At 38.5% G+C, this 203,687-nt stretch overlaps 10 protein-coding genes, 2 long non-coding RNA genes and 1 other non-coding gene across 19 annotated transcripts; 8 read left to right on the top strand and 5 right to left on the bottom strand.

The window, feature by feature from the left end:
* Window positions 1-1,249: 1,249 nt before the first annotated feature.
* Window positions 1,250-29,834, top strand: LOC101742287 (F-box/LRR-repeat protein 2). Of its 2 annotated transcripts, none has more exons than XM_004922051.5 (11): window positions 1,250-1,608; window positions 15,234-15,402; window positions 16,276-16,431; window positions 16,839-16,988; window positions 19,579-19,739; window positions 20,888-20,993; window positions 21,895-22,096; window positions 22,732-22,899; window positions 26,574-26,628; window positions 27,478-27,626; window positions 29,652-29,834. In XM_004922051.5, exons 1-11 carry the CDS (start codon window positions 1,516-1,518, stop codon window positions 29,785-29,787), a joined length of 1,545 nt encoding a protein of 514 aa, XP_004922108.1. In that variant the 5' UTR covers window positions 1,250-1,515; the 3' UTR covers window positions 29,788-29,834. The 2 variants fall into 2 exon arrangements, with proteins under 2 accessions (XP_004922108.1, XP_004922107.1); XM_004922050.5 differs by lacking the exon at window positions 1,250-1,608 and adding an exon at window positions 11,884-12,193.
* Window positions 29,835-30,439: 605 nt separating this feature from the next.
* On the bottom strand, window positions 30,440-49,606 carry LOC101742140 (protein TRC8 homolog). Its single transcript, XM_004922049.5, has 2 exons — window positions 49,049-49,606; window positions 30,440-32,676 (listed from the first exon to the last, which is right to left on the bottom strand). The coding sequence occupies exons 1-2, from the start codon at window positions 49,290-49,292 to the stop codon at window positions 30,893-30,895; spliced, it is 2,028 nt and encodes a 675-aa protein (XP_004922106.1). The 5' UTR covers window positions 49,293-49,606; the 3' UTR covers window positions 30,440-30,892.
* An 11,318-nt stretch (window positions 49,607-60,924) lies between these two features.
* Window positions 60,925-66,966, top strand: LOC110385318 (uncharacterized). Its single transcript, XR_009976826.1, has 3 exons — window positions 60,925-63,146; window positions 65,940-66,278; window positions 66,714-66,966. It is a non-coding gene; the product is annotated as an uncharacterized LOC110385318 (long non-coding RNA).
* Window positions 66,967-68,639: 1,673 nt separating this feature from the next.
* Window positions 68,640-87,349, top strand: LOC101736081 (protein glass). Its single transcript, XM_062676253.1, has 10 exons — window positions 68,640-68,650; window positions 74,791-75,016; window positions 77,158-77,348; window positions 79,774-79,891; window positions 82,678-82,812; window positions 83,188-83,586; window positions 84,222-84,439; window positions 84,908-84,991; window positions 86,154-86,258; window positions 86,785-87,349. Exons 1-10 carry the CDS (start codon window positions 68,640-68,642, stop codon window positions 86,855-86,857), a joined length of 1,560 nt encoding a protein of 519 aa, XP_062532237.1. The 3' UTR covers window positions 86,858-87,349.
* A 3,399-nt stretch (window positions 87,350-90,748) lies between these two features.
* LOC105841824 (uncharacterized) lies at window positions 90,749-96,029 on the bottom strand. The gene is made up of 7 exons (XR_002430614.3): window positions 95,857-96,029; window positions 93,898-94,007; window positions 93,526-93,633; window positions 93,397-93,452; window positions 92,781-92,883; window positions 92,381-92,447; window positions 90,749-92,284 (listed from the first exon to the last, which is right to left on the bottom strand). It is a non-coding gene; the product is annotated as an uncharacterized LOC105841824 (long non-coding RNA).
* Window positions 91,907-92,011, top strand: Mir3364 (microRNA mir-3364). The gene has a single exon (NR_107642.1). It is a non-coding gene; the product is annotated as a microRNA mir-3364 (primary transcript).
* A 1,775-nt stretch (window positions 96,030-97,804) lies between the features above and the next one.
* Window positions 97,805-135,576, top strand: LOC101735953 (protein O-GlcNAcase). The gene is made up of 22 exons (XM_038020582.2): window positions 97,805-98,147; window positions 98,257-98,308; window positions 98,799-99,027; window positions 99,215-99,319; window positions 100,039-100,201; window positions 101,248-101,376; window positions 102,684-102,827; window positions 104,766-104,880; window positions 105,306-105,391; window positions 106,505-106,677; window positions 106,928-107,285; window positions 109,071-109,195; window positions 110,233-110,321; window positions 111,220-111,391; window positions 111,894-112,068; window positions 112,397-112,450; window positions 113,493-113,680; window positions 122,364-122,452; window positions 123,617-123,762; window positions 125,392-125,540; window positions 127,603-127,792; window positions 128,970-135,576. The coding sequence occupies exons 1-22, from the start codon at window positions 98,081-98,083 to the stop codon at window positions 129,092-129,094; spliced, it is 3,123 nt and encodes a 1,040-aa protein (XP_037876510.1). The 5' UTR covers window positions 97,805-98,080; the 3' UTR covers window positions 129,095-135,576.
* A 1,766-nt stretch (window positions 135,577-137,342) lies between these two features.
* Window positions 137,343-142,048, bottom strand: LOC101741999 (uncharacterized). Of its 2 annotated transcripts, none has more exons than XM_004922048.5 (4): window positions 141,651-142,048; window positions 140,299-141,005; window positions 138,124-138,463; window positions 137,343-137,483 (listed from the first exon to the last, which is right to left on the bottom strand). In XM_004922048.5, the coding sequence occupies exons 1-4, from the start codon at window positions 141,780-141,782 to the stop codon at window positions 137,415-137,417; spliced, it is 1,248 nt and encodes a 415-aa protein (XP_004922105.1). In that variant the 5' UTR covers window positions 141,783-142,048; the 3' UTR covers window positions 137,343-137,414. The 2 variants fall into 2 exon arrangements, with proteins under 2 accessions (XP_004922105.1, XP_021204482.1); XM_021348807.3 differs by having other exon boundaries at window positions 141,613-141,976.
* Window positions 142,049-145,914: 3,866 nt separating this feature from the next.
* LOC101735821 (negative elongation factor A) lies at window positions 145,915-160,165 on the top strand. 3 transcript variants are annotated; one of them, XR_002430706.3, is made up of 12 exons: window positions 145,915-146,131; window positions 147,469-147,723; window positions 148,381-148,558; window positions 148,933-149,085; window positions 150,390-150,494; window positions 151,868-152,022; window positions 152,493-152,621; window positions 153,148-153,243; window positions 153,957-154,058; window positions 154,556-154,655; window positions 155,794-156,330; window positions 159,263-160,165. XR_002430706.3 is itself a non-coding variant. In XM_012691503.4 (11 exons), exons 1-11 carry the CDS (start codon window positions 145,922-145,924, stop codon window positions 156,057-156,059), a joined length of 1,746 nt encoding a protein of 581 aa, XP_012546957.1. In that variant the 5' UTR covers window positions 145,915-145,921; the 3' UTR covers window positions 156,060-160,165. The 3 variants fall into 3 exon arrangements, 2 of the variants coding, with proteins under 2 accessions (XP_012546957.1, XP_021204471.1); XM_012691503.4 differs by having other exon boundaries at window positions 153,960-154,058; window positions 155,794-160,165; XM_021348796.3 differs by having other exon boundaries at window positions 155,794-160,165.
* Window positions 160,166-161,158: 993 nt separating this feature from the next.
* On the bottom strand, window positions 161,159-168,347 carry LOC134201488 (serine/threonine-protein phosphatase 2A 65 kDa regulatory subunit A alpha isoform-like). The gene is made up of 6 exons (XM_062676346.1): window positions 167,866-168,347; window positions 166,941-167,175; window positions 166,402-166,588; window positions 165,660-165,814; window positions 163,154-163,271; window positions 161,159-163,067 (listed from the first exon to the last, which is right to left on the bottom strand). Exons 1-6 carry the CDS (start codon window positions 168,089-168,091, stop codon window positions 162,216-162,218), a joined length of 1,773 nt encoding a protein of 590 aa, XP_062532330.1. The 5' UTR covers window positions 168,092-168,347; the 3' UTR covers window positions 161,159-162,215.
* Window positions 168,348-168,398: 51 nt separating this feature from the next.
* LOC134201489 (serine/threonine-protein phosphatase 2A 65 kDa regulatory subunit A alpha isoform-like) lies at window positions 168,399-178,104 on the top strand. Of its 2 annotated transcripts, XM_062676348.1 has the most exons (8): window positions 168,399-168,536; window positions 169,131-169,375; window positions 169,975-170,142; window positions 171,442-171,676; window positions 172,358-172,544; window positions 175,110-175,264; window positions 176,883-177,000; window positions 177,087-178,104. In XM_062676348.1, exons 2-8 carry the CDS (start codon window positions 169,360-169,362, stop codon window positions 177,936-177,938), a joined length of 1,731 nt encoding a protein of 576 aa, XP_062532332.1. In that variant the 5' UTR covers window positions 168,399-168,536; window positions 169,131-169,359; the 3' UTR covers window positions 177,939-178,104. The 2 variants fall into 2 exon arrangements, with proteins under 2 accessions (XP_062532332.1, XP_062532331.1); XM_062676347.1 differs by lacking the exons at window positions 168,399-168,536; window positions 169,131-169,375 and having other exon boundaries at window positions 169,714-170,142.
* Window positions 178,105-185,187: 7,083 nt separating this feature from the next.
* LOC101741848 (serine/threonine-protein phosphatase 2A 65 kDa regulatory subunit A alpha isoform) lies at window positions 185,188-192,376 on the bottom strand. Its single transcript, XM_004922047.4, has 6 exons — window positions 191,895-192,376; window positions 190,970-191,204; window positions 190,431-190,617; window positions 189,689-189,843; window positions 187,183-187,300; window positions 185,188-187,096 (listed from the first exon to the last, which is right to left on the bottom strand). Exons 1-6 carry the CDS (start codon window positions 192,118-192,120, stop codon window positions 186,245-186,247), a joined length of 1,773 nt encoding a protein of 590 aa, XP_004922104.1. The 5' UTR covers window positions 192,121-192,376; the 3' UTR covers window positions 185,188-186,244.
* A 21-nt stretch (window positions 192,377-192,397) lies between these two features.
* Window positions 192,398-202,289, top strand: LOC101741612 (serine/threonine-protein phosphatase 2A 65 kDa regulatory subunit A alpha isoform). 2 transcript variants are annotated; one of them, XM_038020748.2, is made up of 8 exons: window positions 192,398-192,565; window positions 193,160-193,404; window positions 194,004-194,171; window positions 195,471-195,705; window positions 196,387-196,573; window positions 199,139-199,293; window positions 200,912-201,029; window positions 201,116-202,289. In XM_038020748.2, the coding sequence occupies exons 2-8, from the start codon at window positions 193,389-193,391 to the stop codon at window positions 201,965-201,967; spliced, it is 1,731 nt and encodes a 576-aa protein (XP_037876676.1). In that variant the 5' UTR covers window positions 192,398-192,565; window positions 193,160-193,388; the 3' UTR covers window positions 201,968-202,289. The 2 variants fall into 2 exon arrangements, with proteins under 2 accessions (XP_037876676.1, XP_004922102.1); XM_004922045.5 differs by lacking the exons at window positions 192,398-192,565; window positions 193,160-193,404 and having other exon boundaries at window positions 193,724-194,171.
* The last annotated feature ends 1,398 nt before the right edge of the window (window positions 202,290-203,687 follow it).

Raw genomic sequence — 203,687 nt, 5'->3', positions numbered from 1 at the left:
TGCTTGCAAATTTTATTTTATTCTATCCCACCGGGACTGTGTACATTTACAATGTGTCTCTGCGAACGATTGTATTGTACCTTAACTATACTGAGACCTTAGAACTTATATCCCGAGGTGGGTGTCGCATTTACGTTGTAGATGTCATGGGCTCCAGTAAACCACGTAAGCAACAAAAAAAAAAATCTCAACCCAAATTCAACATACATATACCCAATTAAAACTAATTATAACGGTTTAATTTGGTGGTTTTTTAATATCGTTAAATTGTTTCTGAGTTGGACTGGTCGATTCCGTGACCACGAAAATTGTAAAGCATCAGAAACTGACTTTTAAAACGCGAAATTATGCGACTAAAAGTAGTTTTAGCACGCGGAAATCAAATGAATATAATACATACTTAAATTAGTAGGTATATACATATCTACCTACTACATCATTCTGGTTGGGTACGGTCACTTGTCGATTGTCGTTTAATCTTATTTTAGTATCAATGAGGCGACCGTTATTGATTCAATCGAATAGTTTCGATCTGTGCATCGCAAAAACAAAATTCACAACATGCTGGTTCGTAATAAGTGTTGTGTATGATAAAAAAATCCCTTGTGTCTTCATTAGTTCTAATAACCATTTTATGATTGTGAATCAGTTGTGGTCGTTCAAAAATTTATAAATAAAAATTATTACGTAATTACCTACATAGTACATATTCACTGAATGCAAGTCAACATTATGAAAATTGAATAAACCCATCAATACCACAGATAACGTAATTTTTTTTTTTAATTTCCTAATATCTCGTCTACGATTGTAATTATTTGCAATTTTACTGTATTGCAAATCAGATGACGTTTTTTGTTTGAAACAAATAATAATACTGGCAACTAATAATTTTGCAGTGATCATTAAAGAACGAATATGTGTCGGATTCATTTAATAAACTTTCGCATTGCATAACATTAATTATAGAATATATGTAATGAAGGGGATAAATTGAGTTTACCCTTTCCATCTGCTTAAAATTGCCACTTACAACACCGTTGTATAAATTTAACAAGTAAATTGCATTAAAGACATTTCCGTCAAGGCTTAATTGCCTCAAATCGCCTACGTACTTGAAATCTCTTGATTAAAATCCTAAATGTCTCCAACACGACACCGAACAGACAGGGTCCATCCGTTACAGACTAACAGTGTCACGAATGCAATACGAATCTTCTTGGCAGCCGCCGCCGCTGAGCGCCCAGTTCGAGCGAAATGCCGCACTTATTTTGGCCTGCCAATTTAAATACCTAACAACATATAGGTACATCTGTTACATTATAACTTTTCAGAGCTAACAGCTCGCATCACATTTGTATTAGTAACGCATTAAATATACGTTCAAAATGACGGGAGATTTGTGGCGATCAGTCTAACGTTGTTCGGCAGTGGACAGCGGTTTTGGAGGGAGCCGTACGTGTATATTGTGTGTCATTTGTGTGATAGTGTGACTTAGCCTGATTGGATTCGATCATGGATTCGTGGGGCATTCTGAATGTGGACACCGCGACTATAGCGATAACCAGAGATGAGTTATCGTCGAGTTTTCGAAGGAGACAAATGACGGTAAAATATCATTTTTTAACGTTTTATAGATGAATGAAAGAATTGAAGATGGTGATGTAAATGAAAATTAATCAGTTTAGGTAATGGAGTCGTGTCTTTTCTACTAATGTATCTAGCGTCCGACAGCGAAGTAGCAAATTAGTAACTCTTCAGTGCGTTTGAGTTTTTTTTTAATGTCCACTCACTCGGTGCTTTCTTCGAACGTGATTTGAGGAGATAATTTCGCGATAGGCAGCCGGCATCGGTTCTGTTCCCAGAATTGTCAACGTCTACGGGCGATAGTGACTACCTACTTACTTACATGCTCTCATTCCCGATCCTGCGGACAGAATGGAAGGCAGTCGACGTCGCCCAAAACACGTCATTTCGGATCCTCCCGATCCACTAACGGTGCTTTTAAGTACCTCGAGCACTGGTCATCGTTCGCGTCGAACCCGTCGCTTACGACGAAGAGCTCGACGAGTAAATTAACCCACAGACACAGCCCACTCAGTTTCTCATCGGATCTTCTCAGTGGGTCGCTTTTTTTTAAACTTTATGCTTCCTGTCACACATCTGTCAATTAACATCAATCAAAAATCTGTCAAATTGATTGAACAGAATTCAGTTAAAGCCAGACGAAATCGTTACCTAATTAAGTTGATTGTTATATAGATTACGTGCATAAGGGAATTTTTACTTACATGAAAACAATATAACATTATTTTTAAAGCGCTTTTATTAGCTCGGTATGTTTTTGGCTATCGGAAATTTTTAAAGTCATGTTTGCCGATTACTACTGTATTTCCGATTATCTTATATCTTGAATATTATGTATACGCTGTTTGAATATACAATAATTTCATAACTTCACTCTAATATGCTGACTAGCATCAACAGGATAATTAAAAAAGATGAAATTATTTGTTACTTTATATGTGTATACGGTGACCATTCGTACTCTTTTTGGCGGGACATTACTGTTTTTGAAGATGCTATATTTTTTAAGGATGAATGTCCTGTATTTTACTTTTTGTACTGTTTTTCAGTGAAATTAAATTATACTGAAATATAATTATAAAATATAAAAATAAAGTACATAGGTTTAAATAATAATGATGTTCGGAAATAATAGTGTAGAAAAAACAAAATGTGTACATTTTGGACAAACCTTTAGCGTATAACACAACCTGTTTTACTGATAGATTAAACTAATCGAGTAGTGTATATAAATATATATAATATATGTAGTGTATATTACATCGATGGTTTTTTCTGTCCTGTTTTTTTCATACAAAAATAATGGTCACTATATTTATATATCACTCCAGGAATGAAACGCGAAATGCGTTGCTATTACCATGAATAAACAGTCATCAATTATTCACAACATAAACTACGTCATGTTCGAAAAAAAATGCCTGCGCGATTTAGTTAATTTACCTACCGTCCTCCATTTTATTTTTTATTTTACGTAATACATATTTGACGTTTAGCAGATGTTGTCGTCTTCACGACTGAAACCATTTTCGACGGATTATTGTATATAATCTAACCGCTGTTTTTTTTTTAGATTTATGGCGTTTTAAATATCACCTTTTTGCCAGAGATATGTTTCCGGGTAAAAGCGTGAAGCTTTGTGGATTTAATTAGTTAAATACATATATTTTACAACTATCCCGTACCTATTTGGATTATGTGGCCTACAGTTTTTGTGGTCGATTTTACCTTAGTGTAGTAGATATTAATTCGTAAAAATTTGTATATTACGATAATTGTACACTAATCCTAGTATCACTTAACACAATGTAACTATACCTAAGACATCCGAGATTCTTTTGACAAAACAAAAAAAAAAACAAAGTTTTTGACCGATAGTATTTTCTTTGGTATTCGCGAGTATTAAAAATAAAGCAATTTTTACGGTTTAATCTCACGTTTATTATCTTAATTTTATTAGTCCTAACGGTAAGTAGCACGTTATTCAAATGTCAAGGTATAACAATACCTCAGTCGTGTGTGTGACCACGAGAACTGTAAGATAATAGAAACTTCGAGAACAGTGAAGCGGGAACAGTGAATAGAAAAAAAAGCTAGATTAAACCTTAAAACTGGTTTTAACAAAGCTTACATTAAATTGACTCAGCGGTGCAGTAGTTAGTGAGCTGACTGTTGCACCAACGGTCGTGGGTTCGATTCTCGCATCGGGCAAACATTGTGTGATGAACAGGTTTTTGTCTGGATGTTTATTAACTATATATGTATATATTTAAAGATATATAAGTATGTTTGTCTCTGGTACCCAGCAAATAGCAAAGGGAATTCTAAATTGGGGCAGAATGACCGCGCGTGATTTGTTCCCAGTTATTAGTAAATTATTATTATGATTATTACATTTGTAATCGGAATTATTAGGCACTTTTTAACACGTTACTTAATTGCGTCATTAACAATTGAAGAAATTCTTATCACTTTTCTGTAGAATCCCAAACCAATATTTACAAACATAAATCATGATTCACCTTGAATTCAAATTGTAATTGATGCATTCGATTTGTTGTTAAATTAAACCGTAATCTCAGTAAATAGTTGCTCTGATGCAGAGTCTGTTTATCAGCATTCTCTCTCATATTGCTGTTTCGAAATGTTTCCTTTGATCTTTATTTAAATGTTTTGTATTTAGTTTGAGGCTACTTTATTGTTTTAAGTAAACTTCGAAATACGAATAAGATACTTTTCTTTTTGAGTTCGGAGTCTCTGTGCAGGGTTGAAACTAAACCTTTTTTTTATCGAAACATCACTGGAAGTAGGCATTTTTAGCGTTAGTATTAACGTGACGATGACATAAGTTAACCAAAAATCACGTCAGTTAGCTTATGTTGATCTCCTACATTTTTGTGATTTGTTACAAGTGTGTTTTGTGTTTTTATTTCGATATATCAACATGGAAGGGTAGATAAAATCACGACTTACCTGGTTATACATCTTAGGTATCATCATCATTAATAGAGAATATCGTAGTCTGGCGGGAGAGTGAATGGTGAGCAAACACCATTTACTAGTGGCAAGACCTCTTGCGAGTCCACACGGGTAGGTACCACTACCCTGCCTATTTCTGCCGGGAAGCAGTAATGCGTTTCGGTTTGAAGGGTGGGGCAGCCGTTGTAACTATACTGAAACCTTAGGATTCATATCTCAATGTGAGTGGCATTTACGTTATAGATGTCGATGGGCTCCGGTAACCACTTAACACCAGGTGGGTCGTGAGCTCGTCCACCCATCTAAGCAATAAAAAAATACCTAAAAATGAAGGTCGATGTTTCAGACAGAATAACCATTTATATTGTTAATACCAATAGGTATTTTTCGGGGGACAGCAGCTGGGATGTGTCCCTAACAATACTGATTTCTATCAGCGATGGTAACCACTCATTATTAGAGGGACACTGAGCTTCTCTGTCTACAATTGCAATAAAAAAAAATGAATTGCATACACATACATCCTTGATCTGACAGTACAACCATAGATAATATACCTAACTTTTTTTTCCTTTCTATGCCGATAGCCTTGAGAGGTTATTTCAGTTTCTCCTTGACGTGTAGGTGAGTTCACGGGGCTCTAACCCGGAGTGTTGCTAACACTGACCCTAGCAAGAGCAGTGCTTCGCAGAATCTACCACTGGATCGGAAACGCGACCCACTGAGAAGATTCGGCGAGAAACTCAGTGGGTTGTGTCTATGGGTTAATTCACACGTCGAGCCTTTCGTCGCAAGCGACAGGTTCGACGAGGACGGTGACCGGTGCTTGTGGCACCTAAAAGCACTGTTAATGGATCGGGAGGATCCGTAATGCCGTGTTTAGGGCGATGTGACTGTTTACGGCCTGTTATGGCGGCCACGTCAAGAGGGTTTTCATGTCGTACCGCCTTTTCAAAGTGGCACAATGATACCGACTGTAGATACTTACTGAGTTAAGCTCCAGATCATCATGGAGATCCACGTTCCTTAGGAACCATGGTGCTCCGACGGATATCCTGCAAAAACGGGATTGAATAACTTGAAGAGGTTTCAAGTTGGTGCGGGCCGCGTGAGCGAACACTACGCTTGCATACGTCAAGATGGGGCGTATGCAAGTTTTGTAGAGTGTCACCTTATTTCGAAGGGACAATTTACTTCTCTTTAAACCTAATATTAGCACAAATTGACACAACAAACTGCCGCGTATCAATAACAAAACGTCAAATAATTTTATTTTTTATTGCTTAGATGAGTGGACGAGCTCACAGCCCACCTGGTGTTAAGTGGTTACTGGAGCCCATAGACATCCACAACGTAAATGCGCCACCTACCTTGAAAATAAGTTCTAAGGTCTCAAGTATAACTATAACTACAACGGCTGCTACAAGTATAACTACAACGGCTGCTCTACCCTTCAAACCGAAACGCATTACTGCTTCACGGCAGAAATAGGCAGAGTGGTGGTACCCGCCCGCGCGGACTCACAAGAGATCCTACCACCAGTAATTACGCAAAATATGATTTCGCGGGTTTTATTTTTATCACACGATGTTATTCCTTCACCGTGGAAGTCAATCGTGAACATTTAAATTATTATTTTTAAAAAGTTTTTATTTTATGGATGATTCGCATCCCTCTAAAATCTCTGCGGCACATTGAAAATACACGCGGCAGATACCTAAGCAAAAAAGTGACATTGTAACATCAGTACCTTTTTTCCGGGAAAACCAATTTACAAAATTATTGTATTCTAATGAATACATTCTTTACTGGTGGTAGGACATCTTGTGAGTCCGCACGGGTAGGTACCACCGCCACGCCTATTTCTGCCGTGAAGCAGTAATGCGTTTCGGTTTGAAGGGTGGGACAGCCGTTGTGACTATACTGAGACCTTAGAACTATATCTCAAGGTGTGTGGCGCATTTACGTTGTAGATGTCTATGGGCTCCAGTAACCACTTAACACCAGGTGGGCTGTGAGCTCGTCCACACATGTAAGCAATAAAAAAAAAAGAACAGATTTTATGTCAATGAATCTTTATTTATGTACGCAACTAGACTAAGAGATAATTGACCTATTTCACGGTTTTATAATTCCGCTTAATATTTTCGTTTTATCATTTCAATACTCTACAGTCTCAATTGATAGCATTTTTGTAGAGAAAAACTATTTTGCCTTGATTATTATAAGCTATTATTATTTATAAGGCGTTTATAAGGCGTTTTTTAGACAAACAGACAATAACTAATAATAACATAGGTAAAAAAATAATTTTTAATTAATATTAATACCACTAATTACTTAAAACATAGTAAAAAAACAAAAAAAAATGTATACATCGATATATTACAACATTGTATATGTAAAAAAAAAAAATATTTGTCTGAATAAAGGTTTTATTATTATATACAAGGCGTTTTTTACGCATTTCTGACTATAATCGATAATCTATATATATAAATGAATTGCTGTTCATTAGTCTCGCTAAAACTCGAGAACGGCTGGACCGATTTGGCTAATTTTGGTCTTGAATTATTCGTGGAAGTCCAGAGAAGGTTTAAAGGTAAACAAATATGAAAATGCTCGGAATTAAATAAAAATAATAATATTGTTTTTCCTTTGATGTGTTCCCCGTCGGACGGATTCCTTTTGTTTAAGTTTATTTTAAACAAAAGTTTTTCTCTTCAAGTCTTTTATTTATCGATTGAGGCACTACAAAGTCTGCCGGGTCAACTAGTATCTATTAAAAACAGAAAACCAAATAAAGTTCTAAACCATCAATAACGAAAAATTGACCGGTGTTTTTAGCCGTCGGAAATATACGAGGCCAAGATTATTTACAATCACATTCGGAACAAATTTTATTTATTTATTGGATACACTGTTCAAGGACATCGTGTTGGTTACTAGAACTCATAGACACACAATCAGACACATCACAATGTGAGTACCGCCGCTCACCTTGAGACATGTGGTCGATGTGTCATTCCTGTTATATAACGACTGTGACCTTTCAAACTGAAACGTAAGGCAACTTCGTGGCGCCCTGAGTTAGGATGGTGGCACCTATAGGTTCTGTTTCGGGGGCCGGCAGGAGTGCAGGAGGGAAGTTTCACTATACCGTATTCGGCAAGGCCTTTAACATTATTGGCTGCCTATCGTTATAGTTTCCAGGCTCAAAAAACGAGTGATGGGACGTAATTGTGCCGGCTTTATAACGCCAAAATTTTAATTTTAACAACAATATGTTTTTTGTAATAGCTTTCCATAATAACTAGCTTTTGCCTGCGACTTCATCCGCGTGGAATAGTTCACAAATAATGCTTTATTTTAGAACAAAATTGGTTAGCATAAAAAACGTTATAGTGAGCCAACCTTAACATATAGACATTTGCTGTCGCGGAATTTTTTTAGATCTTTTAAAGGGAAACAATTCTGTCATACATTATTTTAGCGAAACTGACCGCAGCGCACGCAGCGATCTCTCAAAAGGGAAAAAAAACGATTTTGAAACATTCTTTATTGGTGCTATTATCTTAGTGTGATGTTATAGCCTTCCTCAATAAATGGGCTATCTAACACTGAAAGAATTTTTCAAATCGGACCAGTAGTTCCTGAGATTAGCGCGTTCAACTTCGATCAACAATAGTAACTATTATTGATCGAAGGCGTTCAAACAAACAAACTCTTCAGCTTTATAATATTGGTATAGATATTTTGGTGGTTCTCCCACGAAACTTCTAGTTAATGAGCGAGCGCTATGACATGTCCTTCTTCAAACGAGGCTTGTGGAGAGTATTAAGCGGTAAGCAGCGGCTTGGCTCTGCCCCTGGCATTGCTGAAGTCCATGGGCGACGGTAACCACTCACCATCAGGTGGGCCGTATGCTCGTCTGCCTACAAGGGCAACAAAAAAAAAACCAGGCGAAACGTAAACCTTTTCATATCAACGTGTGTAGAACTATCTCAAGATATTTGTCTTGGCAATTCGTTTATGAGCAGACCGTGTGAGCTTAGCTTTGAAACGTTGATAAGCGAAAGCCGATGTTAGCGTGGTTTAAAAATTGATAACTAGATATCGACAATCTTGTAAGACCCGCCATAAATAAGAAAGCCAAGTACTAATATTAACAATCATTCAGTTGAATTGTAAGCGATTCATTCATAAATTCATTCGTAAAATACAAGAAAAAGAGATGTGTGGTGTCGTGGGACACCGGATAGGAACGAAGTTCCTCATTATAAAAATATAAAAATTAAGTTCTATTCGAGGTATAAAGAAAATAAAACTGGAGGTTTCGCAACAACTCACGGTCGTTCGGTAACGTGCGAACTTATTGTGGTACACTTCATTCACGGTTGTTTGCATGAGAGTTAGTGTATTGCGCGAACGAACGCTCTGAGATCGTGGGCAATGAATGATAAAAAATTATGTTATTTTTTGTACGTTATTACAAAGTTAATTCGTACAATGTGTGCATTGCTAATAAAAAATCTTACGTTACGGACGTTTTTTCCCAGTAAGGTACCCCTCTGCATCGTCCCATAAGGAATTTCGGTCCAAAAACAAATAAAATTGTGAACTAAACTTAGAGTTTTTTGTGAAATTTACTTTCATTCAATTCAGATGCTATTGAACTATCCAAGGTCGTGACTCATTACTCTGATAATAGATTTATTTTAAGTCGCCAGAGTCAGATACGTCACACAGATTTATGTCTGAGAATGCATTTTTTTTAGTTAAAGGTCGACCTTAGTTTGGGCTACGTTCTGTTAGTAGTGAGAAGGCCAAGCTCTTTTTAAAAAAGGATTTATTCGACACTATACAATATTTATAATGAATAACTAATTATAATAAAAGAATTTGGAGATAGTGAGGAAAATTGGTAAACGTCTCACTTCAATGAATATCTGACCCGAACTGAGACCGGTATGTTACTTAAAACAAACAAAAGGGAATCCGCCCGACGGGGGCACATCAAAGGAAAAACAAAATGGTTATTTTTATTTCAATCTGAGGATTTTCATATTTATCTACCATTTAAACCTTCTCTGGACTTCCAAAAATAATTCAAGACCTAAATTAGCCTAATCGGTCCAGCCGTTCTCGAGTTTTAGCGAGATTAACGAACAGCAATTAATTTTTATATAATAATATATAGATATACCCATACAAGCTCATAGCCCACCTGGTGTTAAGTGGTTACTGGAGCCCATAGACATCTACAACGTAAATCCCGAAGCTTGACGACTAGTCTGCATGTCAAACTCGCAAACGTCTCGGCACCAGCAACAATGCGTCACATGGGTATTGGCCCATGGACAGTGGCGGATTAAAGGTCCAGAGCGCCCTAGGCAATCACTTTATCGGCGCCCCTGGACCGGCCATAAATGGCCATCATAATACTATAAATTTTAACTAGTTTTTGCAATTACGATGACGTTGTATCATCAAACCCTAGACTTCAGTAGACCAGAACATTTAGTTCAGTTGAATTTGAATTTTTACTTTATTTATTTAAAAATTCTGAGCTCGCGCGCCCCTTGTAATTACACGCCCCTAGGCACGTGCCTAGTTTGCCTTACGGATAATCCGCTTCTGCGCATGGACGTCAGCAATTCTAGGGGCAGAGCCAACCTGATGTCTACCGTCAAGTACTCTCCACAAGCTTCGTTTGAAGAAGGACATGTCATGGTGCTGGGGACAGATGGAAGACGTTGCGTTTCCCTGCTATAAAGAGTTGCTTGGATCGCCCTCTAGTCCCTAAACTAAGTCTTAGAGCAAAGTGCCAAGTCAAGTTTTGCTGTGTGTATAAGTACGTTATAATTAATCGAATTCAAAAAAGGAGGCGATTCTCAATTATATTTTTCTATAATTAAAATTATTTTATTCGCGTTAGTTCACAACTATTTTTTTAAAGAAAATGATTTTGTTGATTTTTTCAAATAAAATCTATTGTATCTATTTATTGTATCTGTCTATCCCTTGTAGTCCTATTTTAATTTTATCAAGATCTGACGAGTGGATGGTTTTAGCGCTATACTTAAGCATGTTTAATATTTAGATTCAGATTACATCGATGATTTCCCATAAATACTCCATTCACATTTCACACATTTCTTTTTTGTTAAAACGTTTTAAAAGTAAAAAAAAATTAAGGTAAAAAAATATAGAAAAGTAGTGAGCTTCTTCTTAATCGCAAAAAGAGTGTCTAGGAGCTTCAAAGATCTGATGACTGACCGTATTTCGCTTGTATAGCTTAGAAGAAAAAAAAACACGTATATATATATATTTTATTCTTTTTGAATAAATTTCAATTGTGTGTTATCTATATTTGACTCTTGGTTGACAAGGTGATCACCTCACAGCCTTAATAAGGACAATGTTTCTTGATCCCGCAACGTAACTCAAAATTTGGAGTCGATTGCGCGAGTCCTCTGGAACGTAGGGATCAATGAAACATAGTCTACCATGACGGTATTAGTATGTTAATTTTACTTCTGTATACCTTATACCAGGGGCTCCCAAACTTATTTTGTTTACTGCCCACTTTGAGAATAAATTATTTTTAGCGCCCCCATTTTTTCACCTACTTAAAAACCAATATAGCGAAAGCTCAGTCGGTGCTTAAGAGTCCTCCTAGATGAAGAGTAAGAAAGGGGTGGTTATTTCTTCACGTGACCACAGTCATCTTTCATCTTGTCTGTCTTCACGTATGCTTTTTGGGAATTCTATCGAGCCTCGGCATTTTGCCCCGTTTTTTTGTTACCAGTCAAGTATACCTGCACGTTTGTAAGTTTCAAGCTTACACACCCATCGGTTTAGTTAGGGTTTTCATTCAGGTCTATGTAGTCTATTTCTGCTGCGAAAATGTCAGTGGGATATGCGTTTTTTGCAGTACAACTGTAACTACGACCTCACATTCCAAGGGTGGGTCATATGTGAACGCGCTTTGGTAACCACTTAAGACATTTGGTTTGAATGGAGAATACCAGAATGCCAAAACAACTGCTGTATGGCAAACCAGAGGGCCGTGGCAGACCCAAACTCCGATTGTTGGATGGCGTGGAGTGCGACCTCAAAGTTATCGGTGTCAGGAACTGGAAGGAGAAATCCCTGAACAGAGCGACTGCTCTGACTGAAACTTGGAGAGACACGCTGGATCAGGCTAAGGCCCACCCTGGCCTGTAAGGCCTAAGATGATTATGAATAACAGGTGGCGCATCATTCGTCCATTTGCAGTAATAATAACAACAACAACAAAAAAGCAGTAAATAAATATTGAGGCATTCTTAAAATATTACGTTAGCGCGCGCTATCGTCTCGCGCGTTCCCAGACCGTTCCAAAATTAGAAGCAGCGTTCCACTTATTATTCATCGTACGTTGCTAGCATTTCGGGTTTACTCAAGTTAAATAGGAAAGTGCACGGCTTAATCATATAACGAATGTATTTGTTGGGTCCGAAAGTGTTGAAGTAAGCGTTCTACCATGGATATTTCCACTGATGTGTGGGGCCAGCTGGCTTTAGAGGCCTCGCAAGTGTACCTGACCGAGGGAGGCCAAGTGCGGAGTCCATTCGCGAGCACGGTAATGCGAATTTAGTTTTTCTATAAAATTTCGTAATAAATTTACGTAATACACGTCAAATGTTGATTTAGATTTTGTTATGTTAATCGTGAAATACGATGGTTTTATTTAATTTACGGTCACAAATAAATCAGTCATTTTAATGGCGACGGTACAGAAATAAACATAACGTAATTTCATTGTATGATCGATATTTATTTCGTTATTCTATTTAATACACAAACATAAAATTATTGTGTGGGGCGGTTTTCAGTTGATGACATTTTTGATGTTCGTATTTAATCTATACTATAATAATTATAATCTATACTAATATACAATAAAAATAAAAAAGGAGACTTTTTGGCGGGAACGCGAGGAGTGAAGTTGTGTAATTTGTTTTATTTCGTCTATTTAGTGTTTCTTCAGGTTTAAATGTGTAATAACGGTGTGTAATGTCTGTGAAAAAATCTCAGTAAATGATCACCATTTTACTGAGGTTATATTTCATCCCATATCATCCGTTCTCATTTCGTTTCATTTCACTCCATATTATAATTTTTCATAAAAATAAGAATATAAATTAAAATAAGACATGACCTAAAGATCTTAGTTACCAGGTAATAAAAAATTTAAAAAAATAATAATAAAAAGCAACGTAAATTACACCATTAAAAGTACATAAACAATATTTAATAAATAAAACTATTTTTGCGTTTTAAGTTCGCATTTATTTATTATAATTTTACAAGCGACCCGCTTCGAGAACTGTAATTTATTATTGATCTTATTTAATTTTCTATTTTCACCTTTCATGATATCGTGCACTCATTTGTTTATAGTCATAACTATTCAAGAAGTTGTCCAAATGTTGTAGTGTAAAGACAAAGTTTATCTACTTTACTCCCACAGACACAGCCCACTGAGTTTTTCGCCGGATCTTCTCAATGGGTCGCGTTTCCGATCCGGTGGTAGATTCTGCGAAGCACTGCTCTTGCTAGGGTCAGTGTTAGCAACTCTCCGGTTGAGCCCCGCGAGCTCACCTACAAACGTTAGGGCGAAGCTGAAATAGCCTCTCAAAGCTATCAGCATAGGTAAAAAAAAAAACTACTTTAAATTCCAGACGCGATAAAAGTATTTAGGTATTTGTATAATTATTAATAAATTCCACCAAAATACAATACCAATTTGTTACTACCGAATTAACTAAAAAATATTTTATTGTTAAAAACGCGTGGGTTGTACCCTACGCCTTTTTTTTACAATAAAATCATTTTTTCATACACTATTTTTAATTCAAATTTATTAAAAAAATATTCTATTTTTGAGTTGGATTTTCTATAAAAGCGTACTTTGTTAGTTTTTTAAAAAAATTGCATGTTTGCAAACTTTTTGAAACGTTGATGCATTAAAAATACATTCTGACGTTGATTACACTTTAATTACTAATACTATTTATTTTCTTGAGTGGAGAACGCGAATTGACATACGTAGTGCAGTGTGCTTAGTGCGAGCTTTTTAACGTTCTTAATAGCGTAAGGTTTCGTACGCACCGGACCACACGTCATCTCGGATCCTCCCGATCCACTAACGGTGCTTTTAGGTACTTCAAGCACCGGTCACCGTTCTCGTCGAACCCGTCGCTTGCGACGAAGGGCTCGACGAGTAAATTATCTCTCAGACACAGCCCACTGAGTTTCTCGCCGGATCTTCTCAGTGGGTCGCGTTTCCGATCCGGTGGTAGATTCTGCGAAGCACGGCTCTTGCTAGGGTTCGTGTTAGCAACGTCGTCAGGTTTGAGCCCCGTGAGCTCACCTACAAACGTTAGGGTTACGCTGAAATAGCCTCTCAAGGCTCTCAGCTTAGGTAGGAAAAAAAAAAGGACCGGAGTTTTTTAGGGCGCGTTAAAAAAACGTTTAAATATAACAGATGCATTTCCTGGTATACGTTCATACGTCAGCGTTTTTAAAACGCGACGCATTTTTATCGCGCAGTGTTGCATTTTGAGCGCCAAGCGTTGGGCGTTACAGATTACGTCACATCGAGAACGTTATAAAAGCGCCGACGCCGAGTTTTAACGCATCGTTTTTAAAACGCCCGGGCGAATGAGGGCTAAAAGTTACCTGAAATTTGTATGAAGCTGGATGGAATAGTGCCCCTAGCGGCAAACGTAGTCAAACGTTCCAACTTCATACAAATTTGAGTTAACTTTTACGATATCGAGAACGTTAAAAAACTCGCACTAAGCAAGCACACAGGACGCGCTCAGGCTCGATGGAGTGACGATCTATGCAGGGTACCTGGCGAACTGGATGAGAAAAGCCGAGGATCGTGCTCAATGGCATGGAATTGGAGAGACCTATGTCCAGCAGTGGACTGCTACATGCTGATGATGATGAATATTTTATAGTTCTCGTGGTCACGTATTAGGCGTTATACGTCGACATTTGCATATATGTGCGAACTACTGTCAGAAATAATAATATTGTAATAATAAACGCTAGATTAAAACCGTAAAAGAAATTTTAATTATATCAGTGACTCTAAAAACCTACTAAATATAGTATTAAAATTTATATAGTTTCTAAATTGCTTTTTTTAAGAGATTTTTGGCCTGGTAACTAAGACCTTTAAGTCATGTCTTATTTTAATTTATATTGTTATTTTTATGAAAAATGATAATATTGAGTGTAATGAAATGAGGATGATTAATTTGAGACATTAATCAACAGGGATGAAATTAAATGAAATGAGGTGAAATGATATAGGATGAAATATAATCTCAGTAAAATGGTGGTCATTTACTGAGATTTTTTCAATTGACTTTTTGGAGGATCCCGAGAAAATACGTCCAGCGGCTTTGTTTTATTGTCCCACATTTGTGCACTTTCACAGATACTAAGCAGTTAATAAACCACCATTATTACACATTTAAACCTGATTAAACACTAAATAGACAAAATGAAACAAATCACACAACTTCACGCCTTGCGTTCCTGCCAAAAATACTTTTTCAATTACTTAGATTAGTTAACCTCAATATATATTTTTTTAATTTCAGACCATCGAAAAACTTCCGGACAAGGTTTTATTGAACATTTTCTCGTATCTAACACACCGTGAGATATGTCGTATGGCAACTGTTTGCAGACGATGGAGGATGGTTGCGTACGACACGAAATTGTGGACGCACGTTAGTTTGAGGCCGGAAATATCAGGATTGCACGTTAGTAAGTACCTACTATTTTATGTATAATATAATATGTATTTTTTTTATTGCCCTTGTAGACAGACGAGCATACGGCCCACCTGATGGTGAGTGGTTACCGTCGCCCATGGACTTCAGCAATGCCAGGGGCAGAGCCAAGCCGCTGCCTACCGTTGAGTACTCTCCACAAGCCTAGTTTGAAGAAGGATAAGTCATAGCGCTCGCTCATAGCGCTCAAATTTTATATTTTATTTTGTAATTTGTAATATATAAATTTTATTTCGGAAATACGTTTTATTAAAAAACCAAAAATCCCAACGATCTTCTTATTTATTTCTGAAAACTTGAAATTTACATATTATGACTATTAAATAAATTTTTTTATGGTCACTCTAATATTAAGTATTAAAGCATCACTAAGAGACCAGTGTGCTCAGTGTGAGTTTTTTAACGTTCTCGATAGCGTAAAAGTTAACTCAAATTTCTATGCAGTTGAAACAGCGCCCTTAGCGGCAGACGTAGGCAAACTCCACACAAATTTGAGTTAACTGACACTGATTATTCAATAACTATGGAGGGTATATGAATAATTCGTTGGATAAGTGTCCAGCTGTAAGCAGCAATTTACAACACAAAAGCCTGTGACAAAAGCCCACCAAACTAGCGCAGCGTCACATGATATGATATTAATTTTGCAGCTGTAAACGGAGTGAAGTGTAGCGATTTGAAAAAAATCATTTGCCGCCATCTTTGAAGTGACATCGCTTGCTAAAGTGGCGCCTCCCTAATTGGTTTTTTAATTTTTTAAATACCATTAATTTTTTGTAGGCAAAGGTACCGTGAAAATAGTGACGAATACTACTTTTTATTTCGAACCGTGTCTCATAAATTTCAGGTTCTCTGGAATCACTGTTAGCGCTGATATCAATAAGATTTGGACCGTCGCTGCGTTATATAGAGCTTCCAATAGAGCTGATAACCCACACAGTCCTCCACGAGTTGGCAGCTAAATGTCCTAATTTGACACACATGCTTCTTGATTTTAGTACTGGTGAGTGTTGCATTGTTTTTAAAAATCTTAAACTGGTGTTCTCTACGACATAACTCACCAGTGGCTAGGACTCCAGAGTGAGAAACCTCATCACAATACATGCCGTATTAAGGATAACTGCTTTCTGTACAAGGCCCCTAATCCAGCTGGATAACAAGTTTCTGAATCTGTTGGTTGATACTTTTTGCTTTTTCATCATCATCATCATCATCATCAATAGCCCACAGTCGTCCACTGCTGGACATAGGCCTCTCCCAATCTACACCACTGAGCAATTAAAAAAATTAAATTTAAATAAAAAATGAAAAATAAACAATAGTTTAAAAAAACTAACAAAACACGCTTTTATGGAAAATAGATAAACTATTACTTATTTTTATTTTTATTTTGACTATTACGTATTTCAGCGATGCAACTCCACGACTTTTCGGAAATGCAAGCCTTCCCGACGAAGCTCCGCTACCTGTGCATCTGTCTGTCCGAGGTCATCTTCATGGAGGGATTCATGCGAAAGATTTACAATTTCATAAACGGCCTAGAGATATTGCATCTAATAGGTGCGTAACTAAAATATCGTGTAACATTAAGTATTACTGGATGATGACCGAGCTATGCTCGTTATTTTTTTTTGTTTATAAACTTTTTTTTTTTATTGCTTAGAATGGGTGGACGAGCTCACAGCCCACCTGGTGTTAAGTGGTTACTGGAGCCCATAGACATCCACAATGTAAATGCGCCACCCACCTTGAGATACAAGTTCTAAGGTCTCAAGTATAGTTACAACGGCTGCCCCACCCTTCAAACCGAAACGCATTACTGCTTCACGGCAGAAATAGGCAGGGTGGTGGTACCCACCTGGGCGGACTCACAAGAGGTCCTACCACCAGTAATTACGCAAATTATAATTTTGCGGGTTTCATTGTGTGTTTATTAGAAATTATATTTAAATACGAATTACATATTGATAAAATGACGAAATATCCCAAGATCGTTTAGGCATTTTTAAGTGAACACGCGAGTTACAAAAGACACAAATAATATAAATAAATAATTCATTTTCTTGGTTTAACCTCAAACCAAACACTTCGCTTCGGGTTGCTTAACAACGCCATCTGCTGAAGTAGCTTTAGTGTTACTGTGTCTTTAAAGCAGTTAGTTGCTCTCAATTAAGAAAAATAGTATTATTATTCGGCAATAGATGTCGGGAAGAGTCATAAAGTTGATTATTGAAAACACGAATAAAACAACATTTTCTGAAAATAAATCGTAGCTAGATCGATTTATCGCCCCGAAATCCGCTGTATACTAAATTTTATGAAAAATAAGATAAGATAAGATTTGATTGAGTCTCCGATTTATTATTTGTATACTGTACATTCATACGTGAAGCAAAAACTTTGTACCGCTTTTTACGAAAATTGCGCGGACGGAGGAGTATGAAATTTCCGACACTTGTAGAGAATATAGAGATGGAGTGCAGAATGTTAACATTAAATCAATAAAATAAAAACATTACACACACACACACACGCATGCAAACCATTATTTGTTTATTGTCAAACTTTTCTTATTACTTATAATCTGTGGTCAAATGAAGAATAAATTAAATGTTGTTTGTCTTTATTAATTTTGTTTGAAGTGTAGTCTTGACGAAATCTGTGACTATAGAAGTATAATAATAGTCTTTGACAATAGAATCATAATAGTGTACAAGCGCCACTTCGATAAAGTGGCACGACACGAGAAACCTCTCATCGTGGCCGCCGGTAACTACATTCCCGATCCTGCGGACAGAATGGAAAGCAGTCGACGTCGCCCAAAACACGTCATCTCGGATCCTCCCGATCCGCTAACGGTGCTTTTAGGTACTTCAAGCACCGGTCACCGTTCTCGTCGAACCCGTCGCTTGCGACGAAGGGCTCGACGAGTAAACTAACTCTCAGACACAGCCCACTGAGTTTCTCGCCGGATCTTCTCAGTGGGTCGCGTTTCCGATCCGGTGGTAGATTCTGCGAAGCACGGCTCTTGCTAGGGTTCGTGTTAGCAACATCGTCAGGTTTGAGCCCCGTGAGCTCACCTACTAAAGTTAGGGTTACGCTGACATAGCCTCTCAAGGCTATCAGCTTAGGTAGGAATAAAAAAAAAAAAAAAAAAGTGTACAAACATATAATTTCAATTAATTATAGTCGAATTTCAACTACCGGTCGCCGCTGACATATTGACATTCTACTACATTAATTCGAACTCCTATTCAAATATGGAAAAAGCGCGGTAAAATTCTAGTTAAAGGGAATCCATTTTCTTTAGATATCGCACGCTTAGAATTGAAGTAACTTAACTAAAAAAAATTAAGAAACGGAGTTTTATACTTGGAACGACTTATAAACATGTTACTGGTGTTAGGACCTCTTGGGAGTTCGCGTGGGTAGGTACTACTGTCCTGCCTATTTCTACCGTGAAGCAGTAATGCGTTTCGGTTTGAAGGGTGGGGCAGCCGTTGTAACTATACTGAGATCTTAGAACTTATATCTCAAGGTGGGTGGCGCATTTACGTTGTAGATGTCCATGGGCTCCAGTAACCACTTAACACCAGGTGGGCTGTGAACTCATCCACCCATCTAAGCAATAAAAAAAAAAAAAGTAGGTATTCTATCTATATCTATACTAATATTATAAAGCTGAAGAGTTTGTTGTTTTGTTTGAACGCGCTGATCTCAGAAACTACTGGTCCGATTTGAAAAATTCTTGTTAGATAGCCCATTTATTGAGGAAGACTATAGGCTATATAACATCTAAGACTAATAAAAGCGGAGCACCAATAAATAATGTTTCAAAATCGGGTTTTTTTCCCTTTTGAGAACTTCCGCTGCGTGCGCTGCAGAAACAGTTAAAGTTTCGCTAAAATAATGTATGACAGAATTGTTCCCCTTTTAAAAGATATAAAAAAAAGTCCGCGACAGCATACGTCTCTATGTTAAGGTTGGCTCACTATAACGTTTTTTATGCTAACCAAATTTGTTCAAAAATAAAGCATTATTTGTGAACTATTCCACGCGCACGAAGTCGCGGGCAAAAGCTAGTAGTAGTTAAATGTAGAATTTTAAAAATACGGAAAGCGTTGCGGTAATATATTTCTGTCTCGCTCAGGCACGTACGAGAAGGTCGAAGAGGAAGAGGAAGAGATATACGAAGTGATAAACGTTCACAAATTGAAATCGGCGACTCCCAACCTAAGAGTCATCAATTTGTACGGGATAAACTTTGTCGACGACTCGCATATCGACGCGTTCAGTTCGAACTGTATACAGGTAACTTGTGTCCACTCCCATAGACACATAAATAACTAACCCATATATTTTTTTTTCCTACCTAAGCTGATAAGACTTGAGAGGCTATTTCAGCGGAACCTTAACTAGTAGGTGAGCTCACGGGGCTCAAACCTGACGACGTTGCTAACACGAACCCTAGCAAGAGCCGTGCTTCGCAGAATCTACCACCGGATCGGAAACGCGACCCACTGAGAAGATCTGGCGAGAAACTCAGTGAGCTCTAATCCATAAACACAGCCCACTGGGTTTTTTTTATTGCTTAGATGGGTGGATGAGCTCACAGCCCACCTGGTGTTAAGTGGTTACCGGAGCCCACAGACATCTACAACGTAAATGCGCCACCCACCTTGAGATATATGTTCTAAGGTCTCAGTATAGTTACAACGGCTGCCCCGCCCTTCAAACCGAAACGCATTATTGCTTCATGGCAGAAATAGGCAGGTTAGTGGTACCTACCCGCGTGGACTCACAAAAGGTCCTATCACCAGTAATCTCGCCGGATCTTCTCAGTGGGTCGCGATTCTGATCCGGTGGTAGATTCTGCGAAGCACCGCTCTTGCTAGGGTTAGTATTGGCTAATTTCCTCAGGTTGAGTCTGTGAACTCACCAATCCGTCCGCGCTTAGTTGAAATAGCCCCTAAGGCTACTAGCGAACAGGTAGGGAAAAACATGTGTTGTCTTCAGGGAGGGTGGTGGTAGCCTTGCCTAATTCTCTTTTTTTTTAATTGCTTAGTTGGGTGGACGAGCTCACAGCCCACCTGGTGTTAAGTGGTTACCGGAGCCCATAGACATCAACAACGTAAATGCCGCCACCTACTATGAGTTCTAAGGTCTCAATATAGTTACAACGACTGCCCCGCCCTTCAAACCGAAACGCATTACTGCTTCACGGCAGAAATAGGCAGGTTAATGGTACCTACCCGTTGGACTCACAAGAGGTCCTACCACCAGTAATTCTGCCGTAAAGCATCGGTTTGAAGACTGGGCGGCTGCTTTAAAACTCAAGTCTCAAGTTGGGTGTCGTCATTTACATTGTCAATGTCCATTGCCTTTGGTAACCAGTTAACTAACGAACTAAAGAACAGATTTTTAAACTTTAAAGTATTTAAAGTTATTTTCACGTCCAGTTGGAATGTTTGGCGGTGAACTTTTGCAACAAGGTTACGGGATCCACCATGAAGACCTTGTTCCAGCGCTCGCGAAGACTCACCTGTCTCCTGATGAACGGATGCAGTAAGTATACGTGGTAGAACTTGTATTCTACACCCGCCCTAGGATCCCCTCCGCAATTGCGTCAAGAAACCAAACAGGGTTTAAATTTTCGTGGTTAAATATACATTATAGATACGTAAATTAGGATTGGTACCCTGATTTTTAATTTTGATGAATCCGCGATTTTCATAGTTGGAAGAGCCATGGTATTTACTGGTGGTAGGACCTCTTGTGAGTCCGCGCGGGTAGGTGCCACCACCCTGCCTATTTTCTGCCGTGAAGCAGTAATGTGTTGTGGTTTGAAGGGTGGGGCAGCCGTTGTAACTATACTGAAACCTTAGAACTTATGTCTCAAGGTGAATGGCACATTTACGTTGTAGATGTCTATGGGCTCCAGTAACCACTTAACACCAGGTGGGCTGTGGGCTCGTCCATACAACTAAACAATATCGAAGACAAATCTATTTATTTACTTTCTAGTCTGTTTTAGCAAGTCTCTTCCAAGAAAGGTTCTTACCATGCAAGACGATCACAGAACTGTAAATGAAAGGCCTGGTGATGGTCTTTTTTAAAGTGAGCTTGGGACCAGTCCTTATAGTCGATGATGATTTAATAACCGGTAATGGATCCTTTGCTTTTACAATCATCTCGGATCTTAGGCAGTGGTTCATAAACTTTCTCAAATCAATAATTATTATTGTATTACTTGTTAAATTTGAATTTCAAAGTATGTTTTCATTAGGTATTCTTTTTTTATTATCATTATTGTATTCCATCTTCAAGCCGATGAATTGCCAATGTTATGTACGCCATTATTGTCACGTACATCAGGCCATAAATTAAATAGTTTAAAGTTATTTTCAATGTTAAATGTTTGTCATGTGACAGTACTTTTTTAAATAAAAATAAATACATCGCACAGGTCTTCGATCCGACTACGTAATGCAAGTGGAGTGGGAGAAATCCTCCGTTCAGGAATTGGATTTGACCGCCACAGACTTGTCGACCGAGTGCCTGATAGACATGCTCACCCGGATACCGAACCTGCGCTTTCTGAGCGCCGGCCAAATCAACGGGTTCAATGACTCTGTACTTAAAGCTTGGGTGGAAGCTGGGACTGCTAGGTGAGGAGATTTCTTGTGCGATATTTCAAGAGTTTTCGTAGAGGCTAAGGTTTGGCTTTGCTCAAAGCGTCGGTGAGTCACCATGATCACTTGATCGTAGGTCGACCGTACATTAGTCTATCATCGTAGATAATAAACTATAACACAGTGGTCTAACCGTACTCGTCGAACTCGACAAAGAGGTCGACGTGCAACCTAACCCATGCGTCAGCCCGCTGAGTTTCTCGTCGGATCTTCTCAGCGGGTCGCGATTCCGATCCGGTAGTAGATTCATTCGCGAAGCAGCTGCTCTTGAGTTCTTAGGTCTCCTTCGGAGGCGCTCGGGCAGCTGTTAGCAAATCCCAGCCCTCTTGGCTGAGCCTTTGCTCTCACCTGTCCTGGTGAAGCTGGAAAGGCCTCCGGGCCACCAGAACACAGTTGGCGATCTGTACCTATAAAAAATTAACCATATTTGAGAATGAAAACCAACCATTATAAGTTGAGCTCTCATTTTCCACTATTCATTCCTAATTTAAGGTCGAAACGATCCTATAATAAAATGGTAGTAGAGATAAATAATTCCAGATAAGTTAATATTACGGAGAGTAAGCAATAAAAAAAAAGAAGTTTGACTTCAAAAAAGATGTTTGCGTAAGGAACCTGGTGGCGCTGGACGTGGACTCGTCGGACAACCTGTCGGACGAAGCGCTGCACCGCTTCCTGTCGCGGCACGGCTCGCAGCTGCACGGGCTGGTGCTGGGCGGGATGCCGCACATCACCGACCAGCTGTGGCAGAGCGTGCTGCAGCTGCTCAACAACGCTAAGTACTTTATTATTATTATTATTTTTTACTAGCTGACCCGGCAGACTTCGTAGTGCCTCAATCGATAAATAAAAGACAAAAGGAATCCGTCCGACGGGGGACACATCAAAGAATAAACAAAATTGTTATTTTTATTTAATTCCGAGCCTTTTCATATTTATATACCTTTTAAACCTTCTCTGGACTTCCAAAAATAATTCAAGACCAAAATTAGCCAAATCGGTCCAGCCGTTCTCGAGTTTTAGCGAGACTAACGAACAGCAATTCATTTATATAACTAGTCAGGTCATAAGTATTGTCACACAGTAAAAACTTTTCTTTTAGAATGCTGGCCACAAAAAAGTTTATTGAATTCGAATTTCGAATTGTTCATGAAAATAAAAATGTATACTTTTAGAATTTTACTCATTTTTAAATATGGAGTGGACGCTTAAAGAAGACCGTGTTGCAGTTATTGCGCTGCATCGTTGCCGTTACGCGCCAATTCAAATTTTTAACATACTGAAAATTTGAATATAACCAAAAGATTCGTTTATCGTACCATCAAACGATACAATGAAGACTCTAGTGTAGATGACAGGTTAAGAAGTGGTCGCCCTCGGTCTGTTAAGACTGCAGCAGTGATAAAAGCTGTGAAGGCGCGAATTCAAAGAAATCCCAAACGTAAGCAGAAACTGTTGGCCCTTCAGATGGTGTTAAGCAGAATCACGGTGAAAAGGGTGTTAAATGAAGACTTAGGGCTTCGGGCATATCGAAGAAAAACAGGACATCGTTTGAATGCTCGTCTAATGGACCTGAGACTGAAGAGATGCCGCGCTTTGTTGAAGCGGTACGCGGGAAAAAAATATCGGGAAATTCTTTTTTCGGATGAAAAATTTTTTACCGTAGAAGAGAGCTACAACAAACAAAATGATAAGGTGTACGCACACAGTAGTGAAGAAGCGAGCATCCGTATTCCGCGTGTCCAACGAGGTCATTTTCCATCCTCGCTCATGGTATGGTTTGGAGTTTCTTATTGGGGCTTAACAGAGGTACATTTTTGTGAGAAAGGTGTAAAAACGAATGCAGTTGTGTATCAAAATACAGTCCTGACAAACCTTGTGGAACCTGTTTCTCATACCATGTTCAATAACAGGCACTGGGTATTCCAACAAGATTCGGCGCCAGCTCATAGAGCGAAGAGCACACAAGACTGGCTGGCGGCGCGTGAAATCGACTTCATCCGGCACGAAGACTGGCCCTCCTCCAGTCCAGATTTGAATCCGTTAGATTACAAGATATGGCAACACTTGGAGGAAAAGGCGTGCTCAAAGCCTCATCCCAATTTGGAGTCACTCAAGACATCCTTGATTAAGGCAGCCGCCGATATTGACATGGACCTCGTTCGTGCTGCGATAGACGACTGGCCGCGCAGATTGAAGGCCTGTATTCAAAATCACGGAGGTCATTTTGAATAAACTTTAGTGTCATAAGAATCTATGTTTTGTTAAGTTCATTTTGGTATATGAATGGTTACATAATGAATAAACTTGTTTCAATTATTTTACATTAAACATGTGACAGAATTTATGACCTGACTAGGTATATATAGATTACTTAGATCGGTGGATGATCTCACCTCCCACCTGGTGTTAAGTGGTTACTGCAGCCCATAGACATCTACAACGTAAATGCGCCACCTACTTCGAGATATAAGTTCTAAGGTATCAGTATAGTTACAACGGCTGCCCCACCCTTCGAACCGAAACGCATTACTGCTTCACGGCGGAAATAGGCGTGGTGGTGGTACCCACCCGCTCGGACTCCCAAGAGGTCCTACCACCAGTGATTACGCAAATTATAATTTTGCGGGTTTAATTTTTATTACACGATGTTATTCCTTCACCGTGGAAGTCAATCGTGAACATTTGTTGAGTACGTATTAATTAACCTGGTGTTAAGTGGTTAGCCCATAGACATCTACAACGTAAGTGCGCCACCCACCTTGAAATACCATACTCGTTATTTAAGTAATAACCCCACCTGGAGGTCTTTGACTGATTCGACATTTTTTCAGATCCCAAGTTTCTCGCCGGATCTACTCAGTGGGTCGCGATTCCGATCTAATGATAGATTCTGTGAAGCTTTGTTCTTGCTAGGGCTAGTGTTAGCAAATTCTCTCAGATTGCGTCTATGAGCTCACCTACCTGTCGGTGCATAGCTGAAATAGAGCTCACCTACCTGTCCTTAGGCTATCAATGGATAGGTACGGAAAAAGCCCTTTTGATTATTGCATAGCGATATCAAGCCATATGGCGCTTAAATTTGAACATTAATATACCGATGCCTCCAATGAACACTACGCTAACTCCAAATTCGTAGATTTACAGGCGGAGCGTTTAAATGAAAAAAGTTAATAAAATCTTTATTATTGCAGATATATTTATGGTTTTTTTGTGTAACTAGCTGATTTACTCTTGCTTCGAACCCCATCAATAATGATTAATTGTAATACTTTTAACATGGTGAAGCGATTTGCGTGAAAAACGAAAATTTCAAAATTTTGAGTTAGAGTAGTGTTCATTGGAGGCATCGATATATGTGCCCAGGAATTACAAACTAATATTGGTTGATTTAGCGTCGATACACAAATTCCTAAACCACTTTTTCGTCAACAATTTGATGTGACATGCGCTTTTAAGGTCGTAAAACTGTCTCTCTCTTGAAATTCTTCAAGTATTGAGCGTAACGATTATGGTTACTAGTATTCGCTTAATTATTGAGATTCGATTATAATCACTGATACATAACTGGAGATATATCATCGATTAATTTACTGTCTTTTCCTATTTAAGTTTTGTAATTGACATTAAAATAAAAGAACTGAATAAAAAAAGGGTGCGTGTACTTGGTGTGGCGGTGTTATGTACGCGCGTAATAAGTTATACTTTATTTTTATTAAATTTATTTCTTTTTTTTTAATTTAAATTTTAATCAATTTGAAAAAAAATCGATTAAACAACATCCTTATGCAACATCCAACATGCATATTGGACATCCCTTTTCTTGAAATCGTATAAATTCGGTAATTCTCGGTACGGTTCGGAAAGTCCATCTGCGGCTATATTCTATCTTGCCAAGTTACGTCGGTCGTATTGTAATGAGCGATTTAGTGGGCAACTTAATTCTGTTAATTTTGTGTCACGGTGCGCGCGCATCGTAAAATTTCACTCTCATCAATTTTTCATAAAGGCCTAAAGAAGTATAATTTCAAAAAACAGAACACTATAAAGCTACCTATGAAACTAGTCCTGATCCATTAACGGTGCTTTTAGGTACCACAAGCACCGGTCACCGTCCTCGTCGAACCCGTCGCTTGCGACGAAGGGCTCGACGAGCGAACTAACCCATAGACACAACCCACTGAGTTTCTCGCCGGATCTTCTCAGTGGGTCGCGTTTCCGATCCGGTAGTCGATTCTGCGAAGCACTGCTCTTGCTAGGGTCAGTGTTAGCAACTCTCCGGTTGAGCCCCGTGAGCTCACCTACAAACGTTAGGGTGAAGCTGAAATAGCCTCTCAAGGCTATCAACATAGGTTAAAAAAAAAAAAAAAGATGCTAAAAAAAAGACGAATATTGATTGTAATCATAAATAAATATAATGTATGTATTTAAAAATAACATATTTTCGTTACAGGATCCTTATAATGGGAACTCAGGAGCGTCTCGGGATCAACATTCACGTTGACCAGGTGATTTTTACAAAAAGTAGTCGCTTTTTTTTTCATCAATGCAGGTAGGCCAGTGCCGGGTACAGCCGGGAGGCGCGCCTAGCTGTTGCCCGAGCGCGAAACAGACCTACCAGCCCAAGAGCAGCTGCTTCGCGAATAAATCTACTCGTATTGGTTTAATAGCAAGCTCCGGCTTGGTTTTGCCCCTGGCAATTGCCCCTGACGTCCATGGGCGACGGTAACCACTCGCCATCAAGTGGGCCGTCTACTAGTCTGCCTATAAGGGCAATATAAAAGAATACACAAGTGATGATCTAGCCCGTAACCATTTTTTGTTTTATTGCTTAGATGTGTGGACGAGCTCACAGCCCACCTGGTGTTAAGTGGTTACTGGAGCCCATAGACATCTACAACGGAAATGCCACCACCCACCTTGAGACATAAGTTCTAAGGTCTCAATATAGTTACAACGGCTGTCCCACCCTTCAAACCGAAACGCATTACTTCTTCACGGCAGAAATAGGCGGGGTGGTGGTGCCTACCCGCGCGGACTCACAAGAGGTCCTACCACCGGTACAGTATGGCCATGCTACTCGCAACGAGTTCTCGATGGTCCTAAATAGATCTTAGATGTCAAGCAATAAAAAAAATATCTCCTCTCATAATCAGCCTATAGCAGTCCACTGCTGGACACAGGCCTCTCCAATTACACGATCCTCGACTTCGCTCATTCAGCTCTAGCCAGCCACCTCTATAGATAGTCGCTCCACCGAATTTGTGGGCATTCTGCACTACGTTGGCCATTTCGCAGTCTCCACTCTAGAACACATTTGCCCTCTCAAGAATATCCTTCTAATCTCCGATTTCCAGCTGATGGATGGCATTGCGAACAGCTGCCCTAACTTGGAGCGCCTGGAGCTGCGCTGGGACCCGGAGAACCTGCGCTTCAGCGACAAGAGCCAGAAGGCGATCGACATACTCCGCGTCAAGTGTTTGAAACTAAAATGTTTAGTGCTGAGGTAAGGTTTGTGTACACAGGTATATACATGCGCAGATCTTATACCCAACTGGTGACATTTGACGTTGACAATTGACATTTACTGGTGGTAGGACCTCTTGTGAATCCGCGCGGGTAGGTACCACCACCCTGTCTATTTCTGTCGTGAAGCAATAATGCGTTTCGGTTTGAAGGGTGGAGCAGCGGTTGTCACTATACTTGAGACCTTAGGACTCATATCACAAGGCAGGTGGCGCATTTATGTTGTCCAGGCTCCAGTAACCACATAACAGAAGCAAAAAATACGCGCTAAAATGATGTTTTTAAGTTATCTGTTGTCTATGGATTGAAACTAAGGACAGGCCGATTTTGCATCAAAATTTATTATGTTTTAAATAAATTGTGGGTTAGGCCACTTTTGCGCCGACGTCCTCATATATAACATAATATGTTGAGTGCAGTTTATTGAACTGAAACTTCTTTAGAATCGTTGTGATTTCAAACTCGATGAAACGAAATGAAACGAAACGAAAAAATAAGTCCATAGAATTATTTCTATTTAGTTTGTTATCAACAGATGTCGCTGCACGTAAATTCAACAATTCCTGAATCGCGGTGACGAGATGTTACACAGTTGATAGAGGTTCTCGTATTTCTCTTGCTAGATCGTACTTACCTGCCGCCCGGATACTGTGATCATGCAGGCGGATCCCACAGGGTGCGGCTGCTCAATTGCACTGTGGAGTGGTTGACCCTTGCGATTATTTTTATTTTTTAAAAGTTACACTGCTACCGTTTGTGACGTGGCGTCTACACTATGAAATAGACATGCGCAAAACATCACTTCCCAATGTAATGTGATATGACATCACTTTTACAGACAGGTGATATTACTCGAAAACATTACACATCACTCATAAACATTACTCGGTGCGTTCAATAGATACTGTGACGACGAATACATTGTATCTATACACCCGAATCATTACCTAAGTGATGTGTATCAACACATCACTTAAGTAATGATTCGGGTGTCATTACAGTTGTTGTTATATTACTTGACAGAGATTGACTTACTTAATAATATAATAATTTTATTTTTTACTTAATATAATTTATTGTGGGATGAACGGATTTCATATGGCGACTTAGACTGCAAATTGAGCTCGACAATAATGTTAATTAATATATTATACGAGAGCAGTAGATGCATTGTTTCGGCGCGATATCTTCAAAGTGCATCCAAGGAGGACTGTACTTTCATTTAGACGCCGTTATTTCTTTCACTTATTAAACACGCATTAAAACAAATAATAAAACTATCTTCAAACAAGTGCTTAAGTAATTCAAATCAAACACAAAAATTAATATGAAATATTACTAAACAATTACGAGCGACTAGCGATTTTACAAAAGTTGCGAATAAAAAATTAAGTAACTACTTGCGGGGAACTACCGGCTGGCCGCATGAAAAATATAAACAGAAATACCTATATTAAAATTCAGACGTACCATAGGTATAAAAATGTACCTAGCGGCCAGGGCATACGGTTCAAAATCACTAGGAATAATTCCGTGTCTCTTGCTCATTTATTTTGCGTCGATCGGTCTGTCTCGCTCGCTCGGTTCCGTTCGTGTATTAAGCAACATTACACGACAAAGAAAGAAACATGTTGGGTGATAGTGTGATGTTTGTTTCCTTCGCGTAATGTGTGATGTTGCATTACATTGTAGGGTAATATTACCCGAGTAATATCACTCGCATTACTTACACATGTCTACTATGAAATTAGTTGCATGACACTAATTTCACCAAAAAATCGCGCAGGGCACGAAACTAATTTGCATGCATGAAATAAATGCATGCATTACGAAAGTATTAAATTATACGTGAAACTGTTGGTAAAACTAATGTCACGAAATTAATGTCATGCCACTAATTTCGTAATGTAAATTCGCCTTGACTTGTGCACACACATACACACTTTTTTCTATTATTCAATGGGCAACGTCTTACATCTTTATTTGAATAAGAGTTTTGTTTCAGCGACGGCCGGTACTACGAAATCGTGAAGGCTAACTTCGAGCGCGCCGATCGCACTACCGTGGTCAGAACTTCCACAAATTGCCGAGTCTCAAACTACTATCTACTTTCAAATTACAACGATCTCATATTCAATTAATAACCGTGAATCCATTGTTGTTGTATTAATAAATTTATTTAATTTAATTATGTATTAATTTTATTTGTACCATCCCTGATTGATAAAAAGATTATGTTAAAAGAGACAGCCCTAATGAAGGTCGCTTTAAATTTTATGCAACAGTGGCAGGGCGATACGATTTTGGTAGCTTTTACTGAACTGTTCACGTAGTGTAGAAACACAGAAAACTTTCGGTAGATTCTAATCTGTCATAGCATACATTCCAGTAAATATCGAATTTCCTGAGACTGTATAATTCAAATAGAACTAAATTCAACATTGGCAACACTGATGAAGCGCTTTTGTTATGTTTTTTTTTTAATTTTGTTGATATACACGTGGCCTTTTACGGGCTCTTACGGCCCACTCCCTACAGTGTTTACAGTGTGATCCAAGTCTCATTGTAAGCCGTGGCTTAATATATGAATAAAGACGGACCGGAGTTTTAAGGACGACCGCAATGTGGTTTTTTTAAAGAAAAAATGCAGCCCCGACATGCGTAGTTTTCAGCCGAACTTTTTTATTCAGTGCTACCTTTGTCAATTTTATCTGTTGCTTAACATCATTTTTCGTTCGGTTGCTTTTCTTTTAAAATGGTAAAATCGACGCATCATAATTCAAACAAATGCTCTACTAAAATAAAGTTTTATTTACAATTTTTTTTAGAGAAAAATTACTATTTTTAAATTCGTTTCCAAATTTTAGCCATATATGTACGTAACGTTCTGTAAAAAATCGGTATTTTTTCTTTTTAAAGTTTTAAAGCATTTATATTTGTTTTTATAAATATTTATTGCATTTAGCTCCTGATAAATTTGAAAACTAGTAATTTTTCACTTGTACATTTTAGGGAACTCCGAAAGCCACACGTCCATTTGAACGTTCAAACGCCCTTAACGAAATATCATTTATCACGAAACATAATAATAATATAAAGAATCGTAAATCACAGGTGTGCCGTTTTGATAACTATAATATTAAAACGAATAACTTACTATACAAATCGAAAGGATTATACCACACACACAAATAAGTCGTTATATAAATTATTATACTTTAGAGACATTTAAGCGAGTATGGGAGATTAGTTCTGGCGGAGCCACCTCACGCCATCCCCGAGCAGTAGGTCCGCCCCCTCTTCCAACACATGGTTCTGGTTGTTTCTGTTTTCCTCCGCCTCGGCGTCAGAGTTCGAGTCTTTGTTCGCATCGTTGTCGATCTTGTACAGGATATCGTGGCACAGCGGACACCGGTCCTGCACGTACAGCCACTTCCTCAAGCAGACGCCGTGGAAGAAATGGTTGCAGCGCGTTATCTTCGCCGAGTGCATCTCCTGGTAGCAGATCGCGCACACGTCGTCCAGATTGCTGAGTTGAGTGTACGAGGCCTCCTTGAGCGAGTTGATCTTGTTCACCGCGGTGCGACGCTTCATGAACACGGACCAGCCGGCTCTCGCTTCGCACCATATGTTGAAGTACGCGTGTATGCACATCATGACGGCGCGGATCGCCCCGCCCGATTCGAACAGCAGGATCCAGGCCCCGTTGAAGAACAAGAAAATGCCGAAACAGAATTCGATCGTGTTACCGAAAGCGCGTATGTAATACACGTAGTCGTCCAACTGCTCCCAGAACGTGCTCCTGTAGGCGTCGATCAGGAATAAGGAGTATATCATGAGACTAACGACCACTTTGACTATCACTTCTATGCTGAAGGCGGTGACCGCTAATAGCCAAGTGGACACGTTGTGTTGAGACCACAAATACACTAGTAGCGATATGGGGAAGATTATCAGGAACGCGCATACGCCCAGAGCCCTGACGTGCCGGTGAATGCTCGGATTGTGCGAAGCACTCAACGACATCAACATCGGATTGACTATGTTGTGTAGGAAATGCAATAGAGCCGTGAACAACAAGCAGACGTTCTTGCACAAACGAATGAATCTCTTCTCTGGATGTAGAGAAGTTAGACCAGTTTGGAGTGCTAAAATGTAAAACAGAATCGCCGATACGGTTCCGATACTTTTGTCTTCTTCCTCGTCGGTCAACAGAATCCACTGGAAGAAGTTTCCAATGTAATGGCAGAAAAATGAGATCACTGATGTCATTCCTAATACTGCGGTGATGGTTTCACAGCCCGTCACCAGTAAGGATTTGGCCATTGAAGCGAGCGATTGCACAGCAAGCAGCGTAGATATTCGGACACCTTCCTCTGTGTCTTCATCGTAGTTATCCATGAGCAGGAGAATGGCGTGCTCGGCGACTCGCAGCACCCAGAAAACCCTCAAAACGCAGGGGACGTTAAGTCGCATCCACTCAGTTTCGACTAACGCCGACAGACCGTAATTGCTAACAAACAATCTACCGTGCTGGTAGCCGGCGTAGATAACGTGAATGATGGTGTAAGTCGACGACCACAATACAAATTTGACAAGGAGAAGTGGTAGTAACGACGAAAATACTGGTGAATGGTGCAGGAGATTTGGCGGCATCGGTAGCATGGCCAAAAACGAGGGGGCCATGAAACTGACCGGCAGTAGCTTTTGTATTAGAGGCACTCGGGGCCCCAAGTGAACGTTCCTGAACACGATCGAGAGAGCGAACTGTATCGCGAAATTCTGTACCACCAAAACGCCGGGTCCGTCGAGATCGAACAGATTTTTAAGGTTTAAGTTTAGAATGTCTTCGAGGATGCTGGACGAGTGGTGAGGCGAGGTGGCTAGCTGTGCGAGAGCTTGTATCTGTTTGATTGCGGATACATTGGTCCAGTACGACACGAACACGATGCCCAGCGACGTGAGGTAAAGGTATACGATGATGAGGTGCTTCGCGTATAGCACGAAAATGCAGAGTGACGATAAACATCCTGAAAAGATAAAAAACATGATTTAGTCGATAAAAATGCTTTAGTTAGCACCTTCACAAATAATGCTTTATTTTAGAACAAACTTGGTTGGAATAAAAAACGTGAGCCAACCTTTAAATATAGACATATGCTGTCGCAGACTTTTTTTTAAACTTTTAAAGGGGAACAATTTTGTTATACATTATTTAGCGAAACTTTAGCCGTTTCCGCAGCGCACGCAACGGAAACTTTCAAAAGAGACAAATACCCCGATTTTGAAACATTCTTTATTGGTGCTCCGCTTGTATTGGTCTTAGCGTGATGTTATATAGCCTATAGCCTTCCTCAATAAATGAGCTATCTAATGCTGAAAGAGTTTTTCAAATCGGACCAGTAGTTCCTGAGATTAGCGCGTTCAAACAAACAAACAAACTGTTCAGCTTTATAATATTAGTATAGACCATGATATATAGATAGTTTTAGTCCATGAGACTCGCATATTAGGTGTGTCGCTTAGACGTGTGGACAAACTCAAGACTCAGGTGTTAAGTGGTTAGCGGAACCCATAGATATCAACAACGAACTGCCTTACCCATCAAACCGGCACGGATTACGGCTTTGGAGCAGATATAGGCAGGGCGGTGGCACCTAGTTTGTGCGAGCTCACAAGACGCCCTACCTAATGTGAGATATACCTTTTTTTATTGCTTAGGTGGGTGGACGAGCTCACAGTCCACCTGGTCTTAAGTGTTTACTGGAGCCCATAGACATCTACCACGTAAATGCGCCACCCACCTTGAGATATGAGTTCTAAGATCTCCGCTTACAAGGTGAACTCATTCATCCATCTAACCAATAACAAAAAAGAAATGCGAAGACTGTTATCACATATCATCACCGTCAGCCGAAATACGATTCGTGGAGCAAGGTTCGTTGTTCCGAATAATCTAGAAACCAGAGACCCTTTGTTTAACATAATCCTTAAATTCCGTCGGACGGGGCTAGCCGTCGATTCGAATTAGTCTGCCAAATTATTAAGCTGGTGTGTTTGATCCAATTTAGCCGAACCATTTGCTTAATACAGGCAGACGATGAACCTAAGGTACGAAAGTAAATCATACCGTTTTAATACCTTGGTGTGTGTGCGATTATTTGTTTGCCTACATATTCACTGGTAGCTATTCCAGTTAAGTAATGTGACTGGTAGATGAGTTCATGGAGCTCAATCTGAGAATATGTGCGAACATTGGCCTTAGCAGGAGCAGTGCTTCGCATGGTCTAGGGGTTAATTCGCTCGACGAACCCGTCGATTATGGCGAAGAATACAACGGAAGCGGACACTGACTGATGATGCTTGAAGATACTAAATGCACCCAATGTGGATAAGGGAGATCCGACAAAACACGTTTCGAGCGACGCTTAGCGTTGTCTCCTCGCCTAGGCTGATGTCATTAGCGGCGGCCACGATAAGAGGGTTATCGTGTCGCGCCGCTTTTTTAAAGTATCGTTTTGACGCTTCCCTTGATGAGCGTGTTTTTATGTATCTGAATCCTTCTACATCATTTCCACCGACTTCAAAACGTCCGATTAACATAAAAATTCGCACACGCAATCAAGGACCGCTGAGAATATAATAACGTTGCAATTTCGTTCAAATATCCTGAACCGGTATCAACAAGATAAAAGAAAGAGGAAATGAATTGTTAGTTCGGTTTGCTATTACAGGGTTTTTTTATGGTATTAAAACTACATAATACATTATTATTTTCAAGATCCGTACATTATACGTTTTTCGATATCTCGTATGTTCAGGTACTTGTTGTGTAATTTGTGAGGTTTCATTATTTACGATTTACTTTCCGGGTAACGTTCACACAGTACGTCTATTTTGATCAGTTTTCGCGAGTGATAAGGCAAAATTAAAGTCAGTTTTACGATTTTATCTCGTTTTCCTTATTGTCATTACGAATGTTTTGGATTTTTAGAATACAGTTTTCGTGGTCCCTGATGCCAGAGTGGACGAGAATCGTCGATATTTCAAGATTATAATAATTACAATTGATTAACTCGGTGGAACAGTGGTTAGCGACCCTGACCGTTGCGCCAAGTCATGTGTTCGATTTCCACATCGGGCAAACGTTCGAACAGGTGTTCGTTACACGAATGTTTGTTTGCTTTTTGTTTGGGTGTCTATTATCTATATATTTAAACGTATATAACTATCCATAACACAGGGAATCTTAATTTCGGGCCGGACGAACGTGCGTGATTTGTTCTCAGTTATTACTATTATAACAATTACTAGCTGACCCGGCAGACTTCGTAGTGCCTCAATCGAGAAATAAAAGGCCTAAGCTTTTGTATAAAATAAACTTAAAGCAAACAAAAGGAATCCGTCCGACGGGACGTCAAAGGAAAAACAAAATTGTTATTTTTATTTAATTCCGAGCATTTTCATATTTATCTTCACCTTTTAAACCTACTCTGGACTTCCACAAATAACTGAAGACCAAAATTAGCCAAATCGGTGCAGCCGTTCTCGAGTTTTAGCGAGACTAACGAACAGCAACTCATTTTTATGTATATAGATTACAAGAAGTCGCCAAATTGAAGCTTAATAGTGGTTTTAGTTATGTCCAAGCTGCAGTCGAAACGATACACGTCTAAAGGGGTCGGAGTGTTTACTTTTCGGCCTCTGTAACACCCGAATGGTCAATGTTACTGACATTGCCATGTTCGCGGTACAATATCCGAACATTGACCACTGCTCATCCAAGAGTTCGTTCGTCTAATTATAATTTAAACAGGCTGTCGTCAATTACGTGACTCAGATAAGGCAGATTCGAACTATTTAATTAAAAACAAACCGAATGGATAATAAAGGTAATGAACTTCTTCTTTGTCTCCACCTTATCCCACTAGGTGGGGTCGGCCGAGAGAATTTTTCTACTCCATTCTCTTCTATCAGCCGTCACCTCAACACTCAGTCCTCTTTCTCTCATAACGTCATTCACACACTCTATCCATGTCTTCTTCTCGGTCGACCTCTTCCCCCTCTACCTTGCACTAACATTTCTATACATCTCCTAGTCACATGCATCTCCTCTCTACGCATCACATATCCACACCACGCTAACCGTCCGCTCTTTAATTTGTCAATCACCGGGGCTACTTTCACACTTCCTTTGATATACTCATTCCTTATTTTAATAAAGGTAATTACCTATTAAAAATAAAACTACAAATATTGAAGACTGACATAATTCACAATCAGCTAACATCATCTCAGCCTATAGCTGCCACTGCTGAACATGGCCTATGTTCAGCAGTGGCTAAGGTCGATTTCCAGTTATTCGAGTTGCCACCTGCATCCAACGCAGTTCTGGTAGGACCTCTTGTAAGTTCGCGCGGGTAGGTACCACCACCTCGCCTATTTCTGCCGTGAAGCAGTAATACGTTTCGGTTTGAAGGGTGGGGCAGCCGTTGTAACTATACTGAGACCTTAGAACTCATATCTCAAGGTGGGTGGCGCATTTACGTTGTAAATGTCTGTAGGCTCCAGTAATCACTTAACACCAGGTGGACTGTGCGCTCATCTACCCACCTAAGGAATAAAAAATATATTCAAATATAGACCTTGTTTCAAGGTGTGTTTATGGGATCGTGAAAATATGTTTGTAATGTTTGTAGTAGTTTGTATACACTTCAGACAATTTCAGACTAACAGACAATTGCAATTATAATAAACAACTGTTATAATACCGTGAGCGTGTCACGCTTTCGTTCATTTTGACCTTGTTAGAGATAGTATTATTAATAAGCCGTGTTAAGCTGTGTTGAAGCTCTAAACTGCCGTGAGCATCCGTGAACACACGTTTCAGGTTATACATTTGATGCCAGGTAAAACTAAGAGTTAGGCAACGGGTTATACTTGAATATTAGTGTTCGGCGCGCAAATTATTTCGTATAGGGACGTAAGATTGGAAAGGACGATTGCGAAAACCTAGAAGACATTAAACCAACGCTGCGTTCTATTACGCCAGCACAAAATTGACTGACGAACGAGGATCTACACATCGAGGAGTAAAATCTAGGCTATTTGGTTTAAGCGAAATAACGCGACATTTATCTTTGTAATTAAAGATCTGTTTGTTTGGTACTAGTGGTCCCCCAGTAGTCGAAATTCGACTATAATTAATTGAAATTATAAGTTTGAAGATTATTATGGTTCTATTGTCAAAGACTATTTACTATATGTCTATAATCACAGATTTCGCCAAGACTACACTATAGACAATTAATATTAAAGACAAACAATACTCGTATTAATCTATTCTCAATTAGACCACAGACTTTAACAAAAGAGTGTATATGTGTGTGTGTGTGTGTGTGTGTGTTTCAAATACATGGTAGTGTGTGTAATGTTTTTTTTTTTATTGAATAGCAAATAGCCTTTCACCTCTCGAATTAGGAAAACTAGCATCTAAAATTATTCGATGTAGCTATTGGTATTTTTTTCAATATTAGTTATTTCAATATTACAAACAGACACTCCAATTTTACTTATATATGTATAGATGAATATCCTTTGCCACACTAACTTTCATCTAGTAGTATTTTTTTTATCCATTCTTTATTGGAATAGCCCTTTAGGCAACCAACTATTAAGAAGGATAAAAAAAGGTTTATTTACATTTCGGCTTTAGTAACTGTATATAAACCCTACATAAAATAGAAGGCAGTCCAAAACACGTCATTACGGATCCGCCCGATCCATTAACAGTGCTTTTAGGTACCACAAGCACCGGTCACCGTCCTCGTCGAACCTGTCGCTTGCGACGAAGGGCTCGAAGAGCGAATTAACCCACAGACACAGCCCACTGAGATTCACGCTGGATCTTCTCAATGGGTCGCGTTTCCGATCCGGTGGTAGATTCTGCGAAGCACTGCTCTTGCTAGGGTCAGTGTTAGCATCACTCCGGTTTGAGCCCCATGAGCTCACCTACACGTTAGGTTGAAGCTGAAATAACCTCTCAAGGTTATCAACATAGGTAGGAAAAAAAAGTGGTCATAATACTGTACAAACACCTTAGACCGGGCTGCGCCAACCCATGAAACGCCTCCTATTTTTACGAATATTTCAATGTACTTTTTTATTATCTGTTAGTTTTCACTTATGGTTTTGACGTAAATCTTAGGTGACTTGTACTGATAAATAAATGCATTAAGTATATGTTTTGTTTGTCTTTACAAGGCATATGTTGCGCGTACTGTACCTACTTATCGATACTTAACTACAAATAATTTATTGTTGTGTAAGTGTAAATATGAATAATTACGGTTACTAGTTAAGGTTACGCTGAAATAGCCTCTCAAGGCTATCAGCTTGGGTAGGAAATAATTTATAAATAATAAAGAAGGCAGCATGAAAGGCCTTTAAATACCCTTCTTTATTTCATTTAACGAGTGTCGCACCGACACGTGTCCGGATCACAAGACGTGGCTTATAAATTATAACAATTACGGTTCGCGTACTAACTTTCTAGAATAAAATAATTGTATTTTGCATAAACGAACAAAGTAATCGATGCTTCGCCTATAATATCGATTGACCTTGCGAAACATCCATCGAAGACACATTTAATTGTGTAAATGTATTCATTTATCGGAATTCCGTGGTCAGTGACGCCTCAACTAAATTAAAATCGGTATCGGTCGAGCTGTATATTTGTCAGAATACGCGTGCTAGTTTGGTGAACGAGCTCACAGCCCACTGGAGCCCATAGACATCTACAACGTAAATGCCGCCATCTACCTTGAGATATGAGTTCAATTTCCTTAGTATAGTTACAACGGCTCTAATTTTTTTTTTTTTTTTTATTTCTTAGATGGGTGGACGAGCTCACAGCCCACCTGGTGTTAAGTGGTTACTGGATCCCATAGACATCTACAACGTAAATGCGCCACCCACCTTGAGGTATAAGTTCTAAGGTCTCAGTATAGTTACAACGGCTACCCCACCCTTCAAACCGAAACGCATTACTGCTTCACGGCAGAAATAGGCAAGGCGGTGGTACCTACCCGTGCGGACTCACAAGAGGTCCTACCACCAGTGATTACGCAAATTATAATTTTGCAGGTTTGATTTTTATTACACGATGTTATTCCTTCACCGTGGAGGTCAATCGTCAACTTTTGTTAAGTACGTATTTCATTCGAAAAATTGGTACCCACCTGCGGGATTCGAACACCGGTGCATCGCAACAACGAATGCACCGGACGTCTTATCCTTTAGGCCACGACGACTGCATAGACGTATAGACCAATATAGGCCAAACAAGCTTTTATTTTTAGATGGTTGAACGAGCTCAGGGCCTACCTGATGTTAAATGGTTACCGAAGTCCATACACATCAACAAAGTAATTGCCGCCAACACCTTGAGATTATTGTTTTTAGGAGACCTTTCCAGACTCGAGGGCTTGCACAAGCTTAATAAGGACGGGATTTGCTAACAGCTGCCCGATCGTCTCCGAACGACGATAATATAACAGCTCGAGAGCAGATGCTTTGCGAATGCATCGGAATCGCGACCTGCTGACAAGGTCCGGCAAGAAACTCAGCGGATCAGTTTTACAGTACAACGGCTGCCCCAACAGTGAAATGCATCACTTCATCACGGCAGAATAGTGCCGGATGGTGCTACTCACCCAGTACCCGCACTGCTTCACACGACGAATGATTATCAATAATTACGCAAATTATAATTATATTTGTCTGATTTCAAACATCTGTATTGTCGGAATGCTGGAAGGCAAGTTCTTCGGACATTTCGTATAAAAGCTTGCAATTTATACGCACCAGGCTAAAGAAACCTGAGATATGAAAACCTTACCTATTTACGAGAACTCAAGTCTTTCAGTTTGATCTGTATCGAAAAGACGTAAGAATTTATTAGCTTTTATTAGCTTCAGACGTATGTATGTTTGTAACGGAATCTTTGAACATGATTTTGACCCCCTTCAAAACGTCGGATTAACTCGAAATTTGATATATTTATTAAGGACCGATTACAATTAAATGTGTAAAAAAAAACTGAAAAAAAAAAACTGAAAAAAAAAAACTGAAATTCAACTAAAAAATTAAAAATAAATAATAGTTTAAAAAAGCTAATAAAATACGCTATTATATTATAGAAAATCCAACTCACAAATAGAAAATAAAATTTAATAAATTTGAATTAAAAATAGTGTAAGAAAAAATGATTTTATTGTAAAAAAAAGCGTGGGATCATTAGTTTGTTATTTGTGTTACTTTTAAATTTCTAAGGCACGCTTAGAAATAATTTTAGACATTATCTATCTTATCTCGCTGCGAGCGCAGAAGTACGGATAAAAAATTACAAACAACATTTTTGCAAAACTAATCGTTCTAATTAATAATATGTTCTAATTATCTATTTGATTATCGATTCTAATTCTAGTTCTAATTATCGATTAAGTCGTCGTGGCCTAAAGGATAAGACGTCCGGTGCATTCGTGTTGAACGATATGCACCGGTGTTCGAATCCCGCAGGCGGGTACCAATTTTTCTAATGAAATACGTACTCAACAAATGTTCACGATTGACTTCCACGGTGAAGGAATAACATCGTGTAATAAAAATGAAACCCGCAAAATTATAATTTGCGTAATTACTGGTGGTAGGACCTCTTGTGAGTCCGCACGGGTAGGTACCACCGCCCCGCCTATTTCTGCCGTGAAGCAGTAATGCGTTTCGGTTTGAAGGGTGGGGCAGCCGTTGTGACTATACTGAGACCTTAGAACTATATCTCAAGGTGTGTGGCGCATTTACGTTGTAGATGTCTATGGGCTCCAGTAACCACTTAACATCAGGTGGGCTGTGAGCTCGTCCACACAGCTAAGCAATAAAAAAAAAAAAAAAAAAAAAAGGTGGGTACCAATTTTTCTAATGAAATATGTACTTAACAAATGTTCACGATTGACTTCCACGATGAAGGAATAGCATCGTGTAATAAAAATGAAACCCGCAAAATTATAATTTGCGTAAATACTGGTGGTAGGACCTCTGGTGAGTCCGCACGGGTAGGTACCACCTCCCTGCCTATTTCAGCCGTGAAGCAGTAATGCGTTTCGGTTTGAAGGGTGGGGCAGCCGTTGTAACTATACTGAGACCTTAGAGCTTATATCTCAAGGTGGGTGGCGCATTTACGTTGTAGATGTCTATGGGCTCCAGTAACCACTTAACACCAGGTGGGCTGTGAGCTCGTCCACTCAGCTAAGAAATTAAAAAAAAAATTTGAAATTTAATGAGTTCGAATCCCCACCCCCGAGTAATCAACAAAGAACTTTATTCTATTAAATTTTCGTAAATTCCTTTATTTTAAGCCTCACTATAATAATATCTCAGCGAGAACATTGTGAAAGTAAGCTTGTTTGTTCAACTTTCACGCTTGAGACATTATGCAGCTTTGTTGAAATTTTAACTCACACTTTTTTTTTTTTTTTTATTGCTTAGATGGGTGGACGATCTCACAGCCCACCTGATGTTAAGTGGTTACTGGAGCCCATAGACATCCACAACGTAAATGCGCCACCTACCTTGAGATACAAGTTCTAAGGTCTCAAGTATAGTAACGACGGCTGCCCCACCCTTCAAACCGAAACGCATTACTGCTTCACGGCAGAAATAGGCAGGGTGGTGGTACCCACCCGCGCGGACTCACAAGAGGTCCTACCACCAGTAGGTCTAGATTTAAATAAACGTTTTAATCTAGATGGCGTAGGTGAGTATTTATTGTATGACCGAATCAATAGACATTGGTAGTGCATTAAAAAAAATGTTGTATGTATTTACATGTTTTTTTTTAAATATACCGTCTCTATCTACTTCATTATTTTTGGAACGAAGTTCCTTATCGCACGTTCTATTTGCGGGCTATATATTATTATATAGCTATATCTGGTAATTACTGGACTTTGGTCACATTGCTCGGGGGACACCAGACAACCTTGAAAGATTGATTGCGGTGGGCAAGATAGAAGGGAAAAGACCCGCCGGCCGGCCACCAAACCGTTGGTCGGATCAGATAACTGCGCTCACTGGACTCTCTGTTGCGAACGCCATGAGAGAAGCTGAAAACCGAAGCAAATGGAAGCTTTACTGGTGGTAGGACCTCTTGAGAGTCCACGCGGGTAGGTACCACCACCCTACTTATTTATGCCGTGAAGCAGTAATGCGTTTCGGTTTGAAGGGTGGGGCAGCCGTTGTAACTATACTTGAGACCTTCGAACTTATATCTCAAGGTGGGTGGCGCATTTACGTTGTAGATGTCTATGGGCTCCAGTAACCACTTAACACCAGGTGAGCTGTGAGCTCGTCCACCCATCTAAGCAATAAAAAAAAAAAAGCTGAGGGTACAGAGAGCCACGAAGGGCTTTCAAGGACACGACCTTCAGCAATGAAGCTTTCGACTAAGAAGAGATATCTGGTAATAAAGTGTATTAATGAAAAGCGACACCAAAAATCGACATCTTTTTGCATTGATTTTTTAAGCACTTCCCGATCACCTACTATTACTGGTGGTAGGACCTCTTGTGAGTCCGCGCGGGTAAGTACCACCACCCTGCCTATTTCTGCCGTGAAGCAGTAATGCGTTTCGGTTTGAAGGGTGGGGCAGCCGTTGTAACTATACTTGAGACCTTAGAAGTTATATCTCAAGGTGGGTGGCGCATATTATGTTGTAGATGTCTATGGACTCCCGTAACCATTTAACACCAGGTGGGCTGTGAGGTCGTCCACCCAAGTAAGCTATAAAAAAAAACAAAAAAAAACCTAAGTAGGGAACTGAAACGTATTTCTATCGATTCAGTTTGAGGTCAATTTTGAGAATACCTTAGATGAATATTTTTATGGTAGACAATAAAATTGTGATTTATTTTCACGAATACTCCAGAATTTTACCTACAAAATACCAATTTGATTCACATTTTTTTGATTCGTTCAATTATTTTACCACACTGACCCTTTAATTTTGTATTTAATCTTTACATTTGGTATTAAACAAACGAAATAAATATTTAATAATAATAAAAAATACACCGTTCCGTAACCGAGTGACCGTAAGACACCTCAGTCCTTTCTTTATTTTTAAATTCACAATGCAATTTGAATAAATCGAATATAAAAATAACAGTGATATTATTAATACGCTTTTATTAGCTTCATGCGTATGTTAGTTAGTATGTGTGTATGTAACGAAAACTTTGAACGTGATTTTGAGCCGTTTCAAAAGACGAATTAACTCGAAATTTCACATACTCATCAAGGACCGATAACAATTCAATATTTTAAACAGTTTTAAACTATTACTAGCCGTACTCGTCCGCTTCGCTGGGCATTTAAAATTAACATTATTATTTATTGTCATTATTATTAGGGAGCCCAACACTCATATGAATATTAGCCTATCCATTAAGTACATGTATTTTCTACATGGATACCAAAGTTTCAAGTCAACCGGATGCATGGTGCAGTAGTTATAACGGAACATCCGTAAAGACCACTGTAGATTTATATCGTGGCGGTAGCCATCATACAACGCGGGATAGTTGACACCGATGCCTGAATCTCACTTACGACATTTTCAAGATAATCTTGCATATATACAAGTTCCGAACAACAACATTTGGACCGTCGGTCTACCGAGCAAATATCACCCGCTCGGTGGAAGATCTTCCTTTTGTCGCTTAAGCTTCCCAAAATATATTAGTATATATTTTTATATTAACGACGCTTCGAAATCGGCCTTCTTTTTTCCCACATTTACTTAAATAAAAATTATAGTGGAATACTCAAGTACCTATGTACCGATTACGTACTAAACAATGCCAATTGTTCCCACGGCCCAGAAGCTCTGCACCAGATATCGGTCATTTAAAACAAGGAGCATGTTGATTTGAATTTCCGTCGAGACTATTCCGTTCCCTGAGGATGCATGTCAAAACGAAATTTTCTTGTTTAATATACTAAACACGGTTTTAAAAAAAAAAAAAAATGCTTAGATGGGTGGACGAGCTCGTAGCCCACCTGGTGTTAAGTGGTTACCGGAGCCCATAGACGTCTACAACGTAAATGCGCCACCCACCTTGAGATATAAGTTCTAAGGTCTCAGTATAGTTACAACAGCTGCCTCGCTCTTCAAACCGAAAGGCATTACTGCTTCACGGCAGAAATAGGAGGGATGGTGGTACCTACCCGTGCGGACTCACAAGAGGTCCTACCACCAGTAACAATAGGTTATCAATAAAGTACATTAAAATAAGGTTACGTACATCATGAACGACCAGTGTGCTTAATGCCAGTTTTTAACGTTCTCCATAGCGTAAAAGTTAACTCAAATTTGTATGGAGTTTTATTTTATTTTATTTATTCCATTCAATTCAAAGTCAGGCTTACAGTTTGCACCAAAACGCCTCAACCCTTAACACAAAAAATATATATTAAAATTATTAAGTACTATTATTATGTTAAAAATAACATTATTTTGGAAAAAACGTATTCTCCAACTATCGGAAAATACGTCAGGATCCTGGATTTCACACAGAAATTCGTTTAGCAGCGCTATTGCCCTGGCCGTTGGACAGTTTGAACGTTTGGTGCGGAGGTGGAACGTTTGCCGCTAGAGGGCGCTGAATATAAATTGGAGTTAACTTTTACGCTGTCGAGAACGTTAAAAAACTCACACTAAGCACACTGATAACATGGGCAGGTATAGTATAGACTTGTGATTGAATCTCGTAGAAATTAAATCTAATATTAAAATAAAAATCATATAATAAAAGCGACCTACTATTACGGTTTTATTTAATGCTTTTTTTTATGTAACTGTTTTATTTGGAAAACTTTACAGTTTTGTGGTCGCTAAGATGCTTATATGAGTCGACTATTATCAAAGCCGGCAATGTGACTTTTGGACAATTATTGGTAAATCAGAAAAACGAATTATTGACTTTGTATTCCATTGGCAGTCACAAATTTCTTCTGAACGACATCTTAGATAAATAACAGGTTAAGTATTAACCTTTATTTAATGTAGGTTTTGAACCGTATTCTTTGAAGGAGACGATTATATTCAAATCAATCTGTATTGACATATCAATAAAAAAAAATTGTCCAAATGCACAGATTGCCACCTTTAATAATAGACGACTCATATGTAAAAAGTGAGAATTTAAACCGTAAATGTTGTTTTAATTACGTCTACGTGAAGCGAAAACTAAAGAAAAGATCGGAAGATAGATCATAATTCTATGTGCCTTTTAATTAAACTAGAGGCCCCGCAGTAGTCGAAATTCGACTATAATTAATTGGAATTGTAAGTTTGTACACTATTATGATTGTATTTTATACTTCTATAATCACAAATTTCGCCAAGACTACACTATAAAAATATTAACAAAGACAAACAATATTTAATGTATTCTCAATTTGACAACAGACGTCAAGAACAAAAGTTTGACAATAAATAGTATGCATGCGTGTGTGCGTCAAATACATGGTATGTAGTGTGTGTAATGTTTTCTTTATTGATTTAATGTATCTTTTATGCATTATTTTAAAAAAATATTAGCATTGTGCACTTCTTCTCTATGTTCTCTATAAGTGTGGAAAGTTTTATGCTCCTCCGTCCGCGCAATTTTCGTAAAAAGGGATACAAAGTTTTTGCTTCACGTATTAATATATAGATACTATAATAGAACTCAGGCTTGATTTGCAGGCAACCACCACAAGATGCTTTATTCCAAATACAAACCGATTTTAAGGGAATAATGTCTATGGTCGAAATAAGAAATATTAAGAACAATAAATGAGTCGTCTAATATCAAAGGTGGCAATCTGTGCATTTGGAAAAAAAAATGTTATTGATATGTCAATACAGATTGATTTGAATATAATCGTCTCCTTCAAAGAATACGGTTCAAAACCTGCATTAAATAAAGGTTAATACTTAACCTGTTATATATCTAAGATGTCGTTCAGAAGAGTTTTGTAACTGCCAATGGAATACAAAGTCAATAATTCGTTTTTCTGATTTACCAATAATTGTCCAAAAGTCACATTGCCGGCTTTGATAATAGTCGACTCAATTCTATGTGCCTTTTAATTAAATACTATAATAGAACTCAGGCTTGATTTGCAGGCAACCACCACAAGATGCTTTATTCCAAATACAAACCTATTTTAAGGGAATAATGTCTATGGTCGAAATAAGAAATACTATGAACAATAAATTTTAATACTCTTTCGTGTCTTCAGTATTGGACCGCCGAAATAATATAAACATCAATAGGTCCCTAATGGTAGGTAGATAAGGAATTATGATACATATAGAGCTTAGTGAAAATGATTGAATGTCAGTTATATTATATAACTGAGTTTCAATCAATAGGTTAGCAGCGGCTTGGCTCTGCCCCTGGCATTGCTGAAGTCCATGGGCGACGAAAATCACTCACCATCACGTCGGCCGTATGCTCGTCTGCCTACAAGAACAATAAAAAAATTTTAGGCCCAGTTTGTTGAATAAGTCACGCTGAACTAGAGCATTTATTATTATTTTTTTCCCTACCCAAGCTGAAGGTCTAGAGAGACCATATCAGCGTTACCAAGTTAGTAGGTGAGCTCACGAGGCTCAAACCTGACGACGTTGGTAACACGAACCCTAGCAAGAGTCGTGCTTCGCAAAATCTACCACCGGATCGGAAACGCGACTCACTGAGATGATCCGGTGAGAAACTCTGTGAGCTAATTTACTCGCCGAGCCCTTTGTCGCAAGCGACGGGTTCGACGAGAACGATGACCGGTGCTTGAGGTACCTAAAAGCACCGTTAGTAGATCGGAAGGATTAACGACACAAAGTAATTTAAACATTAGAAAGGTCAAAGACATAAAAATTATACAAAAACAAGGTAGTTTTTAAAAAAAATAACCTATTTTTTTTTTTTAAAACTTCATTGTTTTTGCGCAATCACGGTGCTTACAAGAACGAAGTCAAAATTGAATGTTAACTGTTAAGATCCATCAGTCTCCAAATACAACTGAACAATTTGACGATGACACAGCAAAAAGAAAACATGTCATTGACTTCTACTTACCGCTTAGTCATTTTGACAATATTTTTTTGCAATTTGTCAAGATAAGACAATATTATAGGTAGTTGATTCCAAGCATTATTTTTGGTATGAATTATCAAGGTTTATGTATTTTATGAAATAAGCTTAACATGTTAAGCACGAGCTCAATCATCGACGGCTGATGCTGGTCTGTCAGATACGGCCATGTCAAACACCAGTGATTTACAGTGTTTAACATGCTTTAATATACTATTGAAAATTTATTCAAATTCATTAATTAATGATTTAATCAAATTTATTAAAGTATGTTCATCCTTTACACTTATGAACCTATCATAAAAAACCGAACATAAAATGTAACAACTTGCTTAATTGTTTTTCTGGCCGTTGTTCTACTGTATTTTGGTGCATATTTATCATAACTCAATAAACGATAATCATACTTTTTTGGAGTTAGAGGTTATTGGTCTGTGTTATTGTTTTTAGCATGCCATTCAATTTCCACAGGGAACTTCCTTAAGAATAGGAGTGATGTTTAACATGTTAAGCATGTAAATGTCCCAACAAGTTTTATATGAAATAGATTGCCAATAGATGTCATGTAAATACTGGCAGCCAGTTTGAGATGTGACCTCAAAGTCTAATGGGGATAAAACAGTTAAGTTTTTGATGAAAATTGTGATGTATTGCTGTCCTTTTCTTGCAATTACGAATTGTTTTTGTAATCTCTTAAATGCTCTTAAAGTTTCATCATGTCACTGTCCGAAGTAGTATATTAGACAATGACAATAGTTTACTCTGTAATTTTGCTTAAGTTATGAAGGCGTTTCTGATTTGAGTTTTTTTTCTGTAGAAGTTAAAGCTTCAGAAATATTATGTCTTGTTCTCTCACAGGCTATAAAATCTATAGATATATAAGTTTATATCTTGTTAGTATCACTAGTGTTTCATTAAATTTTAGATCAGTAAAATTTCAATAATTTATTAATTGGTTTTAAAAACTGGTAAATTTTAAACAGTAGATAGCGGCTTGGTTCTGCCTGGCATTGCTGACATCCGTGGAAGACTAACCACTAACCATCAAGTGGACCATATAGTTGTCTGCCTACAAGGGCAATGCAAAAACACAATGTTGCTATATAAGTTTTTATTCCAGAAGCTTTAGCACTAGAGAGTAAGTACTCGTTAATACAAAATTACAAATCACTTGTTTATATCCCTTTTGTAAATTTAGTTTTGGATCCTACTGACTCCATATTCTTCATAAAGGAATGTGGGTGAAATATAGTAAACACGAAAAAAAAATTAAAGAATAAAATAGTTGTCAGTACAACCTAATATTCCATGGCAATTTCATTTACAGAGTGACATGTTTTTATATAAAATTCACACTAAAACATGGCTGACACAAAGTTGCCCCTGTCAAGTTGCCACCTTATAAATGTTTGGTACACACTTTCTGATTAGGCTGATTGTGGTAGCAATTGACCATTGTGCGTATATTCTTGTTGATAAGTAATAACTGTATGGATAATGGTTTGATTTTCATAATAAGCAGATCAGTTTCTTATGCCATACATAAGTAGATGAGTAAATTACCCATCTAGTGTTAAGTGGCTATCAGAATTCAAATGCACAATAAATAACAATAATAAACACAGTTTATTACATTGTGAGAATGAAGTCAAAATATAATGATGAATATTGTATTGCAGCAACTAATTTGCTTGTTTTTAGAGGTGCCCAAAAACCTATTACAACTATGGAACAAAATAAGATCTTAAATTGTTGTTCTGAAATATCAGTCCACCTTCAGAAATTTGGACTTTGGGTACATTTCTCAAATACTAAGAATTTTGGTTTAAGTACCCTTTTTCAACAACATTCATTTTTCCTTATTGCAACTGGTTTATTTTTGTAAAAATGTAAATAAGTCTACTTTGATGAGTTATTCCTGATCATGAAAACTTTACAGTATTCGAAGCGTCGGAAAAATAATGAGAATATTAAATGTGAGTTTAAACTATAAAGTTAGTTATGATTCTATGACTCGCAAAAGCCGAAGAAAATACTACAAGACCTTTTAAAATCAAAATTCTTGATTTATACATATAAGTAGAATCACTTATCAGTAACACTATAGTCCAAATAAAACTACGCAAAAATTTTAATTGAACTTTGAATTATTGTAAAAGATTAACATAATTTTGTTGTGTTGATGATGTATAAATATTTTTCTCACCTGAACAGCAAACGAGGAACTTGAAAAAAGTGACGAAAAATGCATTATAGAAGTTAGCATCGTAGTAATTCACATCTGGCTCCAATATATCGACGTGGTCCACTGTGACATTGCTCAATACTGGCACTTCCTCGCTGGACACGGGCAGCCCTAGGCTGATCTTAAGGAACTCATCCACCACAAACAACGGTGGCACCCTCAGTAGCACCTCCACTAGTGCCAGGGCCTTCAACCTCAGCGACATTATTCATTTAAGCGGAAAGTCACACACGTTATCACTGACAATTTAAATACAACACAAGCATCTGTTACACACTGCATACGTCTACTATACCAAGTTGAGATATATTTTAATACATAAAATTGAACTTATAAAGATGTGCTTTATTCGTCTTGTTTTAAAAAAAAAAAACGTAAATTGATACGAAAAAATGACTGAAAATTTGCGACAATAAAAATTTGACGTTACAAATTTAGATGTTGCCCTGTTGCCAAATTTTCGAAGTAAATAAAACCATAGATAATGAAACCTAAGTAGAGCGATGAAAGAGACAATTTAGTGTTGTCATATTCTTTGTGAGAAAATGTACTATGGTTTTGAGTTGTAAAGTACATTGTAGGTCAAAATAAGGGCCCTTCTATCTTGTAAAAGATAGAGAAGAGCCACGTCAAGGTTTCTTATCTTTTTAATTATTTAGTCTAGTTTTAGTTACTTACTTAGTCTTTAACACTATTGTGATGTGAAACTCGTTGATAAGCGTTTCTAAAAAGAGAAACATACACAACTTGCATCGAATGTTTGAAAGAATGAGAATGAGTCCTTTTGAAGGTAGATTTCTACAGTACATGCTGCACACATATTGTGAGATATTCAGGTTTTAGAGAAGTATCGTGTATTATCCTCTGAGTTTTTTTACTATTTCGATCGTGCAGTAGTTGCGCCCCTAACCGTTGCGCCGTGAGTGGTGGTGGTGATTTCCACATCGGGCAAAAATTGTGTGATGAACAGGTTTGATAGCACTGTCTGGGTGTTTATTATCTGTATATGTATCTATTGAAAGACAGAACTAGATAGAAAGAAGAAAGATATTTAACTAAGTTTATCAATCTCATGTACCCATAATACAGGGAACTTTAAATTGGGGCCGGATAACACTGTGTAATTTGTTCCCAGTTATATTATTAGTTAAAGTTATTATTATCTGAGAGCTACCGTTACATTCCCCTTCGAGACCAGAGATCGTGCCGGTAAATTAGCTAAATCAATGCCTTGAGTTCCAGCCACAAAATGTAGAATTGACAAGTTGGAAATGTGTGACCACAAGGGTTAATGGTCTGGCCGTAGGCAAAGAAAATAATAGTAAAAAAGCTAAGAAACGTGCTGAGCCGGCTGAATTGGATAAATGTTTTTTTTTATGATTGAAAGATTATTGTTGGCCCGGAGGCCTTTCCAGTTTCACCAGGACAGGCCTATAACTAACTGGTAGCTTGCAAAAATAACTTTTTTTTTTTACCGAAGTTAGTTTTAATATTCTCGTTATCAGTTGTTGTTCAGGTTCTCGTACAATATCTTTAATTAGAGGCACACAACAATTGTAATTTTCATAGTTTAACACTAAAAGTCCGACTGGCGGGGCTTTTGTGAGTTCGGTGTTCCGGGCTGTTTGCGAAGATGATATGGAAATAATGTTTACAACTGATTTGTATGAGGTTTTAATATAAAAGCGACACAAAAACTAAAATATTACAAAATGAGTTGAGAACCGTACAGATAAACTAAGACTGACAATATTTTGTAGGTCGACGTCGCGCGCGCCGAGTGCGCGTGTTTTTTCTCCTCGAGAGCTGTCTCAGCGGGGGGGCAAGGCGGCGGCTGGGGCGGTGTCGCACGTTCGGATATTTGGTTCCATTATAATAGCTTTTTAAATTGCTTAAAATTGGGTGAGCGAGCTCATAGTCCATCTGATTGTTAAATGGTAACAAATTCTACGATATAACTAATTTAAATAACCTCAAACACCTTAAGAACCGAGTTCTATGGTAAATCTCAGTTCTATAGTACAATGGCTGCCCCGCCCTTCGAACTGGAACATATTACTTCTACGCCGCTGGAACAACCAGGGTGGTGGTACCTACTAGACGTCTTACGGCCTGCCATCTAATCCTAGGACAAGTAACATTGCATTAAACGTAACTTAATTTTAATACCTAACTGAAGGTGCTTACATTTCTTTAACACAATGATTATGTTCACGTAATGAATGTTGCCGCCTGCAAAGCTCAATCTCAAAGCTAGTTCGTGAAAGTTCGAAAGAGCGAGTGCGGCTTCGCGATCGATTGTAAGTTGTGCGGCTTCTAATATACGGCTTCCTCAGTTCGAAGACAAATTAAAAAAAGCTTTTACTTGTGGGGGCTGTTAGGAGCTTATTTTGCGTTGAGTAGAGTAAAGTAGGTATCTCAATAATCTCATTAAACATTAACATGAAAATACAATATTTTTGAGCACAAAACTACATTTCATTGTCATGTCGGCAGTAATAATTTACATAAGAATTCCATTTTGAAATTTGAATAAAATTGCGGGAATTTACCGTAAGTTCATTGAACTTTGGAAAAGAACCACAGAGACCGAGGCTTTGTTGTATTTCCTCGCACTGTGTACTTTGTCAGGTCCCGAGTGATAAAAGCTCATTATTATTACACGGTGATACCGTAAGAGGTACTGGTAAGATTGAGCACATAAAATCATACATGCTATTCAGACTTAGCTGTTAACACTACGAAGTGCAACGGATTCCAGTTGTTTGTTATGGAAATTAGGAAAAACTAAATAAAACTAGGCTTTCTACGAACGTGAGATGAAAAATATAAGGAATGCACTCAAGTTGCTAGATGTTAGATAGAGGCTAAACAGTTTACCATACGATCATTTCTCGGTGGCTTCGATAAATAAATAAATATATTTTCAGACCAAGTCCGTCCGTCCAGACCATGTGCCAGTCACTAATCTAAAGGTGAAAAAAAGTTCCCCGACAGTTTCCCCGTACTGACTTTTAATTATTTTCAAGTGGAAAAGTTTGAAATGCCGAAATATGTTTATTTGCAGTTTTGTTCTTCTAGCTTGTTTCGTAATCCACGCAAATAGGACTTTTTTTTTACTTAGTTGGTAATAGAGTCTGTTTGTCACCCATTATAAGTTCGACATCGCACTTAGTAGGGAGTCCTTGTATAATTACCAAAGCGTGTGAACAAACCATAAAAATATATACATATATCTACCACGAAAAGCTGCTTAAAAGACCGCTTAAAGCATATAACGTTTTAATATTCACACATAACGTTAAGCATTAAAAATTATCTCACAACATAATTATACACTGGTACATGAAAATCCATAGTAATAGTTATCTTTTAAAAAGCACAAATATTCAAAAATATGAATTACAAAGATTAACCAACAAAAATGACAATAATTATTCGATGATATTCATTTTCCCGCTAAAATAGCGCGTGAATATGTCGAAGGCACGCGTGCGACACGCGCCGTGCCCTCGACGACGATTAAGCGGTAATCAATCGAGAGAATATTTAAAGATAAGTCGTGAATCCGCAAGGATATAGAATTACACGCGATGCATCTTTTATTTAGTTTTCAGATTGTACGGTATCAGTTTACGTACGGTTGGTCGATTAGCGAAATTGTTTTCATTGTCTCTAACATGGGAATTAACTGAATGTTGGTTTTGTAAATTGTGTTTTCTTTAGGTTGGTAACATTGCGAGGGGGAATTATTTACGAATATTTTATTGGTTTAACAGGAAGCATTTTATAGTTCGCAGCTTTAGATACATTAGTCATCTGCAGTGTATATATAAACTGGTCAGATAAATTGATGGTTAGCCGGATGCTACTTAAGTGGCGGACCGTTCACGAAATGAGATAAATACTGCTATGCTAAATACTCATTAACAATGAAAATACCTTATCATACCACAACTATTTACTCGTTACGACATACACATAATGCTTTACATAAAAACTATGGACATAGTGATGCAAACATTGTCTTGAGCTGTGTTGACCTTACTAATATCGTTGAACTAGGGCCGCCAAATTAAAGTGAAATAAACATATTTTTTTTATTGCCTTTGTAGGCAGACTAGCATACGGCCCACCTGATGGTAAGTGGTTACCGTCGCTCATTGACGTCAGCAATGACAGAGGCAGAGCCAAGCCGCTGCCTACCATAAAGTACTCTCCGCAAGCCTCGTTTGAAGAAGGCCATGTCATAGCGCTCGGAAAACACCGTGGAGGGGAGTTCATTCCAAAGCCGGAATGAACATATACTCAGTTCACGGCAAAGTAAATTAAGGTCGTCAATTTAGAGAGAGAGAACATACTTTATTGCACACCAAAACACAATTAACATCAGAAAACAGTCAACAAACAGATGCTTTTGTACAATAGGCGGTCTTATCACTAAAAGCGATCTCTTTAACCGTTTAATTACCCGAAATTCTGGACAGATAAAGATACAGCAGGTTTGTCGCGGTGTACTATTAACAACACATTATTAAAGAAAATACAATAAATAGATATATGTATACCGTTAAACACAATATAAAATCACCATATGATTTATTCCAATCTACTTAGATACATATAATACATTAACAGTAAGGATAAAGGATAAACAATTTAATTTTCGACAAGCGCTCGACGCGCTGTTTTTCGCGCGAAGCTCATCTTGTATGACGTAACCGAATCGATCTTTTTCAAAAATAAAATACTATATAGGTAGGTCGACAAAAGCCGATTGCACAAAACCGTTATACGCCATATATGCCGTAGGACTGACGATCGCTGGAGCAGACGGGTTCTCGAGTGGGGACCGCGCCGCGGAAGACGTAACGTGGGACGCCCCCTGGCTAGATGGTGCGATGACCTCCGCACGGTGACCGGCAAGAAGTGGATGAGGAGAGCCGCAGACCGGGCTCAGTGGTGTAGATTGGGAGAGGCCTATGTCCAGCAGTGGACGACTGTGGGCTGTTGATGATGATGATGATGATGATGATGTTATACGCTTTAAGAAATAGTACCATTATTTCAACAGACAAATAAAAAATCTGTATTTCGGAACACCTGACTAGCTAAATAGAAAAATATTAATACCTGTGTGTGCCATATTTAAACCATAATTTTAATATAGTCCTCAAAAACAGACCGCTACTAAAATAAAACTAAGCAATAATACACATCAATAATTAATGTAAAGTCCCTTCCTTTACATCCCTACCTGTTAGACTTACAATAGGAGCTTATGAAAGCTGGGAGAACGCCACTTGTGGCAGAGCCTAAGGGCAAATACAGGTGTGGCGGACCCTTTACTGTGAAGGGCGCTGATTTAATCTGTCATGAATAACATGTTTTTTTTTGTTTACATTAGCTTTGACTTTAAAAACTAGAATGGCATGTACTCGTAGGTTTTCATAACACTGACAACACTGTCGATAAATAGTTTTAATTAATGAAATTAAAATTGGATAGTAGTGGCGAGAGAGAATAAATCTAAAAAAAAAGATGTGTGGTATCGTGGGACACCGGATAGGAACGAAGTTCCTTATTATAAAATTTTAATTTTAAGTTCTATTCGAGGTATAAAGAAAATAAAACTGGAGGTTTCGCAACAACCCACGGTCATTCGGTAACGTGCGAACTTATTGTGGTATACTTCATTCACGGTTGTTTGCATAAGAGTTAATGTATTGCGCAAACGAACGTTCTGAGATCGTGGTCAATGAATGATAAAATAATATGTTATTTTTTGTACGTTATTACAAAGTTAAGTCGTACACTGTGTGTATTACTAATAAAAATCTTACTTTACGGACGTTTTTTCCCAGTTATGGTACCCCTCCGCATCGTTCCATAAGGAACTTCGTTCCAAATATTCTAGTTAGGTATTTCGGAAATTACCGCGCAATGCAAACTTGACAAGACGCGGTCGAACACAGCTTTATGTGACGTCATTTGGGGTCTAAATAAACGACGAAGTAACCATAAAACACACACTATAACACAATTATTGTCTGCGTATGTCATCACGAATGAGCTTTTATAGCAAGCCAAATAATAAATTCAAAGAATCATTTTTATACCAAAATTTCAATATTTTTTTGTTGCTGAGACGTTTGGACGAACTCACAGCCCTGGTGTTAAGTGGTGACTGGAGCCGGTAGACATTTACAATGTAAATGCCGCCACCCACCTTGAGCTATGAGTTCTAAGGTCTCATAGTGACATCGCTGCGGTAGTCAAAGTATGGCTAGGGGTAAGTCTCCAGGGCATGATAGCCTTAGTATTGAACATGTACAAAACGCGGGTGTTCACCTACCTAGAATTTTGGGTTTATTGTTTAACTTATGTTTAAGTCATTCTTATCTCCCGGCGGAAATGATGAAGACTATAGTCACGCCCATTCCTAAGAACAAAACAGGTGATATGTCAAACATCAATAACTACAGGCCGATTTCTTTGGCCACAATTGCAGTTAAAATGTTGGATAGCTTACTAAATAGTTGCCTAAATAAACAAGTGCATCTTAATGATAGGCAGTTTGGTTTTAGGAATTGGTTATCGACTGATACTGCGATTATGACACTTAAGAGTACTGTGCAGTATTATACTGGGAGGAAGACACCTGTGTACGCATGTTTCCTGGATCTGTCCAGGGCTTTTGATCTTGTTCGATATGATTTACTATGGAATAAGTTAGCTAGGGAAGTAAAGCTGCCGCCTGAATTAATTAAAAATTTTCAGTATTGGTATGGCAATTAAAATAATAGTGTGAGATGGGCCAGTGCGCACTCTGATGCGTACTGTTTAGAATGTGGTGTGAGGCAGGGGGGTCTAACCTCACCTTTGCTATTTAGCATATATATGAATAAGCTCATCGATGAGCTCACTAGTGCGGGTGTCGGCTGCATGATTGATGGAGTTTCTTTTAACAATATTAGTTATGCAGACGATATGGTATTGCTGAGCCCATCTATGAGTGCATCAGGAAACTTTTAAAAATTTGTGAGAACTATGCTGAGTCCCACGGGCTGAGGTACAATGCCAAGAAGAGTGAACTGTTAGTGTTTAAAGCGCAGAACAAAACTTACGAGAACGTACCTCCAATCTGGCTAGCGGGCGCAACGCTTACACAAGTCAAGCGCTTCAAGTACCTCGGTCACTGGGTAACAGAGGATGGTACGGATGATTGTGATATAGGTAGGGGGCGTAGGGCGTTGATAGTAAGATGCAATATGCTGGCCCGCAGATTTACTGGTTGCGATAGCTATGTCAAACTTACAATTTTTAAAGCTTATTGCCAGAATTTTTACGCCAGTAGTCTGTGGACCACATACACGCGGAGAGCTTACAATGCCCTACGTGTTCAATATAATAATGCGTTTAGGATGATGTTGTCACTGCCGCGCTTTTGTAGTGCATCCACAATGTTTGCGACATCTCACACCGATGACTTCTTTGCAATAATGCAGAAGAGAAGTGCATCGTTATTGCGTCGAGTTCGTTACAGTGGCAACAGTTTTTTGAGTATCATATCGAGCAAGATCGAGGGACTGCTGATCAATAGCCTTAGCAGTAAGCACTTGGAAGGAGAAAAAAAAAAGTAATGGTATAAAATGTATATAATGATAGTTATGTGTTAGATTTTTTAAGTTACTAACATAGATTATAAGTAATTACTACTAACAAAATGTTATGGTTTAAAAAAAAAAACTGAAATAAAGTATTAATAATAATAATAATAAACCATGGAAACCGTCTACAACAACAGACGTGTCAAAAATTGCAAAATTCAAATTTATTTAATTTTACCTAAATTTTTACAAATATTTATAGAAAAAATACAAATAATTAAATTTAAAAAATGATAAAAACAAAAAGAGAAAGTGTAAAGTTGGATGCAAAAACGAAAATAAAGAATTTAAAGAAAACTGCAATGTGACACGTTCATGTCGACGACAACTGCATTAAGGAAAAATCCAAGTCGACAGTGTAGACAGGTGACCTGTGGCGCACGAAGAACATCACCATGTATTCCGTCGTGTTCGTCGGATGGCTCTCCAAGTCCGACGAGAATTGAAAATTTATCCAGCGACGAAACACAGCCGTCCCCTGCGCCGCCAAGACCTGTGCGCCGGGGCCGCCCACCATTGGCACGCTTGGGATCAACGAGGCGAAATGCCCCGTCTACGGTCCCCGCTACCAGTGGTGTAGTGCGCTCTCGCATGCGTTGGAACGAAAATATAAATATGAATGTCATGCGAGCGTACTATGAGGCTACGGAGGGAGAAACCAACCTTTCTGCGTATCGCTCAAAAATGTTCTCTGTGTTTCAGACATTGTGCCCGACCGTGAATGTTTCGACACAACGACTGTCAGATCAGGTGAGGGCTATTCAGCGGCTTAGGCTGTTGGACCAGTCTCTTCTTGATCGACTACGCTACGAAGCGCTACCTGTTCCCATCGAACCACAAGAAAACCAAGTGGTAACTGACACCGTCGCCCCAATAATACAACACGATGAGGAAATTCAAGAACAGGTTTGTGCAAGTAACCAGGACTATGAGCGTTTGAGTAGTGCTTTGGAGGATTCTATTCAAGAATATAGGTTAGTTTCCTCCTGCTCTAGACCACGATTACCACGTTTGCCTATGCATAGACGTAATGTTTCGCTTGTAGGGGCCCTGGACTCTATTCTAAAACCCTATTTAGAATCAAGTACGGATCTAATTGATACGCACTCACTTCTGTACTGCGGTGCGGTAGCGGTTTGTCGTGTAGCGGAGGTTAAGTCTCCAAATTTAACTCAGACAGCCTATCGACCCCCTACTAAACCACAATGGCAGTGCAGAATTGAGAAGCGAATTGATAGGGCCAGGATTCTTATAGCAAAGCTTATGTGCTTCCAGAAAGGAAATACTCATCCACGGGTTATGTGTTTCGTCGATCAGGCTTTTGCCGGAACTGGATTAAGCTCAAACGAATACATGACCTGTATTATTGAGCGCATAGACTTCTGGAAGCAAAAAGTTTATGCTTGGGCAAGCCGTATTCGTCGGTATCGTCTAAGATCTGAGCGATACCATTTGAATAGAGTTTTCCAAAGAGATCAAAGAAGTGTATACAGAAACTGGGAGTCGTCTCAATCCCAAGTGACCAATGAGCCATACAATGTCAATGAAGAGGACATGTCAACATTTTGGAAAAATATTTGGTCGATACCCATTGGTCACTCTGAAGGGGAATGGATACAAACTGTCAGGCGGGAATGTGAATCGTATAAAGAGATGGATCCAATAAAAATATCCGCCATTGATGTTTCTCGTGCAGTACGTTCGATGCCAAATTGGAAAAGTCCGGGACCGGACGGACTGCACAGTTACTGGATCAAGTGGATCCGAAGTTCACATGAACGCCTGGCAGCTCTATTCCAACAGGCCCTTGAGATGGGATCACTCCCAGATTTCATGACATCTGGTATCACTTATTTGATTTATAAATCTGGCAATACCTCGGATCCCAAGAATTACAGACCAATTACATGCTTACCTACCATCTATAAGCTACTTACATCCATTTTGAGAATCAAAATTCAAAACCACATTTTTAATAATAACATTTTATCACCTAATCAGAATGGATGTAAGGCTGGGTCTCGAGGTACAAAAGATTTGCTACTCATTGACATGACCATTACTCAACAAGTTCGGCGGGGTAAGAGGAACGTTCATATGGCTTGGATTGATTATAAGAAAGCGTATGACTCTGTGCCTCATACATGGCTAATGAGAGTTTTAGAGCTATATAAAATAAATCCCATACTATGCTCCTTTCTTAGCTCATGCATGGGTCAATGGTCTACGTTTCTTAGTCAACCAGGTCAGATGACTTCTTCTGCTGCCCCGAATTTAATAAGGATTAAGCGGGGTATCTTTCAGGGCGACAGTCTGAGTCCTTTGTGGTTTTGTTTGGCGCTTAATCCTTTAAGTACATTACTTAAAGATTCAACGCTAGGCTACCGACTTCGCAGAGGAGCTGAGGCTATATCACATCTCTTGTTCATGGATGATCTCAAATTATTTGCTTCCAAAAAACCAGACTTAATGAGTTTACTAAAAATAACCGACAGTTTTAGTAAAGCCATTGGGATGGAATTTGGTGTTGATAAATGTGCGTTCATAGATGTACAGAGAGGTAAAGTTGTAAGCTCAGATTGCTTACTACTTAACCATAGTGTGGTCCTCAAGTCTCTTTGTGAATCGGAAACTTACAAGTACCTTGGTATGTTTGAAGTGCTGAATATTGTTGACGCAGATATGAAACAATCGTTTCGAGATCGGTTTTTTGGTCGTCTTATAAAGGTCTTAAAAAGCCATTTATCAGGCGGAAACAAAATCCGAGCGTTTAATGGTTGGGTCATGCCTATGTTAACATATTCCTTTGGCATACTAAGGTGGACGCAATCAGAGCTGGACGTACTGGACAGAAAAGTCAGGCGATTGTTAACGGCATACAGAATGCATCATCCACGTTCGTCTGTAATGAGGTTGTATATTCCTCGGAAATGTGGGGGTCGTGGTATTTTGAATGCCAAGGATCTACATAACCGAGAGATATACAACCTTAGGGAATATTTCCTTAAGATGAACGTGAATATGTATCGGGATGTCGTTGCAGTCGATAAGGGGCTAACTCCGCTATCCTTAGCTAACGGGAATTGGAAGAGGCTGAAGGTAGAGGGTATTTCAGATCGCATAACCGTATGGAGGAGCAAGGAGTTACACGGTAGGTTCTACCGGGCTCTCACAGGGCCTGATGTAGACCAATTAGCTTCCGTGGCCTGGTTACGATTCAGTAACCTCTTTGGGGAAACTGAAGGTTTTATCTTTGCAATTATGGACGAAGTTATCATGACGAACAACTACCGGAAATATATACTAAAGGATGGGACGGTCGACATTTGTCGGGCATGCCACCGTCCGGGAGAGTCTATTAGACATATTGTTTCTGGCTGTTCTCGGTTTGCTAACGGCGAGTACTTGCATAGACATAACCAAGTGGCTAGGATTATCCATCAACAACTTGCTCTGAAATATGGTTTTCTTGATTCTGCTGTACCTTATTACCAATACCAACCTCAACCAGTTCTTGATAATGGTCATGTTACGCTCTACTGGGACCGATCTATTATCACGGATAGGTATATTGTAGCCAATAAACCTGATATTGTGATAATAGATCGATCTGCACGTCGAGCAGTGTTGGTTGATGTCACCATTCCTCATGACGAGAACCTCGTGAAGGCAGAAAAGGACAAATTAATAAAATATTTAGACCTGGCCCACGAGACTACCGCCATGTGGCATGTTGATTCAACCATCATTGTTCCAATAGTTGTGTCGGTACACGGCTTGATGGCGAAAAGTTTCGATCAACATCTTAAGAAACTTTCGTTATCCAGCTGGGTTAAGGGCCTAATACAGAAAGCAGTTATCCTTGATACTGCACGCATTGTGAGGAGGTTTCTCACTCTGGAGTCCTAACCACTGGTGGCTTGTGTCGTAGACACCGCCATCAGCGGCAATCTATTTTTATATAGTGTTTTTTAAAAATTGTATTTTTAATAAATTTTTTAAAAAATATTATGTAATTAATAAGATTTTAAATAAATATAAATAAATAATAATAATAATTACTGCTTCACGACAGAAACGGGGGGGTGGTGGTACCTAACCTTACGGACTCACAGAGGTCCATGGTCCAGAGGTATTCAAGGTAACATGAAACTTAGTATAATAGCAGTTATGTGTTAAGTTTTTAAGTTACTAACGTAGATTACAAGTAACACTTACTAACAAAATGTATGGTTTATTTGCTGAAATCTATCTATATATACCTATATATATAAAAATGAATTGCTGTTCGTTAGTCTCGCTAAAACTCGAGAACGGCTGGACCGATTTGGTTAATTTTGGTCTTGAATTATTTGTGAAAGTCCAGAGAAGGTTTAAAAGGTAGATAAATATGAAAATGCTCGGAATTAAATAAAAGTAACAATTTTGTTTTCCCTTTGGTGTTTCCCCCGTTGCAGCGTTGGTCGGATTCCTTTTGTTTGTTTTAAGTTTATTTTATGAGTTTATTTTATTTTATTTGATGTGTTTTAAGTTTGTGTTATATTATGAGTATATACATATTCTAAATAGATTATTATTATGAAGAAAAATTAGTTTGTTTACGCTAATGACCAGCTAGTCTAACTTTTAGTAGTTTCGTAATTCTTTAAATCTAAACCTATCTGTGTGCTTAGTGCGAGTTAATTTTAACTTCGCGATCGCGTAAAAGTTAACTCAAATTTGTATGGAGTTGGAACAGCGCCCCTAGCGGCGAACGTAGGTGCACAGGCAAACGAGAAGTTAAAAAAACGCCCACTAAGCACACCGACCAGAACGTATAGTTTCGTAGCATAAATAATAAATAAAATAATAATTATTATTACTAGCTGTTACTAGCTAGCTAATACTAGCTGTACCCGTCCGCTTCGCTGGGCACTTAACATTAACATTATAATTTCTCACCCCCACAAAGATCATCATTAACGCCCCCGCAACTGATGTAGGGAGTCCAATACTCATATAAATATTAGCCTATCCATTAAGTACGTGTATTTTCTACATGGATACCAAGTTTCAAGTCAATCGGATGCATGGTTCAGTAGTTATAACGGAACATCCGTAAAAACTACTGTACATATATACATAGGTATATTAGTATAGATAACACGGCGGCGTACGTAATGAGACTTCGAACTCATGCGTCAAAGTGGGTTGCGTGATTCACGTTGTGTCACCTATGGACTGTAGTAGCTGGTTAGCACTAGACGTGTTAGCTGATCTTTTTTTTATTGCCCTTATAAGCAGACGGGTATATCGCCTACCTAATGATGAGGTGGTTACCGTCATCCATGGACGTCAGCAATACCAGGGACAAAGCCAAGCCGCAGTGTACTGTTGAGCCAAGTATGCCACCCTACCTACTTCTGCCGTGAAGCAGTAATGAGTTTCGGTTTGAAGGGTGGGGCAGCCGTTGTAACTATACTGAGACCTTAGAACTCGTGTCTCCAGGTGGGTGACGGCATTTACGTTGCAGATGTCTATGGGCTCCGGTAACCACTTAACACCAGGTGGGCTGTGAGCTCGTCCACCCATATATGCAATAAAAAAAGCTTCCCAAGTGTACCAATAAAAAAGACCGACAATGTTAATTTGAATGAAGTCAATTGATCGTGAATAATGAGGATTTCCTCACATATGGATAAAAAAAATGTCGATCCAAGTCACCTGTCGGAAGGTGAGCGTTCGGAAACGGAAGTGTCCGGTGTCGGTCGTAACCGGATACTGGGGATGAGCCTTCGGCCAACTGAAACAGAGGGCTACGTCGGTTTGTAATTACAAAATAAAGATTTAATTTATATAGCGACCCGACCTCGCTTCGCTTCGGAAACATTAAATTTTATTATTGAAAGCTGAGTCCAGCGATGTACCTAACCCGCGGTCATTATTGTACCGCGGGCGACGCCGCGAGGCAAAGCTAGTCTAAAAAAATTGGCCTAAGTTACTCTTTATATCATCAGCTACCTATCAGTGAAAGTCCCGTCAAAATCCGTCCAGTCGTTCCAGAGATTAGCCGCAACAAACAGACAGACAGACAAAAATTGTAAAAAAATGTTATTTTGATGTATGTACCGTATATATATTCATATGTATGTAGTAAAAAGCAGTTATTTCAATATTACAAACTAATTTTATTTATAAGTATATTTTATGTTTTTTTTAGGAGGGACGAATTACTGATGGCCCGGAAGCCTTTCAAGTTTTACCAGAGAGAGCACGGGCTCTGCCAAGAATGTTGGAATTTGTTGACAGCATGCCCGACCGTCTTCGCAGGAGTCCTAACAGCCCAAGGACAGCTGCTTCGCGAATGAATCTACTACGAGATCGGAATCGCGACTCGCAGAGAAGATTCGGTGAGAAACTCAACGAGCTAATGTTTGAGGCAGGTTTTAGGAGTCCAGTTACTAGCGTCCCTTTTTTTCCCACCTAAGCTCAGAGCCTTGAGAGGCTATATCAGCGTAACCTTAACTAGTAGGTGAGCTCACGGGGCTCAAACTTGACGACGTTGCTAACACGGACCCTAGCAAGAGCCGTGCATCGCAGAATCTACCATCGGATCGGAAACGCGACCCAATTAGAAGATCCGGCGAGAAACTCAGTGGGCTGTGTCTGAGGGTTAGTTTACTCGTCGAGCCCTTCGTCGCAAGCGACGGGTTATGTCAGACGTCTAATATTTGAGATGGTGGATCGGGCAGATCCGTATTCTAGTATTAAAGCCTTAGACCTGTACTTATTGCCTATTTTCTGTGGTTGAATATCAACCGGTTCAATATTAACCAAAGTTGACTCAGCTCATCCGCTATCAGCCCTGATCTTCAGGAGCGATGGTGATCACTGAATTCATTTTTTTATATACGCAGACGTACATCAGTTAATAGACATTTAGTGCCACACCAGGTAGATTTTTATTATTATTTAGATTTATTGCTTAGATGGTTGGACGAACTCACAGCCCACCTGGTGTTAAGTGGTTACTGGAGCCCACAGACATTAGACATCTACGACTTAAGCACGCCACCCACCTTGAGATAAGTTCTAAGGTCTCAGTATAGTTACAACGGCTGCCTCGCCCTTCAAGCCGAAACGCATTACTGCTTCACGGCATAAATAGGCGGGGTGGTGATACCTACCAGGGCGGACTCACAAGAGGTCCTACCACCAGTAAGCAAGAGGTCCTACCACCAGTAGTAGTAAACACCGTCTGTAAAATTGAAGACTGCATTGCTTTGAAGTCCTTTCATTTCTTTCTTCAAACGGAAATGCTTTTTTTTGCTCTAGTTGAGTTACCAAGTCTACTTCTTCGATTTTAAATGGTTCCTAGAGTTCATAGGCATCACGACTCGAATGCTACCAACCGCTCTGATTGCTCCTCGACGTGTGAGGCGGACCACACATCACGACACTGTTCACTGGTCCGAGTGGTTTCGGAGCGTGCAACCTGTCTTTAAGTTCGCACGGTGTCCGAAGTCGAGACAAAAACGAAGGAAAGTCGCACGAAATTTTTCGCATGTTTTTATGACCCCATCCGTTTATAGTAGGCTTCCTATCGACGGAATGTTTTAGGGACGGAGCGATGACGTCATTGATTCTGCACTGCGAGCTCTTTAATATAATCCGATGCTATGATTACGTTAGGGGTTAAGGAATATAGACATTGCAATGTTTTTTTTGTTGCTTAGATGGGTGGACGAGCTTACAGCCCACCTGGTATTAAGAGGTTACTGGAGCCCATAGACATCTACGACGCAAATGCGCCACTCACCTTGAGATATCAGATCTAAGGTCTCAGTATAGTCACAACGGCTGCCCCGCCCTTCAAAAAACGCATTACTGCTTCACGGCAGAAATAGGCAGGGTGGTGGTACCTACCCGCGGGGACTCACGAGAGGTCCTACCACCAGTAATTACGCAAATTATAATTTTGCGCGTTGATTCCTACTACACGATGTTATTCCTTTACCGTGGAAGTCAATCGTGAACATTTGTTGAGTACGTATTTCATTAGAAAAATATGTACCCGCCTGAGTTTCGAATACCATTGCATCGCTCAACACGAATGCACCGGACGTCTTATCGTTTAGGCCATGACGACTACAAATGTGGGTTCCATCATCGGTCTTGTGATTGTAGTTCCATCTCTCAATTCTATTGTTCTTCTTGTGGTCGTGATCGTCATGTAGTGTTGGTCTGATGCGTCTCACGATGTCCTGCCATCTCTCCCTGCTCGAGGCCATTCTATTGCACTCATTTAGGGGACCTTCCACTGCAGTTTTCACTCTATTGTATACCAGTTCAATCTTCAAACGAGAGAGCGTATTGTTTCGCGACAGGAACTGGCCTGATAGTGATATGTACACGTATGGGATTGCAGTACCACCAGTAATTACACAACTGTAAAACTAATGCGAGCTTATTAAGCGTAAGCGATTTTAAATATTTGAGAGGTGAAAGGTTATTTGGTTTAAGTGTCATTTTTGCAACATTACATGAGAGCCATTTAAAGTGTGAGAGCCTTAAACGACCAAAGGAAAGTATCTTCATATCTTCCACCGAGCGCGTGATATCGCTCAGTAGACCGACGGTCCGAATGTTGTTGTTCGGAGCTTGTGTATATGCAAGCTTATCTTATTATTATTTTATTATACCTTTAAACGAGCAATTCTTGTATATATATAATCTGAATCTCGTAAACGGCTCCAACGATTTTCATAAAATTTAGTATACAGGGGATTTCGGGGGCGATAAATCGATCTAGCTACGATTTATTTTCAGAAAATGTTGTTTTATTCGTGTTTTCAATTGGCGAATAATAATAGGTACTATTTTTCTTAATTGAGGGCAACTAGCCGCTTTAAAGACACAACAAAATGACGTTATAAAAAAAAAATTGAGCGAAGCTCGGTCATCATCTAGTCTTAATAATGTCGTAAGTGAGATTCAGGCGTCTGTCAAATATCTTGCGTTGTTTTTTTTTTTTTTTTTTTTTTTTTTTTATGATTGAAGGATTACTGGTGGCCCGGAGGCCTTTCCAGCTTCACCAGGACAGGTGGGCGAGCAAATGCTCAGCCAGGAGGGGTGGGATTTGCTAACAACTGCCCGAGCGCCTCCGAAGGAGACCTAACAACTCAAGAGCAGTTGCTTCGCAGAATCTACCACCGGATCGGAAACGCGACCCACTGAGAAGATCCGGCGAGAAGCTCAATGGGCTATGTCTATGGGTTAATTTACTCGTCGAGCCCTTCGTCGCTAGCGACGGGTTCGGCGAGGACGGCGACCGGTGCTTGTGGTACCTAAAAGCACTGTTAATGGATCGGGAGGATCCGTAATGACGTGTTTAGGGGACGTCGACTGTTTACCATTCGGTTCACAGGATGGGCTATGATTTGTTTACCGACAAATCGGTTACGGTTTTGGAATAAACAAACGCAATCTCCTTCATGCCAACCGAAGCTTGAAAACAGAACAACTTGGCTTGGCTCTTACTCGTAAGTAAAATAAAACAAATTATAAATATTGTATGATAAAATTTTAAGACAAACATTTTTGCTTTTCGTGCACCATACCCGTATTATGGCTTAGTCGTTGCACACTGATTTTCTCAGTTGAATGCGCGCTACCTGGGTGGCCCGTTTCCCACGTCAGAATCAATTCAAATTCTCCATCCAGTAAACAAGCGCTGGTGGAAGTTTTAGAGGGGCTATAGTGATTTGTATTTGTTTTTCGGTTTACAATTTGCTTAAATGTGACACAAGTTTCATTAAACGCCTCTCTCGTCTGTCTACCTATCTTAAGAAGTCCTTACGATCTGGTGATTATAGGATGTTGATAAATGTTCGTTCATCAGTTCCGTATTCATAGTGATTTACCAAATATTGCGTGGAAATAAAACACAATAAAGACAAACTTAATTCTGCTTTCAGATATCTACAACATCGATAAAAACAAACTCCCTAGCTTGAGCACTTCGTAGATGATAGCTGCAAAATGGTGACGACATAGTCCAAAACATATTTAAAAAAAATTAAATTTAAGACTGGAAATGCTTAATAAATAAATAAGTTAGAGAAAGTATCTATGTGAAATTAAAATATAATAATTTAATTCAACAGATACCGTTTTATACGTAAAAATGATATTATATTGTATTCATAGCAATAAAGCTTTAGTGGCGGATGTGTTGGAAGTTTTTTTAAGGCAAATATGTAGGTAGTAAAGGTAATATTAAACTATATTCGGCTATGTGCTAATTATCAGTGAGCAACTACTAAAAAACCTACATGTAATCAAGCTCATGATTATTAAGATAAGTAATAATTTAAAAGAGCGCTGAAATTGTAACAGATTATCTAGCACACTCAAACGCCATTTTGAAAGCGTAACGGTCACTCATAATTAATATTAAGACCTCATTGAAATCTTATGTTAAAGTTGAAATTAAAAGTACAAATTAATTAAAAGTTAGAATTATCTCAATTAGTTATCTAAACAGCTTCACACCGCATAAGTGTTTCTCACCGCAAGCGATAGCTTCCGCGCGCCATGTTAACCAGATACGCGGCGACAGGTTTTCCCGCCAACAATATGTCATGTTTTTTTTACAGGCCGAGGGGTTGGATACAAACAGCCAATTACACGGGGGCGGGTTGTGCATACAAGATAGCCATTTAGTCACCATCGATAACGCGTTAAGTGATCATCTTGTCCGCTATTACTATTCGAAAATTAATTAGATATTTTCGTGGGTAACGATAAAATGTCTATCGGTTTTTTTTAATTAATTTGAATGTTTTTTTAATTTTCGATTAATACTGAAGTTCGGTAAATAATAGTGTTTTCTTTAATTTTTTTATTTCTCAGCGTGACAATGGCGCATGCTTCGTTCGGGACGTTTAATTTAATTAGCGAACGGCGTTATGTGTAAAAGTGAATTGTTGTACTCGTTAAAATAATTTATAATAATTTATTGTTTTGTTTGTGTGAATTTATCTGGATATTTTCGTTTTGGATCACCATTATCCAAAGGTCAGTATAAATTAAAGAAAAATAAACCCACCAGTAATAGCAATATGGATATTAGCCGTATAACTTCTCTATTAAACGACAATTTAGACCTACTAAGTTTTTTTATCAGATTTTCTTTATACTTGTAACAGGATCTTGGCATAGAACGACGTTAAGAATCAATGAATGATGAGTAATCTTGTGTTGAATAAACTACCAACTTGCATGAATTCAGAGCCTCTTTTTTATCTTCTTCGTCGCTAGGCTCTCAGTAGACTGGTAGGGTCCATCGTGTGTTTAGTCACTAGTTACTATCTGTCGTCAATCCGTCACGCTGTAGCCTTGACTTCGTCAGGTCATGTCACTGGAGACCTACCGTGCGGTCTGTGACATGCACAGCCCCACTTTGAGACGGCGGCACGACATGAGAACCCTCTTGTCTGGCCACTGGAAATTACATACCCGATCCTGTGGACAGAATGATAAATAGTCGACGTCGCCCAAAATACGTCCACTCCCGATCCATTAACGGTGCTTTTAGGTACTGCAAGCACCAGTCACCGTCCCCATCGAACCCGTCGCTTGCGACGAAGGGCTCGATACGCGAATTAACCCATAGACACAGCCCACTGAATTTCTCGCCGGATCTTCTTAGTGGGTCGCGTTTCCGATCCGGCGGTAGATTCTACGAAGCACTGCTTTTGCTAGGGCCAGTGTTAGCAACACTCCGGCTTGAGCCCCGTGAGCTCACCTACACGTTAGGGCGAAACTGAAATAGCCTCTCAAGGCTATCAGCATAGGTAGAAAAAAAAACGCACCAGCCCTGAATGACCAGCCACTCGAAAATGGCATACCAGTTAGTAATACAGGAAATAAACAGGCATTTATTTATTAGCTTTCATCGTTCGACAGTTTCGAGCTAGAGTTTTATGTTGTGTTACGAGTATCCGGAAAAAAATTAGTACCTATATTTATGCCAGCCATTCAAGAACCGAATGGTTTGGTGCGAAGCGATGGTAAGAGACCAGACGGTATGTCGATAATTCCCTGGAAGATGCGTCGGTCACTCGTTAGGGATGCGACTTGTGTAGATACCATGGCACCGACACATCTTCCTGGGACTAATTCTAACGCTAGCAGCGCTGCTTCAACGGCTGAAGGCCTCAAACGACGGAAATATGAAAATCTCTCTAAAGATTTCATTTTTGTTCCGTTTGGGGTGGAAACTTTGGGCACCTGGGGCCCATCTGCTAAAAGCTTTTTTAAGGACCTTAAAAAAAAACTTTTTGAGGCCTCGGGAGACCAGAAGGCCGGTACATATTTTGCACAAAGAATTAGCATTGCTATCCAGCGTGGAAATGCTGCCAGCCTTCTGGGAACTCTGCCAACCGGCGGTGAGCTAACGCAGATTTTCTATTTATAAGTAGCTTTACCTAAATAATAATTATTTTTATTCATTTATTCGTACCTATAATAAGTACATATATGCCTACGTACAGAGTGAGAATTATGTTCGCGATTCCGATCCGGTAGTACATTCATTAACGAGGCAGCTGCTCTTGAGTTGTTAGGTCTCCTTCGGAGGCGCTCGGGCAGCTGTTAGCAAATCCCACCCCTCCTGGCTGAGCCTTTGCTCGCCCACCTGTCCTGGTGGAACTGGAAAGGCCTCCGGGCCACCAGTAATCCCTCAATCCTAAAAAAAAGAGGAATTAAGTGGGTTCCCGTGGCCTATATCAACGATCAACGAGACGAAAAAAAAGGATGATTAAAAAAAATTTACAAATGTTACAGCTAGGTACAGACTATATCGAAAAGATTGTTATTCAAGACCTTTACAAGCGATTTTGTATTGACTTTATCATTCCGAGTAGCGTTAACAGCTTGGCTGTGTCGCGGTCATTTTTGAATCTAATTTTAACTGTTTCAAAATTAAAGTTAACTTACATGTGTAATTAAATAATGGAATATAGTCAGCGACTGTGGTGTCAATGACAAAATCATGTGAATTAAAAATTCTCGTACGCGGGTAACTGAATGAAACTTTGATCAGTACCAATAACAGAGACGTGTTTCTTCTAGTTCTGTTTTTTTATTGCTTAGATGGGGGGACGAGCTCACAGCCCCCCTGGTGTTAAGTGGTTACTGGAGCCCATAAACATCTACCACGTAAATGCGCCACCCACCTTGAGATATAAGTTCTAAGGTCTCAGTATAGTTATAACGACTGCCCCACCCATCAAACCGAAACGCATAGTAATGCGTTTCGGTTTGATGGGTGGTGGTACCTACCCGTGCGGACTCACAAGAGGTCCGACCACCAGTAATTACGCAAATTATAATTTTGCGTTTTTGATTTTTATTACACGATCTTATTCCTTCACCGTGGAAGTCAATCGTGAACATTTGTTTAGTACGTACTAGCTGACCCGGCTATCTTCGTAGTGCCTCAATCGATAAATAAAAGACCTAAGCTTTTGCACAAAATAAAGTTAAAACAAACAAAAGGAATCCGCCCGACGGGGGACACATCAAAGGGAAATCAAAACTGTTATTTCCGATCATTTTCATATTTATCTACCTTTTAAACCTCTGGACTTCCACAAATAATTCAAGACCAAAATTAGCCAAATCGGTCCAGCCGTTCTCGAGTTTTAGCGAGACTAACGAACAGCAATTCATTTTTATATATATAGAAGATAGAAGATTATGTGTCACTGACTGACGTAAGTGGCTACAGATCACAAAAGAGGTCACAGCCGGTCGCATCACGATGCTCAGCAATTAGCGATCGATTGAAGAAGGAGAAGGAGAGTGACAAGTAACATATACCCTCCATCGTTCAGGGTCGCATTCTCAATTTCTTCGGACATGTGCCGCGTCGGGGTGACGACTCAGTTGCGCCTTGTGGTGCAAGGCATGATGAAATAAAGGCAGCTCTAAGCAGTTCCATTAACGAAGGTACAAGAAGGACCGCGGTACGTGAGGAATGGTGACATATTGGAAGCGGTCTACCACCCGGATTGATGACCACGATATGTCAAGAGTGAAAGCGATTTAAAACGGTTCGCGGAGATTATTCGGGGGTAGACAACGGATTGACTGTGCCCCTGGCATTCCTGATGTCCTTGAACTATACTAATTACTCACCATCAGATGGACGTAACTTCGTCTCCCTATAAAGGCCTAGTAATAGCATTAGCCGTAACGTGTATGTCAATCTCTGGTAGCCATAACACAGACAAACCTAATTTGGGACCGGACGACACGTGCGTGATTCGTGCGTGGTTCCCAGCTTTTTACTTTTTATATTACTAGCTTTTGCCCGCGACTTCGTCCGCGTGGAATAGTTCACAAATAATGCTTTATTTTAGAACAAATTTGGTTAGCATAAAAAACGTTATAGTGAGCCAACCTTAACATATAGACATATGCTGTCGCGGACTTTTTTTAGATCTTTTAAAGGGGAACAATTCTGTCATACATTATTTTAGCGAAACTTTAATCGTTTCTGCAGCGCACGCAGCGGAAGCTCTCAAAAGGGAAAAAATCCCCGATTTTGAAACATTCCTTATTGGTGCTCCGCTTGTATTGGTCTTAGCGCGATGTTATATTATTATAGCCTATAGCCTTCCTAAATAAATGAGGTATCTAGCACTGAAAGAACTTTTCAAATCAGACCAGTAGCTCCTGAGATTAGGGCGTTCAAACAAACAAACTCTTCAGCTTTATAATATTAGAATAGATTTAATCTGCAATAGATACCAAATTGTACATGCACCACGAATGACCAAACGATTGGATCATCATTAAATCCTAACATTCACAAATCTATTTATAACCTATATGTGCGGTACCTATACGGTAGGCAGCGGTTTGCCTCTACCCCTGGCATTGCTGAAGTCCATGGGCGATGCTAACCGCTCACCATCAGGTGGGCCGTATGCTCGTCTGCCTACAAGGGCAATAAAAAAATAAAATCTTCACTTAATTAATTTGTAAAGCATTGCTTAATTTGTAAAAAAAATAGTCCAATGTCTATAATTTAGGTTATAAATTAAACCATACACACAACTAAGTCATACTTTAACATCACTACATAGTATAAAACAAAGTCGCTTTCTCTGTCTCTATATCCATCCCTATGTATGCTTAAATCTTTAAAACTACGCAACGGATTTTGATGCGGTTTTTTTTAATAGATAGAGTGATTGAAGAGGAAGGTTTATATGTATAATAACATCCATTAAATTGTGGAGAAATCAATAATAAATTACAGTTTCCGAAGCGAAGCGAGGGCGGGTCGTTAGTAGAATATAATCTAGAAACCAGAGACCCTTTGTTTAATATACTAATCCTTAAAATCCGTCCGACGGGACTAGCCGTCGAGACGATTTAGTCTACAATATGATTAAGTTGGTGTGTTTGATCCAATATTGACGAACCGTTTGCTTAATAATACAGGCAGACGATGAAACAATGAAAATAACTTTTAGTTCCGTAATTAGTAATTAAGTGTATTTTTTAGTTTTTAAACTGTTCAAAATACTATACTATATGAGCTAACTTTTACGCTATCGAGAACGTTAAAAAACTCGCACACTAAGCACACAGGTCGTCGGTCCATCCGATAAGTGATCTAATAAAAGTCTAACCCAACTCTTATTAATTTTTAATTGTAACTGATATAGGTATGCCACACCATGATGTCGCCACCGATTTTGAGACGTGGAGTCGAAATCTTAATTACCACACAATGTCATATTATTAGTGGTAATTATTACTGGTGGTAGGACCTCTTGTGAGTCCGCACGGGTAGGTACCACCACCCTGCCTATTTCTGCCGTGAAGCAGTAATGCGTTTCGGTCTGGAGGGTAGGGCAGCCGTTGTAACTATACTGAGATCTTAGAACTTATATCTCAAGGTGGGTGGCGCATTTACGTTATGGATGTCTATGGGCTCCAGTAGCCACTTAACACCAGGTGGGCTGTGAGCTCGTCCACCCATCTAAGCAATAAAAAAAATGACTGTCTTTCTAATCGGTACGCGGAATTGCTTCATGCAGAAATCTTCATCGCAAATTATGATTTTGCGGGTATGATTTTTATTACACTATGTTAATCTTTCACTGTGGGAGTCAACTTACAACGTTTACTGTTGGTAGGACCTCTTGTGAGTCCGCGCGGGTGGGTACCACCGCCCCGCCTATTTCTGCCGTGAAGCAGTAATGCGTTTCGGTCTGAAGGGTAGGGCAGCCGTTGTAACTATAGTCGAGATCTTAGAACTTATGTCTCAAGGTGGGTGGCGCATTTACGTTGTGGATGTCTATTGGCTCCAGTAGCCACTTAACACCAGGTGGGCTGTGAGCTCGTCCACCCATCTAAGCAATAAAAAAACAAAAAAATCGTGAAAATTTGTTAAGCACGAATTTCATTTAAAAATCTTTAGGTACCTTCCTGCGGGATTCGAACATCGTTGCATTGCCTGATACGAATGCACCGGGCGTCTTATTCTTTAGGCCACGACGACTTCATAATCGTTTCATTTAATTTTATGCCCATTAATTAGAGTTTCAAGTTACACCATCTCATTTCGCTTCATATCATTTTTCATATGACTACAAGGCGAAAAAGGCGCGACAAAGTATCGAAAAGGCCTAAAGTTTGACATATGACATGTGACTTATAAATTACGCAATAATAATATTACATTACATTAAATTACATGTGCTACGTTAATAATAAGAAAATAAATTAATTAAATACTAAATTAATAATATTAAAATAATATTAATATGAATAAATAATAAGAATAATATTATAACAGAATATAATAAGAAAATATAAGACTAGGTATATAGGCTTAAAGGCCTCGTAACTAAGCCATAATAACTTGTTAAAAATGAAAAGATAAATACTCTAAGCGTAATTATTTCACTAAAATAGGCAATTCAAGAAAATTATCTATGTACTAACGGAATTCACTCTTTAAATTGTAAAATATCTTATTTATTTAATTTAATTTATTTAATTTTATTTATTTTAACAATAATTTTCATTCAAGCCAAATCCGACTAAAATTGAATATACATTAGTTCTAGTTAATAGTTGGATAGACAGTTATGAATAGGATCAATATGGTTGACTTCTAATTATATTTAAATCACTAAAACTAAAATATTGGCCGGCGAATGTGCATTTTAAATAAAGTACATTTTTATTAAAATAATACATAGTTAATTAGGTTAGGTTTTAATTAGGTCATTCCTCGTTGAGCGGCATCAAGGAACACAACAAAACATAAAAATCGTTTGCTAAGAAACTGTAACAGCTCAATTATAAAAAACGATTTAAATTAATACTTCTGTCTTCCTTTGCCACGATGACTGTAAAATATACGAGACATCGTATTAAGAAATGGACAAAGCGAAAACAAATTTACGCCATGCGTCTCTCTCATTAGATACGTCGACTATTAAAAATTATGTCAAAGATATTATAACAGTGTTATTTTAAACCAAATTGTTTAGTATCTAATCTTTTTTAAAACGCTTTTTATTAGCTTCAAACGTATGTATAACGGAATCTTTGAACATGATTTTGATCCCTTCAAAACGTCGGATTAACTCGAAATTTTGTATACTTATTAAGGAGCGATGACAATTCAATAATTAAAAAAATATTTAAAAACAAAATATTAAAAGAATTGAAATTTAACTAAAAAATTGAAAATAAATAATAGCTTAAAAAAACTAAACACAATACGCTTTTATAGAAAATCCAATTGAAAATAGTTTTTTTTTTGTTAATAAATTTGAATTAAAAATAGTGTAAGAAAAAATGATTTCCTATAAAAGCGAATTTTGTTAGTTTTTTTAAACTATTATTTTATTAATTTTATGGTTGTGACTTCAGCAAGATGTAGCATTAGCATTGGAGCACTGGAGTCGACCGCAAAAAAATAAAATACTTAATCAATTTAAATTAATTTATTTCCAGCCATGCCGACCCGAGATTACAAACGCCGGAAATTGCTCTAACAGCATCACAATGGACCGAGGCTCCGCCCAGTTCGTATGATCATGCGCGAGAAGGCGGCGCCATGGAGTGCTATATGCCGAACAATCCGCAGTATGAGGCGGGGGAATGCTGCGGCGGTGGCCTCTGCTACGATCCGCTGCAGCCGTGCCACTGTCAACAGCCAAGAGAAGACCAGTGCTGTCAGGTACGGACTACAGATTTACCTATTCAAAACTAGCTGACCCGGCAGACTTCGTAGTGCGTCAATCGATAAACAAAAGACCTAAACTTTTGTATAAAATAATACTTAAAACAAACAAAAGGAATCCGTCCGACGGGGGACACATCAAAGGAAAAACAAAATTGTTATTTTTTTATTTAATTCCGAGCATTTTCATATTTATCTACCTTTTAAACCTTCATTGGACTTCCACAAATAATTCAAGACCAAAATTAGCCAAATCGGTCCAGCCGTTCTCGAGTTTTAGCGAGACTAACGAACAGCAATTCATTTTTATATATATAGATTTGCACGTTCACTACGCTTCATATAGTGTAGCTCGAACTATAATACATAGACTTCGCAGAATTCACATTTTTCCATCGCATTTTTTTATTGATTAGATGGATGGACGAGCTCACAGCCCACCTGGTGTTAAGTGGTTACTGGAGCCCATAGACATCTACAACGTAAATGCGCCTTGATATATAAGTTCTAAGGTCTCAGTATAGTTACTCCGGCAGCCCCACCCTTCAAACCGAAACGCATCACTACTTCACGGTAGAAATAGGCAGGGTGGTGGTACCTACCCGTGCGGACTCACAAGAGCTCCTACCACCAGTAAAAATAGATTAGATAATCTTATATTGTTTACATAACTTCGAATGTCATTCCCTAAATGAGGTGATAACAAAATAAATCTGCAATCTACTCGATTATTTGAATATGTTCTATTACTATTTGAATATGTTCTATTACTATTTGAATATGTTCTATTACTATTTGAATATGTTCGTTTGTACAATTTTATTTAGGTTGTCCGCGTGCTTATTTTGTATAGATAATATTTTTAACAATAGATACAAGTGAGGAACTAAAAAAAAAATTGAAATTTATTATTCAACAAGTGAATCTTAATAGTTTCAATTTTATCAGAGTGCACTATTTTGTACAATGACGTCAGCGTTCGAGAGTGCAATATAAATTAGAAGGAGTAAGAGAATTTTGTCCCAAACTCAAAAATAAGTTCTAGAGCTTGACGGTGAAGTTTACAAGCACGTTAACATTTATTAAGAAATCTAACAAATAAACACTATTTTATATTACACTAACCGGCGATTTGTCAATATTTATAAAAAGACACTTGACAAACAGAGAGTATTTCATATTACACTAAGTCTAGTCCGCGATTCCAATGCCCTTTTGAATTGACATCTTTTAACCGATTTAAAATAAAACAGAGATAACGATTCTTGAATGTAAATAGACAAATTGCCATTAAAAAAAAAAAAAAAAAAAGTTAATTGATGCATCTATCATCTATGATTGCTGAAGACTGAACACTTGCAAAATAAGCAAAGCATTCAATTGATTCAGCCAGAAGATTAAGATGCTAAATATTACAATTATTACATATTAAGCAGGGTTTAAACGAAGACACGTGATAATAAAACAACATATTCAATAAATAACACTTGACCTAACAACGTTTTTAAAATTTCACACAAAATACATTTAAAGCTGGTCGGTAGACGTCAATTTTTTTTATATCTCAAGGTCATTCACGTTGTGATATGTCTATCAACTACCTTCATCATCTGTCCACTGTACGTAATAAAAAAAGGACAGTTGATGTGCCGGATTTACGGTCTTTAGAAAACTCGTAATGTAGCATACGCGCAGTTTTCACGAATGGTAAACAATCGATGTCGCCCAAAACACGTCATTACGGATCCTCCCGATCCATTAACGGTGCTTTTAGGCACCACAAGCACCGGTCACCGTCCTCGTCGAACCCGTCGCTTGCGACGAAGGGCTCGACAAGAGAATTAACGCCATAGACACAGCCCACTGAGTTTCTCGCCGGATCTTCTCAGTGGGTCGCGTTTCCGATCCGGTGGTAGATTCTGCGAAGCACGGCTCTTGCTGGGGTTTGTGTTAGCAACGTCGTCAGGTTTGAGCCCCGTAAGCTCATCTACTAGTTAAGGTTACGCTGAAATAGCCTCTTAAGGCTATCAGCTAAGGTAAAAGAAAAAAAAAGCAGTTTTCAGTAGTACCTACATTGCGCGTTTCCCAAATATTAATTCGCTTAGTTTAACACTAACGAACCTTCTAATTGTACTTAGCAAGAGAACGAGGGTTGCTGTCCGGATAATGGGGAGGAGCTGAATGCGCTCGGAGATGCTATCGCGCCTTGCGATGTGCTGGACGTAAACGAAGGCTGGCCCTCCGAGGACATGGGATCGTTTTCCCTGCCCCCGCTCGAACTGGACCCCCTGCCGTCGCTCTTCCCCTTCTCCCCCTGTCCGGGGTACAAGTAAGTTGCTATAAAATTGCCATTGTATTGTGTCACTACTCATAGACAAAGCCCACTGAAGTTCTCGCCGGATCTTCTCAGTGGGTCGCGTTTCCGATCCTGTGGTAGATTCTGTGAAGTACCTACTGCTCTTGCTAGGGCCAGTGTTAGTAATACTTCCAGTTTGAGTTCACCTTTTTTTTTTTTTTTTTTTTTTTAACGCTGGGGAATCCATTTACGGATACCCGGTCGAGGGGGGTAACGAACCGGGCTATGTCGGACTCCGGCGCCCCCTGAGAGGAAGAAGGGGAGAAGAGAAGGGCCGAGGTCCTTCATCTCCCCCAATTTCTCACAGGAGACTACGCCTTGAAAAAGGCGCGCGAAGCACTTGCCCCGCAGAACGACTACCGACTAAACCCCATCGAGCTCCACCACACCGACTACACGAAACTTACGGTACCGCGATGCGCGCCGAATGTCTCGCCTTAGGCGGTACCCGTACTAATGTTAAGACGGGATTTCATCCCCGGGAAAATCCCGTAGAACCTCGTCTCGGGCGACACACCGTGAGCGGCGCACAGGAGCCACCTTGCACCGCTTCACCACCGGACCAACAGTCGAGTGCCGGGAGCCCCCGCACCCGGCACTCGATAGTCCCTACGAGGGCTGAGCGGCGGCCTCTCGCACGCGCCGTCCACCCCGCCTTCTGCGCTGAGAAGCCGAAGAGGGATCCCATTCCCTTTCGCGCTCCTCAGCCTCACGAAGCGCCATGACCAAGTCACAGAACCCAGCCATGGCCTCCCACGAACTCCGGTCCTCTACCATACGGGCGACGATAGCCCTCAAAGAGAGGTCCTGCCCCAACACCGCGACGAGTTTGAGTTCACCTACATGCTAGGGTGAAGCTGAAATAGCCTCGCAAGGCTATTAGCATAGGCAGGGGAAAAAAACTCAGTCAAATTACTGCCAATAGCTGTTTTACTCATTTTCTAAATAAATATGGTTGCGAATATAAAATATAAAATTAATATCAAGCTTCATAATATTTTTGTATCACAGCAGTTAATGTTAATGTTAATATAGGAAATACGTTATACGAAATACGTTAAGTTTTCTCATAATAATATTATACATGTCGAGGGGTTAAAGGGTATTTGGTTTAAGCGACATTTTGTTTGATACGCGACAGTTATCTTTATAATTAAAGGTCCGTTTTATTTTGTACTAGCTGACCCGGCAGACTTCGTGGTGCCTCAGTCGATAAATAAACACACGAAAAAAAAAAGGTTATTTTTATTTAATTCCGAGCATTTTCATATTTGTCTACCCTTTAAACCTTCTCTGGACTTCCACAAATAATTCCAGACCAAAATTAGCCAAATCGGTCCAGCCGTTCTCGAGTTTTAGCGAGACTAACGAACAGCAATTCATTTTTATATATATAGATTAGTATTATTAATTCGATGTTTTTAATTGAACTTCAATTAAGTTTACTCCGTTTAAATAGCCGAAGAAGTTTTTTTTATGATATTCTTTCCAAATTTTAGAGTTTAAATGGCTGTAACATTGCAAAAATGTCGCTCAAACCAAATATCATTTGACCTCTCGATATAGATACAATCATAAAACGTTTATTTTATAGAGTTCATAGAGGAGATCAGATCTGGGCCCGCCTTGCGATAAGCTATTTATTACCTTGACACAACATATTATTGTTAAACCTATTTGTGGGTCGTTTTCAAATTTAGGCCCAAAAGCGAGTTATTTGATTTAATTCTCATAACCTTAATGTTATCATAATTATAAGTACAGTAAATTTGTAGTCATGACAACAGGCACGTGATTCTATAACTATATATTCGTAAACACTGGTAAATTAGGAGTTACACATTAAAAACTATCCCCCCAAATCTCATTTATGTCACCAGTTCGAAATTCAAATTTTAACTTGTTTGCTATTTTTCTAGTAATGCGTGTTGAAATTCGGCAATTGTATTTAATCAGTATATAATACAATAAAATAATAAAGGAAAACGAACTGGATATTAGAACATTATTAAAAACAAAAGAATTCTAAGAAGATTTATAGGTACTAAGCTTTTAAGTTCCTATTTAAATTATCATCCGTGTCGACGTTATCAAATGCGTAAAATGAAAAATAATAAAAATGAATATTATGTAATATTATCAGTAAATGAGTGATTGACTTGATTGTGATGAAGCATTTTTTATTCTGAAAATACCTAAATACAAAAAAAATTGAAAATTAGAGAAAGTTATATTCATGAAATCATTACTTTTTTGGCCGCAAAATTGAGAACAACCCTTGTATACATCGTCAGGTCATAACGCAGATTGCAAGGCAAGAAATAGGCAAGGCGATCAACTGATCAATTTATGTCTGACATTATAACACAATAGAGCAGAAATCAATTTTTCATCGCAGCAGGAACAACGGGGGGGAGTGCCGAGAGAGGGGCGGGGGTGAGGCTGCCGACGTCCTCCTCTCACTCAAGCACGCGGTCGTCCACGGAGACTGCGCCTCCGAAGCTGTACACCCACAGGTAGGACCATCTCTCTCGCCCCTGTCATTCCGCCAATCGAACAAGCGAGACCAATAATCGTTTGACAATTCCCATTCGTCTTCCATCTTTATCAGTTCTACATTAATTCGTATTGGCGTCCCCTGAAAAAGGGGAGTTTTAGATCTATATAGAAAACAGGGGTTAGTTGAATAGGTTTCTGAAAATTGTAATTAATATTATGGAATATGACATTATTATGGCTTCGTTTTCGTTTTGAATACCAGATTTAGTTTCCGTTTGTGTTCGAAATCTTTTACTTGAAGTTAAAATATTTGATCGTGGCTTCATTATTTAGATTGAATGCGAAACTTTTGATACTAGAGGTCCCGCAGTAGTCGAAATTCGACTATAATTCATTGGAATTGTAAGTTTGTACACTATTATGATTGTATTTTATATTTTTATAATAACAAATTTCGCCATGGCTACACTATAAAAAAATATTAATAAAGACAAACAATATTTAATCTATTCTCAATTTGACCACAGACGTCAAGAACAAAAGTTTGACAATAAATAAATAGCATGCATGCGTGTGTGCGTCAAATACATGGTATGTAGTGTGTGTAATGTTTTCACTATTGATTTAATGTATCTTTTATGCATTATTTAAAAAAAAATATTAGCATTGTGCAATTCTTCTCTATATTCTCTATAAGTGTGGAAAATTTCATACTCCTCCGTCCGCGCAATTTTCGTAAAAAGGGATAGGTACAAAGTTTTTGCTTCACGTATTAATATATACCTACTGAAATATTCGGAAAGGATTTGAGAGGTCTTATGATTGAACATCTAAATTATCATTGACTTTATTCTCTCATAAGTCGATAAGAAATAGGTATCGGAACTGATTTTCTCTACTAATATTGGGCCGTATAATGAAGCTGAATAAGTAGGCGGCTTGTTTCTGAGGCGAAGAAGAAGGCGTTTGAGTGACGCGACAACCGTTATTTAGGTATATGAGCGAGACATGAAGCATTTTTTTATTGCTTAGATGGATGGACGAGCTCACAGCCCACCTGTTGTCAAGTGGTTACCGAAGACCATAGACATCTACAACGTAAATGCGTCACATACCTTGAGATATGAGTTCTAAGGTCTCAGTATAGTTACAACGGCTGCCCCACCATTCAAACCGAAACGCATTACTGCTTCACGGCAGAAATAGGCAGGGTGGTGGTATCTACCCGCGTGGGCTCACAAGACCTCCTACCACCAGTAAACAGGGTAGTGCTATATACCTGAGCGAGCTATCAATAAGGCGCCCTATCAATTCTAAGTTTACCGCCTTATTTAGACTCTAGATTGGGCTTAAGTCTGGTTTTTTGAGCTCTGTACTGATGGTCATTCAGTTGGGACAAGATTTTTTTTTTTGCTTATACAGGTGAATGAAGTCGCGATCCACCTGGTGTTAAGTGGTTACCGGAGCCATCAGACATCGATAACGTAAATGCCGCCATCCACTTGAAACTGGTCCCAAGTCTTCAAACCAGAACGGATGATACTATGCAGTAGTACGGACTCACAAAAGCCATTATTTATATATGTATGGATTTATTTGAACTAAATCCTTTAGGATCCTGTTATTGGAATGATACTATTACTACTCTATTACTACTAATATCACACTCTTGTCTTTACTAATTTAAATTAATTGTGTACCTAATTGTATGCTCGATCGAAGGTAGTTTATAAATAACCAAATATATAGACCTAAGTGTGATATAATATATTAACTAATAAAGTGCAACCTTAATATAACGAACCTCAATATAACGACGTGCTCGATTTAACAAATTTTTCGTAATCCCTTTGAATTGTCCTTAACAGTCAATCTATATCTATACTAAAAAGCTGAAAAGTTTGTTTGTTTGAACGCGCTAATCTCAAGAACTACTAGTCCGATTTGAAAAATTCTTTCAGTATGAGATAGCTCATTTATAACATCACGCTAAGGCCAATACAAGCGGAGCACCAATAAAGAATGTTTCAAAATTGGGGTCATTTGTCTCTTTTGAGAGCTTCCGCTGCGAGCGCTGTGGAAACGGTTAAAGTTTCGCTAAAATAATGTATGACAGAATTGTTCCCGTTTAAAAGATCTAAAATAAAAGTTCCGATTTGTTATATCGAGATTGCACAGGTTTTTCTGTATATTTCGACCAATATCTTAGGGTACGCCTTGCTTTGCTTAGCAATCACAGAAAGGGATGTTGACCCACATTGTCCGTAATGATGAAAAATGCATCTCTTTTATAAACATAAGCGATCATCGGGTTAGTTAGAGCTTGGTGGCACCTCGAGAATGCTCCCAACGACAACTTACCCTTAAAGGGTAGGACGTTAGTCGCTACAAGCGGATTGGGAGGTTTGCGTGATCCACCGTACTTACAAGAACCCGTGTCAAAAGACTTCCACTCATTCCAAACACAACATTGAACAATTTCTTTTCATATTAGGGTAAAAATTCAATACCCGAGAAGTAGGACAGAATGCCTTAGAAGAGTTAGCTCGCTCTCGTGCACTTGACTTCTTCAAGAATGGCAGTGAGAAATTACGAATGCACTGGTAGAGGTGCATCGATATCATAGGTGCATATTTTGATTGCTAGATATAAAAAAAAACTTTAAATTTCCGTATATTACAAGACAATTTCATTGGTCACCTTATATTTTAATATCTTTTCCGTAAAACTAGTGACTTTTAATGTTAAAAACATTACGAAGAGCTAAAAGTTCACCGTCACTAGCTATGTCTAATTTCAACAGGTGATGGTGAACAGCAATGGTGGGTACCCATATTACGAGCATTATGGGGGCGCTCCACTTTTTCCCACCATGAGCGTCAACGTGTCAATGAATATGACAATGCATGGCTGCCCTCCAGACCAATTGTGCTCACAGGTCAGTACAGGCTAGGACTAGACTGAGACTAGGCTATGGATCCCAAACTCTAGCCGTTTGGTGCTGCTAATATCTGTTTTTTTATTGCTTAGATGGGTGGACGAGCTCACAGCCCACCTGGTGTTAAGTGGTTACTGGAGCCCATAGACATCTACAACGTAAATGCTCCACCCACCTTGAGATATAAGTTCTAAGGTCTCAGTATAGTTACAACGGCTGCCCCATCCTTCAAACCGAAACGCATTACCGCTTCACGGCAGAAATAGGCGGGGTGGTGGTGCCTACCCTTGCGGACTCACAAGAGGTCCTACCACCTCCCAACAACATCATCACGATCGCTTACATTAGTGTATTACAAGTTTATTTAATCTACAGGTACAGTGGAATCAAAACCCTTCAACGCCCTCCGTGAACGTAGTGTACCCGCAAACGCAGAGCATGATCAGCCCCAACTCCTATCCATCAGCCACGTATTCCTTTACAGCAGATTTTCGACCTCCCAACCAATCCGATCCGCTGATAACAGCCTCGTCCACCTTTAAGCCAATACTCCAAAACCCGCAGAAGACAAATCACAACTACGCGATATTCCAACAAAAACAGAACTTCGCTAATCAGAAGTCGCTAGCGATGAAGAGGTCACCTTCGAAGATATACATGCAAGAAGGACATAAAGACCAGGGTGCGGGAGGCGGGTTCATAATGAACCACCAAACATCAATGCACCCACAGGACTACGATTATTCTGCTTGTGTGAGCGCGGGGAAAGTTCAGGTTAGTTTGGTCCTAAAATTCCATTGATATAAAACCGAAATTTCGAATCCTCCGAAATAAAACCTCTCGAGATCAGGACTATTACTAACCGGTGTGCATTCAAGTTAAGGGTTCGGCGAATGCTGTTGGAAAAGTTAACGGAATCATCGCCCCGCCTATTTCTGCCGTGCCTTTCGGTTTGTAGGGCGGGGCAGCCGTTGTAACTATACTGAGATCTTAGAACTTATATCTCAAGATGGGTGGCGCATTTACGTTGTAGATGTCTATGGGCTCCAGGAAGCACTTAACACCAGGTGGGCTGTGAGCTCGTCTACCTATCTACACAATAAAAAAAAAGAAAAAAATATATTAAGAGGAAGTTACTTGTTAATATATTCGTTTTAATACTGTATACATTATTATAATGTATGTATGTATGTATTTTTTGTATATATGTATATACGTATAGATATATTGTGTATGTATTTGTAATTTGATATAAATTTCATTGCATCTACCATTATTTACTCTGCACTATCTTTGGTTGATTGGTAGAGAATGTCTTGGGCATTAAGTCCGCCAAAGTAAATTTTACCTTAAGTGTAATAAATAAATAAAATTATAAAAAAAACCTTTCTAATAATTTAAATCATCAGGTGGGAGCTTTAAGCGGATGTTCGGAAGACGACGAACAAAAGCCTAACTTATGTCGTATTTGCGGTAAGACTTACGCCCGGCCTAGCACTTTGAAGACCCACCTTCGGACGCATTCGGGTGAGCGGCCGTATCGCTGTGGGGATTGCAACAAGAGCTTCTCCCAGGCTGCTAACTTGACGGCTCATGTCAGGACGCATACGGGACAGAAGCCTTTCAGGTAAATTTGGCGAATTCTGAACCGCTACGTTCATCCATAGTGCGTTTCCAGAGACCTTTTCTACCACGTGCCATCCCGCTCTGGAATGAGCTCCCGTCCACGGTGTTTCCCGAGCGCTATGACATGTCCTTCTTCAAACGAGGCTTGTGGAGAGTATCAAGCGATAGGCACCGGCTTGGCTCTGCTCCTTGCATTGCTGAAGTCCATGAGCGACGGTAACCACTCACCATCAGGTGGGCCGTATGCTCGTCTGCCTACAAGGGCAATAAAAAAAAAAAAAAACTTGATACCTTAGAACTTATATCTCAAGGTGGGTGGCGCATTAACGTCGCAGATGTCTATGGGCTCCAGTAACCACTTAACACCAGGTGGGCTGTGAGCTTATCCGCCCATCTAAGCAATAAAAAAAAACAGAAAAATCATTCTGCCAAAGCAACTGTGATGAATAGCTTTGTTGAAAACTTCTAGATGTCCTATCTGCGATCGAAGGTTTAGCCAAAGCTCCAGCGTGACGACACACATGCGGACGCATTCAGGGGAGCGACCCTATCAGTAAGTTTTCTGCTAATGCGATGCTGCGTTTTTGTTCTTTCTTTTTTTTTTCACCAAGGTAAACATGATTTTGACCCCCCTTCCAAACCTCGGATTCACTCGAAATTTGGTAAACTTATTAGGAACCGATGACAATTCAATATTGAAAAAATTGAAATTCAACGAAAAAATTAAAATTAAATAATAGTTTAAAAAAACTAACAAAATACGCTTTATAGAAAATCCAACTAAAATATAGAAAATAAATTCTAATAAATTTGAATTAAAAATAGTGTAAGAAAAAATGATTTTATTGTAAAAAAAGCGTGGGGTGCTTTTCAGGATATTATCAGAATAACCCTTCTACTCATATCTCTTAATAAAATATTTATAAGCACTACTACCATGCACCCCACGCTTTTTTTACAATAAAATAAAATCATTTTTTCTTTCACTATTTTTAATTCAAATTTATTAAAATTTATTTTCTATTTTTTAGTTGGATTTTCTATAGAAGCGTATATTGTTATTTTTGTTAAACTATTATTTATTTTTCTCTTCCATTCTGTTCTATCAGCCGTCATCTCAGCACTCACTTTTCTCTCTCATATCGTCATTCACACACTCCATCCCTGTTTTCTTTGGTCGACCTCTTCCGTGCCCGACCATTTCCATACATCTCCTAGTCACATGCATCTTCTCTCTACGCATCACATGTCCATACCACGCTAACTTTCCGCTCTTTATTTTCCTAAAAATTCGTATGTGTGTTTGCTTACGTTTGCCTCAATTTGTGTTAATTTTTAAAATACAGTCGATAAGGGTAAGTACCAAAATCCTGCCTGTTTGTATCGCAGAAATCATCACCTTTTCAAATTGAGCATTCAAAATTTTAATCGGTTCTAATATTACACGTAGATACTTAATGAACATTTTAAGATAATAAATCTTTAAAACTCCAACTGTTGTTTAAAGACAAATTGAGGCAAACATATAGCAAACACACATACGAATTTTTAGGATCACTTCTTTTCTTACAAAAGTAAAACTTCGACTTTGTATCTTGTGAATGGCGACAGTCACGTCGGAAACTGTTTGGACTCCGTTTACCGCATTTTATCTTGAACTTGTCCGGTTTTAATTCTTAACGAAAGCTACTAGATAATACGCCGTTCTCTTACAGATGCAGATCATGCAAAAAAGCATTTTCAGATAGCTCGACGTTGACCAAGCACCTCCGGATACACTCCGGAGAGAAACCTTATCAATGCAAACTCTGTTTATTGAGGTAGGTTCGTTAGCTTCGGGCGTTCAACAAGTTATGTTTTTAAATCATCCACGATAAACTAGAGAGCTACGTGATCATTTAAACTTGATTAAAATTATTGGGTTCTTTAATTAAAAGATTCTTTATTTGCGTTAATTTAAAGCCCGCATATAAAATATAAAATTATTATTAAATTATTTAAAACTCTCAAATGGTAAGTTGAGCATGAAACTTCATTTGAAATAGACTAATTTTTTAATAAAAATATTTATATGTGCTTTCTTTGGAAATGTTATGCCCTGGCTTTGTTCTTTGTATTTCATCTCTATCTAATTTTGCTGTTACTAATCTATTTTGATATTACGGTTTAATGAGTACATACACATATTAAATTTCATGTCGATTACTGCAATCTGTGAATAACCTCCCACCAAAGTTCAGCCTTGAGTTTGTCCATCTATCCTAGCCTGACTAAGACGTACCTAGAAACACCACGATCCTTTAATCTAACAAAAATGTCATGTATTTAACATTCTAAATTTTCTAGATTTTCGCAATCTGGCAATCTGAACCGTCACATGCGAGTCCACGGTAACATGTCGGCAGGGATGCTCGGCTGACATCTACAGAGATGCGGCTTCCCGGCCGTATACGTGTAAATCTGCGAGGATTAAAAAAAAAGCCTAGTGACTGTATTAACTGTGCAATTAAAAATATGACGTCTCAAAAAAGACGGCTGAATGTAAAATGCAGACGGTTGTAAAAGTGAATGACATTTTGTTTATAAGATTTTTTTTATCTCGGCTATAGAATGGAAATAGTATGACTTTATGAGTCTATTGCGATCTTTAAGCTTTCATAAGCATTTTAATATAAAGATTACCAAAGGCTTATGTGTTGGCCTTTATTGAAGGCTATTTCTAAGACACAAGGACCTTCAACAGTATGATAATATTAGCAGCCTCCTCCTGGTTTGCTAGCTTTAGTGCCTCTGAGGGGGGCCCAATAGCCCAATAATAACTGTTTTACAATACCACCGAATCGGAATCGCGGAATCAGCCGACCGATGTTACGGACTAAGTTTTGCGTCGAATTTCCGACAAGTTTTAGGACAGCCCTTTTTTTAATAGAAGAATCTGGTTGACGACGGCGCAGAGCTATACTTTAATAACGTCATTAAATAACGGGTCCACGCAATATGAGCTTGTTCAAAATTGATTAGTTTTTTTAGGCTACCAAAAATTTTCTGGTCAGCTGTAAATTAATATAGTTTTCCGTTTATATCGAGTCTATTATCACAATCTCGACTTCGGGTATAAATAATACATCAGATAACATATATCATTCAGATCCAATAACTCTTGCATTAGATGCCTTCAGCTCTAGGAGACGACTTATGGACTCTGGTAGCCGTACTCGTAGAACTCGGCAAAGAATTCGACGTGCTACCTAATCGATACATCAGCCCGTTGAGTTTTTGGCCAGATCTTCTCAGCCCGTTGCGATTCTGATACGGTAGTAGATTCATTAGCGAAGCCACTGCCCTTGAGTTGTTAGGATTCCTTTGGAGGCGTTCGGGCAACTGTTATCAAATCCCATCACCTCCTGGCTAAGCCTTGGCTCGCCCACCTGTCCTAGTGAAACTGGCAAGACTACCAGGCCACCAGAAATCCACCATTAAAAAAAAGCATGGTCATTTTACTACCACTCTAATATTGTTATTATAAATTTGTAGATATTTTAAAACACTCTAGTCACATACATAATTTAAGGTGTTAAATTTAATGTAAATAAATATTGATTCAGGCTATTGAAATGTGAATTTACCTTTATAGAAGTTAAAGTCAGTGCTAGTAGATTAAGTCTTTATTCTTATAATGTCAAAGTTTCGCCACGTCTAGTAAATAAATACCCAGCTAATACCTTTCAGATCATGAGCGTATATGTGCCCAGACTTATGCGCAACTACACGTCCTTACAGATCCATCAGATCCAATAACCTTTGCATTAGACGCCTTCAGCTCTAACACTAGGAGCAGGCTTAGGGACCCCGGTAACCGTACTCGTCGAACTCGACAAAGAGTTCGCCGTGTAACCTAACCCATGAATCAGCTCGCTGAGTTTCTCGCCGGATCTTTTCAGCGGGTCGCGATTCCGATCCGGTAGTAGATTCATTCGCGAAGCAGCTGCTCTTGAGCTGTTAGGTCTCTTTCGTAGGCGCTCAGGTAGCTGTTAGCAAATCCCACCCCTCCTGGCTGAGCCTTTGCTCGCCCACCTGTCCTGGTGAAACTGGAAAGGCCTCCGGGCCACCAGTAATCCTTCAATCATAAAAAAAAAAACTTATGCGCAATGGCGTAATGTAATAAAACTAGGTACCTACCTACCTACTAATTATTCTAATCCCCTCCCAATATTCTTAAATATTATGTATATTAGCTGTGCCCATTAAAGATCCCTTTGCAATCGAGTAGACACAGATGGGATTGACGAAGGGCACAGATTATACATTGAGGAAAGAGTTATACATGCAGACGTTAAATCGCGTTACGAGATCGCATTTAGTACAGAGCCTCATTTAGAAGAACAGAAGCACAGAGCCTAGCTCATTTTGACTCACAATAGTAATGACTAAGCAGAGTACCACCCGCCCGGTGCCGACCGGGCTTGGAACATTCTAGTTTAAGCTGAAAATTAACTGTCTTGCATCATCGTTTCCATAGCAACGCATAGTCAGTTTTACCGTCTAATCGCTGGTAGCTTAAGGCTGGTAATTCCAACTACGAATGGCTTGATGAGTGAATTCACGGGCCTCAGTTTGGGATGGTATAGTAACGACCAAGGTATCAGTGTGCTAAGTGCGAGTTTTTTAACGTTCTCGATAACGTAAAAGTCAGCTCATATTTGTATGGAATGCGATCGTTTGCCTACGTTTGCCGCTAGGGGCGCTGTTCCAACTGCATACAAAATTGGGTTAACTTTTACGCTATCGAGAACGTTAAAAAACTCGTACTAAGCACTCTGAAACATCCATCCCAGAGTAGTCTAACGATTTCCCTGCGACCCAAAAGAGACTAATTATTAAAATTTGTTACTAAAGTGCTTTGAGAGCGGTCTTTTTGAATAAGGGTCGTCTTTTGGCTCAATGGAACACGACTTACTGCAAATAAATCATGATATAATTTAAATTAAAATTACTTTAACTATTTAATCGCGCGTTTATTATTGTCATTATTACTGTCATTATTATACATTTTTGCAACTTAACAGGAGAGCCAATTAAAGTTTAAAAAAATTGGAAAAAAATTCATAACAAAAAAACTTCTTCAGCTATATGAATGGAATAAACTTACTTGAAGCTCAATTAAAAACATAGAACTGTTTATGCTAATACCAAATAAAACGCACCTTTAATTACAAAGGTAAATGTCGCGTGTTAAGCGAAATGTCTTTCACCCCCCGAAAAAATCGTAGTCCGAAAACTTTAAAGTATCGAAAAGAGAGATTAAACCGTAAGTTTTTTTTCATTTTCGCCTACGAATCGTGAAAAGCAAAGAAAATATCATTAATGTTGTCTTTGATTTTTTCATGACGGATACTTTAAAACTTGCGGAATTCCATCAAATAGATTTCATATATTAAATAGTTCAAAGCTAAATTTGAGCCCACTGAGTTTCTCGCCGGATCTTCTCAGTGGGTCGCGTTTCCGATCTTGTGGTAGATTCTGCGAAGTACTTACTGTGTGCTTAGTGCGAGTTTGTTAACGTTCTCGATAGCGTAAAAGTCAGCTCATATTTGTATGGAATGCGATCGTTTGCCTACGATTGCCGCTAGGGGCGCTGTTCCAACTGCATACAAAATTGGGTTAACTTTTACGCTATCGAGAAAGTTAAAAAACTCGCACTAAGCACACAGCTCTTGCTAGGGCTAGTGTTAGCAACATCGTCAGGTTTGAGCCCCGTGAGCTCAACTACTAGCCCGGTGACGCTGATATAGTCTCTCTAGACCAGTGATTCTGAACCTTTTTTTTGTTGCGACACATATTTAACGATTTCAAAATTTGGCGGCACACAAAGAAAAAGATAAAAATTATTTAATTACTACCGAATCACATACATTTGCCAATTTTAACGAAAGAAAAGGTGCAGTAACTACTATGCACCTTGTAAATCCCAACTATCACAAAAACAACACGTTTTGTACGCAGAAGTGGCAAGTGTGCGCCGACTTGAGACATATTCCTATTGCTATGCACGCCGCTTCATCATAATTTGGCACTAAGAAAAACCGCGTTGCAAAGCAAATAATAATTTATTTTTTTGTGGATTTAAATATATATTCATGTAAAAAATATTTTTCTTTTAAAATGATATAATTTAATAATATTAACATTATTATATATTCGCAAAATTTGGCGGCACACAAAAGTGCCGCGGAACAGTGGTTGAGAATCACTGCTCTAGACCATCAGCATAGGTAGGAAAAAAAAGGTAAATTCACCATATTCAAAGCAATTTGTTGTTTAAATATTGTGGATTATGGACAACAATAAAATTTTAATTCTAATATTTAAGTACGTATGTAATACATTGTAAATGTTGATACCGCTTTCAGTATTAATGGAAACTGTGAAAAAAATAAACGAATAAATAATAAAAGAAATGTTTTCTACTCATTACCTATTTATTCATCGTTCACACCATAACAGTTCCAAATGTTTATAAAATAGAATATAAGAGACAAAACAAGAATGTGCTTTACTGGTGGTAGGACCTCTTGTGAGTCCGCACGGGTAGGTACCACCACCCTGCCTATTTCTACGGTGAAGCAGTAATGCGTTTCGTCTTGAAGGGTGGAGCAGCCGTTGTAACTATACTCACACCTTAGAACTTATATCTCAAGGTTGGTGGCGCATTTACGTTGTAGATGTCTATGGGCTCCAGTAACCACTTAACACCAGGTGGGCTGTGAGCTCGTCCACCCAATTAAGCAAATAAAAAAATGTGCTATTTATAGCGTACCTAGATGGTATACTGGAGCACGTACTGCCACCCACTTTGAGACATGAGGTCGGAATTCAAAATACAATTGTCTGCCCCAGTCTTCAAAGCACAGATTAGGTATGAAATACCGAAATTAGTTGCTGCATAATATGCCAATCTTGAAACTTAAAATTTAAAACCAAGAGATAAGTGGTTAAAGCTGTTCAATTTTTTTTTTATTGCTTAGGTGGGTCGACGAGCTCACAGTCCACCTGGTGTTAAGTGGTTACTGGAGCCCATGGACATCTACAATGTAAATGCGCCACTCACCTTGAGATATAAGTTCTAAGATCTCACTATAGTTACAACGGCTGCCCCACCCTTCAAACCGAAACGCATCACTGCTTCACGGCAGAAATAGGCAGGGCGGTGGTACCTACCCGTGCGGACTCACAAGAAGTCCTACCACCAGTAATTACGCAAATTATAATTTTGCGGGTTTCACTTTTATTACACGATGTTATTCCTTCACCGTGGAAGTCAATCGTGAACATTTGTTGAGTATGTAATTCATTAGTAAAATTGGTACCCGCCTGCGGGATTCGAACACCGGTGCATCGCTCAACACGAATGCACCGGACGTCTTATCTCTTTGGCCACGACGACTTCAAAATGCTGTGCGTAAATGTTGCTTTCCGTGACTATCACTTCCATAATTTCACGACCCCATATGGCAATAAATGATTCGTATGGAGTCGCGAAAGAAACCGTTGGAGCACTGATTTCGGAGAAAGGTTCTATTCTTAAATGAGGTTCTATTTGAGGCATCAACACATTTCTCCATTCGAATTTCAATTTATTATTAGGTTCGAATGTTGGCGTCGGTGAGGCGTCCATTGGGGCAGACGTGGATGGACGAAGAGGTTGAGGCCACTCCAAATTAATATTAAGCCTCTCCGCTTCTGTTTCAACTTCCTCATCCTCTTCATCCAGCCACATCCTGGTCGACCGGGGCACCAGCGGCGGCTGCACAATATCTTCGTCCTCTCCCTCAGTCTTCTTCGCAGCCTGAAAGGAAAAAAGTTATAAGTTATGGTTTCGATTTTAATAGGTATTTTACTTTCGCGAGTATTGATAAAAAGGTTGATGTCATAATGTACTTACCGTAATTCAGCAGTGCTGTAATTTCGTCTTCGCGAAGAGGACGAGAGGTCGAGAGGACGAAGGAATACTACAAAATAGAAAGAATATTTAATCTCTATATATAAAAATGAATTGCTGTTCGTTAGTCTCGCTAAAACTCGAGAACGGCTGGACCGATTTGGCTAATTTTGGTCTTGAATTATTCGTGGAAGTCCAGGGAAGGTTTAAAAGTTGAAAAAATATAAAAAAGCTTGGAATTATATAAAAGCAAGCAATTTTGTTATTCCTTTGATGTGTCCCCTTGACGTGTCTTTTATTTATCGATTGAGGCACTACGAAGTCTGCTGGGTCAGCTAGTAAATTAAATTAAAAAAAAAAACGTATATAAATATATTTATTTGCATGTGTAAAAAATTTATACTTAAACAGGCCGCTCGGTGGCCGGGGTGCTGGCCCCGCTAGTGCCGGTCCGCTCCGTGGCCGGGGTGCTGGCCCGGCTATTCCCAGGCCCACATTCTAAGTATCTACAAAAAAAATGATTTAAGAAATGAGTACAAAATAAAATGAAAAAATCAAGTAAGGCACCTCATCTCAAAATTCAAGTTTTTCTTTGATTTAGAACTAACCAATAATCTATATATTATATAAAAATTAATTACTGTTCGTTAGTCTCGCTAAAACTCGAGAACGGCTGGACCGATTTGACTAATTTTGGTCTTGAATTATATGTGTTAGTCCAGAGAAGGTTTAAAAGGTAGATAAATATGAAAAGCTGGGAATTAAATAAAAATAACAATTTTGTTTTTCCTTTGACGTGTCCCCCGTCAGACGGATTTCTTTTGTTTGTTTTAAGATTACTTTATTCAAAAGTTTGCTCTTTTATTTATCGATTGAGGCACTACGAAGTCTGCCGGGTCAGCTAGTTATTGAATAAAAATTTAATAAATTTAATGGCTCAAAAATTTCGTTTCTGTAGTATATTTTTCATTATTTATTTATTTATAAAATAGGTTATATTATTGAATAATATAGTTTACATGGCACCGAAACATCCATGTCCGAAGTCGGAAGGTCCGATCTCCACAATTCCGATCTGAAAACAAAGCTACAGATACTGTTTTGCTGTTAAAAAACTTTAAAATTTTTAAAAGTACCAGAATACACACCTTTGGTGTTTCGTGACCTTAGGAGGGAGCACCCTTACCCTCTTAGGGTGCCGTGGGTTCTCCTATGGTTGGCCGGGTGGCAACTCTTCAATAGGCATTGATTGAAGTCTGAAATGCGTATTAGCATTAAAATAAATATATGAAATGAGCTTGTGTAAAAAGTTGTAGATGTATCTAGGCTTCGGTAACCACTTAACATCAGGTGGGCCGTGAGCTCGTCCACCCATCAATGCAATAAAACAAACAAACAAAAAAAGTTGTAGATGTATCTGGGCTTCGGTAACCACTTAACATCAGGTGGGCCGTGAGCTCGTCCACCCATCTATGCAATAAAACAAACAAACAAAAATAAATAAAAATAAGGGTAATTACGATTTAGAGGCCGAAGGCCGGGCTTGGTGGCGACTACCACCATGCGCGTCCGGACACTTCGACCGCCACCACGACCACCTCTATCTCGGCCACGGGCTGCATCACGTTGACTGGAAATAAAAAAGTATAAATTATTTCAAGATCCAATCACTGGTATAAAATTTAAAAAACTCAAATACCTAAATGAAAAAAAATATATACAGTCAAACCTGGATAAGAGAGAGTTCAAGGGAGCACAATCTCATTCTCGCTTATAGAGGTTTCTCACTAACCCGAGTTTCTCGCTAATGCTCCCTCTGAATTTCCTTTCGCGATTTTCCGGATTCAAACGCATTCACTATTTTAAGTTATCACTTAATGACAGTACTTTAATTTTCCGTTTTGACATGATGCATAACAAAACTTTCCTTCGCAATTGATTAACGAAAAACTGAGTAAGTCCGACAAACAGGACGGCACACAGGCACACGTGTCCATTCGAAAAGAATGCGATAAAATAACAGCGTAATTTAGTTCCACGAAATAGAATAGGTTCAATATTGACGAGAAAAAAATACAAAAACAATGGTAGGAAGTTCCACAAAAGTTAAGAATGAGTCATAAAATAGCAGATGTTAAATTTGTTATTTGTTTTGTCACTTGTTTCTCCTAAATAGTATAAATAAATAAAGCTCGACTGTCGCTTAAGTAGCAGTCTCACTTATGGAGGTCCATGAGGGAAAAACGACTCTCTCTTACCAAGGTTTCTGTTTCTCGCTAATAGAGGATTTGGGAGCTTAAAATGACGGGTCCTGGCCATTACTCTCACTTATAGAGTTTTCTCAGTTATCCAGTTCTCACTTATCCAGGTTTGACTGTATATGAAATTCAAATGCCGTATATGCATTTGTTCAACAGCGGCAATTTTGTTATACCAGTCACTCACATTCGCACGAATACGCAAACCCACAAGTGTAGGACGACATTTGCAAAAGATTATGCAAAGTTCTCCCTGCATTCGCGGTTTTCCAAGCTGTGTCGGTTTTTTAACGGACATCAAAGCGTGCGAACCGCGATCCTTCGCGTAGTCTCCCACACATTCGTGTGACCAGTTGCGCCCACGATTGCGAAGGTAACGGATGTTTCGCCATTTTCTTTCGTGACGTCTACTGTGTAGCGTACCTTCATCAGGGATTGGAACAACACCAAGGTGATGGAGTTCATTGAACTCCTGCAAAATGAATCGACCATATGGGACCCTCAAAAGAAATCCCATAAAAACAGGATAGCCGTTAATAGCGCCTGGGAAATTATTAAAAACTTTTTCAACCTTGGGAGGCCCGGGCTGGTTGTCCGAACCTGGACGTGTTTGGGCTTGGGAAACTGGTAGGTCAGTTAGTCAGAATGATAGAACATCAATTTATTTCTATGGTAAGCGGAACGACACCCCTCGGGATCTATGGGTCGATCTAAATTAATTCGGAATTAGTATACAAATAAAGTTAGGAAATTTTCGGAAAAAAAATTGAATTAGATTTGATATGTTATAATTGAGGGTAGTTGAAAAAAATATATATATAAAAATATAAAATGAAAATTACATTGTTATTATAATTAATGAACTAGGCTACTGAACTACAATATCTACAAGACTACGATAACTACAATGACTAATTAATCTAATATATCAATAAAGAAATAAGAAATGAGCAAAAACTAATAAAGAAACACACCACGACTCGCTAGCGAGCCTGTCGTTCTGACGACTCAGTTAACTAATTCGTTAACTCGGGTTTGGTTTGCAACCCCTCCTAACCCCGAAGGGTAGGGGAGGACTGGGAACAGACACAGATGGCCAGTCTCGATGGCGCTAACGTAACTCCGTTTTATTCTTAGAATAAATTGAGTACGCAGCTATCCAGGCTGATCAACAACTACCCGCAATTAACAAATGTTCAAAAATGAAAGTGTTGATCTCACCTGGTCCCGGGTCCCGAATTCCGTTGCTCGGAGCGTCACCACCCCGACACAACACTTCACACACTCGCGATAGGACTCGTCAAAACCGCACAGCACAAGCAGATTTGGTATCCTGGCGCACTGGTGTTCCGGGCCGAAGATCAAAGATGGCTGCGCTTCCTCTACTTGCTGGCAGCACCTAGCGGCTGAAGATGGAACTAAATTGACTATCTATGGTTGGACATAGACAAGGAATTTAAGCTAAGTACACACTGCTTCATAATACAATGCTGTATGTTTTCCAAAGGCACATCAATTGTCAGTTGTGAATAAGTTTTCAAAACTTTGGCGCCTTTTTTGTTCGTGGTGATCAACAAGAAAAAAGTGTGTGTAGCAGAAATCTGAATTAAATATTCTAAATAAAAGTATAATGCTACCCAAATCAAATAATAATTAGTAAAATATAGAGGATTTTCATTGTCCCAGATAACTCAATTCAAAGTTATCCGAAAGTCGTTGTAACTTTGAATGGCCACTAAAATATCAATTTCTAAACTTTTTCTGTATTAATACATCATATTGGTTAGATAATTTTTAGTAAATAATAGACACGTACGTTGCGTTCACCGTTTATTGACACACTGAAGTGAATACTTACTTACAAACATAACACCTCCACCCTTATTTACTACACATTATAAGCACAATTAATATATATATCTTAACTAAGCGTACATAACAAACTAAAGTAAAAAAAAACAAAGAGAGGTTATAACTATATACTTAATCTATTTCCTCGAATCCATATCTAACTGGTGGCTTGCGTATTCTTACAGGACGTTCACGTTTGGGTGTCACATTTTCATTGATACTCTTACCACCAGTACTACATGCTCCCTTGTCTATCGGCACAGCGGGTCTCATAGGGCTGCCACGAATAGGCGATACAGCATCCTGTGCCGGTGTGCTATTTTTTGATGGTGAACTACTCTTCCCCGAATCGTTGACCACCGCCACTGGTTCCTCGCCACTTGTCATGGGAAATGATAGCGACTTACGTGATTGTGTTCTTAAGTCTAAATTTTGCGCGATCAGTTCGGGACTTATATTTTTACGAATCGACGCAAAGGTATCAACTTTATCTATATTTTTTGTAACCCTTAATTTTAGCTGATCGACGTGCCTATGATTCTCGGTTCCAAAACTAGATCGTACACAGTAATCACGACTACCTAATTGCTTGAGGATCGTCCCAGGTACCCATTTATCCAGACCTCGATAATCCCGATACCACACCTTAGTGCCCGGCTCGAGTTGTCGCTGCACACCCCCTGCGTTTTGCTCGCTCCGCTCTTGTTGCGCGATAACTCGAGATTGCCTTTCTGGTTTTAAATTATCTAATCTCATACGGAGACTTCGACCCTGTAATATATTGGCTGTACTATCGCCGGTAGTTGCATGTTCTGTATTTCTGTAGGCTAATAAAAATCTACACACTCGCCACTAGTAAATAATAGACACGTACGTTGCGTTCACCGTTTATTGACACACTGAAGTGAATACTTACTTACAAACATAACAATTTTAATTTGAGAAATGAAAGAACACTTACCACATTGTATATAATGGTGCAACCAATACATTAATTTTTCAGTGTACTTAAAAATCTGCGAAAAATGTTCAAAGTTACCCAACTTGACTGTAGTTATTAAAAAAACTACACAATTTCTTTCATTACTTCTTAGATATGTGTGTATTACAAACTTCTAAAAGTATGGAGTTTATTTCAAGAACTCTTTTTATAACTAAGTATTTACGTTTATGTTTTAGTAACAAACAATTGGAAACAATTAGATACAATGTTTTTCAGCAGACAATTTTTTGTAAATATTTTTTTTGAGGTTTTAGACGAATGTGGCTGTTTTGGAAATTCTAACATTATTCGTGTAAAGAATCGTTGCGATGTCGTATCGTTTTTGACACTAGCAGTAACTTGACATAATTTTATACCACTACGATTTCTCTGTGAAATATCTGCTTCAGAAGCAAAGTAATTCGTAAATATCACCGCTATCTACTGACCGGTGTCTCTGAAGTTATAAAATAAGTAAAACAGTTAATATACACTGTCATAGCCAAATAGTGAATCATCAAACTCTGCGTATTTATTCTAGTATAATATTCGAAAGCCACCTGTGTGCGGGCTAGTTGGTTTCTGCTGTATTTTTTTATTTTCACATTGAAAATGACGGAAAGTTCACCAGATGAACCGAGCACGAAGCGCAAAGACTTTATCTGCGGTGTAGTTGAAGGTAAAAGTTATATTTTAGTTAGAAAGTTTTCTGATAATATCTACTATATTTATATATAGTTATTGCCAAGTTTTTGACTGAGTGAATGAACCAAGCGTAACTTTTACAGGCTTTTACGGCCGCCCATGGACAACTGAACAAAGAAAGGACCTATTCCAAAAGTAAGCAATATTTTCTTCCAATTAATTTATTATAATAGTCTAAAAATCTTCTAACACTTAAGTTTCGAGAAGTTTTCAAAATAAACAAAAGCGTCTAGGAGAATAGTTTGAACTACCAAATGATACGCGACATTTTTTTATGATAAAGAAATATTTTTCAAAGATGATTTTTATAAAAGTTTAATTTTACTTCATTTTAAATTAAGAATGCTCCCAAAACAACTGGGAAAAATAATACTAATTTAACTAAATTGTCTTTTTAGTCATAACCATTGACAAACACAGTTGATGATTAATTGCTCCTTCTATGGTCTACAATTGAAAAAGATTCTTTGCAAGCTAATTTGTGTGCATATTTATAAAAAAAATCTTTGAACGAAGTAAAATCAGTTAAGAATTAAATGTTCTTGTAAAATATGTTTTTTTTTATAAATTAGAAAATTGTGACACAGTTACTAATTTCTTTTTTTTTTCATAAACTTATACACAGACTCAAAAAATGGGGTATGGACATGTACGTGTATGCACCGAAAGATGATTATAAACACAGAGCTTACTGGAGAGAGTTGTACACTGTAGAGGAAGCTGAACATCTCACTTCCCTTATAGCTGCAGCTAAAGCCCAAGGCATCATATTTTGCTATGCATTATCACCAGGGTTGGATATCACATATAGCAGCCAGAAGGAGATAACAACTTTGAAACGTAAATTAGAACAGGTATATTTCTTTTATTAGGATAATATAGAAGTAATTTTAATCTTATTTGCTCAAGGCTTTTCAGCCACCTGACCACATTGGATACTCTTCATATTACTCACATAAAACCTAAGAATATCAGTTCTAGTCAATTTAATTGTGATAAACAAAAATTGTAGCAATAAATTCAAACTAAAACTCAATTCAGGTTTCACAATTTGGATGCACTTGTTTTGCACTGCTATTTGATGACATTGAACCAGAAATGAGTGAGGCAGACAAACAAACGTTTCAGAGTTTTGCACATGCACAAGTAAGTATTTTAGAATATAATTTTTTATTTAAACAATTCACATTGATGTCTAAAATAACTGCAAACTCTTGTTTCTACAACAACCTGAATATATCTGTTCTATGTGTATGTAGCAAACACATTATTGGGATTACAACCTAACATGCTATCGACAGCCCGGCAATCCCGAGACTGACGTAGCATCATTGCAATATAATTACCACTAACACATACATATAAATATTAGTTGTTATGGGGATATTTGTGGTCCCTACAACATAATGAGTAACCTTGTTTAATGTGAACAGTTTCATATTTCACAATATTAGAATTGCAGTGTTGATCCTTGCTTAGTGCTTTTGGAAAAATGAAAAAATAAAAAAAAATAAAAAAGATAAAATTTCATGTGAAAATCTATATTTATAAAAATGAATCGCTGTTCATTAGTCTCACTAAAACTCGACAACGGCTGGACCGATTTGGCTAATTTTGGTCTTGAATCAGTTGTGGAAGTCCAGAGAAGGTTTAAACGGTAGATAAATATGAAAATCCTCGGAATTAAATAAAAATAACAATTTTGTTTTCCCTTTGATATGTCCCCCATCGGACGGATTCCTTTTGTTTATTTTAAGTTTATTTTACACAAAAGTTTATTTATCGATTGAGGCACTACGAAGTCTGCCGGGTCAGCTAGTTTCATATAGAAAAATAGTGTTTTATTTTAAGAATTATTTCAACAGGTATCAATTACGAATGAGATCCACCAGCATTTGGGATGCTGTCGGTTCTTACTCTGTCCCACTCAGTACTGTTCGACTCGAGCCGTTCCGACTGTCACCAGCTCAGAATACTTGAACACCCTTGGCTCTAAACTTTCTCAACAGATTGAAATAATGTGGACAGGTTAGTTATTATAATACCAATTGATTTAGATCTGTAATATTAACAATATTCTCAAAACAATCTGTTATGTACACCTTATAGTAGTTCTTCATAAATGGACATTCACAATTTGTTTTTTTTCTGTTGTATAGAGGGGTAGGTGTCAATTATATTGGGTGTTAAGTATAATAGTTACCAACCCTTGATAATCGATGCTGTCTATTCAGCTTGATAGGACGTAGATCCTGGAAGAAAAATCATTGAATTATCATATTATTAACATAATAATATAGTAGGAACTAAACCACACGGTAGTGTCACTTTGAAATATTTAAACATTTCAACTGGAAAGATAAAATGAGTTTCACTAATAATTTAAGTAAAGATTCCGCAAATGTTTTTATTTATTTTACTAGTACAGTATTAAAGGTAGATTTGCTGGTAGACATGTTTTTTATATTTATAATGGATATATACATTAAAGACACTGAATTTTTCACGTAAGTTATATGATACATAGGAAGGAAAGCACATGTCACGAATACAAACAAAATGTATGTGTCATCTTACTTAGAAGGTGATGTTTTGTTTACCAACTTTTCCGTTCACAGACCAGACACTACATGCGAGTTTTATGACCTCTATTGAACTCAGTGTTAATGACCTTTGATGTTTTATTTTCAATTCATAACTTACGTTTATGGGATCTCTTAGTTTGAAATTCTATTGTTTAGATTCAATCAAGTGATTAGATTTTTCTGGTCTTTTTATTCTTATTGATAGTTAGACACGTTCACAGCCCATTGTGTGTTAAGTTGTTACTGAAAAATATAGACATGCGAATGTGGATAGTGTTAATTATTTGTTCTGGCTAATCCAGAAATAGTATAGTTATGTATTTGTTAAAATAGACCTGTCTAATGGTATTTTGAAAGGGCTGTAATCAAACAGTTGAAACAATTAATAATTTAGTTTTTAAAGTGGTCTAAGTTGTTGATACTATAGCTTCATTTAGACTTCATAAACCTATTGCGGGATACCCTTTAATAGGCATCTGTTTTACGCAGGACCAAAAGTGATATCAAAAACGTTGACGACTGAGTGTATAGAAGAAATAACGCAGGTCCTTCGTCGGCCGCCCGTCATCTGGGATAACTTGCACGCCAATGACTACGATCAAAAGAGGATATTTTTAGGTAATTTATAGAAGTGATTATTATATGGCCAGTTTTTTATTTTTAAAGTGACACTTCTTTGGAATCGTTGGGATTTCAAACTTGATGAAACGAAAAAATAAGTCCATAGAGACACAAACACATAAATGTATGGGATTCAGCCGGCGAGAGAATGAGACAGAACACATTAGACATTCTCTGTCTCCTCTTTGTGCGACTCTTCGTAGCATCCCCACTATCGTCTACTAAACATTGTCCACATGTATGCTCTTGTGTAGTGGGATAGTCAGTATATCTATATCTTATTTAAAGGGTTTCACTTCTACCGTGTGTGACTTGCACACACATACAATTTTTCTTACCTATGCTGATAGCTTTGAGAGGCTATTTCAGCTTCGCCTTGACGTGTAGGTGAGATCACGGGGCTCAAACCGGAAATCTAGCTAACACTGGCCCTAGCAAGAGCAGTGCATCGCAGAATCTGCCACCGGATCGGAATCACGACCCACTAAAAAGATCCGGCGAGAAACTCTGTGGACTGTGTCTATGGGTTAATGGCCGGTTCCGATTACACTGTATCACCCAATTCTGATCTGATTGTAGGTTGATGTATGGGTTGGGGTATGTATATTTCCTGTTAATCTGTCTATCTATCAGTCCACAGACGTCCACTGCCGGACATATGCCTCTTCAAAGCCTGGCCACAACAATGCCTGCATATTTCGTGTACACATATTTAGTCTTAAAAGCATATATGCTCGACGTTCTACTATCTATGATGAAAATTCTAGTTGACTTATTTTTTTAATTGTAAACAGTTATCACGTTTTTCAAAGCAGAATATATGAGTAGATCGGGAGATAAATTGATAAATACCTTCTGGGTTTGAAGAATATATCATATCATTTGATTTTTGATGAAATGACCTAGAGATTCAAAGGGCCATCCAGCTTCACCAGGGCGATGGACAAGTGCTCGAATTAAGTTTTTATTTATTTATTGCTTATGTAAATGCGCCACCCACCTTGAGATATAAGTTCTAAGGTATCAGTATATGTAGTTACAACGGCTGCCCCACCTTTCAAACCGAAACGCATCACTGCTTCACGGCAGAAATAGGCAGGGTGGTGGTACCTTCCCGCGCGGACTCACAAGAGCTTCTATCACCAGTAAACCAAACCAAATACCAGTTTTGGCCACCGCCGACTATTCTTCGATCGCCTACCGAAGATGGTTTAATATCTCAAAGCTTTGCGAAAGAATCTACCACCGGACAGGGTGTCGTATAGCCCGGCTTGCACAGCATCAGTGATGAGCGTCGTCCGCAGGTCCGTACTGTGGGCGCTCCCCGGAGCTGATCCCGCTGCTGCGGGGCGTGCTGACGAACCCGAACTGCGAGTACAACGCCAACATGGTGCCCGTGCGCACGCTCGCGCACTGGGCCGCCTGCAGTCTGGACGCGCCCGCCGCCAGTGAGTACGCGCCCTCGCCTTTAGGGCTGTCACTATCTTGTTTCTGACGTTTTGAATACTTTACGTGTTGAATAAATCGTAAATGTAGTTTTAATTATGTCCGTGATTTGCGTAACCCGAAATCAACACTAGACAGTTTATACTCTAGATCAGAGAGAGGTTCCCAAACTTATTTTGTCTACTGCCCACTTTGGGAATAAATTATTTTTTAGTGCCCCCATTTTTATACCTACTTAATAGCCACTATAGCGAGAGCTAAGGCGGTGTTTAAGAGTCCTCCTAGATGAAATTACAAATCGCCTCCCAAGTCTCTACACAACGCCCCCATTTTCTTTCTGTATTTTTTTTATTGCTTAGATGATTATTATTATTGCTTAGATTTCTGGGTCTCTTACCGCCCCCCCTTTAAGCCTACAGCGCCCACATGGGGGCGTTATCGCTCACTTTGAGAAAGGCTGCTCTAGATAAACATGTGTATCTGTTGAAATAAATAACTAGTCAGGTCATAAGTATTGTCACACAGTAAAAACTTTTCTTTTAGAATGCTGGCCACAAAAAAGTTTATTGAATTCGAATTTCGAATTGTTCATAAAAATAAAAATGTATACTTTTAGAATTTTACTCATTTTTAAATATGGAGTGGACGCTTAAAGAAGACCGTGTTGCAGTTATTGCGTTGCATCGTTGCGGTTACGCGCCAATTCCAATTTTTAACATACTGAAAATTTTGAATATAACCAAAAGATTCGTTTATCGTACCATCAAACGATACAATGAAGACTCTAGTGTAGATGACAGGTCAAGAAGTGGTCGCCCTCGGTCTGTTAGGACTCCAGCAGTGATAAAAGCTGCGAAGGCGCGAATTCAAAGAAATCCCAAACGTAAGCAGAAACTGTTGGCCCTTCAGATGGGGTTAAGCAGAACCACGGTGAAAAGGGTGTTAAATGAAGACTTAGGGCTTCGGGCATATCGAAGAAAAACAGGACATCGTTTGAATGCTCGTCTAATGGACCTGAGACTGAAGAGATGCCGCGCTTTGTTGAAGCGGTACGCGGGAAAAAAATATCGGGAAATTCTTTTTTCGGATGAAAAAATTTTTACCGTAGAAGAGAGCTACAACAAACAAAATGATAAGGTGTACGCACACAGTAGTGAAGAAGCGAGCAACCGTATTCCGCGTGTCCAACGAGGTCATTTTCCATTCTCGCTCATGGTATGGTTGGGAGTTTCTTATTGGGGCTTAACAGAGGTACATTTTTGTGACAAAGGTGTAAAAACGAATGCAGTTGTGTATCAAAATACAGTCCTGACGAACCTTGTGGAACCTGTTTCTCATACCATGTTCAATAACAGGCACTGGGTATTCCAACAAGATTCGGCGCCAGCTCATAGAGCGAAGAGCACACAAGACTGGCTGGCGGCGCGTGATATCGATTTCATCCGGCACGAAGACTGGCCCTCCTCCAGTCCAGATTTGAATCCGTTAGATTACAAGATATGGCAACACTTGGAGAAAAAGGCGTGCTCAAAGCCTCATCCCAATTTGGAGTCACTCAAGACATCCTTGATTAAGGCAGCCGCCGATATTGACATGGACCTCGTTCGTGCTGCGATAGACGACTGGCCGCGCAGATTGAAGGCCTGTATTCAGAAACACGGAGGTCATTTTGAATAAACTTTAGTGTCATAAGAATCTATGTTTTGTTAAGTTCATTTTGGTATATGAATGGTTACATAATGAATAAACTTGTTTCAATTATTTTACATTAAACATGTGACAGAATTTATGACCTGACTAGGTACAATAGAATTCACGTTACAAATTCGTGTAAAAATAGACCTGCTAGTCGAGTTGACGCACTGGAGAGTGACCCGACTTTTTATTATCGAAGCAATCAAAAGGAGACTATTAGGTTTGATTCAGGTTTCTGTTTGCAGTGGAAGCGGTCTCGTGGGACATAAAGCTGGAGAGGGAGAGCGAGCAGGGCGTCTGCGAGGACGAGAGCCCGCTGCCGCTCGGCCGTCACGTCTACCACCCTCGCCAGGCGCTGCGGTGAGACGAGCCACTGGTCTGCTGATCAACTTCACTCAGAGGAGAATCTTCCCTCTATTGCTATCCCCCAAAAATTTTTTTATCTCTTATATGGGTGGATGGTGCTAACGAGTGCACAAGAAGCGAAGTGATGACCACGATCACCCTGCCAAGAGTGACGACTGAGAAGAAGATGGGTGGACGGCCCAACTGGTGTCAAGCGGTTACCGACGCCCATAGATATTAACAACGTAAATGCCGCCACCCACCTTGAGACATGAGTTCTAAGGTCTCTGTACCCCTCTTTAAACCGAAACGCATTACTGCTTCACGGAAAAAATAGGTAGGATGGAGGTACGAATTTAGGTCCGGACTCACAACACGTCCCACCACTAATAATGGTCTATTAGGAGCGTTCTGTACTAAGTTCATTTCTCTTCCGACAGACAAGCAATAAACGAGTGGCTGCCCGAGTTCTCTATACCCAAAACGGCCCAGGGACCAGTCGTGAAGCCGCAAACTCCGACCATAGGTGAGCGACACCGGATAACTAACGTCAGACTCGAAATGGGAATACTAAACTTGCTGCGAGGGGACAAAACATAATAAATATATATATCTATACTCTATACTAATATATAAATCTATTTTTTTACGGATGTTCCGTTATAACTACTGAACCATGCATACGATTGACTTGAAACTTGGTATCCATGTAGAAAATACATGTATTTAATGGATAGGCTAATATTTGTATGAGTGTTGGACTCCCTACATCAGTTGCGGGGGCGTTAATGATGAGAATCTTTGGGGGGGTGAGAAATAATAATGTTAATTTTAAATGCCCAGCGAAGCAGACAGGTACGGCTATTTTGAGAATAAAAATCAATAAACTGTTCTACAAATGTATAAATATACAGATTTTGTTTAAACCTTATCAATAGTACTGTTAATAGTAATTAATAGTTCTTATTACTTGAGTATTCTCGCTGCAATTACCCATCTGTGAATGTTAAAAAGAGATGTCATTAAAGAATGTTAGTGACAAGTATGTAAACAATAGTTACGTGGAAAAAATATTGATTCAAGTTATTCCCACATAATGTAATGTAGTCGAAGAGCAAGACTGCATCCGTTTCAACTCCTATGGACACCGCTCAGAATAGCTTCTTTCCAAGCAATATGTTATGGTATTGCTTATTAAGGAACACTCTGAGACCATGTTTTTTTTTAAATATTGCCTTTGTATGCAGACGAGCATACGGCTCATCTGATGGTAAGTGGTTACTGTCGCCCATGGACTTCAGCTATGCCAGGAGCAGAGCCAAGCCGCTGCCCACCTATGTGCATTCAATGATGTCTGAGAGTGAGCGTATATCTGTATTGAACACAATAAGGTATCGACGCTTGAAAGGCAAACGTGACTAAAGCGACAATAACTACTTTGTACATAAATGATAGGCAATAACCATATTCGATGCGCAAAAAAAATATATTTCTAGATCTATTAAAATCATTTCAATCCTACAGCTAGATCAACTTTAAATGAGTCTACTGTAAAGTTCACGCATTGTCGCTTAGTCACGTTTGCCTTTCAAGCGTCGATATTATAAGTAAGGTTACAAACTAACACGTAACGTTGCAGTGCCCCCGGTGCCGATAATCCCGATCCTGCCGTCAGTGAACACGTGCATGTCGCTGGTGACGGCCACCAGCAGCACGTGCAGCACCACCACCGCCGAGCTGGGGCCCGCCATCCCCACGCTGTCCACCACCCACCTGCAGGCGCTCACCGACCGCCCCATCCTCGCCACCACGGTACGTGCGCGCTGCTCCTGCACTGGGGAACGTAGCCGCGGGGAGGCACGCCGCCTAGTGAATAGACAGGAAAATAAAAATTATTCATACGTAACATTTACTATTTTTGTGCTACCACTACCCCACAGAATTGTATGAAATCATTTTTAATGAGATATTGTAAGACTATATAAATAATACAATATAAACTGGTTCCTTAATCCTCAAACAGATGCAATTAAATCAACATAACCTTCTGATTTGTTTGCAGGTATCGCCGATCGAGAACTTCAACCCCGTGGCAAATCCGGTGATGAATTCCTTAGTGTCTCCCACTAAAGTGATCCTTAACGAATCTATACCCAACCCTATCATCCCCATCGCTAGTTCTAATATATCCTTGCCCTCAGAAATACCGGTTTCCACATTACCGGTACCGATCCTAGGTTTGAAATCTCTGGACGATACCATCAAAATACCAAGTGTGAGTGAAGCAGTGTTGAACCCTAGTGTTGTGGAAAGTGACAGTTTTGCGGAAGAAAATAAAAAGGAAGAAGAGGATAATATAGTTGTGGACGACGTGGAACCCTCCATAGAGGTTCAGCAGAATGGGGATATGAGTGTCGGAGGTCAGTCTATTTTTACAATTATATTTAAAATTTATGAAGACCGGTTCACCGTCTGAAGGAGTATTGTTTATAAAAAAAAGGATGCGTGTACTTATGTACGCGCGTAAGAAGTTATACTTTATTTTTATTAAATTTATTTCTTTTTTTTTTAAATAATAAATAATAAATATTTAACGTTAATAATTTAATAATATTTAGTATCAATTATTTAAATAATAATTTTATCATTTATATTACTAAAAAATGAATGCTAATAACACTTTTTTTACGAGTGTACATGCGTGAAAGTTAACCTGCGGCTGTATTCAGACTCGCCAAGTTACGTCGGTCGTATTGTAATGAGCGATTTAGTGGGCAACTTCATTTCTGTTAATTTTGTGTCACGGTGCGCGCGCATCGTAAAATTTCACTCTCATAAATTTTTCATAACGCGCCTAAAGAAGTTCATAACTTCAAAATACTAATTTTGTAAAACCACTCGACCTGGTACTGTCATAAGAACCTTAACTGACTCAACAGTTACTACAAATTTACATTTTTTAAATGATTTCCAAATGTATATCACTAACAACAGAATGAATACATTCATTTATTTGTCTATACTAGTGGTAGTCAAAATTTGACTATAATTAATTGAAATTATAAGTTTGTACACTATTACGATTCTATTCAAAAGTCAAAGACTATTATACTTCTATAATTACAGATGTCGCCAAGACTACACTGTATACAAATATTAGTAAAGACAACAATCTATTCTCAATTTGACCACAGACTATAAAAAAAAAACTAAGCGATAAGAAAAGTTTTACAATAAACGAATAGTATGCATACGTGTGTGTGTCAAATAAATGGTTGTGTGTGTAATTTTTTTTATCAATTTAATATATTTTTTATGCTTGATTTAAAAATATATTAACATTCTGCACTCCTTCTCAATATTCTCTATAAGTGTGGGAAATTTCGTACTCTTCGATCCGCGTAGTTTTTGTAAAAAGGGGTACAAAGTTTTTGCTTCACCTATTAATATATAGATAAATGAATGAATGTTGCCCGACTATTGATCTGATGCTGACACTTTGTACATTTGTTGTCGACCCTCCAGGAATGTTTCCACCGCAGTGCCATCAGCGTGCGACAGGTGGCGCTTGAGCTCATGTAAATAGCGTCAGTCAGAGCTCACCAGGCCTCATTAATCCATTAACTAACACCATAGATATTACACTTAATATTTGAGAAACACTATCAGAGACATTGTATCAGTTACAGTCTTACAAATCAAAGTACCTAAGTTCTCATTGGATATGCTCACAAGATTATATGTCCGGTTGCCACTGATATACTGTATGTACTGTACTGTCATGAAGTAACCATGCTTTCCAAGGTTAAGTGTTCAAAGGATATTTTATTTCAAGAGGAATAGAAACTTTAAGTTTGTGTCTAAACAAGTGACAATGAATCGGTCTCTATGAGATTCATTAACTTGTTAACACCATGTGAGCTGAACTCATTTTTTTTATCGCTTAGATGGGTGGACGAGCTCACAGCCCCTAGTGTTAAGCGGTTACTGGAGCCCATAGACATTTACAACTCAAATGCCGCCACATTCCTTGAGATATGAGTTCTAAAGTCTCAGTATAGTTACAACGGCTGCCTCACCCGTCAAGACGAAACGCATTACTGCTTCACGGCAGAAATAGGCACGGTGGTGATACCTACCCGTGTGGACTCGCATGAGTTCCTACCACCAGTATATACATAACAAACACAATTTGCTTCATTCAGATACACCGCAAACCTTGAGCCCTACCCGTGCAGTTCCCGAGCCGGGCATCGAACCTCTAGACGTGGACCCGCCCTCGAACACCGGCACCGATCCGGATGTAGTCATGACCGATGGTCTAAGCGAGGTAAACCATTATCATATATAAATTTTAATCTTTCAATTCGTTAAAGTTTTACTATAAGATCTAAATTATGAGCTTAAATAGTTAACGAGTAAGCTGTTCAAATTTAATTCGGTTTAAAACAACCCAAATGGTGGTTCTAATGTGTATAATAAATTGTGTTATTGATTAAATCGGGACTAAATAACCCTCCTGTGGTAGTGAACCATCTGAAGTATCCTAATGTTTTGTGCTGTTCTCTCCAGGGTGAGCACTATGCTATTAACCTACTGAGTTTCTAGCAGGATCTTCTCAGTGAGTCGCGATTTCGATCTGGTGGTAGATTCAACGAAGCACTGCTCTTGCTAGGGCTAGTGTTAGCAAACTCTCTCAGGTTGAGCCCGTGAGCTCACCTATCCGGTCGTAACTGGAATTGCCCCTTAGGCTACCAACAATTAAGTAGAAAAAATAAATCTGGTCTTGGACATTGTGCTCAACGTCCACAGACCATCTCCGTCATAAAACTTTTTGAAACTAAAAGCTGTATACTTCATCAAAGTATTTTTTTGTTATTGTTTGATTGTTATATACAAACACAAGCTTGTTGTGCCGATGAGTAGGTTACATAAGATACGAAATTCATTCGGGTGTATGGCTGTGCGCCTGTACAACAAAATCCCACAAGATGTTCAGAACCTACATATACATAGGTTTAAGAAAACTGTTAAAGAACATCTGTGCAATAAAGCTTACTATAAAGTCAATGATTATCTAGAAGATTGCACAAAGTGGGAATGAGTTGCTCGCTCCGGGCATTTCAATATTGTAGTAATTGTTACGTTATAATGCTCCTTGTAAAAATGAATATTTAAAAAAAATCTAATATTTAAAAAAAACTCTAAAATAAAATAAAAAAACACATGTCCGCTGAGTTTCTTGCCACTTCTTCTCAGGACGGAGGCTAGTTTTTGTGAATTGGCGGTAGTTCTTTTTGACGTTCAACAAGTATGTACTTTCATTTATGTTGAATACATTTTTTTTGATTTGATTTGATTTGACAGAACGGTTCAATGCAAGTCGAGGCCAGCAACAGTCCACTCAGCTCCGACATGATGGTGGAGCCGCCTGACACGACTGAAAATACTGATGAGTAAGTCACTCACCTCCATATTGGATTTATTCAAATCTACTTAGTCTTTAGGCTACTCTGTGTTTTTATCTTAAATTTATGTTTAGTTAAAAAAAATACTTAAATTCCTTGTTCTAAATAACATTCTCTGTAGAAATATTTAAATACATCTGTTCAAGTGTATAAGTTTGTTATTAATTTAATCATATCTCTCAAAATTCCGTATTTTATCGCAGATAGGTTTTGTTGAACAAACATTGAAATTTGCTGCTAGACTGGAGACTGCCATTTGTCATATGGCAAGGCGTGACGTCACGTATGTTTGTGATTAAAACTTTAAAAATAGTTTTAGTCATGTCTACGAACTGCGAAAACCACCATACCACCTGGTGTTAAGTGGTTACCGGAGCTCATAGACATCTACAACGTAAATGCCGTCACCCACCTTGAGATATGAGCTCTAAGGTCTCAGTATAGTTACAACGGCTGCCCCACCCTTCAAACCGAAACGCATTACTGCTTCACGGCAGAAATAGACGAGGTGGTGGTACCTACCCGCGCGGACTCACAAGACGTAAAAAGCTTAAACTTAATTAATAGCTTAAAGTCTAAGACTGATGCATAAAAAAAAGGGTGCGTGTACTTATGTACGCGCGTAAGAAGTTATACTTTTTTTTTATATTTAATAATTAATAATAAATATTTAACGTTAAAAAATGCTAATAACACTTTTTTTTATGAGTGTACATGCGCGAAAGTTCACCTGCGGCTATATTCAGACTCGCATTGTAATGAGCGATTTAGTGGGCAACTTCATTTCTGTTAATTTGGTGTCACGGTGCGCGCGCATTGTAAAATTTCACTCTCATAAATTTTTCATAACGCGCCTAAAGAAGTATAACTTCAATATCGCCTCTAGGCCGGAAGATAACGAAGATCTAACTGCTGAGGACTTGCTGCTGCTGTGCGAAGCCTTCTATCTACCCTTCGAGCACGGCGCGAGAGCTCTTCGGATGCTGCACGACTTCCACTGGTTGACCAGCCACGCCGCCATCACGCTGCGAGCCAACCGGTCCAGCGCTGCCCCTGAGGTAAGACACCTTGCTACCCACTCTGTGTGGTCCCATCACACATTATTAGTCCGTATCATTTCACTTTTCGGACAACGGACATGATTTTCACCTTTTTACAAATATTTGGCTGTATGATGTACGTTCCCTGTGCGCCGTTTTTGTCGCGCGTTAAAATAGCGGTCACCTTTTTTTGACAGTCTTTTAGTAGCTCGACTTATACCGATCCATGTAACATAATCAATTAATGTAATTTCTATCAACTTCAAAGCGTATATTTAACTTTAAATTTTTAACACGCATCAAGGAAAATTGTCAATACAATAATTTAATCACGTTGGCCTAATGTCGTAACTAGGGTCGCTAGGATAAAAAAAAAACATATAAGTAAAAGCACAAAAATTCTAGTTCTATTTTCCATATTAGTGTTCTACTTATATCTTTCACCAGAAAGAAAGACACTCATATTTTTTTGTATTACAAATACTGGATCGAAATTCCTTAAGATGTCGTGTATGTGCAGACGAGCGAGTGGACCCGCCGGCGGGCGCGGTTCTCATTCTGGGCGGGGCGCAGCCGCCGGGTGCTCCGGCGCGCGGGCCGGGCTGCCAACCGGGACCTGCACTCCGAGCTGCAGCCCTACCTGTGGGAGCTATGCGCCGTGCTCGCGCTGCTCGACGCCTTCCTCAAGTGGTTAGGTACGTTCGCTCGCAAGTACAATCGCGCATACAAGTGCAATCGCGCACACAAGGGGAAAACGATAATCTATACTAATATATTATAAATCTACAGTGGTTTTTACGGATGTTCCGTTATAACTACTGAACCATGCATCCGATTGACCTGAAACTTGGTATCCATGTAGAAAATACATGTACTTAATGAATAGACTAATATTTATATGAGTGTTGGACTCCCTAATAATAATGACAATAAATAATAATGTTAATTTTAAATGTTAAAATTTTTAAGTGTTTTTTTTTTTGTTTCTTAACATTTTAAAAACTTTTCTTATTCTCTGTACAGAACTAGGGAAGTTTCCTCCGAACATTACGAACAACATCCAAGGGAGCTACACATGTGAGTTTGAAAATTTATATCATTTACCAAATCGAATTAACTATACAGCAGAAATAAGTGATCATCTACAAATTTAAGTTTTTTTAATGCCCTAAATGGGCGAACTACCTCCCAGCCCATCAATCGCTAAGTAACTTGGCTTGGCTCTGCCCCCGGTATTGTTGAGGTCCATGGGAGACTGTAACCACTCACCATCAGGTAGGCCGTATGCTCGTCTGCCTACAAGAGCAAAAAAAATATTACCTGACCCTGAGACGTGAAATTCAAATCGTAATTGTATTTTAATAGTACAGTTAAACTGGAACACATTATTTTGAGAAGGCGGCACGACATGAGAACCCTCTCATCGTAGCCGCTGGAAACTACACACTCGACCCAGTAGACCGAATGGTAAACCGTCGACGTCGCCCAAAGCACGTCATTACGGATCCTCCTGACCCATTAACGGTGCTTTTAGGCACCACAAGCACCGGTCACCGTCCTCGTCGAACCCGTCGCTTGCGACGAAGAGCTCGACGAGCGAACTAACCCAATAGACACAGCCCACTGAGTTTCTCGCCGGATCTTCTCAGTGGGTCGCGTTTCGGATTCGGTGGTAGATTCTGCGAAGCACTGCTCTTGCTAGGGTCAGTGTTAGCAACTCTCCGGTTTGAGCCCGGTGAGCTCACCTACAAACGTTAGGGTGAAGCTGAAATAGCCTCTCAAGGCTATCAGCATAGGTAGGGAAAAAAAAGGAACACATGAATGCTTCTTGGCAACACTAGGCGTGACCGCGGTGCACAGCCAATCGATTAATTATTCTGTTTTCAATTTGTATGACTACTTCATGAATCGATACTGTAATCGATATTTATAACGTTAGATAGTGAAGTATCAAATTTGATCAATCGAATTCGTTTTGGATCCGCCACTTAGCTTAAATATATCTTATTAGATGTAGGAAGCTATTGATGGCTTTCAATTATGGCGAAACAAAACTGAAAAAAGAACATCTGTGACTCATACTAGATTGTATAGTTAGCTTTTTTTCTTTTTGCGACAGGGTTCTCGAAGGGTTGGCGGGAAGCGTTTGAGAGTGGCGCTCAGGAGCCCTGGGTGTTCCGCGGCGGCGTCGTGGCTGACCTGCGGCGCCTGCTGCCCGTGGACTGCGGCGACGTGCTGCGGTCGCCGCCGCGGGCCCCGGACCTGCCGCTCGCGCCGCGCCCCTACCGACCTGCCGACGAACTCGAGGTATCACGAACGTACCGATGAGGCTGTACGCGTCGTATGCCTTAGCCATCTGTAACTATACTTGAGACCTTAGAACTTATATCTCAAGGTGGGTGGCGCATTTACATTGTAGATGTCTATGGGCTCCAGTAACCACTTAACACCAGGTGGGCTGTGAGCTCGTCCACCCATCTAAGCAATAAATATAATATAATAAATAAATAAATAAATAAAAAAAGCCGATCGCCATATTGAAAAAAAAAGTAGAAACCTAAACGCTTGATTACTTTTCAGCAGAATATATCAGGATATCAGTAGGCTCATGTCCTTAACACAACAATAATAGATTCATAGGTGATTCATACAGTAACTCTTATTTGACAATTACAATAGAAGCTTCCGAATCGAGCTATCGATAACTTTAACAGTATTTGGACACACTTTAGTATATAATAATTAATATACTACATCAATTTGATATCGAAGTTCCTCTGCTTAGATGGTGTTCTTCGTATCTAAACCAAAGGCCGTCACAGGTTGTTATTGACGGGCACAGTTCCAATCCATTCATAGCTTCTTCGGGTGTACCTCAGGGTTCCATCTTGGGTCCACTATTTTTTAACATCTTTATCAACGAAATTACAAATCTTTTTAAATATTCTACCTGTTACCTATTTGCTGACGATCTTAAAATAATGCGTGTTATAAATGATGTGAATGATGCTGAACTATTACAGAGAGATATTGATAAATTGGTTGATTGGTGCCAAATTAATAAAATGTATTTGAATATTTCGAAATGTCTACATATAAAATTTACATTAAAACGCAATATAATACCAACACAATATCATATTTCAGGGGAATGCTTGAGTGAAGTTTCTCAGACTCGTGATTTAGGGGTGGAGCTTGATACCAAGCTGAATTTCACTAAGCACATTGACAAAATTATAGATGCCGCGAACAAATCACTGGGTTTTGTACTTAGGAATAGTAAAGAGTTTAAGAAGGTTTCCACTACGCTATTGCTTTACAACAGTTATGTTAGAAGCAAACTTGATTACTGCAGCACTGTGTGGTGTCCTACATACAAAACCCATATTAACAGGATTGAGAGAATTCAAAAAAAGTTACTTCGCCACATGTCGTACCGTTTTAGGCCGCCTAATTATGTTGAATCTTATGTTGATAGGGCTAAATATTTTAAAATGCAAACATTGAGTGATCGCCGCGATATGTTAGGCTTATGTTTTTTACATCAAGTTATGAGTGGTACTGTCGACTCCCAATTCATCCTCAATAAATTCTCTTTGAAGGTACCATCTAGGTTACCTCGTCGCCCCGTTGCTCTTTTCAGCACCCGCTTTAGCAGAACCAATCTAGGCAAGCACTCACCTACTCCTCGTCTAACTAACCTTTATAATAATCTTGTTAGAAAAGTTGAAAACCTTGACATATTTGGCGATTCCCTTCCAATATTTAAGAACAAAATTATAAAAAGTTGTTGTTGAACCTCAGCCTCAGCCTCGGTCTGAGTACTCGGGTATTACTGCCCTTGTTGTCTTTCTTTTGTTTTTAATTTTGTTCCGTCCCGTAACAGTTTGTTCTAAAATACATATTTATATTATTATTTTTTTTTTTATTGTGAATAATTTTTTTTTTTTTATTCTTTGAGTACGTAACGCGACACAATTTGGTTTATATGTATTATTCATTTCTTATTTTTTCTTGTACTGGGTCTGCGACATGTTGTGTGTATCGGAATGCACCATTTCCGTGGGAAATGGTTCTTCGGCGCGACACTAGCGCCACCACTTGCCTGCCTGTTAGTGCGGCAAAAAACAAAAAAAGAGTTTTTCGCGCGAAGCCGCTGTAGCCGCATCGGCACGCGCATAATATTTAATTAGTGTGTAAAGTTCCCCCTTTCATATAAAAAACTGGAAAATAGTGACAGTGACCTATGACTACATGTGAAGGATAGATGAACTGATTCTGTCGGCAATACTCATCCTCTACCAGGACCTTCGGACGTGGTTGCGGGACGATTCACGGTAAGTCGTCAGACCTAGGCCATATCCTAATCATAAATTTGGTCCATTCGAACCGGGTACATATTTTCCAGTTTGTGTCGTGTTATTTAGCAGTATTTACGTACTCATTTTCAAATTGTAAAATCACGCGTTCGATTCTTAGCGTCCCCCGCCATCTTTTGTTTCGCAAAATGTCGGAAGGTGAAGAATTATCGCCATGTGAACAAGATATTTTCGAAAGGGATTTAATTCTTGATGAACTCAAACGTATCATTCTACTCGCGAAGACGAACGAACAACAATTTCGCTCGCGTACTATAGACCTAGCGGCTCACCAAAGAAAGTTTACAAAGGTTCAGACTAAAATTGAAAAGTTTCTCATCAGATCCAAATCATTTAGCAAAGATGATAACATAAAGATTCGTAATGATTTTAATGACTTATACTACGAAATTGTCGGTCACTTAAACTCGTTAAAGTCGATGGATGAGCGTCAGCGCCGTTTCAATCGGTCAAGTAATTGTTCATTTGATGCGATAAGTAACGATAAAAGAAATTTACCTACTTTACCTTTACCTGAATTCAAAGGCGATCCTACGGATTGGCCATCATTTTATGATTTATTCAAATCTTTAGTGCATACCAACAATGCCTACTCTAAAGCAGAGAAACTTAGATATCTTCTACTTGCAGTTAAAAACGAACCGTATAACCTGATCAAATCCATACCTATCACGGAAGATAACTACCCGATCGCGTTAGAAATATTGTTAACCCGCTACGAAAATAAAAGGGTAATTGCGTCGAAACATCTAGATCGAATTTTAGACATAGAATCGTGTTCAGATAGATCTCCGTATAGTGTACGAAAATTGTTAAATGTCTATCAGGAAAACATGAAGGCATTAGAGGTCATGGACTTTCCGACTCATGAGTGGAGTTTCGTTCTCCTACAAATTTTACTACGTAAAATTCCGAGTAGTATGAGAAAGGGATTCGAACGTTCATTGGCCAAGCCATCCGATATTCCAGAAGTAGACACATTGGTTTCATATTTACAACATGAAATCGCCGCGGAAGAAATGGTATCTCCTAGCTCCTCAAGTACCTCCGCACAGCACGCTAACAAACAGATATCGCGGGTAGGTAATCCGCTGCCATTACAGCCGCGTAGCTACAATGTAGGTCCGAACAGTTTTGCGCCGGTAAAGCGATCGTTTGCCGCCAACGTGTCATCAGACCAAACTCGACCTACGGCCGATGCTAATAAGGTTCGAACTTGCTTGAAGTGTAACGGTTCACACATGTTGACAAAATGTGCAGAGTTTTTAAATCTTTCCCCGCAGGATAGGTATTCCCTTGTACAAAACAAAAGTGTTTGTTATAATTGTTTGAATGTCGGTCACGACGTAAAAAATTGCATTTCTAATTTTGTGTGTAGAACGTGTCATAAACGACATCATAGTTTATTACATTTTACGAATCAACCGGCTCAAGCGCTAGCGGTTGCAAGCGAAATCAAGCAACCTATTGTTGTTCCGCTCACTCCTATGCAGGAGAAGCCGACTCCGATCGCGGTACACGGAAATTGCGCATCTAACTTACCTCTCGCTCGCACTGGAACAGTGTTGTTATCGACAGCACTAGTGGATATTGTCATAGGTAATAATATGACGATTTCCACTGTTAGATGCATGGTAGACACGGGGAGCCAGGCATCGTTTATTACCGAAGCTTGTGTGCAGCGCTTAGGTCTAGCACGCCGGCATAGCAACGTGCCGGTGTTCGGTATTGGTGACACCGGACCCGTGCATCCAAAAGGTTTAGTTTCGTGTTCCATTGCGCCTAAAGGTCAACAACAACCTGTCATTCCGGTAAATGCGTTAATTTTGCCCGAATTAATTCCAAAAATGCCAAGTGTACCTTTACCGTATACCGGGTGGTCACATTTGAAAAATCTGAAGTTAGCTGATCCGGACTTTCATACGCCCCAGCCTGTTGAAATGTTACTAGGAGCGGATATACTGTCCCACGTGTTACTAGGCAACACTATCGTAGGCCCGCCGGGCACGCCGATCGCTATGAATAGTGTGTTCGGTTATTTACTTTTAGGCAAATTAGATTTAGATTCTTCTGTTCCAACTTCATTTCAAGTGTGTTTTAGCTCGTTTGACAACGACAACCTTCAGAGATTTTGGGAGCTGGAATCAATACCAGAGAAACGGAGTTACACTCCAGATGAGGAGTTGTGCGAATCCTTTTTTCAAAAGACGCACACTCGTAATGCGGACGGGCGATACGTGGTCGCCCTCCCGTTTAAGCCTGACGCACCGTCTCTCGGCGAGTCGCGGTCCATTGCGCTAGCTCGGTTTCATAAACTAGAATATCGGTTAGAACGCAACCTCAAGTTGAAGGCTGATTACCACGCTTGTCTCCAGGAATACGTAGACCTCAACCACATGGAGCTCGTCGATGATCAACCTTCAGTTAGTGAAAGTTATTACATTCCGCACCACTGCGTGGTCAAAGAATCGAGTGAGTCGACGCCTACACGTGTGGTGTACGACGCCGGTTGTCGCTCAACTAGTGGGTATTCGCTCAATGACGTTTTACTAACGGGTCCTAAGCTTCACATGGACATAGTGGACGTCCTTCTTAAATTTCGTGTCCATTCAATCGCGCTTACTGCCGACATAAAACAAATGTATCGTAATATACTTGTTCGTGAAAGTGACAAAGATTTTCAGCGTATTGTGTGGCGCACATCACCAGAGCAAACTATTCGTGACTACCGTTTGCGTACAGTCACATTCGGTGTGAAATCGTCACCTTACCTCGCTCTGCGTACAATAAAACAACTCGCTCAAGATGAGGCCGAGCGGTTCAAACTCGCGTCGCCCGTTTTACTTAACGATGTTTTCGTCGACGACGTCGTATCTGGCGAGGACTCTGAAGTCAGCGCACTCGCGCTACAACAAGAGCTGATAGGTATTTGTGGGGCGGCTGGGTTTGAATTGCGCAAATGGCACAGCAACTCGCCAGCGTTACTCGCTGCGGTGCTGCCATCAGAGTCTCATGGTGAGCGGCCGGAGAACGTTCTCTTCGCTGAAATGGAGATCGACAAAAAGGTTAAGGTTCTGGGCTTACAGTGGAACCCTAAATCTGATTCATTCAATTTTAAAGTCCAAGTTTCATCGATTAAGTGTACAAAGCGTGTCATTCTTTCAGAAATAGCAAAAATATACGACCCCCTCGGGCTATTATCACCGGTCACATTGTTTGCCAAACATTTGATTCAACTCTTATGGATAGCCAAAGTCGATTGGGATGAGACGCCGCCTGTTGACATAGTAAATTCGTGGTCTTCTTTCGTTGACGAGCTCCCACTCATCTCACAAGTCTCATTTCCGCGTTATATATTTAACAATACCAATCCCGAACCGATACAAATTCACGGTTTTGCTGACGCTTCCGAGAAGGGTTTCGGAGCATGTGTATATATTCGTTACAAAGATCAAGAAGATTTCATTCAAACTCACCTGATTATAGCCAAAACTCGCGTCGCACCGTTGAGTGTGCGTCTCACTATTCCTCGCCTCGAACTAATGGCGGCAGTCCTCTTATCTAAATTAATTGAAAAAGTAATGCTCACTTACAGTGGTCGTGTTCGCTTCGACCAGGTCTACGCTTGGTCCGACGCATCCATCGTGCTAGCATGGCTACACTCATCTCCGCACGAATGGAAAACCTTCGTTTCGAACCGTGTCAGTGAGATTTTGCGCCGCATACCCGCGGACCGCTGGCGCCACGTCCCGTCGGCCGACAATCCCGCCGACGCTGCGTCTCGTGGCCTTTTGCCCGCCGCGCTCGTACAGCATGACTTATGGTACCACGGACCCTCGTGGCTACATCTGGGTCAGAACTCCTGGCCGATTCAAAATCCCGTAAGAGACACGTGCGAAGAAAAACGCAACGTATCGGTGTGTTCCAGCGCGTCAACGGCGCCGCCTATACAGGATGTTGATTTTATTACGCGATTTTCGTCGCTTGGAAAACTTGTTCGTGTCACCGCACTCATCTTTCGGTTTTTCAACAAATGTAAAAAAACACAACAATCGTTTTCAAGGTACATTACCGTGACAGAATATAATTTCGCATTAAATCGGCTCATTCGAATTACGCAGCAATCCGTGTTTAGCGAAGACATAATCAATATCCGAGTGGGTAAATTACCATCAACGAATTTGCGTCGTTTAACGCCATACTTGGATGATACGGACGAGTTACTTAAAGTTGGTGGTCGAATCCATAAATCGCTTTTACAATTTGAATCCAAACATCAATTAATTCTACCTAAAAAACACCCTTTAACTAATCTTATTATTGACGATGCACACTTATGTAATTTACATGCCGGACCGCAGTCCGTTCGCTACGCGTTTTTACAACGCTATTGGATTTTGTCAAGCGGTAACATCGTGCGGCAGCGCATACATCGCTGCGTGCAGTGCTTCCGCGCGCGCCCGACGCACAATCAACCGCGCATGGGACCACTCCCAGCAGTTCGTGTTCGCCCCGCGCGACCGTTTCTAAAGACCGCGGTAGATTTTGCTGGTCCATTTTACGTGCGCGCCAATAAGGTGCGTAATGCAAAAATTATAAAATGTTACGTGTCGGTTTTCGTGTGTATGAGCGTTAAAGCGATACACCTCGAATTAGTTTCAGAGCTTTCCACAGAAGCCTTTATAGCAGCCCTGCGACGTTTCACGTCCCGTCGTGGTTTATGCACCGATATTTATTCAGACTGTGGAAAGAACTTTGTCGGGTGTAACCACTATCTTCAAGACCTTTACGAGTTTTTACGAAGGGAATCTGTGCAAAGCGCACTTAACCAACAAACCCTTCAACAGGGAATTACGTGGCACTTTCAACCTCCATACGCGAGCCATTTCGGAGGACTACATGAGTCTGGTGTTCGTAGTTTTAAACACCATCTTCATCGCGTTGTAGGTAATCGCATCCAAACGTACGACGAGATGCATACGTTCTTGTGTCAGGTCGAAGCGATCTTAAATTCGCGTCCACTTTGCGTTTTAAGTTCAGATGCTTCGGATCCCATTTCATTAACACCTTCCCATTTTTTAATCGGAGAGCCCATGACAGCTCTGCCTGACGTATCATTGATAGATGAGTCACCGAATCGTCTCACTCGCTGGCGCTGGATTCAACAATCCATCCAGCACTTTTGGAAGAGATGGAGCAAAGAATATCTCCACGAACTTCAGCAAAGTAACAAGTGGCTTCAGGACAAGGGCGTCGCCCTTCGTGAAGGCACTGTTGTGGTGGTATGCGACGACCGCTTGCCGCCGTTGCAATGGAGGTTGGCGCGCATCCACGAACTTCATCCCGGCTCGGACAATATCACACGAGTTGTAACCATTAAAATGGGAAATTCCCTTTATAAACGACCCGTGGTTAAAATATGTCCTCTTCCCTTGGAGTAGTTCAAGTCATTAATTATTAGTTTTTTGAATTTATTAGTTTCGAGTAAGTTTTTTAAGCTTTACGTTCTTTCGATATTAGTTTTAACTTTTGAATATTAAAAGCAACTACGTGCTTTTAAGGTGAGCGGCATGTTCCGTCCCGTAACAGTTTGTTCTAAAATACATATTTATATTATTATTTTTTTTTTTATTGTGAATAATTTTTTTTTTTTATTCTTTGAGTACGTAACGCGACACAATTTGGTTTATATGTATTATTCATTTCTTATTTTTTCTTGTACTGGGTCTGCGACATGTTGTGTGTATCGGAATGCACCATTTCCGTGGGAAATGGTTCTTCGGCGCGACACTAGCGCCACCACTTGCCTGCCTGTTAGTGCGGCAAAAAACAAAAAAAGAGTTTTTCGCGCGAAGCCGCTGTAGCCGCATCGGCACGCGCATAATATTTAATTAGTGTGTAAAGTTCCCCCTTTCATATAAAAAACTGGAAAATAGTGACAGTGACCTATGACTACATGTGAAGGATAGATGAACTGATTCTGTCGGCAATACTCATCCTCTACCAGGACCTTCGGACGTGGTTGCGGGACGATTCACGGTAAGTCGTCAGACCTAGGCCATATCCTAATCAAATTTTTTATTATTATTAATAGTATTGTTAAATCTCTATTAATATATTAATGTAATGCATGCTGTGATTGCCTATAATTAGAGTTGCAGTTATCAATTGCTCTATACATGTCAATGTTATTTTATGTCTTACTGTAAACCCTGTCGGTAATCCTTAAATAAATAAATAAATAAATAATTAATAGTAACTAGCTGACCCGGCTATCTTCGTAGTGCCTCAATCGATAAATAAAAGACCTAAACTTTTGTATAAAATAAACTTAAAACAAAGAAAAGGAATCCGCCCGACGGAGGACACATCAATGGAAAAACAAAATTGTTATTTCTATTTAATTCCGAGCATTTTCATATTTATCTATCTTTTAAATCTTCTCTGAACTTCGACAAATAATTCAAGAACAAATTAGCCAAATCGGTCCAGCCGTTCTCGAGTTTTAGCGAGACTAACGAACAGCAATTCATTTTATATATATATAGATTTGTAATTAATAGCCTAACGGTACTTACTCGCTAAAATGATATCGTCGTCTCTCCACACAGATATACGAGATCTACAACAAGACGTGTCGTGAAGGTGACGTCAGCAGCGACATGTTCCCCAGCGATCTCCAGTCGCTGCCCACGGACCGGTGAGGCTTCACACTGTTCTGTGCCATCGTTCCGGCCTGTTTTAAAAAAACATCAAAACTAAAGCTTTTTACCCGCATTACTATACGAAACAAGTATTAGTATGATGACGTCACTATACATAAGAGCATAAGAAAGCGAAGAAAATTTGCATAATTACTGGTGGTAGGACCTCTTGTGAAACCGCACGGGTAGGTACTACCAACCCGTCTATTTCTGCCGTAAAGCAGTAATGCGTTTCAGTTTGAAGGGTGGGGCAGTCGCTGTAACTATACCGAGACCTTAGAACTCTTTTTTTTTTATTGCTTAGATGGGTGGACGAGCTCACGGACCACCTGGTGGTTACTGGAACCCATAGACATCCACAACGTAAATGCGCCAACCACATTGAGATATAAGTTCTAAGGTTCTAAGGTATAGTACAACGGCTACCCCACCCTTAAAACAGAAATGCATTACTGCTTCACGGCAGAAATAGGCAGGGCGGTTGTACCTAAAAAAAAAAAGGTGGATGTACCCACCCGTGTGAAGTCACAAGAGGTCCTACCGCCAGTAATTACGCAAATTTTCTTCGCCCTTTTATGCTCTTTTATGTATAGTGACGTCATCGTACTAATGCTTGCTTCAGATATCTCAAGGTGGGTGGCGTCATCTACGTTGTAGTTGCCTATGGGTTCCAGTAACCACTGAACACCAGGTGGGCTGTGAGCTCGTTCACCCATCTAAGCAATAAAAAAACGAAACAACACGTATGTACGTATGTAGTTAATAGGCTGTGGACTCCATCGTTGTCTCAGGATTATTAGTCTCTTAGTTATAAGTCCGGTCATCGTTCTCGTCGGACCCGTCGCTTGCGACGAAGGGCTCGGCGAGTAAACTGACTCACAAACACAGCACTCTGAGCTTCTGCCGGATCTTCTCAGTGGGTGGCGTTTCCGACCCGGTGGTAGATTCTGCGAAGCACTGCTCTTGCTAGGGCCAGTGTCAGCAACGCCTCCTGGTTTGAGCCCCGAGAGCTAACCTACACGTTAGGGCTACCCTCACATAGCCCTTCAAGGCTATCAGCTTAGGTAGAAAAAAAGTTATAAGCTAATAATATCTGACGATATTTTGTCACATACATTGATAGAACGTTGAATTAATCTAGATTATTTTAACATCTTCAGGTTAATAGCACCATTCCTTCATCTGTCGCCCGATTTGTGTATGGTATTGGAGGACGACGGCTCGTTCACGCATTCCGATGCGACGACGCCGGATTCTGAACCCTCGGACCCTGATAATAAGGATATGCCGTCGTCGAAAATGAACGGTAAGTTCGAATCGTTTTGGCCTCAAGTGATTGTATCGCAACTTTGAGATATCATTCTAAGTTACAGAGACGTTAGATTGAAGAAAATTAAATGAATTGAAGGCCGTGAGATCGTTCACCTATCTATGCAATCTATCTTAACACCAGGTGGTAATACGTACTCAACAAATGTTCACGATTGACTTCCACGGTGAAGGAATAACATCGTATAATAAAAATCAAACCCGCAAAATTATAATTTGCGTAATCACTAGTGGTAGGACCTCTTGGGAGTCCGAGCGGGTGGGTACCACCACCACGCCTATTTCCGCCGTGAAGCAGTAATGCGTTTCGGCTCGAAGGGCGGGGTAGCCGTTGTAACTATACTTGAGACTTAGTAACTTGTGTCTCAAGGTGGGTGGCGCATTTATGTTGTAGATGTCTATGGGCTCCAGTAACCACTTAACACCAGGTGGGCTGTGAGCTCGTCCACCCATCTAAGCAATCTATATATATAAAAATGAATTGCTGTTCGTTAGTCTCGCTAAAACTCGAGAACGGCTGGACCGATTTGGCTAATTTTGGTCTTTAATTATTTGTGTTAGTCCAGAGAAGGTTTAGAAGGTAGAAAAATATGAAAATGCTCGGAATTAAACAAAAATAACAATTTTGTTTTTCCTTTGATGTGTCCCCCTTTTGTTTGTTTTAAGTTTATTTTATACAAAACTTTAAGTCTTTTGATTTATCGATTGGGGTACTACGAAGTCTGCCGGGTCAGCTAGTAAATAAATAAAAACGGTGCGCGTGCAACTTGGTGCACGTGAATGAAGTGAAACTTCTTATTCGATGGTGATGACTGATTCGATTTGATCCGATGGTTTTCTTCGCTTTTCATCCTTAAATTAGGTTGCTCTTGTAATAGAGAATGCTGTGTATAAGAGATGCGACATCTTCAAAACATTTACGGCCGTCTGGTGTAGTGTTAAGTGACATGGTCACTACACAAGGGGGTCGCGGGTTCGAATCCCGCCAAGGGAAGATATTTGTATGATAAATATAAATGTCTTTTCCAGGGTTATGGATGTATATTAAATATATGTATGTGTATAATAAAAATCTTACATTTATTTCCGTTATCTGGTACCTGTAACACAAGTTCTTTATCTTCAAGAACTTATCACGGGACCAGTTAACGTGGTGTGATTGTTAGTAAATATTTATTATTATTTTTATATTATTATTAAGACATAATTTTTTTTTTATTGCCCTTGTAGGCAGACGAGCATACGGCCCACCTGATGATGAGTGGTTACCGTCGTTCATAGACTTCAGCAATGCTAGGGGCAGAGCCAAGCCGCTGCCTACCGCTTAATATCCTCCACAAGCCTCGTTTGAAGAAGGATATGTCATAGCGCTCGGAAAACACCGTGGAGGGGAGCCCATTCCATAGCCGGATGGTACGTGGCAAAAAAGACGTCTGGAAACGCACTGTCGATGAACGCAGAAGTTCCAGATAATATGGATGAACTCTACTCCGGTGCGGGCGGTGCGATGGTAAAAACGAGATGCCGGTATCATCTCGAACAATTCCTCAGAGCACTCCCCAAACTCCCCACTCCCTAATAATAAAAAGGGGAATGTTTTGAGCAGGTGTTCGAAAGGAAGTGGTGGGGTTCGCGTGCGCCGCGCTCGACAGCAAGGAGTTCTACCGGCTGCAGGAGATCGCCTGGGTGCCGGAGCTGTGCGAGAAGTACCCGCTGTCCCTACTCGACAGGACCGACCTCAGCGAAGCCGCTAAAGTTAGTACTTACTAAACCTTTCATACTGTTAATATTGTTACGCGCTCCGGTCATCGTTCTCGTCGAACCCGTCGCTTGCGTAACAATATGGATTAGTGTAGATCCACAGAAAGTCCTATTTCTAAATTTAATAATGGCGGGATATTTAGAAAGAAAGAAAGAAAGAAAGAAAGAAAGAAATCATTTATTCGCCAAGCATAGTGAAAATGAGTTATTACATAAATTAAAAGCAGCGTGTATGCTTTGTTATTATTTGACATGCGAATTTTAGTGCAGTGCATAGTTATAATATTATATAATTTACCATTCATTCATCCATAATTCAACTAATAATTAAAAATCCATTTATTTTCAATGTCATCCCCAAGAAAATCATTCACGTGATAATAATTTTCACTAATAAGATTACCTTTAAGGTTTTTTTTAAAATTAAAATCATCTAAGTCTCTTAATTTCTTCGGTAGTTTATTAAATATCCTAACGCTCATACCTAGTATACTATTATTCTTTAATGTAGTTTTGGTTTTTGGAAAACATAGCTTATCGTCGCGTCGATTTCTGTTTGCCACATTAGACATCTTAGTGAATCTATTGGGACAAGTTTTAACAAAAGATGCAACTTCGTATATATATAGGCAAGGAAGGGTAAAAAGTTTATGCTTTGCAAAATATGGCTTGCAGCTGTCGGCTATTGCCAATCCAAACATAGACCTTAAACACCTTTTTTGTGCCTTAAAAACTTGATCTTTTTGCGTTGAGTTTCCCCAGAAAATTATTCCATATCTAAGACAGGATTCAACTACACCACGATATGCAGTTAGTAAGGCGTCTGTGTTTAAAATAGAGGATAATTTAAAGAGTGCATAGGCCGAGGAGCTGACACGTTTACACAGTCCGTCTGTATGAGATTTCCAATCTAATTTGTTGTCAATTTTTACACCGAGGAAATCTACATTTTCTGTTTCATATATATGATTGTTATTATTATAAATAGTCAAATTTATATATTTATTTCTTTGATAAAATTGCATAAATTTTGTTTTTTCTAAATTAATTATTAAATTATTTTTATCAAGCCAAGATATTATTGAATGAAGAGTACTATTAATATCGTGTTCATATAAAATGTCATTTCTACACCTAATAGTTATGGTGCTGTCGTCTGCAAAAAGAGTCATAGGGTGGTCAATTGAATTTGGAAAATCATTAATGTAAATTATAAATAAAAGAGGCCCAAGTACGCTTCCTTGCGGAACACCGTATGTGATCTTACGTTTGTTAGACTTAAATTTAAGTTCTGTTTTTTTTTACAAAATCTATGTTACTAATTTCAGTGTATTGTATTCGATCTTTTAAATAAGACTCCAGTAAGTTTAATATATTTCCTCGCATCCCGCAGTATTCCAATTTACTTAACAGTATGTTAAAATCGACATGATCGAAAGCTTGAGTCATATCGCAGAAAAGAGCAGTGATGTAGTTACCTTTGTCCATATCACATGTAATAACGTTCAAAAAGTCGAAAATTGCCATATTTATATTTTGACGAAATCCTTTTTGGTTTTCAAGCAGAACGTTATATTTTTCAAGAAAATCATATATTTCTTTGTACAAAAACTTTTCAACTATCTTAGAGAAAACAGGTAGCAAAGCCACTGGTCTATAAAACTCCATTAGCTCTCTATTTTTAGCTTTAGAAATTTTATTTAGTTTTAGAAAGTACATCATTGTCGGATAATGAAATAAAAAAGCTAGATGTGGCTTCTTTTAGAAAGTGCATTTGAGTTTCAAGTTAATGCAATTTAACGGAAGGCTCTTCGTATTGGAGATGATTGATGTAACTATGCTAGGCTAAAAAGTCTTGTAATCTAAGGCCGTAATAAAAAAATTCTGCTTTTAATTGTTTTTATGTCCGGTTTTTTTTATGTTGGAATTCGTTTCTCGTTTTAGTATTCAGTAAAACACTTAATTTTTTTTTATCAAAAATTAAACTGGCTGTAAGTGACGTTGTCTGCGTGTGGTCACTGAACAGTTCTATTGTACAAGTGTGTTCGTCACCCAGGAGTACATCCGCGAGCTGCACGGCGGCGGGGCGGGCGGCGCGGCGGGCGGCGCGGGGGAGGCGGCGGAGGCGGCGGAGACGGCGCGGCGGGGCGCGGCGGCGGAGGTGCGGTGCGGCGCGGTGCCGGCGGCGGACTCGCTGGCGCCCGCGCGCATGCTCACGTGTCTGCTGGCGGCGCTCCGGGCCAGCGGTACGCATGCGCTTCTATATTCAACAACTGACCCTTGTTGCATACCCGATCCTGTAGACCGAATGGTAAACAGTCGACGTCGCCCAAAGCACGTCATTACGGATCCTCCCGATCCATTAACGGTGCTTTTAGGCACCACAAGCACCGGTCACGCAAGCAAGGGCTCGACGAGCGAATTAACCCACAGACTCCGCCCACTGAGTTTCTCGCCGGATCTTCTCAGTGATAGATTCTGCGAAGCACTGCTCTTGCTAGGGCCAGTGTTAGCATCACTCCGGTTTGAGCCCCGTGAGCTCACCTACTAGTTAAGGTTACGCTGCAATAGCCTCTCAAGGCTATCAACTTAGGTAGGAAAAAAAGGCACTTGTTTCAATCGACTTTTTTTGGCGGGAACGCGAGGAGCGAAGTTGTGTGATTTGTTTTATTTTGTCTATTTAGTGTTTCTTCAGGTTTAAATGTGTAATAACGGTGGTTTATTAACTGTTTAATATCTGCGAAAGTGCACAATTGTGGGATCCCCAAAAAAGTCCACTGAAAAATTTCACCAAATGACCACCATTTTACTGAGATTATATTTCATCCCATATCATCTCATTTCATTCGTTTCACTTCGTTTTCGTTTAATTTCATTTCATGCCATGTTTCATAATAATCAACTTCATTTCATTTCATAATAACATTTTCCACATAAAATTTTTTTCATCAAAATTAAAATAAGACTTGACCTGAAGGTCTTAGTTACCAGGTCCAAAAATCCCTTAAAATAAAAATAAAACTTTTTTCAATCGGTCTAGATAGATTAATTCACGAAGCAGCTCCTCCTGAGTTGCTAGGTCTTCTTTGAAAGCACTGGGGCGGATGTCAGCAAATCTTATCTCCCCTTACTGACCCTTTGCTCGCCTACCTGCCCTGGTGAAACTACCTAAGCTGATAGCCTTGAGAGGCTATTTCAGCGTGACCTTAACTAGTAGGTGAGCTCACGAGGCTCAAACCTGACGACGTTGCTAACACGAACCCTGGCAAGAGCCGTGCTTCGCAGAATCTACCACCGGACCGGAAACGCGACCCACAGAGAAGATCCGACGAGAAACTCAGTGGGCTGTGTCTGTGGGTTAACGGACTACCAGTAACCCTTCAGTCCAGCAAAATCGTAATGATGTGGTCACCATGTTCCCAGGAGCGAACGGCGTCCACACGACAGTGAGCGCGGCGGACACGCAGCTTCAGCAGTTTTACAGCAAGCTGGGCTTCGTGGAGGTGTCCCGGGCCCGGGGACAGCTCTACCTGGCGCGCCCGCTCTAGCGCCAACAGTTCGTCTTCCGGGGACCCACGCTGCTCTGAACTGCCACTCCGAATCCGCGCTACCATAAGAAGCTATATCCAATTTTCTACCCAAAAACCCCCCTCCCTGACTGTCACCTGATATTAACAACGTCAGAAACGGATATCATGAAAAAGCAAATCCAAAGAAACACAAGGTTAGATCTAATTTTCCTAAAATATCTCTTAGGCGACTCCGTGACTTTTTTTTAAAAGTATTAATTGCTATAATTAAAAATGTATTAAAAAATTGTCTTATAAGTTATTATATCAAATACAAAAGTGCCAATTAAGAGATCATAGATCGAACCTTATGCTTCGAATGAAGAACTATAAATCATCAGAATTAATCATATTATCTTATGTTTCTGTGTTTTTTATCAACACAACCATATCCCCTCTCTTTGAGTACGTTATTGTATACACAAGAAGCTGTTTTTGTTTTCTTCTACGAAATTACTCGCAAGATGACGCTGTTATTTTTAATCGCATCGTTGCCATTTTTATTGCTATCTCTCTCACACTCTAGTAATACCCGTCCCACTCACACTTTAGTAGTCATAACGTAATGATCCATTATATTGTGTATTCAAACTTCAAATATAAATATTATTTTAGAGGGAACAAAATCTAAAATGTTTTTAAGTCGGTCGTTACTAGACGCATTTAAAAACCTACTATTCTAATTATACTACGAGAAATTGAATATTTTGGTAAAAAAAAGAAACCTGAAAAATGGCAACACCTTTATTAAACATTCATAACAAGGACAATTACTAATGTCTTGGGAATATTTTTCCTGTGGGAATACCTGTGCAGTAAGGCGTGTCTAGTCGTGCCTTCACACCAGGAATAACGACTGCTTAGAGACAGAAATAGGCAGGACAGTATTTCCTGTCCGTGCTGGCTTATAAGACTACATTTAATAACGCAAATTATACTTTTAGCGCATTTAACTTTTGTTGTATGTACAATGTTAATTTTATAGCATTAAACCAGTCTATTGTTTTTTTACACAAATTATTTTCTTGACATATTTATGTATCTAATATCGTTACAATATTACCTGATGCTAAACTCTGATATTTTGAATATCAATACAAATTATTTTCTATCATAATATATAGACTGGTATAATATGTTGATAGGTATATAGAATTTAGACTAAAATTATAGCTGTACATTTCAATTCGGTTTAAACGCTAACTACCCTCATCGGAGATAAAATAAATCGGGAGAATCGACCGCGCAAACACTGTATATTCTTTAGTAATAAGTTTAATAAATTTATAAAAATATATAGTACAGAAGATGTTATTAAAATGGTTTTTTTTGTTCATTGTAATATATATATACAGGATGTTCTTTAAAACATCTCAGTAAGAAGACGGATTGGCTTTTTCTCTTCCTATTCGCTGGTAGCTTTTTTTAACGCTGGGGAATCGATTTGCGGATACCCGGTCGAGGGGGGTAACGGACCGGGTTTTGTGGGACTCCATACAAAATTGAGTTAACTTTTACGCTATCAAGAACGTTAAAAGAGTCGGACTAAGCACACATCTTATAAAATTCTATCGAATTCGTAGCTGAACGGTTGACTGCACACACGTATTACATCTGTACGAGATGCGAAACTAAATCCGCCGACTCCGCCCACTCGGCGCCTTTTGTAATATCAAAGATGAAAGGATCGCGGCAATGCAACATTACCCTGTAAAAACGAGTGAGCCTTTGCCAACTAAATAATCAGCTAATTCGGTTTCTTTAACTTTTACGCTATCGAGAACGAGGACATTAACGCGTGACATCTAGTTTATTGTCGACTACCTTCGTTTGACATTGACTTGATTGTACTAAAGATAATACTAAATGATTACTATTTATGTCTTCGTTCGGTTAATGTACATTAAAGTTCAAGCTGAAAGGTAATTGCCGTTGATATTAAAAATTATACAGTTACATCCGAAACTGTGTGTACTTTGTTTTATAGGCTCCTAATTCTTCGTATAATCATGATAGCGAATAAATAATGAATCATATAACGAAATTTAAAAAAAAACACGTATGGCACTCGGGGACTGCCGCGGTAAAGCTATTGCATAGCATTTCTTATCAACTTATGAAATTATAATTAGACAATAATAAAATAAGCCCACGCTATATTTATAAACATTAACAAAAGCAAAACATTAACTGTCCCCTTCACACTCATAAGTTAGACCGCGCGAGAGAGAGATGGGCAGACTTTTCATGATGCGCATGCAGTGCGAGGTCACGCCGCGCGCTTAATCACAAATACTACACAAGTGCTACGTGTGAATGTGTTGAGCGTGAGCTACATGGTAGGCGGAATGGGGTGTTTGGTTTTATTTTCGTTACGGAATTTCTTGATTCGGTCGCCGTGCTCAAAGCCCTCGATAAAATTTATGCACTAGCTTAAAAAAAACGGTTTGGCTTAACCTAGTTGTGATTTAAGACTGAATATGGATACATAATGAAGCCGAGGTACTATTCGTAACTTATTTTCGGTTGTGTTTACATAAATATATACTTTCTTTCGCGCGTCTTAAACCTTATCAAGAGTGCTGATGCGGTTTATTTTCGCGTTTACTCAGTGGGTCGCGTTTCCGATCCAGTAGTAGATTCTGCGAAGCACTGCTCTTGCTAGAGCTAGTGTTAGCAACACTCCGGTTTGAGCCCCATGAGCTCACCTACATGTTAGGGTGAAGCTGAAATAGCCTCTCAAGGCTATCAGCATAGGTAGGTTAAAAAAAACTGTTCTGTTTGCCCACATTTGCCGCTAAGGTGGCTGTTCATACAAACTTGAGTTAACTTTTACGCTATCGATAACGTTAAAAAACTCGCACAAAGCACACTGAGAGTGTACGATCACGTGTGTTCGTTTGGCAGCGTTTTAGACATGTCAATGCTAGGTACAACAACTCGGTTTGAAGTCATCGAAAGCTCAGAATTAAATGAAGTAAAATTACGAGCTCACTTGATTGGCGCCACCCGCCTTGAGGTATGAGGTCCAGTCTCAATTACTTTTTTTGACTGCCTCATCTAAGAGTCCATCTGGTGTTGAATTGCAATCGGAGTCCATTGACGTAACATATAAATACATAGATTTGGTAGGTGCTATTAACTGACTCTTCCGATGGGAGAAGTCCTTTGAAGCAGATATAGTGCTATGCATTCTTCAAGACCGAGGTCAGGTCTGGGTAAGCACGAGGAACTTTAAATAAATGTAAAGTATTAAAGATGTAACTTAATAATTATTAGGGAAAAAATGTTAAATGTTAATTACGAGATTGAAGTGATTTATAGGAAAATCTATAGTATTACAGTGGTGATGTTTGTGCTTGTAAATTTCAACAAGATGTAGTGTTGCCAGTCGCACACGAATATTAGTGTTGTCACTCTTAAAAATGATATGTCAAAAAAAAATCACACTGCATTAAACATAATAAGACACTATTCAAATAATATGATGACAATCATACAAGTTGTTGTATTATTATAAGTAAATTTTATAATTTTAAAAGATTGTAGATACGAAAATGACGTCTGTTTTAATATTTGTTATGGCGTTTCGTGAAAAAAATACAAACAATCTATTAAAAATAATTCGCAAATCAAAACATGTGTATCATTCGATGATTAATTAAAAAAAAAGGTGCCTGTACGAACAGTGTATTAAAAAGTGTCCTCCAAAAGGGTCAGTCAATTGAGATGGCGCCACAGTAGCAAGCGGAAAGATTTTAAAGACCGCCATGAACTACCAATCACAATTCACTTCAACCCAGCACACTTTATTCTGCTTAAAACCGCTATATTCATATTGTTACACGCTAGCAGGGTTCGGGATAAATAAATGTTCCACCAAAGTACAACTAAAAATTGTATTGAACACTTAGAACACTTAAAACACTCAACAAACACTTTAAAACTTTCAATTGGCTTGTTCCGCTTCGCTTCAGGTGATCCGTTGGCTGTTTCGTTTCGAGTAGTTCCTATTACTGACTGACTGCGTGCCATCTCTGCAACGCTTTTACAGCCGATACCACATCCCTAGAATGATCGAGAATATTCCACACATATCGAGTACTGTGTTTCCGGTATCTGACAACAGATGGCGTTGTATTTCTCGAGCGTTGTAGGTGCTACTAGATCCTTCGATATACGTTCGACTATTCGGCGATAGATGGCGTTACTGTTACCGGCGTAACAATATAATTTCCACTTCCTACACTAGCGCTATTTCGGTGTCTTCCAACAATAACTTGGTGTTTACAGGCGGACATTTTTCAACTTGTCTACTATTGAAGATGATACTGCTTATTTCTACCCTCCATATTAATAAGGCATCCGAAAACATTGCCATAGCTGTCCGTTATCTGATTATGGTTTATTTTTCCGTAAAGTCTAAACTAAAAAGAGCAATGGAGTCTTCTAAAACGTATTCTAAAACGGTAATAAAAATCTAACTAACCGCGGGTAACATGACGGGACACAGCTATCAATAATAATTTAATGTTTCCGAAGCGAAGCGATGCGAGGGCGGGTCGCTAGTTTAAAATAAAAACGTCTTTAATATATCAATCGGTCCAACTCTGTTGTGACCATGTTGACAAAAGAAAATTATAATTATTAATTGCCTTCGACAAACTTCGCACGAAACGCCTGAAAATTATCTAGAAAGTTTTGATGTAAAAACAGTGTAATATACATTTTTATAGATCCGTGTGCTTAGTGCGAGTTTTTTAACGTTCTCGATAGCGTAAAAGTTAGCTCATATTTGAGTCGACTATTATCAAAGCCGGCTATGTGACTTTTGGGCAATTATTGGCAAATCAGAAAAACGAATTATTGACTTTGTATTCCATTGGCAGTCACAAAACTCTTCTGAACGACATCTTAGATAAATAACAGGTTAAGTATTAACCTTTATTCAATGCAGGTTTTGAACCGTATTCTTTGAAGGAGACGATTATATTCAAATCAATCTGTATTGACATATCAATAACATTTTTTGTCCAAATGCACAGATTGCCACCTTTGATAATAGACGACTCATTTGTATGGAATGGGATCGTTCGCCTACGTTTGCCGCTAGGGGCGCTGTACCAATTGCATACAAAATTGGCTTAACTTTTACGCTATCTAGAACGTTAAGAAACTCGCACTAAGCACACCGATCGCCAGTGTGATACTGTCGACTCTTGATCGAAACCATTCGTGTCCAATTAAAGCCTGCTTCACTCTCGCTTAAGCGTTTTAGTCATTAATATCATAAAGCATTATTAGATTATTTGAAAGTTCCTTTAAATTATAGACTTTTATAAATTATCCCCTTAGAATATTATGTAAAGTTAAACGTTTTTTGTGATTTCGTTAGGCAGCGATGTTTTATTTGCTTCAGTTTGGCCATATTGCTTTAGTAGGTGTACGTAGTTTGTGAAGTAACACAGCTTCATCGAAAATTGTCTTAGTTTAGTTTTTTTTTTCTTTTCTTTTCTGCCTAAACGGTCACCGTGAATATATTTAATAATTCTAGAACAATCATGATTAAAAGTTTTTCTTCAATGTTTATTTATATAGAGAGGTGAAGGGCTATTTGCTTTAGGCGACATTTATCTTTGTAATTAAAGGTGCGTTTTATTTGGTATCAGCATCAACAGTTCGATGTTTTTAATTGAAATACGTACTCAACAAATGTTCACGATTGACTTCCACGGTGAAGGAATAACATTGTGTATTAAAAATCAAACCCGCAAAATTATAATTTGCGTAATTACTGGTGGTAGGACCTCTTAGGAGTCCGCACGGGTAGGTACCACCGCCCCGCCTATTTCCGCCGTGAAGCAGTAATGCGTTTCGGTTTGAAGGGTGGGGTAGCCGTTGTAACTATACTGAGTCCTTAGAACTTATATCTCGAGGTGGGTGGCACATTTACGTTGTAGGTGTCTATGGGCTCCAGTAACCACTTAACATCAGGTGGGCTGTGAGCTCCTCCATCCATATAAGCAAAAAAAATAAATAAATTGAACTTCAATTAAGCTTACTCCATTCAATCAGCTGAAGAATTTTTTTGTCATGTTAGTTTTTCTAAATTCTAATTTTTTAATGGTTCTCCTGTAAAATTGCAAAAATCTCGTTTAAACCAAATAAGCTTTCGCCCCTCGTTATCACAACCGGCGACATATTTTGTTTGTCAAAATCTGTACTGTTTAGATATATGTATAATGTATATATAATTTTCAGTTAATTCTTAGTAATTGCTGCATTACGTATTTTTGTAAACGTCAAATTAATATGAATAAATATGTATAATGTATGTTTATAGGTTTATAAGTCATTTTTGTATTCGCGTAATCTTTATTTAAGATTAACTATAATATTATGTTACACGGAGGACGCCATTGTCGGTGACAGCAAGCAATAAAGTTTTCTATACTTTAAAATTCAATCTTTTTAATAACATAAATCTTATATTATTATTTAACAAGGAAAAAAACGAAAACAAAGCATCTACGGAAAAAAAAATTTTTTTTTCCTACCTGTGCTGATAGCCTTGAGAGGCTATTTCAGCTTTACCCTAACGCGTGTAGGTGAACTCACGGGATTCAAACCGGAGTGTTGCTAACACTGACCCTAGCAAGACCAGTGCTTCGCAGAATCTACCTTGACGAGGACGGTCACCGGTGCTTGTGGTACCTAAAAGCACCGTTAATGGATCAGGAGGATCCGTAATGACGTGCTTTGGGCGACGTCGACGGTTTACCATTCGGTTTACAGGATCGGGTATGTAGTTTCCAGCGGCCACGACAACAGGGTTCTCATGACGTATGGAAAAAAATCTCTTTTAGTGTTTATAACATCAATGATACAAAAAGGGAAGGCGGAGTTAATGACCTTGACCGAAGGCGCCGCTTGTGCGTTCGACCCGCGCAACTCGAGTGCGGCCGTTGATCCCCGAGTTTGGACATATTACATTGCGTATTCGTAAATGATAATTATATTCCGTTTATTTTTAATTAGTACACTTTTACCAGACTACAGTTGTTACTACAGAGTCCGAAGTGGTGGGCCGACCTAATCAGGAGTACTGCAAAAGGTCCCATAAATAAGTTTGCAAAATGGTCTCAAGTAGAAAGAGATGGCGGGACATCATAGGCGACAGATCTTCCCCTTTCTTTATTTTCTACCTATTCTCTGATAGCCTAAGAGGCTATTCTAGCTAGGCCAGTTCCGAGGTAACGTAACGATTACGACTACTCTGTCAAGAGTGAAAGGATTAAGAAGAAAGAAGAAACCAGAGTACTGTGTTCCATGAGTTACCGTCTAAATCTGGACCGTATCGGAATCCACTGTAATACACCCGTATATTTTATTGCCATATTTAAATAGTAAAGAGATTTATGGCAATAAAAAATAAGTTCAGAAAACGACACCAAATTTATTGTGGTTTTTAGAGTCGCGGAGAGTGAGAGAAGTGAACATTTACTTACGGCAATCGATTTGCAGTCTGCAATATCAATCGTATAATATAATGGTTGTCCCAATCTCCAATCAGAACGGACATTTAGGACAAAATGGTGGTAATCACCCGTGCATGCTTACAATACACCTATCAGTAAAAATATGAAACATTTGACGAGTCATGATAATATATTGACCATTGAAAGGCAAACGTGACTAAGCGACAATAACTGCTTTGTACATAAATGATAGGGAATAATCGTATTCGATGCGCAAAAAAAATTTATTTCTAGGTCTATTAAAATAATTTCAATCCTACAGCTAGATTCGTTAAAATATAATTTTTTTCAAGTATTTCAACATTAAATTAGTCTGCTGTAAAGTTCACGCATTGTCGCTTAGTCACGTTTGCCTTTCCAGCGTCGATATCATCATCATCATCATCATCTTAGGCCTTACAACCCAGGGTGTGTCTTAAGCCTCATCCAGTATGTCTCTCCAGACTGCTCTGTTCAGGGCTTTTCTCCTTCCAGTTCTTAACACCGATAGCTTTAAGGTCGTACTCTACGCCATCTAACCATCGGAGTTTGGGGTCTGCCACGACTTCTGCGGCCCTCTGGTTTGCCATAGAGCAGTTTTCTTGGCATTCTGGTCTCCTTCATACGAACTACATGCCCTTCATGAAAATATAGCTTTCATATTTCATAAATAAAATGATTGAATCGAAAAAGAAATAAGACAATAGGCATGTAAGTAAGTAGTATTTATTACACGAATCACAATCACGATTTTGGATGAAATTAAATTTCGATTATTATACTCAATCCGCTTCGACCGATTGAGTGTTTGTTGTAGACAACTCCATTAGCTTCTGTTTAATCTCGGATATCTGGAATATTGCGAAATTAATCAAATATAAAAGCAATAGCTTCCTTAATTGAGCCAAAGATAAATTTTTAAATTTTAAACTTTTGTGTTGAAATGGATAAGGAAAATCAGCTATATTAATCGATATCATTCGAAAAAACTGCGATTGACACAAATAAAAATACTTTTTAGGTGTAGGTATAGTAGGTGAGCTCACGGGGCCCAAACCTGACGACGTTGCTAACTAGCCCTAGCAAGAGCGGTGCTTCACAGAATCTACCACCGGATCGGAAACGCGACCCGCTGAGAAGATCCGGCGAGAAACTCAGTGGGCTGTGTCTGAGGGCGCGAGCGCCTCTAAAGGAGACCTAACAACTCAAGAGCAGCTGCTTCGCCAATGAAATAATTATCAAGACATCGTTACATACTGGTAACGATGTGGACCTCTTGTGAGTCCGCCACTCTGCCTATTTCTGCCGTGGAGCAGTAATGCGTTTCGGTCTGAAGGGTGGAGCAGCCGTTGTAACTATACTGAGACCTTAGAACTCATATCTCAAGGCGGGTGGCGCATTTACGTCGTAGATGTCTATGGGCTCCAGTAACCACAACACCGGGTGGGCTGTGAGCTCGTCCAGTCAACTAAGCAATAAAAAACAACGTACCTTCTGGATCTCATTAAGCAAGACTTTTTGTTCCGTCCTCGGGGTCATACCCTCTCTGTTGAGGTCAATAGCTTCCAGGTTCTCAAACAGCTGCTTTATTTTCATGGCTAGGTGCACGTCATTATTCGTTTTCCTCGGTACAGTCAGTTTGGACTTACGCAGCAAACGTCTCTTGTATTTGTCGGGCAAGTCTTTCTCAATGTCTTCTCTCGTTAAGAAGGTCATGTGGTCCGGATTAGTGTCGTATGGGTAAGACTTAGGATCGAGTCTGTATGTGCAGGCCGCGCTCTGTTTGCTGTGTCGATAATTTTGACGCCATTTTTTTAGGAGCTCGGCGTTTCTGACGATTTAACGTGGGATTAGATTCATTTTTGCATTACATAGGTATCATTTAATTTAAAAAAATACAACTATAGGTCTTTTGAAAGAAAGTAGTTATAAAAAATAAATAAACGGTCTAAACGCGCGTAAAGGAATAATGCTTAGAATACGTAGGTAATATACGTAGGTAATATAGAATACGTTAGCAGTGTCAAATTTTAACTGAATAACCTTTCTTATTTATTTTCATGTTACAATTTGAGTTTGTTAATTATTTTATTAAATTAAACATAATTTGTGTTGTTTTTTTAAAGCTGTCGTTTTGGCGATCGACTGACCGAGTGGTGCAATAGTTAGCGTGGTTGTGCTGAACCGAAAGTCGCGGGTTTGATTTCTACATCGGGTAAACGTTTGTGTAATGAACAGGGGGCTTAGTGCGAGTTTTTCAACGTTCTCGATAGCGTAAAAGTTAACTTAAATGTGTATGCAGTTGGAACAGCGCCCCTAGCGGCAAACGCAGGCAAACGTTCCAACTCCATACAAATTTGAGTTAACTCTTACGCTATCGAGGACGTTAAAAAACTCGCACTAAGCGCACAGGTTTGTTTGCTCTTTGTCTGAGCGTTTAATATTTATATGTCGCATCCGGACTCGACAAACGAAGCGAAACCACGCAACCTAGTTAATACGAACCGCAATTAGTCGTCAAACATCGGCTCGCTTCGGGTGGTGTGCCTCGGCAGAGTCGAGGTGTCATCGCTTACGCTGATATAGCCTCTTAAGGTATCAGATAGGTAGGAAAAAAAAAATCGCGTGGAATCGAAACACATTCGTTGCCTGACTTAGGAAGGTTGAAGATCTCAAATATATTATGTGTATAATCTATGGTTGAAGACGTCTCTGAGCTGTCATGTACTTTTTGGCGGGAACGCGAGGAGTGAAGTTGTGTGATTTGTTTTATTTTGTCTATTTAGTGTTTCTTCAGGTTTAAATGTGTAATAACGGTGGTTTATTAACTGTTTAATATCTGTGAAAGTGCACAAATGTGGGAAAATGAAACAAAGCCGCTGGACGCAACTTCTCGGGATCCTCCAAAAAGTCCACTGAAAAAATCTTAGTAAATGACTACCATTTTACTAAGATTATATTTCATTCCATACCATCTCATTTCATTTAATTTCATCCCAGTTGATTAACGTCTCAAATTAATAATTTTCATTTCATTTCACTACATATTATCATTTTTCATAAAAATAAGAATATAAATTAAAATAAGACATGACTTAAAGGTCTTAGTAACCCTTAGTAATTTCATTTTCCGACATTTGTGTACTTTCACAGATATTAAACAGTTAATAAACCACCGTTATTACACATTTAAACCCGAAGAAACACTAAATAGACAAAATAAAACAAATCACACAACTTCACTCCTCGCGTTCCCGCCAAAAAGTCTGTTTCGTGCTGCGCAATCTCTTTGCACACATAGTCTTGTCTATATATTTGCAAGAAATATTTAAGACATCGGTTCATTCTGCGACATGTATATGTTTAAGTGTAAGTATGTATGACGGTGTCTGGTTCCCATAGTACAGAAAATCCTAGTTTGGTTAGACTCTTTTTTAAAAACTTTTACTTCATTCGAGTACGGTTACCGGGGTCCCTACTCTGAATGTTAGAGGTAAAGGTGTCTAATGCAAGGGTTATTAGATCTGATGGATCCGTAAGAACGTGAACTTATCACCTAAGCGAAAGCGTATTTAAGTGAGTTGAAATAAAAATCTAGATTTAAAAAAAAACACTATCCCTTATTGTTGTTCGCAAACCGTCTACGTTATAAATAAGAATACTTACTTTCTCTCCTGCAAGATTTTATCTCTTTTAACCATCAATTCTTTATGTTTCTTAAGCGCACGCTCTTTTAAATAATAAATTTTTATCTTCTCATTTTGGATGTCTACGTTGTCAGCTCTCAGCGCATTTAAGTACTTCGCGCTTTGAGTGTACGACAGTATCGATTTGGTCCTACTTTTCGGTAGTTTGGGACATTTCCCTTTGATTTTCGCGTAATATTCCTCATCGGAATCATAAAGTTCCTTTTCGCTGAATTGAACCGACAAGCATTTCAATTTCCCGCCGTGAACCGAACTAAAACTGGCCAGTTCCGGTTTCGAAGAGTCCTTATGGTTCTCCTCGTAGGTACCGATCGCATCATCGGAGCCTACCGATTGCGAGCGAGCAAATATATTCTCAATATATTTCTCGTGTAAATAGGTTATGATTTTCCGAGTTCCCGCCATTATTATCTCTCGAGGCGGATACATAAGTGGATTTCCCGCCAGTTGCAATACTTTTAATGTAACCACAGAACCTAGCTCGTTTGGTAATGACGTTAATTTGTTGTTTTGTAATAATAAATGCGTTAGGCATTGATGATTTTGTATTGTCACAGGTAGGTCGGTAAGGATGTTATCTCTCAAATCGAGATACATTAAAGCGGGTAGTGATGGGAAGAATTCGTCCGGTAGGGTCTTGATTTTGTTGTTTTGGAGGTATAGTACCTGAAAATTAATAACAATACTAACTAAATTGATTGCTTGTCTACGTATTGTTAATAAATTCTCAAAAGTGCTGTTTACTTTTTTTCCTTTAATAAATATAAACTATACCTAGCTTGGTGATATCCACAAGATAACTATCAAATGGGAATAAAATTACACTACAATTCTCACACTTTTTTTTACCCTACCTATTCTAGTAACCTCGAGGGGTTATTCTAGATTCACCGAACTAGTAAGTAAGCTCACGGGCCTTCAACCTAACGTCGTTGCTAACACTAACTCTAGCAAGAGCAGTGCTTCGCAGAATCTAGCACCGGGTCGGAAACGCGACCCACGCAGAAGATCCAGCGAGAAACTCAGTGGGCTGAGTCTGTGGGTTAATTTACTCGTCGAGCCCTTCGTCGCAAGCGACGGGTTTGATGAGAACAACGACTTTTGCTTGGGATACCTAAAAGCACCATTAGTGGATCGGAAGGATCCGAAATGACGCGTTTTGGGCGCCGTCGACTGTTTACCATTCGGTCCGCAGGATCGGCAATGATCAAACCATAGTGACCACAATAAATACACGTACCTATCTAATAAAGTAAAATTCCGAAATACATACAATAGTAAGGTATTGTTTCATTTTCCGTAGGCACTTACACATAGAAGCAATCGATTTTCAATTTCTGGCACGAACTCTATAGCCTGATTCGATAAATTACACGTTTTCGTGTCATTTAAATCCTCTTCATAAATATTCAAGCCTAACGATGATTCCGAATCAACCGACATAGTTTACTTCATAGAATCATTTGTGTAACTCTCCGTGTATTGAATATTTCAATGGTGTATTATGTTTTGTCAATAACATGCGTTGCCAAAGAAAACTGACAACATCATATTAATCATAGATAATACACTTAATATTTATACTTCAGTAATTTAAGATCATTATGATGATGACTTTAATCACTACCAAAGAGTATGATAGAGACTATTGATTGACAATACGTTTAGCGCAAAAACGAATGTATGTGGTGAATGGTTTTTTTACACACAGCACTAGCAACGGGAGGCATCCCTAAGAAAAAGACAGACTGTCAGATTGAGGGATTAAATGTCATAGATAAAAATTTGTGTTCTACATTTTTAAAAGGTTCAAAGATAAAAAGCTAATTGATTGTTAATGTATGCGATTTTAAGGTGCGTGTGGAATAAATAAGTGCTTCCTATACTGTAGTTTGAGTTCAATCCGCAACGACGACAGTTGACAACATATTTCCTAAAAGTAATTGAGTTTATCATCAACAACAAAAAGAACGCTATAATCGCTAAACTTAAATTGCGATTATTATTTAAGATGATCACTAGAACAATTTTTAATTAAGTTTTAGTTACATAGGTACTAATTAGATTAATTGTTAGGCTAGAATTAATGGGTGCCCTTTCTTTTTCTATAATATTGCACTTGACTTCTTGCCAGTGCTGCCAGCGTAGAGTTTATAAAAATCTTCAATAATGCTAAGGAAAAAAGAGCGAAATGAAATGAAGTTGCTTTATATCAAATTTTAATCAGTAACGTACCATTACAGTGATGAGAATTCACTGAAACTTCAGAAGGCTTTTTGGAGGACAAGAAACCACAGGACAGAAAACCACGTCCCATGGCTTAGTTCATTTCCTCATACCTGTACCCTATCACAGATGCTAAACGGTTAATAAGCCACCATTAAGAAGCATTTAAGCTTAAAGAAACACTAAATTAACAAAATTAAACAGTTCACACTGTTAGGGATACTTAATATGTATTACCTCCTTGGTTAAGAAACTACTTCTATTATTTTTCGAAGTTTTAAGTACTTTTAAAATATATCATGTCAAAAAAACAGTATTTTAGAATGGTAAAAAGAATACTATTTTTCATCAACAGTTTCTTATTTTAATATTGTACAAATATTACAATTCTAAATTTAACATGCCATTAGGTACCCTTCATACTTTAGCCTTTCGGCTGCGTGATAGTCCAAGATCCCAGGGCCACCAGACGTCACGTATTTTCTGACGAACGAAATGTGGCCGATTGAGTAGTGTTAATATGTTCTAAGAACGCCTGACTACCTGCTAGCTTGGTTAGACGGCCAATTTTCAGGTATCAGGTAATCAAGGTACATAAAATCATTACGTACTTTACGTAAATTCTGAAAGCTGATTTTTACGTATAGTTTAGGCAATATCCTTAAAAATAAGTCGCCAACACTCCCAGACACTTTCCGTCGGCCGAATTGCTTTGCAGACGCTTTAAAGCTCCCAAAATAATTACCTAACTTCACGTAAATTCTGAAAGCTGATTTTTATATATGTCCACCAGACAACTACTTTAAAACCTCTTACAAAAAGACAGACTGATCCAAGGGGCCAATCATCCCCTAAATTCAATTTAATACCTCTGTGGGTAAGAGCGCGAGGGCATTATCCACGCGCATGAGACTGAGTGAGACATATATTAGGATACATTAACTTCTCTGTCTCTCTATCTCTCTCTTACAGTTGACTCATATCAATTAATTATTAATATTAAATTAAGTGATTTTATAGAGGGAGTCACAAGGAATGACGTTTTTAATTAAATAAATGTTCTGAAGTTGTTTGTTTTTTTATCACGCGGTCCCTTGATAAGTTTAAATTTTGAATCACTCTCAAGTGAGAGTGATTCAAATGGTGCGGCGCACCTACCTTGAGGCGCGCTGTGGTAGTGTGTTACGGACTTTAGTCAGCAACACAATTAAAATAGATTGTAATACAGAGGTAAATAGTCTAAGAAAAACACGTACTCTTATTTTGATATCCAAAACAGCATAGCTAGCATGCTAACGTTTTATCGCCGACATAAAGCTTTCACCCCTTTCCGGCATATACGCAAGTGCGAGCGAGACGATAACATTTAGCATGCTAGAAATGGGCAGATGGCACTGTACTACGCCATATCTTTATGTTTTGCGGTCATTGAGTTGTCGAACGACAACTTTATAAAATCAGTGTAGCAACTTTTAAAAATGGTTATATCGTTTACTTGGCAAATTTGAAGCACGAACTTGTTTTAGATTTCACACACCTAAATCACATCATCTTTGCACATAACAATATACTTACTTCCTATTAAAGTATAAATTCTACAAATAATTAATACTCAACAATATTTAAAAAAAAATGAGCCAAGAACGTTTATCGATAAAACCTAATAGCATTAAAATCTTCTGAACAGCACTAAAACCGCCATGCTTAGCGGCCAGATGACGTCACAGTGTCACGCAATGGGCACGCATTTTTGGAGTTTACTCCTTTAGAATCGATTTACATATATAGGCCCGGGGTATGAAAATTATGGGGACCAAAATCGTACTAGCATGTCACACGAAATGCGTTATGCGCCTGATTGCGCATGTCACACGAAATGCGTTATCGCAGGTGACGCCGGGCTGCTGCGCCGGCAGTCCGCCACAAAGCCTCGTACTGATCGCGCGTTTCTCTCATTATTGTATTTTCATATATTTGTTAGTCGTTTGTTTTGTGTCTCGTTAATTTGTTAATAATCTGTAGTGTATCGTGTTGTCGTAATATAGAACTATTTCTCGTATTGTTTCGTTTAATTTTTTATATCCAGTAAACTCCAGTCGTGCGTCGGAGCGGACACACACACTTTTTTTGTTGACGTTTCATTTCCATAGGCTTCATACTTCAGTGCAATCATAGACCTTTAAAGTACTACTTCAGTGAGTGCAATAGACATCGTGATCCCGCCAAAAAGTTATGACATAAATTTTGATCCATACATTCGTTTTGAATTTTGAAATTTAAAAGGAATGAAGTATATAAAGTAGTGAATATCTTTACGCGCTCACTAAATTAGAGACGAATTAAATTAGAAATATTTCAACTGTTTTTAAGAATCTCAGAAGACATCGATTTCGTCAAATCCCCCTATAATTGTACAATTTCGTAATGTTTAACAGTTAACGGGAACGCGAGGAGTGAGGTTGTGTGAATTAATTATTTTTTATTTATTTTATGTTTAATGTGAGAAAATGAAACAAAGCTGCTGGACATGGCTAGTCGGGTTTTTCCAAAAAGTCCACTGAAGTTTTAGTAAATAACCAACATTTTACTGAGCCTTTATTTCATCGTGTCTCATCTCGTTTCATTACATGTCATCCCGATTGATACCAGTCTTATTTAATTTTATCTTATTTCGCTCTATCCTTTAACATGCTACAGAATATGCGTTTAATAATTGAAGATTTTTATAAACTCGGCATTAGTTACAATGACATCTTAAAAGTCGAAGAAGAAGAAGAAACAGTTCATAACCCACCCCTAATACACAAATAAGCTTAAAGACTAATTAAAACAATGTAGGTACATAAAGATCTAAAGTTCTCGCATTCCAACCTAAAAACCCCGCTTTATAATGTTTCATTTAATAACGATTTTCGTATCCAATCGATTTTTTTATTTCAATTGTCAAATTGCGTAGGACAGACTTTACTGATATAGTCCAATCTTCTAAATTAAAATTAAAATGGAAAGGAAAATACGAAAATGAAGATGGGATTAAGTTTATTGAAATTAAATTAAGATAGATTTACGAAGAAGTAAATTTAGTAAGTAGGCTATTTTATTGGTGGTACAGCGTACTACCGGTAAAAACCACCGCTTAGCCTATTTTGCAGCAGCGTGTTCCTATTCCGGGTAAAGCACGTCAAATTTAAGCTTAGCTTAACTTCTAAACTATTTTGGCCTAATTTCAATATGTTTCGATATGTTTGGTTTGCTGGACGACAATCAATTGGTAAAATCGATTTTTATAAAAATGAAATCGATTTTCTATAGTTGCAGCTGGAACATCCACAACACGTCACTATCTCAGTTACAAGATGGCGAACGTGCGGGATAGTGACATATCTTTGTGGCTCCACAATAAACTCGGTACATCGAACGATTCTTGGACAAGTGGCTCGATTTGTTCACAATTAAACGCTGAAGTATTAAAGAATATAAAAGACTGTTTTCCAGAATTACAACCGCAAGTGAAATTGAAATTATTACTAAGTTTCTTTCATATCCCGCGCAGAAATGTTGAAGAGGTATAACTTTTCAATTTGATGTTCGGATTTGCGTAACTGTTTAGTGTCGTGTCACTTTCTGTCACCCTGAAAAGTGATACGTGCGAGTGAGATGCCTAAATGTCAAGTATTTATTTGTTGTCGTAATGAATTTACATGTTGGATTTTACTGAAAAATATTTTTGAAAGGGTATTGTTTAAATTAAAATGAACAAATTTATTTCCGTATGACTATTTAATCACTGGGTAGTTTTCTATATTCATTTATAAAAGTTACAAAAATATGTTAAATGTGACATTCGAAATTAAACACATAAAAATCATGTTTGTTGCAAAATATTCAAGCTATGTTACACTATAAAATTCAACATGATAAATAACACGTTCTTAGTGATATGCCATGTCATTTTTTTAAATTGCAGTGACATAAAAATATTGAACACTAAATACCCAGACTACATTAATGCAATATGTGTTCCTGATATAATTTGCAAATTTTTTACTAAAATCATTAGTAAATAGTGTTTTTAAGTATTGAATTGAGCAAATTAAAACAAATGCAACAGTTTGTAATATCATTCTTACAATTTAATGCTTCTGTTGGTTCTATTTAATTCTTAAAATATTAATGGTAGTGTTTTTAAAAAGGCTGAGTAGCAAATAAAATGACATGAGCTATAGTCATATTCTGTTAAGGAAAAAGGATACTAGAAAATCTATTACAATTTATTACAATCTACTTTGTGCTTTAAGATGAGTCAAGCAAGATGCTGGTTATTGTTAAAAGGTGGCCAGGCTCCATAAATTGTACAGTTAGAGCTTAACTGTAACAACGTAAACACAAAAACGTGTTTAAAATTCAGATATAATTTGAAATAATTCCTCTAATACTGTTTGCTGAAATTATATTAGTCACTTAGTAAAATGCTGTGGAAGTTAAAGTTTCTTAATTTTCAACTTATTATATGCTACACTATGCTGAATACAACATATTGTAGCTATAATAAGCATAGCTAATAAGCTATTAATGGAAATATTACATTATATCTGAAAACAGCTTTAAAAGAAATATTAAGAGTTTTGGCTCAGTAAAAAATTTGGTATGTTTGATTTATATCAAGTTAATGGTTATTAAAGTAGGTACATCTACTTTAGCAGAAAGAGAGAACAGTTACTTTTATTTGCTGGGAATTGAATCATTGCCACAAAATTGCTAGAAAGAATTTAAATGGCTTAATGTTTGTTTGAGCCAACTGAGTCTTTTCTGCAAAACTACATGTAGTTTTCAAATCATATTCCTGTTTCTCGCTTGCTTCAAAACACCAGAATATCATCTTAAAACTGTATTCTAATACCAGTGGAAAAGTGAACTCGAGGAGATCCTTGAAGTTGCTGCAATGGATTCAGACCTCTGGGTGGCGATGCTTGCTGAAGTCCTCAAAACGTACCCCTCAGCTGGCACCCTTAATACAGAGATAGCAGAGTTTGATGAGACAAGACCAATATTTAGTGATATGATTGGAGAGTTAAGGAGAGCTTTAGCCAAACATTCGGATCTAGGATTATTACCGCTGGAGTGCCTGTATTTAAATAAGAATGCTTTAGTATCTGTGGTAAGTTTTATTGTGTTATTTTTTTCCATTATTTTATTATCTATATATATAAAAATGAGTTGCCGTTCGTTGGTTTCGCTAAAACTCGAGAACGGCTTGACCGATTTAGCTAAATTTGGTCTTGAATTATTTGTGGAAGTCCAGAGAAGGTTTAAAAGGTAGCTAGATATGAAAATGCTCGGAATTAAATAAAAATAACAATTTTGCTTTTCCTTTGATGGGTCCCCAGTCGGAAGGATTCCTTTTGTTTGTGTAAAGTTTATTTTATACAAAAAATTTAGGTCCTTTATTTATCGATTGAGGCACTACGAAGTCTGCCGGGTCAGCTAGTTATTATTATATGTAATTACATATTTGTGTCAATTAAAATTACCTATTTAAGTAATTAAATCATATGAAATATATGATAATTCAAAAATTCATTCTATAAAGCTAGAATGAATTTTTTTTATGCTGTTGTTTTTATCAATAATTTCTACCATGAAGAAATAACATTGTATTGTGACTTTAAATACTTTTCTGTCTATTATTGGGTCATAGCAATCATATATTCCAAGTTAAACGAAAATATTGCAATAAAATTGATTTAAAAAAATATATGTCCTTTCCAAAGAACTTTTTAAGTTGGAGCTGGCACCCTTCTATGAATGCTTACAGGTTGGCCAACAAACAAATCCGATAAAACATTTTACACTGAAACGGAAACCTAAATCGGCATCGCTCAGAAGCGAGCTCCTTGCCAAAGCTACAGAGGTTCAGGCAAATCAGAAGAAAGCTCAAGCTCCTACCGTACCAATACGTAGCAGAGGAATGCCTCGGAAAATGACAGATACTAGTAAGTCTTGTTATTAATAAAGTAGCAACTTTAAGATTCAATTGTAAACATTAAAAGCTTACAACAATTGTAGTTTTCTTGCTGGTATAAGCTGTCTTGTAAAGTTCTGTAAAAGTGCATAAATGTGGGAAAATCAAACAAAGCCGCTGAACGTAACTTCTCGGGATCCTCCAAAAAGTCCACTGAAAAAGTCTCAGTAAATGACCACCAATTTACTGAGATTATCTTTCATCCCATATCATTTCATTTCATAATATCATTTTTCATATAAAAAAAAGTTTTCATTAAAATTTAAATAAGACTTGACCTAAAGGTCTTAGTTACCAGGTCATTGAATCCCTTTAAAAAAACAAATGTATGCCGTGTGTGTCCAGCTCCCCTGAAGGGTTTGCCGTCGTTGGGCGCGGGTCGTGCGGCCATGCGCGCGGGCGGCACGGGCTGGCGCTCGCAGCGTCCCGGCATCAAACTCCTCGACATCGCCGACCAGCCTGCCACGCATGCGCAGATCAAGAAACGAAGAAAACTCGGTAACATATCGGTCATATCACAAACCGTCTCGCTGCTCTTTCGATTCTATCTATCTCTTGGCTTAATGGCGTTTCCTTTTAGATTTCACTAATGTCAAGTGTATATTATTATAATACTATGTTTTTTAAAGCGGGCTTCGTGAACGAACAAAGTCACAGATTGTAACTAAGAATTAAGTGAGTAGCTAAGATGCTAATATTTGAAGCTAAGATGCTAATGCTTAGCTAATGTTTGATGACAGAATCGCTGTTGTGTACCTACCTAAAATAAATAAGACGCACACAATATAACAATATATATAATGGTTAGTTGGTTAAAAGACAGACAAACTACAGCTTAATACCATTATGGTTAATGAATGAACTAAGAATATAAACGAAAGGGGAGTTGACAAGGGAAAGAAGAGATTTGAGATCAATGGCTCTTTGGATTCACAGATTTGATAAAAACCATCCGGAAGCTAATGAGGAAATTATGTACTACTTAAATATAATATTACGCCACTAAGAGTAACGCCATCTATCGCCGAATAGCCGAAACAAATATCAAAGGATCTAGTAACATTTAGAACGCTCGAGAAGTACAACGCCATCTATTGTCACATAGCGAAAATAACACATCGAAAATACTCGACTTGTGAAGAATGTTCTCAATAATTCTAGGGATATTCGTTTCGGCTCGTCCCGAGCATCGTTAGACCCGTGGGCATTTTCCCATATTCGACAAGCTGTCCCACTATGCCCAATAACTTTTTGTTGTTGAGCTCATGCCCGCAACCTCGCTCTGGGGGCTCGTCCGGGATCTATATACTCTTACCGGCGTAACAATATGTAGAAATCTATAGGAGGAACTTTGCCGGTTTCTAGCATACCTTCCCCTCTCCGCCGAGTCCTTTTCATAATTAAATTTAAACTACAAGTAACATGACTGTTGTTTCATAATGCACAGGCAAGTCCTCAACAATACACATTTATACAGGGGTCTTGAATATTGACGTCATCGTACAAAAGCGAGTACACTGTTTACAATTAAAGTTAAACTTATTGTTTGAAAAAAAATCTATAAGCTGAAATCACAACATCACTAGAATATCACTATTATTAACAATAAAGTCGAGACAAGTACACATACTTTTTTTAAATTATAATAAGTAGGTAAGTGTTTCTAAGATAAAAACTGAGTTCTTTCTAATTCAACTTAATTGAGTCAACTCAATATTGAAAGAGGCCATCTATTGAACAATATTAATATGAACCGATATGGTTGTTAATATAACATTAATTTGTAAATAATTTCCATTTAGAAATGGAGGAGGGCGCAAAGAAGGCTGCCGCCGCTGCCCCGCCCTCTCCCCCTCCGCCGGCCGGTGATAAGACACAAAACAACAAAACAGAAGAACCTCCCACAAGTAAGTGTACATATTATATTTCTTATTAACGAGAAAAATACTTTTTTTTTATTGCTTAGATGGGTGTTAAGTGGTTACTGGAGCCCATAGACATCTATAACGTAAATGCGCCACCCACCTTGAAATATAAGTTCTAAGATCTCAGTATAGTTACAACGGCTGCCCCACGCTTCAAACTGAAACGCATTACTGCTTCACGGCAGAAATAGGCAGGGCGGTGGTACCTACCTGTGCAGACTCACAAGAGGTCCTACCACCAGTAATAAGTAAAATTTGAAGTCGTCGTGGCCTAAAGGATAAGACATCCGGTGCATTCGTTGTTGCGATGCAACGGTGTTCGAATCCCGCTGGCGGGTACCAATTTTTCTAATGAAATACGTACTTATCAAATGTTTACGATTGACTTCCACGGTGAAGGAATAACATCGTGTAAAAAAAGTAAAACCCGCAAAATTATAATTTGCGTACTCACTGGTGATTGGACCACTTGTGAGTCCGCACGGGTAGGTACCACCGCCCTGCCTATTTCTGCCGTGAAGCAGTAATGCGTTTCGGTTTGAAGGGTGGGGCAGCCGTTGTAACTATACTGAGACCTTAGAACTTATATTTCAAGGTGGGTGGCGCATTTACGTTATAGATGTCTATGGGCTCCAGTAACCACTTAACACCAGGTGGGCTGTGAGCTCGTCCACCCCATCTAAGCAATAAAAAATAAAAAATAAAAAAAAAATACGCAAATATTACGCATATCTTGTAACGTAAATGTGAATATTCATTAATTGTTTATTTGGTACATGGTGAGTGTCCTTGTATAGACAGAATAAAGACTAGTTTCCATTTGTAAAATTAAAATAACAATAATGAGACGGGTTTAAGTTTCGAAGTTGCAATGATGTTTGAGAAACGTGAAAGAAACTACCACATCACAAGCGATATAGAAATTTAGGATAACATGCCCTGCATAGCATCACAGGATGTGAATAAGTGATCCAAATAGCTCATTTTTCTATTGAGACTTCAAAATATCTAAGCTAAGATTTACTGGTGATAGGACCTCTTGTGAGCCCGCGCGGGTAGGTACCACCGCCCTGTCTATTTTTGCCGTGAAGCAGTCATGCGTTTCGGCTTGAAGGGTGGGGCAGCCGTTGTAACTTACTTGAGACCTTAGAACTTATATCTCAAAGTGGGTGGTGCATTTACGTTGTAAATGTCTATGGGTTCCAGAAACCACTTAACACCAGGTGGGCTGTGAGCTCGTCCACCCATCTAAGTATTAAAAAAAAAAACTCTGACTGCCTCTCTTCCGCATTATGATGATAATTAACCTTGGGCCAGTAAGCAGTAGTGAGTAAAGTAATATCGCCCCCTTGCAGGCGTCCCCAGCTCGGAGCCGACGCCCGCGGCGTCCCCCCCTCCCGCCGGGCCGGTCGCCGCGCCCCCCGCGCCCGCCCGCGCCGCGTCCCCCGACCCGCGCCCCGCACTCCTGCACGACGGACCCCCGCCTCTCGCCAGCCCCATACTCGTACAGGTAAAATGCACTTTAATATATAAAAAGACAAGGTCAAATGTCTGTTATTAAATGTCTTTTATTAGCTTCAGACTTATTTATATAACGGAATCTTTGAACATGATTTTGACTCCCTTCAAAACGTCGGACTAACTCGAAATTTGGTATACTTATTAGGGACCAATGACAATTCAATATCTAAACGCGCCTAAAGAAGTATAATTTAAAAAAAAGCGTGGGGTGCATCAATAGTTATAAATATTTTATGAACAGATATTATCTATTTTTATAGATATTTTCTATTTTTTAGTTGGATTTTCTATAAAAGCGTATTTTGTTAGTTCTTTTAAACTATTATTTATTTTAAACCATAAGTTCAACCACTCTCTTTATTTCTTCTTTTGCACCATTTAAATTTCAACCATAAATTATTTAGGGTCGTATTTTTAAGGGAATAGGGCTGTTAATTAATTCGACTGCTTAAAATCCAGGGTCCTTCTGGTGGCAAGTTGGTGCTAGCAAGCGGTGGGAAGCCGGTTCTGGTGCCGGCACTGCTTAACTCCTCAGCCGTGTTACTGCAGCCTGGTGGAAAAGCTGTGTTACTGCATAATATTAAACAGGTACCTTATTGGACAGTAAATATTTAGATCTGTTACAAAACCAATTGAACATATCAGCAAACATAGTTCATTAGTTGTAGCTACAGTAAAATGTAAAAAAAACATATTCCAGTAGTTGTAGTTATTGTCCTCACAAAAAAAAAACAACATATGTTTTCTTTAAAAAAAAAAGCTTTCAGTATAGAGCGTATCAATTCTCAAACTGTCCATCATAGCACTCTCTGTAGGAAATATGGTCCAAAACATAGAGAGATTAATATCTCAAGTGACCCAGAAGGTTTTGATTACATCATTAAGATCATCGTTGAGGTCAGAAACATCGACATTTAAAATGGGCCTCTTCTGAGGGTAATATGGCTTTCCCTAATGGGTCACGCTCGGGAACATCAAGCTTAGGGAAATCTCTATAGTTTACGTGAAAATTACAGCCTGTTAACTCCAATTTGTAAATTATTATGATGCTAGTAGTAAATAACATCTAGACTTGCAGTTATCGTTTTCACTATGTATTGTAATCTGTCTGTAGGTCACCCAGCCCGTGGTCCAGCAACAACAGCGGACAACTGTTCCCGTACCAGCCTTACATCAGACGCAGACTTTACATCATCAAATACCACAGACGGTTAGATAATATAAATCTATTCAGATCATTATCAGATAATCATCTGTTCTTTATTCATTATGAATTAGCAGTCTGTGTTCACATAATATATGACACACACTTTTATGGCTAAATACTAAAAAAAACGGCTTGTAGTTGCAAAAAATTATACCTATTCAAAGACATCCGTTTATGAATAGTAAAATAAATATTGTGGCAGCCATACAGATATGTGAAACAAAGTTTTGAGCCTTAGATATACTGTAGATTAGTTGGGACAATGATCGATCGTGTTAGCCATAATCCACCTTTGATGGCATTAATGAAATGATTTGAGATGATAATGTTTTTTAAGCGATTTTATGACCTGGTTACTAAGACCTTTAAGTCATGTCTTATTTTAATTTTATTTTTTATGAAAGATTTTATAATATGGAGATAAATAAAATGAAATGAGATGATATGGAATGAAATATAGTCTCAGTAAAATGGTGGTTATTTACTGAAATTTTTTCAGTGGAATTTTTGGAGGATCCCAAGAAGTTACATTCAGCGGCTTTGTTTTATTTTCCCACATTTGTGCACTTTCACAGATCATATTAAACAGTTAATAAACCACCCTTATAAACACATTGAAACCTGAAGAAACACTAAATAGACAAAATTAAACAAATCACACAACTTCGCTCCGCGCGTTCTCGCCAAAAAGTCCTGATGATGATGATGAATTTTAGCAGGTGCAGATTCAACAGCAAGTACAGCAGCCCACTCCCGTGCAGCCGGCGCCCCAACCAGCCGCCACGCCTCTACTGCCCAGACGAGGACTTTCCCTTACGGTAAACCATTACTTGTCTCTTGTATAAAACCGTACCGTATGTTCCATGGGGAGTGCTCTGAGGAATTGTTTACCATCGCACCGCCGACCACCAGAGTAGATTTCATCCATACTACCCGGAGCCACTGCGGTCATCCACAGTGCGTTTCCAGAGATCTTTATTGCCACGTACCATCCGGCTATGCAATGGGCTCCCCTACACGGTGTTTCCTGAGCGCTATGACATGTCCTTCTTCAAACGAGGCTTGTGGAGAGTATTAAACGGTAGGCGGCGGCTTGGCTCTGCCCCTGGCATTGCTGAAGTCCACGGGCGATGGTAACCACTCACCATCAGGTGGGCCGTGTGCTCGTCTGCCTACAAGGGCAAATTAAAAAAAAATTAAATATAAACACTAAAGAATCATATTTCAAATTATAGTAAAATACCACACATTTCTTACACGTTTTTGAATATATTTGTTATGTGGAAGCTGAGTTTATGGTTGTTTGTTATTACAGCGAGAACAGATGCTGGAAGCCCAGGATATGTTCAGAAATGCAAATCGTGTTACGAGACCGGAAAAAGCTCTTATACTTGGTTTTATGGCTGGATCTAGAGGTAAATATTATCTGGAAAAATAAGAATCAAATGAGCAGCTTATTTCCCATGCTAGCTGATAATTAAACAGACTTTAACCACGGCTATTCCTAGATAAATGATAGGATCTACTGCTACTTATAACATTAATAATGTACATACAAAGTGAGAGCACCTATGAACACATCATATAAATTAGTTTTGGATCTTTCATAGACGCTAATGATATAAAATTATAATTCCTACTAACTGTTCAATGCAAAAGTTGTAAAACTAAATAGGTAACTTTACTTTTAGTCCATGCCTGTAAATGTAATATTAATGTCTTAGCATAATTATGTTGACACCTCCACTACCTGACGTTAGCAAAATTGTACTTAAATCTAAGTAACAAAAGCCAGAAAGAAAAAAAAATTAGTTTGATTCACTCATGCACGTCAAAGATTATGTTGTATAACATTTCATGTTGATCAAGTTTATTCTATTTATAATTATAAGGTTCATAAGAACTCAAAATATAGTTGTAGGTTCTCAGGCTAATATAATAGATTGGTATAGCTAACCTAACCTTGTGTAATGGCAGTAATCTAATATAAAACAGTTAAGCTTGAATCTAGTCACTAAACCTAGTTATTCTTTGTATCATATAAAACTGCTAAAAATTCAATTTATTTTATCACATTCAATCTTTTTTTTTTGTTGCCAAGATGGGTGAACAATCTCACAGCCCACCTGGTCTTAAGTGGTTACAGGAGCCCATAGACATCTACGATATTAATGCGCCACCCACCTTGAGATATAAGTTCTAAGGTCTCAATATAGTTACAACGGCTGCCCCACCCTTCAAACCGAAACGCATTACTGCTTCACGGCAGAAATAGGCGGGGTAATGGTACCCACCCGCGCGGACTCACAAGAGGTCCTACTAACAGTAATTACGCAAAATATCATTTTGCCGGTTTGATTTTTATTACACGATGTTATTCCTTCACCGTGGAAGTCAATCGTGAACATTTGTTGAGTACGTATTTCATTAGAAAAATTGGTACCCGCCTGCGGGATTCGAACACCGGCGCATCGCTAAACACGAATGCACGACGACTCTTAAAAAATCATCAATATAATATGAAAACATTAACCACTTATATTTTAATTCCAGATAATCCGTGTCCGAACCTCGGCAATATTGTTACGATAAAACTCTCTGAAAACATTGAGAATGTTCTACAGTCGGACGACACGTATCTCACTATGCTCTCAGAGATGCATTTCCAAATGAACTACAACAATGGACAGTGGACTAGACTCAAGAAGTACCGACCTATAGACGGCATGGTGCCGCAGAAGATACCTCCAGGATCCACTGTGATATCAGCCGGGAATCAGCAACCTGTAGTTTCAATAGCCAACCAAACGATTAGCTAATGTGCTTCAGTGATAAATGACTTTGACATTATCAAGTGCTCTCAACTAAAGTGTTGAAATGTGTTTAATGTGCTTGTGGCCCCAGTATCATGCGTGACAGGTTCGAGACTGGCCACTTACTGTGCTATTTCAATTTTACTGAATGTGACGTGAAATTATATCGGTAGGTATGCATAATATTATTGATGTGAGACAATACAATCAGAACTGATGCAAATTCTAAAGTAATTTATGAAAATTATTACACTGTGCGGTATCAAAAGTAGCAAATGTAAGTACAGAATATAAGAAGTTTTTAACTGTTCTTTATACAACCCCCAAAATGATCTATTATAATGTGTGTAATGTATATTATACCATTTATCTTTCTATAAAGAAATTGATAAGAAAAAAAAAATATCTTCAAATTCACATAGTTAAAACTCCTTTTATGTTTTAATCTCGGGTTTCTCATTTTCAATTGAGATTTTTTTTTTATTGCCTTTGTAGGCAGACGAGCATACGGCCCACCTGATGGTAAGTGATCACCGTCGCTCAAGGACGTCAGCAATGCCAGGGGCAGAGCCAAGCCGCTGCCTACCATAATGATACTATCAATGATCAAGGTAGTAAGCATAATAATATATATAGTCAACCGTAAACACAAAATCTGAAGCATTATAAAAGTCAGATATAATAAAATGAAACAAATAAACCCGAGACTAAACTGTAAAAGTAAGCTTAATTATGTCTAATTGAATATTTAAAGCCAAGTCAAATTGAAATCGGAGAGCTTTATTTGCTTATATGTAATCTCAGGTACAATCTACTTGAACATGATTGTATTCATCTTATTCTGTTGTTCTATATTTTAAACTGTTTTTTCATCTATCATTGCCACATACCTATACATTATTTTGTTCTTCTGTATCCATGGAATACTATAGATGTATTTTTTTCAACGATTGTGACGAATGGTATTAATTCTTATTTTAATTCACTCTGTTTCTTATGGACCCATACATACATCTCTATTCTTTAGTCTATCTAAATGCTATATGGTATATAATTAAAAAAGTAGAAAACTGTGGGATTTTTTTTTATTGCATAGGTGTGTGGACAAGCTCACAGCCCACCTGGTGTTAAGTGGTTACTGGAACCCATAGACATCTACAACGTAAATGCGCCACACGCCTTTCAGAGAATCAGGGATCAGTGCAAAACAAAGAAATGCATTATATGTGTGGCTTAAATTGAACCAAATTAATTTAAAAACACAGACTGTGACAAATAGATATTCATATATCCATTACTATTTAGTTAATATTTTGTTCGACTTTATCTAGAACTGTTATTTTGCATCATAAATATATACCAAATTGATTACATTGGTCGTAACTACTTGGACAATTTTGACAAATACTCATGGGCCGTAATGGAAAAATTTACTATTTGTGTTCGAGATATTTCCACCAAGCCAAGTGGACCTCGGGTCAGGTGAAGTCAGGCTTCATAGATGATTCATAAATATAATAATATTCGGAATTAATGCAATAAATTATGACATGATTTGGGAACATAAAAGTTATGGATACATTGAAACAGAAAGTAGGTGGCGTTATTATCGTTTTAAAATGACTATGTTCATTAATATTTTCCTAACATAAACACTCGTTGTTTGCATCTATATATATACATATATCTAGATTTTATCACCATAGAAGTCAAACTTCTTACGCCCATAAATAAGTCAAGTATTATACAGTACGTAAATATTAAAAATTATATATGTCACATGTATGACTGCTATATGTAACTGGAATAAGGGCGAATTTCGATAATCACATCGTATTTAAAATAATTAAAAAGAGTTTCGTTGTGTTTTCACAGAATTTACATCTCTATAGTATAGTGTGAATTTGTATATAGTTACAAAGCGGTTACAAAGCAAAGAGTTAGCCAATATGTAGATTTTTTAAATTCTGACTTTGTGATTAAAGTTGTATCCAGTCGATTATATATCGTATGCTTTAGTTCACTGCGGATTTTTATAATGTTATTCGGCTTTGATTTGCAATGTTTTGACGTAATAACGTCTTGTAAATCGATGAACACCGGCTGCACGCACGAAAAAGTGTCACGTTCCGCCTGAGCATGAGCGTGCAAGCGAGAGCGCGGAACAAGCGATAGAGAGGCACGATCGGCCCAAGCGTTGGCTCGAGACACATTTATCTCTCTTCTCGCGTGACGTCACAGCGGGCATTTCTAATAGTTCTGCTACGTAATCACGTAAAACTATCGTCCGTAAACCGATTTTACAGACAAACTAATTTTCTTTTATGGCCTAGTCGCGATGCGTGATACCAGACTAACTTTCTTGTCACGTGTTCCTCACCAGATTTTTATCACTTTTTGTTGAGTGACATGGAATCTTTGAAAATGAAAAATTTATTACATATGAGTCGACTATTATCAAAGGCGGCAATCTGACTCTTGGACAATGATTGGTAAATCAGAAAAACGAATTATTGACTTTGTATTCCATTGGCAGTCACAAAACTCTTCGGAACGACATCTTAGATAAATAACAGGTTAACTATTAACCTTTATTTAATGCAGGTTTTGAACCGTATTCTTTGAAGGAGACGATTATATTCAAATAAATCTGTATTGACATATCAATATTTTTTTTTTGTCCAAATGCACAGATTGCCGCCTTTGATAATAGACGACTCATATATAGAGAAACCGTTATAAATTCAAAGTACCGTATAAATGATGCTAAATGAATTTAATGTTCTTTCTACGTTGTTGATCAGTAAATCTTTTCTCGTATAGTATGTATTAACTAAACGGGTAGTTAGTTTGAACTTGATGTGATTGTTGCAAGCATTGTTAAAACATATGATATTATCGATATGTTGTAACCTGGAAACTATTTACCCACCCTTGAAACTGATATAATACTTATATAGTAATTGCGCACCCATCATGTACATTGTAATAATTTGGATATCTCGTCTACAATGTGGTCAATAATGACATGGCCATCCCGTCTGCAACATGAAATTGTAGCCACTCTGTTTACAAAATGTTAATACGACCAGACTGCTTTAAGTTAAGAAACAGTAAAATCGGGTATGTGATCAATTGTCTACAGTATACTACAATTAATAATACTTTTTGACCGTTTTGTCTCCAACACAGTATTAATTTTCTACTAGAAGGCGTAGCGTGGGTAGGCCTCCCGCAAGATTGAGGTCCGCGGGGATCTGCTGGATGCTGGTAACGCAAGACCGGTCGCTGTGGCGAGGCTTTGGGGAGTTTTATATCCAGCAGCGGGTGTCTGTGGGCTGATATATAGATAGACATTTCTACTGTATGAAGATGTTTCTCATTATATCCAATACTGTATTAACTCAAGAAGCATCACACACCCCACACGTGGGCACTGTGGGTGTAGCCGGGTGGGGGTCATTTCCTCCCCGAGCGGGTCGTTGAACTTACACGATTTCTGTACAGTCAGCAGAGAAATGCGCATTTATTATCATTTTATTTGATTACGCATTAATTAAAGAAAATGAGGGTAAACGTAAAACAGTTTTATGAGAACTTCATTGTACATAAATGAGATAAGAATTTTTTAGCAAATTTATTTATACTCGACTACACACTGACTCGTCTAAAAGAAAATCTTGATTGCGCCCTCATTTTTAATTTCATGTTTGGATGTCTCCAAGTAAATAAATAGTTGATACCAAAATGTTTTACGAATCCGTATCTCTAAGTGGATAATGTAAATTTTGAGTTATTACAATGTTAGTTGTATTATCATGGCCATTACACGTATTCGATGCGAAGACTGCAATTTTCGACTTTACATAACATTGCAATAAAAGTCAATGTTGTATACTTCCAACTTCTTATTTTATTACTTTTTCTATTTTAGTTTTGAGTTCGTATGAAGTCCTAATATGAGTTTCGTTTAAAAATAATGTGAATTATGTTTGTTGTTTGTATGTAAGTAAGATTCGTTTCTTTTTATTTAGATTTATATGTAAAATTATAGCTTAAAGTGCCTCTAAGTAGTTATGTAAAGAATTTAATAAAAACTGTTTTAAATGTGATGGCGTTTTAAATTGATTTCATTCCCTATTTAAGATATTATTTTTATCAAGTTACCAAAAATATTTTTTTAAAAGGCCAGTGCGTCGTTTTCTCTGTAAAAAGTGTTCAATTTTCTTGTTTTTTTTCTGCTTTTTCGTCTTTTTTGATCTTAAAATGTCTAAGCGTATACTGGATATCAATAATAAATTAGAATCTAGATTCCTGAGTTTTTCTGGTTCTTAGCCCAACATTAGCTTTCCCTAGTTTTTTTTATTGCCCTTGTAGGCAGACGAGCATACGGCCCACTTGATGTTGAGTGGTTATCGTGGCCCATGGATGTTAGCAATGCCAAGAGCGGAGACAATCAGCTGCCTACCGTTATGTACTGTCACACAAGCTTCGTTTGAAGAAGGACATGTCATAGTGTTCGGGAAACAGCACGGGAGAGTAGCCCTCAATTTTCGATCAGTTGCTAAGCCGCGAAACTAGCTACCGCAGGAGGAAAATACCACAAAACAATCTATAATAAAAGCGCATTTAGCCTGGATCACTCTGACAAAGTAAAAAAGAAGGGGACTTTTTGGCGGAAACGCGATAAGTGAAGTTGCATGATTTGTTTTATTTTGTCTATTTAGTGTTTCTTCAGGTTTAAATGTGTAATAACGGTGGTTTATTAAACTGTTTAATATCTGTGAAAGTGCACAAAAGCCGGAAAATGAAACGAAGCCGCTGGACGTAACTTCTAGGGTTCCTCCAAAAAGTCCACAGAAAAAATCTCAGTAAATGACCACCATTTTACTGAGATTATATTTCATCCCAAATCATTCTCATCTCATTTCATTTAATTTCATCCCAGTTGATTAATGTCTCAAATTAATCATTTTCATTTCATTTCACTCTATATTGCCATTTTTCATAAAAATAAGAATATATTAAATTAAAATAAGACATGACCTGAAGGTCTTAGTTACCAGGTCATAAAGTCACTTAACAATATAATAAAAACGACAGCATTACTTTTCTTATTTTATTTCGTAGTTATCAAATCGCTCAGAAATCGTATTTACATTATAAAATGCACTAACGCACCCGTACAACTTCTAGTTTGTTCGCTGGAAGTCAACATCAACTTATCTGTGTACATTAAAGCTGGCAACATTTAGCATACGCGAACACGTATCTAGCGATACATCTGATTTACCCGCAAACAAAACATGTCATCCACACTCGAAGTGAACCAGCCAAACAAATTGATCGTTTGTCGGTTTAAAATCGACATGTAGATGTGGTTGCTATTCGGGATATTTTCACAAATAACTCTCAAGACAATATTAAAAAAAAAAAACAATGGTTTTGTTATTATATCCAAGGCACAATGTAAATGTGCTTGGGTTATATACTGGATGTTAGGGAGACCGTGTCCGAAAACGAAAATTTTGTACCTACATAGTTGTAAGTTTTGGGGAGCGCGGTGTCAGCGCCGCGCCGGGCGTTCGTTAACCCGAGCATCAGCTGTTTTTGATTTTGTGCTTCATTGCTGGTTCTTTTTTTTAGTAAAGTAATGTATTTTTTATGGAACGACCGTTTCATTTACCTATACTAACATGATGAAGAGTAAATAATGTTAATAAAACATTTTAAAGCATGCTTTTTTTTAAATCAAGATTTTTTTTCCATCCTATCTTCAAAAGTGTCATTAGTACTATAGTCTGTCTTCGACTTCGGAAGCGGTCTCCTAACACCTAATAATTATATATATAGATAAACCTCGCTTTTCCACCGATGGTGGAATTTTGTACGTTAATCTTGGACGACTAAACCAGTCCTTAAGTATAAAAAGATTTTTTTTTCATTTTATCTATAAACATAGTGGGGAATGAACTAGGGCTTTTCAATTATTGCAAAGTTTATTTAACTAGCTACATGATGAACGTTTAGAATAATTATGCGTTTTGTTTTATATGTTCAAATTTTTTCGTCATTAAAAAAAACCAAGAGTCAATAATACTCCATAATACAGTTCTGATGTTCGGGCCCTTATGTAAAATTTCCTATATTATTAAGTATTAGTTATCCAGCTATTCCGGCGATCGCCTCCGACGCGAAGTACTTGACGTCGACGTCGGGGTCCACGTTCAGCTTCTCCAGGACCGGCTTGACTTGGGGCTGGATGACGGCCGGGTCCAAGTACTTAGCCATTATCTGCAGCGTCTTGGCAACATTGAACCGCACGTTGGCAACATTGTCGTCGGCCATAGACAACACGGTCGGCAGCAGCACCCTGGTCGTGATGTCCTTGCCGCACACTTCGGACAGCACGTTAATGCAGAACAAGTACGTCATCCTGTGCAAGTAGTTCTGCTCGTGCGACATGTTCAGTACTTTGGGTATGACGTTGTTCTCTGCCCACTGCGGCCCGTACTGCTCCACCAGCTTCTTCAGGTTGAGGGTCGCAGCCTCGCGGATGGCGTACACGTGGTCCACCAGCCACGACATGCACAAGCTGGTCAGCTTCTCGTCGAAGAACTCCTGGCCCAGCTGTCCCGCCAGTAGAGGCATGTGCTCGATGATGGCCAGACGGACCCTCCACTTGGTGTCCTCTGCCAGCTCCACGATGGCGGGGAGGAGAGACTGCACCAGCTGTTGGATGCCGATCACTTCATTCACACACTCGAGGTTGGAGATTATGTTGAGTCGGACTTCGGGACATTCATCCTTCAGTTGTGTGAGGAACAGCGGCAGGAGATGTTCAATAGTGTTCTGTCTGCCCACTATGGGGCTCAGGCCCATGATGACGGAGGCTAGTGCAGACTTGACGTGTTGGTTGGCATCACACACCAAGTCCTTGATCTGTGGCAAGATCATGGTCATGATGATGTGTTCTTGGTGAGCTTTATCCAAGTTCATACAGAAGTCCTTGACCTGCAATGCAAGAGTATTTTGATACTGATATCGTTTCAATTTTATAAAACTGTCGACTACCCACACTGCGTACTATTTGTACATACCTTCCCAGCAGCTGCGGCTCTAACCTCAGCCTCCGAGTCCTTGAGCAGTGCCTGGAAGATCTGTGCTAGATCTGTACGAGCTAGTTCCTGGCCTACAGCTTGTTGCAGCTCTACGAACCTGCAAATTTAACTGATTATAATCTTACAAAAATATAACTGAATCTATCAGTGATACTGTCAAATTTGATTTTTAACATAAACCAATCTTGCATTCCAGTCTGCTTAAAGTAAGCCTCTTATCTTAATTCAAATAACAGCACTCCTTTTTTCTTTTTTTCCTGCTAAAGCTTGAAAGGCTATGTCAGCGTAACCCTAAAGCTGCTTTCAGACTAAGCTATAATAGCATATAGTATATAGCTCATAGCACAACAATATCGCGCACCATACATTGTAAAGACACGTTCACACTGTACTGTACTATATATTATTGGTTAAGTATATGCTGCTATACTACATGGCACTATAGTATAGCGTAGTCTGAAAGCAGCTTAACGTGTAGGTGAGCTCTCGGGGCTCAAACCAGGAGGCGTTGCTAACACTGGCTCTAGTAAGGACAGTGCTTCGTAGAAACTACCACCGGATCGGAAACGCGACCCACCCACTGAGAAGATCCGGTGAGAAACTCAGTGGGCTGTAACAGTACTATGACATGATACAAAACAAGCGAAAATAGTAAATAGCATGAACACTCTGCAAATGTAATTGTTGGATCTGTAATGGTCAGGACCCTGACATGACATGAGAATCATATCTCGAACAAAGTCCTGAGGGTATTCAGCTTATGCAAGAGTTGAAACGGAAAGAAATGGGAGCTTACACCTAATTTTGCAGTAGATTATGACCTGCCCGGAATTCAATACTGTGATGAACAAGAGCAATCAGAAATGTGCAAATTTCTTGAATTTTTCATTGTAAGATTGCTTTCATATCTACATAGCTAATTCATGTTTGTATTATTTTTCATTCAATGTTCTTATCGATATACTCTTCCAATAGAAAGTCGTAGTTTATATCAAGATACAACAATCTCTTAAATAAATTAAAATATCTTAAAAACTAGACAGTAAAAGTCGCTAATTTACATTTTCCGTGTAAACTATCATATTTTAGAATGAAAATCTCAAGTTGATAAAAATTGCTGATTCCCTAATTTTGGCTTGGCTCGATGGCTCAGTATAGTAGTACCCTTTTAGGTCCAACAGTGGGTCGCATGGTGTTCAACATGTTAAGCATGTGTAAGTTCACCATTTTATACCACCCACGCCTAGTAATCTTTTTGGGACAGGAGAATAAATACGCTCACTAGTATACTAAATATGTATATAAAAATTCATTTTTAATACGCTTTTATTAGCTTCAGACGTATGTATGTTAGTATGTAACGGAATCTTTGAACATGATTTTGACAGATACAGGGAGCGGTACATATAGCTCAGAACAGGACTCGTCTGAGAACAGGACTGCTTTCCACTGGTCGGCTGTCCAGTTGACGCGTTCTTGTGCAAATCGAAAACGAGCCCGGCGGTGAGTTGGCGTCAATTTAGGGCCATTTGCTGGCCTATGCGCAGTCAAACCACCTTCGGCAAGTCTCCTTCTGACTGTCCACCTGCTGACTATCACTTCACGCACCTGTTGAAGCTGCTGTGCAAGTTCAACGGCAGTCAAACGAAGATTTCGCAACGCTGTCGTTACAAGAAATCTGTTGTCGCGCTGTGTTGTAGCTCTTGCTCGACCAGATCCTCGTCGCCTTTCAAAGCCACCAGTCTCCCGATAGCGCTGGTACACACGACGAACTGAATATCGGCTGATATTCAGTTGTCGAGCTACAGCACTCTGGTTCTGGCCCGCTTCAATTTGAGCGGCTTTTTCCGGAGTAGTATCCATCTTTTTCAGACAAATGCAATTGGAGTCACTAGAGGTCTTATCAGGTTAAGCGTTGGCTGGCAAATGATGACGTTTTACACAAAACATGCCTTTTTATACCTGCAGTTGGTCTTGCAAACAGCAGTGAGTTGAGGGAGCAATTTTTGGAGTTTGCTGTTGTCGTTTTGTTTCAGCAGGCAGGTAAACTTATCATGTCTTATGTGGTATCATTGAATAGGTATTGAACTATCCTTTCACCTTATGTTAAAAAATATATTATAAAATATATAAATATTTTTTTAAATAAAAAGAAGTAAATAATATTTTTCAAAAAATGTACAGATGTGCGATTTCATTGCACCCGAGTGTAGTTAAGGCGACGCTGATATAGCCTCTCAAGGCTATCAGCTTAGGTAGGAAAAAAAAAGACAACACAACATTTTAAAAAAAAATTGAGAAAATTTAAATTCGACTAAAAAATTAAATATAAATAGTAGCTTAAAAAACTAACAAAATACGCTTTTTCAATTTTTTTTGTTGGATTTCCTAAAAAAGCGAATTTTATTGTTTTTTTTTTAAACTTATTTATTTAGTTAAATTTTAAGATTTCAGGGACATAATTCTTACAATTTTTATCACATACTTATCAGCAACCATATATCGGACTCTCCAAGAAGCGTCTCCGGACAGTGCGCGTACAGTTGGCATCACATGCTGCTCCATATCCTCAGGAGTCAATAGAGCCGCAACAGCCGCGCAGGCTTCGGCAGCCAACAGACGAACGGAATCTTGATCATCCTGAAATTAAGGACAAAAAAAATTACAATTACTATTGACTCTGAGACATCATTTTAATTGGATTATTGTTAATTATGTTAGCTTTTGTCTTACAAAGACAGGTGGATAGTTACTATATACTGTTAGCTGATAAACAGCAATAAAAGTGTATTTTTAGTTTACTCAATACTATGGATCTATCTCTGCAGATATTTGTCTGTAGTTCTGAGTATTTAGCATTAGCATTGAAGGCATGTTCTTTAAAATGAATCTATAGAAGACCGTGAGACATTTTTTCTAGAACTAAATTCAGTTGTAGTCTGTTCGGTGTTTCGCTGAGTTATTGAACAGGATTCTAATTCATAACTATAGGTTAGCTAGCTCTATTAAAATTTATGAATTTATCTTTAGCATTTCTTACACTGAGGCTGTAATAAATGGATTATATTGTAAAATATATAATTATATTATAGGTAGATTATACTGTTATCATTCTTTCAAACAATCTCTTATATTCTCAAACAATCTACTTCATCATTCACAATGTGCATGATGGTTTTTTTTTAAACAAGAAAAACAACAAATATTTCAACCATCAATTTACAAACCTCTGCCAAAATCACAAATATGGGAATAAGATCGCTCTTAACATATTCAATCTCCACAACTTTCGCAAACTCTCCAAGTTTGTAGGCAGCAGCGCGGCGTACCATCGGAGTATCATCTTGACAGAGGGAGCGGAAATGCTGACGGAGTTCTGCCTTCACAGGTGCTGAGACACGTGGATAGCATACACTGCAAACATAGTTCACAGGTAAAATATATATTAATGGTCCAAGACATTTAAAACAAATGACTTACTGGTGGTAAGACCTCTTGTGAGACCGCGCGGGCAGGTACCACCCTGCCTATTTCTGCCGTGAAGCAGTAATGCGTTTTAGTTTGAAGGGTAAGGCAGCAGTTGTAACTATACTTAAGACCTTAGAACTTATATCTCAAGGTGGGTGGCGCATTTACTTTGTAGATATCTATGGGCTTCAGTTACCACTTAACACCCGGTGGGCTGTGAGCTCGTCCACCCATCTAAGCAAGAAAAAAAAAAACTTACGATATTCAACTATGTAACTTTACAACTTTTTAATTTTACCTAAATAGTCCACAAGCAGATGTTCTTGAAGTGAACCAGTCTCCTCCAGCAAGGCGCTGTACTAGTGGCACAAAGTGTTCCTCGAGTGCTTGCGGGCTGTGGTGCTCGGCAACGGCACGGAGTGAAGCCACTGCCTTATCTCGGACTACTGTCTCTTCAACTGCTGCTAATGTCTCCAGGGGTGGAAGAAGACAATGTGCGAACTCTCCTCCGCCGACCAAGTTGATGAAACTACCTAGTATCAGACAAACCTATAGAATTGTTTGCTCAAGCTGAAATGAATTTGGATGGCCGCATTCCAATTTTTTGTATATGACCTTCAGTAACCAATGAGCACTAGTTGAACTGTGAAGACAACTGGTATAGCATAAAAACCCACACACAAGAACACAGCAAGAACACTTGCTTTATGAAATATATATTTCAATTATATCTTGAAAGTGTTTGATTTGAAAAGGCCAATGAATTCCATAGTAGTTTTATGAGGTATGTCGTTATTACCAATGTCGTAGAAAGCAATATTTTTAATAAGGCGGTCATATGGCATTCAGCCGGGACCTTTGTTCTTGGTTATTTTAACCGGCATGTTGTATTAAACGATGTCGCAGTAAACGGTTTTGACTGTATATAGGAATAGAATAGAGGGAAAATAAAACAAATAGAATTGATTTAATTGAAAAATTAACACATTTAAAGGAACACAACTTAATCCTTCAGATAAGTTAGTGTAGAATTTAGTAGCACTAAAAGTTGTCTAGGTGATAAATTTTCTATGTAATTTTTTTTTATGTTATGTTTTACTACATTCGTAAATGTTTAACATTATATTGATTGATTATAATAGGTGTATTTGCTGACTTGATACTATGTTTTTACTAATATTAATAAATTGAACTTCCGGTAATAAATGTATAGTTCAACTAACCAAGTTGTTCAGCTAGTGCTAAGAGAACCTCGTCTTCATCATAGATTGTCTCAGTGAGGAACGGGATCAACTCCGATTTAGTCCTCTCCACGCCCAGAGCCAACGCGATCGTCGACAACTTCTTTATAGAGTTCAAACGAAGCTGTACATCCTCATTCTTCAGCTCATCTATGAGAACGGCAATCGGATACAATGATTCATCCGTCCCGGAGTCGCTCGCTGCCATTTTTATCTATTGAGCTTTGTCTTGATTTCAATTCAAAGTATACGCACTCAAATTTTAACGATAACTTTTTTGTGTAAAATTTATCAAAACGAGTTCTTTGTAAAATTTTAATGAAAGACAATTTAGACAACGGTGTTGCTCGGCATAGATGAAGTTTGATGCTTCAAACACATCGATACATAAAAATCGATTTAATTTGATGTTGAACAATCGAGTTTACTAAGTCGAAAATCCACCATTCTATTAATACGACGCGACATGCCTTAACTTTTAGAGTTCACAACTTGATCTTGTCTGTGGACTAGTATGGGAGCACTAACTACATGTTTTTGCTATAAAATTAGAAAATTTCTGTGACCATTGTTTATTAGTGTTGACCGTTTCTGATTTTGTTAATTTGCAGGATCGCTAAGAGAAAAGCTATTTATATTCTTTATTTTGTTATGTAAGTGTTTGTTGAGGTAATAACAGTAGCTCATTAACCGTTTAATGTTACAAATGTGAAAATGTTACAAAATCGACGGACGTCTATTCTGAAATTCCTCCATAAAGTAATTATTTAAATGTTATGAAATCTCATTTCTTTAAATTTAATTTCATTAATTTCTGAATAATCTTACTCATTTTCCAATCACAAATTTAAGCTTCTAAACAAATAATAATAACTGCCGAATACAGAAATCCTAGATTGTTTATTTGAGAGACATGTACCAATCTACTTTTAATTAACTGGATATTGGTGACATTAACAAAACTACTTTTACTATTTAATCTGGCATTAATTATTTCCGGAAACTACAGTTTTCGTGGCCATGGACGGCCAACGTATTATTCATCGACATTTTTATTTTGTATTAACTACCCTCTTATTTTCTTTAAATAATATTTACATTTACATTCCAATTCACACAGAAAGAATCAACAGTATCTTGAAGTATGACTGTTTATTTCCTTTTTTACTTTAAAAGAGGGTCTTAGGTCTTAGATAAACGCTCATCTATCTTATCGATTTCAAATGTGGGTATTTTTATTATTTCAGTGGCCTTGTACGCCATTCATGGAATTAACTTTTTTCTGTTGCAAACATTTTGATTTTGACTTATAAATGTATGAGTTGCGAAAACCGAAAAACGACTATTGGTGAAATTGACGTGATTTGGACGTGCCTCATCACGACGTGCAGCATCAACGGCCGTTTTTCAATCTAGTCAGCTGCCACCGGTAGCCGATATTTCAAATTGAGACGGACTGGACGTGACTGAAAAAAGATGACTTGTTTTTACGGTAGGTGTGGGTTGAGCAAGAAATTTGCCAAAGTGAGCCAACTTTTGAAGGTTGATTCTTAGAACCTATTACAATAGGCAATTTTACGGTTACGGTGTTTCCCGAGCGATATGACATGTCCTTCTTCAAACGAGGCTTGTGGAAAGTATTAAGCGGTAGGCAGCGACTTGGCTCTGCCCCTGGCATTACTGAAGTCCATGGGAGACGGTAACTACTCACCATCAGGTTGCCATATTTGTCTGCCTACAAGGGCAATAAAAAAAAAAACGGACAATTTTGGCAATCGTTGAAAACCAATGTAAATCGATTTTTTGAAGGAGAAAAAAACCAGTTAGTTGTGTCACACTAATACACCCAACCAGTAACCACATTTAGAGCAGTACAACACTATTAGACATTTGAAAATCTGCCATTTTGCTCCGTTTGAGCTAGGTCTATTTGTTTTGATAAAAATCTGTTATTGATAGTACTCAACTTTTAGTGTGACAATTTAGTGTCCGTTTAGTTCGAATTGAAATTAAAGAGAGTTAAATACGTAAGAATGGCAGCGAGTGACTCCGGGACGGATGAATCATTGTATCCGATTGCTGTTCTCATAGATGAGCTAAAGAATGAGGATGTACAGCTTCGTTTGAACTCTATAAAGAAATTGTCGACGATCGCGTTGGCTCTGGGCGTGGAGAGGACTAAATCGGAGTTGATCCCGTTCCTCACTGAGACAATCTATGATGAAGACGAGGTTCTCTTAGCACTCGCTGAACAACTTGGTAAGTTCAAAGTTATATCAAGATCCACTACAGAAGATCAGCGCGGCATTAACAATTGAGCCGATTGTTTCGCAAGACTCCGCTACAGCCCATCTTAGGCAGCTTTATTTTCTTTTCCAATGTTATTATTTGTCGTCAGTATTATCATTTTTAAATTATTATATTATTTATGAACTAATAAGAAATTTATTTCAAAATGGTAAAACAATATTTAACAAAGTAATAGATTTGGATTACAGTGGTACCTTGATATACGAGTACCCTAATATGTGAGTGGTTTAAAATACTAGCTGGCAAACGAGCGATATTTTGCTTTGAGATGAGAGCAAAATTTGAGATACGAGGAATCACACACGACCTGCAGGGCGCATGTTGAGGTCGTGTTCAGGTCTAACAGTTTCTCCCACTTCAGACTAGACCTCAGTCTGTGTACTTGTTTCCATTGTTTTTCAAAAGTTGGGTTTGCATTTTTTGCTTTTTATACATTTACAAAACATCAGATTTATTTTTATAACCATGGGTCAGAAGAAGAAGTTAATGTCTTCACTTCACTTTTTCTTTTATTATGTTTTTTATAGAATATATATTTGTTATTTATAAATATCTTTTTCTTCTTGTAAATATTTTTTTCTTTTTTAATAACACTTATCAAAAACGACTGAGGTGGTTTTTTTTGGGAGCTTTGGAACGTATGAATGGCATTTCAATTAATTTCAATGGGGAAAAGATCTTTGAGATATGAGCAATTTGACATAGGCTACGGAACGTATGTCGAGATAACACTGTGTTATAAATTTGTTTGAAACAAATATTGTGCACAGTATTAATATAATTTCATATTAATACAACATATTAGTATTTAAACATTTTGAAGCGTTTTGAGTATTTTATATTCCAAGGTGGAAGTCGCCATTTTAATTGTGTTCCAAAATCTTTGGTTATATTAATTTAAGCTACATCATGAGCATTTTAATCCAGTTCAGCTAATAACAAGAAAGACGGAAAATTATAATGACATAATTGAAGACATGAGTGGATGAAGGGGATATGATACAATTTGTTAATTTTGAGAAAATGGGCAACAAACTTTGGTTACTTGTTTTTTTTTTCATACAGAACTCCTTCATCTCATGCAATTTCTAAAAAATAGCCTTTAAATCCAAAGTTTTAAGGTTTAATATAGTTTATAGGCACATAACACCTTTATTCAATGTAAAAACTCAAAAACCTTAAAAATGGTACTTAACCCCTTCATCCACCCATGTCATCAATTGATCTATGTATTTCGAATCATTCCAGGTAACTTCATAAACTTGGTTGGAGGGGGAGAATTTGCACACTGTCTCCTTCCTCCACTAGAGACATTAGCAGCAGTGGAAGAAACAGTAGTCAGAGACAAGGCAGTGGCCTCGCTCCGTGCTGTTGCCGAGCACCATAGCCCCCAGGCACTCGAGGAACACTTTGTGCCATTAGTACAGCGTCTTGCCGGAGGAGACTGGTTTACTTCCAGAACATCTGCCTGTGGACTCTTTAGGTATTATAATAATTAAAAGAGAGTGTGTGGAGCAGGAGCTAGGGGTCTTGGGCATGACGTGGGAGGAGCTAGAACAGACTGCCCAAGACCGATACAAATGGAAAAATTTGATTCGAGCCGTACACCCCAGCAGAGGGTAATAGGAAAGCATGATGATGATGATGTAATCTCACTGATATACTTAATTTTAGTTAAGTTTTCGTCGTCGTCGTCGTCGTGGCCTAAAGGATAAGACGTCTGGTGCATTCGTTTCGAACGATGCACCGGTGTTCGAATCTCGCAGGCGGGCACCAATTTTTCTAATGAGATACGTACCTAACAAATGCTCACGATTGACTTCTACGATGAAGGAACAACATCGTGTAATATAAATCAAACCCGCAAAATTATAATTTGGGTAACTTGCGTACTGGTGGTAGGACCTCTTGCGAGTCCGTCACCCTGTCTGTCTGCCGTGAAGCAGTAATGCGGTTCGGTTTGAAGGATGGGGCAGCCTTTGTAACTACACTGAAACCATAGAACTCATATCTCAAGGTGGATGGCGACATTTGCGTTATAGATGTCTATGGGCTCTGGTAACCATAACACAAGGTGGGCTGTGAGCTCGTCCACCCACCCATGCAATAAAAAAAGCTGACATTTTTATAATTAAAAATAAAAAAAAATATGTTTATTTAACAGTGTCTGCTACCCACGCGTTTCGGCCGTAGTGAAGGCGGAACTTCGTCAGCATTTTTGCTCGCTCTGCCAAGATGACACTCCGATGGTGCGACGCGCTGCCGCCTACAAACTTGGGGAGTTCGCTAAAGTCGTAGAAATCGAATACGTCAAGAGCGATCTCATTCCCATCTTTGTGTTTTTGGCAAAGGTGTGTATAGTATAGTATTAAAAATAAAGTTAAAAAAAAAAACGCTTTTATAGAAAATCCAAGTAAAAAATAGAAAATAAATTGTAATAAATTTGGATTAAAAATAGTGTGAGAAAAAATGATTTTATTGTAAAAAAAGCGTGGGGTGCATGGTATCAGTAGTTATAAATATTTTATTAAGAGATATTGAGTAGAAGGGTGGGTAATTTTGATAATATCCTGAAAAATATTTTCTAAAGCTAGTTTAAAAGCAAAAAGAAAAAAAGCGTATTTTTTTTTAGTTTTTTTAAACTATTATTCATTTTTTAGTTGAATTTCATTTTTTTTAATTTTTTGTTTAAATATTGTATTGTCATCGGTCCTTAATAAGTACGCCAAATTTCGAGTTAATCCGACGTTTTGAAGGGGGATCAAAATCATATTCAAAGATTCCGTTACAAACATACATACGTCTAAAACTAATAAAAGCGTATTAAAATCAGTCTATTCTTTCAAGTGCAGCAAGAGATTTACATATTTTATACAAGACTTCACTGATACTTGATGGCTGCTAACACAACCATTAATCAGGATGTGTAAGAAAATTAAAACTATTGTTATACATTTGGAGCTTGGGATAAATAAAACGTCACCGAACTATAAATTAAACTCTATTTGAGTCGACTATTATCAAAGCCGGCAATGTGACTTTTGGACAATTATTGCTAAATCAGAAAAACGAATTATTTACTTTGTATTCCATTGGCAGTCACAAAACTCTTCTGAACGACATCTTATATAAATAACAGGTTGAGTATTAACCTTTATTTAATGCAGGTTTTGAACCGTATTCTTTGAAGGAGACGATTATATTCAAATCAATCTGTATTGACATATCAATTTTTTTTTTTGTCTAAATGCACAGATTGCCACCCTTGATAATAGACGACTCATTTAACACTTAGAACATTTAAGACACACTTCATGATTACCAATTCACTTCTTCCACTTCGATTCAAGTGATCCGTTGGCTGTTTCACTTTGAGTAGAACCGATTACTAACTACCTTCATATCATATAGATAGCGCTTTTATATTCGACAAAACAATTCTACAATTATCGAGAACATTCTCGGTAGCATTCGTTGTTGCGATGTGTTTTCGCTATCTGATTATAGATGGCGTTACACTTCTCGAGCATCTATCTACCTTCTATCTATATTTATAAAAATTAATTGCTGTTTTAACGAGACTAACGGTCTCGTTAAAACTCGAGAACGCCTGAACCGATTTGGCTCATTTTGGTTTTGAATTATTTGTGGAAGTCCAGAGAAGGTTTCTTCTTCTTCTCCATCGCTCCCTCATTGCTGAGGATCGTGACTCCGTTTTAGCTTGTCGACTGTTAGCCTCCATCGGTTCCAGTCAGTTGTCTGGTGTAGTGCAGCATTAAGTGGTCCGCTGGTTTGCTCGGAGATCTGGTTGGACCAACGTTTGGGGCTCCGGCCTCTAGGACGTTTTCCTTCTACTTTCCCAGTGACCATCAGACGTTCCAAGTTGTCTACACCTCTGCGGGCAACGTGGCCAAAGTAGCGCATTATGCGTTGCAGACATGTGGCAGACAGGCGTTGAGCGTTCTCCATTTTAAGAAGGTTTAAAAGGTAGATAAATATAAAAATGTTCGGAATCAAATAAAAATAACAATTTTGTTTTTCCTTTTATGTCTCCCCCGTCGGACGGATTCCTTTTGTTTGATTTAAGTTTATTTTATACAAAAATTTAGGTCTTTTATTTATCGATTGAGGCACTACCAAGTCTGCCGGTCAGCTAGTTCTCTATATTACTATAGTAGAATTATTTTGTCCGTGCAGTTTGGGTCATAAAACATAGCCCGGCTAGGGTGGTGAGCAAGTTGCGCGGGCGCAACGCCATTATCGATAAAAAGAAATAAGTCATCGAGGGCAGGTACACGGCGGCGGGGTGGTATACGAAGGGTGGTGAGACATTGTTATTTTATGAGTCATTGTACTTACCTGCAAATTATAGTACATTATGTCAAAGAGAAATGTGTTTTTATGCATTCGTTCTCTGAATTTCTTTAGTGACACAATGGCTACTCCTTTGTTTTGTATAAAAACGGCAGAATTTATTCAAAATAATATTTGCACGTGTTGTTATCAACAATGTGTTAAAATTTTTCACTGAAATAAGAATGGATCTCGAAAAGTTACAAAGTGTTAATTTCTGCCGTTCTCGTTAACTTGCTGCGGCGATATGTGGTGTAAGTGTTTGATTAGTGATTTATACTTTCATTTTTATCACTAATCCACAAAATGACAAAACTAAATACACTATCGACAACGCTTATCGAAAACAATAATGCGCATCACTATGCCCGTCCATAAGGCTCGTGAGTGGAAGAGAGAGCAAAATATACGCTTCACCGCTTCGATTTTTTATGACCCAAACTGCACGGACAGAATAATTCTACTATAATCCTTTGACATTCGTTTCTGCTATTTGATAACAGATGGCGTTACTCTTACTGGCATAACACTATATTTACATACATTATTTAAATTTATTTCAGGATGACCAAGACTCGGTACGTTTGCTAGCCGCAGAGGCATGTGCTGTTGTGGCTTCTCTGCTGGCACCCGAGGATATGGAGCAACATGTGATGCCGACCGTGCGGGCTCGTGCCGGAGATACTTCGTGGAGGGTGCGGTACATGGTCGCTGATAAGTATGTTGGCATAAGATAAATTTTTTTTTTCATTTACTTCAGATTTTGCATCCATATTACATTCACTAACATTTCATGAATACCAGAATTAAATAAAAATAATAACTACGATCTTGGAATAAAACAAAAGCAATAATAATAATAATAAAAAACAAAAAAATCAAATAATAATAATAATAATAAATAAATAAAAAAAACTCAAGATTAACATCAAAACTACCTTAACCTAAAATCTGGTTTGGATCCAGTTTGAATTTTTAATACAATCATAATGTAACATAAGTGAATCTCAGCAGAATCTGGCAGCAGAGTTTACATTTTACCTGGCAAAATTAGTCTTTATTTACCGATTACATTGAAAGTTGAGATTGAAGAAAACTTTCGAGTTAACAGTGAAATTGATTTTATTTTTCTCTTTTTATTTATTTATTGACAATCCAAACTTACTACACATAATCATATGAAATTTATAATATTGTAAATGGGAAAATTTGTTTGTTTGTTTGTGCTTCTTTCATATTGAAACGAAGCAACGGATTGAGATGATTACAATAGTTTTAAGTAAGGAATGTATGTATAGGTAACCCCTTAATCTCGACAAAACATTTTATTGGCACTGGTGATTAAGTTGAAATTTCCCTTGACCACGCGGGCAAAGTCACCAGTAACAGCTAGTATACTTATACAGTACCAGGCAATGAATATTGCACATCGATATTTAGAAAAAGACAGTCGTCTAATTTGGTTTTTGTTGTAGAGCGTTACCTGTGTGCGATGAAATACTAACAATCCGGTTGTTATGGAGACTAAATGTCAATTAGGTAATGTGTGACAGATATTATTATAACGCTCTATGAAGCAAAAATTAACGTGCCTATTTTCCACGGTCGATGTGTAATATTTATCGCCGGGTACTGTAGTGTGGGATACTTAACGACGGAGGGAAGATCTTCCACCGAGCACCCGCTCGGTAGACCGACGTTGTACATATACAAACTTATCTTGATAATGTCGTAAGCGAGATTCAGGCATCTGTCAAATATCTTGTGTTGTATGATGGCTACCCGCCACGATAGTATAGAGCCCAGCTCAAGATGAATTAGTGGTAGACAGCAGTTTGACTCTCGCCCTGGCTTTGCTGACGCCATGTGCGACGGTAACCTCTCAGCATCAGGTATGCTCGTCAGCCTACAGGGGAAAAAAATCACAGACATAGTTGCTCATGAATGTCAGTTATGCCCGGAAAAGATCCGTTGTCTACATGTGATTGCTTCATGCAATAAATCAAGGGCTCCCAAACTTATTTTGTCTACTGCCCACTTTGAGAATAAATTATTTTGAGCGCCCCCATTTTTTCACCGACCCAAAAACCACTATAGCGAGAGCTCAGTCGGTACCTAAGAGTCCTCCTAGATGAAATTACAAATCGCCTCCCAAGCCTCTATACATAACGCCCCCTTTTTTTTCTGGGTCTCTTACCTTTAGGCCTGCAGCGCTTACAAGGGGGCGTTATTGCCCACTTTGGGAAAGGCTGAAATAAATACAAATTTCAAAAACTGATCAACAATACTACCTACTTAACTTTGCAATATTATAGCAGTACAGTTTACATTTGCAGGTTCGTAGAGCTGCAACAAGCTGTTGGTCCAGAGCTAGCTCGTACAGATCTAGCACAGATCTTCCAGGCACTGCTCAAGGACTCGGAGGCTGAGGTTAGAGCCGCAGCTGCTGGGAAGGTATGTACAAATAGTACGCAGTGAGGGCAGTCGACAGTTTTATAAACTTGAAAAGATATCAGTATCAAAATGCTCTTGCATTGCAGGTCAAGGACTTCTGTATGAACTTGGATAAAGCTCATCAAGAACACATCATCATGACCATGATCTTGCCACAGATCAAGGACTTGGTGTGTGATGCCAACCAACACGTCAAGTCTGCCCTAGCCTCCGTCATCATGGGCCTGAGCCCCATAGTGGGCAGACAGAACACTATTGAACATCTCCTGCCGCTGTTCCTCACACAACTGAAGGATGAATGTCCCGAAGTCCGACTCAACATAATCTCCAACCTCGAGTGTGTGAATGAAGTGATCGGCATCCAACAGCTGGTGCAGTCTCTCCTCCCCGCCATCGTGGAGCTGGCAGAGGACACCAAGTGGAGGGTCCGTCTGGCCATCATCGAGCACATGCCGCTACTGGCGGGACAGCTGGGCCAGGAGTTCTTCGACGAGAAGCTGACCAGCTTGTGCATGTCGTGGCTGGTGGACCACGTGTACGCCATCCGCGAGGCTGCGACCCTCAACCTGAAGAAGCTGGTGGAGCAGTACGGGCCGCAGTGGGCAGAGAACAACGTCATACCCAAAGTACTGAACATGTCGCACGAGCAGAACTACTTGCACAGGATGACGTACTTGTTCTGCATTAACGTGCTGTCCGAAGTGTGCGGCAAGGACATCACGACCAGGGTGCTGCTGCCGACCGTGTTGTCTATGGCCGACGACAATGTTGCCAACGTGCGGTTCAATGTTGCCAAGACGCTGCAGATAATGGCCAAATACTTGGACCCGGCCGTCATCCAGCCCCAAGTCAAGCCGGTCCTGGAGAAGCTGAACGTGGACCCCGACGTCGACGTCAAGTACTTCGCATCGGAAGCGATCGCCGGAATAGCTGGATAAATATACTCTTTACAATTAAGTATTTCAATATGAAAAGCTTGAATAATGTAATATTATCTATTAGTTCCTCTTGTATCTCATGCGTGTGTTGTGTTATGCCAAATTTATGGAAATGTAATCTGCAAACTATTTATGAATTCATATTAATAAGTTGTATTATGTTGTATGTTGTTGTATGTAAGTAAGTATGTTCCATGGGGAGTGCTCTGAGGAATTGTTTACCATCGCACCGCCGACCACCAGAGTAGATTTCATCCATACTACCCGGAGCCACTGCGGTCATCCACAGTGCGTTTCCAGAGATCTTTATTGCCACGTACCATCCGGCTATGCAATGGGCTCCCCTACACGGTGTTTCCTGAGCGCTATGACATGTCCTTCTTCAAACGAGGCTTGTGGAGAGTATTAAACGGTAGGCGGCGGCTTGGCTCTGCCCCTGGCATTGCTGAAGTCCACGGGCGATGGTAACCACTCACCATCAGGTGGGCCGTGTGCTCGTCTGCCTACAAGGGCAAATTAAAAAAAAATTAAATATAAACACTAAAGAATCATATTTCAAATTATAGTAAAATACCACACATTTCTTACACGTTTTTGAATATATTTGTTATGTGGAAGCTGAGTTTATGGTTGTTTGTTATTACAGCGAGAACAGATGCTGGAAGCCCAGGATATGTTCAGAAATGCAAATCGTGTTACGAGACCGGAAAAAGCTCTTATACTTGGTTTTATGGCTGGATCTAGAGGTAAATATTATCTGGAAAAATAAGAATCAAATGAGCAGCTTATTTCCCATGCTAGCTGATAATTAAACAGACTTTAACCACGGCTATTCCTAGATAAATGATAGGATCTACTGCTACTTATAACATTAATAATGTACATACAAAGTGAGAGCACCTATGAACACATCATATAAATTAGTTTTGGATCTTTCATAGACGCTAATGATATAAAATTATAATTCCTACTAACTGTTCAATGCAAAAGTTGTAAAACTAAATAGGTAACTTTACTTTTAGTCCATGCCTGTAAATGTAATATTAATGTCTTAGCATAATTATGTTGACACCTCCACTACCTGACGTTAGCAAAATTGTACTTAAATCTAAGTAACAAAAGCCAGAAAGAAAAAAAAATTAGTTTGATTCACTCATGCACGTCAAAGATTATGTTGTATAACATTTCATGTTGATCAAGTTTATTCTATTTATAATTATAAGGTTCATAAGAACTCAAAATATAGTTGTAGGTTCTCAGGCTAATATAATAGATTGGTATAGCTAACCTAACCTTGTGTAATGGCAGTAATCTAATATAAAACAGTTAAGCTTGAATCTAGTCACTAAACCTAGTTATTCTTTGTATCATATAAAACTGCTAAAAATTCAATTTATTTTATCACATTCAATCTTTTTTTTTTGTTGCCAAGATGGGTGAACAATCTCACAGCCCACCTGGTCTTAAGTGGTTACAGGAGCCCATAGACATCTACGATATTAATGCGCCACCCACCTTGAGATATAAGTTCTAAGGTCTCAATATAGTTACAACGGCTGCCCCACCCTTCAAACCGAAACGCATTACTGCTTCACGGCAGAAATAGGCGGGGTAATGGTACCCACCCGCGCGGACTCACAAGAGGTCCTACTAACAGTAATTACGCAAAATATCATTTTGCCGGTTTGATTTTTATTACACGATGTTATTCCTTCACCGTGGAAGTCAATCGTGAACATTTGTTGAGTACGTATTTCATTAGAAAAATTGGTACCCGCCTGCGGGATTCGAACACCGGCGCATCGCTAAACACGAATGCACGACGACTCTTAAAAAATCATCAATATAATATGAAAACATTAACCACTTATATTTTAATTCCAGATAATCCGTGTCCGAACCTCGGCAATATTGTTACGATAAAACTCTCTGAAAACATTGAGAATGTTCTACAGTCGGACGACACGTATCTCACTATGCTCTCAGAGATGCATTTCCAAATGAACTACAACAATGGACAGTGGACTAGACTCAAGAAGTACCGACCTATAGACGGCATGGTGCCGCAGAAGATACCTCCAGGATCCACTGTGATATCAGCCGGGAATCAGCAACCTGTAGTTTCAATAGCCAACCAAACGATTAGCTAATGTGCTTCAGTGATAAATGACTTTGACATTATCAAGTGCTCTCAACTAAAGTGTTGAAATGTGTTTAATGTGCTTGTGGCCCCAGTATCATGCGTGACAGGTTCGAGACTGGCCACTTACTGTGCTATTTCAATTTTACTGAATGTGACGTGAAATTATATCGGTAGGTATGCATAATATTATTGATGTGAGACAATACAATCAGAACTGATGCAAATTCTAAAGTAATTTATGAAAATTATTACACTGTGCGGTATCAAAAGTAGCAAATGTAAGTACAGAATATAAGAAGTTTTTAACTGTTCTTTATACAACCCCCAAAATGATCTATTATAATGTGTGTAATGTATATTATACCATTTATCTTTCTATAAAGAAATTGATAAGAAAAAAAAAATATCTTCAAATTCACATAGTTAAAACTCCTTTTATGTTTTAATCTCGGGTTTCTCATTTTCAATTGAGATTTTTTTTTTATTGCCTTTGTAGGCAGACGAGCATACGGCCCACCTGATGGTAAGTGATCACCGTCGCTCAAGGACGTCAGCAATGCCAGGGGCAGAGCCAAGCCGCTGCCTACCATAATGATACTATCAATGATCAAGGTAGTAAGCATAATAATATATATAGTCAACCGTAAACACAAAATCTGAAGCATTATAAAAGTCAGATATAATAAAATGAAACAAATAAACCCGAGACTAAACTGTAAAAGTAAGCTTAATTATGTCTAATTGAATATTTAAAGCCAAGTCAAATTGAAATCGGAGAGCTTTATTTGCTTATATGTAATCTCAGGTACAATCTACTTGAACATGATTGTATTCATCTTATTCTGTTGTTCTATATTTTAAACTGTTTTTTCATCTATCATTGCCACATACCTATACATTATTTTGTTCTTCTGTATCCATGGAATACTATAGATGTATTTTTTTCAACGATTGTGACGAATGGTATTAATTCTTATTTTAATTCACTCTGTTTCTTATGGACCCATACATACATCTCTATTCTTTAGTCTATCTAAATGCTATATGGTATATAATTAAAAAAGTAGAAAACTGTGGGATTTTTTTTTATTGCATAGGTGTGTGGACAAGCTCACAGCCCACCTGGTGTTAAGTGGTTACTGGAACCCATAGACATCTACAACGTAAATGCGCCACACGCCTTTCAGAGAATCAGGGATCAGTGCAAAACAAAGAAATGCATTATATGTGTGGCTTAAATTGAACCAAATTAATTTAAAAACACAGACTGTGACAAATAGATATTCATATATCCATTACTATTTAGTTAATATTTTGTTCGACTTTATCTAGAACTGTTATTTTGCATCATAAATATATACCAAATTGATTACATTGGTCGTAACTACTTGGACAATTTTGACAAATACTCATGGGCCGTAATGGAAAAATTTACTATTTGTGTTCGAGATATTTCCACCAAGCCAAGTGGACCTCGGGTCAGGTGAAGTCAGGCTTCATAGATGATTCATAAATATAATAATATTCGGAATTAATGCAATAAATTATGACATGATTTGGGAACATAAAAGTTATGGATACATTGAAACAGAAAGTAGGTGGCGTTATTATCGTTTTAAAATGACTATGTTCATTAATATTTTCCTAACATAAACACTCGTTGTTTGCATCTATATATATACATATATCTAGATTTTATCACCATAGAAGTCAAACTTCTTACGCCCATAAATAAGTCAAGTATTATACAGTACGTAAATATTAAAAATTATATATGTCACATGTATGACTGCTATATGTAACTGGAATAAGGGCGAATTTCGATAATCACATCGTATTTAAAATAATTAAAAAGAGTTTCGTTGTGTTTTCACAGAATTTACATCTCTATAGTATAGTGTGAATTTGTATATAGTTACAAAGCGGTTACAAAGCAAAGAGTTAGCCAATATGTAGATTTTTTAAATTCTGACTTTGTGATTAAAGTTGTATCCAGTCGATTATATATCGTATGCTTTAGTTCACTGCGGATTTTTATAATGTTATTCGGCTTTGATTTGCAATGTTTTGACGTAATAACGTCTTGTAAATCGATGAACACCGGCTGCACGCACGAAAAAGTGTCACGTTCCGCCTGAGCATGAGCGTGCAAGCGAGAGCGCGGAACAAGCGATAGAGAGGCACGATCGGCCCAAGCGTTGGCTCGAGACACATTTATCTCTCTTCTCGCGTGACGTCACAGCGGGCATTTCTAATAGTTCTGCTACGTAATCACGTAAAACTATCGTCCGTAAACCGATTTTACAGACAAACTAATTTTCTTTTATGGCCTAGTCGCGATGCGTGATACCAGACTAACTTTCTTGTCACGTGTTCCTCACCAGATTTTTATCACTTTTTGTTGAGTGACATGGAATCTTTGAAAATGAAAAATTTATTACATATGAGTCGACTATTATCAAAGGCGGCAATCTGACTCTTGGACAATGATTGGTAAATCAGAAAAACGAATTATTGACTTTGTATTCCATTGGCAGTCACAAAACTCTTCGGAACGACATCTTAGATAAATAACAGGTTAACTATTAACCTTTATTTAATGCAGGTTTTGAACCGTATTCTTTGAAGGAGACGATTATATTCAAATAAATCTGTATTGACATATCAATATTTTTTTTTTGTCCAAATGCACAGATTGCCGCCTTTGATAATAGACGACTCATATATAGAGAAACCGTTATAAATTCAAAGTACCGTATAAATGATGCTAAATGAATTTAATGTTCTTTCTACGTTGTTGATCAGTAAATCTTTTCTCGTATAGTATGTATTAACTAAACGGGTAGTTAGTTTGAACTTGATGTGATTGTTGCAAGCATTGTTAAAACATATGATATTATCGATATGTTGTAACCTGGAAACTATTTACCCACCCTTGAAACTGATATAATACTTATATAGTAATTGCGCACCCATCATGTACATTGTAATAATTTGGATATCTCGTCTACAATGTGGTCAATAATGACATGGCCATCCCGTCTGCAACATGAAATTGTAGCCACTCTGTTTACAAAATGTTAATACGACCAGACTGCTTTAAGTTAAGAAACAGTAAAATCGGGTATGTGATCAATTGTCTACAGTATACTACAATTAATAATACTTTTTGACCGTTTTGTCTCCAACACAGTATTAATTTTCTACTAGAAGGCGTAGCGTGGGTAGGCCTCCCGCAAGATTGAGGTCCGCGGGGATCTGCTGGATGCTGGTAACGCAAGACCGGTCGCTGTGGCGAGGCTTTGGGGAGTTTTATATCCAGCAGCGGGTGTCTGTGGGCTGATATATAGATAGACATTTCTACTGTATGAAGATGTTTCTCATTATATCCAATACTGTATTAACTCAAGAAGCATCACACACCCCACACGTGGGCACTGTGGGTGTAGCCGGGTGGGGGTCATTTCCTCCCCGAGCGGGTCGTTGAACTTACACGATTTCTGTACAGTCAGCAGAGAAATGCGCATTTATTATCATTTTATTTGATTACGCATTAATTAAAGAAAATGAGGGTAAACGTAAAACAGTTTTATGAGAACTTCATTGTACATAAATGAGATAAGAATTTTTTAGCAAATTTATTTATACTCGACTACACACTGACTCGTCTAAAAGAAAATCTTGATTGCGCCCTCATTTTTAATTTCATGTTTGGATGTCTCCAAGTAAATAAATAGTTGATACCAAAATGTTTTACGAATCCGTATCTCTAAGTGGATAATGTAAATTTTGAGTTATTACAATGTTAGTTGTATTATCATGGCCATTACACGTATTCGATGCGAAGACTGCAATTTTCGACTTTACATAACATTGCAATAAAAGTCAATGTTGTATACTTCCAACTTCTTATTTTATTACTTTTTCTATTTTAGTTTTGAGTTCGTATGAAGTCCTAATATGAGTTTCGTTTAAAAATAATGTGAATTATGTTTGTTGTTTGTATGTAAGTAAGATTCGTTTCTTTTTATTTAGATTTATATGTAAAATTATAGCTTAAAGTGCCTCTAAGTAGTTATGTAAAGAATTTAATAAAAACTGTTTTAAATGTGATGGCGTTTTAAATTGATTTCATTCCCTATTTAAGATATTATTTTTATCAAGTTACCAAAAATATTTTTTTAAAAGGCCAGTGCGTCGTTTTCTCTGTAAAAAGTGTTCAATTTTCTTGTTTTTTTTCTGCTTTTTCGTCTTTTTTGATCTTAAAATGTCTAAGCGTATACTGGATATCAATAATAAATTAGAATCTAGATTCCTGAGTTTTTCTGGTTCTTAGCCCAACATTAGCTTTCCCTAGTTTTTTTTATTGCCCTTGTAGGCAGACGAGCATACGGCCCACTTGATGTTGAGTGGTTATCGTGGCCCATGGATGTTAGCAATGCCAAGAGCGGAGACAATCAGCTGCCTACCGTTATGTACTGTCACACAAGCTTCGTTTGAAGAAGGACATGTCATAGTGTTCGGGAAACAGCACGGGAGAGTAGCCCTCAATTTTCGATCAGTTGCTAAGCCGCGAAACTAGCTACCGCAGGAGGAAAATACCACAAAACAATCTATAATAAAAGCGCATTTAGCCTGGATCACTCTGACAAAGTAAAAAAGAAGGGGACTTTTTGGCGGAAACGCGATAAGTGAAGTTGCATGATTTGTTTTATTTTGTCTATTTAGTGTTTCTTCAGGTTTAAATGTGTAATAACGGTGGTTTATTAAACTGTTTAATATCTGTGAAAGTGCACAAAAGCCGGAAAATGAAACGAAGCCGCTGGACGTAACTTCTAGGGTTCCTCCAAAAAGTCCACAGAAAAAATCTCAGTAAATGACCACCATTTTACTGAGATTATATTTCATCCCAAATCATTCTCATCTCATTTCATTTAATTTCATCCCAGTTGATTAATGTCTCAAATTAATCATTTTCATTTCATTTCACTCTATATTGCCATTTTTCATAAAAATAAGAATATATTAAATTAAAATAAGACATGACCTGAAGGTCTTAGTTACCAGGTCATAAAGTCACTTAACAATATAATAAAAACGACAGCATTACTTTTCTTATTTTATTTCGTAGTTATCAAATCGCTCAGAAATCGTATTTACATTATAAAATGCACTAACGCACCCGTACAACTTCTAGTTTGTTCGCTGGAAGTCAACATCAACTTATCTGTGTACATTAAAGCTGGCAACATTTAGCATACGCGAACACGTATCTAGCGATACATCTGATTTACCCGCAAACAAAACATGTCATCCACACTCGAAGTGAACCAGCCAAACAAATTGATCGTTTGTCGGTTTAAAATCGACATGTAGATGTGGTTGCTATTCGGGATATTTTCACAAATAACTCTCAAGACAATATTAAAAAAAAAAAACAATGGTTTTGTTATTATATCCAAGGCACAATGTAAATGTGCTTGGGTTATATACTGGATGTTAGGGAGACCGTGTCCGAAAACGAAAATTTTGTACCTACATAGTTGTAAGTTTTGGGGAGCGCGGTGTCAGCGCCGCGCCGGGCGTTCGTTAACCCGAGCATCAGCTGTTTTTGATTTTGTGCTTCATTGCTGGTTCTTTTTTTTAGTAAAGTAATGTATTTTTTATGGAACGACCGTTTCATTTACCTATACTAACATGATGAAGAGTAAATAATGTTAATAAAACATTTTAAAGCATGCTTTTTTTTAAATCAAGATTTTTTTTCCATCCTATCTTCAAAAGTGTCATTAGTACTATAGTCTGTCTTCGACTTCGGAAGCGGTCTCCTAACACCTAATAATTATATATATAGATAAACCTCGCTTTTCCACCGATGGTGGAATTTTGTACGTTAATCTTGGACGACTAAACCAGTCCTTAAGTATAAAAAGATTTTTTTTTCATTTTATCTATAAACATAGTGGGGAATGAACTAGGGCTTTTCAATTATTGCAAAGTTTATTTAACTAGCTACATGATGAACGTTTAGAATAATTATGCGTTTTGTTTTATATGTTCAAATTTTTTCGTCATTAAAAAAAACCAAGAGTCAATAATACTCCATAATACAGTTCTGATGTTCGGGCCCTTATGTAAAATTTCCTATATTATTAAGTATTAGTTATCCAGCTATTCCGGCGATCGCCTCCGACGCGAAGTACTTGACGTCGACGTCGGGGTCCACGTTCAGCTTCTCCAGGACCGGCTTGACTTGGGGCTGGATGACGGCCGGGTCCAAGTACTTAGCCATTATCTGCAGCGTCTTGGCAACATTGAACCGCACGTTGGCAACATTGTCGTCGGCCATAGACAACACGGTCGGCAGCAGCACCCTGGTCGTGATGTCCTTGCCGCACACTTCGGACAGCACGTTAATGCAGAACAAGTACGTCATCCTGTGCAAGTAGTTCTGCTCGTGCGACATGTTCAGTACTTTGGGTATGACGTTGTTCTCTGCCCACTGCGGCCCGTACTGCTCCACCAGCTTCTTCAGGTTGAGGGTCGCAGCCTCGCGGATGGCGTACACGTGGTCCACCAGCCACGACATGCACAAGCTGGTCAGCTTCTCGTCGAAGAACTCCTGGCCCAGCTGTCCCGCCAGTAGAGGCATGTGCTCGATGATGGCCAGACGGACCCTCCACTTGGTGTCCTCTGCCAGCTCCACGATGGCGGGGAGGAGAGACTGCACCAGCTGTTGGATGCCGATCACTTCATTCACACACTCGAGGTTGGAGATTATGTTGAGTCGGACTTCGGGACATTCATCCTTCAGTTGTGTGAGGAACAGCGGCAGGAGATGTTCAATAGTGTTCTGTCTGCCCACTATGGGGCTCAGGCCCATGATGACGGAGGCTAGTGCAGACTTGACGTGTTGGTTGGCATCACACACCAAGTCCTTGATCTGTGGCAAGATCATGGTCATGATGATGTGTTCTTGGTGAGCTTTATCCAAGTTCATACAGAAGTCCTTGACCTGCAATGCAAGAGTATTTTGATACTGATATCGTTTCAATTTTATAAAACTGTCGACTACCCACACTGCGTACTATTTGTACATACCTTCCCAGCAGCTGCGGCTCTAACCTCAGCCTCCGAGTCCTTGAGCAGTGCCTGGAAGATCTGTGCTAGATCTGTACGAGCTAGTTCCTGGCCTACAGCTTGTTGCAGCTCTACGAACCTGCAAATTTAACTGATTATAATCTTACAAAAATATAACTGAATCTATCAGTGATACTGTCAAATTTGATTTTTAACATAAACCAATCTTGCATTCCAGTCTGCTTAAAGTAAGCCTCTTATCTTAATTCAAATAACAGCACTCCTTTTTTCTTTTTTTCCTGCTAAAGCTTGAAAGGCTATGTCAGCGTAACCCTAAAGCTGCTTTCAGACTAAGCTATAATAGCATATAGTATATAGCTCATAGCACAACAATATCGCGCACCATACATTGTAAAGACACGTTCACACTGTACTGTACTATATATTATTGGTTAAGTATATGCTGCTATACTACATGGCACTATAGTATAGCGTAGTCTGAAAGCAGCTTAACGTGTAGGTGAGCTCTCGGGGCTCAAACCAGGAGGCGTTGCTAACACTGGCTCTAGTAAGGACAGTGCTTCGTAGAAACTACCACCGGATCGGAAACGCGACCCACCCACTGAGAAGATCCGGTGAGAAACTCAGTGGGCTGTAACAGTACTATGACATGATACAAAACAAGCGAAAATAGTAAATAGCATGAACACTCTGCAAATGTAATTGTTGGATCTGTAATGGTCAGGACCCTGACATGACATGAGAATCATATCTCGAACAAAGTCCTGAGGGTATTCAGCTTATGCAAGAGTTGAAACGGAAAGAAATGGGAGCTTACACCTAATTTTGCAGTAGATTATGACCTGCCCGGAATTCAATACTGTGATGAACAAGAGCAATCAGAAATGTGCAAATTTCTTGAATTTTTCATTGTAAGATTGCTTTCATATCTACATAGCTAATTCATGTTTGTATTATTTTTCATTCAATGTTCTTATCGATATACTCTTCCAATAGAAAGTCGTAGTTTATATCAAGATACAACAATCTCTTAAATAAATTAAAATATCTTAAAAACTAGACAGTAAAAGTCGCTAATTTACATTTTCCGTGTAAACTATCATATTTTAGAATGAAAATCTCAAGTTGATAAAAATTGCTGATTCCCTAATTTTGGCTTGGCTCGATGGCTCAGTATAGTAGTACCCTTTTAGGTCCAACAGTGGGTCGCATGGTGTTCAACATGTTAAGCATGTGTAAGTTCACCATTTTATACCACCCACGCCTAGTAATCTTTTTGGGACAGGAGAATAAATACGCTCACTAGTATACTAAATATGTATATAAAAATTCATTTTTAATACGCTTTTATTAGCTTCAGACGTATGTATGTTAGTATGTAACGGAATCTTTGAACATGATTTTGACAGATACAGGGAGCGGTACATATAGCTCAGAACAGGACTCGTCTGAGAACAGGACTGCTTTCCACTGGTCGGCTGTCCAGTTGACGCGTTCTTGTGCAAATCGAAAACGAGCCCGGCGGTGAGTTGGCGTCAATTTAGGGCCATTTGCTGGCCTATGCGCAGTCAAACCACCTTCGGCAAGTCTCCTTCTGACTGTCCACCTGCTGACTATCACTTCACGCACCTGTTGAAGCTGCTGTGCAAGTTCAACGGCAGTCAAACGAAGATTTCGCAACGCTGTCGTTACAAGAAATCTGTTGTCGCGCTGTGTTGTAGCTCTTGCTCGACCAGATCCTCGTCGCCTTTCAAAGCCACCAGTCTCCCGATAGCGCTGGTACACACGACGAACTGAATATCGGCTGATATTCAGTTGTCGAGCTACAGCACTCTGGTTCTGGCCCGCTTCAATTTGAGCGGCTTTTTCCGGAGTAGTATCCATCTTTTTCAGACAAATGCAATTGGAGTCACTAGAGGTCTTATCAGGTTAAGCGTTGGCTGGCAAATGATGACGTTTTACACAAAACATGCCTTTTTATACCTGCAGTTGGTCTTGCAAACAGCAGTGAGTTGAGGGAGCAATTTTTGGAGTTTGCTGTTGTCGTTTTGTTTCAGCAGGCAGGTAAACTTATCATGTCTTATGTGGTATCATTGAATAGGTATTGAACTATCCTTTCACCTTATGTTAAAAAATATATTATAAAATATATAAATATTTTTTTAAATAAAAAGAAGTAAATAATATTTTTCAAAAAATGTACAGATGTGCGATTTCATTGCACCCGAGTGTAGTTAAGGCGACGCTGATATAGCCTCTCAAGGCTATCAGCTTAGGTAGGAAAAAAAAAGACAACACAACATTTTAAAAAAAAATTGAGAAAATTTAAATTCGACTAAAAAATTAAATATAAATAGTAGCTTAAAAAACTAACAAAATACGCTTTTTCAATTTTTTTTGTTGGATTTCCTAAAAAAGCGAATTTTATTGTTTTTTTTTTAAACTTATTTATTTAGTTAAATTTTAAGATTTCAGGGACATAATTCTTACAATTTTTATCACATACTTATCAGCAACCATATATCGGACTCTCCAAGAAGCGTCTCCGGACAGTGCGCGTACAGTTGGCATCACATGCTGCTCCATATCCTCAGGAGTCAATAGAGCCGCAACAGCCGCGCAGGCTTCGGCAGCCAACAGACGAACGGAATCTTGATCATCCTGAAATTAAGGACAAAAAAAATTACAATTACTATTGACTCTGAGACATCATTTTAATTGGATTATTGTTAATTATGTTAGCTTTTGTCTTACAAAGACAGGTGGATAGTTACTATATACTGTTAGCTGATAAACAGCAATAAAAGTGTATTTTTAGTTTACTCAATACTATGGATCTATCTCTGCAGATATTTGTCTGTAGTTCTGAGTATTTAGCATTAGCATTGAAGGCATGTTCTTTAAAATGAATCTATAGAAGACCGTGAGACATTTTTTCTAGAACTAAATTCAGTTGTAGTCTGTTCGGTGTTTCGCTGAGTTATTGAACAGGATTCTAATTCATAACTATAGGTTAGCTAGCTCTATTAAAATTTATGAATTTATCTTTAGCATTTCTTACACTGAGGCTGTAATAAATGGATTATATTGTAAAATATATAATTATATTATAGGTAGATTATACTGTTATCATTCTTTCAAACAATCTCTTATATTCTCAAACAATCTACTTCATCATTCACAATGTGCATGATGGTTTTTTTTTAAACAAGAAAAACAACAAATATTTCAACCATCAATTTACAAACCTCTGCCAAAATCACAAATATGGGAATAAGATCGCTCTTAACATATTCAATCTCCACAACTTTCGCAAACTCTCCAAGTTTGTAGGCAGCAGCGCGGCGTACCATCGGAGTATCATCTTGACAGAGGGAGCGGAAATGCTGACGGAGTTCTGCCTTCACAGGTGCTGAGACACGTGGATAGCATACACTGCAAACATAGTTCACAGGTAAAATATATATTAATGGTCCAAGACATTTAAAACAAATGACTTACTGGTGGTAAGACCTCTTGTGAGACCGCGCGGGCAGGTACCACCCTGCCTATTTCTGCCGTGAAGCAGTAATGCGTTTTAGTTTGAAGGGTAAGGCAGCAGTTGTAACTATACTTAAGACCTTAGAACTTATATCTCAAGGTGGGTGGCGCATTTACTTTGTAGATATCTATGGGCTTCAGTTACCACTTAACACCCGGTGGGCTGTGAGCTCGTCCACCCATCTAAGCAAGAAAAAAAAAAACTTACGATATTCAACTATGTAACTTTACAACTTTTTAATTTTACCTAAATAGTCCACAAGCAGATGTTCTTGAAGTGAACCAGTCTCCTCCAGCAAGGCGCTGTACTAGTGGCACAAAGTGTTCCTCGAGTGCTTGCGGGCTGTGGTGCTCGGCAACGGCACGGAGTGAAGCCACTGCCTTATCTCGGACTACTGTCTCTTCAACTGCTGCTAATGTCTCCAGGGGTGGAAGAAGACAATGTGCGAACTCTCCTCCGCCGACCAAGTTGATGAAACTACCTAGTATCAGACAAACCTATAGAATTGTTTGCTCAAGCTGAAATGAATTTGGATGGCCGCATTCCAATTTTTTGTATATGACCTTCAGTAACCAATGAGCACTAGTTGAACTGTGAAGACAACTGGTATAGCATAAAAACCCACACACAAGAACACAGCAAGAACACTTGCTTTATGAAATATATATTTCAATTATATCTTGAAAGTGTTTGATTTGAAAAGGCCAATGAATTCCATAGTAGTTTTATGAGGTATGTCGTTATTACCAATGTCGTAGAAAGCAATATTTTTAATAAGGCGGTCATATGGCATTCAGCCGGGACCTTTGTTCTTGGTTATTTTAACCGGCATGTTGTATTAAACGATGTCGCAGTAAACGGTTTTGACTGTATATAGGAATAGAATAGAGGGAAAATAAAACAAATAGAATTGATTTAATTGAAAAATTAACACATTTAAAGGAACACAACTTAATCCTTCAGATAAGTTAGTGTAGAATTTAGTAGCACTAAAAGTTGTCTAGGTGATAAATTTTCTATGTAATTTTTTTTTATGTTATGTTTTACTACATTCGTAAATGTTTAACATTATATTGATTGATTATAATAGGTGTATTTGCTGACTTGATACTATGTTTTTACTAATATTAATAAATTGAACTTCCGGTAATAAATGTATAGTTCAACTAACCAAGTTGTTCAGCTAGTGCTAAGAGAACCTCGTCTTCATCATAGATTGTCTCAGTGAGGAACGGGATCAACTCCGATTTAGTCCTCTCCACGCCCAGAGCCAACGCGATCGTCGACAACTTCTTTATAGAGTTCAAACGAAGCTGTACATCCTCATTCTTCAGCTCATCTATGAGAACGGCAATCGGATACAATGATTCATCCGTCCCGGAGTCGCTCGCTGCCATTTTTATCTATTGAGCTTTGTCTTGATTTCAATTCAAAGTATACGCACTCAAATTTTAACGATAACTTTTTTGTGTAAAATTTATCAAAACGAGTTCTTTGTAAAATTTTAATGAAAGACAATTTAGACAACGGTGTTGCTCGGCATAGATGAAGTTTGATGCTTCAAACACATCGATACATAAAAATCGATTTAATTTGATGTTGAACAATCGAGTTTACTAAGTCGAAAATCCACCATTCTATTAATACGACGCGACATGCCTTAACTTTTAGAGTTCACAACTTGATCTTGTCTGTGGACTAGTATGGGAGCACTAACTACATGTTTTTGCTATAAAATTAGAAAATTTCTGTGACCATTGTTTATTAGTGTTGACCGTTTCTGATTTTGTTAATTTGCAGGATCGCTAAGAGAAAAGCTATTTATATTCTTTATTTTGTTATGTAAGTGTTTGTTGAGGTAATAACAGTAGCTCATTAACCGTTTAATGTTACAAATGTGAAAATGTTACAAAATCGACGGACGTCTATTCTGAAATTCCTCCATAAAGTAATTATTTAAATGTTATGAAATCTCATTTCTTTAAATTTAATTTCATTAATTTCTGAATAATCTTACTCATTTTCCAATCACAAATTTAAGCTTCTAAACAAATAATAATAACTGCCGAATACAGAAATCCTAGATTGTTTATTTGAGAGACATGTACCAATCTACTTTTAATTAACTGGATATTGGTGACATTAACAAAACTACTTTTACTATTTAATCTGGCATTAATTATTTCCGGAAACTACAGTTTTCGTGGCCATGGACGGCCAACGTATTATTCATCGACATTTTTATTTTGTATTAACTACCCTCTTATTTTCTTTAAATAATATTTACATTTACATTCCAATTCACACAGAAAGAATCAACAGTATCTTGAAGTATGACTGTTTATTTCCTTTTTTACTTTAAAAGAGGGTCTTAGGTCTTAGATAAACGCTCATCTATCTTATCGATTTCAAATGTGGGTATTTTTATTATTTCAGTGGCCTTGTACGCCATTCATGGAATTAACTTTTTTCTGTTGCAAACATTTTGATTTTGACTTATAAATGTATGAGTTGCGAAAACCGAAAAACGACTATTGGTGAAATTGACGTGATTTGGACGTGCCTCATCACGACGTGCAGCATCAACGGCCGTTTTTCAATCTAGTCAGCTGCCACCGGTAGCCGATATTTCAAATTGAGACGGACTGGACGTGACTGAAAAAAGATGACTTGTTTTTACGGTAGGTGTGGGTTGAGCAAGAAATTTGCCAAAGTGAGCCAACTTTTGAAGGTTGATTCTTAGAACCTATTACAATAGGCAATTTTACGGTTACGGTGTTTCCCGAGCGATATGACATGTCCTTCTTCAAACGAGGCTTGTGGAAAGTATTAAGCGGTAGGCAGCGACTTGGCTCTGCCCCTGGCATTACTGAAGTCCATGGGAGACGGTAACTACTCACCATCAGGTTGCCATATTTGTCTGCCTACAAGGGCAATAAAAAAAAAAACGGACAATTTTGGCAATCGTTGAAAACCAATGTAAATCGATTTTTTGAAGGAGAAAAAAACCAGTTAGTTGTGTCACACTAATACACCCAACCAGTAACCACATTTAGAGCAGTACAACACTATTAGACATTTGAAAATCTGCCATTTTGCTCCGTTTGAGCTAGGTCTATTTGTTTTGATAAAAATCTGTTATTGATAGTACTCAACTTTTAGTGTGACAATTTAGTGTCCGTTTAGTTCGAATTGAAATTAAAGAGAGTTAAATACGTAAGAATGGCAGCGAGTGACTCCGGGACGGATGAATCATTGTATCCGATTGCTGTTCTCATAGATGAGCTAAAGAATGAGGATGTACAGCTTCGTTTGAACTCTATAAAGAAATTGTCGACGATCGCGTTGGCTCTGGGCGTGGAGAGGACTAAATCGGAGTTGATCCCGTTCCTCACTGAGACAATCTATGATGAAGACGAGGTTCTCTTAGCACTCGCTGAACAACTTGGTAAGTTCAAAGTTATATCAAGATCCACTACAGAAGATCAGCGCGGCATTAACAATTGAGCCGATTGTTTCGCAAGACTCCGCTACAGCCCATCTTAGGCAGCTTTATTTTCTTTTCCAATGTTATTATTTGTCGTCAGTATTATCATTTTTAAATTATTATATTATTTATGAACTAATAAGAAATTTATTTCAAAATGGTAAAACAATATTTAACAAAGTAATAGATTTGGATTACAGTGGTACCTTGATATACGAGTACCCTAATATGTGAGTGGTTTAAAATACTAGCTGGCAAACGAGCGATATTTTGCTTTGAGATGAGAGCAAAATTTGAGATACGAGGAATCACACACGACCTGCAGGGCGCATGTTGAGGTCGTGTTCAGGTCTAACAGTTTCTCCCACTTCAGACTAGACCTCAGTCTGTGTACTTGTTTCCATTGTTTTTCAAAAGTTGGGTTTGCATTTTTTGCTTTTTATACATTTACAAAACATCAGATTTATTTTTATAACCATGGGTCAGAAGAAGAAGTTAATGTCTTCACTTCACTTTTTCTTTTATTATGTTTTTTATAGAATATATATTTGTTATTTATAAATATCTTTTTCTTCTTGTAAATATTTTTTTCTTTTTTAATAACACTTATCAAAAACGACTGAGGTGGTTTTTTTTGGGAGCTTTGGAACGTATGAATGGCATTTCAATTAATTTCAATGGGGAAAAGATCTTTGAGATATGAGCAATTTGACATAGGCTACGGAACGTATGTCGAGATAACACTGTGTTATAAATTTGTTTGAAACAAATATTGTGCACAGTATTAATATAATTTCATATTAATACAACATATTAGTATTTAAACATTTTGAAGCGTTTTGAGTATTTTATATTCCAAGGTGGAAGTCGCCATTTTAATTGTGTTCCAAAATCTTTGGTTATATTAATTTAAGCTACATCATGAGCATTTTAATCCAGTTCAGCTAATAACAAGAAAGACGGAAAATTATAATGACATAATTGAAGACATGAGTGGATGAAGGGGATATGATACAATTTGTTAATTTTGAGAAAATGGGCAACAAACTTTGGTTACTTGTTTTTTTTTTCATACAGAACTCCTTCATCTCATGCAATTTCTAAAAAATAGCCTTTAAATCCAAAGTTTTAAGGTTTAATATAGTTTATAGGCACATAACACCTTTATTCAATGTAAAAACTCAAAAACCTTAAAAATGGTACTTAACCCCTTCATCCACCCATGTCATCAATTGATCTATGTATTTCGAATCATTCCAGGTAACTTCATAAACTTGGTTGGAGGGGGAGAATTTGCACACTGTCTCCTTCCTCCACTAGAGACATTAGCAGCAGTGGAAGAAACAGTAGTCAGAGACAAGGCAGTGGCCTCGCTCCGTGCTGTTGCCGAGCACCATAGCCCCCAGGCACTCGAGGAACACTTTGTGCCATTAGTACAGCGTCTTGCCGGAGGAGACTGGTTTACTTCCAGAACATCTGCCTGTGGACTCTTTAGGTATTATAATAATTAAAAGAGAGTGTGTGGAGCAGGAGCTAGGGGTCTTGGGCATGACGTGGGAGGAGCTAGAACAGACTGCCCAAGACCGATACAAATGGAAAAATTTGATTCGAGCCGTACACCCCAGCAGAGGGTAATAGGAAAGCATGATGATGATGATGTAATCTCACTGATATACTTAATTTTAGTTAAGTTTTCGTCGTCGTCGTCGTCGTGGCCTAAAGGATAAGACGTCTGGTGCATTCGTTTCGAACGATGCACCGGTGTTCGAATCTCGCAGGCGGGCACCAATTTTTCTAATGAGATACGTACCTAACAAATGCTCACGATTGACTTCTACGATGAAGGAACAACATCGTGTAATATAAATCAAACCCGCAAAATTATAATTTGGGTAACTTGCGTACTGGTGGTAGGACCTCTTGCGAGTCCGTCACCCTGTCTGTCTGCCGTGAAGCAGTAATGCGGTTCGGTTTGAAGGATGGGGCAGCCTTTGTAACTACACTGAAACCATAGAACTCATATCTCAAGGTGGATGGCGACATTTGCGTTATAGATGTCTATGGGCTCTGGTAACCATAACACAAGGTGGGCTGTGAGCTCGTCCACCCACCCATGCAATAAAAAAAGCTGACATTTTTATAATTAAAAATAAAAAAAAATATGTTTATTTAACAGTGTCTGCTACCCACGCGTTTCGGCCGTAGTGAAGGCGGAACTTCGTCAGCATTTTTGCTCGCTCTGCCAAGATGACACTCCGATGGTGCGACGCGCTGCCGCCTACAAACTTGGGGAGTTCGCTAAAGTCGTAGAAATCGAATACGTCAAGAGCGATCTCATTCCCATCTTTGTGTTTTTGGCAAAGGTGTGTATAGTATAGTATTAAAAATAAAGTTAAAAAAAAAAACGCTTTTATAGAAAATCCAAGTAAAAAATAGAAAATAAATTGTAATAAATTTGGATTAAAAATAGTGTGAGAAAAAATGATTTTATTGTAAAAAAAGCGTGGGGTGCATGGTATCAGTAGTTATAAATATTTTATTAAGAGATATTGAGTAGAAGGGTGGGTAATTTTGATAATATCCTGAAAAATATTTTCTAAAGCTAGTTTAAAAGCAAAAAGAAAAAAAGCGTATTTTTTTTTAGTTTTTTTAAACTATTATTCATTTTTTAGTTGAATTTCATTTTTTTTAATTTTTTGTTTAAATATTGTATTGTCATCGGTCCTTAATAAGTACGCCAAATTTCGAGTTAATCCGACGTTTTGAAGGGGGATCAAAATCATATTCAAAGATTCCGTTACAAACATACATACGTCTAAAACTAATAAAAGCGTATTAAAATCAGTCTATTCTTTCAAGTGCAGCAAGAGATTTACATATTTTATACAAGACTTCACTGATACTTGATGGCTGCTAACACAACCATTAATCAGGATGTGTAAGAAAATTAAAACTATTGTTATACATTTGGAGCTTGGGATAAATAAAACGTCACCGAACTATAAATTAAACTCTATTTGAGTCGACTATTATCAAAGCCGGCAATGTGACTTTTGGACAATTATTGCTAAATCAGAAAAACGAATTATTTACTTTGTATTCCATTGGCAGTCACAAAACTCTTCTGAACGACATCTTATATAAATAACAGGTTGAGTATTAACCTTTATTTAATGCAGGTTTTGAACCGTATTCTTTGAAGGAGACGATTATATTCAAATCAATCTGTATTGACATATCAATTTTTTTTTTTGTCTAAATGCACAGATTGCCACCCTTGATAATAGACGACTCATTTAACACTTAGAACATTTAAGACACACTTCATGATTACCAATTCACTTCTTCCACTTCGATTCAAGTGATCCGTTGGCTGTTTCACTTTGAGTAGAACCGATTACTAACTACCTTCATATCATATAGATAGCGCTTTTATATTCGACAAAACAATTCTACAATTATCGAGAACATTCTCGGTAGCATTCGTTGTTGCGATGTGTTTTCGCTATCTGATTATAGATGGCGTTACACTTCTCGAGCATCTATCTACCTTCTATCTATATTTATAAAAATTAATTGCTGTTTTAACGAGACTAACGGTCTCGTTAAAACTCGAGAACGCCTGAACCGATTTGGCTCATTTTGGTTTTGAATTATTTGTGGAAGTCCAGAGAAGGTTTCTTCTTCTTCTCCATCGCTCCCTCATTGCTGAGGATCGTGACTCCGTTTTAGCTTGTCGACTGTTAGCCTCCATCGGTTCCAGTCAGTTGTCTGGTGTAGTGCAGCATTAAGTGGTCCGCTGGTTTGCTCGGAGATCTGGTTGGACCAACGTTTGGGGCTCCGGCCTCTAGGACGTTTTCCTTCTACTTTCCCAGTGACCATCAGACGTTCCAAGTTGTCTACACCTCTGCGGGCAACGTGGCCAAAGTAGCGCATTATGCGTTGCAGACATGTGGCAGACAGGCGTTGAGCGTTCTCCATTTTAAGAAGGTTTAAAAGGTAGATAAATATAAAAATGTTCGGAATCAAATAAAAATAACAATTTTGTTTTTCCTTTTATGTCTCCCCCGTCGGACGGATTCCTTTTGTTTGATTTAAGTTTATTTTATACAAAAATTTAGGTCTTTTATTTATCGATTGAGGCACTACCAAGTCTGCCGGTCAGCTAGTTCTCTATATTACTATAGTAGAATTATTTTGTCCGTGCAGTTTGGGTCATAAAACATAGCCCGGCTAGGGTGGTGAGCAAGTTGCGCGGGCGCAACGCCATTATCGATAAAAAGAAATAAGTCATCGAGGGCAGGTACACGGCGGCGGGGTGGTATACGAAGGGTGGTGAGACATTGTTATTTTATGAGTCATTGTACTTACCTGCAAATTATAGTACATTATGTCAAAGAGAAATGTGTTTTTATGCATTCGTTCTCTGAATTTCTTTAGTGACACAATGGCTACTCCTTTGTTTTGTATAAAAACGGCAGAATTTATTCAAAATAATATTTGCACGTGTTGTTATCAACAATGTGTTAAAATTTTTCACTGAAATAAGAATGGATCTCGAAAAGTTACAAAGTGTTAATTTCTGCCGTTCTCGTTAACTTGCTGCGGCGATATGTGGTGTAAGTGTTTGATTAGTGATTTATACTTTCATTTTTATCACTAATCCACAAAATGACAAAACTAAATACACTATCGACAACGCTTATCGAAAACAATAATGCGCATCACTATGCCCGTCCATAAGGCTCGTGAGTGGAAGAGAGAGCAAAATATACGCTTCACCGCTTCGATTTTTTATGACCCAAACTGCACGGACAGAATAATTCTACTATAATCCTTTGACATTCGTTTCTGCTATTTGATAACAGATGGCGTTACTCTTACTGGCATAACACTATATTTACATACATTATTTAAATTTATTTCAGGATGACCAAGACTCGGTACGTTTGCTAGCCGCAGAGGCATGTGCTGTTGTGGCTTCTCTGCTGGCACCCGAGGATATGGAGCAACATGTGATGCCGACCGTGCGGGCTCGTGCCGGAGATACTTCGTGGAGGGTGCGGTACATGGTCGCTGATAAGTATGTTGGCATAAGATAAATTTTTTTTTTCATTTACTTCAGATTTTGCATCCATATTACATTCACTAACATTTCATGAATACCAGAATTAAATAAAAATAATAACTACGATCTTGGAATAAAACAAAAGCAATAATAATAATAATAAAAAACAAAAAAATCAAATAATAATAATAATAATAAATAAATAAAAAAAACTCAAGATTAACATCAAAACTACCTTAACCTAAAATCTGGTTTGGATCCAGTTTGAATTTTTAATACAATCATAATGTAACATAAGTGAATCTCAGCAGAATCTGGCAGCAGAGTTTACATTTTACCTGGCAAAATTAGTCTTTATTTACCGATTACATTGAAAGTTGAGATTGAAGAAAACTTTCGAGTTAACAGTGAAATTGATTTTATTTTTCTCTTTTTATTTATTTATTGACAATCCAAACTTACTACACATAATCATATGAAATTTATAATATTGTAAATGGGAAAATTTGTTTGTTTGTTTGTGCTTCTTTCATATTGAAACGAAGCAACGGATTGAGATGATTACAATAGTTTTAAGTAAGGAATGTATGTATAGGTAACCCCTTAATCTCGACAAAACATTTTATTGGCACTGGTGATTAAGTTGAAATTTCCCTTGACCACGCGGGCAAAGTCACCAGTAACAGCTAGTATACTTATACAGTACCAGGCAATGAATATTGCACATCGATATTTAGAAAAAGACAGTCGTCTAATTTGGTTTTTGTTGTAGAGCGTTACCTGTGTGCGATGAAATACTAACAATCCGGTTGTTATGGAGACTAAATGTCAATTAGGTAATGTGTGACAGATATTATTATAACGCTCTATGAAGCAAAAATTAACGTGCCTATTTTCCACGGTCGATGTGTAATATTTATCGCCGGGTACTGTAGTGTGGGATACTTAACGACGGAGGGAAGATCTTCCACCGAGCACCCGCTCGGTAGACCGACGTTGTACATATACAAACTTATCTTGATAATGTCGTAAGCGAGATTCAGGCATCTGTCAAATATCTTGTGTTGTATGATGGCTACCCGCCACGATAGTATAGAGCCCAGCTCAAGATGAATTAGTGGTAGACAGCAGTTTGACTCTCGCCCTGGCTTTGCTGACGCCATGTGCGACGGTAACCTCTCAGCATCAGGTATGCTCGTCAGCCTACAGGGGAAAAAAATCACAGACATAGTTGCTCATGAATGTCAGTTATGCCCGGAAAAGATCCGTTGTCTACATGTGATTGCTTCATGCAATAAATCAAGGGCTCCCAAACTTATTTTGTCTACTGCCCACTTTGAGAATAAATTATTTTGAGCGCCCCCATTTTTTCACCGACCCAAAAACCACTATAGCGAGAGCTCAGTCGGTACCTAAGAGTCCTCCTAGATGAAATTACAAATCGCCTCCCAAGCCTCTATACATAACGCCCCCTTTTTTTTCTGGGTCTCTTACCTTTAGGCCTGCAGCGCTTACAAGGGGGCGTTATTGCCCACTTTGGGAAAGGCTGAAATAAATACAAATTTCAAAAACTGATCAACAATACTACCTACTTAACTTTGCAATATTATAGCAGTACAGTTTACATTTGCAGGTTCGTAGAGCTGCAACAAGCTGTTGGTCCAGAGCTAGCTCGTACAGATCTAGCACAGATCTTCCAGGCACTGCTCAAGGACTCGGAGGCTGAGGTTAGAGCCGCAGCTGCTGGGAAGGTATGTACAAATAGTACGCAGTGAGGGCAGTCGACAGTTTTATAAACTTGAAAAGATATCAGTATCAAAATGCTCTTGCATTGCAGGTCAAGGACTTCTGTATGAACTTGGATAAAGCTCATCAAGAACACATCATCATGACCATGATCTTGCCACAGATCAAGGACTTGGTGTGTGATGCCAACCAACACGTCAAGTCTGCCCTAGCCTCCGTCATCATGGGCCTGAGCCCCATAGTGGGCAGACAGAACACTATTGAACATCTCCTGCCGCTGTTCCTCACACAACTGAAGGATGAATGTCCCGAAGTCCGACTCAACATAATCTCCAACCTCGAGTGTGTGAATGAAGTGATCGGCATCCAACAGCTGGTGCAGTCTCTCCTCCCCGCCATCGTGGAGCTGGCAGAGGACACCAAGTGGAGGGTCCGTCTGGCCATCATCGAGCACATGCCGCTACTGGCGGGACAGCTGGGCCAGGAGTTCTTCGACGAGAAGCTGACCAGCTTGTGCATGTCGTGGCTGGTGGACCACGTGTACGCCATCCGCGAGGCTGCGACCCTCAACCTGAAGAAGCTGGTGGAGCAGTACGGGCCGCAGTGGGCAGAGAACAACGTCATACCCAAAGTACTGAACATGTCGCACGAGCAGAACTACTTGCACAGGATGACGTACTTGTTCTGCATTAACGTGCTGTCCGAAGTGTGCGGCAAGGACATCACGACCAGGGTGCTGCTGCCGACCGTGTTGTCTATGGCCGACGACAATGTTGCCAACGTGCGGTTCAATGTTGCCAAGACGCTGCAGATAATGGCCAAATACTTGGACCCGGCCGTCATCCAGCCCCAAGTCAAGCCGGTCCTGGAGAAGCTGAACGTGGACCCCGACGTCGACGTCAAGTACTTCGCATCGGAAGCGATCGCCGGAATAGCTGGATAAATATACTCTTTACAATTAAGTATTTCAATATGAAAAGCTTGAATAATGTAATATTATCTATTAGTTCCTCTTGTATCTCATGCGTGTGTTGTGTTATGCCAAATTTATGGAAATGTAATCTGCAAACTATTTATGAATTCATATTAATAAGTCGCTTTAAAATTCCAATCCCAGTATAGGATCTTATGTTTAAATATTATAATAATCAAAATAGTCTTGGGAATCTTAAGTTAAATTAATTTTATTTCATTTTAAGCATTTATTTGTGTAAATATTTTAGTTATATTCTTTGTTATTTAATAAATTAAAATTAGTAGACGTATGCAAGTAGTTTATTTCATAACCCAAAAATTATTAGGTTATTTTTATTGCTTAGATTATCGGGCCAGCTCACGGTCCATTGCGGCTCGCATATTAAGTGTATAATCTATGGCTCACGGCGCATCACTGCTTCGCTACCCGTGCGGACTCACAAGTAGGGATGCAACCTAAGCATCGATGTTTTTCAATATCGATGTATCGTTCATACAAATCGATGTTTTCAAATATCGATGTATCGTTCATACGAATCGATGTTTTAACATCGATGTTGAAACCAAAACATCGGCGATACATCGTATCAACGAACCAACGATCTCGTCGATTACGACGGAAGAGTACGACAAGCTAACTAACTCATAGACACAGCCTACAGAGTTTCTTGCCGGATCATCTCAGTGGGCCGCGATTCCGATCCGGTGGTAGATTCGGTTCTTACTACGGCTAGTGTAAGCAAATTCTCTTAGGTTGAGATCGCGGCGAGTTAACCTACCTGTTCGGGCGTAGTTAGGATAACCCCTTAGGCTAACAGCGAATAGATAGGGAATAAAAATCAAATTGTCAAGGTCTATTTATTAAAAAAAAAAAAATTGTTTAACACTAAAAGTCCGATTGGCGGGGCTTTTGTGAGTTTTTTGTGGGTTTCTGTGAGTTCGGTGTTCCCGAGCTGTTTGCGAAGAGGATATGGAAATTATGTTAACACTGATTTGAATAAGATTTTAATAGAAAAGCGACACAATAACTACAATAAAACAAAATGAGTTGAGAAAAGTAGTTATTACGATGAATTCCGTATGAGAATCACGCGAGTTTCAACACAGCTTAAAAAGACAAAATTTGTTAATTATAGGGGTTAAAGTATGAAATTGCCGTTTTATTGCTTAAGGTGTAGGTGCCTTCATGGTTTGAGACTTTTGAGTGAAACTTTTTTCATATGGTACCTATGAGGTTCTTCTTTTAAAAAATTTGAAACATTCGATTATCAACTTTCAGTTGTTTTTTTTATTCAGCTTGGACAAGAAAGGTGGATACTTTGAAAATTCGAGTGATTTTGAATACGAGTTCCGACGCGGAACTAACGCTGCAGTAACAGCTCGCAATATCAATGTTGCGTTTGGAGAGGGGACTGCTAATGAACGCACCGTGCGATTTTGGTTTAAAAGCTTTCGTAATGGAAATTTTGATTTGAAGAACGAACCACGTGGAAGACCGCCCACACATGTGAATAACAATGAATTGAAAGAGATGGTGGAAGCCGATCCGAGCCAAACTACCCAGGAATTAGCAGTACGGTTTAACGTTACCTTGACTCATTTGCATCAAATCAATAAAATAAATATAAAAGATAGGTGCCTCATGATTTGACTGATCTGCAGAAAGAAACGCCTGTTGAAACTTGTGT

Source organism: Bombyx mori, chromosome 26 (genome assembly GCF_030269925.1).
Source record: "Bombyx mori chromosome 26, ASM3026992v2".
Lineage (NCBI taxonomy): Eukaryota > Metazoa > Arthropoda > Insecta > Lepidoptera > Bombycidae > Bombyx > Bombyx mori.
The sequence above is the reverse complement of the archived record's forward strand: the minus strand, read 5'-3'. Positions and strand labels throughout refer to the sequence as shown.

What these genes read in the sequence shown, in the direction of transcription:
- LOC101742287 (XM_004922050.5), top strand. Translation starts at nt 12,095, where the DNA reads ATGGATATTTCCACTGATGTGTGGGGCCAGCTGGCTTTAGAGGCCTCG. An exon ending in CAGCTGCTCAACAACGCTAA is followed by an intron (nt 22,900 to 26,573) that starts GTACTTTATTAT and finishes TTTTCGTTACAG; the next exon opens with GATCCTTATAATGGGAACTC. An exon ending in CTAAAATGTTTAGTGCTGAG is followed by an intron (nt 27,627 to 29,651) that starts GTAAGGTTTGTG and finishes GTTTTGTTTCAG; the next exon opens with CGACGGCCGGTACTACGAAA.
- LOC101742140 (XM_004922049.5), bottom strand. Translation starts at nt 49,292, where the DNA reads ATGTCGCTGAGGTTGAAGGCCCTGGCACTAGTGGAGGTGCTACTGAGG. An exon ending in GTTCCTCGTTTGCTGTTCAG is followed by an intron (nt 32,677 to 49,048) that starts GTGAGAAAAATA and finishes TTATCTTTTCAG; the next exon opens with GATGTTTATCGTCACTCTGC.
- LOC101736081 (XM_062676253.1), top strand. An exon ending in ACGGGACAGAAGCCTTTCAG is followed by an intron (nt 84,440 to 84,907) that starts GTAAATTTGGCG and finishes GAAAACTTCTAG; the next exon opens with ATGTCCTATCTGCGATCGAA. An exon ending in TGCAAACTCTGTTTATTGAG is followed by an intron (nt 86,259 to 86,784) that starts GTAGGTTCGTTA and finishes TAAATTTTCTAG; the next exon opens with ATTTTCGCAATCTGGCAATC.
- LOC101735953 (XM_038020582.2), top strand. Translation starts at nt 98,081, where the DNA reads ATGACGGAAAGTTCACCAGATGAACCGAGCACGAAGCGCAAAGACTTT. An exon ending in TGAAACGTAAATTAGAACAG is followed by an intron (nt 99,028 to 99,214) that starts GTATATTTCTTT and finishes AACTCAATTCAG; the next exon opens with GTTTCACAATTTGGATGCAC. An exon ending in TGGGGATATGAGTGTCGGAG is followed by an intron (nt 107,286 to 109,070) that starts GTCAGTCTATTT and finishes TGCTTCATTCAG; the next exon opens with ATACACCGCAAACCTTGAGC.
- LOC101741999 (XM_004922048.5), bottom strand. Translation starts at nt 141,782, where the DNA reads ATGTCGGTTGATTCGGAATCATCGTTAGGCTTGAATATTTATGAAGAG. An exon ending in AAAATCGATTGCTTCTATGT is followed by an intron (nt 141,006 to 141,650) that starts GTAAGTGCCTAC and finishes ATTAATTTTCAG; the next exon opens with GTACTATACCTCCAAAACAA. An exon ending in AAAATCTTGCAGGAGAGAAA is followed by an intron (nt 138,464 to 140,298) that starts GTAAGTATTCTT and finishes TTAAATCGTCAG; the next exon opens with AAACGCCGAGCTCCTAAAAA.
- LOC101735821 (XM_021348796.3), top strand. Translation starts at nt 145,922, where the DNA reads ATGGCGAACGTGCGGGATAGTGACATATCTTTGTGGCTCCACAATAAA. An exon ending in TCGGAAAATGACAGATACTA is followed by an intron (nt 148,559 to 148,932) that starts GTAAGTCTTGTT and finishes GTGTGTGTCCAG; the next exon opens with CTCCCCTGAAGGGTTTGCCG. An exon ending in TTTTATGGCTGGATCTAGAG is followed by an intron (nt 154,656 to 155,793) that starts GTAAATATTATC and finishes TTTTAATTCCAG; the next exon opens with ATAATCCGTGTCCGAACCTC.
- LOC134201488 (XM_062676346.1), bottom strand. Translation starts at nt 168,091, where the DNA reads ATGGCAGCGAGCGACTCCGGGACGGATGAATCATTGTATCCGATTGCC. An exon ending in TATTTGTGATTTTGGCAGAG is followed by an intron (nt 165,815 to 166,401) that starts GTTTGTAAATTG and finishes CCTTAATTTCAG; the next exon opens with GATGATCAAGATTCCGTTCG. An exon ending in CGATATATGGTTGCTGATAA is followed by an intron (nt 163,272 to 165,659) that starts GTATGTGATAAA and finishes TTAAATTTGCAG; the next exon opens with GTTCGTAGAGCTGCAACAAG.
- LOC134201489 (XM_062676347.1), top strand. Translation starts at nt 169,917, where the DNA reads ATGGCAGCGAGTGACTCCGGGACGGATGAATCATTGTATCCGATTGCT. An exon ending in TCTGCCTGTGGACTCTTTAG is followed by an intron (nt 171,677 to 172,357) that starts GTATTATAATAA and finishes TTTATTTAACAG; the next exon opens with TGTCTGCTACCCACGCGTTT. An exon ending in CGGTACATGGTCGCTGATAA is followed by an intron (nt 175,265 to 176,882) that starts GTATGTTGGCAT and finishes TTACATTTGCAG; the next exon opens with GTTCGTAGAGCTGCAACAAG.
- LOC101741848 (XM_004922047.4), bottom strand. Translation starts at nt 192,120, where the DNA reads ATGGCAGCGAGCGACTCCGGGACGGATGAATCATTGTATCCGATTGCC. An exon ending in AGCACTAGCTGAACAACTTG is followed by an intron (nt 191,205 to 191,894) that starts GTTAGTTGAACT and finishes GTCTGATACTAG; the next exon opens with GTAGTTTCATCAACTTGGTC. An exon ending in TATTTGTGATTTTGGCAGAG is followed by an intron (nt 189,844 to 190,430) that starts GTTTGTAAATTG and finishes CCTTAATTTCAG; the next exon opens with GATGATCAAGATTCCGTTCG.
- LOC101741612 (XM_004922045.5), top strand. Translation starts at nt 193,946, where the DNA reads ATGGCAGCGAGTGACTCCGGGACGGATGAATCATTGTATCCGATTGCT. An exon ending in CGGTACATGGTCGCTGATAA is followed by an intron (nt 199,294 to 200,911) that starts GTATGTTGGCAT and finishes TTACATTTGCAG; the next exon opens with GTTCGTAGAGCTGCAACAAG. An exon ending in GAGCCGCAGCTGCTGGGAAG is followed by an intron (nt 201,030 to 201,115) that starts GTATGTACAAAT and finishes CTTGCATTGCAG; the next exon opens with GTCAAGGACTTCTGTATGAA.